Source organism: Caretta caretta, chromosome 5 (genome assembly GCF_965140235.1).
Source record: "Caretta caretta isolate rCarCar2 chromosome 5, rCarCar1.hap1, whole genome shotgun sequence".
Taxonomy (NCBI): Eukaryota; Metazoa; Chordata; order Testudines; family Cheloniidae; genus Caretta; species Caretta caretta.
Genome location: NC_134210.1, coordinates 81,247,296 through 81,535,653, shown reverse-complemented (window position 1 = coordinate 81,535,653; position 288,358 = coordinate 81,247,296). Strand labels below are relative to the sequence as shown.

General features: G+C 42.4%; 5 protein-coding genes and 1 long non-coding RNA gene across 16 annotated transcripts; 3 read left to right on the top strand and 3 right to left on the bottom strand.

The window, feature by feature from the left end:
- Positions 1 to 37,213: 37,213 nt before the first annotated feature.
- Positions 37,214 to 54,386, top strand: C5H5orf63 (chromosome 5 C5orf63 homolog). Of its 5 annotated transcripts, none has more exons than XM_048851045.2 (5): positions 37,214 to 37,727; positions 47,984 to 48,105; positions 52,878 to 52,934; positions 53,888 to 53,934; positions 54,221 to 54,386. In XM_048851045.2, the coding sequence occupies exons 2-5, from the start codon at positions 47,992 to 47,994 to the stop codon at positions 54,246 to 54,248; spliced, it is 246 nt and encodes an 81-aa protein (XP_048707002.1). In that variant the 5' UTR covers positions 37,214 to 37,727; positions 47,984 to 47,991; the 3' UTR covers positions 54,249 to 54,386. The 5 variants fall into 5 exon arrangements, with proteins under 5 accessions (XP_048707002.1, XP_048706999.1, XP_048707001.1 ...); XM_048851042.2 differs by adding an exon at positions 40,141 to 40,240 and having other exon boundaries at positions 37,225 to 37,727; positions 53,888 to 54,386; XM_048851044.2 differs by having other exon boundaries at positions 37,226 to 37,468; positions 53,888 to 54,386.
- Positions 54,387 to 65,645: 11,259 nt separating this feature from the next.
- Positions 65,646 to 163,911, top strand: MARCHF3 (membrane associated ring-CH-type finger 3). Of its 6 annotated transcripts, none has more exons than XM_048850990.2 (6): positions 65,801 to 66,055; positions 139,276 to 139,519; positions 142,505 to 142,709; positions 157,882 to 158,091; positions 162,027 to 162,060; positions 163,436 to 163,566. In XM_048850990.2, exons 2-5 carry the CDS (start codon positions 139,332 to 139,334, stop codon positions 162,057 to 162,059), a joined length of 636 nt encoding a protein of 211 aa, XP_048706947.1. In that variant the 5' UTR covers positions 65,801 to 66,055; positions 139,276 to 139,331; the 3' UTR covers position 162,060; positions 163,436 to 163,566. The 6 variants fall into 6 exon arrangements, with proteins under 6 accessions (XP_074984728.1, XP_048706947.1, XP_048706946.2 ...); XM_048850989.2 differs by lacking the exon at positions 162,027 to 162,060 and adding an exon at positions 98,295 to 98,394 and having other exon boundaries at positions 65,803 to 66,055; positions 163,436 to 163,911; XM_048850987.2 differs by lacking the exon at positions 162,027 to 162,060 and adding an exon at positions 79,382 to 79,517 and having other exon boundaries at positions 65,803 to 66,055; positions 163,436 to 163,911.
- A 19,100-nt stretch (positions 163,912 to 183,011) lies between these two features.
- LMNB1 (lamin B1) lies at positions 183,012 to 225,909 on the bottom strand. Its single transcript, XM_048850872.2, has 11 exons — positions 225,108 to 225,909; positions 208,882 to 209,038; positions 206,715 to 206,840; positions 205,615 to 205,785; positions 197,985 to 198,110; positions 189,248 to 189,468; positions 188,416 to 188,641; positions 185,709 to 185,813; positions 185,204 to 185,323; positions 184,480 to 184,596; positions 183,012 to 183,758 (listed from the first exon to the last, which is right to left on the bottom strand). Exons 1-11 carry the CDS (start codon positions 225,458 to 225,460, stop codon positions 183,717 to 183,719), a joined length of 1,764 nt encoding a protein of 587 aa, XP_048706829.1. The 5' UTR covers positions 225,461 to 225,909; the 3' UTR covers positions 183,012 to 183,716.
- Positions 225,910 to 234,949: 9,040 nt separating this feature from the next.
- Positions 234,950 to 243,278, top strand: LOC125636645 (uncharacterized). 2 transcript variants are annotated; one of them, XR_007356672.2, is made up of 3 exons: positions 234,950 to 235,228; positions 242,041 to 242,257; positions 242,956 to 243,278. It is a non-coding gene; the product is annotated as an uncharacterized LOC125636645 (long non-coding RNA). The 2 variants fall into 2 exon arrangements; XR_007356673.2 differs by having other exon boundaries at positions 234,950 to 235,232.
- A 16,615-nt stretch (positions 243,279 to 259,893) lies between these two features.
- On the bottom strand, positions 259,894 to 265,105 carry SPMIP10 (sperm microtubule inner protein 10). The gene is made up of 3 exons (XM_048850104.2): positions 264,829 to 265,105; positions 263,751 to 263,859; positions 259,894 to 260,993 (listed from the first exon to the last, which is right to left on the bottom strand). The coding sequence occupies exons 1-3, from the start codon at positions 264,861 to 264,863 to the stop codon at positions 260,787 to 260,789; spliced, it is 351 nt and encodes a 116-aa protein (XP_048706061.1). The 5' UTR covers positions 264,864 to 265,105; the 3' UTR covers positions 259,894 to 260,786.
- A 709-nt stretch (positions 265,106 to 265,814) lies between these two features.
- On the bottom strand, positions 265,815 to 280,286 carry PHAX (phosphorylated adaptor for RNA export). The gene is made up of 5 exons (XM_048850101.2): positions 280,126 to 280,286; positions 277,875 to 278,491; positions 275,737 to 275,857; positions 271,674 to 271,757; positions 265,815 to 267,921 (listed from the first exon to the last, which is right to left on the bottom strand). Exons 1-5 carry the CDS (start codon positions 280,228 to 280,230, stop codon positions 267,652 to 267,654), a joined length of 1,197 nt encoding a protein of 398 aa, XP_048706058.2. The 5' UTR covers positions 280,231 to 280,286; the 3' UTR covers positions 265,815 to 267,651.
- Positions 280,287 to 288,358: the final 8,072 nt, after the last annotated feature.

Genomic DNA, 288,358 nt, shown 5'->3' with positions numbered 1-288,358 from the left:
AAGACCTGGATGGTTTCCCCTGCTTCCAGCGGTGAATGGGGAGCGAAGGGGGGCAGCTCAGCTCCCCACACTGTCCTTCTTAAGTCGGTGAAAGGGTTCCTGATGAGGACACACACCACCAACTCAAGGAAGGTAGTGTGGACATGCACCACCGCAGTTATATAGGTCAACTTACATTTCTAGTCTAGACATACAGGAGCTCAGTCTGGATAATCACAATCGTACCTTTTGGTCTTGAAATCTATTAATCTACTTTTCTCTCCCAGTTAACTTAAGGAACAAAACTATATCCAAAAAAATAAAGGTCACTGTTAAAATCAGATCCCCATTACAAAAAACAATCTGTGCTAAAATTAATTTATTATCCAAGTTTATTGCATCATACAGAAGTTAAAAGGGTTCTAAAACCCTGAAGAGAGGTGCAGAGCTCTTCTGCTGACTCATCCTGACATCAGGTGCTAGATTCTTTCATGGAGCTAGTTAGTTCTGCTGATTCATCCTGGTGACCAGGGTGGGCAGTACTTTTAGCTCCAACCTGCAAGTATAAAAGGGTCTGAGGGGCCTCAGAAGCAAAGGAGACCGGGGCATGGTTATAGGAGTCTTGCCAGTTAAAAACCTCAAAAACATACAAACTAAAACTTTAGCATATGCATTTTAATGTTTTGTTGTTATTTAAATTAACAGTAAAGGAAAACCCCAGGCAAGAGGAGAATTTGGACCAGACTCATTACATGTTAGCAAAGCTACCTACTTATAATATACTTATGAAATTTTAGCTGAAATAAAAACTAAATAGAGTAACTTATACCCTGTTGGGCAAATTCTGACCTCCAAATTTGGAATGGAAATTGAAGGTGCTCAGAATCTTGTAAAGTTGGGCCCAATCAAAGACTATTTTTAGTGGCAAGAGGAACAGAAGACAGTGGAGTTACACCGTTGATGCATAGCATACTGTGCTTACCTACTAACTAATATTGTAGATTCAGCAAAGAACTCTCACATGTATAGAAGAGATTAAATAGAAACACACTAACAGGTTCTGTACCATTTAAATAGTCTGGAAGATTTAATTAATCTTGTTTAAAGATTTAGTGTCTTTTTTATTTGTCTACTGTGTTTATTTATTAAAGAAAGCATGTTGTGGGATTGCTTCTGTTGAACTGTAAATTTAGCTTAAAAAGGTTATTGATCCTCCTCACTAGAGAAATGTTCTTTAAAGTAAATACATGTTATATTTCCAGCTACATGTTCTTGCAGAGTTAGGAATTTAGAGCACAAGATTCATGTCTTGCTAGGAAAATGAATGTGTGATATGCTGTCACATTTCTTCCAGTGTAATTCTGTAAACTGATGTCTAATTATGTGCAAACCGTTATTTGATCCACCATCCAACTTAGTCTCAAATCCAGAATGCTCATTATCATCATTTTAAAAAAACATTGTGTTTTGCATTCAAAATTTCTTTATTAAGATAAACACAGGGGGCAAATGATGCTCCATTCCCTTCAGAGCCCTGGAAGGCCTTGAATGCAGTGGAACTGATGTAGTTCTGCTGCACCAGTCAAGATAGACTAGGATGCAAGGAAATCACACAGGAGTCTACACCGCCACACCCAGAGCTGTGCTCCATAGAGCTTTCTTCACTGTAGCACACAGAAGGATTTTAGCGGGGGGACTTGCAAGTAGATCTGCAGCTCTGCACACGTCAAAGCAAAACCCCCATGGGGAAGAGGGTGATGCAGCTGCTGCAGAGGCTACAGTGGCCTTCAAGTTGCATAGCAGGTACAGAACAGTTCGGCTGCCCATCCCCAGCTTCATTGCATTTGTTTTAGTGGCTTCTATGTTGTAGTCATATTCCCCCACTGGGAACTTTTCAAGATCCCTTTTAGCCCTATATTTCTATGATTTTATGATCAATTTCTGACATTCTTCTCAGTTCCATCTAACCTTCTCCAAACTAAGTCCATTCAGCCTCTGTCACAGGTCAGGGCAACTGCATGTGTATTTCCCCTTTAATGGTCCAGCAAGGTCACCATTCTCAAGCTTCTGGCCCCTCCAGCCATTGCTTTTTTGGGTAAAAACCTGCATCTGTCTCCCTTTTGATCAGGGTATTTCCAGACTGAACAGTTCCCTGTCTTCACTGTGTTATTTCCAGCAAAAGATAGTCTGCCTAGGCAGGCTTGCTTTGCTTCTCTCCTCAGAGGTTGTACACAGTGGAATTGCCCCAGTTGTAAATTACCACACGGTTTTTTCTAAGCAAGCATATTTTATTCTTAAGATAAAAGCACCACAGAAAACATTAAAAACAATAAAAGGACCTACACACATGCTAATAAGCTTACCAGAGATACCCACCTCACATCTGCACAAGTGCTTTGGTTGGTGCCAGTCCTTCCAATCCTTTCCTAAGGATTGGAGCCCTCCACCAGTGATTCTGTCCATTTGCTGGATCAGAACCAAGGCTCTGAGTCATCTTAAACTCAGGCTATTTATTCAAAAGTTCTTTCTTTGTCTGTTACCCTTGGAGACTCTCTACTGGGTCTTTGAACTGTCCTTCTCAAACAGGTGATCAGCCTACAAAAGGTCCCCCCACTCAGGGAGAAGCTTCAAAGGCTAAGTTCATAGGTGGAGGTTTGCAATCCCCTCTTCCCCAGTACTTCCTAGGAATTCCACTTTATGCATATTGTCCCAAAAGATCAATCATGTTTATATATTATTCAGCATAGTCTTTTGAAGCTCACATTATCTCCCAGAGATTGCATTAATCCTTCTTCCTCCTAAAGAAGTTCCACACAATCCCACAATAGCGCACAAGCATTTCTGTTTTCTGTACAAGGGACCCAAAGGTATTAAATGTAATTCAATAAGGTTTAACTGAATTCCATGAGATGTGCCCAGGATATTGTCATATCCATCACAATCTCCTTTTAACTGCAGCAGGCTGCTTAGGATGCTTTAGTTTATATGATCACCTAGATATACCACATTGCCTATATTGCACCCACTCTATTGTTTAATACCAAGGTCTGTATTTCTATGGCATACTGGAACAAAATCTTTTACAATGCTTTCTGATTTCTGTGGCTTAGTGATGCCAGGTACTGCAGCACATGAAAATTTGGTGGATTACTAGTAAAACAGCACCAGAGCAACTTTCTAATTTTTCTCCAAATTGAGTGTAGAAGGTAATAATATTATGGGAATGTAATATCATCTGTGAGGATGTGTAAATACTATAATCATTTTAAAGCTGCCTACAAAGAATAATGACAGGTTTCAGAGTAACAGCCGTGTTAGTCTGTATTCGCAAAAAGAAAAGGAGTACTTGTGGCACCTTAGAGACTAACCAATTTATTTGAGCATAAGTGAGCTGTAGCTCACCAAAGCTTATGCTCAAATAAATTGGTTAGTCTCTAAGGTGCCACAAGTACTTCTTTTCTTTTTACAAAGAATAACTTAAGCAACAGCAAAAGTGGTTAGAGAGACTTCAGAGTGCAAAATAACTACAATTTTTTTCTTCTTAATTGTGATTTTGTTGTTCTCCAGAAAATAACTGAAATTTAATTGTTGTCTAACCAGCTAACGGAGCCCCACTGTTGGGTTAGCAAACACCCATTTTTAAGTAACTGAAAATGTATTTATTTGTCGTATATACTGACAATAATATCTGGAGGGGATAGATTGGCAAAGTGATAGCCTCAGGTCTGAAATATCTCCCTGGAACCACAGCTTCCAATCTTGCCAGGATCAGTTCAGCCTTTTGATGAGTTTAGTCCATGCAGTTGACTATATTTTGGATGAAATATTAAAAAGAATTTTTTCTGCTCTCCTTAGGGTGACCAGAGGGCAAGTGTGAAAAATCGGGACAGGGGATGGGGGGCAATAGGTGCCTATATAAGAAAAAGCCCCCAATATTGGGACATCTGGTCACCCTAGTTCTCCTTGGCCGATAAAGATCTCAAACGCTTTTCACCAGAGTCTTGGCTAACACTTTATTATGCTCCCATATTGTTTTCTGTCCTCTACCCCAGACAGGGTTGTATTTCAGTGGCATAGAGCTTGATTATGCTCCCATTGAGGTCAATGACTAATCTCAGTGCAGCAGGGGTAAATGTCAATAAGACCATAAATATTAAGTGGACATTGTTTCAGGGGAATACAGAACACATTTTTTATTTAGGCTCTTGTGGATAAATGTAAAGTAATGCACATTGGAAAAAATAACCCCAACTTTACATACAATATGATGGGGGCTAATTTAGCTACAACTAATCAGGAGAAAGATCTTGGAGTCATCATGGATAGTTCTCTGAAGACGTCCACGCAGTGTGCAGCAGCAGTCAAAAAAGCAAACGGGATATTAGGAATCATTAAAAAGGGGATAGAGAATAAGACCGAGAATATCTTATTGCCGTTATATAAATCCATAGTACATTCACATCTTGAATACTGCGTACAGATGTGATCCCCTCATCTCAAAAAAGATATACTGGCATTAGAAAAGGTTCAGAAAAGGGCAACTAAAATGATTCGGGGTTTGGAACGGGTCCCATATGAGGGGAGATTAAAGAGGCTAGGATTTTCAGCTTGGAAAAGAGGAGACTAAGGGGGGATTTGATAGAGGTATATAAAATCATGAGTGGTGTGGAGAAAGTGAATAAGGAAAAGTTATTTACTTGTTCCCATAATATAAGAACTAGGGGCCACCAAATGAAATTAATGGATAGCAGGTTTAAATCAAATAAAAGGAAGTTCTTCTTCACTCAACACACAGTCAACCTGAGGAGGTTGTGAAGGCTAGGACTATAACAGGGTTTAAAAGAGAACTGGATAAATTCATGGAGGTTAATTCCATTAATGGCTATTAGCCAGGATGGGCAAGGAATAATGTCCCTAGCCTCTGTTTGTCAGAAATGGATGGCAGGAGAGAGATCACTTGATCATTACCTGTTAGGTTCACTTCCTCTGGGGCACCTGGCATTGACCACTGTCGGTAGACAGGATACTGGGTTGGATGGACCTTTGTCTGGACCTGTTGGTCTGACCCAGTATGGCCATTCTTATGTTCTTATGTTACTAAGCAAAACATACTGGGTGAACTGTTCTGAAATAAAATCATTTCCCATTCAGGCTTTCACTTTTGATTCAACCCAGCAGCTCAGGCAAGTATCATGGGGGAAGTATCAAGTTTAGTAGTTAAACAGATGCAGTAAAGCTCTCTGTCTCCCAAGTTGGTATGGTTATTATACAGTGAAAGAAGCAGCTACTGCCTCTCAGCTGGAAGCAGACACTGCAAAGACTTACATAGCTCACCTCACTGTCAAGATCTAAAACAGAGACAGTTATTATTATAGCATGTGAGTGTGTCCATTTGTGACTAGTTACACAGTAGAACTATTATTTTTGGAGTCCACTACTCTTTCCCCCCCCTCTCTAAACACACTGAGAACACAGCAGGCCCCAGAATATGCTATGATAATGAAAAAAAAATCCCACAACTCAGCCACTCAATGAAATTAAATTGTTTTTAACCATAGATAAATCAGACATAATAAGGACTGGAGGTGGAGTCTTGGAGGCTTTTAACAATGGCACTGCTGAAATACTATATATTTAATATAAGTATGTAATATGAGACCAGTTCCTGCCTAGAGAATTCCAATTTCCAGAACACAATCCATTGTCTCCTTTACATGCTCCACAAGACAACCGTTTCCCCTTCAGTGGGTTATTCCACATGTAGAGGAGAAAGGGGCATTTGGGTGTGTATGCTGTTTTTCAGTGTGCTACAGAATCCCTGAGCAATGTCAATCACAGTCATTAGATGCCACTATTCTCAGTTGCTATGGACCACTGAGTTTCTTCATTTATAAAGATGTAACATCTTTGTACAGATGTACAAAGAATAGATGGAAAGGAGAGGGAAAGACTTACAAATTGTGTATGTTAAATATAGCCTCTGTGTGTAAAACATATTACAGAAGTGCTAGGGAATTATTGTGTACATATCATGGTTGTCCTTTAAGAATGAAGGGGCAGATCTTCAGCTGGTGTACATTATCACAGATCCATTGAAGTCAAAACCTCCTATCATCAGAAAGAAGAATAAAATAATCATTAAATAAATTACAGTAAAATGTGGGCAGAGTACAATTTCCAATGATTCTTTGTTTATCTTTGTTTATTTTAAATCCCATCATTATACACAAAGTGCTCTTTAAATGTTATATATAACATTGCAGTGTAATTACTTTGGATTATATTTAAATAAGTTCTATTTATTATTTTGACATAGATCTCACAAGCCCATGCTGTCCCAAATGCCAAAATACCTTCCACAGGGTGCTTCTTACATCTTGCTTTGTGTAAAGAGTCAGTCTTACCCTTCAATTGTAAACTGCATGTGGCAACATTCTTGTCTTCTCATGCCCATAAAATGCCACATATATCTATAGAGCTTAATAATACTAATAGCTCTTGTTAATACTTGCTTCAGAGCAAACTGGTCTGCACTGCTTTAAAAAAATTAATAAATGCTCTCAACCAAGATTACCTTTCATTGATCAATTATTGGTTCACTGCTTTGAAATGAGAATTGTAGGCACTTTGATAAAGCTATTTAAAAGTTCACAGTTTCACTGTTACTTCTCTTAGTGACTATGCATTTTCCTTTGAAATGTTACTGACTTTGTAACATCTTACAGTGATAGTTCTCAATGAATTGCAAAATCTGTCCTTGTGTATTGACAGCAACAGTACCCTGTTGGGGAGTATTTTTCTTCTCCGTCCACAGCAGTAGAACACCACACTCTGAACACTTCACTTAGCTCACTTGCCCCTTTCTTCACTAAGACCAGTAGGCCCTGCATTATTTGCATTTATTTATTATTGCGTTCACATACATCACAACTGCTTGAGAGCCTCTTATGTAAAAATAAGAACTCATACATCTCTCCAGTAGCCATCTTCAATTTTACAAGATTGTGCCACCACAAATGGAAACATAATCAGCATTTTAGTACTGGAAATATAATACAGCATAACCACAACAATGCCAATGTATAATTACATTTCAAATTAAATGTGCAATCAAAAATTGCAATGTACAATACTAAAATGACCAAGCTGGCTGGAGTGGGAGGAGGGAAGAGATGATCATGAATAATGCATCAAACCCACCTATAATTTATTTGGCAGTGATTAGATAAATGACTAAAAACAGAGAAAGAGGGTAAACACATTAATAAGGACTGGAGCATAAGCTGGCAGAAGTCTGTCTTATAATCATGAGATAGTCATCATCAACTCTGAGAACGTTCCAGTTGTCTTAGTAACTAATCAATGTCAGCACAAAAATCCCTAAGAAGAGGGTGTAGTTGGACTATACTAAGTATAGAGACTACTTCTATAATGTTATCTAGCTTTCTGAAGGCATCAAGCTTTTAAGGAAAGCTATTCTACTGTGGCTATTTTGAGCAGATCATCATGTTATTGAAAGAAAATGAATCAAGATTTGGGATGCTCATATATTATGAAAGGCATGTTTTTCTATAGATAAGAAAACTAGGACACGCTGGAGTAATTTGTACAGGTCTATTACTTATTAGATCTTGAGAATTAAGAAGAAATGGACTGAAGCTATTTAAGATAGTTAATATGAAAATAAGGGTTAACAACTTGAAATTCAGGCAAAAGGTTAGGATAAGAAATTTTAAGAAGAACTCATTTTACACAAACAGTGGATGGCGTTTGGAACAAAATGTCAGAGCCAATGAACTCACGTAATTAGTATACCAGCATATCAGTTCAAGAGATCACTGGGAAAGGAGGGAATAGGTTTGTGGGTACTTTTGGTATAATATTTAGCAGATGAATTTTATTGTCTGGGTTTTTAAGGGCAAGCCTTGATAGGCCATATGTTATTTGTCTGACTTTTTAAAAGAGACTACGTAAAACTAAGTCTTCATCTTATTTAACCCAGTGAAACTCCTCTGAAGTCAATGAGATTCTAAGGAGTATAAATTGGACAAAAATTTGGCCTCTGTGTTTTAAAATCTGTTTTTAGCCTACGTGAATAATGTCCCAAGTTGTTTATACTTTCTACAGATGTCATATTCTGTTCTCCCTTATAATACTGCAGCTAATGGGGCTGCACCAGTGTATCTGAGAGCAGAATCTGGTCCATCTTTTTTTCCGGGGTAATATTTAGACATTTGCCCCACTGTTAGTTAAAATCCTGGGCAAACCTTCTTCAAGTGCATACTCTCTTATTTAGATTGCAAACTCCTTAGTGCAGAGATTTTGTATTCATTCTTATCTTTAAGATACCTAGTATACCATTGGCACTATATAATTAAAAATAAAGTTGTTTAAAAAAAACAAAAACTAGAGATTTTGGGTTCTTTAATTTTTGGGAGCTCAACTTGAGACACCTTAAGGGACCTAATTTTCAGAGGGTGAGCACTCAGTATTTTCTGAAATGTCTTTAAGATGTCTCAGATTAATCCCTCAAAATCACTAATCACTTTGGAAAATCTTGGTCAGATTAAAAGAAAAAAAACACCACCACCACCACCATTTTCAAAGTGAAGCCTGTGATAAGAAAGATTTCCATAAATGGCCCAATTCTGTTAGTTTTACCCAATTTGGATAGTGCCCTACTACATGATTAGCTCCATTCATTGCATTCACAAAGGAAGGTACTATTCAATGTGAATAAGAATGGCAGAATCAGGGCTAAAAATATGAGTCTCAAGGTTAAAATGCTATGCAACTCTTTGGAAATGAAGAAATTCTTCACTGTAAAGGAAGAAATACTGCCGGTGACTGTCATGTTCAAACGCATATCCTGCTAGGCCAGATTTATGCAATAAAAGTGTGCAAAAGCAGCTGCATTCAGGATTTTTAGCATGAACATTTGTTATGTTTTAAAATATGATGAAAGCAATTAAAGCATATAAGTACTTTTTTACAACATTCGATAACTAGTAATATAGCACAAATGATCACTTAGAATATGAAATATACATGAAATCCTCATAAAGTCAATATGATCAGAGCTGTTACTAAAAATTGTAAGTTCTACTGTCAGAATGAAAGATTTACGGAAAGGTTTGGAAGAAAAGTGAAAATCAGCAGTATCTTGTCCTGGATTTTGTTACTGCATCATAGTGTTGAAGCAATTTTTAATGGAACCGTGAATAAGAAAAATGGACAAATCCTCTGTCTATAATCAGGTGATAGTTCTGCATCTTTGCAGACATTTGTCCAGATTTTCTCTTATACTAAGGACTTTTTACTCTGTTCTAGAAGGGTCAAGGGCCTTAAAGTGGGTGCAAATTTAATTTTCCTGGTACAAGTGTAATATGTGAGAGCAGTGTAAAGCAGTGTAGATGAGAATCAGGCTTGCTTACTTTTAGAAAGATGGAGTCCACAGAATTTGGTTGCATTTGCAATATGAAGTTAAATGCTCAGTGAATTTATGCCTGGAGACCAGTCTGTAATGTCTTTCACCTGAAAATGACTTTTTCCAGGCCATTAGCATCACAGAATTAATTCAAATTATACTTGACATGCAAAAAGCAATTAAACAGCCACTGTACAAATTCTGAAGTGATAGTAAGTAGCTCCCCTATGTTATCACATAAAACCCATTTACTGTCTCTGTAGCCACCACCTGAAGGTTTTGTTTGCAATTACTTCTTGTGTAAGTGGTTAAGTGTTGGCAGAATACTAATCTATAACCCCTGTTTCCACTACCCTAGTCCTATCCCAGCATTATTCACTAGATAATCTGCTCTTTTCTAGACTCCAAAGTAGCTCTATTCCATCAAAATGCTCAATGATAGTTAGCCAGCTAAAACATAGTATAGAAAGTCTTATTCCTCAAAACTAAATGAGAACTGAATAGACAGTGGGGGAAAATCATTCAGACAAAGACTAGATTGGCAGACTCATCTTAACATGTCTGGCATAAAAGAGAAAGGATGGAATATACCATCACAGCTCTTATTATTCAGATTTCTAGTCTACTTCCTGCATTAAGTGACAGTATCTGAGACAGATTCAACCTTGGTGTAACTCTGAATTTGGCTCCTTGCATTTTAGTTCAGCCATGAAAAGACCCAGGAGCCAGCTTGCTGTAGCCCTGTACCTTGTGGAGTCCTTTACAACAGCGGAAAGTGTACACATACACTTTCCACTGGTGAAAAGAACCACATGAGGTGCAGTGCAATAGAGAATCAGAACCTGACAGTGTAGGTGCCCTTATACCCAAGCCAGGTCTGGTTACTATCAGAAATTACATGAGCTTGCTTAATTCTATTAATTAAATCTGTTTTGTTTAGACAAAACTTTTGTTTACACCTCAATAGCAGGAGTTTATTACAATTGCTGCAGCATATGTTTCTTTTGCAATGTGAAGGGTCGTGTTAATATATACTGTGGGCAAAATTCTGCCCTCACTTACACCCAGGCAATCCCATGGACATCATTGGGGAGCCTGGATGTGAGGGTAGAATTTGACCCTATATGTGCTTGTGTAGGAATGCGTAGGAAATTCCCCTAGATTTACATGACAGGCAAAGTATTTCATGGTCATACCACAGTCATTATCTATGACGTTCCTGCACAGGCCGCGTGTGTTAAGGTGAATCCATCAAAAACAAATTCTTTAGATCCATGTGGAATTTGTCAGAAATTCTGCACTGTTCTTGAGGCTCAGATAAGAACCACCAATGTTCTTAGAGGCTAGTTTATGAAGTCCACGTTCATTGTTCATTCCTACCCACCCCCCTCGATGTTCTGGTTTAACTTGGATTTAAACTTGGAGAGTGGTCAGTTTAGATGAGCTATTACCAGCAGGAGAGTGAGTTTGTGTGTGTATGGGGGTGGGGGGGATGTGAGAAAACCTGGATTTATGCAGGAAATAGCCTGACTTGATTATGTAAAGAGTTGTCACTTTGGATGGGCTAGCACCAGCAGGAGAGTGAATTTGTGTGGGGGGGTGGAGGGTGAGAAAACCTGGATTTGTGCTGGAAATGGCCCACCTGATGATCACTTTAGATAAGCTATTACCAGCAGGACAGTGGGGTGGGAGGAGGTATTGTTTCATATTCTCTCTGTATATATAAAGTCTGCTGCAGTTTCCACGGTATACATCTGATGAAGTGAGCTGTAGCTCACGAAAGCTCATGCTCAAATAAATTGGTTAGTCTCTAAGGTGTCACAAGTACTCCTTTTCTTATTGTAAAGCAAGCTCTGTGATTTAACTCCCATAGAAAAACCTGTTTTTAGCAGAACTCTAATGAAGGGAGTGAGAGGTTTTAAACTAGATGGAGAGAAAGAAAATGGCTAACACTTTAGTTAAGGGATGTTTTAAAAAATGATGTTGAATTACAAAGTATCACCTGAAAGCACATGCAACCACCCCATGAATACCAAGTGAATTTCATATGATCTGAGTTGTTGCTATGAATAGTAAATCCTGCTGAGTATATCCAAGGCAAAATGTTCACAGAAAGAGTTAAGTTACATGTAATAATTGTGCCCTGGGTTTAATTACAGGGTTGCAGCAAAATAGCATTTGACATGAAATGTAGCTTTGTGCAAGAAATTCAGTAACAAATTCTTTATTGTATCCCTTGCCCATTAATACATAACTGCAGTGTTACAGTACCTCCTACAGAGTCAGTGCTGTTTCATGACCAATTTTTATATGAACCCTATAGGAAAAAAGCTAATTGAGCCTGGTACTCTTGCATCATCCACATTAAGCACAGAGAGCAGTGTTGAAAGTCACACCAGGCACATTCTCAACTAAAACAGCTCTCACCATGGGTTGGCCTCCCAGTGCAGACAGAGCCAAATTGTGTTAATATTTTAAAAAGGTTATTTTTACACCAGAAACTATAAGAGATGGGTGGAAAACGTGTAATAATGTATTCACTGAGTTTGGTCCCTTTTTCATGAAGTATCCACAGGTTTTTTTGTATTAATTGTTCAAATCTTTTCTGTGAACAGGTTTATTCTATAGACTGTTTGTGAACTGGTCATTAAAGGTCAGATTGTGATTTGGACAACATGCCCATGCAAGAGAATAAGACTCCTCTCTTACACCTTATGCCAGCAACTGGGACTACTTCAAGAAAGCTGGGCTACTTGTCCATTTACTTCCTTCCCTGAGCAAGTGGTAGGGACAGGTGAACAATGGGCATTATAGAATCATAGAATATTAGGGTTGGAAGAGACGTCAGGAGGTCATCAAGTCCAACCCCTACTCAAAGCAGGACCACCACCAACTAAATCATCCCAGCCCGGGCTTTGTCAAGCTGGGCCTTAAAAACCTCTAAGGATGGAGATTCCGCCACCTCCCTAGGTAACCCATTCCAGGGCTTCACCACCACCTCCAGTGCTGCAGTTCTGCCCCTTACTTGCTTACCAGAGTATCTGAACCAGCACTGTGGGTGAAAAGCAACAGTATTTACCACTGGTATAGGTCACTATAAACTATTGCTCCCTTGTGTAGTGCTGTGCCTAAAGTCAGAATCCAGTCCTAAGACCCCTGGCTATTAGCACAGTTCAACTGGTCACCTAAATCACTACTGAATGCTACTTAGCTCCTATAGCTCTGTGCTAGAGCATACCAAGTACAGATGGAATCTCTGTAGACCTTTAGCTGTCAAATGCTAACAATTCATTACTGAGCATGTGTGAATTGAGATTTTTTCAACGACTTATAATTTGACCAAAATTGGGCAGATTTTTACAGGGACAGCAAAAGGCACATCTTTCACACAAAAGTGCTAAATTTCAAGGTCTTGCTTCAAAGCCTGGGGACGCTAAAGCTTCTCAGTAAAATGGTTGCAATATTTATTTTAACATGGCACAAAATGTATTTTTTCTTAATCTCATTCTCAGAAGTGACGAAGTTTGGCAAAATTATAAACAACTGAAAACGGGATCACAGAATGAGACATGAGCAAGCTTAACCATAGGCATCATCCATCTATAATATGATTTTCAGAAGTGCTCAGTATTGACCTAACTGATCCAATTCCACCCAGTGACTTTTATTAATGGTGGTCTGATTTTTTAAAATTAAAATCCCATTTATCTTTTTAGTTTGACAGTTGACCTGTTTTGTCTTTTAGAAGGTAAGCTCTTGAGGCAGAGCGCTAGCTTTTAGTTGTAATTGAAAGTGCCTAGCACATTGTAGGCACTACCTGAAATAAATTAAAAACAAACATAATAAAACTGTTACCAACAATGTTCCACGTGCAGGGCAGAATTTAACTAGACCAGAAACATATTCTTGGGCAAAATACTTCTGAACCATATCACAATATTGAAGGAAACAATCTATTTTAAGGTTGGTTACTTGGTGGAACAATACCAGACATTTCTTCCCTTTAGCCCTTCATTCTGGCCTTAAGAAAATTTCAGTCTCCTGGGGGTCATAGATATTCCTTTGACTCTTTAAAATGCATCAGTTATTGACACTTGTGATAATAAATCTGCTGCTCTATAATGGTGGTTTTAGGCTGAAAAGATTTTCTTGATTTAAGTAAACATACCAAACCAAATTATTTAAGTAACAATTATTGAACTGGTGGTTTCAATAGTCAAAAATTGGAATTCAGAAATTTTTACAAAAGCTTCTCAAGGCTTGAAATTTCTCTCACCAAAAATTAGCTTAATTGTCCAACTATTACAGTTCAATTTTCCTCAATCATTGTCCTAATTTATAGCCAAAGTAAATTGCTTGTGAATCTGATGTCATGCTTTGTCTGTGTTAGCAAATTCTAATTATGATAAAACCTAAGATTAATAGTAAAGGCACTTAAAATTTGATGCATCTCCATGAAAACTAGACAAATGTTTTAAAACATTCTGTGACTCATTAACAGCCATGCATTTCTAATTAACATGAAATATTACACTTGTCACATTTGATTGCCTTATTTCTAAGTCTTTGATTGATTTACAATGTCTAGGTTGCAGCACATCTGAGACAATTTTTAAAAGAATAAGATCTATACTGGCAATAACCTCTGAATCACAATTTTTTCCCCTCCTTTGGCAAATTGGAAATCTTCGTTCAGATAATAAAAAGTACCTTCAGGGCAAATTTGGTGACTTACAGCCTGTGCAACCTTTGATGAACTCAACAGGATCTCAAAGTGTGTCTTCAGGGTCAGATTTGGCCCATATTGTAATATGAGGAATCCCTTCAGAAAGCAAGACTGAATTACAGGTTTCTTACCTCACTCCATTTTCTGACTTCTTTCACAATAAATAAATAGGAACAAATAGATAAATTAATTAATTGAAAGTAGGTTCAGTCTGAGCTTGGGGTATTTGGTGACTAATTACAATAGCAGATTATGTTAACTTCATGAAGCAGATTCTTTTGTAACTGGAGCTGCTTTGATAGATGCCTATGCAACTCACTGGAGGCCCAATCTCTATGTTAAAAATATAGAATATAAAATACAGCGTGAATGGCTGCTCTTCCTATCTTGATGCAAATTGATACCCAGTGGCAAAGCACTTAAGCATGTGCTTAGCATTGTTGAAATCAATGGATTACTTATGTGCTTACCCTTAGCATGTGGCCCAGTGCTCTTTACCTTCCAAGACTGAACACCAAATACATAATTATATTGCTCTACTTTTTCCTAAAGGATCTTCTTACTTTAGTCAAAGTCACTTTCCCAATAAATGTGAGTCTCATTCTGTCTCTCAAAAAAGTTACCAAACTGAAACTATGCTTTACATATTTAAGTGCAAGAAGCCACTGCATGTGTTCAAAAGAATCAATGGTTGGTGCGTATCTACTGTATTATTGAGACTCCATTATGCAGTCTGTTATTGACATTCCATCTCCGCTGACAGTTATACTGATGTGCCTGTTGCATACCAGCATTTCTTCTCTAGCCTATGGATTGCCTGACAGCATGATTCTTCCTTTTATTGTACTTACTTTGCTCTTCATGTGAAAAAAATGACTGAAGGAGAAAAAAAAAAGAAAAAGAAAGAAAAATGAGAGAAATGGATACTGATTGTCAGTGATGGATTAACACAAGAACCCACAGGGCCCATGCCCAGGGGCCTCTGCCAATTTGGGGGCCAACAGAACCAAAATGTGGCCCTGCCTCCTGCTACTCCTGTTCCTTCCCCCCACCCTACCCCCAAGGCCCCACCACCTGGCCAGGCCAAAAACCGGAGTCAGGCTGTGGTAGGGCGAGCATATTTCCTGCTCCACCCACTGCCCCTGCCCGCACCTGCAGGGCTGGCATCAGCGCTTGCCACTTTCAGCAGATCGTCACCCTTCCCCCCCCCAATATGTGTGGAGCTGGCCTGAGAACTGCCACTCATTCCCCCCAAGCCTCTTTTTGGCAAAACTGGGCATTTGTCCCGTTTGCTCTTGCCAACTGATCAGTTGGAATGAGCAAACGAGACAAATGCCCAGTTTTGCCAAAAAAGCCAGGACATCCGGGGGAGGGCTTAAAAATGCCATAGAGAGTACACTTATAAAGTTTGCAGATGATACCAAGCTGGGAGGTGTTGCAAGTGCTTTGGAAGATAAGATTAAAATTCGAAATGATCTGGACAACTGGTCTCAAGGAAAAATGTAAAGTACTCCACTTAGGAAACAACAATCAGTTGCAGACATACAAAATGGGAAATGACTACTTAGGAAAGTACTGCAGAAAGGGATCTGGGGGTTACAGAGGATCACAAGCTATGAGTCAATAGTGTAATACTGTTGCAAAAAAAAAAATAAAATAAAAACAAACATAATTCTGGGATGTATTAGCAGGAGTGGTGTAAGCAAGACACAAAAAGTCATTCTTCCACTCTACTCCACACTGATTAGGCCTCAACTGGAGTATTGTGTCCAGTTCTGGGAGACACATTTCAGGAAAGGTATGGACAAATTGGAGAAAGTCCAGAGAAGAGCAACAAAAATGATTAAAGGTCTAGAAAACATGACCTTTAAGGGAAGATTGAAAAAATTGGGTTTGTTTAGTCTGGAGAAGAGAAGATTGAGGGGGGAACATGATAACAGTTTTCAAGTATATATTGTTACAAGGAAAAGGGAGAAAAATTGTTCTCCTTAACTTCTGAGGATAAAACAAGAAGCAATGGGCTTAAACTACAGCAAGGTTTAGGTTGGACATTAGGAATAACTTCCTGTCAGGGTAGTTAAGCACTGGAATAAATTGCCTAGGCAGGTTGTGGAATCTCCATCACTGGAGATTTTTAAGAACAGGTTAGACAAACCTGTCAGGGATTGTCTAGATAAGACTTAGTCTGGCCTTGAGTACAGGGAACTAGACCAGAAGACCTCTCAAGGTTCCTTCCAGTCCTACAATTCTATGATTCTATGTCCTACTCTTTTCGACAGTGCTCATCACTGCAACATCAGAATGCTACACAGGTAAATTAAATCTAGGTAAGCAAGATCCCTCATGAATTTCATGGAGTCCTTTGTTCTTCTACCTTCTTGAGTTTAGAGAGAGTTCTGCTTGATTAAAAATACACATACATTTCCCTCTACCCCAGGTGAACAAAAATCAGAGTTATTTAAAAAAATCAGAATTTATTTAAATACATTTTTAAATAAGTCTATTCAAAGTTAAATTTGTAAATAGGACGACTTATATCAAGGCCTACAAATAATCAAAATAATTAAATCAATTAATCAAAATAATTTTAATTAAATAAAAATCTTCAAGCAATAGATGTTGGTTGCTGAAATTTTACAGAAAGTCAAACCACTGCACTGGTAGAAGTCACTGGCCTAGCACCTGAAACCAGGGTTTGTCGAAGTGCTAAACCAGCTTTTGACAGCAATAATCTCTTCTGCATGTACCAAGAAAATATTTTCTTCATTTCAGTTTGTTCAACTAGTTCACTTCAATGACTAGCTCATTCGAAATTGAGAAACTGATAGGAAGTTGAAAAAGCAGGAAAGCTGGTTTTCCTCTTCCAACCTTAGAATATAAACAAGATGTGAGGGGATGAGATCTATTACTCTTACAATCCTGAAGGACATAATGACCAGAAACAATCAGTTCAATTCACTAACTACAGATCATACTTCCTCAATTTAATAAATGAGTGTTAAATGCAAAACAAGTTTTGATAAACATTTTTCCATACATATCCAGCACATTTAAAACAGTGACATTTAACTAATTAACATTTTGAATGATATTTTTTGTGCATTTTAATTGAATTCCAATTTCCATCCCAATGCAGCTTGACACAAATCACAAATAAAAAATTAATCTAGTAAATAAGAAATGAGTCATTTGCCATTTTCTACCGTAATTAAAAATACAAAAATTAATCTGACTAAAGGTATGTTAGGCTACATAAATGCTTAAATAAACATATAGGCATAGTGTGTCCTCCTCATTAGCAAAAAGGAGGAAAGTTAGTGTAAAGGCAATATTTAATTTTAAGTTAACATGTTTTAATGGTTACCAACCAGTGTGAAAAAAAAGGAAAAGCCACTAAAAAGTGTAAATGCAAAACAAAATTAAAAGAGATTTAAATCAAGGTTTCCTATTTGCTGATTCAAAATCGATCTACCCTGCTCAATCCTCCCCCTCATCATCCCATTTAGGATGGAAAAGCTTTACTTTAAGCTCTGGAAGTTCATTCCACAATTGAAACCCTCACCCCTGACCAAAAACGCTTTATCTCCATCTCATCATTTAACGATGGTGGGGGATAAGTTTGCTAGTCTGCCTCCTTTGTGTGTTCTCTTTGGTTCCTTCAGGAATAACCCTTGAATAGTGTTGTAATGAGCTCTCTCTGCAGCCAACAGCAGCAGCATAGAAATACCAACTCTGCTGGGCTGGCCACTGTGCAGGTATGCCTGACACTTGCCTCCCGAAGCAAGTACTCTTCTCTCAGTTAAGTCAGGAAAGAAGGGCTTGCGGAGGACAGCGGAAGTGTTTCAAAGAGATACTGGGAGGACTTGGCGCGGAACAGAACACAGCGGCACCACACCATATACCAAGCCACAGCTGACTTTGAGGAGAACAGACATGCTCATGAGACAGAGAAGTGACAAAGGAGGAAAGAAAGGTCACAACAGCTCAGCCAGTGATTCCCTGCTGTTTTAAGCAGCCCTGAACAGGTTGCGGGGCAAACATTTGCAACAATCATAAATCAGAGCAGTCTTAAGCTGGCTCTAAATGATATTGGGGACCATACGAGCAGTCAAAGTTTAGGATTGTTGGATATAAATGGTATCTTTACTGATCTATCCAACTTGCCCTAAGTGATCTTCAGTTGGAACTAAGAATCAGGACCAGTACACTGAAATTTATGAAAAGAAAATATTGCTTAAAAAATATATTTAACCCATAAGTATTCTAAACAGCACATATTCTTTAAAACAAAAAAACCTAATGGATCATGTTTGTCCTCAGTTAGGGGCAGCACAGATGGCCTGATCCAAAGCCTTGTGAAGACAATTGAAAGAATCCCACTGATTTCCAGTGGGCAGTAGATCCAATCCTGAGTACCCTGCTAGTGCTCAGTGACTTATAATCAGTAAAGTAATACATACAATAATAGTCATCACAGTGATGAGCACAACAGGAATCACTACTTATAAAAATAAAGTATTGTCCCACCCACCACCAGGCTGTATAATGTATGTGTGACTACAGCTAAATGTTCTTGTGGTTATTGGACTACCAGGCAAAGGAAGTTCATACACAGATATTTCTAACTTTCACTGATGTAGGTCATTTAAGCAGGTAACAATATACTATACCTGACATTCATCATTTAAATCAGCATGCTGTGGTGTTTTTTTTTTAAATGCATTCCTCCGGGTTCTCTTGCCTTGGGCTAGGAGCATTGATAATTATTTCTTGCAGTTATATCTTAATGCAAAAGTTCTCTCTCATCGGAGCAAAGTTTACCTCTCACACACACGGACCTGCTGTTCCTCTGCCCATTATTGTAATTTATTGGTATCTGTGACAGAGGTTTTTCTAGGATATGTCACTTTTTTATTTTTAAATTACTTGAGAGTTCAAAATCCTGCATTTGAAAGTGAGAACATGGCTCCAGGATACGATGGCTCAGTAGGTGGCATGTGAAACGATTTCATCTCAAATAGGGGAGAAAAATAGGCCCAGATTCTCAGCTGCACCCAATATGTGCTGAGGGCAGTTGTGGAGGTGAAGAAGAATGTGTGCAAAGGAGCCACTTGAGGCTTCCAAAATCTGGAGACAGCTTTATGCTGGGTCTAGCCCTGGCATAGTTTAGAGCATTCCTAGGGCAGCTGGATATGTGCCCAACGAGCCAGTATGCCAGGTAGGGGTCACAAGCAAACAGCAGCTATCTGCCAATGCCCCCATTCTTTCCTGTCATACTCCCAAAAGGCATCTTGGGAATCAATAACAGAGAGTCAACTATGCTGGATGACTCCCCAGATAGCTAGTTCTGTCCAACTATGGTCTGGGAGTCTGGCCTATAGTTTATAGAATTGCAGTTTTCCAACACAGGACATTGTTTGACTCCCAAGATAGGGGGAAAAACTGTCTTTGGATCCAAGTAAACTACCCACTGGCACCACGGGCTTTTAAAGGGAGGCAATTTTAAATTAAAACAATGGGCGAACGCCTGCACTTTGAAAAAAAAAAAAAAAAAAACCATCCCTGCCCTGAACAACAAAAGTTTTAATGACGAAAATGCCAGCGTGGACATCGCTACATTGGCAGGAGATGCTCTCCCGCTGCCAAAGCTACCGCCCCTCATTGGGGATGGTTTTATTTTGTCGTCAGAAAAGATCTTTCCTGGTGACAAAGGGCAGCTACACTGCATACCTTACAATGGCCCGGCTGTAGCAGCACAGCCTGAGACAGAGCCTGAGCAATGACTTCCCAGTAAAAGGAGCTGATGAGTAAATGTGAGAGTTTAAAGAGGGAACACCATATGCTTGTTCTCTCTGCCTCCCAGCATCCAGATGCCCTGTAGCAACACATCAAATTATAGGAGATTTCCAGCTGGTGGCCAGCCAGGACATACTGATGCCATTATGTTTATTTCTCTCTCATCTAAATAAACAAACCAAAAAACCCCCACACAATCACAAACTTCATTACCTACAATTCTTTTTTTACATAGCTCAGCTATGCCAAGTTACATTTAAAAAACAAAACCCTACATTAAAAGAACATTACAGCTGCAGAGTAAAGGACTCAAAAGTTAGAAAATGTGAGAATGAAGATTGCCTATGCAACCTTAATTCAGCTCCCCTCCGCATATGCATTATGATAGCCTTTAATTCTATTATCACAAGCTATTTTCTCCACAAGCCCCCTACTTCATTCAGTGCATAGGATGGACAGTGCTTAGGGAATGGATAGCTGTTCACTACTTAGTTTTACCCTCATTAATCTCTGTGCAGCCCTGCTCCTTATTTGCTGCACACCCTCCAAACCTTGCTCTGATGTCAGAATTAATAATTTCTTCCTGCGCTTTTCTTTGGTGCTCATTGCTATAGAATCTGAGTGCTTCACAAGCATTCACAATGCCTCTGTGAGGGAAAGGACTATATTGTCCCTATTCTACAGATGGGAAACTGAGGTTCAGAGAGATTATGATAAAAAATGTCCTATAATTTTGGATGCCCAATTTGATAAGTCTAGCACCTGATTTTTCAAGTACTTTGCATTTTATAGCACCTTATATGTTCAAGGAACAGCTCCCATTGACTATAGTTACAGCTCTGAATGCTCTGTACCTCTGCAAATCAGACTACTGGGGCTAGAACCACAAAGAGGCAAAGATGCCACTTTAGACACCTAAGGTCAACATTTAGACACCACAGAGGTCAAACCCCCCTGGTCAGCTGCTGCCTAAACCTGTAGGTGCCTAAATCCCCATGGTACCCAAGTTTCTATTGGTGGGCATGTGCAAAACCACCTAAGTCTTGACAACACCGAGCTGCTTGGCACCTTAGCTTATGCCTAAACCCCAGCAGGATCCTCAAACTTGGCATTCTCCTGCTTATCGCAATCCAGTAGGTGTTCTGAGAACATGCCAATCAGATCTAGCCTCCCAAAAAACAGTTCTAGGTGGCAACCAGATCAGGAATTGTCTGGGCTGGAGTGTGCATGTATCCCTGAATACCTAGTAACCCAATGGTTAGGATATTCACCTGGGAAGTAGGAGATGTGTTTTCAAATCCCCACTCTACCTGATTTGGAGTAAGGACTTGAATTTGGGTGTCCCATATCCCAGGTGAGTGCCATAAACACTAAGCTATTAGGTAGTCTGGCATGTGACTCAATCTCTCCTGTTGGAGCTGTTCCACTTTGTACACATAATTAAATATTCACTGAGAAATAGAGAGACTGACTGTATAGTTTGGTGGCTAGGGCACTCACCTGGGATATAGGAGATCAGGATTCCAGTCCCTGCTCCTCAGCATTTCCTACAAAATGGCTTAGATTAGATGACTCCCCACTCATTCTGTGAATCCCTTGTTTAGGTACCTAACTCTCCCCAGGCTTTGTATTGGGCACCTAATTCAGGGCTGAGGAGTCCACTGGGCAATTAGGTACTGCACCACTGAGTGTTGCACAGTCAAGTCCCTTTGTGTGCATAGCCCCTCTTGTCTCAAGCTAGGCACCCAGAAAATGAGGAACACACAATTAGTGGCCAACTTTGATGAAAGGGATTTGCCCAGCATCACATAGTAACGCAGAGGCAGGGATCAAATCCAGTTCTCTAGAGTGGAATTTGACTTCCTGAACCATGAGACCCTCCTTTCTCTTCCTGCAGTTGCCTGCCTCATTCATTAGACCCCTTCCAACTTCTCAAAAAGTGAGGCAGGGGCCCTACAAACAAACAGTGTCCTTCACTGCACAACCCTGATTCAGTCACAGAGCAGGTCCAGCCAGTGCCCTGAATGAGGGAGGATCCTGTGGGGAACAAAAGTACATGAACATGTAATTAAAGACTGTATCATAATGCACAAGGGGACTGAATTAAGACTGGTCAGTTGTTTGGCCACAAGTCTGCAATACAATCCCAGCTTCTCATGCACAATTACCAGATTTACAAACACAGTTTTGGTACACATGTGTACTGCTGGAGGTGCACCATTCTATGCACATCTTGGACACAGACGGGTCTTTTCTTTTTAGAAACATACCTCTATATGGCTTCCTCATATATTGTAAATGCTTTTCTTCCACATTTAGTAATGATAATGATACTTGCCTCCTTTGTAAAGCACTTGTGATATACTGATGAAAACCACTATATGAGAGATAGCTATTATTAATTTTTATTAATGCCTGGATAATTTGCTAGGTGCTCATAGCATCACAGAGGTGAGTTACTTAGTACCAAAATGGGCTAAAGTAGATGACTAATGCTAGGGAAGATTAATAGACTCCATCCTTAAAAACAACTGCTTTATTCTTTCTGTACATGAACATAAAAGTCAGAAGCAATACATAATATAGAATATAGTCTTCATTTTTAAAATCAGCAGAACCCCATGATTTATTCATATGAATATTAATAATAAGACTTTACAATATATGCATATTTATACAGAGAGAGAGAGAGAGAGAGAGAGAGATCTCAAATTCTTACCCACTTTACAGCTGGTAAACAGAGGTGCAGATACATAAATTTGGTATAGCAACAAATCAAGTAAAGACAAATTTTCAAAATTAAAGGAGAAATTGAATTTTTTTTTCATAAGTCAGAGCTTCTATCCCAATCTCCCACAAACACACAGATTGATTGGAGAGGAGTGTGGACTATGCCTCTCTTAAAACATTTCTTGATTGTGTTGTATTACTTTTTAAATCTAGTATTTATTGGAAGTGTATGTTACATAATAAACACACCCTTTTAAAATTATTAAAAACCCACTGTGATATGTATTTGAAATACTCATGTTGGCCATACATAAAAGCAAGCTAATGCAGGGAGCTAAAAGAGAGAAGCTCTCTCTAACTAGAGGTCATGAGGACAGAAAACCATAACATGAATTCCTCGTTATTTCAAAACAGAATTTAAGTCACATATTATTTCAGGTATATGGACAGACGGACAGCGAGAGACTCCTGCACAATATCAAGATGCTTATGCAGCAAATTCTGCCATTGAGTCATAGATTCATAGATATTTAGGCCAGAAGGGACCATTATGATCATCTAGTCTGACCTCCTGCACAATGCAGGCCACAGAACTTCACCCACCACTCCTAAAAAAGACCTCACATCTATATCTGTGCTATTGAAGTCCCCAAATTGTAGTTTGAAGACCTCAAGGAGCAGAGAATCCTCCAGCAAGTGACCCGTGCCCCATGCTACAGAGGAAGGCGAAAAACCTCCAGGGCCTTCCAATCTGCCCTGGAGGAAAATTCCTTCCCGACCCCAAATATGGCGATCAGCTAAACCCTGAGCATATGGGCAAGATTCATCAGCCAGATACTACAGAAAATTCCTTCCCGGGTAACTTGGATCTTACCCCATCTAAAAACCCATCACAGGCCATTGGGCCTATTTACCATGAATATTTAATTACCAAAACCATGTTATCCCATCATACCATCTCCTCCATAAACTTATCGAGTTTAATCTTAAAGCAAGATAGATCTTTTGTCCCCACTACTTCCCTCGGAAGGCTATTCCAAAACTTCACTCCTCTGATGGTTAGAAACCTTCGTCTAATTTCTAATCTAAATTTCCTAGTGGCCAGTTTATATCCATTTGTTCTTGTGTCCACATTGGTACTGAGTTTAAATAATTCCTCTCCCTCTCTGGTATTTATCCCTCTGATATATTTATAGAGAGCAATCATATCTCCCCTCAACCTTCTTTTAGTTAGGCTAAACAAGCCAAGCTCCCTGAGTCTCCTTTCATAAGACAAGTTTTCCATTCCTCGGATCATCCTAGTAGCCCTTCTCTGTACCTGTTCCAGTTTGAATTCATCCTTCTTAAACATGGGAGACCAGAACTGCACACAGTATTCCAGGTGAGGTCTCACCAGTGCCTTATATAATGGTACTAAAACCTCCTTATAATGGTACTAAAACCTCCTATATAATGGTACTAAAACCTCATAACTTCCCTTAGTTTTCAAAGGCATCCCATGTGCCAGAATGAAAAATAGTATGGAATCAATCTAATTTCAGATCTCAAGAACATGGTTTAAAAAGAGTAAATCTTAGTGATCCCTCTTATTCCTAAGGGTTGTACGGTACTGATGCAAATTCTACTACAAAACAAACAAACAACTCCTCTTTCTGCTTCTTCAGCACTTTCCCTCAAAGTATATCAAATCACTTCCCAAATATTAATGAAGCCTCACAACAATGTCACTGTGCAGTAGGTATTACAACCACGTTACAACCACGAACTGACTGAGGCACAGAGATGTTATGTGATTTACCCAATGCCACACACTGAGTCAGTGTCAAATCTGGGAGTAGAAATTAAAGGCCTAATTCATTGTTGCCCTGCACCTTGTGCAGATGTTTTTCCATCACTGTAAAATGGGTGCAAAATGCTATCATTCTGATTTGTGAGCATTTTACTTCCACTGGGCAACATTTAATTGCACTCCAATGGCCCTGAATCATAGTCCCTTGATCTAGCCACTAAGGCAACACTTTGTCTATGACATTTCAGGTCATTTACCATGGAGACAAAAGACCATATTCTCTCAGGTAGCAGAGAGAGGCTGGAAATTGGCCAGATCTCCCTTGTTTGTGATTTTCTTAGGATGAAAGAGACATCTATAGATGTACAAACTGGCTCTCATGCCTATACACCAACCAATCCTTGGCACAGAAGGTGAGAGGTGGGTGCAGGAGAATAACCAGAGCACTGCTGTGCTTTAGCATAATTTATGTTGAATAAATTGACTAGTTTAGAATTGGTGTGCCTAATTCCCGCAGCTTCCTTTGGAAATCCCGCAGTCATAGGGCCAAAAGTGTGCTATGTCTTTAACTAGAGTAGTTCTTGGAGCAAGGGGAATAAAGCAATGGCATGCCTCCCAAGAAAGCAGCTTGATTTCAAATGTTACTTAGCTTTTTCAGCAAGCCTATAATCCATGCTGAACATTTATTAAACCTTCTCTTCCCAACCTGAAGCATTCCTATATGCCTCAACCCTTCCCCCAAATTTCAGCACCATCTTATATGTTTAAATAAATATAAAAACTATATAAATAGAGTGCTCGTTTATAAGTTCTGTTGTGATCCCGTGTTACAATTCAAAAGGCCCCCAAATAAACCTTCTTACCATCCCTGCTTAGGCATGCTTATGCCTTACAAGTATGGAAAGCAAAATACCAAGTTCTCTCTCTATTTCGGAGTATGTGGATACCATGGAATAAACCTAAAATGACAGAGTTCAATATTCTGTTCGTCACCTTGACACAAAGTGACCAGCCCATGTCACCTACATTACATCTGCTGTTCAAGCACAGGAAACGACAGAGATTTAGGGAGATCCAGATGAGAGTAATCCTCAGTAGACATTAGTTTGTTCTTTTGATGCATTCCATTTGCCAATGAGGTAGGATTAGGCTACTTTCCTGGAGGGTCTTTTTGGCTACACAATGTTCAGATGAGGAGCAGGAGCTGAGTTGAGTTGATACCCATGCAGATATAAATCCTACTCCCCAAATAGGAATGATTACAAAGGGCAACAGAAATCCTGAGAGGAATCTAGCAAGGGAAGAGATAAAAAGGAAGGATATAAGTCTACAGCTTCTATTGCCCACTGGAGAGCACTTTTTTTTTTTAATTGAGAGAACAAAGGGCAGTAAACCAACATATATCAGCAAACGAAACACTGCACAGCTATTTAATGTACCAAAAGCACAGTCAAATGCAACAGGCAGCCAGAACATTCCTGTGTTGAGACAAATTTCAGTAGAGCAAAATCATCCCCCCTGCTGGTGGAAGGGCCTAAAAGCTGGCAGATCTGGGCCAAGAGGTGGCGTTTGGTGGAAGGGGAAAGGAGAGCTTTCTCCATGGTATTGTCTCTCTGATAAAAATACTTAATCTATAGGAAGAAATTAATTGAACCCCATTTCTGTTAATTTGAGCCAATTTAATGAAGATTTAATCCTAACCTCCCAAGTACTTGATTGCTCCCAGATTCATATCATCCACTAATTTGGTTAGCATATTTGCCACTTAATCCTCCAAGTTGTTAATGAAAACACCAAAGAATACTGTATCTACAACTGACCCGTGGCAGACCCACCTGATGCCTCCTCTCAACTTCACACTCAACCATTAATATATTTGCACTCTGCCTTACACTTTCTAAACCAGTTGTATCACTTTTATAACAATCTTGTATTTCTTGTTTACCCGCAAGACTCATTGTATTAAATGTTTCAATAAAATTGAAATATGTACAAAAAAAGATCTGAAAAGGAGTTGTGGGGGCAAACTTAATTAGTTTTAAGAGGTAACTATAACAAACACCACCATGCTTAGACAGCAAAGGTTCGTAACACCTAGGTGTCCATGACCACACTGCATGGCCTTTATTCCAAGCATCTAAGAGCTCCACAGGGTTATTGCTGATCTGGTGCATTCAGGTTAATCGCAGGTGTCAAGGTTCCTCCCCCACTCTGAACTCTAGGGTACAGATGTGGGGACCTGTATGAAAAACCTCCTAAGCTTATCTTTACCAGCTTAGGTCAAAACTTCCCCAAGGTATAAAATATTACACCCGTTATCCTTGGAATGGCCGCTACCACCACCAAACTAATACTGGTTACTGGGGAAGAGCTGTTTGGACGCGTCTTTCCCCCCAAAATACTTCCCAAAACCTTGCACCCCACTTCCTGGACAAGGTTTGGTAAAAAGCCTCACCAATTTGCATAGGTGACCACAGACCCAAACCCTTGGATCTCAGAACAATGAAAAAAGCATTCAGTTTTTTACAAGAAGACTTTTAATAAAAAATAGAAGTAAATAGAAATAAAGAAATCCCCCCTGTAAAATCAGGATGGTAGATATCTTACAGGGTAATTAGATTCAAAAACATAGAGAACCCCTCTAGGCAAAACCTTAAGTTACAAAAAAGATACACAGACAGAAATAGTTATTCTATTCAGCACAATGCTTTTCTCAGCCATTTAAAGAAATCATAATCTAACACATACCTAGCTAGATTACTTACTAAAAGTTCTAAGACTCCATTCCTGTTCTGTCCCTGGCAAGAACCAGCATACCGACAGACACAGACCCTTTGTTTCTCTCCCTCCTCCCAGCTTTTGAAAGTATCTTGTCTCCTCATTGGTCATTTTGGTCAGGTGCCAGCGAGGTTACCCTTAGCTTCTTAACCCTTTACAGGTGAGAGGAGCTTTCCCCTGGCCAGGAGGGATTTCAAAGGGGTTTACCCTTCCCTTTATATTTATGACACGCCCCCCAAATCTCAGCTAGGGTGAAACACTGGCTGGGATTTCTTCCTGGAGCTCTAGGAAAACAGAGTTAATAAGACACATGCATCTCTAAATATACTACCAAGTACATAAAGACTAACAATATTTTCCACATCTCAAGGACGATTTTAACCAGTTGATTCTGGGAAACTTTCACGGTAGAGTGCATCAGCCACTTTGTTAGAAGCTCCTGAGATGTGTTGGATGTCGAAATCAAAATCTTGGAGAGCTAAACTCCACCGAAGAAGTTTTTTGTTAGTTTCTTTGACGGTGTGAAGGCACTTTAGTGCAGCATGGTCGGTTCGCAGGTGGAAACGCCGTCCCCAAACATATGGGCGTAGCTTTTCCAGAGCGTAGACAATGGCATAACATTCTTTTTCAGTGACTGACCAGTTGCTTTCCCTCTCAGACAGTTATTTGCTGAGAAACACTACAGGGTGGAATTCTTGATCAGGTCCTTTCTGCATTAAAATTGCTCCCACACCACGCTCGGATGCATCTGTGGTTACTAGGAACGGTTTGTCAAAGTCTGGGGCCCTTAGTACAGGGTCAGACATGAGTGTCGCTTTAAGCTTGTTAAAGGCCTTCTGACACTTTCCGGTCCACTGAACAGCATTTGGCTGTTTCTTTTTGGTTAGGTCTGTCAGTGGGGCAGCGATTTGGCTGTAGTGCAGTACAAATCGTCTGTAATAACCAGCCAAGCCTAAGAAGGATTGAACCTGTTTCTTTGACTTTGGGACAGGCCACTTTTGGATAGCATCCACTTTGGCCTGTAGGGGGCTGATAGTTCCTTGACCCACCTGGTGTCCAAGGTAAGTCACTCTGTTTAGGCCTATTTGACACTTCTTAGCCTTAACAGTTAGTCCTGCCTCCCTTATGCGCTCAAGGACTTTTTGTAGATGTTCCAGGTGGTCTGCCCAGGAATCCGAAAATATGGCCACATCGTCAAGGTAGGCGACTGCATATTCTCCTAATCCCGCTAGGAGACCATCTACAAGTCTTTGGAAAGTGGCGGGTGCATTTCGCAGCCCGAAAGGGAGTACATTAAATTCATACAGCCCGAGATGTGTGATGAAGGCTGACCTTTCCTTGGCAAATTCATCTAGCGGTACCTGCCAGTACCCCTTGGTTAAGTCCAAGGTAGAGATGAACTGGGCCCGTCCCAGTTTCTCTAATAGTTCATCTGTGCGTGGCATTGGATAGTTGTCTGGGCGAGTTACAGCATTTAGCTTACGGTAGTCCACGCAAAAACGTATTTCCCCATCTGGTTTGGGAACTAGAACCACTGGAGATGCCCATGCACTTTCAGAGGGGCGGATTACACCCATCTGTAACATATCCTGGATCTCCCGTTCTATAGCAGTTTTAGCTTGAGGAGACACCCGGTAAGGTTGGACCCTAATTGGGTGAGCATTACCTGTGTCAATGGAGTGGTATGCCCGTTCAGTCAGTCCTGGGTTACTGAGAACGTTGGCGCGTAGCTAGTGCACAGCTCCTGGATCTGCTGTCGCTGCATACGCCCAAGGGTCATGGAGAGGTTCACCTCTTCCACACCACCAGCACTTTTCCCTTCGTAGTAGGCACCTTCAGGCCACTCAGCGTCGTCTCCTCCCTGGGCTGTAAACTGACAAACCTTTAATTCTCTGGAATAAAAGGGCTTTAGAGAATTAATATGGTACACCTTAGGCTTCCGGTTGGAGGTGGGGAATGCTATGAGATAATTAACAGCTCCCAGGCGCTCCTGGACCGTGAATGGCCCTTCCCACGATGCTTCCATTTTATGGGCCTGGAGCACCCTTAAGACCATGACCTGGTCTCCTACTTTGAAGGAACGCTCTCTGGCATGTTTATCATACCAGGCTTTTTGCTCTTTTTGAGCATCCTGTAAGTTTTCTCTAGCAAGGGCTAAAGAGGTTCAGAGGGTGTTTTGTAGGTTGGTTACAAAGTCCAGAATGTTAGTTCCTGGAGAAGGTGTAAATCCCTCCCATTGCTGCTTCACCAACTGCAATGGCCCCTTAACCTCACGGCCATATACAAGTTCAAATGGGGAAAACCCTAAACTGGGATGTGGTACAGCTCTGTAGGCAAAGAGCAACAGCTGCAACACTAGGTCCCAATCATTGGAGTGCTCATTTACAAATTTACGTATCATGGCCCCCAAAGTTCCATTAAACTTCTCCACCATGCCATTTGTTTGATGGTGGTAAGGAGTGGCAACCAAGTGATTTACCCCATGAGCTTCCCAAAGGTTTTTCATAGTTCCTGCCAGGAAATTAGTCCCTGCATCTGTGAGGATGTCGGAGGGCCAATCTACCCTGGCAAAAATGTCTGCTAGTGCCTGGCACACACTTTTAGCCCTGGTGTTGCTTAGAGCTACTGCTTCCGGCCATCGGGTGGCAAAATCCATGAAAGTCAGTATGTACTGCTTTCCTCTGGGTGTCTTTTTCGGAAAAGGACCCAGAATATCCACAGCTACTCGCTGAAATGGAACTTCAATGATGGGGAGTGGCTGGAGAGGGGCTTTGACCTGGTCTTGGGGTTTTCCCACTCTTTGGCACACCTCACAAGACTGGACATAGGTAGAAACATCCTTGCCCATTTCCTCCCAGTGGAATGATCCCCCCAAACGGTCTTTGGTCCTGTTCACCCCAGCATGGCCACTAGGGTGATCGTGGGCTAAGCTCAAGAGCTTGGCCCGGTATTTAGTTGGAACTACTAACTGTCTCTGAGGATGCCAGTCTTCCTGGTGTCCACCAGGAAGAGTTTCCTTGTATAAAAGTCCTCTTTCTATAACAAACCTGGATCGATTAGAAGAGCTGAGAGGCGGTGGGTTGCTCCGTGCCGCCGTCCAAGCTCTCTGGGGGCTTTCATCTGCTTCCTGTTCGGTCTGGAACTGTTCCCTTGATGCTGGAGGCATCAGTTCCTCATGGGATTGTGGACCTAGGCTTGGTCCCTCTGGAAGCGATATAGGGGATGGAGCTGTTTCTGTTGACTGTGAACCGCTCTCCGCTGGTGCACTATGTTGGGATTCAGGCTCCGGCTGAGCCTCTCGTGTAGGGTTATCGGCTGCTGCCAGTTCAGGTTCGGTGGGGCCCTCTGGTGTTGAGGTTGCAAGTATTCAGTGCTGGCACGGGGTCTGGTGTTGGTTGTTTGGCTGGTTCCGGTTCTGGGACTGGTTCCGTCTGGGTCTCTGGGACTGGATCCACTACTGCTGTTGCAGACATTGGCCTGGGGTCCGGGTCCATCACCTCTGACTGGGTCCTGATAGAAGTTTCCGGAACAGAGCTAGGCCTCACGGCTTGTTTAGCCTGGCTGCGGGTGACCATTCCCACCCTCTTGGCCTGCTTCACATGATTGGCCAAGTCTTCCCCCAACAGCATGGGGATGGGATAATCATCATAGACTGCAAAAGTCCACATTCCTGACCAGCCCTTGTACTGGACAGGCAACTTGGCTGTAGGCAAATTGAAAGAGTTGGACTTGAAGGGTTGAATCGTCACTTGGATCTCTGGGTTGATTAAATTGGGGTCCACTAAGGAAGCATGGATAGCTGACACTTGTGCTCCGGTGTCCCTCCACGCGGTGACCTTCTTCCCGCCCACACTCACAGTTTCCCTCCGCTCCAAGGGTATCTGGGAGGTATCTGGGCCTGTGGACCTCTGGTGTGATTCCGGTGCAATGAACTGTAATCTGTTGGGGTTCTTGGGGCAGTTGGCCTTTACATGCCCCAGCTCATTACACTTAAAACATCGTCCAGCTGACGGGTCACTGGGGCGAGGAGGGTTGCTGGAGAACGGGGTGGTGGGACGATAAGGGGTCTGGAGGGTTCTTTGGGAGGTAGGTGGGGCTTTGGGCGGCCCCCGGTAATAGGGTGTGGTCTGGGGTGGTCCCTTCTGGTCTCCACTCCAACTGCGACCAGTTTTCTTCTTCTCTGCCACCTCCACCCATCTGGCTCCAATCTCTCCTGCCTCGATTACAGTTTTGGGCTTCCCGTCTAGGATGTATCTTTCTATTTCCTCAGGAACACCCTCTAAGAATTGTTCCATTTGCATTAGGAAGGGCAAATTTACTGGAGATTCAACACTTGCTCCTGATATCCAGGCATCCCAATGTTTCACAATGTGGTAGGCATGTCGGGTAAATGACATGTCTGGTTTCCACCTTAGGGCTCTGAACCTCCGACGAGACTGCTCGGGTGTTATCCCCATTCTGACTCTCGCCTTGGATTTAACCAGTTCATACTTGTTCATGTGTTCTTTAGGCATTTCAGCTGCCACCTCAGCTAAGGGTCCACTGAGCTGCGGCCTCAGCTCTACCATGTATTGGTCAGTAGAGATGTTGTACCCAAGGCAGGCCCTTTCAAAGTTTTCTAAGAAGGCCTCAGTATCATCACCTGCCTTGTAGGTGGGGAACTTTCTGGGATGGGAAGTGGTACTTGGAGAAGGATTACTAGGGTTTGTTGGGATATTCTGCTGAGCCTTTATCTTCTCCATCTCCTCCACATACTTCCTCTCTTTTTCCTTCTCCTCCAGTTCTTTGTCCCTCGCTTCCATAGCTCTCCTGTGAGCAGCCTCTTGGTGTTGTTCTGCCTCCCTTTCTTGTTCCTTCTTCAGCCGCATGAGTTCTATCTGTCTTTCATGTTCCCTTTGTCTTTCCTCAGCCTGAAATTTGGCTAATTCGAGCTGTAGTCGAGCTGAGGATTTGGTTATTCTAACCTCTCTGTCTTTAACTAACTTTACACCCGAGGTTTAGAAATAAACAAACAAAACGTGGCTGTAAAATTTTGCTGTGCTGGAATAGAATACCTATTCTCTGATAGTGACTGTCAGCCTACAGAAAAAGACAATTCCCTTGTCTCTGCTCTGGGCCCAAATTAAAGCAAAAAACCTCCAACTACTTGGAAACCTGCTTACCCAGCCCAAAGAAAAAGCAAATGGGTAGAACACACACCCCCTATTTACTTTTAGGAAGAAAAGAAAAAAAAAACCTCTGGGTTGGAAGACTGTGAATTTCCCTGCAGGAGTTAAGTACCCTGCCTCCAGGCAAAGAAAACCTGCAATTCACAAGATAATCCCCTTTTGTCTCTGCTTGGCCACAAAGCAGAGAGAAACCAAGCTGCTTTCAGTTTCAAAGCTGCTTTCTGGACTTCCTAAAAATTCCTTTTTAAAATCTGTATTTCTAGTTCAAAAAATCTCAACTGGATCTCAAAATGATTTCAGGTTAATCCCACCACTGTGCCACCATGTCAAGGTTCCTCCCCCACTCTGAACTCTAGGGTACAGATGTGGGGACCTGTATGAAAAACCTCCTAAGCTTATCTTTACCAGCTTAGGTCAAAACTTCCCCAAGGTATAAAATATTACACCCGTTATCCTTGGAATGGCCGCTACCACCACCAAACTAATACTGGTTACTGGGGAAGAGCTGTTTGGACGCGTCTTTCCCCCCAAAATACTTCCCAAAACCTTGCACCCCACTTCCTGGACAAGGTTTGGTAAAAAGCCTCACCAATTTGCATAGGTGACCACAGACCCAAACCCTTGGATCTGAGAACAATGAAAAAAGCATTCAGTTTTTTACAAGAAGACTTTTAATAAAAAATAGAAGTAAATAGAAATAAAGAAATCCCCCCTGTAAAATCAGGATGGTAGATATCTTACAGGGTAATTAGATTCAAAAACATAGAGAACCCCTCTAGGCAAAACCTTAAGTTACAAAAAAGATACACAGACAGAAATAGTTATTCTACTCAGCACAATTCTTTTCTCAGCCATTTAAAGAAATCATAATCTAACACATACCTAGCTAGATTACTTACTAAAAGTTCTAAGACTCCATTCCTGTTCTGTCCCTGGCAAGAACCAGCATACCGACAGACACAGACCCTTTGTTTCTCTCCCTCCTCCCAGCTTTTGAAAGTATCTTGTCTCCTCATTGGTCATTTTGGTCAGGTGCCAGCGAGGTTACCTTTAGCTTCTTAACCCTTTACAGGTGAGAGGAGCTTTCCCCTGGCCAGGAGGGATTTCAAAGGGGTTTACCCTTCCCTTTATATTTATGACAGCAGGTAACTGTGAGACCACCACCAATCCAAGACAGGGCAGTGCCTCTTCCTGACCTCAATCCGATCTTCAGGGCTTGATGTGTGAGGACATTGTCTCTGAGGCAGGCAACATGACCAAAAAGGACCAGCTAGCAGCAGCCAACAATTACTTCAATCCTCTCTATGCCGTTTCTCAATGATACATCCCTATTACTGATAAAGTCACACCATCTTACACTCACTAGTTGCTGTTGGCAATGCATATGAAAAGCATCCAACCTCCTGAGGTCCTGTTTAGGCAGCATCCATGTTTCAGGTTCATGTAAGAGAATCGGAAGTACACAGGTTTGAGAAATACATTCTTTTGTATATAGTTTCTCCTTCTTTTGGCTCCAGACACTATGCAGGTCCTTCATGGCTGAGGCTGCTAAACTAATTTTCCTTAGGATGTTTGGCTGGCTGCACCCGTTTGGTGACAATTTTTCTGCATAGATGAGTGAAGTCATCCACTACTTCCACAGTTTGTCCAGAAGCACAAATGACTTGTATCCAATTTTTGCATTGACACTCTGGACTTCTGGTTTTGCCCAAGAAACCTTTAGCGCTAGGGCAGATGTCTTAGGCTGGAAGCAGTCTAGTGCATCTTTGAGATTGTGTCCTGACCAAAGCGGACATCATCATCCACATAATCCAGGTCAGTAAAAGAGGCTGAACCAACAGTTATACCAATATTTGCGTAAATATGTTAAGGAGCCAATCCATTGCACAGCAGAACTGGTCTGGGGCCAGGACACATCTCTGCTTCACCCTGGATCTAGTGTGAATCTTGTCAGACCTATGGGGCCCCCAATACACCTGTGCCTCTGAGTCACTATGTAGATGTTTAAATTAGCCTCCGGGGTATATCAGGAACACTGATGCCCTGCAGGGCCTTCCACAAGGCAGCTCTGTCAACAGAATCAAAGGCTGCCTTTAGGTCTATGTATGCTACTTTCATAGGCTGTTTAAATTCATGCTGGATCTCGGATAAAAGATGGAAAGCAAGCATAGTATCTATTATGGATCACCTGGCCATGAAGCCCAATTGCTCAAGGCAATGGCATTTCACAAGGAGAAGCTGGAGCTGCACAAGAATAGCATGTAAAGTCTTTTTCAGGAGTAGAGTACTATAGCTACTTCACTCAGTGTATGGGCCTTTCCCCTTATGAAGTAATATGGTAATCCCTTTCTTTCACTCCACTGGCCTGGTACCTTCCCAGTAATCCAAGCCCAGACAAAAAGTTGTTGTAATGCTACACTTATATGCTCTATGGTGCACATGAGAAGTTCGGGCATTATGGCTGGTTATTGCTCAACTGTGCAGATTGTCATATATGGGGTCAAGAAGGAATTTTCTGCTCAGGTCACATTGACCGGGGGTGGGGTGTTCCATCTTCCTCTGCAGAATGTGGGTGTAAACTCACTCCTCATAGCCAGTCAGCTCTACCGGTCAGGGAATAGTGATGCTGAGCCATAGGTCCCTGTGCTCTTCTCTCTAGGAGGAGCATCAGATGCTTAGACCCTGCTTTCTATGCCAGGAGAAGACCTGGCTGGCCCTACAATCAGGGTTCGGGAATTGTTCCACTATTTCCCTGTTAAGGCACATGATGTTCCAGCCTGGAGGTGACTTTCTGTCAGGAAAGCTGATAAGCAGGATATGATTTTCGCTTGTATCTCAGAGTCTTATTTTGAATGCTCACAAAAAGCTGCAATTAATCTTACCTGAATAGCACCTCACTGCTGTGCAGTTCAAAATAAAGACTTTGAAGATGTCTGAAAGAGGCCCTAGAAACAATCACAGGGAACTAAAAAGGAGACGTAATCTAAGAAACATTGGAAGATATTCCAAGATATTCTGCGGAAAAGGACCTAGGGGTGACAGTGGACGAGAAGCTGGATATGAGTCAGCAGTGTGCCCTTGTTGCCAAGAAAGCCAATGGCATTTTGGGATGTATAAGTAGGGGCATAGTGAGCAGATCGAGGGACGTGATCGTCCCCCTCTATTCGACATTGGTGAGGCCTCATCTGGAGTACTGTGTCCAGTTTTGGGCCCCACACTTCAAGAAGGATGTGGATAAATTGGAGAGAGTCCAGCGAAGGGCAACAAAAATGATTAGGGGTCTAGAACACATGACTTATGAGGAGAGGCTGAGGGAGCTGGGATTGTTTAGCCTGCAGAAGAGAAGAATGAGGGGGGATTTGATAGCTGCTTTCAACTACCTGAAAGGGGGTTCCAAAGAGGATGGCTCTAGACTGTTCTCAATGGTAGCAGATGACAGAACGAGGAGTAATGGTCTCAAGTTGCAGTGGGGGAGGTTTAGATTGGATATTAGGAAAAACTTTTTCACTATGAGGGTGGTGAAACACTGGAATGCGTTACCTAGGGAGGTGGTAGAATCTCCTTCCTTAGAGGTTTTTAAGGTCAGGCTTGACAAAGCCCTGGCTGGGATGATTTAACTGGGAATTGGTCCTGCTTCGAGCAGGGGGTTGGACTAGATGACCTTCTGGGGTCCCTTCCAACCCTGATATTCTATGATTCTATGATATCTTGACTAACACACTGGACAGGCAAAGAGGGTTCTATTGTCACTGCCACTGAATAGCTTCCTTTGTGAATTTGAGCACTTTGCTTAGACTTTGTTGCCCTATCTCTACAATTAAGATAATGCTTATCTACCTCACCCGGTATGTGTGAGGGTTAATTTAACATTAGTAAAGTGCTCTGCAAATCTTAGATAGAAAGTGACATAAGTGCAAGGTATTATTATTATTACAGCTGGATGAATTGGTGTCTGATAAAATAACTAACCTACAACTTGAAACAAATAGTTTTTGCTATGTGAAGCACTCACTGTAGTGATCAGTGCCAAAGAAAAGCCCATTAGAAAATTAATAATAGTCTGAGCTGGAGCATATGCAGCACAGATGGAATCTATAAAGAATCTAGTTACCAAACTAACAAGTCTCCACACTGAACACATGCTAATTGAAATTCCCAGAGGTTCAAAATTTGGCCAAAGCATGGGAGGGCTTGCGCTTCTCACTGCAACGGTTTTAACAATTTGTTATGGGCAAGACAATGTAAATGGTTGAACTATTTTTGCTGAATTTTTCTAAAAACAACCCTTTCCTGTGGCAGACACCCAGCATGCAAAATTTCACCTTGAAGCACTTAAAGACGGGAGAATTCTAAGCAACTGAAAACAGAGTCTTATCATAGGGAGTGTCAGACAGACAATCTATCATACCACTCCCAGCTTTACCTTTAACAAGGCCCGGATTCCCCAAGCTGCTCCATGTGGCCAGATCCCAGGGCTATCACCCCCTAGTCCCACTGACATCAGTTTGCAGGACTGGGAACTAAATGCTGACAGCAAAGTGGAAATATTAGTTTAATAACAGTCCTTAGCACTTCCATACAGCCTTGCCAACACTTTAACAAAACTGCTTTAGAAAAATCTAAAATGGTCCAACCATTATTTTTAAAGAATAGACCCAGCCACTGCACTATTTGGGGAAACCTTTAGGGGTTGCTTTCAAATAATCCATGCAGGGTGAAGGTTACACTTTCTTTGTTTATTTTATTAGCGGACTGGAGCCTTCCCTGGGCAGGAAAACAAAGCGGAGCAAAGAACTTCTTTAAGGAGCAACAACTTAACACAGGGCAGGAGGCGGGGCGAGCCTGGAGATGTGAGTGTAAACTCCCGGGCACGGCGCGAGGCTGTGTCCGGCCGGCCGGGGACGCCGAAGCGGTGGCGGGTGCAATGCAAGCAGCAGTGTCAGGAAGTTGCTGCTGGTCGGTTCCTGTGTCCCGGGGGAGCGGCTGGGGCGGAGCAGGCGCTGCTGTTGGAGCGGGGAGGGCCGGGCCGCGGCGCAGGGGAGCTGGAGGCTCCGTCCCCGGGCAGCGGCAGCCGCGTGAGTAGCCCGACGCAGGATCGGTGTGTTCACAGCTCCGCGGTGCCCCTGCTTCGCTCCGCTTGGGCCAGGCGCTGGGTTGTGTAGAAGAGGCCCCGGTTTCAAGCGACAGCGCAGCTGGAGTGAGCGGCGCCCGCTTTCCTTCTGGAGCCACCAGGCCGCTGGCGCTGGGCACCAGGGCACGCGGCGGAGTCTCTGCACAAGCGGGTGGGTGTCGGTGTAAGAGGCGGTGGACTAGCCCCGAGCCTGGGCCACGCAGGTGAGAACAAGCGAGGTCCTTCTGACGTGCTCGGGGCTAGGCAGTTCACTGCTTGGGGCCGCTGTGACGCTCCAGAGCGGAGCAAATGCTAGTGCAAAAGAGCATTTGACAAATGACTCTGCAAAAGGCAGGGAGGGGGGGTTTCAAAGAAAACTCACCCCAGACTCGGGGACCAGCACGTGTGTGCAGTGTTACACAGTCTTCTCCCCACTAGTTAACAGGCCTGATTTAATTAAGTGCCCCAAAGTGATAAGTAATAAATCAGAAGTGGCTGTCTGGAGAGGCGTTGTGCTTCCGCCATTGATTTCATAGGCTCCCCCTGACTTGACACATCTACACCATGTTTCCACTAAGAATTTATTAGTCAGAGTTAAGTGCATTATTGCACCTACGAGCCCCAGTCTTGAACCAAGACCCTAGTGGTAGGTAGTGTATAAAGAGAACAAAAAAGAGGGTCCTTGCCCCAAGGAGCTTACAATCTAAGCACAAGACAGCAGCCAATAGCTGCAGACAGACAGACTGCTGGGGAAATTCCTGGCCGCGTGGCTGCCAGACATGCTGCTCTGAGCAGCCGGGGGGGAGTTGGATAGGGCGGAGGTTTGGGGTGGGGGGGAGGGGACAAGGAGTCCTGGGAGAGGGCCAGGCTATTTGGGGAGGCACAGCCTTCCCTACCTGACCCTCCATACAGTTTTGGAACCCTGATGTAGAGCAAACGCCAGGGGAGATAGGCCAAAAAGTTTGCCCACCCCTGATGTAGAGCAAACGGAGGGGAGATACTGAAGGAGGGTTTAGAGTGGGAGGGAAAAAAACTAAAACATTCATAAACATTATCAGAAATCCTCCCAACAGTTGTCTAGCACTGGTGCAGCTCCACCAGTGACAAGCCATGAGGTGAGTGCTAGTGTATACCAGCAGCATACATTTTTACCACTGTGGTCTGAATGGGAAATCTTGGCCCTTATTTTTACCAACGACATAAGCAGATATAACTACATGCACACAGGCAACTTGTTTGTCGGATAAACTTGCTTTTCAGTAGAACAGCATTCATTTTCTATAACCCAATACTTGTTTTGACCTAATTTAAGGATGTATCAGTAAATGATATTGTAGCATGCTTCAATATGCATCTTAGTGTTGCAAATAATGTTAAATAAATATTTTATACAATAGCACTTTTGATAATGTAGATGTTTCCAAATACACTTAGCCTTTTCCAGCACACTTCTTATACCTTGTCATTCATTATAAAACCACCACCTTTCTGGTTTTGCTAATAAGATAGTTACTGTACATATTCTGTATGTAAGCATATAAAGTACCGTCACTAGTCAATGTGATCAAATCCACAAAAAACAAATAATTTGTATTAAAATATAAATTAGATTACCCAATACTACAATTTCTGCCTTTAATTGATTTCTGATTATCAGCAGCTATGGTCAAATAACTTGATTACTGGCCACGGGAGAGAGCCATTTGATCAACAGGAAGATCACAATTTCGAATGAAATAAAAAAAAAGACACTGGAGGCCAAGTATTTTAAGAAGTAGAGGCCCGCTGATGGGCACAAAAATGTGTGTTGTATGATTTTGCACACATTCAAGCAATTTGTGCATGCAGACAGATGTTTAGCCATTTGGCAGTCCATTGTTCAATGTGTATTTGGGGGAGTTGCATACAGAAGTAGACTTGCAGTTCTGTGCAGAACTTGGATAATTTATCAAAATTTGTCCCTGAAAATAAAACCCATGACTGAAACGCATTTGTATTGTTCAGAAGTGGTTACTGAAATTCTAGCACTTTCTGTGCATTATATATGCTTTTTTTATGCTCTTTAGTGGTCTTCTAAATAACTTTATCCTCTACTTATTGCAATCAAAGTGATAGGAATAGACAATCAGAATAAGCAAGTGGTAGCGTAAATGTCATTTGTAAGTGGCAAAGTAGGCATTTTGGTATGTCTATACATTTAACATATGCTTGCTTTCCTTTAACAGAACAAGCCTCAAACCTATGTATATTATTTGCTAGCCAAGTTATTAACAGTGAGAAACTTTTCTAATAAAATCTGACTTCCAATCTGTAGAGGATATTGAGAATTCAGAAAATATCTTCAAAAAGAAAGGAGGACAATGGGAAAGAAAATTCTTTTAAGAATCTTTTCCCCCCTCTTGTAGAATGGATCACTTCACTCTGAGGTTTTATTTGATAGCTCAAATGAAGACACTTAAAATGTGCTTTTGAACTCATAAATCCTACTTTAACTAGCCATTATATACAAGATTGCATATCTTTCAGAAAGACAGCTGTGTTTCACAACTATTACAGCAATATACTGTATGTCAGTATGCTTTGAATTTAGAATATATATCTGGTCAAAGTCAAGAATGTTGACTCAATATATTTTAGGGTGTAATGCCATTGTCTGCAACTAAACATAGGCCCCTGTGCATTACCATGAAATGATATCTTTAAGAAAATGCTACAGTCCTACAGCACTCCATCCCAGGTGAGATTAAAGTATTATAATTAAGGGAGGGAAGGGATGTGGGAGAAGGTGCTGATAGTTTATTTTCAGAACATTTTCTATAACAGCGTGCAGAGATTTTGTAACATTCCCCCATTGAAGTAAATATTAAAATGGTGATACAGAATATGCTTATAATGAATGAATTCTGACATGAGAAATTGGTTCTTCCCTCAAGACTTTTAAAAAAAAAAAAAAGTGCTGTGTGCTCTTGGAAAAAAATAGTACTTCAAGACTTTATGAACTGCAGTATGTTTAGGATCTTTTAACTTGTTTAGAATTCCAGGAAAAATACTCCACCCCTACTATTTATTAACCTTCTGTCTGCAAAGGAAAGAGCACTCTACCAAGCCTAACATGCAGTACCCCTGCTAATCCAGTACCACGCGTGTCATGAGCGAAGACTACCAGTCATTACATCATTTGGGGAATCAAATAATGGGTCACTGGCAAGACTTTAAATATGTACTCACAAATGGTCAGTTGGCAAGTTCCTTTCATGAGCAGGGGCATCAGCAAAGTGAACCTGATAAGTCTGGTAAGTTTCACTGTTGCTGTTCATGATAAGTTGGGTAGGAGTAAAATGGACCAAATTGTGTAAATTTTGCTTAGCTGCTGGTCAGGAAAACTGAGCAGTAGCAGAGGCTGGGCAGAGAGATTCAGAAAGGAAGAGTCCCCAAAAATGAGAAAAGGAGGTTCCCAAAAATGGGGCTAGAGAAAAGGAAAACAATGATGCGGCTAGAGGAGGCTAATGCAAATGGAATAGAAAACATGGGGGAGAGGGGGAAGCATGTAGAATTGGGGATGAGGGAGGGAGTATAGAAGAAGTTCCCCCTTCCCTTCCCATAGCCAAGAGGGACTTTGTTGTGGAGCAAAAGGAGAGAGACAGGCACAGCAGCTTCAAATTTGAGACACCATATAAAAGATAGAGCCCCCAAGTAAGGTCCCTCAGCACCCTATGAGGATCCCACCAGTACCCCCATTTACAGCAACTGTTGGGCACTGGGTTTCCTCATCCCAGCACTGCCCTTTGTCTCTGCTTGGGGGACCATCCTTCATACCAGCATCTGCCAAGTTAAACAACAGGTAAAAGGGACCAGATTAACAGCAAATTCATTTTCATGTGTGACCAGAGCTAGGTTTGAATGAGGAACTCCAGAGGAAAGGCTATTCTAATACAGGTTTCAGAGTAACAGCCGTGTTAGTCTGTATTCGCAAAAAGAAAAGAAGTACTTGTGGCACCTTAGAGACTAACCAATTTATTTGAAGCTCATGCTCAAATAAATTGGTTAGTCTCTAAGGTGCCACAAGTACTCCTTTTCTTTATTCTAATACAGCACCCCGCTGAGCCACAAGTCTGTTTTCTTACAGTCAATGACTGCATGTTTTCCTCACTGCTTAGATAGAGCCTTCTTTCCCGCTTCTGTTCTTTTTACCATATTCAGTGTGTGGATCTAGATTTACAGGCCAAAGATCAAATGGAGAATAGTATGTAACTATTATACAATAGTTTCTGTAACAGTAATTGTTTAGTTCTGAGTTTTCTAGAACAGTCACAAACACATGAAGCTGCAATAGTGTTTGGTCAGTGGCCTATGGATTTCTGAACTGTGCTAACAGCCATGCTAGTGTGCAATAAAGAGAGGCAGAAACAGACTTTCTTCTTTTTGGCCATGCATCCATATTAGACATCTAGATTAGAGCAGCTGCAATCAGCTCTTTTATTCAAATTTAACATAACTTAATGATCCTGACAGGTTACCAGCGCAGTCCCTTGCATAAAGGTACTTGTGATTTGTCCAGGGAATCACGGTTGCTCTGTCTTGGGATCCTCGGTCTTAAATTTTAATCATTACATGTGCACACAGTATTCACAAACACTGCAAATGCACATGCAACTGCTGTAATTAACTGCACAGTCGGTTATGCACAGAGAATCATGAAAAAGTGGACCTTACTAGTCAGATCCAAATATATTCATAATTCTGGGTCGCATACATTCAGAGCCATGGAAGTAGAGTACATCAAGTGTCTTGAAGTTGAGATTATTGAAGAAAATGTCATTATTAAAAATACTAAGTTGAAAAAAGATACATGCATATCTTTTCTTTAGCTTCATAAACAATTAACTGGTTAAGGTAGTTTCAGTGTCACAGTTTATGCTGAAAACTAGGATTTATTTGCTGGAGAAGACTATTTATAGATTCGTCCAATGTGTCTTTCTGGAATGTAGTACTGGCCAAGTTTATCTTCCGAACATCATATTTGTCAAGTTATTAACATCTCTTTACAGTATGGAATAAAAGGGATTTTGGCATTAGCAAGCTCTTTTGCTTCTTGTTTATGTATTGCTGATCCTGAGAAGGATCTTTAAATGTCAGAAAGAGCTCTCAGAATAACTGTATTGAAAAGTTCTGCATTAATTGTTAGCAGTTTAATTTCATCATTAAAAAACGCCCACACAAAAATCCCACGCTACAGATTTTTCCCATGTTGAGTGTAACATGTGGGGCATCTGCACAACATTTTCCTTTGCCTCTTGTAAACCGAGGTAGGGGAAGGATTGATACAGATTGGACTTTTGCACTCTGCATTAGTGGAACCAGTGCATTCTACCTACCAATGGTGCAGACCAGGCTTAGTGAGCTGCTTGGTCACATTATGGACTCCAGATACTATTCAGGGCAAGGCGTGCACAACAGTGCTACATCAGCGCAGCTGCACTGATGCTGCTGTAGCATGTCTGGTGAAGTCACGAGCGTCTGCTGCCGACATAGCACCAGTGTGGACAGCGCAAAACTTGCATCGCTTGAGGGGAGGGGGTTTCACACCCCTGTTTGACGTAAGTTAGGTCGACTTAAGCAGTAGTATAGATCTGCCCAAGAGTTACTTGAATTCTTGTATGAATTGGTGAGAATAGATGTGGCCCAATGATTGACGTTACGCTCTGGGGTATTTACCTTTTAGTAGTTTGCTGCTGACAGGAACTAGACTTTACATCCCCATCTATCCTTCAGCACATTCAATAAGCTATTACTTGATTTTATCCAAAACCATGTTTTGTTTCACCAGAAGGAGAATGAACTCAGAAGCCAAACACAGAGAGCCTCCCCGGGCCAGATCCTCAACTGTTCTTCAGGAGCTATGGTTGCTCTCTGCTGGGCCAGTTCCCTAGCACAGGTTGGAGCAGCTATTCTAACCTGCATTAGCTTCCCCAAGGGACTATTTTGGCAACCAGGGACTTCAGGAGTCCCTGTACTGTGGCAGCTCTATACTATCTGATGACATCTTCCCCCAACCCCACAGAGGTGTTTCAGAGGTGCTGTGTGGCAGTACAGAATGGGTGGAACACAACCCACAATTGGGATCATTGACTTTAATGGAGTTACTTCCAATTTATTCAAGTGTAACTGCTGAGTAGGGCCCCCCCCCCAATATCTCACACCACATAAGCAAATAAACCAGGGGCCAGGGCTCCTGGTCTTCTTTAGGCTGTAAGTTCCATGGAAGGCATATGGGATACAAGTTTGATTTGCAATATAAATGTTGAATTTCCTTAGCATTTGTGGCTGTGTCTAGCATCTGTTAATAAGTAATGACATTTAAGCTCATACATCATATTTGAATTGCACATAAGTTAATATTACTACTTGTGGACTGGATGTTATGGAAACCACAACTCATAGGCTTGAGGAGTTGGCAGTGTAGTGATTCATTAGCATCAGTAATAATTCTGGTCAATGAAGACCTATTCTTGAACTCAGAAAATACTCTTTTCTTGGTTTCACTTAAGAAAAAACACAGACTTTTAAATATTATTTTTAATGACAAACTTGGTTGCTTGGTTGGTAGCAGAAGTATTTTGCCATGTTTTAAAATTAATTCAAATTAAATAGTTTGTCATTTTTATCTTGGATGCAAGTAGGTCCACATGCTGCATTTTATCATTCCAAACATATCCAGTGTTGGGTAGACTTTCAGTGCTATTGTGGACATAAAAATTCCTAAATAGGACTGCTGAGGCCAGTTATTGTCAGATTTGCACATTGCTAATCTTTCAAGCTCACCTCTTCAGTTATGTAAAACCCTGTACAAACAGATTGCCACATGGCTCAAGAGAAAAAGTTTGTGGCTGCCTATTATGGGGTACTCACTCAGTGGCTGGTAAGGGAACCCAGGCTCACCCACTACTCCAAATTCCAGCCCAGGGACCCTACAAAGTGCAGCCAAGGTCTGCTCAGTCTTCAACCTTGCTGCTCCCTACTCTGCCTCCCACAGGTTTTCTTCCACCAGTGCCAGAATCAGGCAGGTAAGGGGACCATGCCCCTCCCCCTTTTAAGATGGGCCTAGTTTGGGGAGGCAAAAAGGCATTGCCCCTCCAAACTGCAAGGCTTGGGAAAGCATGGAGCGGCTCCAGCAGGGGTTACGCTTTGCAGCAGGGGAGCTGATCATAATGCTGTAAGTCAGGGGTGGGCAAACGTTTTGGCCAGAGGGCCACATGGGGGCGGCAAAACGGTATGGCGGGCCGAGTAGGAAAGGCTGTGCCACCGCAAACAGCCTGGCCCCTGCCCCCTCTCCACCCCCTCCCGCTTTCCACCCCCTGACTGCCCCCCTTAGAACCTCCGACCCATCCAACCCCCCCTGCTCCTTGTCCCCTGACCGTCCCCTCCTAGGGCCCCACCCCCTAACCACCCCCCATCTGCTCCCTGCTCGGCCCCCCCAGGATCCCCATCCAACTCTCCCCTACTCCTTGTCCCCTAACTTCCCCCCCCCCCCAGGACTCCACCCAAACCCCCTGCTCCCTGTCCCCCCCCCTCCCAGGGCCCCCCACCCCACCCCACCCCCTGCTCCCTGAATCCTGACTGTCCCCCCCCACAACCTCTGCCCCATCCAACTGCCTTTTGGGACCTCCTGCTCCTTATCCAACCCCCTCTCCCCCCATGCGGCTCAGAGCGGCAGGACTAGCTTATTGGAAAGCCTGGGAGGTGGGCGGGTGCAAGCCGTGCTACCTGCACAGCAGCACAGAGGGGGGGACAGCAGGGAGGGACTGGGGGTTAGCCTCCCCAGCCAGGAGCCAGGCAGGACGGTCCTGCGGGCCAGATGTGGCCCACGGGCCATAGTTTGCCCACCTCTGCTATAGGTGCTGGATGGCAGCTGGTGGTAAGGGCAGAAGGAAGAGGAGCCGCACAGCTGGTTCCCCGGGAGCTATGTGCCGCCACTGGAGGTAGCGGACCAACTACCTGGGGGCAGAGGAGGGAATGCAGGAGTTAGGGAAGAAGGGGCATAGGAATCCAATTTTGGCCTTACCTTCCCCTTCTACAAAGATTCCAGGGCCTTTGTTTTCCTCTTCATTCTTCTCTTTCCTGGGTCCACCCTTCTCTCAGGGTCAGGTTCCTACTCTTTCCCTGGTTTCCCTCCTTTTCCCTCTAGTACACAGAGGGTGGCTGTAGACTTCCTTCCTGTAACCTTTTGTGTTGCCAGCTTCCTGATTGTATACTAGCCCAGCCCACACCTGTACAGCTGAGCTTCTTTCTCCAGTCAGGGGTTACTTCTTCAGCCTAAGTCCCTCGTGTGTGGTCTATCATACTAATTGGCCCTTTCTCAGCTTCCTTTTGGTGCTGGTGTAGGTTGTAGGGTGAACACCCCGTCATACTGCCTAAGGACTTCTAGCCAACACTAATGGCACTGTGTTGTGTATCACAGTCACCTGGAACTTCGTGGTGAAAACAAGGATACAACTCAGATCCTCCTGCTCCAGAAGACCCTACCAATTGAATTACAGGAGAATGTCTGTTAGCAGTATAGAGCATATGAGACACAGTTAACCAGCTGATTCCATCCAGAAGTAGTAGTGGAACACAATCACAACAGCCTGTGAATTACAATGTATTTCATCTCAACCGCCTTCTTTTGCATGTTTGTGACATGTCCAAATTCTTTTCCAGCATCTGAAAGTAGGCCATCGAATTATAGATTAACCACTTTTGCAAAATTGTGATTTAGCACATTAGACATAACTTCCCTTTTTTAGCAAATATAACTCTCATCTGTGGCACATGTTCTGCTTAAGACTGTCCTGGGAGCATAGCAAATTGTTTTTACCTTGCCTCCCAAAGAAAGACAAAAGTCCTAGACAGTGCAGTCAGGATGATGTGTCACTATTGGTATGGCTTTTCATTTAGGAAGGAAATTAACTAAGTTAATATAAAGTTCAGATTCACAGTTCTTCCAAAAAGAAAAGGAGTACTTGTGGCACCTTAGAGACTAACCAATTTATTTGAGCATGAGCTTTCGTGAGCTACACGAAAGCTCATGCTCAAATAAATTGGTTAGTCTCTAAGGTGCCACAAGTACTCCTTTTCTTTTTGCGAATACAGACTAACACGGCTGTTCCTCTGAAACAGTTCTTCCAATATATTATTTTGTTCTTGTGTGATGGGAGGGTCTGTTGGCCAAATTACCTCTCTGTAAAGTCTATTCTTCTTTTGAAATAACTGCTCCTTTAGCTTTAAGAAGCTGGACTTCGTGTTTTTCTTAACTTGCCTATCTAATGCATTGACTGAACCCTACTTTACAGTATTAATGCTCAAAGTTTAGGGCACACTTCAACTCAGTTCTATTTAATAGGGTTCTTGGGATATGCTTTTCATACACAGCTGATTATTCCTTTTGCTCTGTGTTGTGCCCCACACTTACCACAGCTTTCAAATACATTCAAATGAAATATAAAGTTATCTATAGTTAGCAAAAGCCAATGTAAATTTTGTCCAAGAACAGTAGGATTTAACTCTATGTAAAATGGGTGGGTGGTCCTAGTGCAGTTTCTAATGAATAGATATCCACAATAACCACCATCAGAATTGACATCTTTGCTGACAATCGTAACACAGAGGCCAAAGAATGAACAGACATGGAGAATAAAGAAGTCTCTCAATTCTACAGGTGATCCTTAGAAGCCAAGGTTAAGACTCATTGGTAGGCTATTATGGAGAAAGCAGTATTGCTATTCATGCTCTTGTATGGGTGAAAGTTTTCAGTATCCAGCTTGGCATACTGCACCTGCACTAACTTCACTGAAAAAAACCAAAACCAAACAGACCCTAAACCCATCAACATCTTTCATCAATTAGTTTGCTCTTGCAGAAAGAACAAGACAATTTGCTCGCCCTTAAAGTTAAATCATCTTGTCTGTAGTTTGTTGTTGTGTTGTTTTTTTTTAACTTGCTTCAGGAAGCATTATTTTAACATTCTGATTAGATACAGAACTAGTTTGATGGAACAATTTTGAGTAAGTAGAATATTTTGTGTCAAGCAAATCGGCAAGATTACAGCAGTTCAAAGCACAGCAGTTTGCATTCTGTTAGTATTGTGTAATTCTTACTGGCATATGTCTAGTTGAAACATTGTTATGTATTTATGTCAGCATTTATGTAAGAGAATTTAGCAAAGGCACTGCAGCAAGAAAATGAAATCTAAATTTTAAATAGAGCTTCTTGGGTTACATTAAATTGATAATATGGCCGCTGCATAATTTTTTTTTTTTTTTAAAGATTAATATGCGGAGGCTGTGAACACAGAAGTGTTGTGAAAATGGTTTGCTTGAGTTTGTATTTCAGAACTCCCATGGAACCACCACTTCTGCCTTATTATTGGATTTTCTGAGCTATAGCTTAGTGAAAAATTAAACTATGCCATGCATGTAATTTCTGTTTTTTGTTTTAACAGGATAAAAGATGCTTTGGTTTCAGAGTACAGCAAAGCAGCTAGCAAAATATTCTTCTAGGCCACTATGGAAACGACTGTGTGCAGCCACTACAAATATACCAGTGTTAACTTTGTTCACCAAGGTAAAAAATTAGTTTGTAAAGCCAGACAGGAAGGCCTAAATATCAGCCTTCCAGGAACTGTAGGTTCAAATAGATCCCAGACGGAAAGGCTCAGCCCTTCATCTTTTAGAGGTAGAGAGATTTAGTTCCATACAGCTTACTGTGTGGGCATCGTTTGGGTGAGACTCATAGTCTGGTTCTACTCTGTGACTCTATAGAAGTGGCAAGACGGAGTTGTCGGATTATTGTGCCTCAGTGACTCCTTAGCTAGTGGACCCAGTTTACAAGTTAAAAGTTCTTTTATTTAAGACTATGTCTACACAATGGCGGGAGGGCGCTTCCCAGCTGGCTCTGCTCAAGCTAGCTTGCTAAAATTACAGTGGGGCCATGGTGGCATGGAAGGCTGCTTGGGCTAGCCACCCAAGTACAATCATGCCCAACTCCCACATACGTATTTGGATTGGTAGCCCAAGCTACTGCCGGTGCCGTCATGGCCACACTGCTATCTTTAGCACGTTCACTCAGATAGAGCTAGCACAAGTGCCTGCTCATACTGGGAAGCACCCTCCTAGCTACTGTGTAGAGTAGACCATAAGTGGCTTGACCTGGGATTGGACGGTAAGGCAAGTTCTTTATTTATCATATATTATTATCCTAACAGAAGTGCTGAAGGCCAATTAGGCCCTCAATGACATCTGTGCAAAATCTGTCAGTGGGCCTGAAAAGGTTTAACATTAGTTCTATCGATGATGCACCAGGAGAAATAAAATCCAACCCATTCCCTCTGGGCTTTGGTGGCTCTGCAGCGTTAACAGGAGTAAAAAGCGACGAGTAGTTTTTGTCTGTAGATTGAGCAGATAGGACTCTGAATGCACCCAGAAAGCACATCAGTGAAGTAGGAATGGGGGCTATTTGTATATAGTCACTTTTCAGTGTAGACCCCTGTTAGGATAAAGATATTCAGGCCTGTCTGCAAAGGCCTGTACTTTAAGAATTTAGGTGTATTCTTATCACTTGGCTAGTTCTAGAGGTATAAAAGAAAGAATCAAAATCACTGTCTGCTGGTGTAAGGGCCTTCTCTTACTGTGACAGTCTGAGGCCCTGTTCTTAGGCTAAGGCCTTTGGCTAAGCAGCAGAGGCAGCCATAAGCTGGGAAGCGACCGGTCACCTCCTCACATTCCAAACTAGTCACATTGAAATAAGGTGCTATTGGGCTGTTAGGCACTATCCGGACAGGATTGTATTCCTATCACCTCCAGAGAAAGGGAAGTGCCTAGAAAATGTAAAAGAAAACTTAGTTTGATAGCATCCTGTCTGGCAAAAACTCACTTATCAATAGCTGGGATGTGAAATCCTCACTTCTATATTGTCTAGTCATTATAGTTCCCACTTTGCTATTGTTTGTCTGTATAATCTCTGTCTGGTTCTGTGATTGTTCCTGTCTGCTGTACAATTAATTTTGCTGGGTGTAAACTAATTAAGGTGCTGGGATATAATTGGTTACATAATCATGTTACAATATGTTAGGATTGGTTAGTTAAATTTCAGGAAAATGATTGGTTAAAGTATAGCTAAGCAGAACTCAAGTTTTACTATATAATCTGTAGTCAGTGAGGAAGTGGGTGGGTATGGGAGGGGGAGATGGGAACAGGGGTAAGAAAATTGGAATCATGCTTTGCTAAAGGGGGAAATGGGAACAGGGAATGGGAGTAAGGAAGTTGGAATCATGTTTGGCTAAGGGTAGGAATGGGAACAGGGACACAGGTGTAAGGCTCTGTGGTGTCAGAGCTGGGAAGGAGGATACTAAGGAAGGAAACTGGAATCATGCTTGCTGGAAGTTCACCCCAATAAACATTGAATTGTTTGCACCTTTGGACTTTGGGTATTGTTGCTCTCTGTTCATGCGAGAAGGACCAGGGAAGTAAGTGGGTGAAGGAATAAGCCCCCTAACAAACCTTAACTGAGATCCTGTGTTCTTTGCAAAAGTATTAATGATCCCACTTCACTTTTCATAGGAAGAGGAGTTTCATTTGGTGTCTTTGGCTAAAGTTTTACCTTCTGTACATTGTTTTTGTAGCATATTATTTATTGATTTTGACTGGCAATCCCTTGATTCAAGGATGATCTCTACCACGGATTTACATGTAGGTCCTGAAAGGACTCAGGAGTCTTATACTGGTGCACGTATACAGATTGCAAAATGCTCTTAAGATGAAAGTTTCTATGTAAGTGTAAACTGCTGTGAATTTTAAATAAAATGAAAAAAGTGTGAATTTGCTGAGAGAAGATGAGACTGGAGAGGCTCCATCATCAAGTAATGTTTGTTTTTTTTCCTACCCAACCTGGAAAAAAGTTAGATTATTTTACAAAGGTGTGGACTTTCTAGAAAAAGAAAAGTCAGCACTTGTTTCTTATCAGTGGAATGTGTGTTATATGAGGAAACATACTTTAAAGTCCCATCTCTGTCTCTGCCATCTGATCCAGCACTGTGCTTTTTCATACTCCAAAGGGCAATAATGTAGGTAGTACTGGCATTAATTTTAGAGATTAAGAATTAGAAAACGCTCTTTTGCATGATTATTGTGCATACATACTGATTAGCAATGTGAAATTCTGTGACCAAATTTCTGATAGCAAAGTTGAAACAGTTTTCTAAATTGGCCTCTTTTGTTGAATACGTGCTTAAAGTAACGTACTTTTCACGTCTCTCAGAACGTGTCATATCACTGGCATTTATAAAACAAGCTCTCACTAAACTGCAGGCTGCTTTTAATAGACCAATTTGTGATCTCTGTTTATCCCCATTCACCCCAGGCTTGTGGTTTCGGTTTTTGTTTTGTTTTGTTTTTTTAAAGTAAGGACAGGAGTAAGTATGAATGAGGCTTAGCATAAGTGAGAACGTATTGTATAAATAAAAACCTCTCCTTTCAGCCTCTTCTGTTGCCCAGCACATCTGCATCTCTCTCTTCTGTATTAAATTCAAATTCTGTTTGCTGCCAGGGCAATTGAGTACTTTCAGAAAGACATGAACATATATACAAGCTGCTGAATGTCCCATTAAAGCAGTTTAAAGTCTGTTTGCAGAGACCCTTGGCTAGTCAGAATTATTTCTCAGCATAGTTCCCATTGGAACTCAGTGCTGGCTTTATTAAAGGAGTAAAGTGCCATGACTTGCTTTGTTGCTTAGCACTTGTCCCCACACAGAGGTTGGAAACGAAATAGCTAGATAGTTTTAGATCCAAACCTTTACTTATTTCAATACAAGGCTTGGTTTATTTAACTGTAGTTCAATCAAAATAATTGAACTCTTAATCCAAAATAAGTGTCCCTGCACAGACTTGCATCAAAATAACAAAGTGTGAATTCAAACTGATAACAGCCTGGTCTAAATACACAGTTTCCTGAGTTAACTTAAAGGTGTGATTCTGCATTTAAACTGGTGTAAGTTTGCATGTGGACAATCAGTTTAAACCTGATTCACCCACGAAAGCTTATGCTCCAGTACATCTGTTAGTCATAAGGTGCCACAGGACTCTTTGCCAGTTTAAACCTGGTTTAAGTTGTGCCTGTAAATGTATACCTACACTGATAGAGTATCCAAGCACTAAAACTGCACTGTTTTAACTAAGTCAGGTCTTAAACCACTTCAAATCCTAATGGTGCAACCTGCATGCTTAGACAAGCCCTTAGTAAGGAGAAATAGTGTGTCTGTTTGCCTTTCTGCCCCTACCAGCTCATTTTACCAGCTCCGCTACCTTAGCAATCTTTCTTTTAGTAATAACCCATAAAGAGTTGAGCATCCCATAGTTTAGTTTGAAGAGTCTAGTCTGTTACAACAGATTACATGCAACAAAATTCTGTCAGCCCTTCTCAATAACACATTTGGTCAGCTGATTCACCATCACCAGCTCTTCCACAAGTTACAAACAGCAGCAGCTGCACTCCAAACTTGTTGTCACCTTTAGCACCTTGCATAGGGTTTCAAACATTAAGGGTGTGTCTTCACAGCCTAGTCTACCTACCCAAGCTAGCTTGACTCCAGCTAGCATGGGTAACAGCAGTGAAGAGAGCACAGCACAGACAAATGAGCCAAGTGTGTATCTAGGTAGGGTCCGTGCTGCGCTTGTATTACCTGCCCTGAAACTTATACTGCATTGTCTTCACTGCTGTTACTCACACAAGCTGAATTCAAGCTGGCTCTGGCAGACTAGCCTCTGCACACCTTTTACTATGTAGACATACCCTAATAAAGCTTTGGGGAGGGAGGAAAGGAATAGACATTTTCCATCTCTGAACAGTACTTCACACCAAAGAGACAGAACCATCATGTTTTTCCTCACTATATTTTGTGTTAAATTACTATATGCCAAATAACATACACTGATGTGTATCTGGAGTGACTCCAGGGAAGTCAATAAAGTTTTCCAGATATACATTTGGGAAGTGACTGTAGAAGTCAACCCTATGACTATCCTATAACTTGTCTTCAGAACCATGCAGCTGTGTCAGCTTTTAGAACTTGCACCATTTCAAAAATATTTTTACTGTGGTCACAAATTAAAGGTAGAGTCAAAAATCTTAGAGGTGTTGACCGGATAAAAAGGGAGATTTTCTTTTTATTACTTATATAAAAAAGAATTTTTAAACTTGCAATCTATGCTGTGCTGATTAAAATGAGATTTTGAAAATGATGTGGCAATGAGGAGAGAACATTTGGAATAATGATAGCATGTAACTTGTTTCTAGGTATGTTTTATTGATTATTTTAAGATGATCTTCATATTTTCCTTTAGAACCCGTGCCCTCTATGTGATGAAGCAAAAGAAGTGCTTGAGCCATATAAAAACAGGGTAATGCAATACAGTACTGTGTATATTATAGAGAAAGAATAGTTAATCAGGGACCTTTCTTTGTAAAAGAAAAATTGCTTGATTTTATTTGCATCCATTAGTCTTTCATGGGCAACCTCTTCAAGAAAGTTTTAGCACTGATTTCCATAAAACTTATTATTCAAAAGCATTTTCAGACTCTGTGGCTCAAGTAAGCATTAGCAAACTAAACCAATGAATGCAATGTTGCATTTAAAAAAAACTTTTGCTACTGTAACAGGGGTTCTCAAACTGGGGGCTGGGACCCCTCAGGGGGTTGTGAGATTATTATATGGGGGGGTCACGAGCTGTCAGCCTCTACCCCACGCCCTGCTTTGCGTCCAGCATTTACAATGGTGTTAAATATATAAAGAAGTGTTTTAATTTATAAGGGGGGGGGGTCGCACTCAGAGGCTTGCTATGTGAAAGGGGTCACCGGTACAAAAGTTTGAGAACCACTGGACTATAATGTACATATATCTCAAGTTTATAATGCAGTTTGCAGCAAAACTGCTGTGAGGCAGGTCCATCAAATATTCTTTGCCCTGTGTCACTTGAAAGTACTTTCCCACCATCCTCCCCAACTAATATTCTGTCAACTGCGTGTAGTGCATTTTGACCAGTTTTTGAACCTCAGTTGCTTGAATTTAGAGCAAGTGGTGCAAGCAGCAGTAGACACAAAGAAATGCTGCACCCATGAGCAAAACAGAAAATGTCTGTCGACCCACCTGCAGAAAGAAAATGACCAAGATCATATGTGGTACAGTTCCTCACTGGGAATCCAGGGACCCATGCGGGGCTAATATAGAGGCCTGCTGAAAATTTGACCCATTTTGTTAAAGTAAATCTGAAATTCGATGAAAGACAGCAGCTATTTTTATTAAAAAGTGTCCAATGTTATAAAATGTTTAACATTTAGTTCTTTTCTTTCAAAGGTTATTTTGCAGGAAGTGGATATCACCCTTCCAGAGAACTCAGTGTGGTATGACAGATATAAGTATGACATACCTGTCTTTCATTTAAATGGGCAGTTCCTAATGAAGCATCGGGTAGATGTTAAAAAATTTGAGAACCAGCTTGTGAAGCTAGAGTTTCAAAATGATGAAAACCAATGAAGGAAATGCAACCATTCTGACAGTGGATTGAAGGGATTTTGAACAAATGGTTTGAAACTGTTGCATACATTATCAAACCATATTTTCTTTGGAATGTAATGTACATATTTAACATTAAAATTTTAGTTATTTGATTTATATTTCATTTTGTAGTAATGATGAAGCCCATATGACTGAATAGCAACTCTTCATCTGCTATCCTAGATGGTTTTGTTTTTCAATGAGAGAACAAGTGCTATTCCACCGCAGCAGATAAAATGAAATGCATTTTCAGATCATTAATACACCCTGCACTGACAATAAAGGAATATTTAAGTTATGTCTGTATGAAGCTTCTTCTGTAAGACTTTCACAGTGTATCCCCAAATGCTTATTTTGAAGTAGAAAGGAGAGCTGTTAAGTGGGGAGGGGGATTTAAAAAAAAAAATCAAACTTATACTCTTGTATAGAATCAGAGACCTAGATTTAGTTGTTATTCACCTGTAAAAACTGAGTTGTTTTTTTTTAAAAACAGTATGAACATGTTACACTTAAGCCTAAAATGTCTGCTTATGTTAAACTGAGAAATTTGAGCTCTTTAGTACTCAAGTAAAAGTATAAGTGAAAGTTAAATTGAACCAAGAGGGCCCAATTTTTCCTTGAAACAAGATTTAACACTGCAAACATGCCACTCTGTGCTACCTACTACCTTCATTTTACTCTCTGGAATTAAAACACCCTAAGAGTTTCCTTGTAAATCTGCTGGCATGAGATAAGATAGTGTAACCTGAGCCTAAGGGAGAAGCTATTAAAAAGAAAACATGCTAGCATGTGGTTCTCTGCCACAATTAAGGATGCCCATGTCATACCAGGGCTTTTTCTTAATTTGCCAGGGGGCACAGAAAACATGATTCTCTAATCGTATTATGGGAACAGTACTTGGATTTAGGGTTAACAGTCTTTTCAGTAGTGTAGATTGGCCCTTATATTCTGTGACAGAACAGAGAAAACTGAAATTTTAGTCCCATCTGTGACATCACTGTATCTTAAGTTAGTGACTGGCAAGTGTACTTGTATCGCAGGGGGTGAGGCAGCTTCTACTAGTGCATTTTTGCATCATAGGGCAGAAAAGAATAATGTGGGTAGATGGAACTCCTTACATATATTTAAGGAGGAGGATGAATTGAGAAAGTTAATTGTTGTCCTTTAGGCTGAACAGGCTATAGTACTAACTAAATAGTATTGGAAAAGTGTGCTTTTTTTTCAGTCTATTTAATCAATCTGTCCAAACAAAAAGTAATGTAATTACTACATTTCTGTTCTTCTCAGCACTGTTGTATCTGAGCACCTTCCAGAATTAGGAAATTAAACAAGAAGCCTGTCTATCAAAAGGTGGGTCTCTTCCTCATTCTCAATCCTTAGAAAATTCCAAACAAGGACACACATTAAGCACCAGACAGTCTTACCAAATTAAGATCAAGCATTCACTACAGAATTTCACACTAGTTTTCAGAGTCAACAGAACTTCAGAAACCTGTGCCCTCTCTCTGAGTCCTGCAGAAAGGTGGGCATCATGAATGAAAGAGGCAGGAATGTAATTGAAACTATATTAAATTAACAAAAACAAAAAAAAACCCACAGTAAAAATATCTACTTAACCCAATAGCATAGTCTTGTTTTGGAAAACTCTCCTTCAACAACTCAGATTAGCCATTTGACGTAGAAGGTAACAGAAGGGCTTGTTACCTCATGAGTCTGAGAGTATACCCAGCTGTTGCATCTGTATAACACCTTATCACTCTGGCCTTTGATAAACTACTTCCTCCCCTTTTTATTCTTAGGTCCACTTTGCCACTTCCTTGGCCTTGATTCTCAGCTATCTTGCCGTGGCACGACCACTTACACAAGTGCAAAGTACAAAGGATATGGAAAATATTAGCACATCAGAACTTTGCACAGGTATAAATGATTGCACCAGGGCCAAATTAAAGGCATTGTGTCTTCTCTCTCTCTCACACCTCCCCCCCCAATCAAATCCACAACAGGTTTCAACATCCATTGTATCAAAGCACCCTTCCTGCACTGGATGTTGAAAAACAGGTCTGCCCCATCCATAGTCATATTCAACCACCGAGGGGGTGTGCTCAGAGGGGAAGTAATTTATTTGTATTTGTGCAAGGCCAGGGAGACTTTATAAAGTTTAGGCTACCCCTTAAAGAAGCATATTGAGAAGGAGCCTTTAAAACGTGGGTCTGAATTGCCTCTATGTCAGCACGCAAGTGCTAATTGGTTCCTTTCCAAAATATAGGAAAATTTCACAGAGCCAGAGTTTTTCCTGACTAATTTTTTTTGATAAAATAATAGAACTGTATAGTGCATTTCACCAGTAGATCTCAAAGCACTTCACAAAGGCAAAGCATTGTTACCCCTATTTTACAGATGGCATAGAGAAGTTATGTGATTTGCCCTGTATCACAAGGTGAGTCAGTGGCAGAACTTGGAATAGTCAACAAGTCGTAGCTATACCTGAGATAGTAGTATTTTCCCTTGTTTTTATTACATGTTCTGTGTGGGAAATCTCAGGAGCCAAAAGTAAACCTTTCTGATCAGGTCAGAAGAGGACGACTTGTCTGTGCCTTATTCATTCACATGGAGGGTGGGGAGTTTTATTGTTAACTACACATGGTATTTTTCTAATACTTCGTATTTTAATGTGAATGCTAACAAGATTTATAATAGCATTATTTCCATGGATCACAAATGAAGTTCTTATCTTGGGGCTAACTGAGGAGATGGAGGCTTCACAATGGTCAACCAGATTGATTTTATTTTAGGAGGTCCATCTAGCCCAGGGATCGGCAACCTTTGGCATGCGGCCCTTCAGGGAAATCCACTAGTGGGCTGGGATGGTTTGTTTACCTGCAGCTCCCACCGGCTGCAGCTCGCCATTGAAGGCTAACGGGGGCAGTGGGAAGCGGCGTGGGCCAAGGGATATGCTGGCCACTGCTTCCTGCAGCCCCCATTGGCCTGTAACAGCGAACTGTGGCCAGTGGGAGCTGTGATCGGCCAAACCTGCGGACACTGCAGGTAAACAAACTGTCCTGGCCCACCAGTGGCTTTCCCTGACTGGCCACACGTGCCAAAGGTTGCTGATCCCTGATTTAGTGTAATAAAGAGGTTGCCTCTCTCCAACGCAGCCTCCTAGGCAGGATCAGAGCGGATTCTGCATTCCTTGTGCTTTCCCCATACTAAATTTCTGTTGACTTAAATGGGAGTGTTGGGGATGCAAGGAATGTGGATTTGAGCATACAGACCTCCTGGATTTGGGGGAGAGAGATTTCCCTGATGACTAACATAAAAGAGTACTTTCATCCATTTATCTTGGAAAAAACCTCCCCTTTCAAAGACTTTATTTTATGTATGAGATATAATGCTAAACACTCTACATTTACCTGAGAAAACATTACTACTCTTCCCTATTCTCACTCTTAGACTTAGTCTCTTACCAGAGAAACAAACATAAGAACGGCCATACTGGGTCAGACCAATGGTCCATCTAACCTAGTATCTTGGCTTCTGACAGTGGCCAATGCCAGGTGCATCAGAAGGAATGAACAGAACAGATAATCAAGTGATTAATCCCCTGTCGCTCATTCCCAGCTTCTGGCAAACAGAGGTTAGGGACACTTCAGAGCATGGTTTTGCCTCCCTGCCCAAACTGGGTAATAGCTATTGATGGACCTATCCTCCATGAATGTATCTAGTTCTTTTTTGAACCCTGTGATAGTCTTGGCCTTCACAACATCTTCTGGCAAAGAGTTCCACAGGTTGACTGTGCATTGTGTGAAGAAATACCTCCTTTTATTTGTTTTAAACCTGCTGCCTGTTAATTTCATTTGGTGACCCCTAGTTCTTGTATTATGAAAAGGAGTAAACAACACTTATTTACTTTCTTCACACTAGTCATGATTCTATAGACCTCTATCATATCCCCCTTAGTTGTCTCTTTTCCAAGCTGAAAAGTCTCAATCTTATTCATCTTTCCTCCAAGAAAAAAACCTTTTTACCCTTGTCTGGCTATACAGGCATGAAAACTGAGGTACATTTCAAATTACATGATGTGGGGCTGTCATAGGAGAAATAGCAGAATTAAAGTACTTTCCACCAAAGGAAACACTGCAGGACAAGATGACTGAGCAACAACGAATGGCGGTCAGCTCATATCAGACTGTGGGAAAAGCTATGTCTCTGATGTTGCTGAGCATTGTTACAAGATCAAGGATGATAAGGCCTTTGTGGAGAAACTAAATGAATTATTTGCATTGGTCTTCACAGCAGAGGATGTGCGGGAGATTCCCAAACCTGAGTCATTCTTTTTAGGTGACAAATCTGAGGAACAGATTGAGGTGTTATTAGAGGAGGTTTTGGAACAAATTGATAAACTAAACAGTAGTAAGTCACCAGGACCAGATGGTATTCACTCAACAATTCTGAAGGAACTCAAATGTGAAATTGCAGGACTACTAACTGTAGTCTGTAACCTATCATTTAAATGAGCTTCTGTACCAAATGACTGGGGATAGCTAACGTGACGCCAATTTTTAAAAAGGGATCCAGAGCTGACCCTGGCAATTACAGGCTGGTAAGCCTGACTTCTGTGCCGGACAAACTGGTTGAAACTATAGTAAAGAACAAAATTGTCAGTCACATAGATGAACATAATTTGTTGGGGAAGAGTCAACATGGTTTCAGTAAAGGGAAATCACGCTTCACCAATCTACTAGAATTCTTTGAGGGGTCAACAAGCATGTGGCAAGGGCAATCCACTTGACAGGTCTGCAAAAGTGCAATGATGGTTGCAGCCTGTGATCTTAGAACATAAGAACGGCCATACTGGGTCAGACCAAAGGTTCATCTAGCGCAATATCCTGTCTTCTGACAGTGGCCAAGTGGATATAGTGTATTTAGATTTTCAGAAAGCCTTTGACAAGGTCCCTCACCAAAGGCTCTTAAGCAAAGTAAGTAGTCATGGGATAAGAGGGAAGGTGCTCTCATGGATTGGTCACTGGTTAAGAGACAGGAAACAAACAGTAGGTATAAATGGTCAGTTTTCAGAATGGAGAGAGGTAAATTGTGATGCCCTCCAGAGGTCTTTACTGGGCCCAGTCCTATTCAACATATTCACAAATGATCTGGAAAAAGATTTAAACAGTGAGGTGGCAAAATTTGCAGATGATACAAAACTACTCAAGATAGTTAAGTCCCAGGCAGAGTGTGAAGAGCTGTAAAAGGATCTCCCAAAACTGGATGACTGGGCAACAAAATGGCAGGTGAAATTCAATGTTGATAAATGCAAAGTAATGCACATTGGAAAACATATATAAAATGATGGGGGTCTAAATTAGCTGTTACTACTCAAGAAAGAGATCTTGGAGTCACTGTGGATAGTTCTCTGAAATCATCCACTCAGTGTGCAGCGACAGTCAAAAAAGTGAACAGAATGTTGGGAATCATTAAGAAAGGGATCCATCATAAGACAGAAAATATCATATTGCCTCTATATAAATCCATGGTACGCCCACATCTTGGATACTGAGTGCAGATGTGGTCACCCCATCTCAAAAAAAGCTATACTGGAATTGGAAAGGGTTCAGAAAAGGGCAACAAAAATTATTAGGGGTGTGGAACGGCTTCCGTATGAGGAGAAATTAGTAAGACTGGGACTTTTCATCTTGGAAAAAAGATGACTAAGGGGGTTTGGGGGATATGACAGAGGTCTATAAAATCATGACTGGTGTGGAGAAAGTAAATAAGTGTTATTTACTCCTCATAACACAAGAGCTAGGGGTCACCAAATGAAATTAATAGCCAGCAGGTTTAAAACAAACAAAAGAAAGCATATTTTTATACAATACACAGACAAGCTGTGGAACTCTTTGCCAAAGGATGTTATGAAGGCCAAGACTATCACAGAGTTCAAAAAAGAACTAGATAAATTCATGAAGGATAGATCCATCAATGGCTGTTAGCCAAGATGGGCAGAGATGGTGTCCCTAGCATCTGTTTGCCAGAAACTGGGAATGGGCGACAGGGGATGGATCACTTGATGATTACCTGTTCTGTTCATTCCGTCTGGGACATGTGGCATTGGCCACCGTCGGTAGACAGGATACTGGGCTAGATGGACCTTTGGTCTGACCCAGTATGGCCATTCTTATGTTCTAAGATCACAGGCTGCAAGGCACCATCACTGCACTTTTGCAGACCTGCCAAGTCCAAGGTTTTAACTGCTGACTACAGATTTGCTAAAGAGAAACCTAAGCAAGCTTCTGATGCCAACCTGATGCTGGCTCATTGTGGGGACAATGGAAAGAACTGCATATGAAAACAGAATTAGTTGTGCGTATTAAGAAATAGCCCTCCCACAAAAACATTGTGTCCCTGTTATTACCAGTTCTAAGAACACCACGTGTGAAATCCTGATCCCAGTGGCAAAACTCCCATTGACTTCAGTGCAGCCAGAATCTGTGTCAGATGTAGAATTTTTAAATGTCTTGACTTGCTGCATGTTTGTTGTTGGGTTTTCTTTTTTGGGGGGGGGGGGGGAAGGGGGGGGGGGAGGGAGGGGGCAGGGGAATTGATTAGTGACAGTCTAGCTTGAGATAGCACTAAAAGGGCCTCCTCTCCCTCCATCTTAGGACTTGTCACCATGAAAGAGAAAAAGGAATAATACTTAAAATATTCCATGGCAATTTGTATTATTTATTTTGGATTTACGTACAGCGTATGACATCTTGTAAACACACTAAGCTCCCAGCAAGTGCACGCAGTCATCCACAATGATGTTTGTTAAAGAATAACTTTAAAATTAGAAGACGTGCTCCTGCTGAAGCAAAATTCATGCAAATTTGTGAAAATTTGCAAGGCTACTTTTTTTTCCAGAGGATGTTTACAAGAATGCATCTGCTCTGATATCCCTTGACAATGTGTATTGTAGAATGGCATAGTGGACATATCTAGTAACTTATTTGCCACTTACACCCTAGTTGAAAAACAAGCAAAAAAACCCCCAAACCACAACTCCCTCCTTCCTCCCCCTCCCATACCTATAACTAACAAATATATACCAATTTTTCATCATGCTCATTTGTTTGCATCTCCATCCCCTACCCTCTGTTTGTGTCATTAGACTGTAAACCCTGCCAGGCAGGGATTGCCTCCTTTCTGTGTTTGTGCTGGATCTTGCACAATGTGACCGCAATTCTAACTGTGGCCGTTAGGCCTGAGCAAAATGTAAATATACACTAATAGTTATCTTCCCCCCTCCTGCCACATGCTGCAAAAAAAAAAAAAAAAAAAAAAAAATAGAAGTTTTCCCTGGAATTTGGTTTATCTTTTCAGTTCCCACACTTCTAAATAGAGTTTTTCCTCCTTTTCTTTAATCTCTCATAACCAAAAAAGCAATAGGAATTAAGACAAAGGCTATATTTTGAGCTTTTTATTCAATTCTGAATTAAAATGGGGGTAAAAATCCTGTTCCAGCTTAGGCCCCAATCTTGCAAACATTTATGCAGGTATTTATCTTTATGAATATGACTAGCCACATTGACACAGTGATTAGATTCACAAAGGGACTTAGGCACCTAGAAAATCACTGGGATTCACAAAGCCTGAGTTAGGTGCTCCGGCTTCCTATACTTTGAATGGAGAGAAATACATGTCTGAGAATGTGCCTCACAACAGGCAGCATGCTAGGTGGCACCCCACCTAAGCTAGCCAACGCGATATAGTGAGGAGAGACGGCCCCTTTCAGAGAGTTTAGCACCAAAGTCCAGGCTGGAGACAGGCACTTATTTCTGCTTGGAATTCTAAGTTGCGAGCCCTCTCCGGGAGGCTGGTGGCAGTACCTGCCAACACCTCCTTTCTCACTTTTAGCCCTGTAGTTAACATGCTTATGTGGAAGACCACCTTTTCAAGTCCCACCTCTACCTGATGAGAAAAGGGATTTAAATAGCCACCTGCAACCTCTGAGATCAGTGCTCTAACCACTGGGCTATGGGATATTCTGAGGTAGGGCTCCCTCAATCTCTCCTGTTGCAGCTGTTCCACTTTGGATAAATGATAAATCACTGGAGCCATGCAACTAGATTCCAGGCCTTCTACACCCCAGGTGAGCATGCTAACCATCAGTCAAAAGAGTCATCCTCAGGCATCTGTCTCTTTTGCTGGCCCAATGGCTTTTTAATTATTTATCCAAGGTAAAACAGCCTCAATAGGAGAAACTGAGGGAGCCACCTCTCAGAATATCCCACAGCCCAGAGATTAGGGCACTTATCTGAGAGGTAACAGATCCCTGTTCAAATCCCTTCTCCTCATCAGGTAGAGGAGGATTTCAACCAAGGGCTCCCACATTCCAGTAAGAATCCTAACCGGTAGGGCACCTGCTCTCCACCCTCCCCGGCTGTTTTTTTTGGTGGAATTAGGTATTCTCTGAGCACACCTACCGGATCAGGCCCCACAGGTGAGTTAGGTGGCACAATGCCTATCTTCCCCCTGTTCAGGCACTGCACTGGAGATTAGGCTGGAGACAGGTGTCTAGATGTCTAAAGCAAGGCAGCAATGCACGTACCCAGAGGCAGAAATCTAAGCACAGAGGGAATCTTCGCTGCAAAAACGTAGGCATCTAGTGAGTTTACTACCTACAGGGTTTGGCAGCAGCTAAGCAGGAGTTTTGTGAATACCAGAGGTGCTTAAATCTGGGATTTATGGTCCTAAAACCCTGTGTGAATTTAGCTCAATGTGACTACAGATGTGGGTAAAGGTAACCCCAGCTGTAAATGTTTAGAGGATTGGGGCTTAAGTGTCTCCTTGACTCTCACAGAGCAACAGTTTCTACACATCTTTATTAAAAAAAATACGGCAGTAGTCTACAGACACTATAGTTACCCCAGTGTGAGTCTATAGTTCTTGGACCATTATTTTAGGGTATTGGGGTTTTTTTAAATTAAGGACACAGTGCTGAAGTTAGGATTGAGGTCGGGGCCTAGCTTCAGGAATCAAGTGTTTTAAAAACCCACACCTGTATATCAAAACCTAAGCTTCAATCCTGCAAGTTGAGGCGCAAGTCCCTTTTCAGTGGGACTCGATGAGGGTGTAAGCATTTGCTCATGTAGATCAGATTGCAGGATCAGGTCCTAGAAGTGATTTTTACTAAGGTCCCATCCTGTCAACACTTAAGTACATGCTTAATTTTACTCACACAAGTACTCCTGCTGAAGCCAAATGGGACTGCTCAGGTGTGTAAGAGTTTGGGGTCTAAATGTATCTATTTTTTTCCAAGTATATTAGTTATTTGTATTACTATATGCCTAGAAATGCCAGCCAGAGCCTCAATGTGCTAGGCACTGAACAAATACAGAACACCAAGACAATCATTGCCCTGAAGAGCTTACAATCTAAATACCTAACTGGCACCTTTGCTGCCCCCAATTTCACATGAGAGCATTCATGCCATTGGGGGTTATTAAAAAGCCTAGTGCTAAACAATACACCTAGATGCAAAGATTATTTTTTGCCAGTGGAAAAACAAAAAGCAAAACCCAGCAATCAAAACAAACATCTGCAGCAACATTGGTAACTAATTCATTTTTGTTTTCAGTATTCTTGTGTGTGTAGAAAAGCAACAAGACAAAGATGTTGAAAAACATACATTAGTGACCAAGCTTGTATTTTAGGTGGGCCCAGATGTCTTTAAGGCCTTATAATTGTAGATATTTCTTTGAGAAAATTCATTGCTATCATAAGCAGGGACAACTCCAGTGAAGTCAATGGATTGACATACATGATCACCAGTGGTGAATCTGATCCAATAAGAAATCCCTTTATGAGCGATGGAATCAGAGGTACTTGTGACTGTAGGTTTTTAAATGTAATTTTAACATGTTGCAGTTCTCATTGACTTCAATGGGAGTTACATTTGCACAAAGGATCCACCAAGCTCTAGATGTGTTTTTCTATAAAATCTTTGAGAGCTGCCTTTTGTTTTGTGACTTTTCTAGCAGGGAAATTGCTACAGGGGTTCAGTATGTCTTAAATGGATAGTTGTTCACTTATGCTCAAAATTAAACATTTTGTTAGTCGATTTAGTGGTTAACTTTCTGTCCAAAGTTTGACAGGACTAGAATGTTAGCAAATAAAGATTAATGCTCTCTCCATGCAATTATTTCTCTTCTCTCCTGACCCTTCCTTCATCCCAGCTTCTGATGAATCAGGTTGCTTTGATTACAGTTTGTGTTATAAATTAGCACTTTAAAAATGAAAAAGCTTCATTACAAACATGAATTTATTAGTCTTCATAACACTCCGGTGAGTAGTTATTCCCGTTGGCCATACCTGGAAATGTTAAGTGACTTGTGCCCTGTCACAAAGGGAAGTACACGACCACAGCTGTTCCTGGATCCTAGTTCGCCCTCCCCATGTATTCCTCCTCTTCCAAGCCCTCTGGAGAATATTTATAGGAGCAATTCCACTCTGAAATTTAACACTATAAAAACAATACCTTCTTACTTACCAGACATGCTTCCCTTTGTGAATTTACAAAAAGAAAAGGAGTACTTGTGGCACCTTAGAGACTAACCAATTTATTTGAGCATGAGCTTTCGTGAGCTACAGCTCACTTCATCAGATGTAGCTCATGAAAGCTCATGCTCAAATAAATTGGTTAGTCTCTAAGGTGCCACAAGTACTCCTTTTCTTTTTGCGAATACAGACTAACACGGCTGTTCCTCTGAAATTTGTGAATTTAGTCATCTCTGCAACACAAGTTTGTATTGCTTTATTACTTTTAATGCTGCAGAACCACACAGAAAGAATGGAGTAAACTGGATTCTCTTCTTTCTTGTGCATCATGCACAGAACTGTTTACTAGAGGCCAATTAGCTTGAATTCAGTGGAACTGCAGAGATGTAACTTTAGGGCATAATTTAACTGGCAGAAGCTTTATTGCAAGTGATGGTGCAATAAAGGAAAAAATCCCAAACTGACTCTCAGAGACCAGGCTGAGTTAAAGAACAATATTCACTTGTTTTTACTGCAAGACTGGGTATTAAGAGACAATGACCGCAGAACCTCAAGGCAGCATTTTCACAGTTGCATTTTAGAGCAGAATTGCACTTCCACGCTCTTTTCCTTGCACAAGGGTAAGCGATCAATCCCTTTAAAAACCAGTTACACACCCCACCCCTAGCTCCTTGCTCTGCGTTATGTATTTGTTTCTTGAATTGCAGAAGAGCCTGATGGCTCTTTATGTCTTGCTTTTCCTTGCACAACTTGGCAAATAAACCCGCTAGCCAAACCAGCCCCTGAAAGGCTACAAAATGGATTTGTGTAAATAATACATTGATGTATTTACATGCCTGGCCCTTTTATTGCTTGCTCGGCGGAGACGGAGATGCAGCAGCAGCAGCAGGTCCCTTCTAGGCAGGGTTTGGTTTTCTGCCTCCTGGAGGCTTTGACCTGGTGGCTTCCCTCGGATGCGCCACCGCTCGCTGGCCACCAGGGGTCCCAGACACGCGCGGCTTCCCAGCCGCTCTTTGTCCTGCTGCTTCCCCCGCGAGCCCGCCTCCCCATCCCGTTCGGAGCCCGGGGCTGGAGCCGCGGGAGCGAGGCGGCAGACGCTGCCGACTTGTACAAGTGGCCGCCAGTCAGGAAGCACAGCCACGCCCCCGCCTTCCCCCCTCTCCCCCCCCCCCCCTAGCCCGCCCGCCTCGCCGGCCGGGCTGCTCCAGCCCCCACTGCCGTTCCACCTCGCTCGCTTAGCAGGTCAATGAATAGCCCGCGGCTTGAGGCTGAGGAGCCCGGCTCTGGAATCGTCCTCGAATCCCTGCCTAGCAAACATGCGCCTCTGCACTTTCTCTGATTCCCCAGCCAGGAACGTAGCTGCTTGAGAAGTTGGAAAAACCGGGAGGACTAACAGGGGCGTGTAAAGCAATCCGGAGCTACAGACGGAGGGTGAGTGTGCACGGCGTGCAGCGAGCTCTGCTCCCACCCGGGCTTAGTTCTCGGTGGGCATGAAGGGTGTGCGTCTGTCTCTCGGGGTGCAGGTTCTGGGAGCTGTTGGTTTCCCTAGGAAACCCCTAGAGGATGGTAGAACTCGCCCCTGTAAAAGGGGGCCCCCGCTGAAACTTGGTGGGCAATGGCAATACAAGCTGAAGTATTTATTGAAATGCTAATGCATGAAAATGTCCGTTGGAGGTCTCTCTTTAAATGATCCAGCTCTAAACCAACAATTAGCTGTTTGTTTTCTTGGCTGCCCCTTTGCCCACGGGTAACTCAAACCAATGTAGTTCATATTCCAAACCACAAGCAATGACAATATGGAGTACATGGGCTTTTTGATCAATAATAAAAACGTAAATAAAGTCACAGCATAAAAATGAACCTAATAATTATCTGTACAGAAGTTATGTTTAATGAGGGTTTTTAGCAGACAGTTTTATATATAGTAGGGACACATACAAATAGGTTAGACCAGGCAGGATTCTGTAATAGTCTAGTCTCCTAGGTAATTATTGCAGTTTGCCTTTTGTATCTTACAATTTTAAAAAGCAACAACAATCAAGGAAACTATTTAAACACACAACTGTGAAACAAGCAAATATATATTATAGCCACACACTACATGTACATATGTACCCACACCCATATGCTACAAACACAATTTATATATTTAAATCATTGAAATGTACAAATAAAACTCGTACTATTGCAAACATTTGAAGTCGCAACACAAAATAAGAGCCACAGCACTCAAGGTTTAGTCTCATACTGCATCCCTAACTCATACTTGTATATTTTCCTCCCTATAGGATAGGGAGAGCTATGAATACAGTTTTTTATGGAAAAATATGGCTACAATATTCATACCTTGGTCTTCAGTTTATGATTTTGTGTGGGTCTACAGTATTTCTATGTTCATATGTAATATTGGACATATGCACAGTGGTTCAATTTTAGAATTCCTGTGTAGTTTCTTGTTGACTGCAAGTTTCACTAGTCTTTTTAAATATAGAGACCATTATCTGTATATATGTCTCTGTGCATGAACATTCATTGTGTGTACATATCACCTTAACTTCTCAGAAGCGTTATATAGTATGAATGTGGTTTTTGGTTGTGTGGGCATGGAAATATGACAGAAAACTCAATCTTGAACTATCACTGGACAGAGGGGAAAGAAGAAGAAGGAGGCTAGCGATATATAATATGTGCGTGTGTTCTTCTCTGTGTGTGTGCATGCATCTGAGTCTGTCTGAGTCAGTCTGTGTCCATGAACTTTACAAGCATTCGGTTCAATACCATTCAGTGCAGATTCCAGTTTCTGGTTTACAGCCCAGCAGCCAGCCAGCCAACCCACCTGTTAAAATATAACGTACATTCCAGCCAAAGCACTTGGAAAAGCAAAAAATAACAGTAAGAAATAATGTGTTATCTTAACGCAAGGCATGTGTATTAACTTCTGCCTTGATGTACCATAATGGAAAATGAAGTCTGTGAGTATAAGCCAAATTGTATTTTATTAGAGGTTTGGATTAGTGACTGGTCTGTTGGGGATTTATTTGGGCAGAGAATTGAGAGTCCACATAAATGAAATATAATTTGACACATACACAACTTAATTTTTACCTGGATAAGAATGCTGTATCTGTATCAGGATGGATTTCTACTTCTTGTTTTTCAAAATATACTGATGTGTAATTTTAACTTTATTACCAGGAAAAAATTGCAACAAAGGTTTATTCAAGTGACTGTTCCAGTAACTACAGCTAAGGCTTTTTCTGCAATTCCATTGCAAAACCAATTCTTCACACACTTAAAAATACCGCGCCCATTCTGAGTCTCAGTGTAGGAACACCGTGTCCTTTTTTATGACTTAGTCTTTATACAGTGGTTTGAAGATGTAAAGGGCTATGTACGTGTTAAATATTGCTGTCTATGACATTTTAAAAAATAGTTTGATTTAAATTTTAGAAAGTTTTTAAATGTACCAATTTAACACTCTTGCACTCGCCTTTAAAAATGGTTTGAACATTTTAAAAAAATGTTTGTCGAACAGTAACTCCATGGAGAAATCTAACCACTTCAAGAATCACTAAGCTGTGTAAAGCAAGGGCTATGTGTACACCGCACTTTTGTTGGTAAAACTGTTGTTGGTCTGGGGTGTGAAAAAACCCACATCCCTCCCTGATCAACAAAAGTTTTACCGACAAAAAGCGCCGGTGTGGCCAGCACACCTACTGACAAAGCTACCAGTCCTCGTTGGGGGCGGTTTTATTTTGTCGGTAGGAGAGCGCTCTGCTGCCAGCAAAGAGTGGCTACACTGCGTACCTTACAGCGGCACTGCTGTAGTCGTACACCTGTGCTGCTCTAAGGTGGATTGGTCCAGTTCTGGAACTGAAAAAAAACAAACCAGTGTTTCCAAGTCAATAAATAGCTGACGTATTATTATAACTGATAATTAACTATGGTTTAGAGTGCCAAGCGAAAGCCGCTAGCCCTTTTTCCGCCACCTGTTACTTTGCACTTGCATGCATTTAAGTTCAGTACGAAAAGTGAAGAGGGATTGTGGGTGCTTGTCTGTAGGAAAAGTACAGCAGATGGAAAATTTAATACAAAGAAGGTGAGAAATAACTAATAAAATGTCAACTGAAGTAACAAGATGCACGTGGGTGTGTGCTAGACTGTAATTCATTAGTACATGTTCTACTTCCCATTATATTTTTCTTCTGCGTTCTGGGGCTAACTAGCTGCACGATGTCTAAGAAGCAGCAACAGAACTACATCCTGCCAACTTTTAGAATTAAGGGAAGACTCTCTCAATGATAGCAATCTGGATCTGTGTTCCTCTGCTGTACTCGCCTGTTTTTTTCCTACCTCATAATTTTTGTATCTATTTTTAAAATGCATATGTTTATGAAGTTTGCCACAATGAGTCTCCTGGGCTTACTCTTCTTGGCTGGAGCCATCTTTAGAGTAATAAGTCATCAGACCGCCATTGATCTAATGATGTACCTATTACTCGCTGTTCAAATATTGGCAAGAAAAAGAGTACGGTTCTAAATGTTTGCATCAAAAGGGCTAGGGGAAACTAGTTATATTGTATTTAATCTTTGCAAGCAAGCAACCGCATTTTCAAGTGTATATGTATTTTCTAATGATGAAATGTATATCTTAGAAAGAGTTTGATTATATCTGCTGCAGGAGAGGGAGAAGTAATAATTTATATGAATTCCAAACCTGGATTCCAAAGTGTATTGAAGGAAAGAGAGTAGACTTCATATTGGTGGCCTTACCACCACTTTTTAATAGCAAAATACTGGATTTCTCCAAAATACTCAGCCTTTCCTCCCCATGCACAAAAAAAGGCACATTTTCAAAAGAGTTTTCTCCTTTTGTGTACCTACATAAAGTAGCCAGATTTTTTAATAGGGGTCAGTTTCCAACAGAAAAACACAATATTCAGTGAGAGGTAAGAATTAAATACTGTAAGCAATGTGGTGAGGTCAGTTTTCAAAGTGAAAGCTTTGTAGACCTCTCTATTAAATGTAAATGTGAATTGAGGTGGTTGCATGCTATTTGAACCTCTTCTTTATTTCCTGATCCATTAATAGATTCTGGGTTAGAGTGATGAGGTGGGAGGTTCTGGTAGGATGGATTTTCTTCTCTTTTTACCTTGCCCGTTTTTGTTTGCCCTCCATTCCCTTGACCCCACGGTCCCCTTTTCACTTTCCTCCTGCTCCTCCCTTGTTCCTTTTTCTGCATGGTTATCACTCTCGTCTCATTTCCCTCTTTTTACCCACTCTCCCTCTTGCTTTCCCTTTTCCTTTTTTCTTTACTCTGTTCCCTCTAGTTTTCTGCACCTCTCGTTGGTCTTAATCAGTTTTCTCATCATTCTAGCCCTCTCTGCTAGGTTTTACATCTCTCTCTCCCATCACTCTTTGCCCCTTTCTTCCAAGTTCCCCTTTCACTCTTCTTGCCTCCTTCATCTCTTCCCAGTCCCTCGATGCAGTTGCTCTTTCTTGCTGTTCCCATGCCATCTGGTGTGTTCACATAGCTAGTCCTGCAACACTTACTAGCAAGACCCTCATGACTCTACCAAAGCTCTTTGCTAAATTACCTCCAATGCATACTTAATCTTGGTTTCTAGCTGCATATGAAATATTTAAAGCGAATAAAGAATTGTCAGTGTTAATAAAGAAAAAGACTCTAGCCCCACAACGTAGACTATATCCCTTCTACTCTGCAATCTCCCCCACCTCAGGCAAAGGGATTGGCCTTGAACGGAGACCTGAAGGTCAGCTCCCAGGAACTCTCTAAGCAGTGAGAGGGAATGAATTTTGGAGCCAAGGACCTACCAGTGAGAATACCTGGTCTCCTGATTGTGGTTCATGGTGGCACATAGGAAAAAAGGAAGTGGGGGGGCCCTCAGGTAGCCTTGACCCAAACCATTTAGGACTTTATAGATCACCGTCAGCTCCTTTGATTGCACTTGAAAATAAGTCACAAATGCAAATAGGAAGTCAGTATAATTTTTGGAGAAGTATTATAATACACTTCCTGTGGCCACCACTACCAAGCTGTATTCTGCAGCGGCTGCAGCATCAAAACAGTATTTAAAGGTAGTTCCATGTAGGGTCCACTATAGCAGCCCAATCTGGGGGTTACAGTATGTTAAATTGCTATAGCCAGGTCCACATCACAGAGAAGTTGTTGCAAGCACCTTACTAGACCTATATGAAGTGAGGCACTCTTGGCCACCTCCTGGGAAAACAGGAGTAGCTGGGATCCAAAATACCTCAAGGATAGTCCAGGGAAATCCCCATCAGTGCCAGAGAGAGGGACAAATTAATTCTCTTAGTCTGTGGGCTGGGCTACAGAGTTCGGGTCTTCTCTCTTTACCCACAATATGACCCCCACTGATGTGAATAGAAACGTTGTGCAAACTGTGTTTCTCTTACATCCCCTGTCCCACTTTATTTTTGCATATCTCTTTTTTTAATCATTTACTCCTTTCAGCAGTGATACATTGTAAGTCTTTTTACTATATATAAACAATAGCATAGAGAGGCCCAGTACCAGCATGCACTGTTGTGTTAGATACTGTGAAATCATCTGAGGAGGCAGTCTATGCCCCCTGGAGTTTCCAGTTGAAAAAGATAAGTGCCACATGGAGAGGAGAAAGACACCACACAGTCATTACGGTTATATAGTTGCAAAAAAGTTAGATAAAATGACAACCATCTCCATCTTCCTATTAACCTGGACACCTTACATTTGCTGATTCCCGCACCCCCCCCCCCCAGGTGTCATGGCAAGGTTGGGACTTGGAGTGGGGTAATGGCTTTATGGGGAGAGGGAGGGGGGATATCTCATATGTAACAGACAACATGGAAAAAGTCCAAAAATACCTTTGTGACAAACTGACATGGGCAGATGAAACTAGTGTAGTAGAGGATACAGTAGCACCTCAGAGTTAGGAACATCACAGTTACGAACTGACTGCTCAAGCACACCTCATTTGGAACCAGAAGTACTGTACACAATCAGGCAGCAACAGAGATTTAAAAAAAAAAAAAAAAAAAAAAGCAAGTACAGTACTGTGTTAAATGGGAATGGAGGTTGTTCATAACTCTGAGGTTCTACTGTACTATTATGACAACAGCAGACTTGGGTCCTCCTTTGGTCTCTTCTCCTGCTAGCTTTTTTTGCAGGGGTGGAGCCAATTTGCTATTTTGTGGTAATTTGATTTCCTAATCCCACGGCCTTCTCTGTCAATCTAGGTTGCATTGCCTCTGAGCTTCCCTCTCGTATTCTTGAGGCAAGTGAAGTGTCAGCCAACATCACCCTCTAGGGACTCTAACACTAGTGCTCTAGAATGAATGTCCCCCTCCACGCCCAACGTATTCTAGCCAAGTATTCAAACAAGTCTCTTAACTGTTTCCAAGACTGCTGACAGATTTAAGAGAATCCAGTATTCAGTGAGCAACTCACATAGTGTTTAGAGCACTAGGTGATGTGTCCACATCATGCTGTGTCACTTAGAGGCAAACTTACCTATTATTGAATGAGCTGGAGCTTTTTCAGGGAAATTTTCTCCCATGTTCATCTCATATTACAATCTAGTCTCCTTCAGCACATTTAGAGCCAGACCGAGTGAAACTGGACTAAGTCAAAGAGACGTTCATCCCCTTTTAAGCTGGATCAGTCTCACCAAAGTTGGACATCAGTCTGAATCTAATTGCTCTTAGCCATGAAATAAACATATCTCAGTGCAAAAAACATTCAACTCTGCTTCCAGGCTATACACCTTCAGAATCCACTTTGGTGACAAAGACATTTGATCAGCACAACCTTGACCTTGACCTTGGGGTATGGGGGACCATGGAGTGGGATTGTTGTTTTAGAGCCTGGGTTCTGAGTTTCTTGTGGTGATGAGTCTGGAGAGAGAAGGATGATTAAAAAAGAAAACAATCACAACCCCCGCCCCCAAACCATTTTAAATATATAGATTACTGGTCCACAAATAAAAGGTATAAACCACCCCCCACATTAGTCTAGTATCTGGGCACCTCACGCTCTTTAATGTATCTATCCTCACAACATCTCTGTGGAAAGCACTAAACACTGTTACCTCCATTTCATAGATTGGAAACTGAGACAAAGTGAGACTGTCTCATCTAAGGTCCCACAGGAAGCTGTGGCAGAATAGGTACCTGTGTCCCAAGTTCCAGCCTAGAGCCTTAACCACTAGAGAATTCTTCTTCTCCTTATCTCTCCTCTTATCTATGATGCGATCTTGTCTAAAATCTCTTAGGGGCGCACTGACAGATAGAAAGCCTACCCTTAGGTTCACTCTGTCCAGTGTAAAGGCAACAGCTAATAAAGCCACAACTATCCACAGTTTAGTCATTGATGAGGCAACCAGCATTTCTTGTACAACTGAAACTTGGCTGGGTAAGCTAAATGAGCCTCTCTTGACCCAGCTCTTTCCAATTAGATGCAACATGCACTGAGAGGGAGTGGTTAAGTTGTGTTTCCAATAGCCCAGCTATAGGAGTTATCTGACTCTAAAAACAAATATATTTGATTGTGTCCAACTAGTTTGAGTCCTGGAATGGTGTTAATTTGGGAATAATTGTGGTGCACAGACTTGTATTTCAGTGACTTCCAACTCCACGTGTGTGATGGCTCTCCAAAGAATCTTATGGCTGCCAAGACAACTGCGAAACTCTCTCACGTATTTCAGCCTACACCCACGGAGAGCACGCTGTCATGGTCAGAACATCCACTCTTCCAATTTGTAGCCAGGGCCATCTTTTGCTCATATGTTTGTGATCTTACGTTTTTCATTGTTCCACCCATGAAGACAGATGAACACGGTAGGCTTTCATATTTCTTAAAGGCACAGTGTTATACAGCAAGTAATTAACTCTCTCAAGGGGTTGGTAGGATAGTATGATTTTCTGTCCGCAGCTATTGCTATTATGGCTTCTAAGCATATAGAAAAAGGAGAGTGAGGATTGGCTTTCTGTTAGCAGGATTTGAGAGTAGACTTGACAGCATGGGAGTAGCATGAAGAAAGTTCCCACATCAGTGGCAAATAGGTTAATACTTAGAGCACTGTTCCAGGTCCTACACTAATGACAGTAAGTTTTGCTGAAGTTTTACTTTGCTGTGGTACTGTAGCTTTGCTGCTGCCAGGCAATTTATTATAAATCATTTCTGAACTTTTAAATGCAGACCACAGTTACGTTAATAAATATGTTAATATGTAAAATGTTAATAAATACATATGTTGTTGCAAACTCTTATTTAGCTGGGCACTGGATGTATTTTCTTTCTTGTAATTGCTGATTACCAACCTATGTCTCTCCCAAATTTCAGCTTTCTTTTCTTGTAGTCAGTCAGTTTGATTTCACTTATGTCACAAACTAGTATTATCATCATCACACTCTCTTGCCCGGCTGTGAAATACAATGTCTGACACTGAATTGTAGCATCTCTGAAGAAAGCAGACAGGAGGAGTGCACCAGTCATCAGATATATTCCTAATTACACCCAAATATTTTGATGATCAGCACTGAATGGGAAAGAGAACAAGCATACGGGAAAGAGGCAATGGTAATGTATGTATTAAGGAGCTAAAGCGGGGTGGGAAACTATGGCATGCAGGCCATGTCCAGCCCACCAGACCTTTTAATCTGGCCCTCGAGCTCCAGCCAGGGAGCGGGAGCGGGGGCTTGCCTAGCTCCATGCATGCCAGGGCTCCACATGGCTCCTGGAAGCAGCCGCATGTCTCCCCTCTGGCACGTAAGCCAAGGGGCTCCACATGCTGCCCCTGCCCCAAGTGCCGGCTCCGCAGCTCCCATTGTCTGGGAACCGCAGCCAAGGGGAGCTGCAGGGGTGGCACCTGCAGACGGGGCAGCGTGCAGAGCCGCTTGGCTGGCACCACGCCTCCACATAGGAGCTGGGGGAGAAGGAGGGGGACATGCTGCTGCTTCCGGGAGCTGCTTGAGGTAAGCACTGCCTAGACCCTGCACCCCTGACCTCCTTCTGTGCCCCAACCCTCTACCCCAGCCCTGATACCCCTCCTGCCCTCTGAACCCCTCGGTCCCAGCCCAGAGCACCCTCCTGCAGTGCAAACCCCTCATCCCAGCCCCACCCCAGAGCCCACACCCCCCGCCAGAGTCCTCACCCCCTCCCCCAACCTGGAGCCCCCTCAGCCCCATCCCAGAGCACCCTCCTGCACTCTGAGTATGGGAGGGGGCTCTGGGATGGGGGTGCGGGTTCAAGGGTGGGACCAGAAAGGAGGGGTTCAGGGTGTGGGAGAGAGGTCCGGGCTGGGGGATTGGGGTGTGGAGGAGGGGGCTCCCCAGCCCGGACCTCTCTCCCACACCCTGAACCCCTCCTTTCTGGTCCCACCCTTGAACCCGCACCCCCATCCCAGAGCCCCCTCCCATACTCCAAACCCCTCTGCTCCAGCTCCAGCCCGCTCTTACACCCCAAACCCCTCATCCCTGGTCCTACCCCAGAGCCCGCACCTCCAGCCAGAGCACTCACCCCTTCCTGTATCCCAACCCCCTACCCCAGCCTGGAGCACCCTCCTGCACCCTGAACTACTCATTTCTGGCCCCACCCCAGAGCTTGCATCCCCAGCCGGAGCTCTCACCCCCTCTCACACTCCAACCCCAATTTTGGGAGCATTCATGGCCCACCATACAATTTCCATACCCAGATGTGGCCCTCAGACCAAAAAGTTTGCCCACCCCTGAGCTAAAGCATCTTAAGTTTTCTGATCCTTGCTATTCTTTCTTTCTATAAATGCACAGTTTAGAAGAAAATCTCTTGATTACTGCCTGTCACAGATCCTCGGGAGCATCCATTTCTGAGCACCCTCTAGGACCGCTGGGTGGGGGCGGAGGGGAAATCCAAGCCTCTGCTGTGAATCACTTGGGATGTGTTAAGCTTCTGAAGCCTCAGCAGCCTGCCACACTGGTTCCTCCTCCCTTGGCCTTTCTGGCACATTTCCTGGGCACTGACTCTGTCTGTTACCCCATCAGAGAAATGGGGCTCCTCAGCCAACCTGCCCTAGCCTCCAAAAACTGTCACTGACACCCAAGATATCCCAGTTACTTAAATACAGCTCTTTCCCATAGCTCTACCCCAAAGCTTCTGGTTAGGGTGACCAGATGCTAAATCCAAATATTGGGACCGTCGCAGGGGGAGTGGCTTTTCAATTGTTACATTCACCCGGCATGTTCGGCAGCGGGAAATAAATCTTGCTGATGAAGGAAATACCTGCCAACGAAGACCCGGACATGCCGAGTGAGCCGCTCCACCTGCCTGTCACGCCACCTAAGCAAAAAAAAAAAAAAAAAAAGGGCTACTGTGCCCAAAACAAAATATCGGGACAAATGGCGTCCCGGACATATTTCAGTCGGGACATGGGACAAACTGCTCAATATCGGGATGGTCCCGATTTTTATCGGGACGTCTGATCACCCTACTTCTGGTTGCAGTATAACTCTCAGGGGCATGCAGCAGTTATGAAGCAGTGAACACATATACATTGCTCCATCTAATATCTTTAATCTACTTAATCATGTCAAGTATAGAGGAGTTCAGATCATACAAAGCAACAAACACAAAATGCATGTCCCTGCCTCAGTTTCCTCAACACTCCAGGGCATTCTTGGGGCTGGGATTTGAGTCCCTTGGGTTATCCAGACTACTGGGGCCATCTGAGCTCAGGAAAGTGATCAGGGCTGCCCTGCCCTATGAAGCTCCTGTATGTTGGGTGACCTCTCCTTTCTTGAGCCCATCAGCCAGCTTCTTTGACCTTGCTCTCTGTTTTGCCCTACACTTCCTTTTTCTGTCTGGTTTCCTCTGTGTTTCTTTATTTCAACCCTACCTGGTCTCTCTTGTTCTCCTCCTGGTAAGTTTCCACTGGTCATAACTTGCACTCTCCCTCCAGAGGAACCAGGTTTTTTTTAGCATAACCTTTGTGAGGTCTAAGTACAGTTGTTAACTGTTATTATTTCCTGTTGTCCGTGTCTGGTGTGTATCTGCTCTAGGGCCAGACAGATACATATAAACACAGATGATAAAGCAGTTTTTCAAAATACAGCTTTGCAATTTCAGTCAGAATTCAAAAGTTGTACTGATAGCCTCATTTCATCACACTATCTTGTGCTTACATGAATAAATACCAATAATGTTAATCGTATTGGCTCATTTGTAATGTTCTGTTTTTCTAATATCTGACTTAGGGCTGAACAGTTGAATCTAGCAGTAATGCTAAAAGAGCGGTTTTATAAATTGAGGGTAAGAAACTAAAATCATTTTCTGAGCATAGAGGTCATATTCCTCACAAGTTATTCTTCTGGAAATATCTTTGTTTCTGAGACGTATAAGCTGATTTCTTACTCAATTATTCTACAAAAACTAGGAGCCTAAAATCAGTTTTAATAATGGACAAGAGCAAATATGTTTTTCCAGATTCTGACAGACACTGAGCCTTTTTGTTCCCACTCACCCTCCTGGGTGTGTTGCCAAAAAGGCTGTACAAACTACCGGCAGTGTCTTACCCACGTCTGTCAGGGCACCCCCGATAGGAGTGCTTAGTGAAACACGTGACCTCAATAACAGTTGGATAAGGCCTTCAACTTCTGAGAGATGCAGTGTTCAAATGCCCATAGTTAGATATATAATGAGACATTTTATTTTATTTCAAAGTACTTTAAATATTTTATTATATATTCATGTCACATTAGAGGCAGTTCAATAAAAGGCTATTAGAACACAGACAGTTTTCTTTGTATACATTTCCTGGGGAGAGTTCACTACCATTAATACTTGTAACCTACACAGATTTAAAACATAGTTTCCTATATTCCTGTTGAATGACATTGGAAAAGACCAATAGACATCATAGAACTGGGCAAGAACAATTTTGTTTTTGCTAAAGATGGCTTCAGCTTGCACGTTGTGTGTGTCTATATAGAGACATATATAGTCTCTATCTATATAGACACACACACACACACACACACACACAAATTATAGATAGATAGATAGATGAATGCAGTAAGAGGGCCCCATATGGTTCAACAGAGAAAAATTCTCCCAAGGCTGTGTGGATGGGAAACAGCATGAGTGTATAGAAAATGTGTAGCAGAAGCAGTTGCAATTAGAAAAAATCCATAATAGTTACACATGCATAGCTGGAATACTTCTCAAGTAATATGAGCGAGGCTCTTCTGGTACAGCTGGAGCTGGGCATGGGCTTTTCTGTGTGTGAATACTGTGCTTTGAAAGCTCCTTTATGATTCACAAGAGCAGCTGCTTTAGAGCTGGAGAGGCTGCGGAGTTTTTGCAATTCATTTAATAGGTATCATGCAGACTGCTCCCATCTGTTTTGAAGATTTGGGAGAGTTGAGTATTGGGAATTTACTTGTTCACCAGTGGCAGTGACAAGGAAGTACACGGTGTTGTTATTCATTTAGGGTGAAGTAGTCCTTTCTCGACTCATTGAAAGTCTGTGGATCAAAGCTAGCAAGAATACCTGCTAAAGTCTACTCAAAATGTGAGTTGGCTTTAGTTGGGCAATCAATATAAATTTTGTAAAGTCTTCAGAAAGGTAGCTCGTACTCAAGTTTGCATTAAAAATGTTGAAGAAGATTCCTAAGCTGGAGTTTTTCAAGTATCTCCAATAATAGTAATATTTCAGATGTTAACACTCAATACAAAGTCTTTTCATCTCAGTGATTAAGTAAAAAAAGTAGGTTTTTAGGGTCTTCATTTTGATTTTCAGTAACTGCTAACTGTTGTGGTTTTTACATTTTTGTCCCTTGGTATAACCTGAACACCAGAACCTGAACGTGCTTGTAATGTATTGTGTCCATCACCTGTCATTTTAAACCCACTATTTAAGTGGAAAATAAATAGCAGAGATATGATCTTCTCAGAGTGTCCACTTGGTTTTCAGCTTTGGGATAACATTCCTTATAGAAAAATCTTATAGAATTTAATGGGAATGAAACCAATAGGGATCTAAAGTACTGTAAAAATCTAAAGTGGAAAAGAGACCAGGAGACCTTCCTTTCTACAGTGTTTGTTTTTTTTTTTTTTGGTTGGCTTTTTGTTTTAAAACAGACAGAATTGTATCAAAGAGTTATGGTTCTCTATTATATTTTATAGGATTTTCCATAAGGGATAGATCATGTATTAGTAAATGTAAACAAAACAAGGGAAATGATGAGAGAGAGAGAGTGATTACTGAGAATCATTTATAACTATATATAAAGTTTCAGTAATGCAAAAGCAAAACACTTCCTTCATAAAAGCACCTGTATCTTGGATTCAGGTTTGGCTAACATTTGTCAAAACACTTTTCTGACAAAGAGTAATCTCATATGAAATGCAGTTTTCAAGTTTCAGATTTGAGCTTTGAAAATCCCATGTTAGACTTGAACAAGGAGGTCATTCTCAATGGTGTAACACAAGACAGAAAATATCTCAGTTAAGATTAGAAGCCAAACTGATACATCTTGCCACCCTCTACTCTGTTGTCCATTGTGAGTAACTGAAAGACTCCATGGACTAACTGAGTTTCTCTCAGTCTCACAGTGTTAGCAAGAACACCCTTTTAGTCCATCATCCCCAGTTATATTTAGACAACTCAATTCCTCAATCAGAAAACATAAGTCATCCTGGCTTGTTCACTGTCGATGTCTTAAAATCCTAGTTAGACAGCAGTATTTTCATTGTGTTGTACAGGAACAATTGTCTGTGCAAAAATTACTTCTCGATATTATATAAGATGGAGAGGGATGGGCTTGTGGTATGAGCAGAAGAGTTAGAGAACCCAAGGTTCTGTGATCAGCTCTGACATCAGTTCTCCCTGTGGCTTTGGGTAAGTCACTTCATCTCTCTGCCTATGTTTACTATCTGTAAAATAGAGACAATAATACTGAGCTACCTCAGAATACTGTCAGGATGTATTAGTAAGTGCTGTGAAGTGCTTAGGAGATGAAAGGCACTATAAAGTGCACAGTATTATCATCTGAAATCTTTGCCTTTAGAAATGTAATTCCTACTTACTCTACAGAATCAGTGGCTTTATGGGTTATGTTACTGTTGATGGGAAAACAGTTATTTGCATGAAACAGGATAAAATATTTTCCAACTTAGCTACCTTTACTGACCATATTGACTCAGATGGCCCAGCATATTGGTTTTTGTATCTTACTGACACATTGTTTTATTGAAATATTTCCTGTTCCCTCCTGAATGTGCAGCCCAAGTGTAATAATGAATTCCAGTGTTTTGAGTATAAACAGTTCCTTGTCACTGTTTAATGATTATATCCCCCCTGACTATTTACCAGATTTCTCTTTTTTTCTTTCTTTTCTTTTCTTTTCTTTTCTTTTTTTTTAAGATGTGTGACCTTTGGAAATAAAATGTGTGCTAAAAACAGTGTTTAAAATTTCACTTATCATGGATTGTAAATTGGCCTGTGTGTCAGAGAGAGGGGGAAAAGCATACACTTCCACAGAACTGTGTATATATATCCTCAAGTTTTTACAGGAGTGCCGAAAAGAGACCCAGAAATGTGCCTCTTGAAAGACTTCTTGTTATTAAGAAAAACCAAAATAAACATGAATATTGTAACTGCTAAGCAAAATGCTGGAGCAAAACAGAGCTTTTCTGAATCTGATCTGTTTCTAAGCCCTGGTCTACACTAGGACTTTAGGTCGAATTTAGCAGCGTTAAATCGATTTAAACCTGCACCCGTCCACACAATGAAGCCCTTTATTTCGACTTAAAGGGCTCTTAAAATCGATTTCCTTACTCCACCTCTGACAAGTGGATTAGCGCTTAAATCGACGTTGCCGGCTCGAATTTGGGGTACTGTGGACACAATTCGATGGTATTGGCCTCCGGGAGCTATCCCAGAGTGCTCCATTCTGACCGCTCTGGACAGCACTCTCAACTCAGATGCACTGGCCAGGTAGACAGGAAAAGAACCGCGAACTTTTGAATCTCATTTCCTGTTTGGCCAGCGTGGCAAGCTGCAGGTGACCATGCAGAGCTCATCAGCACAGGTGACCATGATGGAGTCCCAGAATCGCAAAAGAGCTCCAGCATGGACCGAACGGGAGGTACGGGATCTGATCGCTGTTTGGGGAGAGGAATCCGTGCTATCAGAACTCCGTTCCAGTTTTCGAAATGCCAAAACCTTTGTCAAAATCTCCCAGGGCATGAAGGACAGAGGCCATAACAGGGACCCGAAGCAGTGCCGCGTGAAACTAAAGGAGCTGAGGCAAGCCTACCAGAAAACCAGAGAGGTGAATGGCCGCTCCGGGTCAGAGCCCCAAACATGCCGCTTCTATGATGAGCTGCATGCCATTTTAGGGGGTTCAGCCACCACTACCCCAGCCGTGTTGTTTGACTCCTTCAATGGAGATGGAGGCAATACGGAAGTAGGTTTTGGGGACGAAGATGATGATGATGAGGAGGAGGAGGTTGTAGATAGCTCACAGCAAGCAAGCGGAGAAACCGGTTTTCCCGACAGCCAGGAACTGTTTCTCACCCTAGACCTGGAGCCAGTACCCCCCGAACCCACCCAAGGCTGCCTCCTGGACCCAGCAGGCGGAGAAGGGACCTCTGGTGAGTGTACCTTTTAAACTACTATACATGGTTTAAAAGCAAGCATGTGAAAGGATTACTTTGCCCTGGCATTTGCGGTTCTCCTAGATGTAGTCCTAAAGCCTTTGCAAAAGGTTTCTGGGGAGGGCAGCCTTATTTCGTCCTTCATGGTAGGACGCTTTACCACTCCGGGCCAGTAACACGTACTCGGGAATCACTGTAGAACAAAGCATTGCAGTGTATGTTTGCTGGCATTCAACCAAAATCCGTTCTTTATCTCTCTGTGTTATCCTCAGGAGAGTGAGATATAATTCATGGTCACCTGGTTGAAATAGAGTGCTTTTCTTCAGGGGACACTCAGAGGAGCCCATTCCTGCTGGGCTGTTTGCCTGTGGCTAAACAGAAATGTTCCCCGCTGTTAGCCACAGGGAGGGGAGAAGGTTGAGGGGGTAGTCACGCGGTGGGAGGAGGCAAAATGCGACCTTGTAACGAAAGCACATGTGCTATGTATGTAATGTTAACAGCAAGGTTTACCCTGAAAGAGTGTAGCGACTGTTTTATAAAATGTGTCTTTTTAAATACCGCTGTCCCTTTTTTTTTTCTCCACCAGCTGCATGTGTTTCAATGATCACAGGATCTTCTCCTTCCCAGAGGCTAGTGAAGCTTAGAAAGAAAAAAAAACGCACTCGCGATGAAATGTTCTCCGAGCTCATGCTGTCCTCCCACACTGACAGAGCACAGACGAGTGCGTGGAGGCAAATAATGTCAGAGTGCAGGAAAGCACAAAATGACCGGGAGGAGAGGTGGCGGGCTGAAGAGAGTAAGTGGCGGGCTGAAGACAGGGCTGAAGCTCAAATGTGGCTGCAGCGTGATGAGAGGAGGCAGGATTCAATGCTGAGGCTGCTGCAGGACCAAACCAGTATGCTCCAGTGTATGGTTGAGCTGCAGCAAAGGCAGCTGGAGCACAGACTGCCACTGCAGCCCCTCTGTAACCAACCGCCCTCCTCCCCAAGTTCCATAGTCTCCACACCCAGACGCCCAAGAACGCGGTGGGGGGGCCTCCGGCCAACCAGCCACTCCACCACAGAGGATTACCCAAAAAAAAGAAGGCTGTCATTCAATAAATTTTAAAGTTGTAAACTTTTAAAGTGCTGTGTGGCATTTTCCTTCCCTCCTCCACCACCCCTCCTGGGATACCTTGGTAGTCATCCCCCTATTTGTGTGATGAATGAATAACGAATGCATGACTGTGAAGCAGCAATGACTTTATTGCCTCTGCAAGCAATGATTAAAGGGAGGAGGGGAGGGTGGTTAGCTTACAGGGAAGTAGAGTGAACCAAGGGGCGGGGGGTTTCATCAAGGAGAAACAAACAGAACTTTCACACCGTAGCCTGGCCAGTCATGAAACTGGTTTTCAAAGCTTCTCTGATGCGTACCGCGCCCTCCTGTGCTCTTCTAACCGCCCTGGTGTCTGGCTGCGCGTAACCAGCAGCTAGGCGATTTGCCTCAACCTCCCACCCCGCCATAAACGTCTCCCCCTTACTCTCACAGATATTGTGGAGCACACAGCAAGCAGTAATAACAGTGGGAATATTGGTTTCGCTGAGGTCTAAGCGAGTCAGTAAACTGCGCCAGCGCGCCTTTAAACGTCCAAATGCACATTCTACCACCATTCTGCACTTGCTCAGCCTGTAGTTGAACAGCTCCTGACTACTGTCCAGGCTGCCTGTGTACGGCTTCATGAGCCATGGCATTAAGGGGTAGGCTGGGTCCCCAAGGATACATATAGGCATTTCAACATCCCCAACAGTTATTTTCTGGTCTGGGAATAAAGTCCCTTCCTGCAGCTTTTGAAACAGACCAGAGTTCCTGAAGATGCGAGCATCATGCACCTTTCCCGGCCATCCCACGTTGATGTTGGTGAAACGTCCCTTGTGATCCACCAGAGCTTGCAGCACGATCGAAAAGTACCCCTTGCGGTTTATGTACTCGGCGGCTTGGTGCTCCGGTGCCAAGATAGGGATATGGGTTCCGTCTATAGCCCCACCACAGTTAGGGAATCCCATTGCAGCAAAGCCATCCACTATGACCTGCACATTTCCCAGGGTCACTACCCTTGATATCAGCAGATCTTTGATTGCGTGGGCTACTTGCATCACAGCAGCCCCCACAGTAGATTTGCCCACTCCAAATTGATTCCCAACTGACCGGTAGCTGTCTGGCGTTGCAAGCTTCCACAGGGCTATCGCCACTCGCTTCTCAACTGTGAGGGCTGCTCTCATCTTGGTATTCATGCGCTTCAGGGCAGGGGAAAGCAAGTCACAAAGTTCCATGAAAGTGCCCCTACGCATGCGAAAGTTTCGCAGCCACTGGGAATCGTCCCAGACCCGCAACACTATGCGGTCCCACCAGTCTGTGCTTGTTTCCCGAGCCCAGAATCGGCGTTCCACAGCATGAACCTGCCCCATTAGCACCATGATGCATGCATTATCAGGGCCCATGCTTTCAGAGAAATCTGTGTCCATGTCCTGATCACTCACGGGACCGCGCTGACGTCGCCTCCTCTCCCGGTATCGCGTTGCCATGTTCTGGTGCTGCATATACTGCTGGATAATGCGTGTGGTGGTTAATGTGCTCCTAATTGCCAAAGTGAGCTGAGCGGCCTCCATGCTTGCCTTGGTATGGCGTCCGCACAGAAAAAAGGCGCGGAACGATTGTCTGCCGTTGCTCTGACGGAGGGAGGGGCGACTGACGACACGGCTTACAGGGTTGGCTTCAGGGAGCTAAAATTAACAAAGGGTGTGCCTGTACATCAAGGAGTATTTCAGGCAGGACTGCACGGAGGGTTCCAATAAGAAATGGTGCACCTAAGTTATCGTTGTTATTGGAACAAGGAGGTTAGCCTGGCCTCTGATTGATACATGGCTAGATTTACCTCGCTGCACCTTCTCTGTGAGTGACTGCAGTGTGATCTAGACAGGGGAGGAGGCAAATGAGTACAAAACAAATCTGGTCTATTTCTTGTTCTGACCCACTCCATCTATCTTTTACATCTTTGGCTGGCAGCAGACGGTGCAGAAGGACTGCATGCCATCCACATCTCATGGCTGCTCGGCAGAAAATGGTACAGTACGACTGCTAGCCATCTTCATCTCTTGCCTGCCTGGCATAAGATGGTACAATACGACTGCTAGCAATCCTCATCTCTTGCCTGCCTGGCAGAAGATGGTACAGTACGACTGCTAGCAGTCTGTATCGCCTGCCCGCTCACCATAAGATGGTTCAATAGGACTGACTGCAGGACTAAAGAGAATGACCTGGTCAAGTCACTCCAAATTTAGTCCCTGCGCCCATGTCTGCCCAGGCGCTCCCAGCCGACGTGGCCAGGAGCACCTCGGACACGACGAGGACGACTACCAATCGTATTGCACCGTCTGCTGCCAGAAGGCAATGGGTTGCTGCTACTGTGCAGCAAAGCCATACCGCGTCTGCCAGCACCCAGGAGACATAGGGTGACGGTTACCTGAGCTGGCTCCATGCTTGCCGTGGTATGGCGTCTGCACAGGTAACTCAGGAAAAAAGGCGCGAAATGATTGTCTGCCCTTGCTTTCACGGGGGGAGGGAGGGAACGGGGGGCTGACGATATGTACCCAGAACCACCCGCGACAATGTTTTAGCCCCATCAGGCATTGGGATCTCAACCCAGAATTCCAATGGGCAGCGGAGACTGCGGGAACTGTGGGATAGCTACCCACAGTGCAACGCTCCGGAAGTCGACGCTTGCCTCGGTACTGTGGAAGCGCTCCGCCGAGTTAATGCACTTAATGCACTTAGAGCATTTTCTGTGGGGACACACACACTCGAATATATAAAACCGATTTCTAAAAAACCGACTTCTATAAATTCGACCTAATTTCGTAGTGTAGACATACCCTAATACCACATTTGCTGGTGCCAGACTAAGACTTACTTTGGATACCGATAGAAACCATCTCCTTGTGCTAGATGAAGCAGTTGAATACATAGCCAAAAAGCCTGGGGTTATTTGGATGAGTAGGTGGAGGCATGCAGTGATTGAATTTGAATCTGTTATGAGAGCAAGTACTCATTCACTCACTAAACAAAGTCCTGAACAGAAATAACCTAAGCTCATAAATGTACACTACTCTGCACAGATGGTTTGGTAGCTGTTTCAGTAACTTACAGAAATTTCTAGGCTCCCATTTTCAGAGGTAGTTACATGGATTAAATGCTTTATTCTCTTATATCCTTTTAAAAGAAGCTTTTAAAGGACATGTTACTAGTAGGGAAGCTTCTTGGGGCAAGTGACCTTGTAGTTAAATTTCAAATCCATAATCTTAGTCAAGATTAAACACATGACCAGATTTCCTCCTCCCCCCAACTCAGCCCCGATCCTTTTTTTATGGTTGAATTAAAAAAAAAGTGGTCTGAGTTCTCACAGAAACCAGCATGGTATTAAACTCTGGTATAGATCACAGATAGGCAGTGATGTTTTACTTCTCATTTGTCTTGAAGACTTCCTATTTTCCTGCAAAAAATCTTGTGTGCTAAGAAGTGTGGGGCTGGCTCTGCTCTGCCCATGAAGCTTTCATTTGTATGCTATTATTGTACTGTACCTGTCAGCTGTCCTGAGTTTGTATGCTGCCTTGCCACGTTCTCTCTGACGCTATGCAAGAGAATTGGAGAATAAGCACATTAAGGGGAGGCCACGTGATTGGTCTCTTGGGAAGATGTCCATTTCTGTGCCCTTCAGCATCCTTTGCTATATGGTGCCAGGAGCAGCATTGATGTAGTTTAATTTGAAGAAAGGAAAAATCATTGTGAACCATCCTCAAACCTGATGATAAAATGAAACCGCTCAGGAGTGAAACCAGTGCAAAAAGCACACCTGAAATGCTGTCTCCACTGACATCAGCAGCAAGATTTGTTGACTTGAGTGTGGCCAAGATTTCACCCTTTGAAAGAGCTTTGTTACTTGCAGCAAGTAAAAACAGAGTTACCTAACAAATACCGAGCTAAAAAACCTGTTTGTTTTGTGAGAATGAAATAAACGAGTGACTAATAGTTGCGCAGATTAGTTAATATTTGTTCTGGCCTACATAGTGTAAATAAGGGTTTCCTAATGCATAAGATCTATGATTGCCCTAGGGTGCCTATTAGTATCTAATATCTATATATAATGTAGCTATTTGAAATAACTGTGGTCATTTAAGTATTTTATTCACTTGTATTTTGGGGTTTCCTTTTATGAACTATAATACAAATATGGCTGATAAAAAAGTGAGTATGACCGGCGTGAGTGATGTAAAAGTTGGTACATAGGAGCAACTAATTCCATCTGCAACTTTATGCTGTAATTTTTCTTTAAACTACACTAGTGCTGTCATTTCAAACGTTCACAACGGGGAAATATTTCTCTATAGCTGATTAGTTGTTTTTTACCTCCCTCAGCCTCTGACATTGTCCCCAGTCATAAAAACAGACAGCTGCTGCTGTTGGCTGGAGACATTTAGTGTTGGAAAAATCTGTGCCACAATAGATGAAGGTGACAAAGTTTAAAATGATGCAACAGGCTCTGCTCCCTTAGGGAAGGCAAGGGTTAGAAATTTGAACACTTCTGGCTTTGGGTATGCACTAAGATGAGGGATTCTAAATCCGATCAGAGTATTTGGAAGGAGGGCATCTCCCAACACCTGACTTCCAGTCGCAGCACCACCAAAATTAATGGAAATAATTCCAATAATCCATCCACAAACCCTGTTCATATTTTCATATTTGTAGAAGCTTATTTTGAGCAACAGTTTACCACACTGCTTTTCACATACATACCCCCTGCTCAAGTAGCCCCGAAAGATCTACATGGGAGACATGAAACTTCTTTTCTCCGATTCTTGACGGCTTCAGCCTCTCTCCCAGTCCCTTCCTAGTCCTTTTAGCAACTCTGTTTCAGTTTCTTTCCACCCCTCACCTCTCCAGAGCGTTCTGCACAGATGCCTACCTCAGTGTCACTGCCTCAGTTTATCCACCAGTTCTCTCTTTACATCCAGCAGTTTTAGTGCTTTTGACCTTCCAGCCAAAGCAAAAGTTCATCTGTTTTACCTGAGAACACAAGTCCCAAAACAAAGAACATCCTTGGCCATTGCCAGGACACAGTCTTCACCCCTCTTGACACAATGCTGTCACAGGGGCCATTTTGCCCTCCTAGGCTAAGCAGTCCCTCAGTCCTTACCTCTTCCTGCAGGAGATTTTTCTCACCAGTCACCACCACTAGTACAGCCCTCCCTGTACTCAGGGCTGGAGCGCTGGGACCCTAAACGATGGGTCACAGTAGGTCCTAAAGACAAGACTAGTTTCATAATTCACTGGGTCAGTCCCTACTACTGCATGTCAGAATCTTCACTCTTCTCCACAGCTCACCAGTTATCTCCAGTTATCTCTTCACCATCTCTTACCCTCCTCAGGGCTCCTTCTTCTCTCACCCTTCTCTAGGCCTCTTCACCATAGTCCCTCCTGGGCTGCCTCCCCAGATCCTTTGGTGAAGAGGCTCTTTCCAGGTCTTGCCCTCTCCCTGGTCTCTACCAAATTGAGTATGGAGTTACTATTCTATTGTATTGCAGTCACCCAGTCCTAGTTACATGTTCCCTTGAGTTCATCTCCCATCAGTGTCACCAAACTACATTACATAGAATGCCCACCTCTCTGACATGTCTAGATATGACATTCCCCTCTGGTGTTATCCGGACCGGTGATCTGCTAGGTCAATCCAATCCTTGACTCTGGGAGCCAGCCTCCTCTGCTGTGAGAACCCCCACTCCTGGGCTGTTCACACACAGCCTCTGGCATGTAAGCTGCTCCCAGCTACTTGCAACCAAACAACACTAGCCAATATCTCCGGTCCCAGACACAACCCTAGGAACCTCCGTCTTGCAGTGTCCAATTATACCCGCTGGACACTGCAAGCTTATATGAGTTTGTCAATTTAACAAAGAAATTGATATGTACCAGGCTTGTTATCCCAAGGGGAGTCTGACATGCTTCAAACCAAACACACTGCTTCAGGTAGAATAAACAAATTATTAACTATGAAAGATAGATTTTAAGTGATTATAAGTCAAAGCATAACAAGTCGGATTTGGTAAAATGGAAAAAAAAAGCAAAATGCATTCTAAGCTGATCTTAACACTTTCAGTGCCCTTACAAACTTAGATGCTTCTCACCACAGCCTGGCTGGTTGCCCTTCAGCCAGGCTCTCCCCTTCGATCAGCACTTCAGTCACTTGGTGTGGTGTCTGTAGATGGAGGTGGTGGGGAGAGAGAGAGCAAGAGCATGACAAACATCTCTCCAATGTTCTTTCTTCCCTCTTGGCTTTGCCCCCCGCCCCCTTCAGAGTCAGATGAGTCCCATAGGTTTGTCCCATACATGCCCTGATGAGGTGTGAACTGCCTCTCTGCTCTTGGAGGGTTTTTGCCTGGGCTTATGTTAAGCCATGAAGACACATTTTCAGCCTCATAACTATATACATGAAATTATAACCTATAACATTACTGCAACAACAATTACTATAACATCACTATAACAACAGTGCACAGTGCATCATGAGCCTTCTGAAGACACCCGACATGACAAACTGCATTGGATACCTCACAATCATTTTACAAGGATGAACATGGGTGTGCTGGGTGTTCCCCTGAGGTACAGAGAGTCACACTGGCATAGATGTCTCTGCCAACTCAAGCATAAAATGTCCAAAACACATTATCTTCCCTTTCAAGCCTTCTCCATTATCCCCATTCTTTCTCACAGTTCACAGCCTTGTCACAGACCCATAACTAAGAATTCACTTTGACTTCTGCCTCTCCCTTGCCCGAAACATTCAAGCAGTGCCCAAATCTTTCCAGTTCTTCCTCCACAACATCTCTAAGACTCCCTATTTTCTTTCTAACCCTACAGTTAAAATGCTTGCTCAGTCCTTTATTTCCCATCTTGATTACTCCAACTTTGTTCTCACTGTTTCCCTGACTGAACATGTTGCTTTGATCTTGTCACCTCACTCTTTTAGAGTCCTCTGCTGAATTAAGTTTAAGCTTCCATCAAAGCCTCTTCCTCCTTACTTATCTTCATTTTGTATTGGGTTACATCAGCCTCACATCCTCGCTTTGCTATTTATGCCTGACTCGTTATACTGTTTGTTCACATCTCACACAGCAATTTCTAGGTCTTCTTCCATGATGCCGTACACGGAAAGCCTTTCCTGAACTCATCCATAAGGCCACTACTCAAGTCCACTCAATACATTAATGGGTCAGCTGGAATAAGCAGGGAAATCATAGTTCATTCTAATGACATTACTAATATATAATACTTTAATCAGATAAGTAATTCTGTGGTAATTTTGCATGCAGTGATGTCATCTTGTCCTAAAATGCTGCTAGATTTTGAAATACGAGAACAAAATGCAGCTTCAGAGCTAACAAAGGGTAAAAGTCTGCATATGCATTGTTACTCATTACAGTGTCAGATAACAAACCACTTCAAACAGATTTGATATTCTCAGACTCTGACTTAATATGACTTAATTATTCCCTTACTAAGAGGGAATGCCAAAAGCTAATGAAGGCTGTTGTTCAGCTCTGGAAACAGAAAAACCTACTCATACCATCCAGAAGTTTGGAAAAATCAAAGAAGTGAGGGTGAGCAAAGCCGGAGCAGTGCATAAGGAAGAGAGACTTCTCATGTATGCACTAAAAGTATATTGTGTTTTAAGATAGACTATGGGCTTGGTCAGCTTTCTTATTACAAAAAGAATGATAGTGTTAATTCTTCCTAATTTGTAGTCTGTGCATTGAATTATGTTAACTGTCTGAGGTGGCCTAAGTAGTGACACACAACTTTGTAGGAACATACTGTTACTTCTAAAAATAAAATGATACAGTACATTGAAATGGGCACTATTGATCTGTATCAGAGTGCTTTCAAGCATAATAATTGCAAAAGGCTAAGACCAGGTTTTCACAACTATTTCCTGTGAGAGGAGTTGTTATTTCCTGTGCATAGGTGATCAAATCATGACTATAACCCAGAGGTCGGCAAACTCCGGCCCGCGGGACCGTCCTGCCCGCGGGACCGTCCTGCCCGGCCCGTGAGCTCCCGCCGGAGAGGCTAGCCCCTGGCCTTTTCCCCTAACACCACCCCCCCCCCCCAGCCACACCACCAGCACTGTGGCCCACTGCTATTGCCGGGCAGCACGACGGTGTGGCTGGCTCCGGCATGGTAAGGGAGCGGGAGGTTCTGGAGTAGCAGACAGGGAGCAGGGGGCGATTGGATGGGTCGCGGGTTCTGTGGGGGGGGCACTCAGCGGACTGGGAACAGGGCAGGTTGGATAGGGCGTGGGAGTCCTAGGGGATCTGTCGGGGATGTGGATAGGGGTTGGGGCAGTCAGGGAACAAGGAGAAGGGGAAGTTGGATAGGGGGTGGGATCCTGGGAGGCAGTTAGGGGCACGGGTCCCAGGAGGGGGTGGTCAGGGGACATGGTGCAGGGGGGCTGGATCGGTCAGGGATTCTGAGGGGGGCAATCGGGGCAGGAAGTGGGAGGAGGCAGATAGGGGGTGGGGGCCAGGCTGTTTGGCAAGGCACAGCCTTCCCTACCCGGCCCTCCGTATAGTTTTGCAACCCCAATGTGGCCCTCCAGCCAAAAAGTTTGCTCACCCCTACTATAACCCATAGTCCAGGCTTTTTCTTTTTGCTGAATATAGTAAACAATTTTTAATGAATCCTAAGAAATTAACTGTGTACAGGCATTTCACTTCTCAAATTGTCTCCCCTCTGATCTCTAGGGTACAGATGTGGGGACCCGCATGAAAGAACCCCTAAGCGTATTTCTACCAGCTTAGGTTAAAACTTCCCCAAGGCACAAATTCTTTGCCCTTGGACGGTACGCTGCCACCACCAAGCGATTTAACAAAGATTCAGGGAAAGGACCTCTTGGAGTTCCTGTTCCCCCAAAATATCTCCCTGCCCCAAGCCCTTACACCCCCTTTCCTGGGGAGGCTTGAGAATAATATCCTAACCAACTGGTTACAAAGTGATCACAGACCCAAATCCCTGGGTCTTAAGACAACAGAGAAATCTGTCAGGTTCTTAAAAGAAGGATTTTATTTTTTTAAAAGGTAAAAATCACCTCTGTAAAATCAGGATGGAAAATAACTTTACAGGGTAACAAAAGATTCAAAAACACAACAGAACTTCCTCTAGGCTTAGTTTCAAAGTTACAAAAAAACAGGAATAAACCTCCCTCCCGCAAAGGAAAAATGTACAAGCAGAACAAAAGATAATCTAACCCGCCTTGCCTGGCTTTTACTTACAATTTGTAATAGGAGACCCTTTTAGGATGTTTTATAGGAGAAGGAGTTTTCTGACCTGATGCTTCTCTGCTTCCCAAGAGAACACACCAAAACAAAGCCTCCCCCACCAAGATTTGAAAGTATCTTCTTTTCCCATTGGTCTTTTTGGTCAGGTGCCAACCTGGTTATTTGAGCTTCTTAACCCCTTACAGGTAAGGAGGAATTCTAGGCTATCCTTAGCTGTATGGTTATGACCAGTCATTTCACTTCTCAAATTTTCTATATGTAACACACTAAAAATAGTTTTGGTCCCTTTGTTTGTGACTAGAATAATTGAAGACAAGGTGATTCCATACTAATGAATTGTTAAAACCAGACTTAGGTTAAAATACTGTTCTGAAAGATGTAGGCATGATCCTGAGAGGTGCAGAGTACCTGCAACTTCTGTTGACTTGAGTGGGATTTGTGGATATTTAGCACCTCTCAGGATTGAGCCTTTATTCAGCAGAGTCCTCACCATCAGTTAATTGCATCGAGGTGACCTAGAGCAGGGTTTCCTGCCTAGGGGTCCACTGTCTCCTGGGAGTTTATAGGGTTGATAAGGAGGAGCTCTTTATTTCCAAAGGAATTTTAAAATGTAGCAGACTCCTGGAGATTAGTAAATTCACACATCAAAACTTTTCTGTTGCATTCTTATGCCTGGGAAAAGACCAGAGTAATGACACTTCAGTGAGTGACCAGAGTTTCAAATGTGTGTCTTTGCAGCCGTGTATTAGAATACAGATAAGGTCAGCAATACATAGTGCCTCATTAAGTGGGCAGTTTTTGTTTGTGGTCCAGATGATCTATTAAAAAAATTTGTTACTTCTCCTCCTCTATGGCATTTCACCTCCATTCTCTTTATATTTGGGCAGCTGCCCAGGTAACCAAAGAACCAGACACAGGCCTTTAAAGTGGACAGGAAGCCTCCATTAGAATAGGCTTGGGGAAACTTGTCCTTCACAATAACCTTTGTTAAAGGGACATTGTGGGTTTTTTTTGTTTTTTTTTTAAATGAGTTAGCGGTAAATGCAAATAGTGCATCTGCCCTTGATCATCCTTTCAATTTTTGTGGGTTTACAAACAGTTTCCTATTTTAAAATCTATATATTTTTTTCTCTTGTGTTTCTGTGTACAAGACCCCAAAACATAAGACAAGCGAAACTGCCAACAGTGAAACTGACCCCAAAGTGCTGTCTAATGTACAAACTAAACTAAGATTTTTTCCCCCTCCTAATGTGTCAATTTCAAAACTTTAAAAGTGGTTCAGACTTCCCCATGAAAAAGGGCTGAGTGAGCGCAAGCATAGAAAATTTAAACACAAAAGGAATTATGAGGAATTAAAAGGAAGGATTAGAAGGAGTTTAATAACAGGCACTACCAGTGCCCAATAAAACTGTACTGTGGAAACTCGCTTTTCCACCGCATTTAGGAGTTGGTGGGCATTTGGGGTCTGATCCTGACCATTGGTTTTGCCATTGAAATCCATGGCAGCTGGATCAGATTCTTTTTGGGAACTTTGCAAACTCTTATTTTGGCAGGATATATGATGTACCTATAGAAATTAAGCACTGTCATGTTGTATGTTCACTAGCAAAGAAGCATTTGGAGATGGATAAATTTGCCCAGTGGTATGTGTTTGAGAGAGTAATGTAGTCTCAGACACCAGCTGTTTTTTCTCTTGCCCTTATATCCTCGTCTCATGTCTATCCTTCTCTCTTCAGCTGACATTTCTCCAGAAGAAATGGTTTGGTATATATTTGGATGGGTCAAATAAACTCTGTGCTGTATCACTGACTTTTGCATAACATGGCTGCATGTTTCATTTCACAAACAGGTCTGAAGCAGTCATTGTTGAGCCAATGAAAAAACAGAGGTCTGTTTCAAAATTAAACTGGGTCTCAATTTATTTTATTACCATAAAAAGATAATTTCTCCTGGCAATCATTCCTACCATTTCCTGATTTGGCCTTTTTTGAAGCCATTCTTTTCTGCTGAGACTCTGCTGCTGGTTGAGTAAAATGTCATTGTCTTGCTTTTTTTAGGTGTCTGCCTTATCTTGTTACATGTTTTCTCTCTCATTTTTCTTTTGTCTCCCTATCTTCTCACTCTATCATCTTTGACATCCTCTGCCATCTCAGGGCTTCTAGCATCACATACTACTAGTACTTCTCACTTCTAACTCCAGTAATTTCATGTCAGTCAGATGAATGCTGGAATTAGAAGCTGTCCATAGAGCCCTACTACTGCATTTTTCATGCTGATAAAGAGGCTGCTCAAGATGAATACAGCATATAAAGTCAGCTATATGTTCAGTAAACTACAGTAGACAGCATTACTCCTGTCCCAAGTCATACCCAAAAGCTTTGGTATACCCTGAGATATCCACAGTGCTAAAAATATATCTGCACAAAACTAAAGCGTTAAGGGACAAATACTCATGTTCTATCACCTGGCTGAAAGGGGCAAAAGAGTTTTCAGAGCCTTTGACAGGGCAGATCAGATGGTTTATATTCAAGATATCAAAGGTAAAGAGCTTGTCTCCTGCACAACATTCCCTAGGAGAAGTAGTTGCCATGCAGGTGGACACACAAAAATAGACACTCAAAAACAACACTGCAGGGTGGCCATCTCATTCTCCGTGCATTCTTTCCTTAATACGGGTTTCAGAGTAACAGCTGTGTTAGTTTGTATTCACAAAAAGAAAAGGAGTACTTGTGGCACCTTAGAGAGTAACCAATTTATTTGAGCATAAGCTTTCGTGAGCCACAGCTCACTTCATCGGATGCATACTGTGGAAAGTGTAGAAGATCTTTTTATATACACACAAAGCATGAAAAAATACCTCCTCCCACCCCACTCTCCTGCTGGTAATAGCTTATCTAAAGTGATCACTCTCCTTACAATGTGTATGATAATCAAGGTGGGCCATTTCCAGCACAAATCCAGGGTTTAACAAGAACGTCTGTGGGGGGGGGGGGGGGGGGGTAGGGCTAGGAAAAAACAAGGGGAAATAGGCTTGAATAGAGACTGGGAGTGGCTAAGTCATTGTGCAAGGTAACCTAAGTTAATTGTATCAAATTTGCAAATGAATTCCAATTCAACAGTTTCTTGCTGGAGTCTGGATTTGAAGTTTTTTTTTTTTTTTTTTGTAATATCACAACTTTCATGTCTGTAATCGCGTGACCAGAGAGATTGAAGTGTTCTCCGACTGGTTTATGAATGTTATAATTCTTGACATCTGATTTGTGTCCATTTATTCTTTTATGTAGAGACTGTCCAGTTTGACCAATGTACATGGCAGAGGGGCATTGCTGGCACATGATGGCATATATCACATTGGTGGATGTACAGGTGAATGAGCCTCTGATAGTGTGGCTGATGTTATTAGGCCCTGTGATGGTGTCCCCTGAATAGATATGTGGGATCTACAATCTATCCTGAAGGATGACCCAACACTCTCACAAATCTTGGGAGACAGGCCAGTCCTTGCCTACAGACAGCCCCCCAACCTGAAGCAAATACTCACCAGCAACCACATACCACACAACAGAACCACTAACCCAGGAACCTATCCTTGCAACAAAGCCCGTTGCCAACTGTGCCCACATATCTATTCAGGGGACACCATCACAGGGCCTAATAACATCAGCCACACTATCAGAGGCTCATTCACCTGCACATCCACCAATGTGATATATGCCATCATGTGCCAGCAATGCCCCTCTGCCATGTACATTGGTCAAACTGGACAGTCTCCACGTAAAAGAATAAATGGACACAAATCAGATGTCAAGAATTATAACATTCATAAACCAGTCGGAGAACACTTCAATCTCTCTGGTCACGCGATTACAGACATGAAAGTTGTGATATTACAAAAAAAACCAAAACTTCAAATCCAGACTCCAGCAAGAAACTGTTTGAATTGGAATTCATTTGCAAATTTGATACAATTAACTTAGGTTACCTTGCACAATGACTTAGCCACTCCCAGTCTCTATTCAAGCCTATTTCCCCTTGTTTTTTCCTACCCCCCCCCCCCAGACGTTCTTGTTAAACCCTGGATTTGTGCTGGAAATGGCCCACCTTGATTATCATACACATTGTAAGGAGAGTGATCACTTTAGATAAGCTATTACCAGCAGGAGAGTGGGGTGGGGGGAGGTATTTTTTCATGCTTTGTGTGTATATAAAAAGATCTTCTACACTTTCCACAGTATGCATCCGATGAAGTGAGCTGTGGCTCACGAAAGCTTATGCTCAAATAAATTGGTTACTCTCTAAGGTGCCACAAGTACTCCTTTTCTTTTTTCCTTAATACAATACTTCAGAGCTGATGCTCAAGCCATTGTTTTTGGGAGCACAATGTTGCACGTGCTAATGCCACAACAAGTCAGAAATTATTTACATGAAGAATTTTTCAGTTTACATTATATATTAGGCAAAATTGTTTTCTCTCTCTAGTTCTGTGCTGCTGATAGAATCCTGCTGTAAGATCTTTGGACCTTTATGGGGCTGAGAAATAGGAAAATATATGCATGCTTACTGGAAAAGTTTCCCTTTCTTCAACTATTAGGGCCACAGATCTAACTCATCCTGCCCATGAAAAGGGGTTGCTATTCAGCTGCTAAATGAATAATAAAGTTCTTTCTCTCTTGTTTTTTATAGTGAAAACAGATAAAACTGGTTCACTCGTATTAAGAATTTAGTCTGTTAGAAGGGACGGTTTCATAGCCCTGGAAGTTTGGCAAGAGGGGTGTGCCCCTGCACAAGTGACTGAGTTCTGTCTCAGAGCTTCCCATAGTCTGCAGTCTCATAGTTGGTTTTATAGACCTTATTCCTTGAAGGAAGGAAATGTTGGGTAAACATTTTTTAGACATTTGCTCTTTCCCCAGGCTGTCTTGGATGGATGGGAAGTCCTAGTTTGAGAGGATTTCACATTTAGGACTTTGGTCCTAATTTGTAGGTTTTATTATTTCCTTTTAGCACATGTGCAAGATGAGCTCCAGATGGGCACACTATTAAATAGATCAAAATTAACAAATCCGTTGTCCCCACTGGAGCTAGCATACAGGGAGTCAGGCAAGTAAGAACAATACTTGGCAAGTTTTCAAATACTGTTGTTTTTCTTCAGTATTTTGGGTGTAAACTAATAAAGAAACTTGGAAAATGCATCTTTTTTAAAAGAGTAACTTAACTGATCCTCAAAACAGCTTTATGGTCCTGTCCTGTCCTATCCTATCACCAACATGGTGCATGCTGAAGCATCAAAAGGGAGCAGGTGCTGACTAGCCAAAATTTTAGGAGACCTGAACAAAAATATAAAAGTTAGGTGGGTGCTAATGTATTTTCTATGCAGGGGTATTCAGCACATAGTACATGATTCACCACCAGTACGAGAGAGAATAGTAGAGTGTTATGGAAACTTTTGAATTGCATACAGAATCAGAAATATAGTATTGCTTATAAATCCTTGAATTAGAATTCCAGTTTAAAGACTAATTAGTCTCTGGCACACACATGATGGGTTAGGTGAAGAGGTGGTTGCACCTTAAAGACTAACAGATTTATTTGGGTATAAGCTTTCGTGGGTAAAAAAAGGGATTTTTACCCACGAAAGCTTATGCCCACATAAATCTGTTAGTCTTTAAGGTGCCACCGGACTCCTCATTGTTTTTGTGGATACAGACTAACACGGCTACTCCTCTGAACTGGAAGTATTCACTGGGGAGGATGATTCAAAAATAGAGGCCTAGAGAAGGATGAAGTAATGGAGACCAGTCCACCTACTCTTAAAGCAGCCAGAAGATTCTGAAGCTGGAATAGAGACAGAGAGAGAGAAAATGCTCTCTTTCAACAGCCAGAGTGCTATGCTGGATAGAAGGAATTTATCAATTTTTTTGATCAGAAATCTAAGTGGAGGCTGATAGGATGGAATTCCCAAACCAAGCCCATAGATCTCTCTCTGGTTGGAAATCCAGCACCTTCCTCTTTTCCAATAGCTAGAGAGTGGGAGGGAGACTTGGCATCTCACCACAGAGCTTGTGTCAGTTAGTTTGTAAGCATCTTTTCTATCAGTTTTTGGGTAGTATATTTAAGTCCTCTGGTTATTAGATGTCACAATTTGAAAACCCTTGTGTGTGGAGTGTACATATGGTGTGTCCGGCAGGCTGGGGCTGGGGGAGCGATGGAATATTATGGTACTGAAAGAGACAGTAAAGAAGAAAGAAGAGAGTGGAGGAAGGAGAGAACAAAATGTATGAAAATAGAGAGAAGGAAACAGTAAGCACACTGACGACAACTCAGGGAACTATACACCATAAAAGAAAAGTGGAATGAAGTCAGAAGGGGAAAGAAAGAAAGTTAAAAGAATAAGTATTAAATAGAAAGCTGATTTACACTGTTGCAATTAAATACAGCATACTACAAATAGGCCATGATTTTATTCCTTTAAGTTAAAGATGGGGGTGGAGGGGAGATCGTGTTGTGGTCATGGCAGCACAGATTATTTTTAACTCTGGTTAGCTTATTTACTTCTCAGGGATGGAGGATTTGGGAACCTTTTTCAAGACTTGATCGTTGTCATATAAATACTTTGTACTATGTTAAGTATTTTTCCATTTCATGTGCTGTTGAAGAATGTTTGTGTGAGATACTCCTGATGGTGAGAGCTATATTTCGTACTGGAAAGGAAAGGTACCATATCATTCCACTGTTCCTGACCTGCTGATTAGTGAGGTAACAATTTGACTCCTGTTCTCACTGCCCCTTTGAATTAGGTGTTGCCAGTCATTAAATATTGATCTGTTAGAAGAAGAAAAATAAAAACGTCATGCATGATTAGCAAGCCAAAAAAGTATCAACAGCGTATTGGAGATCTGCCATTCTTTCTCTCTCAAAGAAATGAATAGCATAGGCACCCACTAAAAGTAAAGGAAGGATGCCTGTTTTCTTAGCACTATGTCATTCATATAGCACCTTTTCAAACTCCCCAAAGTCTTTACAAAATGCAGTGTTCAAATTGCCTGTTGTTGAAATTCGGCCACCACTGAGTGAAACACAAGAACTGTCTAACAGCTCACAGCAACAGAACTCAGCTGTTTAGGATAGAAAATGATTAAGAATACTATATCCAGTTTTAGCTCCAGGGGAAGTATGGTAAGTGAAAGTAATTGTCTAAACTGAAGGTTGGGCACAACACCAGGGTTCACACCCCTACTCTTTTATGTAAAATTCCCTGATCGTTGTCCATCCGTAGCCAAGACCTCAGGCAGCACCTTGCCTCCTAGTGCTATGCAAGAGTATTGAGTCAGTAGTGACTTGGAAAGAGGAGCTCCATATATTGAATTTCTACCATCACTTCCTTTGCCACTGAGATGTGGGAGCCTCCCATCGAGCAGGTAACTCAGCCTACCTTGTAAGATGGGACACAGGGTGTTGTGGTTTCTATTAATGAGCACCTGAGATCACTGTTCTAACATCTGTAGTTTCATATTTATCTTTGGGAAAAGGTCACATGGAAACTCATTTTAAGGTTGTACAGAAGACTGGGACCAGATTCTACTGAGATCCTGTCCCTTCCTGATGCTTATTGTATTTTAAGTATTTTCCCTTTCATGTGCTGTTGAAGAATGTTTGTGTGTGTGAGACTCTGGCTGCAAGTGGCCAACAGGGAATTCCCCTGGCACAGAACTCTCGCCTATTGGTGGAAAGCTGGCACAGCTTGAGGACACATTGTGGGAGGGGAGAACCACTAATCTCCACTGGCATGTGGTCTGTTCTAGTGGCAGAAGTTAGAGTAGTCCCTTAGCTGTTGTCTTATTGGGGCCAGCACAGATCTGCCCTCAAAGTCAGGGAGCTGAAGCCAACTTCCTGATGCCTTCTCTGCCCCAAGTCAATCTTGGGCCCATGAGAGAATAAGTTAAGCAGGTCTTTATGCTCTTGCTTTTTTGTATGTAAGATTGTTTAGTCCAAGAATAAAGATTTATGAAAACAAAGCTCTTCCTTAACACAGTGGAAATGCTGTAGCCTCTGAGACAGTCACAATGGATCCAACAAAATAACAGCTTAACACAGATCCATTCTGTTGCTGGAATATACACTTCACAGCTTGGCATCTAGGTCATGCAGTGGTATATTTCATTTAAGTTACCAGCATGTGTGCTGGCTCAGCTGCTAGATTTAAAGCAAAAAAGGAGAAGGGGAAGCAAGTGAAGCCTGCAGTCCCAATCCATAAACTAATTTGTACATTAATTTAGCAACCAGTGAAATTTATGTAGACAAACCTGTATAGCGGACATGCTCCAGGTAGCAAAGAAGTCTTTTCCATTCACTTTGTTGTGGCTTGCGGTGCCTCACTCAGAAAGGCTTGGGGATTTAAAAAAAAAAAAAAAAAAAGTGAAGAGCTACCATACAATTTTAAATACATTATATACTTTTTTTCATGATTAGGAGTTTGTAGCCCTCAGGCATTCACCTTTGTGACATACAGCATCCACCATAATGGGCCCAGATTGTAACTGAGAACTCTGGCTGCAGCTGCAGTATAGAATACTAAACAAAAATAACAAGCTCTGCTTTTTTCTGGGCAGTTGAGGAGATTGAGGGCATGAGGAAAGTGGAGTTTTGAGGTAATATGGGATATTTCTTTAGTCAGTTGTTCAAACTGAATGACTTGATTTTCACTGGATTGTGCTTGTTAGGGTGTTGGAGAGAGTGGACAGCTGTGTGTGTAATATATTTGGTCTGATTTGATATTTTAACTGCTGTACAGGACACCTAGCACTGTCGGACAGGCACTGTTTAGTTCCTTTTGGAAAAGACAATACATTAAGACGTTATGTCCTTTAATGTAAGGGGTGCACTTATTCTCTGGGGTGGAGAATGCTGCAGTTGTCTTTCTATTCTCGAAAGCACTCTTGCTAGCCATGCCACAAAACATTTGTCTTAATGGAGATCTCATATCTAACCCTTTTCAGCTGGTAAGAAAAATTGCTGTGTTAATGGCTATCAGGGTGAAGGTGGCTTTGCATACAGAAGTGGGGGGCCTTCAGGATAACATGGTGGGCAGCTGAAAACACTTCGATGATTTTCCACCAGCAGGAGGAAAAATCTACACAGATGAGAAACAATTGAAACACTTATGCAATTAATAATTATAGTTTACTTCTGTGTTTCCTTGATCTCATATACTTGCAGCACAGACCTTAAGTGTAGCCATTTCTGGATGCCCATGTTCATTTGTGTTAGCTTTGAAGGGAATTACGCTCCAGCTCAGAAGAGTATACTTATTTTTGTTACTCTATTCAGATCTTTTTTGTAGCTCCTCATAACTAAGTGTATTGAGCTATTAAACAAAACACCTGTGAGTTAGAAGTAGTCAGATGGTAGAGTAGTTTGGGCAGTAATTAGACTTTGTTTAAAAAGCCAGAGTTATTTGGAAGAGTCAGGCACAACCTATGATTGGGCTGCTGTCTAATTTGTTCTGTTTGAGGACATTTGAGGAAACAGGTTTACATGCAGTAAAGTTTTGTGCATTATGTGCTCACATACTCATTGCAAATGCCTCACAAAACCATTTTTTACTCCACTAGCTTGACAGGCTACACAAGAGGCTACAGTGTGGGTTGAGGCCAGGAAAGGTCAAATCCAGACTAAGGTCTGATCTTGATTAGCTCTGAATGACAGTAATTGTCAAAGACTAAGCATGTGACTGCGTTTCAGGAACAGCAACCGATTGACTCTGTGCAGTTGTCCTTTTAAAACTTTTCAGGAATAAAAAAAGGATGACGTAAAGGAGAAAGCTAGTGACACAGTATCTGCCAAGTTATTTGGGAGAAAAGAAACTTTTGCTGAGAAGCAGAAAGTGAAATATAAAATATTAGTAGGTTGGAAGTCTCATTAAAAGTTTTCATGGCAAAACTAGAAACATACTGTGAAAGGGCATGTAGTGACTTTGTAGGACAGAAACTGCAAGTTATAATAACTGTAGGATTCAGAATGTCAAGTGGGAAGACAAGATTGAGAAATATTAGTGATGTAAGGCATGTGGGTAAATACCAAACAGCTGTGGCCTATGTGCTCTAGCAAAGGGGTTTTCAAACAATGTATCCCCATGGGGGAGGGACATGACAGGGTTGTTGGGGGGGCACAAGGATCTGAATGGTTGGGAGTTTTTTCCTTGTTTCTTTGTGGGGAGGGGGGGCACTATGTACTGGTCTGATTTCCTGGGGTGCCCAGCCCCACCCCCTCATGCCTGGGTGCAGGACAGGTGTGTGGAGGTTGGTTTTGCGTCTCTACTCCCTTGCCCTCTCAGGCTCCATTGCCATTGCAGAGCACACCTGGCATTGTGCCACCATCCTGTTTCCAGACAGCTGCCCTGGGAGCCACACAGCCTCACTAAAGCTCACTCCCTTTCTCCCCTCCCTCTCTGTCTCTTGCATTTGCCCCTCCCTGCCGTGGCTGTGCTGGGAGTCAACACGGCACTAGCAAGGACCTTACATGTATGGGGGAGTGGGGTGTCACCACACACAGGTTGCCACTCCAGGTGGTTGGGATTCAGGCAGAGTGCATGGGTGTCCTCCCCAGCATGTGCTGGTTGCATAGGGTTTCCTCCTAACAGGCTACAGGCTCAGCACTGTCTGGGTCCCCCCCTTCCCTTGTGCCAAGGCAAGCACAGGCATGGGACACGGGTCTCCCAAAGGGGTGTGGTGAAAAGTTTGGGAACCTCTGTTCTAGCAGATTGTCATAGGGTTTACCTCTAGCACGCCCCTATTGGGGTGGTATAGGCACTTCCTCAGTCCCCACCAGGTTCCTCCTACAGCAGAGGTTACTATAGAGTCAGCTGGAGATAGACAGCCCCTCTCCAGACTACAAGTGTCAGGAAGGCAGTTCATCCCCATCCCCCCCCTTCAGTGGGTTAATGACAGTCGAAGTGAAAAAGGCAAGGTTGAGCAGTCTTACAGGTCACCCTGCAAGGCCAACAGGCCAACCATCTCTGAGATAGGGTGAGGTTTCTAACCCTTTGTTAGTCTAAGGGCCCAGGCTGAGCCTGAGCTCTGAGGAAAAGAAAACTAGAATAATTATCCCTCTGTTTATCCAGAGGGTCCGGCAGCAGCTTTCTAGGCATGGTAGGCAGCAGTTTATGTTCTGTGGGTTCAGAGAGCCCTGTGAGCTAACGCTGCATCCCTCTGATGCCACCATTACTGTGCTGGCATCCTTTCTTTTAAAGGCACCGCTCTTGTCCAGGTGCAGCGGGTCACTCCAGGCATGTCTGTGTTGCAGCTGGGAGTGAAAAGAAAAGGAGTACTTGTGGTACCTTAGAGACTAACCAATTTATTTGAGCATGAGCTTTCGTGAGCTACAGCTCACTTCATGGGAGTGAGTCTCCCAGTCCTGGGAGACAGACTTGCACTAGTGGAGCTCAAACTAGTACGCTAAAAATAACAGTGTGGATGTTCCAGCTCAGCTGGATCTTGGGCTCTGAAGTGTAAGGGGTCGGGGGACATGAGAAACCAAGCTCCAGCCTGAGCTGGAATGTTCAAACAGCTATTTTTAGCATGCTAGTGCAAGCCCTGCTTACACACATCCATCTACCCAGGCTGGGAGGCTCACACCCAACTGTAGTATAGACATACCCCTAGGTTGCACTAGGTTAGAGCTGATTGTGCCCAGAGGATCTCATCTCACCAAAGCCAGGAAGGGGTTAAAACCTGTCTCACCACACAGATTAAAATCTCCATTACAGTGTGTGACAAGCTGCTAAGGATACCCAGACCTGTAAGACACTATGGTACCCTTCTCAGTGGGAACATTGCTGCAGCTGTGTGACAACTCCCTGATACATCAGCCTGACATCTGCCTTGCCAGGGCTGTCCCAGCCCAAACCTTGCCTAGCAGGTAAAAAACCATTAACTCCAGCCACTGGGCTCCGCAGGGTTCTCTGTGCAATGCATAGTCCCTATCACTGTACATTCACAGAAGATAGTAAGTTCACTGCTCCTTAAAAAAAAGACAGAAGCAGGAGCTTACTATCTTGACTGGCTTTAACAAACACTTCAGCTCCATCAAAACACTGGGTTGTTTTACTTTTTATTTAAACAATATTGTTAAATATATGTTTGTTTAACTAAGAGGTTTTAAGTGAGTTTAAGTATACAGGATAAAAATAGAAAGGGGTACAAACAAACAAAAGTAAAAAGCATGCTTTCTAATAGCTAGAATCTAATTGAACAAGCTATAGTCTTTGTTCAAGGTAGTTTTCCTTACCAATCTTCCTTTTCCAGCCCTGGCTGACTAACTTTTAGTCAGGATCCCCATGAAGTCCAAGATGTTAGTTTTCTATGTCTCCTCACGTGAAGGATAACCTAGGGGTTCTCTCCTGCTGTCTTTATGGTCCTGTAAACCTTTGAAATGTATCCTTCTGAAATGTATCCCCCGATGAAGTTCCTTTTCCCTGCTGGGTGTGGAGGCCAGGCTGCCCTGGTGTAGATTTCATGCTGTCTTCTTCCTCACTGGTGATTTTTATCTCTTCCTACAACCCCAATACAGATGAATAGCCGCTTGAATTTGGTCACACCTGGTTTGAGGTGGTAGCCTTTTTCCTTTGTGTGGAGAAAACCTGTTTATTAACTCCCCCTGACATACCTAAAATACATGTTAGTTATAATTTCAGCACATCTGCATAATTGATAATGATCAAATGAGTTACTAGTTTTCCAATGGCACATTAAATGACACCTTTTAGATACAGATAATAATCGTAGTGAGTTGGGGTCCACTGAGTGGTCAGGCCAGCTGAAAGTCATTACTAAGATATTAGGGAGCCCCATATATTCTGGCATAAGGATGCTCTTAGGGTCACAAACTGCATTGACTTTCCCAGTCTATATAGCAGCAAAGGAATCCTTTTTAAAGCACTGTGTTTGTCTCACACACACACACTCCAGGTTGTGGAAAAAGCCTCACTATCCTAGATTTTTTAGTTCACAGAGTTTGTATGGAAACACATTAAACTGAATTCACAGAAAAAACAAACAATTTGGACATGTAACATTTTGTTTTTATGAATGTCCGCAACAAATTTAAATTCAGCTTTTCAAGGTGCATTTTCCAATTTTGAATTGTCTTTTGTCACCTGGTATTTCTGTAGGAGCCCACAGAGGCTAAATCTATTCCACAGTAGCTAAGCCTATTCTATGCGTCGAGGAGGATCAAGAGCAGCCACTTTGACTTGTTTCTCAGAGCTGTGTGGAAGGACTGGAGGAGATATGTCCCCAAAGACTCCTGAGGGGCCTGCCATCCACCCAAGAAGGCCAGATGAATGTAGCAAACCAAACCAGATGTCTTCTTCCTTCTCTCCCTCTCACCAGATGATAAAAGTCCACTGAGAGCAGATAACGTCCAACGGGGGGACAACAAAGAGAGAAAAGTCAGAGAGCTGTTGTTTCACGTCAGCTTGGAGTTGTACAAGTAGCACTATTTGTGCTTAAACATGATTAGTGGTGAAAGATATCCACAGCCCTAAAATGGAAGAGTGAAATATCAGAAGTGTGAAATCACACAAAACAAAATGGAGAAATTTTGTGGAAAAATTTTCATGTAACGAGGTCCTTGTTTTCACACTGCTCTAATATAAACACAACCACACGTGCACATGCGCGTGCGTGCACACACACGCACTACTTCTCCTCCTCCTCCTCCTCAGGGTGGTTGTTTTTTTTTTTTTCTTTCAGACAATCCACTGGATATTTGGTATTTTGGCTTTTCACAAAATTAAGTCTAACTGTTCAGAGCTTTGCCCATACACTTTGGAACCCATTAATTAAAAAAGCAGTGCCCCCAAAGGGCCTTTATCCAGGTGTGGCTCTCAGCAAACTATGTTGCAAACAAAATTCTCTGGAAAGTGCAAAGTAGATCACCTGCATGTTTTTCAAAGAAGCCATTTATAGCAAATACAGCTGCATGCAAATTGTTTTTATTTTTGTTACGTAAGTAGGGTGCAGCACTTCTCCTGAGATGTTCCCAATATAGCCTGGATGCTTGAGTGTTCTTGTATTATAGTCTCCACTATATTATGCAATACTCTGGTTTTGCTGGTACAGCAGAATGTGTTCGAAAAAGAACATGCTAAGAGAACATTCAAAATTTATGTCTTTCATTTGAGTGAATTGTGTTGGACTCTGAATTCTAGCATTGAAACTTTTTTTTATATAATTTGTGGACAAAAAATCATCATGCTGTATATCAGTTTTCCTTACAGTCAGATTTTAATTTTATATTGTATGTTTGTATATACAGTTATAAAATCCTAAAGATAACTAAGCAGGTAACAAGCCAGGCAAACCACCAACTCTAGGGTTTGTCCTTAAATATTTTATCAATTTAAAAAGGGTTAGGGTAACAAACCCTTTTCTTGTATCTGCTGTTCTATTAATAGATCAAGTCACAATAAAACATTCAGCACTGAGATTTGAAATCTTGTTCCTGAATTGCTGACCTCACAGTCTCTTTCTTTCACACATTTTTCCAGAGCATCTTTACCAAAACATTTTTTCTGGAAAACGATTGATGTTTCACTTTTCCAAGTTTTGAGTAATCTGTGCTAAAATCTAGTGCCAAAGGTGCCGGTTTAGTCCACTCAAAGTTTTGTTTTCACTGGAAAGTTCAGATATTTTAAGCCAAAAGGAATTACACTGATCAGCTAGTTTGACTGACTGCAGAAAAGAGGCCATAGAATTTCACCTAATGATTCCTGCAGTGGAGGGAATTATTTTTCCCTGCTACGTAAATGAACAATTTCAAGCCCAGTATCTTGTGATTGAACTAGAGCAGATCTTTTTAGAAAGCAATCTCATCTTCATTTAAAAACTTCAAGTGATGGAGAATCTTACACATCCCTTAGGAATCTGTGTTTACTTTCACTGTTAAAAATATGCATCTGATTTCTAATTTGAATTTTTCTATCTTCAGCTTCCAGCCATGGGATTTGTTAGGACATTATTTGCTAGATTAAAGGGCCTCCTAAAATCAGATCGCTTCTTCCTGTGTAGGCACCTTTAGACCTTGATAAAGTCACCTCATGGCCTTTTCCAAGAAAAGTCCTCTCTCTCCCCCTATCCAAGGGGGATTTATTCATCTGAACCAGACCAGAAGACAAATGGAAATCTCAATGTGGAGAATCTTTGCTGCATTGACTGCACCAGTGTAAACCTCGGTCTCAGCAACTTCTTTTTACCAGAGTGTGATTACCTGGGCAAACTAGTTAAGAGGTTCCTCAAAGGGTCAGCATGTAAAGTCAGGTCTATGGCAAATCTCTTTGGCTTCCTCCTTCATGATCGTTTCAATACGGTTACATTCCCACCAAGAGATTTATCATGTAATTCTGTCTCATGTAGATGTCTTTGGCTGAGAATTTAGAAAATGATGCACACGTAGAGCAGCTATTGTCATTTTAATTTCTCAGAAGACAAATTATTTGAAGAATCCTTGAAAAGCAGTTGCACAGTCCAATGAAAGAAGAGAGCTGTGGGTAGTCAATGCCTCTGATGATTGTTCCATTTGTTAGATATTTAAATGCCTAGCTTTTGGTATCCACCTTTGGAAATGTTGGCCTGGATGCTGAAGAATGGACCATTAAGGACAATTTTATGTCTATCTTTTGTTTTATTAAATTTAAGCTTTATCAGCCTTCTTAGAAACCCTATGACTAACTCCCCACTGTATTTTGAGAACATGCAGTTCTTTTTTAATCTTGCGGATGTGTGTCTGAAGCAATAATAAAGTTCCTTTTTATTGTTATCAAATGTAGAAATATTGATGTAGTAAATGCTGACTTCCTGTATGCCAGGCTGTTTGAGTAACCAGCTGTTGTCACTGCCACTGTGTCTTGTGTGGGGGAGGGAAGGAAGAAGTACTGTTTCCACATTAATGGAGATCAAATTGGTGCTGGTTTTTAGGTAATCTGGGCAAAATTCTCTACTGTAATCTTAGTACCTATAGGAAGAGCGTAGTTGAAGTGGACCATGCAGCTGAGATTTTTAACCTGGCAGTAGGAATTTATCCCTTAAGTCAGACTCCTCCCTCCCCCACCACTCTCAAACATAATTGCCACCAAAACTAATGTCCAAACGTCTGTCGAAGGTTCCAGAAACACTCAGTGTTGTGTTGCTTACTATGCAACAATCATGGCAGAGTAACCATGCAGAAGTTACTGTAGAAGTAAAGAAAACGAATTGATCCTTCTTCGGCAAGATGGCCCCATCCTCTGGCAGTGCTGATTGCTTCTTGGGAAGAGCCAAGCATTCTCAGCTCCTACTTACCCCGCATTTACCCCCTTAGAAAGGAAAGTAAAAACTCCCATTAACGTCCATGACAGCAGGATTGGGCGCACTGACTTCAATTCTTTTTAAAGGTACTCTGCATTCTTTGGGAGGCGTTTTTCACTATAGTGGATGGAGACCCAGGTTGGTGTGTTCTAGTCTTTAAGAGGCACCGGATTACTTTATTGATTAAAAACAAGTTTTTGCTATCGGTTTTAACCATCTCTAAAGCACTCTTCACTGTTGTTTAAGTACTATTGAAATTATTGCAGTCAGTACAGCAAAGGAACACAGAGCTAGATTTTATTTAGTCTCTTACATGATCAGCCAAAGTGTTAGCTGAATTCTTATTGCAGGCCTTACCTTTTATGGAGATGTGGTAGCCAATCTTGCCACTCCCCCACCATACAGACTGCATTTTCAAAAAACAAATATCTGCCTCAAGATTGGAACATGGACCCTGTGGCAGAGTTTGAGTTTAGCTCACAGATTTAAAGTAAATTTGAAAAGGGGTTCATAAGTTTTGCAACATAGTAAATACATGTGCACGGCAGATTTTAAAAAAGCTTTAAATATTTTAACACAAAATAGTATGACAACCAAATGAAGACAAACAAAGTTTACTGGTAAAAACAAGTGCCACAAGGACTCCTCGTTGTTTTTACTGATACAGACTAACTCGGTTACCACTCTGAAAAGTTTACTGGATTCATCTAGTTGCGAGCTAGTACATAGCAGCCAAGTTTAGTTGCTTAAACTCTAATTTCAGAATTATTAGTATTATTTCTAAAGCATCCACGGCTGTTGTGCTAAGTACCATATAAACATAACACAACGAGACAGTCCCTTCCTTTTACCATCCAAAGCAGACTAGAGACAAGAGACTACAGTACATAAACAGGGGAGAAAAAGGTAACAATGAGCTGATTCAGATCAGCATAAGTGGTCACACAACACTGGCAGTGAAATCCTGGTCCCATGGAAATCAATGGCACACCTCCCATTGACTTCAGTGGAGCAGAGGTTTTACTCCAAATGCCTATTGTAGGCATTTTCTAGGTATCATGGCAGAAATGCATTGTAAAGAGGGATTTGAAGGAAGGCAATGTGGTGATTTTGTGGATTTTTACAGGGAGCTCATCCTTATGAGCAGCACAGGAAAATTCCCACAAACATTTCTGCACAATTTTGGCAAATGGAAAATGAAGGCTGGTATCATAGGGAGAGTGGATGTGGGGGTTGATGCCTGAATACCATGTAAGAGGTAAGGGTGGGGATAGGCCACAGAAGGGTCTTAAAAGTTAAGAAAGATCGTTTGTGTGTGATACATAACAGAAGGGGGACTGAGTCGAGGTATGCAAAGAAGGGGTGATGCAGTAGAAGCAACGAACCAGGAATGCAAATCATTGTGGCAGAGTTTTGAATGGGTATAAGTGGAGCAAAATGGCTTTTTTTTTTTTTTTTAAAGTGCAGAGAGGAGGAGGTTGCAGTGGTTGAAATGCAACATGATGATGAAGGCCTGGATGGAAACTTAAGTTGGGTGGGTGGAGAGGCTGATCTTAGCGACAAGGAGTATGAAGCAGCAGCAAGATTGAGACTGTCTCACTGTACAGAGAAAGGAAGGAGAGTCAGAATAACACCCAGATTATGAGCTTGAGTGACAGGGAAGAAGGTGGTGATGTCTATGGGGACTGAAAAAAGGGGGTGGGGGGCGGAGCACGCAGGACAGAATAAGCAGCTCAGTTTTGACCATTGAGCCAGCAGTGACCATTTACAGTAGTAATGTCAGAATATAATATCAGCTCAGACTATCTTAAATGAGTGGAACAAATGCCTGGCACCTTGCATTTCCCCTTCCCATTCCCCCCAACCATCTGTGCACATGGGGTGGGCTATAAGAAGAGTTGCTTGGGGAGACGAGATGAGATGTATGCTTGGGGAAGGCGGAGGTCCCTGCCTACCTTCTGAGTGCTGGATTGATCACCAGGCTGGGAAACTTTTGTTTGTTCCTCTTTTTGCTTATGTTACCTTTCTTGGTGTTAGAGTAGCAGCCATGCTGCTGAATGCATCTCACTGCTTGTTGCTGGGTCTTGTTTCTGCTCAGTCACCCTACTGGTTTACAGTAACATTGATTTCTCAACTATGGGGGCTTTAAAAAGCAGTTACTTTTTAGGTGTTATTCACCTTAAATACTGGTGGGTCAGTCCAGTTGCAGTAGGTAACGCTGAGCTACCAGATTCCCTTCAACTTGAAATAGACTTTGGCATCATGTAAGTCTTGCACTTCGTATTGTATTTTTATTGTAACGTGTCTTGGATGCAATTATTTAAAAAATAAAAATAATACTTTTGTTAATTGCAGCCTTTGTGGAAAAGCCTAAATAAATACTGATTGATGTAAACAGGTCAAATACTATTCCTGATAAATACATACATATGGCTAAATTTTTGTTAAAAAAGCAGGTTGTAAGAATAAAAAAAGTCAAAGAAAAACTACCTAGTGGGCATCGACACTGTAGTCAGGGCTTAAGCCACTGACAGATTTCACCTCTAAATATAAATAGCTCTTATTAATGACAGTAGCTTACAACTCTCACCAACAAGTGAGAGAGTGAAGCTAGTACTCCCCACCAGGTACTAAAGGAAGGCAATACAGGAGAAGTAACTCAGATAAGTTAACTCTTGTATCTACACTCTCAAATCACAAACATGTTGGAATAGCCAAACAGAATGCATTGTATTTACGTAGCATTTTTTATCCAAAGACTCCAAAATGTTTTTTTTTCCTTCCTAGAATTAGGGCCAAATCATACCCTATATGGGGGGAGGGGGGAACTGTGGAGGGGGACCATAAACTGGTAGTATTTCCTATTTATTATACTGCAGAAATGAGTAGGGAAATTAGCCTTCCCTCCCATGTATAGAATGGTCAAGAATATGGCCTCAAAAGGCTATCACAGATATAGAAGGACATGAGCATTCTCTGGGAACTTGAGGCGTGTACACTGTCTGTGTTTATACTGTTGCCTGGGAAGGTGGGGCGGGGGGACGACAGAAAGGCAGAGGATGGGTTCTCCCTCTAACTCCTGTCTTAACTCTCCATGACAGCACAGGTCTCTGTGACTGGCTTGAAACACAGCTGAGGGAATGTTTTTTACACCGAGGGGCACAATTCAAGGTGATGACAGTGTTATTTACATGGCTTTTTCCATACTGGTAGAAGAGGGCAGTTTAGTGGCGAGTGGTAACCTGTATCCCCTAAAACTGCAAAATCTCAGACCTGTGGAGTTTCAGTGAAAAGACTTGATGCTGCTATTTCCCTGCCCTCCACACCTTTGTTTTCAAGGAATTAATGTGAACCATTTAGTTTAGATTTGCAACTTTCTCATGAAATAGGTAAGTATTATCACCCTCATTTTATCGATGGAGAACTTGAGATACAAGGATGCTAAATGACTAGCTGAAGGTTATACAGCAGGTTTGGTGGCAGGGCCAAGGCTGATCTAACCACCAGAAGGCACTTCCATGTGTGCAATACTAACATTTTTCAAGGCAATAGTTTAACAACTCGAATCACAAGGCTAAGTTAAAACAAGAACTAAGTGATCAGACCAGTCACCATCCCCTCTTCCATGATAACCATCAACTGATTCCTCCAGCTGCAAAGGGAAAGAATAAGATATAGCAATAAGTCAAGGAGGCTGAAGGTGACACTATCCTGCCTTTTCCAATAACCCATCTTCTTCAAAACAAAAACAGAAGCAAAGTACATGCCTCTTTAGTGTGACCAAAAATCCTAGCTTTATTTCAGAAATTTTCCACTTGCACTTCTAGTTATTAGAAATTCTAAGCAGGGTTTGGGGAAATGAAGCAAAGACACTTTGGCTCCATAAAAAACGCCTCCCCATCTTTCTCTTATCTATTTTCTGATTTTAAAAGGCTGCTAATTTACACTAGTTAGCCAATGAACACAAATGGCAAATATTTCTGCATAGCAAGAAAATGTCTAGTCAGTCTGCATGTGGAACTCCCACGTACCGTAGTGAAAGTTCCATCACAGAGCAGTAGCAGAATTCAGCGCCAAATATGTGCAAACGCAGCACAAAATAAATGTGCTGATCCTAAAACTCATCCATTAAATCCATAAGAAACCCAGCTACTTCATTATTTGTATTACTGTAGCATCTAGGAGGCACCAAACTGAGAATATAAACTTTTTTGGAGCAAGAAATCTAAACAGACAGAGGAAGAAGAAACAGAGGCATAAAAGTGAAGTGAACTGCCCAAGGTTACACAAGATGAGTAGCAGAGCTAGGAATAGAACCCAACCCTTCTGACTCCAGAAGTTCAGTGCCCTTTCTACGCTTCTCCCCTGTTTATAGTGAACTTTCTACGTATACATATAATTAATGATGTACCTTGTCCTGCCAAACAAAAATTCCATCTCTTCAAAAGTCAGACCAAATCTGAACGTATACAAACATATAGCAGAGAGCAAGAGAGCTAAAATTAGATAGGATATTTGTCTACCAAATTCTCTCTCTCATACACCAGTTGGAAAGTACTTCTGAAAATTACAGGCATGAAACCAATGCTGTAATTTGTTCAAAGATTGTGATAGGGATGACATGCAAGAAAATCCCCTTTTTGATTAGTTTCAAAGGCCATTCTGTATATATTGTACTGTTAAGTCTGCATCTAATATCGGCCTTTTCTAATGAGATTGAGATTTGGAGCTACTGCAGCTGATGGTTCATTTCAGATCCTGACCATTGCTGAAGTAGTGGCACTTTAGAATGGAAAAGAAAATTTTTGTAATACTTGCTGAAATGAATTCGAGACTGTGGCACTGATCCTACAATGAGCACTGTATGGACACCTGTGCAGAGATCACTGCGTGATCAGGGCCTAACAGAGAAACATTCTAAATGTACTTTTTTTTTTTTTTTTTACTGTGGGTTTGTCTACATAGCAGAGTTACCAGTTATTCCAATATAGTTATAAGTTTTAACCCCTTGAGAACATTATTATAGTGTAAAATTGGCTTTTTTGGTTTAGCTTTAACTCTTTCTCGTGACAAACTAAACTGGAAGAAGCCACTCATACTAGAGTTAATACTGATTAATCATCATGACTGATACTACCAAAGGAGAATCAAAAAATACTTGGTTTAAGAACATTTGCCTTGTGAAATGTATATGTCTAGGTTTTTGTCTTTGATTCCTTTTCTTTCTCCATTATTTCCTGTTCCCTGCTAAGGTTGAAGTGATCCACCAACTTTGCCACCAAAAAGGGGGCCTCTTAGTCATGTATGTACACAATAGAAGTCAGCCACAATAGCAGTAATCTTGGTACCACATATCACCTTCCTCCTCTAACTTTTCAAAATAATGCTATGAATTACTTTTGCAAACATATTTCAGTTTACGGAATGTTCACAAGCTATTTTCCCCCAACTCACTCTTGGCTTATGTAATTGGTCAGCTAAGAAACATGGCACTGTTTCTGCTCTCGGACTGGATGACTCCCATACCCTCAAAGAGCTTTGAAGATGGCCCCATGGCCACTTTAGCCTCACATAGGGCGGCACAGACTTCCCTCAGATTTTTTTCTGAGGGCCAAACTGGGCCAAACTGTCAAGGAGATGGCATGGTTGCCATGTTCTGTTCAGGTGCAGTTCTCTGAGATGATGAGAGAATCTTGGGTTTGGTAATCTTTTCAGTGAAATAGGATGGGGCCCCTCGCATTGGGAGGAACTTGGACCTGACGTTGGATGAAGGCAGTCTGGGTAGATTAAATATTATTAGCTCTACATCTAATGAAAAAGTGTGGAAAAAAATGTTTTGTTTCATTCAGAATATACCATTTAAAAACAAAAATTTTGTAAATGTTTCATTTGTGTGTGTGTGTGTGTGTGTTTTGGGAACTTATTGTAAAATTCCCCAACCTCCTTCCTGATAGGAAGCTAGCAGCCTACATACCACTAGGAGTCCCACATTGGTTCTGTCTATGGAACTGCACATCAGATGACTGAATTTGACTGAGTTCATTTTCAAAGTCGGGGCTCTTCTGTATCTGAGGCAAACAACATGACTAGTCCACTTCTCTCCCTGTGCTTGTGATCTACCAAGTAGCCTGCAGGAGTGAACTGTGTCAATACAGTACTGTTGGAGTCATCTAACAGTGTCACAAGTCAGGCACACCTCAGCTGAGATCAGCTTATGAAAGATGTTGCTTTCTCTCAGGACTGCTGTTTCACTGATCTGTGGGAGTGAGAGTCTCAGATGACTGACCATCAGAGAAAAAGGCACACGCGAGGTAAAAGGAGCAGGCAGAAAGTGCCCATTATTTGATCCCTGCAGGGGAATGGATCTCTTTGTACTGTATCTTCCAATGCCTATCAGGTGAGGAAATGCTGGGCATTTGGAGTACTTGCATCCAGATTTTGTTGTTCCACTGTACTGCTGGATTCTGAGAACAGAACAGTTTTTTCGTAACCGTCTTGGCTACGGATATTAGTCTGAAAGTTGACTCATTCAGTGCAACAGGATTTTGGATTGGGAGAATGTGAGATAGGCCTACAACCAATCCGTACAGGGCTGGCAATTGCCAGGAGGTTAGGGAAATGGGCTAGGCCAAGTGATAAATCTCTACAGGTTCGGATGGATGCCTGAAGGGCCTTATAGAGCTCAATATTCAAGTGTTAGTTCTAAGCCTGGCTTTTAGAAAGGGACAGTTTAGGAAAATAGCAGCAGCAAAGAGCAGTCATCTCCGTCCCTCCCTCCGACTTCCTGAGAGAGGGAAGGGCAGAGATGTCTGTCACAGTTCCAGGCAACTGTATCTGTATTCCCTCTGTGGTCCTTAGAGGGCACTTCCTTTAGGTTCCAAGCTCCTCAGCCATAACCTTTCTTGGGTGGAGATGTGAGTCTCTCTCCCTCATGACCAGGGTTTTTCCAGGAGGTACAGTTCCCTGCTTACACTGAAATATCTGCAGCAACTCAGACTGCCTAAACAGCATCTGCTCTCTGTTTTCTCATCAAAGGCTATGAATAGCTGTAATTGCCAGCAGTCACAAGTTACCACCTTAGAAGCAAGCGCATTTATTCTTAAGGTAAAAGCATGACAGAGAAAATGTATTAAAAACAATAAAAGTTCCTAGGTGCATGCTAAAAGCTTCCAACGGTCTTATGGGCCTAAGCAGGCCAAAGTCCTTCCAATCTTTCTCAGGGAGGATTGGGGCCTCCCTTTGACAGATAGTCCTGTCCATTTGCTGGATCAGAAAGAAGGCCCTGAGTTGTTTTAAACCATGCTATTTATCTGAGTTGAGTCCTTGTCTTTGTCTGTTGGTCTCTGGAAAATCCAGTTTGAACTAGTATATGTGAGCCTCTCCAGGTGGTGGTCCTTCTCCAGAGGTGTTACAGTCAGAGAGAATTTGCCTGATCACTCCCCTCACTGTTCTTAGTTCCTGGAGGAGCTGTGGTCACCTTCCCCATGGGATTACATATAATCCCTGGTTTACATTGATACATACATTTAACACAGTAAGATCTCCCAACGGGGTTGCAGGAATTTGCCATATCTGTTATGGCACTGAAGCTGTTTGACCCAGCCTTTAAACGCTTGATGCTGGAGAAAGCAGCAACCCAGAGAAATTCCTCCCATGGAGTCGGAGGGAGGGATCCCTTTTGATAAATCTGACCATTGCCTTTGCCCGTGTTCTGTTGTAAAGTGTAATGCTACCCACACTTCAGAACAACTGTGATAGGTACACTTAATACAAAATAGGAAATAAATCCATAAAATAAATATTGCAAGTGTGGTCTGCATGGAAATACTATGATGGAAAAACAAGTGAAAGTGGCTGGTGTGTTTTTGTTTGATTGATTGGTTTTTCTGTTGTCATCAGCAGTGACACAAGTTTGTGCCTACCGACACGCAAGCCCCACCTAGGTTGGCCAGAGGACTAATGCAATTGCTTTGAGACCTTAATAGCCCAACGTATTTCTTCTGAAATGAAAACAAGGTACTTGAAGTTATTGCAGTGAAAAAGCTGGTTTTATATTACAAGCAATTCAAACAAAATACTCTACTGTTGGCAGTTTATAAATAAATATAGGGGAAAAAATCACCATATCACACTTGCGATGGGATTATATCCTGCATTTTAAACTTTATCTTGTGATCAGGATGAAGCATTGAGTGGTAACTGCTGCTCTTGTTATGGCTGTCTTCAGCATTTCCTCCAGACAGGCTCCTGTGGAGGGGCAACATTTACAGCTAGTGCTTTGGCAATAAAGAATCACATGCCTTGATGGGCAGTGCTGCAGGAACTCATGATTGGGGGCAGGGGGAGGGGAAGGAGGAGAGGAGCAGCTGCCTGGGATAAGGTCTGGGCACAGACAAGACTGAGATACTAGCAGTGATGATAGATGCAGGGCTTTTTTTATTTTTAATAGTAACTGCAGTTGTTTGCCCTTTGTACTGACATTTAAAAAAATCCCCAACATTTATCCAGTATACTTGGAGTAGGATTCTTAAAAACAGATGTGTGGTTCTGAGTTTTGGCATCTCTCATTTGGGGTGTAAAGTTGCACACTCAGACATGGAGAACGTTGTATTTGGATAACCTTTGCACAAAGCCTGAATGAAGATCTTCAATGTTCATCAGTTATGACAGAGTGAACATGCTGAAATTCTTCCTCTAAACTGTCATTAGCAAAGTGGAGGAGGGTGTGTTAACGCAGAAGCTTCAGTTTAGTTTTCACTTAAAATGCAAGATACATTTTTCTTCCTACTTCATCATCAGAACAGATCTCCAGTGCCCTAATTCCAAGTCTAGTTGAATACTTACCTCAGGAGAGACAAATGAGAGGATGAGGTTTCCGCTGCAATAGCCTGTATCATTTCAGCAGAGCATTAGCCCAGAGTGAGAGTTCACTTTGCCTTGGCTTAATTATGAGTCTTCTCTGAAATGTTAATCTTATTTTAATCAGAAGATACGTGTTTACGGCCAGGTCTCCAGCTAGTGTAAGTCCATGCAGCTCCACTGAAGTCAATAAACCTACATTGATTTACACCAGGACCTGGCCCATAATTTCATTCTGTTATTATTAATGTTGGTACCATGCTTTGAAAAGGTAAGCCACAGTGTAAGGACTAAGTATTCTTCCTCATTCATAATGCTGCACTAGCAGCTACAATTGACAGATAAAGATTATGGGTTTTGTAGTTTAGGGGTAGGTTTGCCAATTGTGACAAACAAAACAAGCATATCCTATCTTTGTCACATTAAGATATTGGAGAGCAGTGTTTTCCTATGACTAGATGCATTAGAAGCCCTGGTTAGTTGAAAACTGGAAGATCGCTGTTCTCATAAGTAGCTCAGGGGGAAGGTATTGGTTTTCTGAAGTATTTGTTTTTAAATCACAACAATGGCACAAGATCAGTGTTGGTTGTTTATTTACCAGCCTTAGGCTGTTCGTGAAATGGTCAAATTAATTTATCTACAAAATGTTGTGAAATAAAGGTAGAAATAGTTCAGGCATGTCTGCACCTAAAATGCTACAGCAGCACAGCTGCACCACAATAGCCCCTCCGTGTCGACACTATGGCTGCTGGCGGGAGGGGTTCTCTCACTGGTGTAGGTAAGCCACCTTAGAGTTCATAGAATATCAGGGTTGGAAGGGACCTCAGGAGGTCATCTAGTCTAACCCCCTGCTCAAAGCAGGACCACTCCCCAATTTTTGGCCCAGAACCCTAAATTGCCACCTCAAGGATTGAACTCACAACTCTGGGTTTAGCAGGCCAATGCCCCTGACCACGAAGTTAAACTAACCTAAATTTCTAACGTAGACCAGGCCTTAGTGTTTATGTCCAGATTTAGTAAGTGTACATGGCACATCTTAAGGCTCCCAATATTCAGAGTGGTCATATTGTTTTCAAACCAACGCAACATTAAAGTGCCACTGTCCCCTTGGATGTTGTGACCGATAAAGCAGCTTTTAGGAACTGTGCCACTTAGAGCTCTTATATCAGTATAGCAAAATAAATAATCCAGGTGCAGATGGAGCTTTCTGGAGAACACTCTTCGAGAGTGCTGTTTCTAAAATTACCTAGGTAAATATTCTTAAACAGAATACTGCTATCTGCCATTCTTTTCTATAGCATGGATAGGTAATCACAGTTTCTCACATAAGTTTGTAGATAAATTGATGTTTTTTTAAAAAAAACTATTTGAGGAGCATTTGTATTGGGACTACATAGTCCGTATATACAGATCTACAGAATAGATTGCTGATAGGGACGGATCCTATCCCCATCTCATGCAGCAGTTTTGTTAGTACAGGACCCCTCCTCAGCCACAGGGGTATTTTTCCTTATAAGAAGTGATCTACCATTTAGTCTTTGCTAAAACCTGAATAACTGGTGTCTTCAATAGGGTGGGAGGAACACATCAATAATTAGGGTCTTGAAGCTGCCCTCACTTACATAGCAGCTGTCACTCTGTTATTATGCTGTGTTACAGAGGTACACTAATCCTGCTTTTAAGAAGAAGTGGATGTAATTGCTGGCTGCAGTCCTTTAGGTGGTATTCGTTTTTAAATTGTAATGTGTGTAGAATTAAGACATTTGGCTATTTCTCTGATGCCTGATATCACAGTCTCCTCCGTGTGAACATCCAGCAAGTTATACGACATTAAGGTAGTTGAATGGTTTCGATATTGAGGGCATGAAAGTGGAGTGGGGTGGCGGGGGTGGAAAGTGAAAATGGCTCATTTGGTATTATATCCAAGTCTAGGACTAAAATAGCGACAACTATGGTGAGACATCAGCTGCAAGGAAACTTGCAGTCCTTCCAGTTTCTCTGTAAGAAGTTTCAGAGAGTGGTGGTTATATCCAGATAACTTTCATTGACGTACAACAGAGGTGAGCAAACTTTTTGGCCTGAGGGCCACATTGGGTTTCCAAAATTGTATGGAGGGCTGGTTTGGGGAGGCTGTGCCTCCCTAAACAGCCAGGCATGACCTGGCCCCCACCCCTGCCTCCTATCCGACCACCCCCCCCACTTCTCGCCCCTGATGGCCCCCACGGGACTCCTGCCCCATCCAACCCCCTCTGTTCCCTGTCCTCTGACGGCACCACGGGACCCTTGCCCCATCCACCCCTCCCTGACCGCCCCTGGAACCCCCTCCCCTGACTGCCCCCGACGCCCCATCCAACCCCCCCTCTCCTTCCTGACGACCCCCACCCCGGGGCCCCATTCAACCCCCCTGTTTTGCTCCCGCTTACTGCCCCGACCCCTGTCCACACCCCTGCCCCTGACCTCTTACTGTGCTGCCTCGAGCACTGGTGGCTGGCGGCGCTAAGCTGCACCTCCCAGAGCACCAGGACAGGCAGCCGTGCCACCCAGCTGGAACCAGCCACGCCACCACGCAGCACAGAGCACTGGGTCAGGCCGCAGCTCTGCAGCCCTGCCACCCAGAGCATTGCACCGGTGGCACAGTGAGCTTAGGCTATGGGAGAGGGGGAACAGCAGGGGAGGGGCTGGGGGCACTCCCGGGCCAGGAGCTCAGGGGCCGGGTAGGAGAGTCCTGGGGGCCGGATGTGGCCGGCTGGCCAGTTTGCTCACCTCTGATTTACAGTAGTTTTCTCTCAAGCTATCTGCACCCTTAAGTGAAGATTACAAAGTCGCCGTGTTATGACTCAAGTTTTGTTATGTGACTGGATATTTTAGGTGTTTGTTAATAAATCCAAAGCAAACATGGGGTTAGACCAGTAGGGCTATAAGAAAGTGCCCATTTTACCCAGGAATTACCTTTTAACCTGGAATTGCAGTCAACTGTCACCTGATAAACAATAGATGTAGTAACCTGCCTATAGGGGCACAAGAAATTGACCAGAAGATATTTCCCACTTTCAGGATTTTTTCCCCTTTGGACTCTTGCAACTTACACACTTTCTTCTCTAAAGAATTATAGATTTCAGTTTTCCTTAGAACAAAATATAATAAGATTCCATGGGGAACTAAATGGTTTGGTAAACTTATACTGGAATATGGTGCTTTCCACTGTAGTTTTGCTAATTCAATCCAGGTCATCAGTAAACAAAGGCTATCATCATCAGATGGTTCTGTCAGTAATTATGTTAGATGAGACAGGTAATATCAGTTCAGTTCCCAGTGGGCACTTGTTCACATTACATACCTGATAACTTAATTAGCATGCTTATTGGGCATTTCAGCAGCATCCAAGAATTTAATGGGTATGAAGAAGACACCTCATGAGCAGGGCTGTCAAGCGGCCATGTTTCACAAGCACTAAATCCACATAATTTTTCTAATTACATGAAAATTGGAAAATGTCATTTTGGAGAAGGACTCCATGTTAAGGAAAGGCTTGAACAAGATTGTGTGAATCAGATTCTATTTCTAGTTGATTTAGTCACCACTCTGAATCAATATTTTTCATTTAGGGTTAGGAGTTAATTGGAGATGAGATTGTAGCATTATTGTATGTGTGACAAAGTAAAAAAAATCACTAAGAAATATTTTACCCCAAAATCTCAAAGAACCCCAGATAAATTGACATGTATGAATAACAGATGGCAATGCCCAAATGGTCTGAGAAGTATAATTAACCAAGAGAAATTCAGCAGACTACTAAAATGCTCTTATTGAGGAAAACAAATGATTGCAAAACACGGTTTTCCCCTGAAATGCAAACTAAGATTTCACAAATTATGGATTGGGGGAATTTCTGAAAGCCAAAAAGTCAACCACTTAAACATAGGAGCCAAAGATTGCAAGTGTAAACAAGGAGAAAGGGCATGTTCATGAGGCCTAATTAAAAACTAGAAGGTGGCTGCCCTGTAGTTATCAAACTTGTGGAGTGAGGAAAGAATACTTTTGACAATAGAGAAGAAGTAGGGTGTACACTACCTGAGAGAAAAAGTTATTACAATTATCCCTCAAAACAAGGCAAAAAGGCATGCTTTCCTCCTGACTAAACAGGGGCCAAGGCAAGGATTCAGTGTCTAGGTAAATTCAATATTCCATTAAACTTCTAGAAAAATACCATGACCAAAAAATAGTCCTTTCAGGGTGCCAGAATCAGCTGGATCATCTGTACTGTCAGTTTTCACCAGAGGTTTCAGAGATGTGAATACAAGTCAAACAATATTATGCAGCTGCGAAGAATGCTAGTATTTGGGGTGTATTAACAGGAATGTTGTATGTAAGACACGGGAGGGAAATGTCCCACTGTACTAATCACTGGTAAGGCCTCAGCTGGAGTACGGTGCCACACTTTAGGAAAGATGTGGACAAATTGGAAGAAGTCTAGAGGACAGCAACAAAAAGAAGATAAAAGGCTTAGAAAACCTGACCTGTGAGGAACGGTTGAAACAAACAGACAAACCTGGGCATGGTTAGTCTTGTGAAAAGAAGACTGAAGGGAGATCTGATAACTGTCTTCAAATATGTTAAGGGCTATTACAAACTGGAGTGTGTTCAATTGTTCTCCATGTCCACTGAAGGTAGGACCAGAAGCAATCCGTTTAGTATGCAGCAGGGGAGATTTGATAGATAGTAGAAAAACTTGCTAACTAGAAAGGGTAGTTAAGCTCTGGAATAGGCTTCAAAGGGATCTTGCAAAATACTCATTATTTGGAGGTTTTGCAAATGAGGTAGGACAAAACACCTGCCGGGGATGGTCTAGGTGTACTTGGCCTTGCCTCAGCAGAGGGGGCTGCACTTGATGACTTCTTGAGGTCCCTTCCAGTGCTACACTGCTATGATACTATATTCTCAAAGAGTAGGTCTGTTAGGGCAAGGACTGTGTTCTCTCCTTTCTCTCTGGCTCAGATCAAAGACTTGGGAGTTTATAAAGTCAAAACAGATAGAATTGGAAACTGAAGTTATTTGACCTTATGTAGGGACTGCATTGTTGTTCTCCAACCATGTTGGATTACTGCTGAATTTGTTTTAGAAACTTAAAACCTGAACATTAGTTGAACAAGGGATTATCATCCCTGTTTGTTTGAAACATTATTTGCTGATTTAATCTTTCTAGGCCCTGTCCTGACTCGAACAGGCTTTCTAGCTCCAAGTCTTCATAATTTTCACATTTCAGAGCTCTGGAAGCTTTGGAAGTGGCTTCTGTTTAGAAGAGACCGTGGTTCAGAAAAGCTTCTGCAAACAGCTGCGGATTGTCCTATTAGCAGCACAGAACCTTACACCCCACTTAATTGCCATGTGGGATCATCAGAATGACAATGGGGACAGTCCTGGGGTACACTCAGGGAGTCTCCAGAACATCTTAACATGAGGATGGGTTTGTGCCCGGCTGGTTTACATTGTTATCCAGAGACGTTCCTGAGGATCTGCATAGCCTCAAAGCAGGCTAACCCTGGCTGAGTTTCTTAAAGGGAGCGGTCATCTAAAGGGATGGAGAGAGGACATATATCCCTCTTGCCCACAAAAACCTCTACTTTCTGGGGTAAATGAAGAATAGGATGGGGCTTGATGGATGAGCTTTACTCCTTTCAGAACCCACAGGATCAAAAACCCGCATCCTCCAGTAGAAGGTTGTTCTTTACTTCACACCAGTGCCAGGTCATAGCTCTAGGGAAGCAGGATCTCTAGATGGGGAGGGATGGAGAGGACTAGGTATGGCATAAGGAGTTGCAGAAGGCAGGGAAGTTATTTACATTAGTTTTTCCAGCCATCCTCCAGCCTTGGAGTTGCAGAGATTGAGCCATTTTCTCTTTATTTATTTTGCCCTTTTGCAACATGCTGACCTTCCCCTCCCCCCATACCTTTATAGGTTGGCCTGCCAAAGAGCCAGCATCTGCAGCCAAGTTCTAGTGTTTCCATTCTCTCTAAATCCATGGATAAATCTGCAGGGTTAATGAGGCTTTGTGATACACAGAATGGTGCAAGCAGATGTGTTTTCTGAGACTTAAATGGATCTATAAGAAGATATTGGTTTAAGAGAATAACTAAAGAAATTTCATAATGATCATATCCTGAGACCTAATGGAACTTGATGGTCTTTGAACAATTTGGCCTGAGTCCCTTCCTCACATTGATAAAAGGAGAATGAATCTCAAGTAATAACCCAGATTTCTTTAATACATGGACATACAGAGAATAATGTTGGGGTTAGTATGCATCTCTTTTTAGGGGCGGGAGATCAGCAAATTGTTTCTCAAATTTATAGTGCATTAAAAATAAAATTTACATTCAGCATGCAACTGTTCCTGTGAAGCTCAGAAAGCTTGTGTTTAATGTGATCCTGTTAAGGTCACTAACGTTTTGCTTTCGATTAGTAAAAAGGTAGCTTTTGTAAACATGGTTAGTGTGTGATAGATTTCATAACCTTATATTAACCAAAATTGTTTTGGATTTCAGTTCATGTTTTTAAAAGCTTGTAGAATGTAAACGTAAGTGAACTATTTAAACAGTGTGAACCAGAGAGCATTTTCTGTGACATTTCATGCTGTTTTTTTCACCTTCAAATGAGAGGAGGACTTGAAAGGGAAATGTTCTAAAGCCAGAGTTGCCAGCTGCATCTCTCTTCAGCTGATCTTCATAATGGTCCCTTCTCGGGGTTAATTTGCTTTTCTCGTAAGCATCTGATACTGGCCACTGTGGGAGGCAGGATGCTAGGCTAGTGAGACCACTGGTCTGAATTCTTATAACAGATGTTAGGCGACACTCAGTATTGGGGATACCTCTCAGGTAGCACAAAGGAACCAGGATCTGGCCATAGTTAGCCAGGTTGAGAATTCCCAAGGCTGGGAGGGAGTTCTCCACTAGTATAAAGCCAGCAGAACCAGCTCCTGCACCAAATACCCCTCCCCAAAGTAAAAGGTATATTGAGGGTGGATGGGACATGTCAGAAGTGGGAAAGAGGCAAGGCAGTCCTCAGCGAATCCCATAGAAATCCTTTGCCAGTGGCATAAGTTAGAGCAGTCCCTAGACTGCTCTAAATCACTGCATGTGTAGGGCTGACACAGATGGCATAATGAGATCTGACAGCTTCTCAGTCCTATACTAAGCAGACTTCTGGGCAGAAGTCAAAAGAACACTATCAGGTTGAAATTCGTACTAAAAATCCCCACTGTCACAATCGCATTTCCTTACATTTCATTCTAATAATAATAGAATATTTTTTAAAAAAAATTGACTGCCATTTTGTTATCTTTTGGCACTTCACGCAGCTTAGATCAGGGGTGGCCAACCTGAGCCTGAGAAGGAGCCAGAATTTACCAATGTACATTGCCAAAGAGCCACAGGAATACATCAGCGGCCCCCCATCAGCTCTGCTCCCAGCACCTCCCGGCCACTGGCAGCCCCACCGATCAGTGCCTCCCCCTCCCTCCCCACACCCCCCGATCAGCTGTTTCCTTGCCTGCAGGAGGCTGTGGGGGGAAGGAGTGATGGCACAGCAGGGGAGGGGGAGGGGATGGGAAGGGGTAGAGTGGGGGGCAGGGCCTGTGGCAGAGCCAGGGGTTGAGCAGTGAGCACCCCCTGGCACATTGGAAAGTTGGCACCTGTAGCTCCAGCTCCGGACTCAGTGCCTATACAAGGAGCCGCATATTAACTTCTGAAGAGCCACATGTGGCTCCGGAGCCACAGGTTGGCCACCCCTGGCTTAGATAATAAAAGTAAACTTCTCCAGTTTAATTGTGTTTATTTGGCTTCTAGTAAGGTTTACTTCCTGCTTCTCATGCTCTAGCACAATGCTGCAATATTTGGCTTGGAAGCATTGGAAGAGAATGTTTAAATTCAGACAAACCGTTTTCATTTAAACAGGTAATTAAAATTAAGTTATTTTACTTAATTTTGTTAACAAAATGTCGGCTCCCATACCCCACATATAAAAAATGTTGGCCCTAATTTACTGAACATTCTCCCTTCCGATGATTAATAATAGAAGACTACTTTAAAAGTATTCCATGTAGCTTTGAGGCTTCCCATTATCACTGTCACTGTGCATGCTCACTGCAGAAAACTACGAGCACATCCTCCCTGATTGCATCTTTGGCAGATGAGAGGAACAGCAATTTCAGATTTCCCCTCATATTGCCATACACAGCAACACTAGCTGAGTATAGGGACCAGCCAGCATGATCGCATTTTTAAATATAGAATCCTCTTAAATGCAGTCTTTTTGGCATTAGGAACTATTTGTTATGAAAACACACAGCATAATTGAGTTTGGTATAAGATAGAACTCTGTGTTTAAAAATTATACAAGACCGATTTAGAATTTACAGCTCATTCTCATTAAGACAAAGGAACTCTTTTTGTTCTTTTATTAGTGCATCTTCCTGTGTGGAAGCAAATGCTAGGAGAGTATTTTTAGTCACTTTTGTCTGGAGAGTAAAAAAGGAAAGGAGTTTAATTTTATATTCCTTTTTTCTTTAAAGAAAAAATGGCTTTTTCATCTTCCAAAATATTTTGTTTAATTCATTTGCCAGTAAACATCAGATGCTAAACCAGTGCCAACTAAAATACTACAGGATAAAATACAAAGTAAGTTCTCTTTGGGGTCTGTGTGGGGGAGGGTTAGCTGGAAAGCTCACAAGATTACATAGGCTGATTACACACCATTATTTTGAGACAGCACATATATAGATAAGTTAATGCAAGAGAGTGCTTTCAGGGAATAAAGTACTAAATAAATAAATAAAGCATAGCATGTATAAAGTGCCAACAGTGGGCTCAGCACTGGACAAAAGATTAAAAGAGCTGGCCCCCACCCCAAGGGGTTGATAAGCTAGTCTTGATACTAGACAGACGATATAAGGAAGAAGGCACCATCTGTTCCATCCGCACCCAAATTCCCACTGAACCTCAGTGCACTGCACCACTGTTAGCATCATTGTGAGCCCTTGCACAGAGAGGCTGCTAGCCTGCCTTTGAAGCACTATATTGATTAGACCTCTCAGAGCAGCATTAGAAGACCAACTCTCCAATCTTGCAGAGGCTTCCAAATGTGCTCAACTTTGTACCCTGAGAATAGTCCAGGGTTACTCATTGCATGAAGTTAAGCACATGTGGTAGGCAGCCTTTGCAAGATCAGGGTCTGTGTGGGAGTCCTCTCTCACAAATGTGAATTGGGAACAACTCACTGAAGCCCCTTGAATTTTATCAGTGCATAGCCAGCATGAATTGAGAATGAGGCCCATCCTTTGTAAAATTAAGTGTTTGCAGGATTGGGGCCTTAGGGATTAAAATAGTGGCAGTGGGCAGCAGTCCATCTGTTGGCCCAGTGGTAACGATAGTGAGACTTAAAAAAAACAAAAAAAAAACCCCACAACCATTTCCCTAGGTAGACAAGGCTGTAGTTGTAAATGGGGGATTTGACTCTGACCACTATTCCCTAAGTTTCCTCCTACAGTTAATGTAAACTAATGGCATGCATGGCTTGCCGCATGCTAACTCACTGTGTGGGCAGGGTGTGACTCTCCAGCACACCACGTACTAACACTGCACTGTAGCAGCATCCACATGTATGTGGCGGGCTGGTATGTTGTAGGTTACATGCTGGTTTGCTGTGCACTAACTTGCTGTGTAGACAAACCCTGGATCTACAGCCCATTGACTACAATAGGAATCTTTCCATATAAACTTCAACAGGATTTGAATCAGGTCCTAAATGACCTATTCTCTTTAAAATATATAATTGTTTAACTAACATTTCAGCCTCGCAGCCAAGTAGTGTAAGCGGGAAAGCGCTCAGCTGTAAAACAGGGTGGTATAAGAAGTTAATTTGTATCCTTTTCTTGGTGGGCTGGTTGTCTTTGTTTTGTTAGTTGCTCCAAAGTGCACTCGTTTAGTTTCTCCCTTCAGCCTATAAACGTGAAAGACAATCTGAGGTCAGCTTCACAGAACAAGAGAAAATATGCTATATGGAAAGAATGTTGCACAGGGTCAGACTATGCCTTTCACTACAAGTGAAGGATCTGTTATCCAGATAGAGAGAGTTAGAGTCCCAGCAAAACATGCCTTCTTGTGACTTCTGTATGCACCCCTCTCTTGGAGGTAGTGGAGACCCCTTTCCTCTTCCCATACCCCCTACTCTCACCTCACCTCCTGTGCCATTAATGTAAGAAGAGATGTAGGGATATCTACTGTGACTCAGACAGCAGCTGCTGGAAGTCACAAGAGAGCATTTCATCAGAAAAACAGAGGTACTAGAGTAGTTTTATCAGAACACTTGAAGTTCCCCTTTAAGGGAAGTGCAATCACAGTAATAAATATTGTACAAAGAAGGTTGCTCTTATCCAGACAAGAATATTTACTAAATGGAGATTTTAACATCACCAAAAGTGGTGCATGGAGGTTTGCCATGTGACTCCCATTGAAGTGAATGGTGTCATGGTTAAATCTCCTCTTAGCACCTTGAGGCCAAAAATTAAAGCTTTGGTTCCTAAATCCACTTTTTAGGCAGCTATGTAAGTGATCTGATTTAGAGGAAAGAAGAGCACCTCTAGCTCCCATTTACTACAATGAAATTTGTGAGTACCAGCCCATCTGACAACTGCCCACGTATGCCTAGGGATCTACACGAGGATTTAGTCACCAGAGATTAGGCACTCAAGTTTGAAAATTTTGTCCTTTTAAAATATACCTTTGAATAACAGAAATGTGCTATGTACATATTCCAAGTGACCTAGTTCTTGGCAACAGTAGAACCACATGCTTTCAGAAGACACCACCAGTTCTGCTTCACCCTCATCAGCCGATGCTAAGAAGCTTTATTTAGTTATGAAACTTTATTATGGTGAGAAATGACATTTCCCAATTCATATAGACCTAATCAAAAGAAAAGCAAATTATCCCAAGGTTGCCAGCTCTCACAATATTTTTGTCAGTGCTGCAGTTTTGGAACACTAACACTGGCCTCTTGTGTAAAGTTGCTAGGTTTCTGCCGGAGCTGTACCTGATGCTGCAGCTGCCAGAGGTCTCTGCTGGACACAGCTGCAAGGTGTGGGTTGCACTTCTTGCTACCGCAGCAGAGGCCACTTACTGCATCCAGTAGAGTAAGTCTGCTCCCCTGTTTGGGCTGAGCATGGGAACAGAGAACAGCTTACAAATTTGTGAACTTGCCTGGTTGGCAATACAACCATCCCTGCTGAAATACCTAGGCACAGCAAAGTGAATTAAAGGTACAGTAGACTGGGGGGTTGCCCCGAGTTCAGTCATTGGTACAGGTGCCTGATGGAGCCAGTGGTATTTACGCTAGTGGCGTTTTACTTCCTTTAATTGGGGGGTGGGGTAAGTTCTACCAGTGTAAATATCAAGTTTGCCTATCTAGAGCAGGCTGAAATCAAAAATCTCTGTTTCCCACCAGAGATGAGTCCTCGGCCTTCAATTCTGAATGTCCTTACTTTTGTCAGTTTTGACACCAATCATCATAGAAGTTTGTTTAAATTATTTTGAGCAGTAGGCAATAAAAAGGGGGAAGGGGCATATGATTTGAGAAGCTCACTGTGGCACCTCCATGGCTTTGGCCTACGCAAGGGCTCCCAGCTGCTGATTAGCTATGGAGTGTCGTCATGCATGGCCATTGGTGGAAAATTAAGTGCAAAGGAGACTTAGGCACTTACTGGTTTAGGTAGTAGCTGAGCAATGGTTTTGCAAATGTTAGTGGGGCCAAAGTATTGGACATACAAGCCTAACGGTGTTTGTAAATGTGGCCCAAAGTTTGGCTAGTTTAAGCATTTATTCATTTGGCAAACATCATGAACTTTTTTCACTAGTGAAAACTTTATTTATACTTACATTTATACATGCATTCATATTTATTCAATTTGAACATTGCTATTTATACAGTTCTACTATGCCAAGGGGGGGGGGAGGAGGGGGAGGAAAAATAGTCGTCACATCCTCTAATTGAAAGTGGTTTGAAATTCAGGGTATCCAAATAGGAGTGCTGATTTATGGATGGACAGGGACATTTTGAAAACATATGACGAATAAAGGATTTTTTTCAGGGATCTGTCCTGAGTCTGGTTCTATTCAATATCTTCATAAATGATTTGGATAATGGCATAGAAACTACATTAATAAAGTTTGTGAACAATACCAAGCTGCAAGGGATTCCAAGCACTTTGGAGGACGATTAGAATTCAAAGTGATCTTGACAAACTGGAGAAATGATATAGGATGAAATTCAATCAGTACTACACTTAGGAAGGAATAATCAATTGCACAAATAGAAAATGGGAAATGACTGCCAAGGAAGGAATACTGCAGAAAAGGATCTGGGGGTTATAGTGGATCACAAACTAAGAGCCAACAATGTAATACTGTTGCAAAAAAACAAATATAATTCTGGGATGCATTCAGAGGAGTGTTGAAAGCAAGACATGATACATAATTCTTCACTCTACTCAGCACTGATAAGGCCTCAACTGAAGTGAGGTGTCCAGTTCCGGGCACCTCTCTTTGGAAAAATATATGGACAAATTGAAGGAAGTCCAGAGAAGAGTGACAAAAATGATCGAAGGCCTAGAAGATATGACCTATGAGGAAAGATTGAAAGAATGGGTTTGTTTAGTCTGAAAAGAAGACTGGGGGGGGGAGGGGGGAAGGGGGAGAAGAGACAAGATAAGTTTCCAAGTATATAAAAGGTTGTTTATAAAGAGAAGCTTGTTTATAAATGGCCTCCTTAACCACTGAGGAAAGGACAAGCAAGGGAGATTTAGGTTAGACATTAGGAAAAACTTCCAAACTGTAAGGGTAGTTAAGCACTGGACAAATTACCTAGAGAGCTTATATCAGTCATTGGAGGTTTTTAAGAGGAGGTTAGACAAACACCTGTCAGGGATGGTCTAGTTCAGGGGTAGGCAACCTATGGCATGCGTGCCAAAGGCGGCACGCGAGCTGATTTTCAGTGGCACTCACCCTGCCTGGGTCCTGGCCACCAGTCCAGGGGGGCGCTGCATTTTAATTTAATTTTAAATGAAGCTTCTTAAGCATTTTAAAAACCTTCTTTACTTTACATACAACAATAGTTTAGTTATATATTAGACTTCTAGAAAGAGACCTTCTAAAAACATTAAAATGTATTACTGGCATGGGAAACCTTAAATTAGAGTGAATAAATGAAGACTCGGCACACCACTTCTGAAAGGTTGCTGACCCCTGGTTTAGTTGTTATTACTCAGTCCTGCCTCAGTGCAAGGTTTGAACTAGATGACCTGTTGATGTCCTTTCCAGTCCTACATTTCTGTGATTCACACTGAAGTGCCTTGTGCCACTGTCTAGTAGTAGTGGCACTCAGTTCTCTCTAACATGCACGTTTATAAAATTGCAGTTAATATACAGTTTAGAGCATAGCAGTTTTAAAGCTCTGCATGTTCAGATCAATTGAGCTGAAAATTATCTACAGTATTCAAAACTAGTAAGATGTGAGCTGAAATAAAATCATCCTAAATTGCTCAACAATATCAATGGAATCAGCATTGCACTGCTATATGTTGTAAAACATTACAGTGAAATCTTGCAAGTATTACATAGCATGCCTTGCTCAAGTGGTAAATATGCATAACATCTTTCTGTTTCAACATTCTCAACTTGTATCCCATAGCTCCTAGAAGTTGTTTTTCTTCAACACTGAATGCTGCTAAGTTAGGAGTTTTAACATGTTTTTTTCTTTTAAACTACAGCACTGAATGTTATTCTAAAATTGTTTTCCAAATATTCTTAAACTCCCAGTTGATCCCCTGCTGATGTTCTTTGTGAAAAGTATTGCAGGTCTAATAATAATATATTGCATTTTTGTAATTCACTGTCCAACTTGTGTTTTATGCCCTCCTCTGGTGGACTTTTAGAGGATAACTGTATAACTACCAGCTAAGGGAGTTATATCTTGCACTCAAGTAGCAGAAGCTCATGCTTTTAAGTCTGGATGGCTTGGGTTCAATCTTTGGTGACTGGCTATGATGGAGGTTGCTACACTTATAATCCCTCTAATCAGATGTTCTGAACATGCTTTGTTGTAGGCAGAGCTAGCCTATAGTTAAGCAACCAAAAATTTAGACTGGGAAGTGTTGAAATGTTGGGAAGCCTTATAATTTTGCCAGTCTGGAACATCCATCTGAGGGATTGGGGGGAGGAAGAGTGACATAGGACCAGGAAACAGGGACAAGGAATCCAGAGCGGTGGTGGGAGGCAGTTGAAATCAGATGAGGAGCTGGGGTGGGTTAGGGAGACAGCAGTAGGATAGACATAAACTGGAGGGGACAAGGGCAGAACGGTCTTTGACTACTAGAGACTACTCTGCTCTGGAGCCTGGAATAGACCCAGGATTTCTGAGTCTCACAGTTCCTCTTCTGTCGGCAGATATCTGTGAAACCCAGTGGCAAAAAGTGTCTCATCCCCCTGTGGAGCTGGTCTATAACATATAGGATGACAACCTACTGCCTCTGCCATCACTTACTCCATTAGCTCAAGTGGCAGAAGTCTGTGCAGTAGATCTAAAGGTTCATCGGTAGGGTTGGAACCATGTGAGTTTCACTATGATTCCACATGACAATTTCTGGGGCAGTTCAGTTTTGCTATTTTTAAAAAACCTGGGGAAATACATACAGAAACTATGTTGAGAGAACATTATGGTTGCAAAGTCAAGCATTCAGAAATGCCAGAGGTCAGTTAATCCGGCCTCTGTGTGCCAATGAGTTCTTGACTTTGCAACTTTAACAATATTAAGGTAGCTAAGAATCCTGGTTCTTATTTTGTGTTTTAAGTGAAAATAGGCGCAGAGAGGTTAAGTAATTTGTCCAGGGTCACACAACAGAAACCAGGCCTCCTGACTCCTGTGCCTGTGTTTTAAACATACAATCATCTTAGTCTCCCACTGCATATCAGAGCCATCTAGATGCCCAAGGAAGGGGTAAGGTGATAAATGAAAGGTAGCAACCAGGAAATTCTGGTTCTGAGAACTGTCAGGGAAGGTGAATGCAGCATTCAAACTGCAGCTGGGGTCAAACTTGCCCAGAGCTGTAGGAGAGTTAGAAAAAAAAGTCACAGAATGACCTGGAGCTTTAAGGGAGTTGTGCTCAGCCCCACCTGTGCCTATGGGCTGGGATGGTGAATAATACAGAGAATACTATAATAAGAATGTGTGTAATATGACCCATACTGGGTCAGACCAAAGGTCCATCTAGCCCAGTATCCTGTCTTCTGACTGTGGCCAATGCCAGGTGCCCCAGAGGGAATGAATGGAACAGGTAATCATCAAGTGATCCATTCCCTGTCACTTATTCCCAGTTTCTGGCAAACAGGATAGGGACACCATCCCTGCCCATCCTGGCTAATAGCCATTGATGGACCTCCTCTCCATGAATTTATCTAGTTCTTTTTTGAACCCTCTTATAGTCTTGGCCTTCACAACATCCTCTGACAAACAGTTCCACAGGTTGACTGTGCGAAGAAATACTTCCTTTTGTTTGTTTTGAACCTGCTACCTATTAATTGCTTTTGGTGACCCCTAGTTCTTGTGTTATGAGAAGGAGTAAATAACACTTCCTTATTTACTTTCTCTACACCAGTCATGATTTTATAAACCTCAATCATATCTCCCCTTAGTCCTCTCTTTTCCAAGCTGAAAAGTCCCAGTCTTATTAATCTCTCCTCATACGAAAGCTGTTCCATACCCCTAATAATTTTTGTTGCCCTTTTCTGAATCCTTTCCAATTCCAATATGTCTTTTTTGAGATGGGACGACCACATCTGCATGCAGTATTCAAGATGTGGGTGTACCATGGATTTATACAGAGGCAATATATTTTCTGTCTTATTAACTATCCCTTTCTTAATGACTCCCAGCATTCTTTTCGCTTTTTTGACTGCAGCTGCACATTGAGTGGATGTTTTCAGAAAACTATCCACAATGACTCCAAGATCTCTTTCTTGAGTGGTAAGAGGTAATTTAGACCCCATCATTTTATATGTATAGTTGCGATTATGTTTTAAAGATATAGAAGATCAGTGGAGTGGGCCTTGTATGGAATACCATGTGCAATACTAATCTCAAAAATGGTCAGAGAAGGTTGAGGAGTGTGGAAAAAATCATATGACGAGATTGAAAACATTAGGATTCTACTTTAGAATGAAGATAAGTAAGGGAGGAGAGCAATATGGGAAGAAAATGAATGGTAGAAGGTAGAGTAGGAACTTCTGCTCTCTGTGTTTACCCAAGAGCAAGGGGATCTTCAGTGAAAACAGGCTAGGAAATCCAAAGCCAATAAAAGGAAATACTTTGTCCCCCACACAGTTTATCATTAGACTGTGGAACTCATTGCCCCAGGAAGCCACTGGGGCCAATAACATACAAGAGGATTGAACATTCATATGAAAAGACTATCCAGAGTTATCAGTTATAAGAATTTTTGAAAATATTAAACCTCATGCTAGTTTATGCTAGTCTCTAATCTGAGATGTAGATCCCACCATATGTGGCAATATTGCCTTCCCAGAAGCCAAGGAAGGTAAAGTATCTGCCTTAATCTCCCCACTCTGGTAAACGTACTGCCTCCCCACAGTGGTCCTCCAGCTCCCAGCACTGCTGGATCAGTGACATGACTAAGCCTTCCAGGTATATCACACACATCCACCCCTTCAAGAATTAATAGAACAAGTCTAATGGAAACAAAGCCATCTCGCAGCTGTCCTCAGACTACAGAGATCTTCCACTGTTTGCTCAGGCTTCATCCTCCCCGGGCTACCTAACATCTTCACCATCTCTGGGCAGTAGTTCCTATTCTGGCTCCCTCCTAGGTTACTGTTCTAGCTCCCTCCTGAGTTCAGCAGTTCACTTCCCTGTTGTCATGAAGCCATCAAAGGGGGTTCTTCCTCCCACCCTCACTGAAGTCCCAGCCTCAACTCTCTAAGCAACTGCAAGCATCAATTCCTTTCAACACTGCTTAAAGCAGTGCCCTTTCCCAGGGCTTCCCAGTTACCCTTGTGTCAAGGCTCAGGGTCTCCCAGAGCTGCCTTTCAAGCTCACTACAGAGAGCCAGCCTCCCTCTGCCCTTCATATCACCCACCTGACCTTTCTGCAAGAGAGCCTTCCATCTCCCTTCTCACTGAGATGAGCAGGCTTCCTCTTATAGGAAACCTAAATACCCAGTGCCTGAGGAGGAAGTTAACTAGGCACAGGTAGGGCTGAGCTCAACTCCCTTAAAGGACAAGCTCACCTTCTGGCAGTCCCCAAATGATATTTTTCAGAATGACATTGACGTAGTTAAGTACTCCTGTTCTGCGATACACAGTCATATATGTTCAAAAAACATTAAACTGTCCTGAAATAAAAGTTTGCAGTTTTTAATAATAGCAAAAGCATATGAACATAAACTTCTTGTTTTTGTGTGACATATTTTCATAAAGACTTCTGGGCAAAATGGATTCATCTTCACCAGCAAAATTTGTCAGGCAAATTGAGGAGCTCCACTGAGGCCGTTAGAAAACATGATCTTATCAAGTCACGTTAGGACTGGCAAGAGCAATATGTGGCCTGGTTTCCTGTTTGGCCTTGAACATCACTAGCTTATCATTTCTCCTTGATGCTTAATGATAACTTAAAACAGTGAGCAACAGGTAGTGTTAGACTAGGGGGAAAGATTTTGGAGAGACAGATACATTTTCTGAAGGAATGTAAAAATAAATTAATAGAAACCAAAGCGCCCCCACAGATTTGTTTTTTTGTTTTTCCATGACTAAAACACTCCTTAGGGAAGCCTTCTCCAGCTAACAAGTTAGTGTGTGTGTGTATCCCCCCTCCCCCTTGGTTCTAAAGTCTCAAAGCTGATTGATATAAGTTTGAGTTGCATTTCTTGAAATGAATCAGAGGCTCCTGAGAATGTAAGATGGGAAAAGCGAATGCGTTTCCAAGCATATGAATACAACAGATGCATTATGTACTGTTTTTAATAAGGGTGCTGAAAAAGCACAAATGGGCAGTGTTTATGCAAGAGCTCCACTTCAATATTTGTGTAACTTTTGCCTCCTACTGCCTTACAGTATAAGAGCTTTTTTGTCTCATGGGAATCCATTCCAAACCACTCAGGGTTTCTACTGAAGCTCTGAAGAGATTCTCCCATGGTTAAAACTGAAAATCCACTATTGTAATTGAATTCATCAGCATGATGGTGCTTTATGGGTTTAAGAAATGAATTCAATTTATGCACAATAGTCAAATGTGCACTGAGGATTCAGTGTATGTGCCCATTGTAAATTCAGGTGAGCTGTTGAAATTCCTTCCCTGGCTGTTGAGGCTGGTTTTTGACATCTCCATGTGTTTGAATAGAACTTAAGAGTCCGAGTGCCTTGCATACAAGTATTTCTGGAGTCCTGTAGTTTCTCTTAATCCCAGAGTTACAAGTCTCCTACAGGAGGAAAATCCTTCTATAAAGAAAAGCTATTTAAGTAACTGTTTGTTGTTAGGAATACTCAGCTGTTGGTGTAGCCAAGAAACAAAGGCCTATAATTTCATTCCATACTGTGGATTGCCAACATGTGGTGGCACTTGTGTCTAAGGGCCTACTAGTAGCCTCTGCATCACATTTTGCCCCTTCATTGTAAAGGGTTGGTGGGGAAGAGAGAGAAGCTTCCTGATCTGTATATTGTCTGCTTTTGTGTTTGAAAAGCCCACAGAAAGGGACTTGGAATAATAATTTTTTTTTAAAAAAAGGGTGCGGGGAGATAATACCACCAGTGAGCTGTATAGTACCACATGGGGTGGGAGCAAGCAGATCAGGAAGGAAGAGAGTGTCTATAAGCTAGGGCTGACCTTTGCTGGAATAGTATCTTGTAATTTTTAGTAAGTCATTATGGGGAGAAGGATAGGGCCCTATGGCTAAAGCAGAAGACTAGGATTCAGGATATATGGTTCCTGGCTCTGTCACAGACTTCCAGAATAACCTTGTGTAATTTACTTAAACACTTTTGGGGCCTCAGTTCCACTCTCTACTTCTCTGCCTCAAAGGGGTTATTGAGATGTACTGTATTATTTGTTGTAAGGTGCTTTTAGTTTCTCAGAAAAAATGTTACATATAAGTGCAAAGTACTACCATCATTCAGCAGGCACATAGTAGTCACTGGGCACTAGGAGAACAGGAAGATTCATGGTTTGAACAGCACAATGGAAAGATAATTTTCTCAGTCGAATTTTGGTTAGATAGGAGAGGGGCAAGATGGGAATCAGAGTACAGACAAGGAAGTTGCAGTAATCAAGGCAGAGAGAGGAAATGATAGATTATAAACATTTTCTCAAGTGTGTCAATAAGTATACACTTAATGCCAGCTTTCATTAGAAATAGGATCAAGTCTAGGACTGCCCTCCTGGGGTTTCTAATTTCAAAGTTTGGGGCAAGTTTATCTCACTAATACCTTTTTCTGTTCATCTCGATCCTTTCATATGGTCTTGTCACTTTGTATTAGTACTGCCTTTCTCTGCAACTCCTGGCATCTAAAATAGTCCTTCTACCTCCTCAGTATTACATTTCTCATTAAATGCCATATGGAAAGACACATTTTCTTCCTTGCCTTTGGTCTTAATCTCTCCCCTTCTGCTAAGATATTTGTGGCCACAATGGAGAGATTTCCACATATTTTGGATGGAAAACATTCTGAATGAATTTGGGGTTTTATTGGCTATAAAGATTTATTGTTCTTCAGAATCAGCATTGACTTCAGCTTTGCCTTAGTATGTACCTCTCAGGACAATTAATCTTGGTCTTCACCTCAGAGTACAATATGTGCTTATTATTTAAGCCTGTCATTGTATTAATTCCAAGCATATACTGTGGGATGCAGTTTGCATGAAATACACTCCCCGGAGTACTGTGTTTGAGTCAAGTTAATTACATTTTAGATCTATGCTAGAATTGAAACAATTTTTTTAAAGTTATTCTCAAGGCCTGAATTAATGTCATTATCGGTTTTGTGAAAATGTTTTTTCCATTAGAAAAGTGAAAATTATTAAATTAGACAAAAGAATAGGGCAAGGTGGCTACACTAGCCTGGAATGTCAAGGCAGTGCTGTGCACAAGGATTTGAATTAACAATACAGATGGGAGATAGCTACAACTAAGAGTTCTGGGTGCTTTAATAGTCTGCAGTTAGTTGCATCGTCTGGTGTTTCAGAAAATGCTCTTAAAAACTTATCAAATGGATGATGGATGTGTTTGTAAAGGCTTGGATGGTCACTTTCTATGGAACGATAAATTTGCTGTTGTACATAATGAGGTCAGTGAAGCAACCAGAAGGGAAATATATAGTTCTGTAGCATGGGTCTGTAAGCACAGTACCGTCTAGGCTATTTAAGTTTAATGAAGCAGCTACTCTGCTGCTGCATATTCTTGTTGAACAGTCTCAGCATGTATTTTAAAACAAAAGTGTTACTGGTAATCGTGTCCCTGCACACTCTCCTTGGAAATCCTGTGGGTCCTATTCTCATAAGAAGTCTTCATCTTTTATGTGCTAATGGTTTTGAAATTAGTCATTTGCTTCATTTTCATTGTAAATGAGGATCAGAATGTGATTTCTTTCTTTTCCCTGTTCTCTGAACATTGAAACTACTGTAAGCTGGCTCATCAGCATCCACTTCTCTCTGGGGTGTAGAGTTTGAAAAGTAGCTGAAAATGATCCCATTAAAACACACACGTTCCCAGGCATTCTTTCCTATTCTTAGAAACCTGTCTAAGAAGGCCTGCATCCATTCCAAAGCTTGCATTGTACAAATGACATGGCATCACCATCACATCCTTGCATCTCCCAAGGTCTTACTGCCAAAGAGATTCAGTCAGGAGACTTCAAAAATTCAACAGTGACATTCCAGTGTCTATTCAAATCCAAAGAGATCCAGTTACATTAATTCATTATTTAAAGACACATTTCTAAAGGGCTCTTAAAAGAAGTAATTATTAATATTTAAATGCACGGTTTGATTCTTAGCACACAGTACTGTACAAATAATGGTGGCTGAAACATGAATTAAGTTTTGGTTTTTTAGATGGACTAAACGTTGTGCGCGGACAGAAACACTTAGGCACGATACAAGTCTGGCTCCAATTTGCACAAAGAATAATGATCATTCATAGCACTTAAAGTGGTATTTTACATCCATAGATCTGAAGGCATCTTACAAAGGAAGATGGGGGGATGAGGGGATCATTCACATTCTATAGATGGAGAAACTAAGGTCTAGAGAAGTTAAGCCCAGACCCTCAAGAGGTATTTAGGCACCTAACTCCAAAAAAGGATCAGGGCCCAAGTGGCCTGCCCAGTACTACATTGATTCAGTGACAGAGCTGGAAACCAAGTCTCCAGGTACTGTGTCCAATGTCCTATACATTGACTCACACTGCCTTGCCTTAAAAATCATACCTGGACATAATGAGCATCATTATGTGAAGCTGCAAAGAATTCATGTACAAAGGCTCTGTCGTCTTCCCTTATTGCTAACGTAACCTTTGCTTTGCAATTACCACTATCCAGGACAGCATATAAAATATATTCTAAGTGGTGGGAAAATGAGCCAAACATATGAGAGAGCCATATGCATGCTATGATTTTTACCTCTCCTTGTGGCATGAATTATTATTGCATGCAGGCTATCATTAAGTGTTTGTGTCATAAATGCTTGGTATTTGTTGTTTCCCTATTCTGCTGTGTTTGGTGAAGTAATGCGCTTAGCAATAATGGATTATTTTCACAGAGGGATTTCATAGAGTAGATCATCAACTACAGTACTTTCTCTTTCAAGACATAACACTGTCAGTTTGTGGTCAGAGGCAAGTGTCAAGTTAAAATGAACTTCATACATTCATTTGCAACACAGGCAAAAGAGACAGACAAAAGGTTCCAATCTTTTCATTTATCACCACTATGACTTTAAAAATCTACAGAGAAAAACAAAGGAATCCCTGTATATGCAGTTGCTTCCTAGATATGCACATTGCACAAGTTGTTATTTTTCAACTATAAGTAATATTTTAAGATTTCTTTCAATACCAAGAGGTAGGTAGCTTTGGGGGTTTATTTCTTTTTTTAAAAAAAGAAAACCCTCTCATTTCATAGAGATCAATATGATAGTTACACACACAGATATGCCTGCTGCATTGTTATTAAATGCCACAATTTCTTGTGTGTGTGTGTAAAATTTCTAAGAAGATAAGGTGCTACTCCAACCCTGTTTCATTTTAATGGGATGTTGGTTGCCTGTAATTTTGCATTCACTGTTAACAGCCCTGCTTTAATAAATTGTTTTCTGATCTGTTCCTAGATGGAAATTCTGTATGAATGTGAAAACCATTAGCAGAGTAATTGCTGTCTATTACCATGACAACCAGCCACTGCAGTCACCTGCCTGAAGTCTTACCAGACTGCACCAGTTCAGCTGCTCCCCTAGTAAAGACGGTGGAGGATTGTAGCAGTCTTGTGAATGGACAGCCGCAGTATGTCATGCAAGTTTCAGCCAAGGACGGGCAGCTTCTGTCAACAGTAGTAAGGACTCTTGCCACACAGAGGTACAGTAGTACCAAATAAAAAATAAACAAACATGTAATTGATCATTAAACTGTTTTAGCTAAGAAGTGCAGAAAGGGGCTAGAATTACAGCATTCAAGTCTGTGTCAGACAAGAGATCTTTATAAAAAAGCCAAACACACATACAGGCTCAGTCATACCTGTTTCTATGACCATTAAGTAAGAAGCTAAAATTCACCATGTTTAGTTTTCTATTTTAAGTCACACGCAGAAGAAGAAGATAGACGTGTTGCTGCTCGCGTAAGATTTACTACTGTGATAATTGGTAGCTCGTCGCTATTATTTCATCATCATCACCTCTCACCTTTTATGATTAAACTCTCATTATACCTTCATGCAAAAAAAGTGTGGCAGTGGTGTCTGAAGATGCGGATGGTCAAGTGAATAAGTTTCAATAATTTCTCCCGATTTGTAGAAGGAAACTTCAGAATGTTACCCCTGATGACTTGTGCATGCTACTCATTACTTACTGATGAGAACACTCATTCCAATGATGCTTCATGCATGGGTTTCATCTCAAACACACATGGTCGCTGTCAGGGTACAGAACATTGCACACAGCGTTCCTCTCCCTCCCTCCTCACGTGCTGTTGCTAATACTGCCATAACACATTTTGTTCAGACTGCCATTCCTAAACCATGCCACGCGCTCTGACTCACTGAACCGGCAAAGAATCTGTCTCTCATGAAGATTCACATGCAGGCTTTGTTGCCGGAGCCATTGCTCATGGGATTGATAGTAGCTTTTCATGCTGTTGATGCAGACTGACAGATTATGTGGCAAAATATATATTTAAGTCATATACTTTGAGACCACAAGCTGGGTGGTTTTTTTTTGTTCTCTTAACACGTTAGTAAGAGACTCCATAAGGGTTTGACAATATTCACACAGGAGATTTTGGGCAAAATTCTACTCCGTTTCCCTGGTGACTTTCGAGTAGTTCTGGATTTACACCAGTGTAACAGAGCACAGAATCACGCCCACTGCATTGTTTAAAGGGGAACGTTATTAACTTGCTGGGGTGTCATGTAAAAATGTGGTTTTTTGGAGTGAAACAATTATTCCTTTCAGTTTTTTATCAAACTGAACTTACTAGCTCAGATCTGCATTTAATGTCATAACAAACACCACTGGGTTTTGTTTCTTTTTAACTAAACAGAGGGCCGGATTGTCCCTTCGCTTAGGCCACCTTTCACTACAAGAGTGTAAAATCCAGTGAAGTGTAAAGGAAAACCCAGCCCTTTATACACAGGGCACCATTGAAGAGCAGCCAGAGCAGGGGTGGTGGGCAGCAGCAACACATTGCACAATAATGAGGAGGGGAAATATGGGTCAGTGACAGAGACACAAAGGCACAATTCTTATAAGAAAGCCCTGTGAACCCAGAACATCCATACAGAGTTGGCGTTTTCAAGGTCTCAGCCAAAAGATCCACGCACATGAAAATGCAGCTTATTCAATTTATGTACCTTGGCCAGATGAATGGCTATGTTAATCCTGCTGGGATTTGAAACTGTAGGTCCAGGGAATCCAAGCATTTCAAGGTAGATACTTAGTCTACCCCTCTAGCATGTTACAGTTCTAGCATTTCAGGGATCTATTCCTCTCTCTCTTGTTTTTCATGCATGTTACCGATAGTTACGTGTGTCTGAAGAAGGGAGAACTGAGTCCTTAAGGCTTTTGTAAGGGAGAGGTGCTCTTCCCCTCCCCCATCTGTGCCCCATCAAAAGTGATCCTTCTTTGGGCTGAGAAGAATCACACTGTTCCTTTCAGAACCCAATAATGGTGCTCCTTAGCTGGCCATAAGGAATTGCTCCAGATGTGTGGTGCTGCCTTCACCAGACCAGATCTCTTTTGTGCCCAGGCACATGTGGCTTGGAGACTCTGCTCATATACTTGGCAGTACATGGTGCTACCTGGAGGTCAGTTTGTGTCACAGGGTTATTGTTTCAGGCTAAATTAGAGTTTGTATGTGTGCGCGCATCTTACCCTGTACTTCAGTGGCAGAGATCATGACTAAGGCTATGATTTTGTCGTGGAGGTCGCGGACTTCTGCAACTTCCAAAGACCTCTGTGACTTCAGCCCTGGCAGCTGGGAGCTGCAGGGTCCTGCCACTGTGGGAGGTGGCAGGGAGCTGTAAGGTACCCTCGCCGCCTGAGGCAGTAGGCCCCCACGCTCTCAGCCACCATGGGCAGCGGGGGTACCCAGCAGCTTCCAGCTGCTGCGGGAGGACTGTGGGATTCCCACACCACTCCTTGCCGCTGGGGAGGGAGGCAGGGGGACCCTGTAGCTCCTCTCCACCAGTGGTGGCATGCCAGCTGGGGAGAGGAGGTAGGGAGGACCCTGGAGCTCTGAGCCCACATGGGTGGTGAGGGTCCCAGAACTCCCAGCCACCCTGCAGCTGTCCAGTCCCTTCCTATTGTGTCATGGATATTTTTAATAAAAGTCATGGACAGGTCATGGGCAATACAGAAAAATTCATGGAAGCCCCTGACTTTTACTAAAAATATCCATGATAAAAATCTTAGCCTTAATCATGACTAGCATCCCTGTAACGGGCATCCACTTTGGGATAGGGTTAAAATATACTCTGCTCCACTTAGAGATTTCTCCTGTAGTGCAGCCCCCAAAGTGTTTCCTGGTGTATTTCTTTCTCTACGTTGTGGGAAATGATAAATTTGTCAGTGTAAGTAAATTGTCTCTCTATTCCCTTCTCCAACGGTTAAGGACTTCCTTCCAGCTTGTAACTGTATAGACCAGAAGTAGCAGCAGTTCTGAACAAGAATATCAAAGTGCCTTCATTCGTTAGCCTGGGGATCATGCCGTATGCTAATGTATAAATCAGGGTGAACTCTAGACACACTGTGAACGTTCCATCTTGTTATGTTGGAACATGGGGTAAGAGAAATTAGGTGCTTTACAACCTAATATACTGACCAGCAACTTCCCTTTCTTGTTTGGCAGCCCTTTCAATGACAGGCCAATATGCAGGATCTGCCATGAAGGCAGCAGTCAGGAAGACCTGCTCTCTCCATGTGAATGTATGGGAACCCTGGGGACTATTCATCGCAGCTGCCTGGAGCGTTGGCTGTCCTCTTCAAATACCAGTTACTGTGAACTCTGCCACTTCAGGTTTGCAGTAGAGCGCAAACCCAGGCCGTTAGTAGAGGTCAGTAAATGAGCCATGTCCTCAAAAGCTTAGTTTTAATGAGCAAGTGATGTATGTTTTACACCAGGACCACAAAGCCTTTGCAGCTTCACTGAAGCAAAAGAAAAGCTGTGAATTTTGGGCATTGGGAGGTGGGGGCAGCAGCAGAGCAGGAATAACAAAACCTTCATTTTGAAGCAATCAGCTTGAGTGAGAAGAATGAAATTGATGGTTTTGCTTCACGGTAAACATCTAAACGAACATCATCTTGTGAACAGTTTGCCTCAAGTAGAAAATGCTTAGTCATCATTTTGGCTGGACTGGTAGAGAGCCATCTAGAAAACGGATTTTTTTTTTTTCAATCTGTGGAACACTAGACAAACGTTACTTGGGATAATGAATATAGGTCAGGAATTAATTAACCCCTCTCCCCCACAAATCTGGCTTCTGTTTTTAGCCCCTAGAAAGGAATTGTTCTTGTTGGAGGTTTTACTTTTTAGCACTTTTCAGATGACCCTTTTGCTTCTTCTTGCCTGTGCACCAGACTACAGCGTAATACTGGGCAATCATTTTCCCTGTCAGTTAAAATGTAGCTATTGCAGATGACAAACTTTGTGGCCTGAGGGCCACATCTGGATATGGAAATTGTATGGCAGGCCATGAATGCTCATGAAATTGGGGGTTAGGGTGCGGCGGGGGGGAGGGCTCCGGCTGGGGGTGCGGGCGGGTGCTCTGGGATGAGACCGAGGGGTTTGGAGGGGGGGGGGGGGGAGATCAGGGCTTGGGCAGGAGTGCAAGCTCCAGGATTTGCTTACCTCAAGCAGCTCCCAGAAGCAGTGGCATGTCCCACCTCTGGCTGCTATCCGGAGGCGTGTCCAGGCACCTCTGTGCACTGCCCTGTCCACAGGCTCCGCCCCTGTAGTTCCCATTGGCTGCAGTTCCTGGCCAATGGAAGCTGTGGAGGTGGCGCTTGGGGCAGGGGCAGCGTGCGGAGCCCCCTGGCTGCTCCTACGCATAGGAGCTGAGGGGGGCACATGCCGCCTGCTTCCAGGAGCTGTGCGGAGCAGGGCAAGCCCCAGACCCCACTCCCCAGCAGGAACTGGAGGGCTGGATGTGGCCCCTGGGCCACAGTTTGCCCACCAGTGGGCTATTGCTTACTGCAGTTGCTTAATTAATGTACAAAATTGCCTGGTCTTGTGGTAAAAAGCAGTCAAGATATGGGTTTGACTTGGCTGATAAGCTTGCGTCTCCCTTATTTTGACTTCTGAAAGATTGTGAAATTTGAGTCCCTTGTGTAATTAAAACTGAATTGCTTCAAAATGAAGGTTTTGCTATTCCTGCACTCCTGCCCCCACCTGCCAACACCCAAGATTCACAGCCTTTCTTTTGCTTGAGTGAAGCTGCAAAGGCTTTGAGTTCTTTATGAGAATAGTGAGAAACATCTTATTTCATGTTGTTGGGGACACAGAGGTTTGATCAAGTGCTGTACGTGCTTCATGTGTGGCTGATTTTGGATTAGTACTGTATGTTTACATGGAAAAACTGACAATATAAACGGAAAAAAATATTTTTTCCCATCTAGTTCATAAGCAGCAGGAGGTAGGTTCTACATCCACCAATCTCATCATTTATCTGATAGAAATAAATTACATCGGCCCAATTGGATGGGAATGGGAGATCTTCTCCAGGGACTACCAGTGATGCTTTGTGTTGGACCAGTTTTAAACATGAGGACACAGCAGCTTCTTTAGTCTTTCTTGAGTTCAGCAAAGCAAAGATCTTCTGCTAGGTTGTACATGTTCAGTATTGAATACTAGGAGCTATAGTTTTGTCAAGTCATAACGGGAGGGGGAGGAATCCTTTTTTCTGGGTCAGTCCTATCCCCTGTTTTCCAGTGGCTTGTCTGAGCAACTGAACAAGACTCAAGCCTCACAGTTTGAGAAATGCTGATTTTGGATGTTCCCAGGCTAATAATGACTAAACAGCAAAATCATCATCATTTGGCTATACTCAATAAAAGGTGACATTTTCTTATCAATCCACTCTGATCCTGAATCAAGCAAGGTGCAACAACATCGATCTGTTTGTGGTTTGAGGTCCCTATCGTTGTGAATTTGCCTCCTAAGAAACAAGATGAATGACCTTGAGACTGTGTGAAACAAACAGCTAGATTTTAGGGTCCAACCTGTTTCAACTTTGTCCTCACTATGACTGCTCATGAAATTTTCATTGTACAAATGGAGTGTGACATTTTTCAGAGTTAATGATGAGGCACAACTTGAGAGCGAAATCTAACTCTTTCAGAGCTGGGGGAGGCTAGCTGTTTGATCTCCCATGCTGCAGTGACCTCTCTCTCTCTCTTTGACAAAAAGTAACCTTTTTTAAAAATTGTCTTTGGTTTCTCAGTTGAAGGAGAACCGAGAAGCAGGTCCAAGCACATTTCAAAGTGGTACACATTGTTAGTTACCATTTTACGTTTTATTATGCAATGTTTACTTGATCTTTAACTACCACCTCCTTAGAGGTTTTTATAGGGCGATCAACAATGATGTGAAGGAAAGGGTATAATGACTGCACCATTTTTTAAAATAGTTTAAATCCTCATTTAATCTCAAACCACTTTTTTGGTGTAAGATCACAATGAATTAAAGTTGGAAGGAACAAAGTAATAAAAGGGAAAATATTATCTGGCTTTTGAGCAAAAGGACAAATCCAACTAGAAAATATCACAAGTTATCTTTATTTCTATTCATATCTTTATCATGAGTATAAACAAAGCTTAAAGTTTAATATATTGCTTCTTGAAAACAGTGCACGTACCTAGTCTAACCTAATTATTTTTCTGTAAAGAAAAATTGAATCTTCTTCCCATTAGAAGAAATGTTAAACCATTTTCTTAGAAAGCAACTAAGAAAAGGGCCTGGATTATATCCTTCTTATTCATCCCTCTCCCAGCTTGAGCACTGCCTGTTATATTGCTTAACCATGTAAGGGAAATGGTTTAAACAAAAACAAACAGATATTTACTGTGTCTGAGCTGAAAGTTTCACACCCTTGAAGACCACTCAAGCTCTTAACACCCTAGAGAAGTTGGGGGTGGCAGGTTAAAGTGAACTGAGCAATAAGCGGTTTAGCTGCTCATTCCGCCATATTGCTCCCATGTGTAGTTTATTATTATAGCACCAGAAGATTCCTCTGCATTTGTAACAGTGTGATCAGAACAGTTGTTGGATTCACTAGATTTTTTCAGTCTTGTTAGAAATTTTCTTTTTTAAAAAAAAAAAAGAAAGAAACCAGATATTCCCTTGTTTGTCAGAAGATTGATTGGCTTCACCTTGAAAAACCTCTAGTATTACTCTGGACATGGAATAAATCCATTATGTGATAGTTGATGTGAGTGGATCTGATGTACTTTGTGACCAGCTGGAGGGATCTCAAACAAATGCATCATCTAATGGAACAAAAGTAAAAGTAAATTTACTTAGGATGTGATCCACAGAGATCCTTAGGTGCCCGAGTCCCGCTTGTCGTTACCACTGTGATGTGCAGAACTCCCACTTGGCAGCCACTGACCCACATAGGTCCCTAAATTCACTTGATGCCACAGGTGCTGACTTTCCTATGTGCTGGGGGTACTCAACCCCCGGCTCTGCCCCAGGCCCCACCCCCAATCCACCCTTGCCTCTGGGCATGTGCACTGTTGCCTTACTCTAAATGCCTGGGTGCTTATCTACAGCCTAAGCCCCAGAGCGATTCACGAACTAGGGAAGGTAGGTGTGTGGGAGCCTAATCTGGTTGGCTGCCTCTGAGTGCGCCTATTGGATCAGGCCCCTCAGGAGAATTCACACAAAGTAGCCAGGGCAGAAGACCCTCCCTTATGACCATTAGCCTAGGGGATTAGGGTACTCACTCAGGATGTGGGAGATCTCTGGTTCAAGTCCCCATTACTCCTAGAAAAAAGAAGGGATTTGAATAGGGATTGGCCACCTCTCAGGTGAATGCCGTAGCCACAGGGCTTTCTATCCAGTAGGGGCATTAAAGTATGTGCTTCCTCCCCATTTCCTGCTCTGTGCTTGACTCTCTTAGCTTGTTGAGCAGTACATTTAGAAGAGAGCCATCGGGTCAGCTGAAATGTGCAATAAGTTATTAAGAAATAGGATTTGGAAAATGGAAATTCAGAAGAAAAGCTTCACATGATGTTTTGATCTTCCTTTTGGATCAAAAAGGCATGGCGGTATATTTCATGGTGGGAGAGATTAGATTTCCTCATTTCTTTTTCCTTTAAACAGACCCAGCTGCTTGATAAGAATTGTGTGAACAATTTAAAGGGCATTTGTTCCCTATAGGCTGTGAAGGTTTTAGCCACATTGAAACTGGGGCCTGTTTTCACACATTTCAGTTATAAAAATTAATGAGATATACAGTAAGTCACATGATGGGTAAGTATTTTGAAGGTGTTTTATCGTATAGAAAACTTTTTAAAGAGTGCCGAAGACCCAGCATGTTTGCAGTGCTGCTGGATAGCAGTACATAAGAGTTCATCTTGCTACACTGAAACCTCTTTGTACCTTTTTTAAATTACAGCTCACTGGACAAGCACACTATGAGTGTGCCCTTTTATATGTTGCTCTGCAGAACATCCAGGACTTAGCTTAACACCTTTGGATATTTAGATCAGACCCATGTAAGATTTTTCTCTTATTTCGTGTACTTTTCTCCTGCCTACATAATAGTCAATGCTGTATTTCCATCAGCACAAGAGACAGTTAATAATTCAAGGGAGCACCCTGGGCAGAGACATCTGTTCAAAGAACTAGCATTGTTTGTACCAAACTATTATAATGTTATGATAGTGAAGCCTTAGTTAGAAGAGAGACTGAGATTAGAAAATAATCCAATAGAAAATACAGGGAGCCACCTCAAACAGATTGTTAACTGTATTTAAGCAAAAAGCATAATGCATCAAGATTCTTCTGCTCAGTCAATCTCCAGCTATGTTACGCTGAGGATATGTAACATCATCTTGTTCCTCTTGTGTCATTTTAATGCCCATCATTGCAACAGCAGTAGATGAAATACTGAAAATGTATCCAAATACTATAGGAGGGTGCAAGGAAAGCAGATACATTAGTGCATAAACATGGGGAGATTAGAAATTTAAAAGCATTTTGTGTGCACCATATGGATCTGAGTAGCATTGCCTTTAAAGCCCTGGAAAATATGCTAGTCAAAGTATATCTCATCTTAACAACAGAAATTTGGATAATGATGTATTCTGATTTACAGTTCTATTTGCTATGTTCCCTCTTGAATTTAAATTTACACTACACTTTGACTGTTGACTTTAGAAGTTCTTGCCATATTTTAAATCAGCCCAATTGAAATAGCACTTTAGATGTGTTAATTTTAAAAAATGAAACAAAGTAAACAGTGTGGGCTAGTGAAGAATCAAGTAAAGATAACATGAGCATAGTAATATTGGATAGATGTGAACTTCTTCTCTGCCAGCCCATCGTTAGCAATGGAGCTTGTGATAGGAAAAAACTAATTCTGGGCATGAAAGGATTAAGATGAGTTTGCATAATAATTAAAAACTTTTAGAAGCTTTGTGCTGAAATCTGAATTGACTTTCTGTGCAGGGCTTTGAGTCTCTCCCTCTCTTTTTATCCTTTGGGGTTCTTTCTGTGCATTTTATCTCTCTGCTGCTCAGTGAAGCAGAAGGCTAGTATTCAGTTACTGGAACAGAGGAACACCAGGAGATGTTTAACACAGTTAGCAAAAGGATAACTCTCAAGACCAGAAGGAAAATGTTTCAGATGCATAGTCAACAACAAGCAGCATTCAATTCATTCTGAAAAATGTCAGAGAATCTGTATTTGGCAAGACAGCATTAGGGCAAGAGAGCAGATAACTTCATTATATAGTTCTAAGGGGAATAAAGGATGTGCTGCAAGATTATTTGAACTCCTTTCAAAGAGAAGAAAAGGGAGCACAGAAAAAACTGGCTAGAGAAAAAGTGATCAAGGACAACTAATATATTTGCCTGAAACAGAGATTGACTCAGTGTGCTAAGAAGCAAAGAGGGGTACAACAGCTAACCCTGATTAACCTGTACTAAGTAACTGTGCAGTAATAAGACACTGGGATTGAAATCCTGGCCCAGTGAACTCAATTGAAATTTTGCATTTCATTTCAATGGGACCAGGATTTCACCTCCGGGGCCTGATTCTTGAATCCACACAGGCAGTGCAAAGCAGCTGTAAACCTGGTGCTTTGGACACTTCAGAATTCCCCTTGAATAAAAAGAATGAGAGGTACAGTGCCATTGTAGCAGCTTTGTCACCTTCCCTCCCACCAGACTCCTCTGCCATAGAGAGATGACAGAGGAAAAGGGTGTGGCAGGGGTGATTTTATGTCCCAGTCATCCCCACCTGCGGGAATGGCCCCTTGGGGCCAAAGGCAGATAGGCATCTTTTTGAGCAGCATTGCAGTTTATTAGTAGTCTTAATTTATAACGAGTATTATAAAGAGAAATCTAGCTTAACATACAGCTTTCATTGACTGCTAAGGTAATAAACACTTCAGACCTCCCCCCCTTCAGACGTTCTTATGTTAAACCCTGGATTTGTGCTGGAAGTGGCCCACCTTGATCATCATACACATTGTAAGGAGAGTGATCACTTTAGATAAGCTATTACCAGCAGGAGAGTGGGGTGGGGGGAGGTATTTTTTCATGCTTTGTGTGTATAAAAAGATCTTCTACACTTTCCACAGTATGCATCCGATGAAGTGAGCTGTAGCTCACGAAAGCTTATGCTCAAATAAATTGGTTAGTCTCTAAGGTGCCACAAGTACTCCTTTTCTTTTTGCGAATACAGACTAACACGGCTGTTACTCTGAAACCTAAGCAAGTCAGAGGCTCAGGCAACTTGGAACAACAGAAAAAAATAACTCTTGTATTCATTACAGAAGTCTGCTGTTACAGCATTTTTCTCTTCTGACTTTCCTCAACCCCTTTCTGGCTCTCTTGTAGTACTTGGGTGTGAGGATATGAATGAGACAGGAAAAACCTGGGTGGAGGGAGGGCTCAGAATACTTACCAGAGAGGGAGATGCAAAAACACTGTGTCATTTACAAGGCTCAGGCGTGAAAAGAAATGAACTAGAGTAAAGGACATCAGATCTTACACTGCCCAGATAATAAAAAAAACATTCTCATCAATTGAGAAGAAATGCAAATGGAGTGTGTTTCCCCTTTAGGGAAGTAGCCCTAGTTTTTTTTCGCAGTTCAGCAATGAAAATATGCTCTATTACCTTGGTTAGACGCCATCAACTTCATCTACAGAGAATCCAGTCCAGTTTTTATTCTTCCTTCCCTTAAAACTGCCTCCTGCTTGAGCCAATGTCAGAATTTACCAATGTGTCCTTTTTTGTGCTGTAATTTAATTGGGCAGACAGGCACAAATAAACCGATACTTTGCAAATATTTCCAAAAGGAGACATTTTTAGTGATTACATTGTCTTGTAACTCCACAGTATTCTTACTCAGCTCCCTCCAAATACTCAGAAAACATTCTCACTGGGAATGAGGCAAACCTAAATATATGAATGCATGAGGTTTTTTTAAATGGCGTGTGGGGGATTGGATACTAGCACTTAAAAGAAAGCTGAAGCACAGCCTTATAATAGACATATAGTTACAAACTTATATTTGAAGAGGCTATTGCTTTGCCATAATAAAACTACATCCAGCTGCAAAGCCTTGAAACCCTTACCCTCTACCTCCAGAAGCACAGGCCCTCTATCAACTGCGTTAAAGGAACCTGTTTGTTAGTTGTCATCTACACACTTCCTAAAGTGAAACAATCCCATTGACAGTAACAGGTTCACAGATCTACATAGTGTCAATCTTTACATCAAGAAAAGGAGTACTTGTGGCACCTTAGAGACTAACCAATTTATTTGAGCATGAGCTTTTTGCGAATACAGACTAACACGGCTGTTCCTCTGAAATCTTTACATCAAAAGCAAAACACTTCACATTGACCGCAACAAAAGGAGGGACTAACTACAACAGAAAATTGTTAACTTTGCCTGATTACAATCTGTTTTCTACAAGTATAGCTGGTATCTCCGCTTTCAAGGAGCATGAGCTGCTTGGACGGTTTGCTGCTTTTTAGCTGAGGGGAAACAAGTATCAGGAAAAACAGGCAAAAATTCACATCAGGGTAGCTATTTAAGTACCTGTAACTCAAAAACAGCTTGGTGGATTTTCCTTGAAGGTTGTAGAATCTTCTTTGCCTCCAGAGTAAGTCTGGCAATTTTCCAAGCCAAAGTTATAGGGGAACCAAAATAGAGCTTTATAATGGAAGCTGGCTGCAACCTTAGGCCCTGATCCTGAAAACACTTAGGCATGTACTTAACTTTAGCCAAGTCATCTAATTGAAGCTAAGCATGTGAGTAAATGTTTGCCCAGTGGGAGGCCTTAACTCTGGAGAGGCTACTACCAATGCTCTTTCTGCTAGCAGCTGTATTTATTTAGTTTGCTGTTGCCCTCCCCCCCACCAAAGTATGCCTAAGACGCTACTTCCAGATATCTGTCTCCAGTTTCTGCTTATTTCCTTTTCCTAAGTGTAGGACTTCATGATCATGAGACATACCACAAAATGCCTAAAGCCCAATCTTACATTTCAGGAACACAATTCTGCATTTTGTAATGTTTGCTCTGACATGATGAAGTAAACCAATTAAGAGGAAACTTTGCCCATTTGCTTAGCTCAGGAGTCTGAAGTTTCAAATTATTTGATGAGGTCAAATCAATTCTCAGAATATTTATGTGAAAAAAGGGGATCTTTGGAAATTTCATATCGCTACCTGTGTGTGTGTGAAGTTTTCCTTTTAAATACCAGGGATTGTTTTGGAGCAAAATTATGCTGGTCAGAGATTTGTCTCATTGTAATCCATTAATTGGCTTGTAGACATAAAGTCCTCCAGGAGTGTCACAAATCCACAGATTCGTGAGTGCTGGAGTTTGTATTTGGATATTTAAATTACTTGAAATATGTGGAGTCACATGAAGCCAGTCAAGTCTATGTTAATTGAACAGCTTTGAAGATGACATAGCCCTGGTTTACACTGGGCGGGAGGGAGAATCGACCTAAGTTATGCAACTTTAGCTACGTGAATAACGTAGCTGAAGTCGATGTACTTAGATCGACGTACTGCAGTGAGTTGACTGCTGCACCTCTCGCAGAGCTGGAGTACAGGAGTCGATGGGAGAGCGCTCAGGGGTCGATTTATTGTGTCTAGACTAGACACGATAAATCGATCTGCGCTGGATCAGTTACTGCCCGCTGATCCGGCGGGTAGTGTAGACATACCCTGGCAAGGTAGATGACAACTTAAAATTCAACTCTGCTTTGAAAAGTAACTATGGAAAAATGGCACATTCATACACAAAAGATCCCTGAGTGTTGTCAGTCTGTCAGCATGCCTACTGATGGGATATAAATGTTTACTACTGTTCGCTCCTCTTTGCACAGTGGAGATATGAGGAAGTGGGTTGGATTCTGGTCCTTCTTGTGCATCAGCTGAATTGATTAGTACATGCTAATCACTTACACCTGTGCTGCCTAAGAACTTTTACATGTGTCACTGCGGGCATAAGACTGTAGGTGCTGCAATAGCACAATAGAGTGGTGGTCTGTCTAATCTGGTATCCTGTCTCTGAGAGCAGCCAGAACCAGGTGGTTTATAGGAAGGTACAGGAAGTCCTGAAGTGGGCAATTATTAAATAACCTTCCCATGGCAAAATGCCTTCCTAAACCTTGTCAGTTACTGGTTGGCATATGATCTAAAGCATGAGGCTTTAGCTCCCTTCTAAAAAAAGAAAAAAATATAGCTCTTCTTTACTATAATAGAGGATGTTTTCAATTTCCATGTAAATGTTATATTTTTTTCTGAATCTTACTAGGCTGTTTGACTCAAATATAGTTTGTGGCACTGAAGTTCCATAAGCTAATTATGTGTTGTATGAAAAAAAATTCCTCTTTATTTTTTTAATTTAATTTATGTATTATTTTCCTTGGATATCCCCTGGTTCTCGTATATGAACGGGTAAATGAGAGCACCCAATTACCTTCTCTCTAACATTCATTATTTTCTGTATTTCTATCTTATACCCTCTGACTTTTTCCCTTTCTACACAATTCCAGCATTCCTAGTCTCTTTTCATCTGGACGTCTCTCCAGGCTTCTGATCATTTTTGTTGCACGTCTCTGGACCTCTTCTATTTCAGCTATATCTTTTTTGAGATAGGGTGACCAGAATTGAGAACAGTATGCCAATGAAGACTTGATTTATTAAACTACACTCTGATATTTTCAGTATTATTTTCTAACCCATTCTTTATATAGCCTGTTTGTTTGCTTCTATAATTTGTCATTGCACATTGAGCAGAAGTTTTCATCGAATTGTCCACATGGACTCCTGGTCTTTTTTTCTTGAGTGGTTTCAGTTACTTTGGAACTCAGTAATGTGTACAAATATTTCAACTGATTTCTTCCAGTCTGCACTGCTATGCATCTGTCAACATTGCATTTGCATGTGCTATCATGCTACTCATTCACCTGGCCTCCTTAGGATCTTCTAAAGCTCCACATAATCTCTTCTAGTCTTTACAAACCTACATTATTTTGCGTCATTTGCAGATTTTGCCACTTCACTGTTTTCAGATAATTAATAACTATATTAAACAACACACGTCCTAGTACTGAAGTTGGGGCACCTTACTCTTAATCTTTTGCCTGGCTAAAAACTGACCATTTATTCTTGATTTATGTTTTGTTTCTAGGCTGGTTCTATGAAAGTTCTTTACCTCTCCCCCCATGACTACCTAGTTTCCTTAAAAGAAAAGGAGTACTTGTGGCACCTTAGAGACTAACAAAAGGTGCCACAAGTACTCCTTTTCTTTTGCGAATACAGACTAACACGGCTGCTACTCTGAAACCTAGTTTCCTTAATAATCTCCTGGGAAGGACTTGGACAAAGGCTTTTTGAAAGTCGGTATCATATCCGCTGCTTCTTTAATATTTTGCTGACAAACTCCAAGAATTCTACTAGAATTAGAGGTGCATGTGTTTCCTTTATGGAAGCCATCCCGGTTTGGTCCTATCATATCCATCTAAGTGCTTTATAATTCTGTGTTTACATATCATTCAGGCAGTCCTTTGCCCTGCTGAACTTTTGTTACCAGTATATGATATCCTAGATCAGTGGTTCTCAAACTTTAGCAACCCAGGGACCCCCATTTTGATTTAAAAAATGTTGCAGACCCCAAACCCCTCCACTCAGCCCAAGGCCCCATCACCACCCCACCTCTTCCTGCTCCCAGTCCACCCCTGCCCCCTCCTCTTTCTGTCCCCTCAGAGCGTGCCCTGTTCCTGCTCCAGCACCTCCTTCACGCCGCTGAACAGCTATTCCCCAGCATGCAGGAGGCACAGGGAGGGAGGGATGGGGACCAGTTGATCAGCTGGGCCAACAGACCTCCTAGAGTACCCTTGTGGACCCCGAGTTTGAGAAATGCTATCCTAGATTAAATTTGTGACATTGCCACTGCAAAAAAAATTTTTTTCTTATGACCAGAGCACACTAAAAAAATCTTTTAACAATTGTGTCTGGAAATTGACTTTAGTTTCTTGTGGCAGCTGTGATCTAATGTTGGATTGCACAGCGGGCAGAGTTGGGGTTGTGTGTTCTATTCCTGAGTTTGCATGGACTCATTAGGCAAGCCATTTAGTCTCTCTGTGACTTAGGGCTAGCCTACACTGGCACCGTTAAATCGCTGCCACGGCAGTGCTGCTGTAGTCACGGCAGAGCGCTGGGAGAGAGCTCTCCCAGCGCCCTTAAAAAACACATCTCCTGGGAGGCGTGGCTCCCTGCACTGGTGCATTGTCTCCACTGGCGCTTTAGGGCGCTGAAACTTGCTTGCTCAGTGGGGTGATTTTTCACACCCCTGAGCGAGAAAGTTGCAGCGCTGTAAAGTGCCAGTGGAGACAAGCCCTTAGTAAATTGGGGCTAGTAATGCATGCCCACTCGAGATCTACAGATAAAAGTGTGAATATTTCTTTGAACTAAACAAATATTTCGGTTCAAGCATGACCATTTCCATGGAATCTCTCCCTTTTCAAGGGTGGGAATATCTACCATCCTTAATTTACTGTAGAAACCATTGAGACTTATTGAATCTTATTTTTTAAAAGCACAAATCAAGCGCTGCAGCGCAGAGCTGACAGTACCATCTGGCCCTGCATCTCAGTCTTTCACAGCACACTAGCACCTCTATACCTCAGGGTCAAATAGTCCACTCAGCACTTTGCTGGCATCATTGTGCAGGTTTCAGTTTCATGAAAGAATTTGCTGGCTCGACTTTTTAGCTGTAAAGTAGGTTGACAGCGCACGTTTCCAAAACAAAAGACTGAAAACTAGATTCGAAACAGAAGCATATTTAGGAACAAGGGGGTGCTACATTGGGAGGAAAAGTGCAGTGACTGAATTCATGCAGCCACTACAGTGGATTATACATTTGCAGTTTTGGCTTCATAGTTCAGAACCAGCTTCTGAAATATAAAGCATTTACGCTATAAGACCTGCTTCTAACCTAACCCCTGGAATGTCCTTGTTAAATTAATAATTGCCCTGTCCATATTCTCTTCATCCAATACCCAGTTTGAGTCAATCTTTGCTATTTGTCCCACTGGACCAGCTGGGTCAGATAAGATGGAGCCATAGAGCTGGGTGTCATTAACACAGGGGTAGGCAACCTATGGCAAGCGTGTCAAAGGTGGCACACAAGCTGATTTTCAGGGGCACTCACACTGCCCGGGTCCTGGCCACCTGCATTTTAATTTAATTTTAAATGAAGCTTCTTAAATGTTTTAAAAACCTTATTTACTTTACATACAACAATAGTTTAGTTATATACAGTATTATAGAGTTATAGCAAGAGACCTTCTAAAAACTTTAAAATGTATTACTGGCACAGGAAACCTTAAATTAGAGGGAATAAATGAAGACTCGGCACACCACTTCTAAAGGTTTGCCGACTCCTGCATTAACATATGGAGGCAAAAACCCTAAGTGACTTCAAGACTGTGCTTGATAAGTTTATGGAGCGGTTGGTATGGTGAGACTCCCTACAATGGTGTGTAGCTGATCTGCGACTGCTAGTAGCAAATATCCCTAATGGCTGCTGATGGGACACTAGAGGGGGAGGGCTCTGAGTTATTACAGATAATTCTTCCCCAGGTGTCTGGCTGGAGGGTCTTGCCCACATGCTTAGGGTTTAACTGGTCACCATATTTGGGGTTATGAAGGAATTTTCCCCCAGCTCAGATTGGCTGAGACCCTGGGGGGGAAGGGGGGCTTCGCCTTCCTCTGCAGCATGGGGCACGGGTCACTTGCAGGTTAAAACTAGTGTAAAGGGTGGATTCTCTGTAACTTGAAATATTTAAACCATGATTCGAGGACTTCAGTAACTCAGCCAGAGGCTAGGGGTCTATTACAGGAATGGGTGGGTGAGGTTCTGTGTCCTGCAATGTACAGGAAGTCTGACTCGATGATCAAGGTGACCTTTCTGGCCGTAAAGTGTGTGAGCCTATATGCAAAGCACAACCTACTCTATCTTTTCCTCACTAACCCTCCTAACATCCCCATGGAGCTTGCCTTCGCTTGAATTCTCAGTCATGTTCACTGACTTAACGTAAAATACAATTGTTAATTCAAGTGTAGGCGTTTTATACCTTACAAAAATTACACTGCACAGAGCAAACACTGTGAAGTGTGTGCGTGTGCCCCTGCGGCCCCCATCCTTCTTCAGAATAGGCCTCCTCTCCAAATGCCAGCACCACAGCCAGCCACACCCTGCTTTGATGGAATGTCCCAGTATGGCGCATGCCAGTATCACCACATCTTAGGGAGGGGAAGGCCTAACCTGAAGCAGAGTTTGAAATTACGTGCTGAATGCCCCTCACAGCATGGTTAACTGCAGACAGTAGGGGTATATCTACACTGCAGTTAAAAACCCATGAGTGGCCTAAGGCTCGTGGGGCTTGGGCTAAGGGGCTGTTTAAATTCAGTGTAGACAGATTCAGGCTGGAACCCAGGCCGTAGAACCCTGCAAGGTGGGAGGGTCCCAAAGCTTAGGTTGAAGCCCAAACCCAAACATCTGCATCGCAATTAAACAGCCCCTCAAGCCTTAGTCAGCTGGCATGGGCCAGCCACAGGTATAGAACTGCAGCGTAGACATACCTTTAGACCACAGGGTTGAAATAAAAAGAATTTACCATTTTAGGCCCTTACTTGGAGAGGTGGCGAACATCTGCAGTACCACTGAGACCAATGGGAGTTGCAGATGCTCAGCAACTCTCATTGTAGGTCACCTTTCAAACAAACAATTTTTGCAAAAATTTTTCAATAGGCACCTTTAAAAGGAGAACCCCCACTCCTGTTCCCTTCAGTTTCCTGCATTATCCTTATGGTTTCTGATTACAGGAAATTGAACAAGATGAAGGTTATAATCAGTCATTTCTAGAAGCAACCAAAACGTAATCTGGAACTGTTTGAATGTAAAGTTATAGCCTCTTATTTTATAATATCTTTTATACAAACTACATCTCAACATTTTAATGCTTAAGTGACCTTGAGATTAGGAGCTTGTCTACATTTGAAATGCTGCAGCGGGACACCTGTTGTGCTTTCGTGTCGACACTACCTACACCAATAGGAGAGGTTCTCTCATCGGTGTAGATAATCCACAGTCCCAGGTGGTGGTAGCTAGACTTCTTCTGCTGATTTAGTGCTATTTACGTGGGGATTTAGGTCATCTTAACTGTGCAGCTCAGGGGTGTGGATTTTTCACACCCCAGAGCGACATAGCTGGGTCTATCTAATTTGCTAGTATAGACTAGTCCTAGGACATTACGGGTGTATCTACATTAGAAATACTGCACTGGTCTAGCACTGTAGTAGTGTAGACATTACAGTGATGGAAGGGGTTCTTCTGTCGCTGTAGTAAATCTGCCTCTCCAAGATGTGGTAGCTAGATGCCATAAAAACTGTTGCCACCACAGCCTTATTTCTATGCCATTCTAACAAGATTTTACTGACACTTCTTTTGTTTCAATTCCCTTTTGCAGTGGCTAAGAAACCCAGGCCCACAACATGAGAAACGGACTCTGTTTGGAGACATGGTGTGCTTCTTGTTTATAACTCCACTGGCGACCATCTCTGGCTGGTTGTGTCTGCGGGGAGCGGTGGACCATCTGCACTTTAGTAGTAGGCTAGAAGCTGTTGGCCTCATTGCACTCACTGTCGCACTCTTCACTATTTACCTCTTTTGGACACTAGTAAGTACTGTTAATTTAACTATCATGTGGTAGGGTGTGTCATATTCTATTATCTTTTATAGGATTTTTTAGAGTAATGGCTGAAGGGGACCCTATAGGTTTCATCCCAATTAAACTGTACAGAACTCTTCCTTAAAGGTACTTTACCTTTGGTATTTGGTAATAACTGACTCAGTGCACCACAGGAGATGGCAGGAGGGAACAAGCAAGCCTGAGGGGAGAAGAGTTCAAGACAGATGTTGCAGGTGTGAACGACTATTGACTGCATGGGGAAGAGAAGAGGGAGATTTAAGAGGGATCCTTGTATCCTAAAAATGGCGGCCACTTGGCAGTGGCACAAGCATGGTCTTCTAATTTGACTTCTGACTGCTATTATGCATGCACATACTTTTCAAAGTGCTGAGTTTGTGTAAAAATTTAATCTTAGTAGAATATTTTTCAGATCCCTGCTTCTCTAGGCCCCATGTATTCTGCCATGGAATTTGCCACGGAATCCGCCACGGAATCCACACCTTGCTGCAGGATGGTGCTCCAGAATCTAAGCATTCATTTATATAAAAAATAGCCCCATTTTGAGCTCTTGTGATATCCCTCCAAATGGGAACAGAATGCATGAGTTTGGCTGTGCTAGAAGGTGGCTGAACCACCCCAGTGCAGTGCATCCACACTCGTGCTAAAAAACTCCAGTGCAGCCAACAAGCCCTAAGACAACACCATGTTGCATCACTGAGGCTGCAGGCAACCTGAAGCAAGCAATAGCTCTGGGCAACATTCATTCCATTTGTGGTATTGGCAGCCGTGTTACCGATACTCAAGATTGCGGGCCAATGTGGGAGCTCTCCCAAGAAAACACAGGCAGCTCAGAAATGTTGCCCAAAATGTCTGCAGTTTCTCCCTTCTCCCTCAGTGCTGCTCTTTGCAGCAACTCACCAAAGGAAACAGGTAACATTTCCCTCTGGTAAGTGTGGCTTAATTCTTCAGTGTGTAAACACACTAGGCTGGAAGCACACTCGAAATTAGGCAGCAAAGTGTTTTTGGTATTTGATGCTACTTCTCAGGCCACCTTACAGAGCTCGTAGATTTCAAATGATCACTAAGATACTTCTGTACTATACATCCAAGTCACCTTGAAAGCCCAACTGGGGCCTGATTTGTTTCTTAATTTCAGAAATATTAGTAGGGGTTGGCTACAAAATAGTTTGGCTGAAGAATTAGATTTCATTATTCTTGGTGCATGGACTCTTAGGGATGCCCATTAAATAACTACTGCAACAATTAACTGCAGCTACTAAAAACGACTTGGGTAGGGCTATTCTTACCAACAACATTTAAAAATCACTTGTTTGTTTTAAAAAAGGGTTTCTCCTTTAGGGGTATGGAAAGAAGCGTGTGTGTCTCTCTTTCAAAGTTTGGGTAGGTGCTTAGATAGTGTGGTGATGAGCCTGATATCAATACCTAGCTCAATCAGTTTAACTAAAATATACCACCTTCATTGCACCATGGCCCCCTAGTTGTAGTTTTTCTACGGGGGGGGGGAGGGAAGAGAAGGAAGGGGGGAAAAATCTACATCCATTTCTACTATATTACTCAGGGCAGCAGGAGGCAGATGTGTGAGGGAGGCAAAGTATTTCAGCTTACAGAACAGCAACCACTCCCATTTAGGAGGAAGTAAATTAAGTGGTTAGAAGAAGGAAGCCAAGTAGCCAGGACTGGGATCTTATTGCAGCACTGCTACACAGAAGAGTTTGAGCACATCACTTAAGTGCTGTGTGCCTCAGTTTTCCCCATCTAGACTATGGCTGTAATGTTTCTGTACCATTACACCATTACAGGGTGTAAGACAAATAGTTTTGTAAAGTGGCTTGACATGCTTAGCTGAAAGGCACTGTCTATCTGCAAAGCATTTTAGAATACTTTTATTTGCAAGACAGCAAGTTCCTCTGGAAAGGCCAAGATTTTAAAAGCAACTATGATTTTGGCTGCCTAACTAAAGCACCTTAAAAAGGGCTTGACTTTCAGATGGTATTGGCCACTCAGCTTCTGAAAATCAAGCCCATCCCAAGTGTGTGAAGCTGAAAACACAACACAAAAATCACATCACTTTTGAAAAATCTTGGCCCTATTATCTTTACTCTCGCTACAGAGTACCATGCACCTCTGTAGAGCACTATAATGCAAATCTTCGTGTTAACAGAATAAAAAGCACCATCAGCAGATCCATTCTAATCTGAAAGACAGGAACATAGGAGAATCTGCACTGCTCTGTTAGAGAGCCATGGAGGGAATATTCTTATCAGTGCAGGATAAAGTATATGTGCAGCACAGTGATGCTCCTTGGGATTCTGGGGGAAAAAAAATAAAATTTCAGTTTACTTCCAACAAATCAGTTTAATTTTCTCTATAATCCAAAACTGGCATATGGGTTATTTACACCACTACACCTCAGTGAACCAAGAGCTTAATGAACTGACAACAGGAGATACTTTTTTGGTAGAGAGGTACTTAGGAATAGGGTAAAATTGCTTCCTTGCAAATTTAACAGCCAAAGTGTCCCAGAAAGACTATTGCTTTTCTTCTGAATTTAGTCAATATCTCTGTGACCTATACACAAAAAATACTTGTGTTCTCGAGTAGGAAGATCTGCATCTTGGGTCTGGAAGCCTTCTATTTAAGCCAAGAATTTAGGGCCAAATTCTGCTTTGATTTACATCCTGAGTGGTGCCTGACTTCTGTGGGATTGGATAGGGAGTATATCAGAGCATTATTTTAATCCTCTAGTTTGCAAAACAATGTAATTGCTGTTTAAAAATATTAAAAGTAAATGCCTATCTGAATGAGTTCACAAGGCACTTAAGTGAGCTTTGAAGCTGGATTCCCCCCAACCCTTGCTATCCAAGTCCAAAGACAAACAGATGCTTACTATGCCAGCGATTGATGTAAAATCATACGTTTTATGTAGCACCTCAGGAGTTCCACGTTGAAGTGTTCAGTGAAAATGGAGATATAGGCTATGTCTCCACTGCAAAAAGCTGTGTTTTTACACTAGATAACTAAGTCAGTGTAAAATCCTAGTGAAGAGAAGGCAGACATAGTAGCTAGTTGAGGTAAACCACAGGTGGGGGAATATAAGGTTGACCTTGATTACCTATACTGAGATAAACACTGTGTATGCCTTGTCTCCACTAGGATTTTTATATTGAGATAGCTAACTCAAGACAGCTTCGAAGGAGACATTTGCATCACTTAAAATAAGAGTTATTTATATTCCCCAAATCCTCCTGGCAGTCAGCCCTGGATGCTTACTTGCAGCTCCTAGAGTAAGGACATGAGTAGCTTCCTTTGACAGTTACGGAGCCCATAGACTGAATGTTTTGCAAGCTCAGTGTAAACAAACAGCAGTACCTTCCTACTGTCCCTCCCTCCCCCCAGACTGCGTGTCTCCTCCAGATATAGTGTCTTCAATTCACTCCATATCTCTTGGATAGCAATGACCTACAGAAGTGGCGCAGTTGCATAAAAATCAATGACAAATAAAGTGTCTGTCAACAGTACACAGGCAGTTCCCACCCATGGCTCAAGAGTACTATATTATTGTCATATATTACCAATACACTTCATGAAGTGTCTGATACCATTGCCTTCAGTGCTAAATGCATATAAGGTAATTGTGTGTGCAAAAACTGCTGACAGCTGTCAGTATCTACGCCACAATCACTTCTCTCACTACTGCTAGTGCATCCGTGTGAGAGATGGAACACAATAGCTTTTAACACAATGTTATTGCTAAACATGTATGTAAAGGCAGGAAGTGAAGTGTTCTGCATCCAGTTGAAACTGCAGTGGGTCTTTAGATAATGTTTGGAACCCAGTTTGTTGATAATTTCTGGCTGAAAATGGATAGACACAAAAATGTGGGCCTTTCCTTCTCTTCTCAGAGGGGACCTCCACTTATCTCTCCTTATCCCTAGGGTGAGTTACTGCCATTTTCTATCTCCATTTTTTTTTTGCTGTCACTCACCTGCTCCCTTCCTTTTCCTGGCAGCCACTCAATCCTCTGCCTGTGCCTTCCTCTCTAGTCTCCTGCTACTCCCAGTCTGCTCTCATATATTCCTCATCCCCATAGCCTTCCTTCAAGTTCCCCTCTCCCCCGCCACCTCCGCAACAGTCTCATTCTTTGTAACATGTTCCCCCTCACGGTCTCAGACCTAGGCCACACCTAGTGAATAAGAGTGGTTATCTGTACCGACATTAATCTGGCTTCAAACTCATTCAAAATATGGAGTACTAGTATCTATCTTTACAACTGCAACCCCCACTTCCTCTTGCAAAATATGAAGGGAAACGTTGGCCATCTCACCTGAGAGCAGTCTGGTTTCAATTCCACTGAAAACAAAGGTGGCCCTTTTTAATGCAGGTAAAAGTCATAAGCAAGCACCAGCTTTTCTGGAGATCCTGAGCAACTTAAAAAAACAACCCAAACAGCTCCCTAAAATGAAATACTCATGCTACCATGGTGAGAACTGGCAGTTCTGCAACATGGCGCATAACTACTGTATCTTCTGTGGAGTCTTGAGTCTGACACATTAATTGGGGGGAAAAAAAGGGTGGGGGGGACAGAAGCAGAAGAGCATAAGCCTCAGTCATTATGTATGTGCCTACCTGTGAGCTACCTGCTGATCTTCACAATGAAGTTACTATCAGTGTCTCAACTGTCAGCATTAAGCTGTATATCAGATTCATTTGTTTCCAAGTTGCTGCCAATAATTTAACTCTTACAGAAGTGGCTTCTTCCCAGATAGGGGAGCTAACTAGTTTGTAAGATTGTGGGTGCTTCCAGCTGCAGGGAGATAGGAATGGACTCTGGCCCAGGTTTTGTCCCGAGCAACTGCACTTCCCTGCTGCTGAAAACTTGTGATGCAGTCTGTGCAAGCACGGTCTCTAGCTTCAGATTTTCTTCTCGCTACTGTTTTTATCCAACCATTAGGCTGGTAATACATGACCATAGAGGTCAGGAAAGGATAGGTAGGGATAGTAGGGTATCATGGGAGGATTAAAGTAGTAACAGGGAGTTCTTTGTTGGGAATGAGTAGACAGCAGCGAATGGGGATGGGTAGCACAGGGGAGCTGAAAATAAACATACTAGCATTCAGTACAATTCATTACAGATAGAACAGCAGGTCTCAAATTTTAGCAACACCCACTTTGATTTAAAATTTTTTGCAGACCCCCAAGCTGGCTTCTAATTTTCCCTGAGGGTGTTTATTTCTTGTTTCTAGTTTATTTCATTCTAGGACACCAAGTATTTTTAAAATGTATAATCTGTTCTCTCCTGATCTTCCACCAGGTGTCATTTAGGTACCACTGTAGATTATACAATGAATGGCGTCGGACCAATCAGAGGGTGATACTCCTAATTCCAAAATCTGTCAGCCTTCCTTCTAACCAGCAGTCATTGCTGGGCCTTCATTCAGTCAAAAGGAACTCAAAGGAGACAATCGTTTGATTTTGGCAGTTCTGCACTGGAGTCATGCACTAAATAGACTTTCTTAAACCCATGGGCTCTGATTCCATCCAGAACCTGGTACAGTGCTATTCCAATTTACAAACTCTTTACAGACGAAGAAATCATTGTTTTAATTCAAATCATGGATGCTGCAATCATATGATATTTGCTAAGCTGCCAAACATGTTTAATTAGCAGATACTGTATGGAATTCTACAAACTCATGTTAATACCTGCCTTGTCAGTGATGCAAGCCCTCCTTTTTTATTCTTGTTTAAAAATATTAAAACTATGATAATTAACAATGCAAAAACAAATTTCAGAGTGCTTTCTTTATTTTAACAGTATTATTTCTGTGGGTATCTGGACAGGAACCAGTCCTGAATATTTTATTTTACTGACTCAAAGGAGATGGCATTACAAGAAGGAAATTGTGCTACATTTAGTTTTATTTGAAGTGCATCTTATACTAATCTTGGATTATTAAAAATGTTTTTAAGGTGAGTTCTACAAATGGGCATTCTATTTATCATAAAAACCCATTAAAAAGCATTCTCTTCCATTTCTTGTTTGGTAGTGAAAACCTGAGAGAAAACATTTTTTTCTAATAAGAAAAATGCAAAATGTGTGAAAAAGTCTCTCAGATTGCAATAATCTTCCGAGTCAAAAATATTTCATAAAGCAGTTCCCAAAAAAAGACTCAGTTACAGGGTTATTTCCTTTTCATTTGGAAGGAGCAAATTAACCCCAAATTCTGCACTAAAGTTACACTGGAGTAACTAAAGAGTTGAGTTACTTTTTATTTACCCCTGAGCTAAATTTGGCCCTATTAATTAATTTTGTAAGGGGGACTTTGCATACATAATGAATTAGTAGATCATTAGACATTTCCTTGGAAGCCTGAACATGTCTTGCATAACAATTAGCCTTACTCTAGAAATGCTGAATTTTCAGCTTGACAGGTAAATTTAGTGGAGTATATAAACTCTCTCATTGTAGCATTGAGACTAAGGCTCTTTATAAAATGTAAAACACTACATGCTATTATGACCACACTGAATTTTGAATCTGAATATTAAGTTGTATTCCTGGATAGTATTTCCTGCTTTCAACCATCCCCTTTATTTTTATATTTTTAAATCAATTCATTCACTGACTCTTAGATTTTGGCTCTCACATTATGCAATAAGGGATGTAGTTATGTGGGAAGACTCATTTGGTGCTGAATGCTTCTACAGCTAAAAGCTATTAAATGCTGCTGGCAAGCTAGTGGTAAGTAACTTATTTGCCATTTTAAAATAAGGATTTCTAGAACATGATGAGGGTAATCCCACCCTGCTTTGTTTCCCACCCTGCGGAGGAATTGAAAAGTGGTAAAGTGTGTGTTGTGAGGAGGTAATGATTTATATTTCTGATGGATCAAGCTGATGCGGGTGTTCTGTGTCAGCCAAGATAGAGCTATTTAAATACAAAGCTCTAGCGACAAACAAACCCATCAGCCATGCTTTGTGCTGTCTCAGCTCACATGTATTTGGAGTTGTAATAATAGATACTTGTATCACTGGAATTAGTGTCGAAAGGAAAATCTAATATTCCATTTAGTCATAAGCCCTCCAGGGGTATTAGAACTACAAACAGCCATCATTGCCTAAGTTTTCTATAATCAAATACCAACTTTGTCCGTCTGTCACACTTTACCCTTCACAGAGAAATATGATCAACTCTCACTTGACAATCATTTTTGCTCTGCAGTCTACCTTTAATACTTTAGCACAAAAGAGACAGCACAATTAATGATATAGCTGGGATACAGTCTTCCCGCAATGGCGCCAAGAAGGTAGGTTCCTATCATGCAGATATATTATTACATTTTGTGCCTAACATGCAAGAGTGGAACAGAGATCTTTGAAAGAGGCGGCTTTATATCCCGCACCCCATATTCATGAATCAGTGCTACTGAGGTCTTTTTGCTCTACATGCGCCAAAGCAACATTGTGGTGCCTTGTTCTCCTCCAGACAGCAAGACAGTGGGGTGAGTGCTACTAATGTCACATTCCCACCTTCCTCTCTGGACCAAAGACCTAGCAGTCAGAAAGATCCTAGTGACCAGCTCTGATTCCTCTTTCTCTAGGAGTAAGTGATCTTTTCATACTGAATCACTGTTTGGATTGATGTAAATTCAAAATTGGTGTCTATTAAAACAAAAGTTATTAACAACAGCAACAAACTCAATTTTTTGCTTCTGAAGGGACTTTAAGGGTAGTAAATATCTATAGCACTTGCTACACTTAGAGCTAATGACAACACGACAAAGGCTCCAGTGTGCTATTACAACAGATCCAGTAAAGTAAAGTACAACTAATAAAGAATGAGTGGTTTTGTTTCTTTTGTTAAACGTATCTCATTCTTTCCTTTGGCTGGCAGCAGCACAACCATGGTCCTCAAAAGGATTTTTCACCCATACCTGAAGTTGAGCTTCTCATTCATTTTCCAAGTAAAAATTCAGCCGAGGGGGGAATGGTACATGATTTAAAATTGTGAACAGAAAACAACAATGCAACATACACAAAGTTAGAAAGCAGCAGGCACAAGTCAGCTTCATTTCTTCCTCTTAGACCCAGTCTTGCCCTGAAATTTCAGCAGACATAATGCATATTTAAAAAAAGATTAAATTTATTCCAGCAGTGATGCTAAATAGTTTTAAATACTGGAATCAAAACTATGTTATGCAGCTAAAGGCATCCTACGTTTTGTTCTTCTAAAAAAAGTATGAAATTTAGGGAAAAAATTATTCATGACATTAATAAAATATACGACTATGGAAAAAAGTACTTAGATTGAGACCTCTGTAAACCAGCATTTATTATTAGAACTTCACTTTTAGCAAGTTACATATTAACACCACTGACCTTTTGAATGCAATCTGTGACTATGTAGAAATGTTCAACATTGTCAGATCATGCTCTGTTGGATGCCATTTCAAAGACAGACATGAGAAATATTTATAAGGCTGATAGTTTGTTTCAGAGGGACTGGGGGTAAGCGGTCTTCATCAGAGGGCTCTGACACATAGGAAGACTCTCCCCCCACTTCAGCATTTTCCTTTATCAGAAACTGACAAGCAGTCAATTTCTTCTCAAACCAGCTCCACACCCAGACTGCCTCTCTTTGCAGGGCTGCTGGATAATTGTTTATCTATCCTCCACTTTTATTTCAGGCTCTTGAAAGCTGACTGGTCCCTGTTTCAGAATGGTGTTTACATGGAGTTTACTTTAAAAAGGGAGGGGAGGGAGGAAGAGAAGAGTTGTCTCACTTTTTCAGTTTCAGGATCTTTCCAATTTAACGAAAAACAAGAGATGTTTACGAACAGCTTGACAGCTCTTTGATGAGGACCAGTCTCTAGAGGACCAGCAGGAGGCAACTAAAAGCCTATGATAAAAGATTATTGTTGGTTCTGGGCTCCAGACATGACTGGTTTATAAACTAATATTGCCTCCTAGTACATATAAAAAACAAGAAATATAAATAGGAATTTACCCCATATGAGATTCCCTTTCAATTAACCACACCTGTCCCCAACTACTCATACCTGCCTCAAAAACAGGGCTTTTGTGGGACCATTTGCTACCACTAATATGGTGCCCTTGTGAGCCTATTGCCCTCTAGTGGCTGGCCCTCCTGCTACAGTTCTCCATCAAGTATTAGAGGCCTATCCTTTAGAGTTGCAGGATCTGTGATCCAGCCTTAGCTGAGAGCACAATATATAACCTTGTCTATTGGCGGACATGAATTCACCACCACAACACAAACCATTTGGGGAAGAAAGCCTCCTGTATAACTCAAGTAGGAATTGACTAAGGGTAAGACACAAAGGAAGACCTCAACATATCCAGAAGGGGAAGAAGGGGGGGGGGGTTAACAAAAAGAAAAAACATACTCCAATTCCCCATAATTCTTATCATACTATCAGATGACTGCTTTTCCTTTTCTCCTGTGGGCCTTGTGGTTATCTAGACTACTTAGAAGGATCTCAAACTAGAGATTCAACACAGGCAAACGCATCCCTTGTTCTGTCTCAAATCAGCCAGATTCCTCTGAAATATATTCTTTAAAATCTATGCTTTCATGGCTGTAAATACTTATCTGGCACTGGGCAGTTGAGGTTGGCTCTCAGTTCTCAAATAGCAGGGAGCACCAAAGAAATGCTGGCTAGTGTCTCTGGTTCTAGGAGTAGAATTAGTCTCTACATGACACCACTAGGATGAATGCAGCAAGTTTATACAAAGATCTTTTGAATACAAGAGGGTAGGTATATTGTTCTGTAGGGTTCTTCAATTATTACAAATGGAATGTCATCTGGCCAGGACACTTTGAATCTATCCAAGTGGATATGTCCACACTGCTCTTTTTAGTGTAGTGCAAGCCCCACGAGCTTAAGTCTGTAGGCTCAGGCTCTGAGACTCGGTGCCATGGGTTTTGGTTTGTTTGGGTGGGGTTTGCACTGTAGAGATACCCTAAGGGTCAGGTCTAATTCCCTTTTTTGATATGCAGTTTGGAGGTAATGGAAGAGGAGTGCTTGGAAAAAATAGGCTTTTATATGGCTGACTGACTTGTCTAGCCATGATCATGTCTGCTATTGTTTTAATACTACATGTGCTGTGGTGTGAATGAGAGTGCGTTTAGCATTCCATTGGCAGTCAATAAAGGTTTAATTAAGTTAGCTTCATTCTCTTGGAGCCTCACATGGATGGGATTGTTGTTGACCCACCATTTTCATAGCTTGCCACCCCCTCCCCCCCCCCCCCCCCCGCCAAGCATTAAACTGAAGCATCACTGTTTATCCTATAAACTTATTAGCATGCATTTAGCCCCAGAAAAGACTGAAGGATGTTACTCTCTCTTCACATGTCCACAGTAAATGAGTATCTCTTACTGCTGAATTTACATGTATCACAGCACTGTTAACAAAAACAAAAGCCAACTTGTAGGATTGGAGCTGTTAAAGGCTCCAGTTTTAAAAGGCAGCCAAAGCACAGATCAGAGACTTGCTGACAACATCTAAAGTAAAACCGATCCCCTTATTCTGTGTAATGAGAGTTTATAAGCAAGGTATGTCTACACTTACCATTTAAAGAGCAAAAAGTCCCGTTTTTGTGCTAAAACTGCAGGAGCATCTATACTTGTTAATGACTTTTTGTGGTGAAACTCAGAAGTTTCACCACAAAAAGAAAACCACCTTCACGAGAGGCATAGAGCTCTTACCACTGCTCTTTTAGCGGTGCTGTGAAAGTGAAGACACATTCTAGCAGCGTAAACACCCTTTGGCCTCCGGCGAATATCCTATAGTTCCAAAAGCGACCACTCTGGCCAGCATCTCCGCTGCTCTGACACACAGGACATCCGCCCCTCCCCCTGTAAGCCCCAAGAAGTTTGAAGCTCCCTTTTCCTTTGTTTACAGATGCGGGGGAAGCAGCCAGACAGCAGGAGGTTTTAAAAAAAATGCCACAGAAGAAACCAGGAAGTAAAGGTGTTCCTGAGACAAAGCAGGGCAGGACGGGGCACTAAGCAAATGCCTTCCACTCACCCCCCTCTTCCCACAAGACCTATCGAGAGAGTTGCACTTTGGGATAGTTGCCCTAAAGCGCTGCTCTCGTTGGGGATGGTAGTGTAAACACTCTCTGATGCCCGAGGAATTGAGTGAGTACACAAACCAGCACTTTAAGTTTCACCGGTGATAGTACAGTGCAAAAACTCCGTACGTTTAGACATACTCTTATACCCACACTCCCAATTTATGGAATGTGATTAATAAAAAACGAGGCCTATCATTCTCATTTTAAGTCCCAGTTGCATGTGCATTTTCAGTGTAATTTCTTTTTGTTCCCAATTTGGCCTTTCTTTGAAAATATTTCTCAAAATTCCAACATTGGTTCTCACTAATAGAAAGCCATTAAGTTGGTGGGGAGGAGGGAAGGATTAAGGGAAACTGATGTTTTAATCAAAGATGCCCTAATTATAAAATGGCCTTAGAACAACACTGAATCTTGGTGAATGATGAATCTTTTATATGGCTTCATTGATACCATTTTAAAAAAATCATGGTCTGACTCTCACCAACCATTTCACAATCTAGTGGGCACAGTAATCAAGAAATGCACTTTCTTAGAGAAGTCAAACTCTAGCCTTCTACCTTATAAACAGCCACTTATATACATAACGGGCCAGAAATACAAGATACCATTGGATAGCTGTTCGGTGTCTTGCATGAAGTGCGTTGGTAGTTTCAGTCATGCTTACAGCAGACCCATGAGACTCACCACCACAGCAGTCACTAAACATAAGGATCAGGAACTGAACAGCAGTGGACTAAGCCACTCTCACCACTAGAAGCAGCTCTTGCAGGTCAGGGTGGAGGCATGTTCAGAAAGTTCACAGGGTCACCGCCTGTACTGTGCATGTTGCATAGAAAAAACAGTCCAGTCTTCAGCACAATCAATCCAGATACTTAGCATCAGCACACCTTTAACTGCCTCTTCAGCCCACCTCCAAAAAGGTGGTTCTTGAAAGTACACTGAAGGAGAACAGATACTAAAATAAAAGTTGAATTAGGCTAGCATGGAAACAAGTTTCAAAAAGTTCTGAGATTACAAAATGTCTGTAGTATAATGTAAACAAACATCCATGTAATATCCAAATGGTACTTTGCTATTACACCCAATAAAATATTAATGGCAGACTAGCATTAGAGGTGCAAGAGTGGGAACTTGCTATAATCCTCACAGGAATATGAAGAGGAAATCAATAGGGTGCAACAAAAATATGAGTATAAACAAATCTTAGCAGGAGAGGAAAACTAAGAACACAAAAAGATTACAATGGAGGAGGAACTTGGTAAGGAAAGAGGAAGTCTAATGGTAGTTATCAAATATTTCTCAAAGCTGCGCTGGATTCGCTGAAAGGGAAGTGAGTTGCATAGTATGATTAAGATTTCTAAGGTTTTTATATTCCAATATGAAATTCTGTAAAAATAAGGCTGCAGACTGCTATTGAAGATTTTAGTATAAAAACAACTTTGCATTAATTTCATACAATGCAGGTGGGGTGGTTGACAACTTAGTATGCTAAGGGGAATGGGTCTAAGATACAAAACTGTTCAGATATTTATATCATATAGAGAACTGTCAAAGTGAAATATGAAAAGCCATAAGCACCACTTACGCCTGAAAAAGGCTAGATGCAGACACAAGACATTCACTTCTCCAGCATGTGAATGGAGGTCCAAAATCTGTTTTAGTAATTTAGTAACTCTTGCCTGAATTGCACATATTCTATGGGCTTGTCTACCATAGCATTTTTCTTAAAATCTGACCATTACAAGCGTTACAGGATGCATCATAGGACATAGGCACTTGTTCTGCATACCGAAAAGCATGCTGCACACTTTATAGACACAAGAATATGGTTCCTGTTGTTTACAATATAGGGCCCCAAACCCATAAAACAATTATAAATATGCTTAACTAAATGCATGCAAGTAGTTTAATTGAAGTCCTGACCCAACAAGCAAAGGTGCCAGCACCCTGTGTATTATGAGTTTCACTGTTGTCTCCTACTTTGCTACTTTCCCTTGTTTCCATTGGAGCAAGAGAGAAAGGAAAATGTTTTCAAAATTAGAAAAAATGGATTTTTAGCCACAAAAATTGGCAAGTTTAGGACTTGAAACGACTTTCAATTTTTAAGCTGATTGGATTGCCAGTTGACATCCCCTTTAAGGAATGGGCAAAGTGACAGTTCAGTTAAAGTTTGGATTTTTTAGTATTGTATTATGTATGTCATCTAGAACCTACCTAAAATAAACCTGCCAGTCAAACCTTGCCTGATTCACACAAATAAGTCCTGTCAAAGACATCAATAAGGTATAAAATATATATTTCACACTAAAACCAAGCTGACCTGTTAAGAGAACAAATTCTATATAACACAACACAGGAATTACAAGCTGCAACATTGGTATTCTAGACATTATAATTAGTTACAATAAAGAGCAAAACATTTCAGCGTCTGGGCAATAACTCAACAGGAAAACACTATTCTAACATTCATGGCCTGTGTTCAGCAGGAAGTCAGACTATTTGATCATAGCAGTCCCTTCTGGATGTAAAGATCTATGCAACAGCCTCATGAGGCTAATTGGTACCTAAAAAAATTACTAACACTTAACCATTGAACTGAAGAAGAAAACAAGCAGAGGGACATTTTTAGCCCCATGTAACATTCCTTTGCATTCTACCTGTGAGGGAAGATGAGCCAAGCCTAGAGAGAATACTAGAGAAGCACAGGTTGGTCAGATCTGTTAAGTCACACTAGGAAAAGCTAAAAATACAGATTAAAAAAAGCTAAGTTTTGCCTTACCCCTGTGACAGATCCATTATTTCTGATGGAAAGCACAACTTATGGGAGTAGCAACCAGTGTTAACCATTCAACCATCACAAAGTGAAAGTAATGAACAAATACAAAACTATGCACAACACTTAGAGGGTACTGTGGGGTCAGAGACCATTCTAAATTAGAATTAGCCTGCGTTAAAAAAAGATGAACATACAATACAGCAGCAGGACAGAAAATAAAAGTAGGTGTTGTTGCATGTATCAGAACAGAATTTCTTCCCATTACCAGAACCTGCTTGCAAACTTTGTAACTATGTTGATTCTGGTGCTGAGCAGATTGGCTGTGTTGATTTATGTTGTTCCCAAGATGATCACAAGGTATTTGCTAGTGAACTAGAAAGTTAGCTCAAGATGGTGATTCTAAAGGAGAGGGCAAGCCAGCATCTAGTGCTGAAATCCATTTAGACTTAATGCACTTAGTGTGCCCTCAATCTGTTGTGAAATGAAGCAGGAACAGGTTACTCAGCTATGCAGTGCTGTCCCCCCCAAATGGGTGCTCTAATCCTATGCACCTCAGATCAGAGCTTTTAGGTAGCAGTGTCTGTTTGGCCCTTGCGTGCGCATGCCACAGCCTCATGCCCTGCACCGAGGCTATATAGATGAAAGGATGAACTGCCCTCAGTTCCTTTCTACCATGGAGTCTGTTGTAAAGAACCCTGAAGCAGAGGGGAGACACGAGGGTAGTGGAGCACTCATAGGGGGACACATCTCAAAGAACCACAGTTTCAGCACAGGATGAGTAACCTTCTCTTTCTTCTTCAAGATTCAGAGTAGCAGCCGTGTTAGTCTGTATCCGCAAAAAGAAAAGGAGGACTTGTGGCACCTTAGAGACTAACAAATTTATTTGAGCATAAGATTTCGTGAGCTACAGCTCACTTCATCGGATGCATGCAGTGGAAAATACAATGGGAAGATTTTATATACACAGAACATGAAACAATGGGTGTTACCATACACACTGTAACGAGAGTGATCAGGTAAGGTGAGCTATTACCAGCAGGAGAGAGGAAAAAACAAAACAAAAAACCCCCACCTTTTGTAGTGATAATCAAGGTGGGCCATTTCCAGCAGTTGACAAGAATGTCTGAACAACAGTGGGGGGGAGAGGAAATAAACATGGGGAAATAGTTTTACTTTGTGTAATGACATATCCACTCCCAGTCTTTATTCAAGCCTACGATAATGGTGTCCAGTTTGCAAATTAATTCCAATTCAAGCAGTCTCTCGTTGGAGTCTGTTTTTGAAGTTTTTTTGTTGTAATATTGCGACTTTTAGGTCTGTAATTGAGCGACCAGAGAGATTGAAGTGTACTCCAACTAGTTTTTGAATGTTATAATTCTTGACATCTGATTTGTGTCCATTTATTCTTTTACGTAGAGACTGTCCCATTTGGCCAATGTACATAGCAGAGAGGCATTGCTGGCATATATCACATTGGTAGATGTGCAGGTGAACGAGCCTCTGATAGCGTGTTTCCCATGGGAGTTCCGATCTAGGCGACTATCAAGCAGTACCCTCTACACAGGGGTGGGACTTTGGAGTCATGTCTAAGATTGAAGATGGAACAGAAGAGCCAAATACTGCATCAGAAGCTGAGGCATTAGACACTTCAGAGTGTTCAGCAAATGTATGAATGGACAGTCAAGCTACAGCTCCACATAAGTCTGTGATGAGAGCATTCTTAAGAAAGGATACTGAAATACAGAGTGATTGTGTAGAGTGAGTTAATATTCTAGAGGGAGGTTGAAGATCACAAGAGTGATAGCAGTAGGCAATTCCGCTAGATAGCCATCTAGAGTCTCTGCTTGGAAATTGGAGATCACTGTCCAGAATGGAGAGAAAAAACCTGGGAGATTTCCTCAAAGGCTTGTTCCGAACTAAAAGGTTAATGCCCTCTCAACATCAAGTATATTTTAATGTTGCATCTCCTTTATCCTAGTGTGGCATATGGAAGAAAACTGTAAGGTGGATAGGTTAATTTATGTGCAAGTCCAAAGATACCTTTGGCAGGAACTTGGGATGCGGTCAGACAGACCTTATTCTTAAAGAAGACAGGGTATAGCATCAAAGCCCCTATCTCACCCACTCTGAGCAGAAATAATGGCTAAAAGAAATGCAGTTTTCGTAGACAGCTATAGAAGAGAGCAGGTTGCCATAGGTTCAAAGGAAGGCCTTGTAAGACACCCACGTACCAAGTTGAGGTCCCATGTTGGCATAGGGCATTTGATTTGAAGGAGGAGGTTGTCCAGTCCCTTGAGAAACCTCTGTTGTAGGATGAGCAAAGACAGAAAAACCCTCTACCATACGATGGAAGACCGTAATAGCTGCCAAATGCACTCATGGATTTTAAAAGATAAACCTGTCTTTGTTAGTTCTAAGATATAATCTAATACATATGACAGTGGCAAAGATGTAGGTGAAAGATGTTTTAGGTCACACCAGTGTTTGAATCTCATCCAGTTTTGGGTATATGTGTCACAAGTAAATTGTTTCCTGCCATGTAACAGCACTTTATTTACTTCCTCAGAACAAGTTGTTTCTAACCATGCCAACCATCAATCAGGGACAGATTCTCTACCCAGAAGACCTGAAGACTGCTTCCTGGAGTCTTTTTGAGAGGCATTTCTTCTTCAATGCTCTAGGGGAGTGTTGCGCTAAGGAGGTTGAAACAGTTGACCTGTTGAGAGACCGCTGTAATGTGGGGGGAGTCCCCTCACCAGGGTCAGAAGCTGGCTCGAGCGAACGCTCCGTTATGAAGAGACAGTTTAAGTTGTCGGTTCTTTCTAACCAGACTTTAGTTGCAGACAGAAATTACAATTTTTTGGAACATGTGACTCCCCAAGGCAGCAGACACACCAGGAGTGTCCATCACTGCTCAGGATAGCCTCTCAGCACCATAGGCAATGTTTAAACTTGGAGAACTGGTTTAAGTTTTCCTGAGGGGAAGAAACAAAACAGGTGGAGGTACAATGGTCATTTTTTAAAAAAAAAAATCTTATACTTTTAGAAGATAGCTGTAGTAATTCTATAGTTTTAAAAACAAAGCTAACCACCACAAAGGAAATAGAGAACTAAAACTATTAAGCACATGAGAAAAATACAGTAAACTCAACTCAGATGCTGCCGACGGTCTGTCGCAAGCAGACAATGGAGAAGGAACTCAGGGTGGTTTGCCCACACAGCTCTATATAGCCTTAGTGCAGGACACGAGGCCGTCAGCATGCACAGGCCTAACAAACACTGCTACCTAAAAATCTGAGGGCACCCATAGGAACACTACTCGAAGCAGCAGCAAAGCCACTGGCTTCAGAAGTAGGCACCCTATCATGTCTCAGTGGAGTGCTAGGTACAGGGAAGAACATCTGGTCCTAACTCCCTTCCCCAAGCACTGCAGTCCGTTCCAAATGCAAAATTACTCTTCTGAGCAGGGAAGCAGGAGTTTTTTAAATGTTGCCACTGGGGCTTCAAACTGCTGCAGATGTGGATAAGATTTCAGGAATTTATTGCTAAGCTAGGGGAGTCTCCAACCCTTCCAACAGAGCATCTGTAACAATCCTCCTCCTCATCTCCAGATGGAGTGCAAGTGACGGAGAAAACTGCACAGGGCGGAGGGTGTAAACAAGGTAACGAAAAACTCACTTCTCAGATGAAAGAATCCTTTGTAAAAGGTCTCTGAAAACCAAAGGAAACATCCACTCTACTTGGCAGAGGGAGAGAGTGAGGAAAGAATGGGGGAAGACGGGGGGGAGGGGGGAAAAATCAGTAAATATGCTTCAAATTTAACAAAAACAAAAAACTCTGCTTCCATTCCAATGGGCTGGAGAGATCTTGCATGCAACAGAGGAAACATTTTCAAAGAACAGGACCAAAAAAAATCTTAGCCATAAAAAAGCCTGGTACATTTAGCACTTGAAGCTCCTTGAAACTCTAAAGTTGACATCCATTTTAAGCAATGGGCACGTAGTAACAGTGCAAAGGTATCATTTGTTTTGTATATATTCTAGGGTCTATTTAAAATAAACCAGGGCTGTAAGCAATTAAAAAAAAAATCAATTGCAGGATTTCACTTTTAAATAATATAAATACTATTTATATAAATATTTTGGATGTTTTGCACATTTTCAAATATATTGATTTCAATTACAACAGACTACAAAGTGTCCAGTGCTCACTATATTTATTATAAATATCTGCACTTTAAAAAACAGTATTTTTCAATTCACTTAATACAAATACTGTAGTGCAATCTCTATCATGAAAGTTGAACTTACAAATGATTTGTGTTACATAACTGCACTCAAAAATAATAAAACCAGAGCCTACAAATCCACTCAGTCCTACTTCTCGTTCAGCTGATCGCTCAAACAAGTTTGTTTACATTTGTAGGAGATAATGCTGCCTGCTTCTTGTTTACGTCACCTGAAAGTGAAAATAGGCATTCACATGACACTGTTGCAGCTGGTGTTGCAAGATATTTACATGCCAGATGGGCTAAACAGTCATATGTCCCTTCATGCTTCAACCACCATTCCAGAGGACATGCGTCCATGCTGATGACAGGTTCTGCTCAACAACAATCCAAAGCAGTACAGATCAACGTATGTTCATTTTCATCATCTGAGTCAGATGCCACCAGCAGAAGGTTGATTTTCTTTTTTGATGGTTCAGGTTATGTAGTTTCCGCAACGGAGTATTGCTCTTTTAAAACTTCCAAAAGCATGCTCCACGACTCGTCCTTCTCAGATTTTGGAAGGCACTTCAGATTCTTAAATCTTGGGTTGAGTGCTGTGGCGATCTTTAGAAATCTCATATTGGTACCTTCTTTGCGTTTTGTCACATTTTCAGGGAGTGTTCTTAAAACGAACAACATGATGGGTCATCCTCTGAGACTGCTGCAACATGAAATATATGGCAGAATGCAGGTAAAACACAAAGCAGGAGACATACAATTCTCCCCCAAGGAGTTCAGTCATAAATTTAAATGAGCGCCATCAGCATGGAAGCATGTCCTCTGGCCTGGTGGCCAAAGCCTGAAGGGAAATACAAATGTTTAGCATACCTGGCACGTAAATACCTTGCAATGCCGGCTACAAAAGTACCATGTGAACGTCTGTTTTCACTTTCAGGTGACATTGTAAATAAGAAGCCAGCAGCATGATCGCCTGTAAATGTAAACAAACTAGTTTCTCTTAGCAATTGGCTAAACAAGTAGGAGGACTGAATGGACTTGTGGGCTCTAAAAGTTTTACATTGTTTTGTTTTAGAGTACAGTTACGTAACAAAAAAATCTACATTTGTAAGTTTCACGTTCACAATAAAGAGATCGGTACATGTATGAGGTAAACTGAAAAATACTCGTTTATCTTTTTACAGTGCAAATATTTGTAATAAAATATAAAGTGAGTACTGTACACTTTGTATTGTGTAGTAATTCAAATCAATATATTTGAAAATGTAAAAAAAATATCCAAAATATTTAATACATTTCAATTAGTATATTGTTTAACAGTGCAATTAAAACTGCAATTAATCTAAATTAATTTTTTTGATGTAATCACATGAGTTAACCGTGATCAATCAACAGCCTTAAAATAAACCCATCAGAACAAGGATACCTTTTGCCTGTCTGACACAAGTAATGACTTCTGTCCACAGCAGTGGATCCATAAATAACTTGTTAATGAAAATTCACGTAGCATAGTAATTCTTATTTCAGAAATAAATCACCACTGTTTGCAACAATACTGTCTCTTTGCCTTTAAATACTATTCAGAGGTTTCTGCTATGGGCTTCCTGAGTTCTGAAAAACAGCTATTCTAAAATCAAACAGATGGAAACTTTAGAGAGTCATGAAATGGAAAGAGTCTGGAATGAGTCAACATTTGTCTTCACTAAGACATTAAATTTAGTTATAACTCACATACAGCAACTTTCATCCAAGGACTGTAACATATTTTACAGTTTCAAATACACTGAAGTTATTGAATTAAGATCATAGGAAACGTCTCCAGCCACTCAACTTCTATTTCCAACAGATTTCTGTTTATTACAGTAGCCTGCAGAAACTCGTATCACACAACAGCTACTTAATTAAAGACTGAAGTCAGAGTTAGATGTAGCAAAAGTAGCAAGGTTGGGAAACTTAAGGAAGTTCTAAATATTGATCAAGTTGCCTGTGTTTCCTTTGCAAAACTCATCTGACTAGCATTAACTGTCCTATTTGGGGCAGGCACTTTTAAACAGTTTACTTCCCTGCTCATTAGATAGTCCCTCCTTTGCCTGAGGAAACTTACTTCACATTATAATCAATTAGCATGCATTTTGTGCCTTCAAAAAGGCGGACAGTTCCCCCTCTCTCCCAGTAATGTCCATAATATGCAAGGTACTGAATGAGTATAAATGCAGTTTCCCCTGAAGAGTTCCCTGTCCAAATATCGCTCTGCCACTCCATTGCTCAAGACTCCACATAAATAACAAAATATACAACATTTGAAAAAGTAGTTCCTTCCTTAACAGTTAGACAAGAACTCAGGATATTTTGTTTGTTTCTCCTGCAAAAAGTGAATAAAATAACTGACTCTTAAATAACAATTTAGGTTTATTTTCTCAGAATTTTTTTATACTATGCTAGATGCTTGAACAAGTCTAATTCAGACACGTTTGGATAGTTCCTTCCTTCTCCATGCAGCTGGGAGGCAAATCAAGTGGAAGCAGGAGCGAACACATAGGTATATTTGGTTTCATTAGAACTTATTAGTACTCATCCATTGTATTTAAAATGATTAAGGCTAAAGGGTTAATTAATTTGCCAAGAACAGAACAAATGCAACTTGTTTTATAGAAGTTACAGGACCAACCAATAAGAACATGCAACTCGCCTCAAGACCCACAGATCCAAAGGCTAAAAAGCACTTGAACTATATAAACCTTATTTCTGAAAAATAAAACCAGCTTCCATTTAACAGGGAATGCTGTTCTGGTTCAAACAGGAACCTGCTGTATTAACATAGCAATAAAATATACCAGATTTGGGCTAACATGCAATTAAATCACTGAATAGTTCCTCATATTGTGAGGTAACCTACAGCTGTCAAGAAATGGCAGCCTTGGACAGGATTTACTGTACCTGTTATGTACTGGAGAAAAAAAAAGTCTTCACACATTAGTGCAAAAGAAATCATTCATGTGTTCACGCACATCACAAGTGGAACGCGTCTACAAGGCTAACTGCTAGATGTTAGGAAGTCAGGGAATAAACTAAGAATGACCTTCAGAAATAGTCCTGAGAACCATAGTCAGTGCAACATTGCACAGTGCTATTAGCAGTTAATTCACTGATCAGGATCTGTCCTAAATACATCAGCCTAGGTTAACTCTCCCCTAAATCAGTGCATATGTTAAGAGGCTTTAATGCAGCAACCGAAGTAGTCAAGTGGATTTTAATGCAACTCCACTCCAGGATACACAAAAAACCTCCGTGTGAGGGAGCAAGAATCTTCACTTTTCACAAAACAAAAACTGCACTTGGTATATATAAATGTGACACCTTCCCTCCAACCATTGAGCTGGTGTCAAAAACTAATTTTTATTATGGTAAGTAAGAATTTAACATTTAAAAAACAGACTGTAGCTTGCATAAATCCAAATTTACTTCCAAAGCTTAAAACGGCTATGTTTTACTTCACGATGTCTATTCAGTAAAGTGAAACAACACTTTTACAAGTCATTATAAAGCTTATAAGGCAGTGGTAAAAATCTATAGGGAACATTCTGGTAGCAAGACTCCCATCTTGTGGTAGGATGTTTCACTGTGAAGTTCAGCAGCACATAACCACAAAAGTCATTTATATTCACTAGCACTTACCCTGCTAGTTTAAAGAAAAAAACCTGAATATCTTAAGTCACCATTTTTAAAATTGATATTTACCACAAATGTTGATTTACCACAGCATTCAATAAATTTGTAATGTACTCAACAAGAAGCTCTCTTTACAGAAAGATTTTCAAATACCAGCTCCTATCCATGGTTTAGCTGGAAAACAGAACTACAGTTCTGTTTATGTAAAATTCCCAGTTCCATGGGTGCAAATAGCACAGGCTCTATGAACTTGAAGCCACGGAAATTTAATTATGATTTTGGCGTTTCAAGTTCTGCAAACAGAGCACCGATGGCTACATGTGGAATATAGTCATAATACTGGTAGTACAGAATGGAATTCCACTTTAATTGACACTGAGTGGGCCTTAATTGGAATACCCTTCTAGTTTCTGCCTCCAGCTTTAAAACTGTAAATAGCATGTATAGATGAGGAATGTAAGTGACCATTTCCTACAAGGAAAGAATACGTGAAGAGAGTGTGTTCAGTTCTGAAGAAAGCCACAGACAGCAGAGAGATTAATATAAACATGGATCAATTAGCCCCATTGGTCAAACATAGGAAAAGTTTTAGACAAGTTATAAGATTTAGCAAGGAATATTTAAATTTATATAGACAAACCAATTTCCAAAAATAAATAAATAAAATAAAAAAAAAATACTCCAAATTGATTTTTTCAAATTTACCCAAAACTCAACCCAAACTTTGTGTTTTTAAGAAAAAGCTTAATTGATTTTGTTTTCAGGTCACTCCTGTGCTTTCCTCATTGTGGCCAGAGTTTTAAGAAGAAATTCTTAACTGCTATGGTAAAAGTTGTTCATAGTATTTCTAAGGAGTTATGAGTATGCATATTTGTAGTGCTTTATCCAAATGAAAACTTGAGTGTTTCCCCCATTACAAATATTATGTCCATTTTTTTTTTTAATCGTAAGAACAGACCATGAGAACTACCAGAAATATTCAAGGCAAGGCAACTTTCAGGAACAGTTAAGGATAATGCATGCCCCAATAAAGAAGTGTTGAGTAGATGACCAAATAGAAGGACGTTTCACTCCAAATAATTCCATTGAGCACATTCATCACTGGAGGAAGATTTCAAGACCAACTGGCAAAACTTATGACTGCCACTTGAACCTTTGAGAGTAATCACTTTTTACATGGATATCTGAAGGCCAGCTGAACCCTCTTCTCTGCATGTCAAGAAACAACCAATCTGAAGTAGCTGCATGAATTATACAAGCCAAGTAACAATTTTATTAGCATAGATATTAACCTAGCCTCAATCTAGTTTAAGTATTTAACCAACTCATACCTAGTTTATGGCTCTCACTTCCAGGAGAGAGCGAACCACAGACAGAACGCTTGAATTCCAAACGCTCATTTGGACTTTCTGTAGTCTAGATCAGGCGTCGGCAACCTATGGCACGCATGCCAAAGACGGCACACAAGCTGATTTTTAATGCCACGCTGCTGCCTGCCGGGTCCCACCTGCCGGCCCTGCTCAGCCCACTGCCGAATCCAGGCCGGGATCCTGGAAGGCAGCAGCATGCCATTAAAAATCCTGCCCACCCCGGCCCACTCTTCTCTGCCCTCATCCCCCCCTCCCTGCAGGGGCAGGGTGAAGAAACTTGGTCCTGCCAGCTGCTGCTGCAGGCAGGCAAGGTTCCCCCCACCCCCCACCATGCTGGGTTCCTGCCCTTCCTCCTCTCCCTCCCTGCCACTGATCAGCTGACGGCTCTTGCAAGGGAGGGGGACAAGCAGAGCCGCAGAGTGCTCGCTGCTCCGGGGAGGAGGTGGAGAAGAGGTGGGGACGGGGCCGTGGGGAAAGGGGGGGAAAAAATCAGGGCATATCCCCCCGTGACCTGCTCTGGGCAGGGAGCTGGGAGCACCCCCATGACCCTAGCCCACACCCACAACCCCAGCCCCCTGCCTTGACCCCTGCACCCCCCCACGACCCCAGCCCTGACTCCTGCACCCTCCTCACACACACCCAGCCCCCTGCCCTGACTCCTTCACCCCCCACACATACCCAGCCCCCCCCACGCCCTGATTCCTGCGCCCTCCTCACACACCCCGAACCCCATGCCCTGACTCCTGCACCCCCCATATTCTCACCCCCACCTTGAGCACCAAACGGGAGCTCCTGCACCCCCCATCCCACATTCCTGCCTGCACCCCTCGCACCAAATGGGAGCTGCCCAGTAAGCATTCCACACCCAAACCTCCTGCCTCAACCCTGAGGCATTCATGCTAGCTCCTGGCCAAACCCTACACCCCAACCTGCTCCTTCACCCCCTGCCCTGTGCTCAGTGCACTCCCACCCTCAGCTCAGTGCAGCGAGAGAGAGGAAGAGAATGGGCTAGAATCAGGGAGAAGGTAGGTACCCACTCTATGTGGGCAGGGCTGGGACCCCAGGCCGGCAGCCAGGACCCTGGCTGGTAGGAGCTGGCGGAGGGAACCTCAGACTGGCAGTGGGCTGAGCCGCTCAGCCCACTGCCGGTTTGGGGTCCCGGCCGCCAGCCCCGCTCAGACTGCTGCTGGTCTGGGGTTATGGCTGCCAGCCCGGAGTTATGGCTGCCAGCCCCTGGCCAGCTGGGGTACCGGCCACAGGCCTCACTCAACCTGCTGCCGGCCTATGTGAACAGAACCCCAGGCTGGCAGCGGGCCGGCAGCGTAATATCAGCATTTTAATTTAATTTTAAATGAAGCTTCTTAAACATTTTGAAAACCTTGTTTACTTCACATATGACAATAGTTTAGTTATATAGACTTAGAGAGAGACCTTCTAAAAAACAATAAAATGTATTACTGGTATGCGAAACCTTAAATTAAAGAGAATAAATGAAGACTCGTAACACCACTTCTGAAAGGTTGCCGACCCTGGTCTAGATAAAGGCATGAAAAAGATTCTGGCCCAGTAAATTTCTAAAAGGGTGTCTGGGCGCAGCAATAGGGAAGCTTTCAGATTGCTGAGGAGCACATATTTCAGATGCAGAGGTATCTATGATTACATTCCACATTTCACCATATCTAGCCCTTTCCCCAATGAAGAGAATTTTAGCTTTCTTCCTAAAATGTGGAGACAAGACATGTCATATTAAAACAGCTTTTTATTTGTTAATATCACATAAGAAAATTTAAGCAAGTTACACTATCTTTAAAAACACAACTAGCATGTTTAACATGAAACATCCCCCTCCCACCCTTGGTTAAGAAACTAAGTAAAGAAAAAGGTACCAATAAAACAAGTTTTTTCTGCTTCCTTCATCCTCTGATGAGTGCTTACGTGATTAGGCTTTGTTGTTTTTTTTTTAAAAAAGAAAAGCTTGTCTTTTCTATAAAAAAGTTTTGTAACTTTGATTGCGTAGTACAAAAACAAAGTCTTCAGTACAAAAGAATTCATCATCTTGTAAATGCCTTCCACTCCCCAACAGCACCTAAATATAAAGGGATCGACAGCAGATGGCTAGTCTAAATGATGTAGTCTAAAAAACAAAAAAATACAACACAGTGGCATATTTCCCTTTTAACAAGAATAAAAAAAGACTGGCATAAAAAATTGAGGGGTCATTTTCAGACAGTACATAGTTCAGTGTCAACAATTCACATCTTGCAAGAGTTACAGATATGGTTTCTTTTACAAAACTTTCTTTTCGGTGACAAAGGAAATTAAGGCCATCAGACTTGCAGCTTAAAAACTCACATAAAAGAAATATAAAAATATTGTGCTTCTGCGAAGGCTCTGCTCTACAGGCAAGGATTACCATAATCTGAGGAAGCTGGTTGACTGAAGAAATTCACATGATTGCACAGCTTCTGTTAGCTGCCCTTGGGTCTCCCTGTTAGGAATAGAGAAAGTTAGCTCTGAAAAAAAAAAAAAATCTTACAGTTGAAGATTCAGCATCTTAAAAATGCCACTTCAAACCACTAAAACATGTGATACCTGGTATAGTCTAAGCCAAAAATCAGTCATTACTACAGAGCTTTAACTCAAAATAAATTACCCTCTGTAGCCAGAGGAATGCTAGGTATCCTCTCCTGGAGGAAGGTAGTGAAAAAAAGGGAACCAGTAAAACACAAGTTTAAGGGTAATTATTATTTTGGAATGTGAAGCTATATATTTGGTAAGTTTTGTGGAATGGGCATGAAGTACGGTTAGTTTTTTCAACTGAGTACATTAAAGATATAGCTATATTTTCTTAAATTGCTAGGATTCTTTAAGGTACTAAACTGTACAGTCCCAGAAACATAGATGTGCAAGTAAAAAGTACTTCAACTATTGTTCAACAAAAATTTGAATCTATACTAATCCCATAAACAATGTTATGAGACTTGGCTTTCAACCAAAGTCTGGCAACTGAAAATAATATTTCCCACAGCAGCCATAACTCTCTTTATGGTAATATGTAGTATTCTGTAGCATCTTGTGCACTAACTTTACCTCTATATGGGTGTTCTGGTTATGAGCTTGGACTGATATTTTCCCAAAATTCAGTGCTCATGTGCTTGGCTTCTCATTTTTTAAATAAAAATTAGACTAATCTGCCCGTAACAAAATACCTGCTGGTGAAAAAGATCCTCTTCTTCAATTGCCTCAACTGCTTCTTCCTCAACTTCCTCCTCTTCTTCGCCTTCACGTAGAGTTGTTTTGAAGACAGTGGTTCTCTGAGCAACTTCCTACAATAAGAGTTAGGTTTTAGATAATAAAACAGTAACACTTCGTAAGTCTAGAGACCTGATGCTTCTAAACCAGGTGCCAATATTATGCCTACCCTGAAACAAAGAACCATTGCTTGTTCATTTGCGGCCTGAATAGACTTTATTCATATGCCTATACTATACACATTAGCAACACATACTAAGAAATGCGCTTTTCATATTGTTTTCCTTGTTAAGTTCCTCCAGTAGCTAAACGGACTCCTTTAGGGACTTTGGTCTAACATACGTTTTCTTTTAGACATTTCCTGCTCTAAGAATTCTCTCTCTCCCTGGAAGTCAACTGATTGTTCCTCAATAGATTAGTGTTCCCACAGTTCCAATATCTCTATAAGCAAATGCTACTGAGTTTTGGAGATTTAATTCAAGCAGAAAGTAAAAGCATTTCACCATAATGCCAGGAGGCAAGCATTACAAGACCAACCTTACTGGAAAGCCGGCCCTAAAACTATCTTCAAACATTTTTTTGAAATGCTTCATCTTTATTGGGATGCAACTTCTGTCCAGCACCTAATTTGTCAGTCCAGTAAGCAGTCTTTCAGGTTTAACTATATCTAATCTAATTTACCTCTCCCTGAGAGTTTTTCAATATAACTTTCACATCTTTGCCAGTGCCCCAAGAATTCTGGTTCTTCCAGATGAGGTCAGAGGGAGGGCTGGCAGTAATTCCAGCATTCGCAGCCCAGACCTGGAAGAGAAAAGAAGTCATACAGAGACCTGAACGAAATGAGTCTCAGTCACACAATACATCTGTGATTACGGCTAGTATGTGAGAGAAGTGGTTAGGTGCGGAAACTTGGTGGATTTACCCCTCTTAAAAGTGGAGGCCTCTGCGCATCTGTTTTACCTGTTTAAAAAAAACCCCACTTTTGTACATGCAGACTGGACAGTTTTAATGTATATCTTCATGTACAAGTGCATGGTCAAGGCTCAAGGTGCACTTGATGCCAATAGAGATGCTAATATCTTAAGTGATCTGAAAATATGACTAAAAACAGTAAACTCATTCTCCTATTTGTGTTTACATTGCTTTCAAATGGTTTCACATGTTTATCAAAGCTAATTTCACTTACTGTAACAGCCTGGCCTGCCTTTAGTACATATCTTGAGGTATATTTGTAACTGACAGAAGTGTCTCCTATTTTTCTGATCATCTCCCAGCCTCCCATTGGTTGATCCTATGTACAAAGGGAAAGGAATTTAAGATTAAATTTACACCAACAAGTATAATTTCCTGCAAGATAAATAGAAATCATCATAAAGCCCCCCCGACAGACAGCAAGAAAAAAAGCTTTGGAAAGTTTTCTGTAATATTTGAAGTCCACATAATTACAGAGCTAAACAGACTCAGATTAGCTCTCATGTTCCAGAATGAAACATCACACCATGTGACATCTAATTTATAATTCTGATATTAAATTGGTTCAAGGGTTTATTTTTTTTTAAATGTGACATCTCTCATCACAGCTTGGGTTCGGGAAATATAGAATATGAACCCCATTACAAATATTTAGTACCTTTTAGGACTCAAACTTTTACATATGAAGTATGTCCAATCTTCTGGAAAACCAAAGACACTCCTGTCATTTTTCTGTTTCAGAACACATCTCCCTAACAGTACTCTGTGACTGCACTATTGTGACAAACACTTTTTTCATGGTTGGTGTAACATGGCTTTTTATAAGTGATGGCAAGAATAAAGAAAACACAAATATTTATGTCTCTGCAGATGGAACATTTCCAATGTTCTATGTAGAACTGAAGGTTTAATTCTGAAAAAAACTTCTTTCTGAACACAGAAATAAACTTCCAAATGTGAGTGCAATGCAGTCTTGAGTCTGAAGACACTAAGACATATGAGGCAGCCCTATTTATCTTATTGAGGTTTAGGGTTGATAATCAAGTAGTCATTGTGACAAAGTGGGATATATCTGTACCAAATTATGAAGTCTACTTCGTATTGTATTCTATTCGTATTGTATTCTATTCGTATTGAACTGCACACTTTGTATTGCACTGCATTCCAGAGAGTGCCCTGCTCTGGAAAGATGCTGGACACCTTCTTGAAGGACTATCTGCGGATATCCACTCGGAATGACAACCAGAGGCCCACCACTATGAAACAATGGATTTCTTACACACTGACCTGCAGGAGGGGCTGGAGCATCCCAGTGGAACACATGGAAAGGGGACAGAGGCAACCTACTTGAGGGTGAGGTTCTACTCTATACAGGGTAAGGACTTGCAGGAGAGAGAGTACAAGAGGGACTCTGCCCAGCTTTAAACTCTGACAAACCTTGGACTTTCAGAAGGGTGACGACAGACACCGGGGTGGGGGGGAGGAGGAAGGAGCATCAGGACTTTTGCTGTTTACTTTGAGTAAAGTTTGTGGTTAATAAATTGGTTTTTAAGTCCGTTTTCTTTGCTGTCTTACCACACTGTTCTGAAACAAATTAGAAGCCAGCTACACCCACATCTTAGGCGGAGTTCTGAAGGGGGCTTCAAAAGTCTCACTTTTATAACTCTGCTTTTGGGTTCTAGAACAGCTGGGCAGAGAGGTGCTCTATGTCCCAAGAAAGGGCTTCAGACAAGAGGTCTGAGCCTGGGAGCATGCCCTACACATACCCAGACCTAGAAAGTGACCAGATGCTCCCCAGAGCTAGGTGACTTGAAAGCACATGGGACCCAGCAAATGGAGAAAGGGACACTGGGTCAGACTGCAACAATTAGGGTTTGAAGTTTGTAGTTTCTCTCTTTTGCAGATTAGTACTATGCTTTACTATAGCTCCTTCTAGAGGAGCTCAGAGCTCTTTTTAAAAAAAATTAATGTGTTTTATCTGATCACACCTTTGAAGGAGAAAAGGGATATCTTCATGTAATATATGAAAAAGTGAAGGGACAAGTGTTGTCTATATTTGAAACTTCTATCCATTGCTGGCATCAGGCGCCAGTGCTGGATGCACGTAAACTCATTCTGAACGCAGTTTAGCTGCAAACAGTCACAGACAAACCACACTCAGCACCATTTTGGCAACTATGGTCAAGGAGAGAAAGCATGGTCTTGTAGACATGGCCTTCAGTTTCCAGCTGACACAGACTTTCTGCACAACCATGAGCATGCCTCATCTACAGTGTGGATGTGACATGATTTCAATCATTTGTGGCTAGCCAGTGTAGCTAAATCAGCACAAGCCTCGCATATTGACAGGACAAGGCACTGTATGGTGTGACTTACACTGGTGCCATTTACCCCAGTTCTAAGCAGCAGTAAACTCCACTGGTGCAAATAAGTGGTTTTGGACATGTAAATTAGGGTTTTGCAATGAAAGCTGGATACTAGATGAGTGCAACTGAGGCAAATGCCTACACAGACAGCACCTTCAACTGTGTGTCTCAGTTCCCACATCTGTAAATTAAGACTATTTTCTTTTTGCTGCCTTTTGCCTTGTCATTTTAGATAGCAACGTCTTTGCGGCAAGGACCGTCTCTTACTACATGTATGCTCAGTGCCTAGAAATGCGACTATTATCTTACGTGATTAAGTGTTTAGGAATCTCAGTTGTATACATTATCAGGAAGAAAATACCTCCAATGCCAGAATGTTGGGTAAGAGGTCATGCTGGATCATTAATTTAATACCGAATCCTAGAGCCATTTGCTTTCTACAGCACTCCTGGGTTCAGGCACATGATACAAAGCCTGAAAGACAAATGCAGCCTGAGGCTGTCTTCTTGCAATCAGTATATCACAAAGTGATGGCACATCATTTTGTTTTCAAACCTGCTCAGAAGTGTTCTTCAAGCGGATGAATTTCCCATCCACGTCTATCTCCTCAATACAAACATTTCCAGTAGCAGAAGCTGAATGGGAGATGCTGACACTACTGCTGGCTTCAGATTCTTCCACATCAATTCTCTTCCTCTTTCCTCTGGTTGTGCGCATGCTACGACTTGATGATGCCCGAGAGACTGTCACCCGAGAAGATGGGCTGGGAGATAGTTTCAACCTGGATTTGAGGAAGGAAACACATACGTGGCACATCAAGTATTTCAGTGCTCTCTTACATAGCACATAATTTTCATTTCCTTATGGCTGGGTTGACAAAAGAAGCTGCCACTGCAAGCACCACAGTACACTTGTCATATCTGGCTCCCCAAGAGTTTGCATACTATTCCACTTAAGTCAGACTAACAAAATAAGCAATACTTGCACCTTACCTTTTTTTTTTAGGCTTCCTCACCTCCATATTTTAAAAAAAACTGCTAATACTAAGGATTTTCTCCCTTTACAGGTGTACTGTTAAAGGTTGCTGAAAAAAGTAAGGCTTTGCATAAATGCCCTGCAGATTTGCTCATCTCTTCTTACCACATCTTGCCTTTAAATTATTTATTATTAACACCTATTAGCTTTTGAGAATATTAATATGAAAAGCTCCACACCTTACAGGGGGCTATATAGGGCCTCTTATTTTTGAAAGGTAAATATGGACATGTATAGTAAAAGACCCTTAAGTGTTTAATCAAAGTCTCCCAACAAAAGAGCTTTCTCTTGAGGTTTATTGATCTGTCTTTCAAAAGACACCAACAATATTCAATGGAACATCATTTCTTACCTCTCTTCTTCACCCTCCAGCAATTTCCTATATGCATTGATTTCCATATCCAGAGCCAATTTCACATCCAGAAGTTGTTCATAGTCATTCAACTGTTGCTGCATCTGATCTCTTATCTCAGCCATTTCTCTTTCTTTGTCAGAAAGCATCCTGCGATAGTTGTCCCTTTCCTTAGCCAGTGTGTCCTCCAGCTCCTGCATCTTATCCAGCCATGCCCTAGACTAGAACAAAACATAAAAAGAAGTTAGCGTCTACCCAGGGAAAACATTCACTTCTTGAGGGTGTCAAGAAACCTAGATTTTGGAAGTTAGGTTAGACAGTGTTTTACCTTCACTGAATCCCAACCCACCCCTCTCCAATTTCCTGTCCTACAAAAAACTTTTGAAGAGTACACATTTGCACCTGCGGTACATATGCAATTGTCTATACAGTACTTTGGCATGCAAGTGATAGAAATCTGCTCTTGATTTTTCAAGAAGAGAAATTAAATTGTGGCTTTTTAAATCATTCAGAGATTAAAGTTGAATTTTGCAAGTTGGAAAACATCTGGACCACACATGTACCCAGCATCAGATACTCACTTCATTCCTATAAGTTGAGTAATGAAGGTTCAAGAAGATGAAGAGTCACAGTGAAAAAGACTGGGACTTTAAAGTTATGCTTAGGACTCCAAAAGCCATTTTAAATAAGATTTAAAGCCATTATTGTATTCCTAATATTCTGTACAAGTGTCAAATTAGTAGACATCTGGAGTTACTCTTCAAAGAATTGCTAATCTAACCTTTATGTTTCATTCCACCCCCAGCTCCTCCCCAACCCCATCCCTCAAAACCACAAAGAATATCATTTGCAAGCACAAGTTTGAATGTTCAGGGGTCCCCAAGAACTGGCAACACAGATTAGAACTTTGGCTGTAAAAGGACAACTATTGCTTCTTATTTCACAGAAGGTGCATTTGAGAGTGAGCAAAGGCCAAGGGCATGGGAAGAATGCCTACCACAATTTTCTTTCGCATTACATGCTAAGAACTTCATGCACATATAAAACTTTCCAACATGTTGCCAGAATTCCAACAATATTGCTATGAAAACAGCTATGAGCTGGAAAAGCAGTCTGGTTATTGCCACATGATATCATCTAACGTGCTTTAGAATGTATCCTTCTGGGATGAAATCTGAAGTGTTTCCTAGAAAAAGGATTCTTTCATTAACAGCCTGGCAATAACAGATAGTAAGAGCATTGTTATCCAGCATCTCAGTTTATTTAAATAATCCAAAAAAGGAGCAATTCTACTCTGAACAGTGACTAAGTGGTATCATGGAATTTCTTCTATGTACCTTAACATCTTCCAAATTAAGTCTCTTCCATTTATAGGTATTAAAAACCTAGCTGCCATCCTTGACAAATCAGCCTGGAATCTGAAACACAAAACTGGATTTTTTCCAGCTCATGCTGGAAAAAATGATGAGAACTCGACAATTCTGTTGATGCACAAGCCAGAAAAGAATCCAGATTACTCTCTCAAATCACGTCGACATTAAACGCTCAACTTCCCATTGTAATTGCATGGATTCAGCTGCACTAATACTAATAGTTAAGGGAACAGTAGTGTAGCCCAGCTGCTGGCAATATGCCACTATCTGGCCTAGATCTGCTCTGAGTAGCTCATACAATATGGCAGAAACACACCACTGGGCAGGCCACATGAGTAGGCTCATCACTTCTTAAAGTGACTGAACTGCATTGATGCCAATGCAATGTTGGGACACTGGAAGAAAAAAAAAAACACACAAGCATAGTCACTACCCCAAATCTGCATTTGGCTCTGCAGGAAAGAAGGGGGGGGGAGGGGGGGGAGAGAGAGAGTAAGCATTAAAGACTTATTTTAGTGAGTGCAGTGAGTAGATATTATTATACATATTCAACTGATCTGCTCTTAAGATTTTTTTTTTTTCTTTTTTAAACAGATTCTTTTCAGAGCAGCTTCTCCCTTTAAAGAAGGCTGAAAGACTTGTAGGGGTTTTTTTTGGAATTTATTAATTGCATTATTGCACCAATGCTAAGTTAGGCAATGTCACTACGGGGCGGGCAGGAGGGAGGAGAGAAAAGGCTCATACTGTACGGAAGTTTGATTTCAGGGAAGTCCTCGTGGCTCATTAGTTCCAGTCAGCCACAATAGCGTGCCTGCAGGTTTCCCCATTACAACAACATCAGCTGCACACAATACAAAGACACAACCAAATCTAAGGCTGTCATCTTTCCAGATATCTTTATAAACATGGAAAGGTGGCATGGTGCTTAAGACACAGGACTAGGAGTTAGAAGTTTTGTGGCAAAGCCCGGAATAAGTTTCCTGTGCAAGTCAATTAACTTCTGTACTTCAGTGTCCTCATCTTTAAAATAAAGACAACCCCACCTACTTAACAGGAAAAGTTGTAAAGCTATATTCATTAGTGTTTGTAAAGCTCGTTGAGTGCCTCAAAAAGACAAGTGCAAATTAGCATTATAGACTGTACACGTTTTCTGACTCTACAGGAATAAGTCCAGTGAATCACCAAGGAAACAATCCATTTGCCCTGTCCCACACTACACACCCCCACTCATTCCCCCCAAGAGGATGGATACTCAATATCTCCCCCTTCCACACCTGCCAGACTGTCCAAGAGTGACATAAGGCCAATGCCACACCAAAAAGATGCAAATACAAACAAAGGAATCCCCGAACAATGCTGAGATACAAATGGCCCCAACAGACCCAGACGTCTCTAAAAAAAGAGGGGACGTAGATAGAATTGGAATGAAGTGACAGGTGTGGCCAAGCATACACTATGTCCTAAAGATGGCCACATTTTGCCCACCTACCTTGCATGGGCATTCCTTTTGATGGAAATCTGGATGGTTCAGCAGAACTCTCATGCATCTGCGACAGTTTTAAACTACATTAATACAAAAAAGTCTATCCTACCCAATCAACTATTGTTAGGGTGTTCATTGCAGACAATTCACTAAAGATCTCAATCAAAAACCTTTGAAGGGATCTTTGTCAGCAACAGCCATAGAAAACTTTAAAATGAAGCAGGGTTTCCATTGAGTGGTGTAGCTAGAACCACTGCTAGTAGTCTGGTACGATAAGAAGCATGCTGCCAGGTGCTACCTTCCAGAGGACAAATACTAACCACTTTTATATATGAAGAGTACCATGAAATTTTTAATACAACAGTAAGCATAATCAGCAGCTTTATGGCTAAATTCTAATTTGGGGAAATTCAGTTTATTGGTTGCAAATTCCCATTCCCCTCCACTTCCATTGTTTATTAGGGAAAGTATTTAACTTCTTGTCCTATCCCATAGTGTGATACATCTGGGTAACAAGGAACTCGTGTGTTCTATACTCAAACCTTGTCACCAACTCCAGCTTAAGTCTACAGGAGTTTTGCACATGGAATGGAGCATAGACTACATAAGCAATTATAGTAAGAATCCATGTGATGTTTGTGAAATGCCATACAATTCTTCCAAATAAAAGACACTGATAAGATAGGGGATAGAGGACATGGACATTGCCTACTGCCCACATTTTAACAAGACACACAATCTGGAGGTCGTGGCAGAGTCTCAATTGCTTCTGTATTAAGTCAACAATAGTGATATTGGATATGGATAGAGACCTCTTTAATGAAATAAATACTACTGGGAATTGAGATATTATGGAAGATTAACTCTCTAGATACAGAGTGGAGAACAAGCGCTACTAATAATAGTAGGGCCCAGATTTTCCTGGATATGATAGGTGAGATTTCTTCACCAAATATAGTCACTGAATCAAGAAGAGATGATGCTATTTTAGATTTGGTATTGGTAAGTAGTCAGGACCTCATAGAACTGGTTGCAGGAGACACCCTTGCTTTAAGTGATCATGAGCTAATTCAGTTTAAACTAAATGGAAGAATAAACAAAAATAGATCTGCAATGAGGGTCCTTGATTTCAAAAGGGATAACTTTAAAAAATTAAGGAATTACTTAAGGAAGTGGACTAAACTGAAGAACTCAAGAAACTGAATGTGGAGGCATCAAAGTAATTCTCAATTAAAGTTGCAGAAATTATCTTAAACCTGAATCCCAAGTAAGGGGAAAAAATTCGTAGGGAAGAGTTGCAGATCAAGCTGGATGAGCAAACATCTCAAACAGGTGATTAAGGGAAAGCAGAATGCCTACAAGGAATAGAACACGGGATGGATAAGCAAGGAAAGCTAACTTTTGGAGGTCAGAAAGTCTAGAGATAAAGTGAGAACTGCCAAAACCCAAGCAGAGTTGGACCTTGCAAAGGGCACTAAAAATCAATAGTAAAAGGTTCTATAGCCATATAAATAAGAAAACAAGGACAGAAGAAGTGCGACCACTAAGCACTGATGATGGGGTGGAGATTAAAGATAATCTAGTCATGGATCAACACCTAAACACACAAATACTTTGCCTCCTGTTTTTAATAAAGCAAAGTGATTAATGGGAACAAGGATATGGCAGGAGAAATCATCACAATGGAGGCAGAAGTGAAACTTAAACAGCTTCATGGGGCTAAATCAGGGAACCTGGATCATCTCCATCCAAGAATATTAAAGAAAATGGCACATTAAATTGCAAGCGCAATAATAAGGATTTTTAATGAACCTGTAAACTCAGGGGTCATACCCCACGATGGTAGAACTGCTAATTGGTTCCTATTTTTAAGGCAGGAAAAAGGGTGATCCGGGAAACTACAGGCCTGTTAGTTTGACCTCAATTGTATGCAAGGTCTTGGAACAGATTTTGAAAGAGAAAGCAGTTCCGGACACAGGGGTAAATGGTAACTGGGATAAAAATTGTAAGTTCTGTAGTCTGCAAAGTACAAGAGGTCAGTCTAGATGATCACGATGATCCCTTCTGGCCTTAAAGTTTATGAATAGCCACATATGCTTTCTTCCATCTTTGGCAAAGTTAAACTTTCCTTTCAGAAGTAAAAACTTTGCTTGTTAACAATGCCCCTGATAGTTTCAGTCTGGATTACGTAACCGAGTAGATGAGGCTCTCCTGGAAAGACCAACCTTCAGCTAATGCAGAAGGCAGAGAAAGAGGTGAAGGCCACTCTGGATCCAGACCTGGGAATTCCCTGTTCCCTCCTGTCCAGAGAAGAGAGCGTGATCAACAAATAAATGCAATTTTCGGAGCACAGGTTTCACCCTGCTGCCTGTGTGCTGGGCTATAAGGGCTTCACCTCAGGGAGAAGTTACTGGGAAGCGGAGGTGGGGAATAAACCTTTTTGGGTTTCGGACATTGCCAAAGAGCGTGTGATACAAAAGGGAGTGATAAGCCGTACACCCGAGGAGGGGATCTGGGCTTTGCAGAGTACAGGGAATAAGTACCCTGCCCTCACTTCCCCTAAGACTGCTCTGGCCCTACCTCAAAGCCCCAGTAACACTGGGGTTTATCTGGATTACGAAGGGGAGAATGTTGCATTTTATGACATTACATCCTCTGGCAGAGAGCCGATCTTTACTTTCACATCCTTTTTCACTGGGAAGATCATCCCCTTCTTTGGGAGCCGGCGTGTAGAATATCCGAATCTATTCAGTTGTGATCCCTGGAATGAATACTATTAAGACCTGCGACAGAGGAATCACTCAATATGAGATATCTAATGTAGAGCAAAGAGATGGGAAATATATAAATTATAGCTGTCACACTTTGCCATTCTAATCACAGACTTGCCAGCCCCAAGCATTCAAAAACAGCATGTCAGGCCCCTAAAATCAGGAGATTGATTTAAAAAAATCTTTTTTAATATTGAGCTATTTTTTCTGGTTTCTGTATGTACTTGGCTTCCCGTTTTCAAGCTCTTTTATGCAAATGTGAAGGCTAGAAACTTATCTGTAATTTAACCTGAGCTTCCCTTGGAATCTATCCCCACCAGCAGCTGAGACATAAAGAAAAACACCGAGTGCTGCAAGACTCACAATAAAATGGTGAGGGAGAACAAGACTGGCTTGCTCAGCATTATGCTGGTGAATGGAGTTTCTCGACCCTCTTCCATGCTTGTCTCTCTAACTCTGTGATCCTCCAGACACACCCGAACTGGCCAACCTGGAGCCACTCCCAGGGTCACAGCAGAGCCTGCCTGTCTTAGGGCAGGTCTACACTTACAATGCGGCAGTGGCACAGATGCAGCAGGGCAGCTGCGCCCTGTAGCACTTAAGTGAAGACGCTGGTACGCCAACGGGAGAGCTTCTCCCATCAGTGTAGTTAATCCACCTCTGCGAGAGGCGGTGGCTATGTCAAATGTGAGAAGCTGTCCCGCCGACATATTGCTGTCTATCTGGGGAGTTCAGTAAATTCTGACTCACTTCGGGTCATCCATCAAAGTCCTCTGCTCTTCACTTATGAATATGAAAACCATACTGGTATTTCCCCCTCCCTCCAACTCCCCAGCTCAATGCTCCCATTTTGCTCTGTTTAGTTATTTGGATGCTGTAGATTCAGATGAGTAAGTTCACAGAATAAAGTTTATTTCTATCATCTGGTCTTGGACTTTGTCACAAGGGTACTAGATCTGTATGGCTCTGCCCTGAAAGGCTAGACAGACCCACGAGCAAAAGCCTTGAGGGGGCTTGAAGAAAAGCAGCAGGATAGCTCTAAGCGAAAGCTCTAAAGGCAAAGCTTGAGGAATGAGTAAATAAAATGAAAGCATCAAGTGATGCCTTCCCCGGCAACACTATCCTCCTTCCGAAAGAAATCTGTTAGCAACCTTCAGGTGCCAGGGAACAGAGAAATTTGCACTAAGGTAGCCAGCTCATATCATCAACTGCAGTACTATGGGCTAGCACCTCGCTGCACCATGGTGTTGCAGCAGCATTTCTTTCCCAAATCAAGTTATCCCTTTTTCTTTAAATTCACATTGACAGTCTGAGTGGTTAGAAACCTGTTACACCCGCCGAGGGCACAGGGTAGGGTCAGGGGTACAAATCTGGAGTCATTTGGTCAAGGGGTGCGTGAGATACAGCCCCTCCCAACACAAGCTGTTTTTAAAACACTGTGAGCTAGGTGTGGAATACCAGCAAAATCCTGTCCATGGCAGTTGAGCATATGAGGACTTCAATAGCTCAGTCACACGTTAGAGGTTTATCACAGGAATGGGTGGGTGAGATTCTGTGGCCTGTGTTGTGCAGGAGGTCAGACTAGATGATCATACTGGTCCCTTCTAACCTTAAAGTCTACAAGTCCATAATGCATGGTTTACTCAGTCGTGTGTGTCACATACAACCCCTCTGCATATACAACCCCTCTGCTCAATAGGCTACTCTGATTTCCAGTATGTTTAATTCAAGATTCTGTGCCATAAAGCTCATGAATTCTAGTTATTTTAGGGTCTGAAATATTCTCACATTTCATCCCAACAAACAAGATGATCAACAGCTTCTAGAATTCTAGATGTGAGAGGATGTTCTTGATGGAGGGAACTCAAATCATGAACTCTTTCCCTGCTGGTTCAAGAGAAGTTGACGATTTGAAGGTTATAGTGCAAGGCCTGTTAGATACTCAACCTTTTGCCTTAAATGGTGCTTCAAAGTATGTGCTGGTAGGAGAGCAAGGTGAGTTTCTTTCCTAGGGAGTTGACAAAATTCTCTTTGTTGAAGACATATTTATGTAGTGTAAATAGTACAGAGTTACCAAGCAAGAGTAGGTCTCAATTGTTTAAGGCCTCAAATCCTGTTTATATAGAATAACTATTTGCTTAATATTGTTTCACCTACCTTGAAAACAGAAACTTAATAAATGTTTTTCTTCTGTGTTTGTAGAGTGCCTAGCACAGTGGGGTCCTGGTTCATGACTAGGGCTCCTAGGCTCTACAGTAATACAAATAAGAGCTTTTTTGGTTTCACTGTCACTTTCTTAAGAACCTCACTTCAAATGTTATTTTGTAGTTTCTTATAGTAACATACCATAATACATGCACCTCTCCCAACTGACTACTGAATCGAGTTTGATGTCTCAGTCCTTATCTTCAAAACATTTAAAGGCCTGGGCCCACAGTATCTAAAAGTTCCATTAAAGCTCTGGAATGAAAACCTGGATCAAACAACTTTGCTCCTCTGGCACAATAGAAATGCATACAATAAAGGTAAAGCTCATCTATCAGGAGACTGAACTTTCTCAGGGGCCAGCCGAAGACTGTGAAATGAATTCAGACAGGAACCAAGGATCACCACAACCCTCACCACTTCTACTCCGAGTGCAATATGCATTTATTTGACTTTTTTTTTTTTAAACATACAGACAGCAGTGTGTGTGTGAATATAAAATAAAGTTCATAGAACATACTCTACATACGCTTGGAAGATGATGAGAGAACATATGTGACAAATACCACATTGCTTAATGCCCACCTGCTCAGATATTACGGTGATGAGTGCAGAAGAACCCATAGAGCACAGACGACAAACAGTACAATGGGGTAGAGACATGAGATGAAAATAAAACCTTGTCATTCTTGAAGCGGAAAAACATCTCTCAAGAAAACACTATACCAGGGCCCTGCCCATTTCTAAGTCAAATACCACAGAACCTGCATTAGTTAAAACCTGTTCATTTTTTTTTGCTTGTAATGATCAAAACAGAAACTACTTCACAAGTCATTAAACGCACTCGCGGTTTTAAATCCGATTCTATTACAGGGACTAGGTCTAAATCCCAGGTGATTTATTACCTCTTTTTGTAGGCTTGAAAGCTGGGAGGAGAGGCTTTCAATCCGCATGCGACTTTCTGTCAGTTCTTCTCTTACTGTATTGGCTGCAGAACTACTCATCTCAGAGGAGAGTCTGGCATTCTCAAGCTATAACAAAGCAAATTGCACATCAGTCTCAAAAGACTTGCTACTAAATAAGCAAGCAAGCATTGGTCCCTAAAGAAATTTCATGTTGTATTACCAATAAACCACAAAGTTCCTGTCTGCAATACAGGAAAAGCATCATGCTGCCTTTTTTGTAATCGTAATTGAGCAAGTGTAGTGCTCAGTTACAGTGCTGGATTCACTTTCCTGGGAGTCAAAATCTGGTTGAATGCTAGGAACCAACAGCAGTACAAGCTTCCCCCACTCACCCCGTCAACATGTCCCAAATTAGAACTGCAAACGTCTTCATCCAGAGGCAAATTTAGATTTCAAGCCTTTCATTCTTTGGCCCTAAGACTGCCAAACAAGGGCTCCTATTGTGGTGCAGGCACTTGACCAAGATCACCAACAAAAGTTACTAGTGTTACTTTTTCAATCACTATATTGGGATGTCCCAAATCAAAAGACTTTATACCACACTACCAGTCCCTTGAGCAATCACATTCCTTCTCTTTAAACCACCACCACCTTCCTTAAGTAATTTGCTATTTAAAAAAATATATTGGCAACCGTGGAAATTAATTTTTTCAAAAGAAGTGAACAGTGCCACAGACAGCTTAGGCAGCACTATAAATACAACTTAAAAAAAAAAAAAATCTCAAATATGGTCAAAAGTACTGACTAAAATAGAACAGCACACACAGAAGTTTGAGGAAAAAACCTAAAGTTCATTAAGCGGTTTTAGGCTAGTAAAAATAGATCTAGTCCCTAAATTTTGGGCTAGACTTTAAAGGAGGATACCATTCCAAAATTCAATTCAAGTTTTTCAGGGAAGATTAATCTGACCATAACTATCAGTAGCAATTTACTCTAACTACACTATGCAATTTATTCTTTTATCAGTGCACATGAGTTTTACCTACCATGAAATCCATGAACATGGAAAAGCAAGCTGAAGGGAGTTTAAACTGACAGGAGTATGTTCACAGAAATGCTGAATCATCCAGGCACAGGAAGGAACAAACAAAAACTTATCTACTTTTCCATAACTGTTGTTCGAGATGCGTTGCTCATGTCCATTCCATTCTAGGTGTGTGCATGCCCACGTGCACAGTCAGAGATTTCTGCCTTAGTGGTATCTGTAGGGTTGGCTGTGGCGCCCCCTTGAGTGTCACGCTCATGTGCCGATATATTAGATACCGCAGACCCTATGCCCTCTCCGCTCCTTCTTGCTGGCAACTCCAACAGAGGAATAGGAGAGCAGGTAATGGAATGGACATGAGCAACACATCATCTCGAACAGTTATAAAAACTTAGGTAACCGTTTTTTATTCTTTGAGTGCTTGCCTGGAGTTCATAGTCTAACGGCTTGCAACTGCTCTACCAAAACCAGCATTGTCCTGGGCCAGCTGGGTAAGCGCATAATGGGACTTGAACATCTGTACAGACGACCAGATGGTCACCCTACAGATGTCCTGGATAGACATTTGGGCTAGGAAAGCTGCTGAAGAGGCTTGCGCCCCAGTTGAGTGGGCGGTTAGAATCGCCGGAGGGGGCACCTTTGCCTGATCGTAGCAGCAGCGAATGCAGGCAGTGCTCCAAGAGGAAATTCTTTGAGCTGACACTGTACAACCTTTCATCCTCTAGGCCAACGCGACAAACAATTGCATCGACTTGCGGAATCGCTTGGTCCTCTCAACATAGAAGACTAGCACTCTCTTGACATCTAGGGAATGCAACCTATGCTCCTCCTCCGACCTATGCAGCTTTGGAAAATAGACAGGTAAGTAAATGTCCTGGCCCGTATGAAACTGAGACCCAGCCTTGGGCAGAAAAGCAGGGTGTGGTCGCAACTGGACTTTATAAAAGATCATATAGGGCAGTTCCAAGGAAGCGCCCTAATCTCAGTGACCCAGCAGACAGATGTTATTGCAACCAAGAACCATGACCTTTCAGGAAATGAGGAGAGCAGAAAGCCAGAGGCTCAAAATGGGGTCTCGTGAGCCGTGACAGCACAAGATTCAGGTCCCACAGAGGAACGGGATCCCTGACATGTGAGTAGAGACATTCAAGGCCCTTCAGGAACCTACCAGTCATGTCCTGGGCGAAAACCGACCTACCCTTGAGTGGTGGATGAAAGGCTGAGAAAGCAGCCAAGTGGACCTTGGTAGATGAAATGGACATGCCTTGGAGCTTGAGATGCAGAAGGTAGTCCAGGATTAACTGCAGCAAGGCCCGCTTGGGGTCGAATACCTTTATCCAAGATCCAACAAGCGAATTGCTTCCATTTGGCCAGGCAGGTCGCTCTGGTGAAGAGCTTTCTGCTACTCAACAGGACTTGTTGGACACCAGCCGACCATTCCTGCTCCTCTGCATTTAACCATGTGGCAGCCAAGACATCAGGAGCAGCGCCACCAGGTTTAGATGCAGAAGACTGCCATGATTTTGGGACAGCAGGTTCGGCCTGAGCAGTAGCTGTAATGGAGCAGCCACTGAGAGGCCCAGAAGCGTGCTGAACCAGTGCTGGCGCAGCCAAGCCAGTACTATGAGGATCACCTTCGCCCTGTCCTGTTTGATCTTCATGAAGACCCTGTGAATCAACAGCATTGGGTGGGAAGCCGTACAACAAAGCCGCCGTCTACGGGGGCAGAAAAGGGTCCAAAAGGGAGCCTCTATCGATCCCCTGAATGGAGGAGGAAACGTGTAATTTCCTGTTCTGCCTAGACATGAACAGGTCTACCTGGGGAGTCCCCCACCTCTGGAAGATGATGCTGACCACTTCCAGATGAAGAGACCACTCGTGGCGAGACCAGAAGATCCTACTGAGGCAATCTGCCAAAGCGTTCCTGGCCCCAGGGAGGTGTGCCACAATGAGATGGATGTCATGTTGTACACAAGTCCCAGAGCCTGAGGGCTTCTTGGCAAAGGGCAGATAATCTGGCTCCGCCTTGCTTGCTGATATAGAACATAGCTGCTGCATTATCCGTCAGGACCTGGACCACCTTGCTTCTTATGTTAGGTAGGAAGGGTTGGCAGGACAAGCGAACCGCTCTGGCTCCCTGACGTTGATGTGCAGGGAGCAATCGTGACTTGACCAACGACCTTGTGCTGAGATTGCCCAGGTGGACTCCCCACCCCTGGTCCGAGGTATTGGAGATTAGGGTCACTGATGGGGAAGGAAACGCAAAGGGAACTTCCTCCAACAACTATCCAGGATTCTGCCACCCGGTGAGTGACAACCGTACGTGGTCCAGGACCTTGATCACACAGTCCACGCTGTGTCTGTTGGGTATGTAGACAGACGCCAGCCATGCCAGCAGGGGCCTGAGGTGGAGCCACATGTGCCGAACCACATAAGTGCAGGGCGCCATCTGGCCCAAAAACTGCAGACACAGGTGAGCGGTGGTGAGAGGGTGGGCTTGCATGCATGAGATGAGGTCCACCCTGGCTTGGAAACGAGCCTCGGGGAAGAAAGGCTCTGGCTGGAGTCGAGGACCACTCCAATGAACTGTATGTGTTGCACTGGAATTAAGATAGACTTTTCCTCGTTTATTAACAGCCTCAGGTCACAACAGGTGGAGCAAACTAGATTGAGATGCTGCTGCACCTGATCCTGGGACTGGTCCTTTATTAGCCAGTCATCAAGGTTCGAGTAAATCTGAATGCCCCGGCACCTCAGGTAAGCGACCACTAGCGCTACACACTTTGTGAATACTCTTGGGGCTGACAAGAGACCAAAGAGCAGAGCTGTGAATTGGAAATGGCGCTGGCCCAGCACAAAATGGAGGAAGCACCTGTGCCCTGGGAAAATGGAAATACGTGTCCTTCAAGTCGAGGGCAGCGTACCAGTCTCCCGGATCCAGGGAGGCGATGATGGAGACCATGGGAGACCACGCGGAACTTCAATTTCTTGAGAGGACTTGTTAAGACAACACAGGTCCAAAATGAGTCTGAGGCCCATGTTTGCTTTTGGGATTAGAAAGTAATGGGAGAACCACCCTTTTCCTTCCATGTCCCAAGGGACCCCCTCCACTGCCCCCAGATGCAGGAGGTTCTCGACCTCTTGGGAGAGAAGTTGCTTGTGAGATGGGTCCCTGAAGGGGGTCGAAGGGAGGGTCAGCCACGAACTGCAGGGTGCAACCTGAAGATATTGTATTGAGCACCCAATGGTCTGAGATCAGCCATGACCAGGCCGACCAGAAGGGGCAGACAGTTGAAGAAAGAGCGGGAGGGTGGATCTTGGGAAGTGACTGGGGCACCACCCTCGAGCACATCCTCAAAATGCCTTTTTCCTGGCCTCCTTGGTTCCTGGAAGGGCCAGGCTGAGTCGACGAACAGGAAGACAGGTGTCGCCGCTCAGGCCATTGGTCTCTATCCTTTCTACTGTAGGTTCTCAGCCAGGGAGTCCCGCAAGACCTAGACTATGGAGGCGGAGGAGGCAGAAGATGGAACAGCTGCCTGGCCTGCTGAGGAGTATTAAGGCCCAAGGAGCAGAGGGTGGCATGGGAGTCTTTACAGCTGTAAAGCTTTGTGTGAGAGAGGTTGGAGAAGAGCCCTGCCCCCTCGAACAGGAGATCCTGAATGGTGGCCTGCATCTCCAGGGATAACCCAGAGGACTGCAACCAGGAGCTGCACCTCATGACCACCGCAGAGGCAACCACCCTGGCTATCGAATCCGTAGCATCCCAGACCATCTGGACGGCCCGTCACCGCCCCTTTAGTGGAAGAAAGCACAGCGGTGGAACTCCTGGGCTCAGTCCTGTGGGATGGCCTCCTTGAATTTGCTAAGGAAGTCCCACAGGTTAAAATTGTACCTGCCTAACAGGGTCTGGTGGTTAGACACCCAAAACTGCAGGCTGGCCATCGAATAAACTTTTCTGACAAACAAATCCAGTCTCTTGGTGTCTTTGTTTTTCAGCGTGCCACTGATTTGTCCCTGTCTGTCCCTTTCACTAACAGCGGACATGACCAGCGACCCCACTGGAGGGTGTGTGTACTAATATTCGAACCCTTTTGTAGGGATGTAGTACTTCTTTTCCGCCTTCTTAGAAGTAGGGGAAATATAAGAGGGGGTCTGCCACAGCTATTTGGCAATCCTAAGGACCTCTGGGTGGACAGGCAGCACAAACCAGACCTGGTTGGAGGAGGATATAACGTTAAAGAGGTCATCTGACTCCTCTGCAGACTCAATTTTTACGTTCAAATTGGTAGCTACCCTTTTAAGGGGGGCCTGGTGCGCCTTGAAGTTGTCGGGGGTACTGCCCATTTGGGAGGGACCTGCCACCAGTTTGTCTGTAGACAACAACGATTGCACCGCTGGGGTAGGGCTGGGATCCCCTTCCCGCTCCGGGACAGCTCCTTAGATGTTGGAGCCCGATGCATTGCCCCTGCATCTGATTCAGTACTTTGTTCCAACTCCGGTGCCGGAGGCGGTTTTTCCAAAGCAGACAGGGAGGACTGGTGGGAATATGGGACCAGCATTATGGGTATGCCCCATGGGTTACAGTGTGGCCATTGAGCAGGCCACTTCCCCTGCTGCCATGCCGCTGCTGCGGTACCAATCTCATTGGTTGGCAGCAAATCATCCCTCCTTGGTGAGGGGCTGAACTCCCAGTCCGACTCTGACCATTGCCCTTCCGGAGACCAGGATGGAGCCGCTGAGGCCTGAGTCTGCCGACTGACTCTAGTCAGCAACTGGTGAGGTGAGGGCAAGGATCGGTGCCTGCCCAACAAGCAGTATCAGGGAGGTGGAAACCAGTGCCATGATAGGGAGTGATCCCGCCCCAGTGGGGACTGACATCTGGGAGACCGTCTTGGTAAAGGTGACCTGCGCCATGGCAATCTTTGGCGGGAAGCTTGCCGGTACCAGGTGTATGGGGACTGGTGCCTCGACTCCAGTATCCCATGCCTCGTAGAGGGAGACCTGGGCCATCAGGGACCTGGGCCTTCTAACCAGAGACCCCAACCAGTGCTGGGGTCCTAGGCCACCAAGATGGGGATCTATGCCTCTGGTCCAGGGATCAAGGGTGCTCCACTGCCCTATGGGACAGGTCCCATTACTGGCATGCCCTTAGGTGTCAGCAACTTAGCCGAGTCTGGCACCTGGGGCAGCATCTGTGGTGCTGACTGTCTTGCTTGTGCTTTAGCTGCCGGGTCTGCTTCGTCAACGAAGGCCCTAGGAGAACCTGGGGTCCCCTGCCGCCCCTGGAAGTCGGACTCCTGGCTGGGCGTGTCAGAGTTCAGTGGTATCCCCATGAAGTCCCGGGCAGGCACTTGGCCTGACATAGGTCTTTTGCCCAAAGCCCCTTTCCCCTCTAGTGGTGGGGTGCTCTTCTTTTGTTGTTGCTTAGCCACCGCCAAGGGGGAATGATGCCAGATAGAGCCCGGTGCCAGTAGTGCGCTCCACACCCATGCTGAGGTGCTCAGTGTAGGATCTGAGCAGGAGGGCTCGGATGCAGGACGAAGCGCAGCCTCCATGAGGAGGGCCCTCAGGCAGATATCCTGCTCCTTTTGGGTTCTAAGGCAAAAGTTCTTACAGATCCTGCACTTATCCTTTCTATGAGACTCTCCCAAGCACTTCAAACAACTGTCATGGGGGTCACTAATAGGCATCAGTCTGTTGCATGACTAGCATGGTTTGAAGCCGGGGGAACGGGACATACTCCGCTCCAGGATGAAGTCCCAGCTAGGACTAACTACTAAACTAACCTAACATTTACCTTAATGGCTAACAAAGTTCCTACAAAGTATATAAAAAGAAGACAGAACTTGTAAAGAACCGCTAATGCTCTTGCAATGCAAGACGAGACACTCTGACCAACTGTCATGAAGGAACTGAGAGGGCATAGGGTTGGCGGCACCTAATATACCAGAGTATGAGCATGGAACTCAAGGGAGTACCACAGCTGACCTACAGATACCGCTAAGGCAAAAATCTCCGACGACTATGCATGTAGGTGCGCACATACCTACAATGGAATCAACATGGAGTAAGCACTCAAAGAAGAACTATATAAAGTAATCTATTTCTGTACAAGTAAGTTCCACTCTGCTCCTCCTGTAGAGGAAAGGGTGGGTGTGGTAGAGTTGCTGCTTAACCATGTTTTATGTGTTGTCACAAAGGATGTTTCTCTTTTCAGCAACACCTATTAGAGTTAGTTTTATAAAAAATATGGGAAACCCTGCCCACCACCAATATTAATATAAATCCACATGTAAAACATTTTCTGGAATCCACAGTACTAGTCATATTCCCCATTTTTTTACACATTGCAAGTGCAGTCCAAGACACTACATTCTGGTACTTCCGGACAATTATTTCCAGTGGAAATCAGATTTTACATGTGTCTAGAAATTTACATTCACACCCAGAAACATGAAACTTTAAATCCAGCCCAAGGTTCTTGATAACACCTTGAAGTTTAAATAGTTTTATAGTTATTTGGAATTACTATAATCCCCCAAGAGAAAATCTGTCAAGCAGCAGTATAAAGAGAGATGCTCTCACTTTGGCATGATAAGTCTGTTCCAGCTCTTCTTTATACAGTTTCACTTGTGCATCATGCTGCTCTCTCATTTCATGAAGTGCTTGAGCCAGTTTGTGTTCATACTCAATTTGGCGCCCAGAATCCACCTCAACCAGGCGAGTTTCATGTTTCCTTCTTGTCTCGTTGATTTCCTAAGAAAAACAGAAATAATGTTATTCCTATGTTTTACTGAAAATTTCACTAACAATATTCTGGTGATTTCAGTCAAGATGAGCTTTAGACCAACAGCCAAGAGCGAGTCCAATTTTAAGCTGCTATAATTAGAATGTGAAATAATGTCATTTTCAGCTAGCGTTCTGAATAAATGTTGGAGTATTTCACAAGAATATTTCCAGTAGCATATCCACCTTTATATCTTTATAAATTATACTCTGGTGAACACCTCAAAATTTCACAAAGCAGATTCCATATCTGACTCCATAAACTGAATTTTACATCCCATGAGAATAACTAATCACAAGAGTGTTAGAGGAGCACCTTCAACTTGAAATATCACATTTCTGAGGACTGTATACTTTTGCTACAAGTAAACTTTAGGATTTAAAACTTTGGAGGGGAAAACGTACGTGTCTCGCCATTTATTCTGTGCATTTGACATCACTTGAGAAATTTTCACTAATCACTGCTTGGGGAGGAGAGGCAGTACACTTGCACACTCTTCCCCAGGTTCTGCAAAAGGGCGTTTACCAGTAATAGCAGCAAAGTTGAAAATGAAACTGGAAAGGAAAAAGATGCCGACACAGAGTAAGGGATACTGTGTTAAAACATGTTTTTTGTTGCTCTCATGCTCCTCCTCAACACTCATACATAACAGGAAAGTGGAAAGTCCTTACCTTAAAGAGAACACGAACAAATTTCAGATTATACTATTTAAAGGGGTATAGTGTAAAAAAATATTAAGCTATTTCAGTCATGTCACATTCTAGGTTAAGTTCTTATGCTTCCATAATATACAAATAAAAAAAACATACCAGGATTCCCAATAAGCAAGCTGAAATGATCCAAAATGTTTAAAATCTGCTTCCTCTAGAACTAAAACTTAGTATTAAAAGAGAATTACCTCTTCATACATATTTTTACGGAACTCCAAGTCTTCAGACAGACTCTGACAACGATTTTCGAGATCCACCTTCATTAAAGTTTCATCTACCAGCTGTTTCTTGGCAGCAGCTAAGGAGGCTTCCAACTAAAAAATATTAGTATAGTTAGGCTTAAGTAGATCTCTCACACACCACTTATTGACATCTTTAAGCAGCAGTTGAGAATGAACTATCCATTGAAATAAAAAGTTATTAAATTTACCACTTACGTCAAAGTCTGTTTTACCCTCACCTTGTACAACTCTTGTAGTTCATTACAGATACAATCAGGGTACTTCACCTTAATAAGGACAATCATTTTCAAAGGTAGTCATTAATTTCCTTTAATCCCCTCAGAAATTAGCGGAGATTAGTCAAGATTTTCTATTTGGCAAAGACTAATTGGGTAGCTTCAGCAACCAATATCACTACAGCTCTAGGAAAACATCTATTAACTGTTGTTGCAGAGCCTATAGTTAATTTGTAAGGTCTACAAAACCAGTGCACAGCTTTTCTTCCCTCTTTGTTAGATAGTGGGCAAACAACTAAGGTAGGTCAATCAAGAGTTCAAGATCTTGAGCCTTTTGATGTCAACCCAGTAAAACTGTTTGTGGTCTAACTTACTGTGTTCTAAAGTAAACTTGCAAGATTCTATTCACCTACAGAATTTTGTCAATCAATATTTATCATGGTAAAGCATAGGAAAGTAGATTTGGGGCCTGAGAATAAGAATAATTTGTGGTAAACGGGAGAGTGGGAAAAGAAAAAAAAAGATGCAAGTGAACAGACTGACTGTGGTTCTTAAATATTTGTAGAGAACGTCGCATACACATATTGTGTAGGGAGTCTTGATTTACACCTTGTAATAAGATGAGGCCCTGAAACAAACCTTTGTATCAGAGGCCCAGTATGAGGCCTAAGGCCTGAGCTAAAGTAATGGTCAAGACTTTGCTAACATAAAGCAAACTTAAGCTTTGAGCCAGAGGCAGGCCCTGATCACAGAAGCTGGCAAGGAAATGGCTGATGCTGCAAAAAGATACATACCTAAAAGGTACTGGACACTAGATATCAGAACACTCCGATACTTGCACATTCCACACACATAACAAGGAACAGGCTGACAATGTTGTCAGATGCCACCACCGGTGTGGTACTCTGCTCTGGTCAATGTTGATAACAGTCGGCTGCGTGCGTGTGTTCCCTCTGTGCTGTCCCGGCTCTGCAGATCGCTGGCACAGCAGACACCGAGAAAACCCCCAATGACCATAGACTTTGATAAGGTACAAAGGCACCAGGCCAGGTTTATTGTCAAATGAAACACAGTCTCTCGCTCCCCAGATCAGATGTCTACAGTTCTGCTAGCACATATGTGCTCCCAGACAATGGACCGGCTCAATCAGTGGCAGGATTTGCCACTGCCCCCTAGGCCAGACAAAGACACCGCCCCAGGGATGCATTCTTATGCACAGGTACGAACATCACTCCTGACATATTGAGGTGCAACCCCTCTACGTCGCAAGGTACAACCCCTCTACGTAGCAAGGTGCCGCCTCTCACCTTGTACAAGTTGGTTCGAACAAATCAACTCTATCCATCCATCATATTGCCCTTTTGTCCCTGTCTTTAGGATGGGTCAGTCTGTCTTTAGGATGGGTCAGCACATATGTGCTCCCTGACAATGGACCAGCTCAGTCAGTGGCGGGATTTGCCACTGCCCCCTAGGCCAGACAAAGACACTGCCCCAGGGATGCATGTTCCTTGTTATGTGTGTGGAATGTGCAAGTATTGGAGAGTTCTGATATCTAGTGTCCAGTACCTTTTAGCTACGTATCTTTTTGCAGCATCAGCCCTTTCCTTGTCAGCTTCTGTGAGCAGGGCCTGCCTCCGGCTCATAGCTTAAGTTTGCTTTATGTTAGCAAAGTCTTGACCATTACTTTAGCTCAGGCCTTAGGCCTCTTACTGGGCCTCTGATACAAGGGTTTATGTTTCAGGGCCTCATCTTACTACACACCTCTTTACAACAATCCTAAAGGGATTGAGGGAAAGACGGTGGAGAACATGGTCGGCTTAGCTCTTTTACAAGGAGTGGTTTGTTAGCTAAAGAGCCAATCTGTTCAGCAGACTGGATGGTAAACCACTTCATCTCACCTGAGCAATCTGATCTCTCAAATCCTCAAGTTCCCCTTCCAGGCTTTTCTTATCACCAAGTGCTGTAGCCAGGGCAGCTTCTTTGGAATTTAGGGCTGCTTCAAACTCCCGAAGCTTGACTTGGGCTGCGTTATGATCAGATTCTTTTTTTGCATAGCTGAAACAAACCAGAGAAGTTGGTGAGACAAACGTCTAGAAACATCCAACACATTAAAATATGTTGATTTGCAACTAAATACAGCTTTTATACTAAGTATAGTCTTTTGAGCTAACCAGGAGAATATGCTTTTCATCAATTACATAGCGTAATTTAAGTTTATTCGTATTCTTAATTTTTATATTTTTATTATGCTAGAAAATGGTGAATGATTTTCTATTTGTAATTTGTGATGAGCTCTATGTGGATGGAAATTCAAATTCAATTAAAAATGCACAAAAACAGCATTTTAGGGTTTTTTTAAACATACTGATACGCAAGAAAAAAGGTTGATAAGATTATCAAAACATGTTTTGCATATAACACTGGTGTAAAGAAATGAAGTACTTTCTTTAGTTAGTAAATTGAGCTGACTGTAAAATCTGGAATGACATGATGACTAGAAACAGCTAGTAGTTCTCAACTTCTCACCTAGTTTTATTCAGATTGTTTTCCTCTTCCAAGGTTTTCTGCTTTTTAAACTCCCAATTACCATATATACACTCGCTCATAAGCAGAATTTTTTTATTAAAAAAAGGAAGCATCAGAGAAGGGGGTCGGCTTATGAACGGGTACGGGGGGGGGGGAGGTGGGACATAGCCCCCTCCCCCCACAACAGAGGGGGCAAGGAGAGGCAGCAGAGCCAGAAGGGAAGAGGAGGGGCCAGAGTCTCTCCTCTTCTGGCTGCGCTCCCCGCAGCCTCCGAAGCAGCTGCAGCCGTGCTGCCTGGCTCAGCCCGCTAGAGCAGGCTGTGGCCAGGCCAAAGACATCCTCCCCTAGCCTGCCCCAGCTAAGGTGGGAAGGGATGGGATGGGGAGAGTGTGGTGGTCCCGGGATAGGGGTGGGGTCATGTGGGGGGTGGTCACAGGGTTACTCCCTTGACCCCCAGCTTCTGCCTCCTCCCACCAAAAAATTTCCCCACCAGTTGCTATACCCAGCCCTTCAGGGTAAGCCACTGGCAGGCTGGGACACTTTGTTTACTTAGGTTTACCACCCTGCCTGCGGACATTCGAGGTAAACAAACCATCTCAGCCCACCAACGGCTTATACTGACAGCCCAGGAGCCAAAAAGTTTGCCGACACCTGAATTATAGGGTTGGCTTATGAATGGGTCATAAAAATTTGCCATTTTTACTTATCCATCGTGGTGGGAAGAGGGTGTCAGCTTATAAACGAACCAGCTTATGATCGAGTATACATGGTAGTTGCTTAACTTTGAACTAACTAGCCATTAAACTGGACTAGTCGATTAAAATGAAATGAAGAAAATATTTTCTGCACGTACCAAAGAGGCTACTACTGTCAAAAGTTTGTTTAGCACTTTCACTAAACCTGGTTCCAGAAGTTCAGCCCATGACTTACATCAGGTCATTGGTTTCATTTTCCTTAAAATACTGCAGCAAATATACACTGCTTAATTAATATTTTTTTGTATTTAATGTAAATTACAAGACTCATAAGTTTAGACTTTAACATAAGTTTTCAATTTCACATTTAAAAATCTTTCATTTGTAAGACGCTTGAGAGCACGCACCTTTCTGGAGGAAGGGGAGAGAATTAACTGCCAGTTTCCCTTGACCCTTGGAGGAAATAGTGACAAGACAGGCTAGCCCAGGACCCTTACCTCAAACATGCTCAGAAGCCACTTCCCTGCCCCAAAAGAAGCCCAAGCCAGCTTCTTACCTGGAACAGCCTTAGAGAAATAATTGGTCCAGTGGCTCTTTCCCATACACACTAGCCTTTCTGTTTTGCAACTGCAGAATTCGGGGAATTTCCCTGCCCCACTGTACTGGCTCTAACAAACTAGACCTGTCCAAATTAAGAGACTGAATTGCTGATGAGGTTTCTTTTAATAACTATTCACATCCAAAGTCTCCACCAAGGGAGGTGGTAGCCTAGACGGAACTAGTTTTTGCCACTATGCTGCCTAAACACATCTGAGCAGACAAAATGGGGATAAAGATATCCAGCTCCCATCTACGGTATGACCTTACTGTTACGACAGCAAACGGAACTGCACTGGTGAAGAATTATGGATCTCCCCATTTTCTTAGGGTAGACACAGCCAGTCATGCTTTCTGAAACAGTAATGAAGACAGTTTTGTCCGGTAGATGCTAGTACATAAACAATATTCCAACTCTGCTTCAGGGGAATGACCACATAAAAAAATCATACAATCTTCTGTCATATAAACAAAGTAAAAAGATTCTTTCAGTTTATGTTTAATCTTTCAGTTACAAGTATTGCGGCAGATTACTCTTAAAGTACTTAAGTGTTTCAGATAAGTGTGATTTAAATCGACTCCCTTTAAATTTCACTGTCTGCTGCATTCAGTAGAAGCTTTTTTTTAAAAACAGCTAAGTAGCACATCACCTTTGTCCCACGGGTGCCCAAGAGAAGAGGGAATCAAGTAACACACCACTGGCTAGAATAGCCTCACACAGAAGGCAGGTTTAAACTGCTATAATAAAAATTGAGTGTTACTGTCAGAAAAGATATTCAGACTTCCAAAAAAAAAAAAAAAATGTTGGGGAGGCTTTTGATTTGGTTTTGTTTTACATTAGTCTTTCAGAGTGGACAAGACCTGAATTTCTAAACAGTGAACACAGAACTCATAAAATGACATCACAAGAGACTGAAAGACAGACAGAGAGGAAATGCAATGTTGCTGTAGCCATGTGGTTCCAAGATATTAGAGACACAAGATGGGGGAGACACTCGAAAGCTTATCTCTCTCACCAACAGAAGGTGGTCCAATGAAACAGGGGTTCTCAACCTTTTTCTCTCTGAGGTCCCCCTTAACATTCTATAAAAACTCTAGGACCCAGTGGGAGAGCCTCAGGACAGGAGTCTTGGACATAGGTGGAGTTTGACTTCTATTTTGAGGGAGGGGGGCAAGGGCCAGGGGGGCTTGAGTCACCTCCACATGGTAGAGTCCAAGGAAGGAGTGCCACCTCCACCCCCCAACTCACCTCAGCAGGCCACCCAGCCCGTCTGGGTTGGGTGTGGGTGGTGGTGGGGGGCATGTGACCAAAAATTATAACTCAAACGTGGGGAGCTTAGCTGAAAAAGTTTGAAAAACAGCTTAGGATGCACGGAGGGGGGTAGCGGACACAGGACTAGGGGCTGTGTGCAGTCAGGGGTAGCTCAGGGTGTAGGGAGAGGGGTATTAAGGGATGTGTTCTGGCAGGACTCTCCTACAGTCTCTGTCCCCAGAGGGGTCTGCCAGCTACAGGGCCAGGTCTCCCCACCTAGGGGGCTCTTACCAGCTACCTCCATGGGAGCAAAGGGGGCTGGCAGTAGAGGAGCAGCTTCAACCTGGGGCACCAGCAGGAGAGGAGGGAATGCTGACACTGCCTGCTCTATAGGACCAGCCAGAGCAGCAGCTGCCCTGCACTGTCTGGCTCCGGCTTCCTGCCTCCAACCTGGCCAGTAGGCGGGAAGAGAAGTTGTGGGGTGGCGGGAGGTGTGGAGCTACCTCCAGGACTGCAGTGCTCTTGCACTACAGTTTGGCGGGGGGAGGGGGGGGGAGAGGGGGGCAATGCCTTCCATGTCTCCAACTCTGCCCAAGGGTTCAGGGCTTCAGCCCAGTGGGGGGGGGGGGGGGGGGCGCTGAGGATCAGGGCTTCAGCCCAGTGGGGGGGGGGGGCTGAGGATCAGGGCTTCAGCTGTGGGGCCCCACTGACCCCTTGAAAGGGCTCGCAGAGCCCCACGGGGCCACAGACCCGGTTGAGAATTGCTGCAATAAAAGATATTGCTTCATCCACCTTGTCTCTCTAAGGCTACGTCTTCACTAGCGGGTAGTGATCGATTTATCACGTCTTGTCTAGACGTTTTGTTCAATATCTTCATAAATGATCTGGAGGATGGTGTGGATTGCACTCTCAGCAAATTTGCGGATGATATTAAACTGGGAGGAGTGGTAGATACGCTGGAGGGGAGGGATAGGATACAGAAGGACCTAGACAAATTGGAGGATTGGGCCAAAAGAAATCTGATGAGGTTCAATAAGGATAAGTGCAGGGTCCTGCACTTAGGACGGAAGAACCCAATGCACAGCTACAGACTAGGGACCGAATGGCTAGGCAGCAGTTCTGCGGAAAAGGACCTAGGGGTGACAGTGGACGAGAAGCTGGATATGAGTCAGCAGTGTGCCCTTGTTGCCAAGAAGGCCAATGGCATTTTGGGATGTATAAGTAGGGGCATAGCGAGCAGATTGAGGGACGTGATCGTTCCCCTCTATTCGACATTGGTGAGGCCTCATCTGGAGTACTGTGTCCAGTTTTGGGCCCCACACTTCAAGAAGGATGTGGATAAATTGAAGAGAGTCCAGCGAAGGGCAACAAAAATGATTAGGGGTCTGGAACACATGAGTTATGAGGAGAGGCTGAGGGAGCTGGGATTGTTTAGCCTGGAGAAGAATGAGGGGGGATTTGATAGCTGCTTTCAACTACCTGAAAGGGGGTTCCAAAGAGGATGGCTCTAGACTGTTCTCAATGGTAGCAGATGACAGAATGAGGAGTAATGGTCTCAAGCTGCAGTGGGGGAGGTTTAGATTGGATATTAGGAAAAACTTTTTCACTAAGAGGGTGGTGAAACACTGGAATGCGTTACCTAGGGAGGTGGTAGAATCTCCTTCCTTAGAGGTTTTTAAGGTCAGGCTTGACAAAGCCCTGGCTGGGATGATTTAACTGGGAATTGGTCCTGCTTCGAGCAAGGGGTTGGACTAGATGACCTTCTGGGGTCCCTTCCAACCCTTATATTCTATGATTCTATGATCCCCGAATCAATGCTTGTACTCCACCTTGGCAGGAGGAGTAAGCAGAGTCGACGGGGGAGCCACCATGGTTGTCTCAATGCCGTGAATAGCGTAGCTGAAGTTGCGTATCTTAGTTTGAAACCCCACAGTGTAGCCCAGGCCTAAGAGAGGTAAGTAATTTTAGTTACGCTTTCAAAAAGGATGACTATTTTTCATGTCTTGAACAAAGGACATCTGTGCTGAAGATTCACAACAACTCCTACTCCTTTTAATTAAGATGTTTGAGCTCCCAAAAGCAAAAAAAAAAAAAGTTTCCCAGCAAAACCAGAAGCACACACTTGACATTCCTGAATTACTTTTCCAGAAGAACCTCCATACTGGGTCAGACCAAAGGTCCATCCAGCCCAGTATCCGGTCTACCGACAGTGGCCAATGCCAGGTGCCCCAGAGGGAGCGAACCTAACAGGCAATGATCAAGTGATCTCTCTCCTGCCATCTATCTCCACCTTCTGACAAACAGAGGCTAGGAACACCATTCCTTACCCATCCTGGCTAATAGCCATTAATGGACTTAACCTTCATGAATTTATCTAGTTCTCTTTTAAACCCTGTTATAGTCCTAGCCTTCACAACCTCCTCAGGCAAGGAGTTCCACAGGTTGACTGTACGCTGTGTGAACTTCCTTTTATTTGTTTTAAACCTGCCGCCCATTAATTTCATTTGGTGGCCCCTAGTTCTTATATTATGGGAACAAGTAAATCACTTTTCCTTATTCACTTTCTCCACACCACTCATGATTTTATATACCTCTATCATATCCCCCCTTAGTCTCCTCTTTTAAAGTACAAAAGCCTAGAAGACCTGTTCTTTATAGCGTATAAAAAGGCTATATCCAATTTAAAAACTTTTGAAGATCACAATTAGCAGTATTTGTCAGCAGCAAGAATACAGGAATTAGATTTACTAGTAAGCACACACAAATATTCTTGCAGGAATAAAAGAAAGATGATTGGCACCAACGAGAGAACATATTCAGTTGTAGCCCAGTTTGCTGCCACCAAATGGCTAAAAGATTTGTGCCAATCACAGAGCAAGCTCAAAAAACACATTTTCAGACAATTTTTACTACAACCACAAGATGGCAGGCTTTAATTTAAGAAACTTAGCAATCAAAGTCACTATTTGTACAACTAGAACTTTGATCTGAGCTATCTTAGGTATTTACAGAGTGAATCATTGCAGTTTATTATCAGCCTAATACTAATATAACCCATATGCAGAGATTTCAGACTCTCACTACACTCTATTTTTTTAAAATAAACAGTTGTCCATTTTTGCTATTACTACACAGATCCAACAGTGGGGGGTAAATTTTGAAGTCTGCCACAGCATTTTAACCATATATTTAAACATGCTTCGAGCAGAGTTAGGGCCTGTGTACACAGTAACTGGAACCATATTACCACCAGCTATAACTCACAACTTTAATTATTTCAATGCAAATCCACATGTGCTGATACACCTTTTGTTCAGAATACACAAATGATGGTAAAATACAGGCAGATGGTTTAAATTAGAGCTCCCACTGCTGCCACCACTGCTGGTAACAGTGGAAAGAAAAATGTGTAATATAGATTCAGCCACAGGACAACAACATGACCAGAACCCAAACTTCAGTTGCAAAATACCCGTATTTATTTTTCAACTGATACTACTGATAGTATCAATCCATGTGTGTGTCTCATATTCAGAAGAGTCATTTTAAGAATTCACATTTCTAATAAGATTGGCTAAATTTTAGCAAAATTTAACCAGTTTAAAATCAGAAGGGAAAAAAGCATAGAATTAATTTTAAAAAGTAGTCTAATTACATAGTCAAATTTGTATTTGGATAGCTAATCCCTATATTTTAAAAAGAAAAAGCTACAGACTTTCTGGTCGCTCTGCTAGAGTGATACCACAACATACAGCGAAAGAGCCATTCCACTGGAAATCTTTGTAACCCTTAAAAATGTGTCATTCACCACAGCTCTAAATGAACCTGAGAGTTTGTTTCAACAAGATCAGTAAAACTGATTGAGTTTTGCAGGCACAAGAAAAACTACTATATATAACAAGACAATACACAGTATGCATGTTTATAGTTCTTATTTAACAGCAAAAGCTCTTCTTGTTTGTCAACTTTATCTAGTTTTTCCTCCATAAAGAGGGAGAGTACATAGTTAAGTAAATACCTGTTTACTAATATGCTCATAGATTAGCTCAAAACTGTGCTCCTTCATGTACTTTGACTTTCAAGTGTCTAATTCCGTCTCAAATAAAAAGGCACTAAACTGCCATGAATTCCACATTTTCAAAAATATATTGATTTCAATAACAGGACAAAGCGTACAGTGCTTACTTAGTATTTTTCAATTCACTTACTTTTATAGTGTAAATATTTATAATAAAAATATAATTTCTTTTAAGTACTGTAGTGCAATCTCTTTAGCATGAAAGTTGAACTTACAAATGCAGAGTTATGTACAAATAACTGCATTCAGAAATAAAACAATGTAAAACTTTAGAGCCTACAAGTCCACTCAGTCCTACAGCCAATTGCTTAGACAAACAAGTTGGTTTACATTTGCAGGAGATAATGCTACCAGCTTCTTGTTTACAATGTCACCTGAAAATGAGAACAGGCATTTGCATGGCACTGTTGTAGCCAGCGTTGCAAGATATTTAATGTTAGATGGGCTAAACATTCATATATCCCTTGATGCTTCAACCACCATTCCAGAGGACATGTGTCCATGCCGATGATGGGTTCTGCTCGGTAACCAGCCAAAGCAGTGCAGACCAGCACATATTCATTTTCATCATCTGAGTCAGATGCCACCAGCAGAAAGTTGATTTTCTTTTTTGGTGGTTCAGGCTATGTAGTTTCCGCATCGGAATGTTGCTCTTTTAAGACTTCCGAAAGCATGCTCCACACCTTGTCCCTCACAGATTTTGGAAGGCACTTCAGATTCTTAAATCTTGGGTTGAGTGCTGTAGCGATCTTTAGAAATCTCACATTGGTATCTTCTTTGCGTTTTGTCAAATCTGCAGTGAAAGCGTTCTTAAAACCAACAGCATGCTGGGTCATCTGAGACTGCTATAACATGAAATATATGGCAGAATGCGGGTAAAAAACAGAACAGGAGACATACAATTCTCTCCCAAAGAGTTCAGTCACAAATTTAACTAACTCATTTTTTTAAATGAGCGTCATCAGCATGGAAGCATGTCCTCTGGAATGGTGGCCAAAGTATGAAGGCGCATACGAATGTTTAGCATATCTGGCACATAAATATCATGCAATACCAGCTACAAAAAAGTGCTATGCGAACGTCTGGTATCACTTTCAGGTGACTTTGTAAATAAGAAGCGGGAAGCATTATCTCCCGTAAATATAAACAAACTTGTTTCTGTTAGCAATTGGCTGCACAAAAAGTAGGACCGAGTGGACTCATCAGCTCTGAAGTTTCACATTGCTTTGTTTTTGAGTGCAGTTATGCAACAACAACAAAAATCTACATTTTTAAGTTGTGCTTTCACGATAAAGAGATTGCACTATGGTACTTGTATGAGGTGAATTGAAAAATACCATTTCTTTTATCATTTTTATAGTGCAATTAATTTTTTGAGTTAATCGCATGAGTTAACTGCAATTAATCAACAGTCCTAATTATTACTGAAATTCAGGTAGAGGAGAAATATGTTTTAAAGTATAATGACAGATGGCAGAGTCTCTCTCACAAGCATCCTCAATGGGGCTTGCCTGAACGTAACCTACTAACTGCTAAACAAAGAGAGACCTATAGTAAAGTGAAGTTTAACTGCTGCTGTTTTAAGAGCCTGGATCCCTCTATTATGAAGACAAGTAAAGTATTTAAATTAAGGAAAAACTAAGGCCTGTCTACAATAGTCTTTTATCCCTTAAAAATTCTCACCAACGTAGTTCTACCAAGAGGAGCAATAGCATAGATGGGGCAAAGAATACCAGTGACCAGAGTTTTAAAACCCATCTTGTCTAGCTCTAAACAGGTTCAGATGAGATGCTTGTTAAAGCTGCCACCCAAAGCCCTATCTAAACTAATACTCCCAACTTTGCTACATACCATGGAACGGCACTGAAAGCATATTTTAAGGATAAAGCTGGTGTAGACACAGCTACACAGGTCTACGATCGCAAAGTGATGGGATCAGTCCATATTTCACCAGCATTCTCACACTACATTGGCATAATGTCAGTAGTAGTAAGTGTTCTGAACTGCCACTCTTGACCAATCACATTCACTGCTTTGGTACAATGATTAACACATGGTTTTGATGCACTTATTGAGCTCTTTTTCCATTGCAACTATATAATAAGATTGAGGCAATGAAGTAACCTGGTCACTGTGTTCACGTAGAGATACATAGTATCAGTTTTCCAGATTTTGTTTTCTAGAGTAGTAAGACAGTAAAGCCAACTTTCAGTAGGGAAACATTTACATTTAAACTTAATGATCAGATGAGAGGTTCTCTTATAAAAGCATTAGTGTTTGTAGGATCACCTTTACTTCTGTTTTGACATGTAAACCAATTCCTTCCTCACCATAAATTTTTCCTTTAGCTTTCCATATGGTAATTTGGCTCTGGTTCTCATCACACAACCTATATTTTTATTAGAGCAAACTACCAAATCAAAGCTAGCCACTTATACTAGAATTAAGTGATGAGCCATCACTCAGATCCTAAATCACCAACGGCCCACCAGAGCATCTCACAGGGCCCGCAGCCTGCTTCAACATAATATACTATTGAGCAGCGGATTCTATAGCATTTTGTCATCATGTTTACATTATTTTAGTTTACACACGCTACTGTGCATAGGTTGTTTCTATCTAAATACATGCAAAATAAGCTGAATTTAAAATCTAAATCAATACAGGTGACTTTAAATTTTATTAAAATATGTAGAATCTGTTTGGCCCATACAAGATTGTGCTTAGGTTTATGTGGCCCTCCTGTGTAAAAAGGTTGGGCCCCGCTGACCTAGGCTAAGAAGTGTCTCATCTGTTAAACTACTCAGAAATAAAAGTGCTTGAATCCACCTTATCTACTCAGAGGCCTATTCAGCACTCCTTACTCAGGAAAATATCCCCATAAACATTTAATCCAGACTTGGTGGTTAACAGTAGTTTTAGAATGCTGTCTCACTTTTCAAATTGACATTCAAACAAACAGAAAGAACCTCACTTTTTCCCCCACTCTTCTTTTCCTTCAGAATGAAACCCTTCAAACAAGAAAACACTCTGGTTATTGGAAGCATATACCACCAGTCACCCCGATCTCATGCTTGCGGATATCAAAGGTGCTCAGAGGAACAGTTAATTTTTCCTAAAGGGCTTAGAAGTGGGATGCAAAGGACTTCAAAACAACTGTGTGCGCGTACCTATTTTGTTTCACAACAAACAATATCACAAGGATGTTTATTGTGAGCTCTAACTCTATTGAAGAGGTTAAGGTACTGAATCCTTAACATTTTGAATAAAGAAGTTCTTTGATAATCATACTGAAAACAGGTATTAAGAACTTTTTGTTGTTAACAGTCTGACTAAAAATCCCCCGATAGCTCCCGAGTTGTCCAACTTTAATTCTCCCGGCACTTGTGAAATCACCATTTCATTAGTTGTCCAATCATAGTCTTCCAGCCTGTGAAAAAGTCTTTCAGGCCCTCTCAAAATATTAAACACGAAAGTACAAGCCAAATTTCTCCATTCCTCTCTGCAAGTCACTATTAATAGATTGATCACCTCTGCCCAAAGGAGTGTCTAGTGTAGTAACTGAGTGTGTTTGGTTTATATTTTTTCCTTATCTACTTATGCTCTTTAAGTTTGCATTACAAACAGAAGAGTAAAAAGAAAAGCTACAGCTCACGAAAGCTTATGCTCAAATAAATTTGTTAGTCTCTAAGGTGCCACAAGTACTCCTTTTCTTTTTGCGAATATAGACTAACACAGCTGCTACTCTGAAACCAAACAGAAGAGTGATTTTTCATTATCAAATTTTCAATTTATGTTCTCTTTTTTTGCTGTTACAGAAGTCATTATTTAGAAGAGTGTACCTGTAAATACAGGAAAATATAATCAAGCCTGAAAGTATTTTTAGATGCTAGCTAGACGAGTGTTGGATATACCTGTATCTTACAACTGTCTATGCAAACCCAGAACTTGAGAAGTTTATGCACCAAAAGTAAGTAGAAACCTTCTGCTAGAGAGTAATGCCAAGCGATAAATTTTTGCGGAATAATTTTTTTTAATGAAAGCTTAAGTTTTAAGTGCTTACAGAAGACACTTGCAAAATGTTAACTGACTGCTATCATCCTGACATCTCAGATTGGTAAAGCTATGAAAAGCAGCAGAGGTATTGGACCAAACAGCAACAGTGTGAAGTTAACAAGATTCAGGTCAGCTTCACAGCGGCTATTCAGAACCCCATGAAACCACAGGGAAACTTTAGCAGCGAATTGGCATGATTCTTGGGAACACGAGGCAGGCACTCATGTGAGGAAGGGGGAAGTCCTAGTTCCCAAAACCAAGATCAAATCAAGGCCTTCCCCTATTTCCAATATATGCAACAGTAACAGCAGTAGAATTCCTTCCTTTCACTGTAATGACTAAAAATGTGATAATTAGAGCCTGTTCAAAGCACTCATTGCTCCAAATGTCTTAAATTGAGCTGTAGGAACTTAATGCTTTAAAAATCAGATTTTTTTTCTATGTAGCCCTCCACCCTAGGTTGAATAACTCCTTGCACTGTTACAGCTGATCGAGAACAATTAATCTGTGATTTGCCTGCAATATATTTTTCCAGTTTTTAAATATTCTTTTTAAAGCATATTAAGACAACTTCCCTAACCAGGCACTCCAATCCATTTAACATACCACATGTACACCTCAGGAAATGCTGGGACAACTGTTTCAACTTTGCTTGCCTTGAGACAGCAGGGTTCTTCTGAACAGTTGCCCTGTACAGCAGCTGTACTGTGCTTAACACATGCCTAGTCACTCAAGCTATTGCCCCATCTATCAAACCCACATTGAGTCTATTCATTGTCTAATCCCAGCTCAGAAATTCCTTCCTTTAAAACAAAGAATCTGGAAGGAAAACTGGTTTAAGATATGAAGCAAAAGAAGTTACTGTTACTGCATGATAAGATTTAGTCAAAAAAAAATCAAAACACAAGACGTTAGTTCCTCTTGATCATTACAACGTTAACAAGTATCTTCATTCAGCTATAGTGTTTGCTTAAAAGCTGCTTTCACCACTTAATTCCCTTGAGGAGAGAGAGAGCAGATGTGCCTAGCCACTGGACAACTGCCACAGTGAAAACTCAGCCTGTCATGAAAACAAATGCTAGTCCACTTATGAAATCCCATGTTCATTTTATTCCAGCTCACCCATCCTAGAAAGAACGAATACTCAAACTGGGCAATGAATATATTAAATGTAGACAGGATAGGGCCCCTGTAGATGAGCTCAAGGAGGTCATACCATACACAGAGGACTACACATAGGCAACTGTGTGAAAATCTAAAACAGGTGGATGAAGTTGTGAGCACTGGTGGATGCTAGGAGGCATAAAACTAAGCTTGACAAGGGAGGATAAACAGGCAAGAGCCGACTTATAAAGCACTTTCAAAGTGACAAAAAGCTTGAATTTGATGGAATTCTCAGATGGAAAGCCAAACAGAAGAATTCAAAGAGCAGTTATATAATAAAAAAGGAGGCAAGGAAAAAAGTGTAGTGGCAGCTTTTTGTATGGACTAAAGGAGGAAGTGATGTCTGTGGTGAGAGGATGTAACAACATGTAAAAGAGCTCAAAGAAGGTAGGAAACCTGTACCGTACAACCAGTAAGAGCACTCGGGACCAGTGTATAAAATATAGTACTCAATAACTAGGAGACCTCTTCTAAAGGAGTTGTCAAACTTTCATGAGAACCAAAATTTGAGATATTACGGGACCACCAGTCCTCCCATTCATTATTATTCAGACGATTTAAAGAAATTATTTTTGCCCCCTTTTAATATTAGAATTAAACCACCAGAAGGGAACATCAGAACACCCAGCCTGACCTCCTGTACGTCACAGACACTGAACCTCACATTACCCCATATGAAGCCCAACCACCTGGATTAGACTAAAGCACCACAGCTATAACAGCTAAAAAGAAGCCAGGAACACATGGTCAGCCAACTCTCCAGAGACTACCAGAAAGTGCTCTCCAAACCACAGCCTCTACTTTAGTTTAAGATTTTGGGAACAGAAATACATCTGAGCTTGAACGGATGCCTGTAGAATACCTGGATTTTAAAATATCTAGCAAGGATCTAGGGAACTATACACTTGTTAGAAGGTCTTCAGTCATAAGAAAATTCAGATTTTAGATCATAAACAACTAACAGAACCTTTCTTGCTGTATACACAACTCCTAAGTGAATACAGTACATGGGACTTGAAAAGTTCAGTAGGCTCCTAACTAGCTGGAGGACTAAGGCCTGAAGAAGATGAGGAAGAGGATGGACAGCTTGAGCACATCTCCCCAAGGTCCAGAAGTATGCTTTGATGAGAAGCTCAGTCCCAGTGGCATCTCCAGCATATGAGGAAGGAGCTATGGCATCTGCTAAGATGCTTCTGGCCCTGAGCCCTACAACTTTTGATTCAGCCTCTGAGATATTTTACTCTTACCCACCGAACTGCAGGAAAAGAAAGCTTCCTTGGCTTGTCTTTGCCCCTTCAGACTGCCAGCAGCAGAGAAATGGTGAAGGTCTTCATTGCTCTACTCTCCACCATACATTTTTTTTTTTTGAGCCCTCCTACCCAGGAGTTACCAATACTTCATTGTACGGCTCCTTGGTTTGCCAACCAATGAATGCCAATAATCTTGACAGTTTAACTACTTCACAACTTGCCCACAGGACTAGCAGTTACATTGACTAGTCTTATTAATTACACACTGCTGCTGTTTGACAAAGCTGTGAGCGGTCTGAAGCGGTCTGCAGTCAAAACGAAGACATCAGTGCAGCAGTTTACATATGAAAATATTTTCACAGACTAAACGTAGTTTTTAAGTGAAATCCCAAATTGAGCAGAAATGGATGGTTGAGGCCCACACTTGGCAGGAAAGACTTCCTTGCAATGAAAATGAGCTGACACTAAGAATATCTGTCCATCATGCTACAGCAGAAACAAATGGAGATATTCACTCAAACAGTTCATAAACTAACTTAGTTTCAAGGCAAACCAAATGGAAGGCAACTGACAGTAAAAATGTTTAGACTTAAATTAGATTCTCTCTTTCAGGTAACAGAAGACAGACGATACATAAGTAGGAGTCAAAAACTTAAGTGAAGGATTGAAGAGACCAAAACTATACAGAAGAGAAAGTTACACAAATCAATTATCCACAGAAGGACATGGCATGATTTGTCCTATGAGATTCATAAGAAAAAGAAAAGGCTGCATAAGATTTTTAGTCTTTGAGCATCCCCTTAAACTAGATTTCATCATGGACTTCACTTACCACGACGCCTGATTTTAAAAATTTTTCTATAGGTGGATTTTTCTGTTTTCTAATAAGCCATATGTTCAAAAGTTATTTAAAAAAACAAAACTATCCATCACCCTTAGAAAATGATCAGCACCCTGGAAAAAAAAATAATGATCTTGAACCTAGAGGCTACATGACTTCTAAGTCCCATTTGACATTTATTTTCCTTGATCACACTAATAGTAAAACATACATCCTACATCATCAAAACGCATGATTAAAGCTCTAACTAATTTAAGTTTTACAACCAGAAGAGCAAGGAAGAATCCTAGACACTTCTCTTCTAAAACTTTCATTTTAACATTAAGTTTACTATTTGAACTATACACCTCTCCCAACTAAAATACAATTGGCAATATGCTTTTTTAAAAATTTCTGATTCAACACAGAGCCCTCCCCAGACTACACATCTAGCTAATGACAATCCTTGCCACCTGAATTCAGAGTGAATTCTTAGCCTAGGAACCCTCCTTTTCTCCTCCAAAAAAGAACTGACTATAGTACTTACTGATACCATGTATTAGGATTGACTCAAGCGCTTCATGATACTTTGTATTAAGGACATTACGTAACAGATGTACATTGTAAAAGCAAACTAGTAAATCAGACAGTTGTAGGTACCTAGAAAAGGCTGTAGTGTGTTTCAGAGTACCACAAGTACCTAGAAAGGTTATACAAGCACTGAACGGCTGTGTTTAGCACTGCTCTGAACCCACTTCCCTCCCTGTTCCAGAAAGGTTCATATGCCATACAACATTCCTCCTCCCCAAGAGAGCTGGAGGCTCATCACCAGTCAGGAATGTGGGGCTGCTACAGGAAAATACAGGGACCTCTCCATTCATTCATAGAGAGTCACTAGCTACAGCACATGGCAGCAGCTGGAGCAGACAAGCTACTGTACTCACAACTAGCGAGAATGAATGGGAAGAGAATACAATCCCCTCAAAGCAGGCCTGCTCCCTTGTCTCTTGCAAAGGGGAAGGTCAACATTTTTATGCAACGTTCGTCTGCTGAAGATCAAGCCCCTGCAGTGGGGAGGGGAAGGGGGGGGGCGAGCTTCCTGATGACGGGACCGACATCTGTTCCCCACAGTAACGTAGGCCAGAAATAAAGCCAATAGGGGAGCAGAAAGATTTAGGGTGCAGACAAGGAGGGCCTGGCAGCATAGCAACAGCAGGAGCACTCTACCTTTGTAAAGCACTACTATGGAGGAATAACCTAGGAAGAGACCGGTCGGCCCCTTCAGTAAGACAAGAGCCCGTAGTGCTGCGGGGAGGCATATCTGCGGGGCTCATGCTGTAGTCCCCAGGCGGGACTGAAACACTTGGGGCAGCCAGTGCTCTCCAGGATGGTGCAACTCCCTCCACAGAGCTCCTCCTCCCCGCCTCCCTTCTCACTATGGAGATGGGGGGGAAGCTTCCCTGCTACACGATGGTACAGAGGAAGCCCAGATTCATTCATTTCCGTTAAAACTCTCCCACCTCAGGCCGCGCTACATTGCCCGCCCGAGATTTACTGCACGACAACAGCTTAGGGGGCTTCCCCTCCTCCATTAGGGCGCCAGCCCGGGGCCTCCATCCTGCCCGCCCTCCCCTCTGCCGCCCCCGGAATCCCCGGCCCGTTCCCCCCGCGGCCGGGGTGACCCACCTGCCCAGCAGATGCTCGTGCTCCGTGCGGATCTTGCCCAGCTCGATCTGCAGCTTTGCCCGCTCCCGAGCCGTATCGTCCAGCGCCCGGCGGGCATCGGCCAGCTCGGCCTCGTAGAGCCCCTTGAGACCGGTGAGCTCTCGGCCGCGCACCTCCTCTCGCTCGGTCACCTGCAGCTGCAGCGCGCTGTTCTCGGTCTCCAGGCTCCGCACCTTGTCGATGTAGACGGCGAGCCGGTCATTGAGGTGCTGCAGCTCCTCCTTCTCCTGCAGCCGGGAGATGCGCGTCGGGCTGAGCGGGGTGCTGGCCGCGCTGCCCCGGGGCCTCTGCCCCACGGGCGTGGAAGCCGCCATGGCGACGAGCGGGCGACGCGGCGGGGGCCGTGGGTGCGGAGCAGCGAGGACAGGAGGCTGCCGGGGGGCGGGAGACGGTGCGAGGGGACGCGAGAGAGGCGAGGCGAGGCGAGGCGGGCGCTGATCTAAGCGCCCCGAAGCCGTTCAGAGGGGTGAGAGAGGCAGCTGCAGCGCTAGCAGCGGACGGTACAAAAGCGGCGGGGGGGCGCGAAGAATCAGCGAGCCGGAGACGCAGCGAGGCTGGCACAAGGGGGAAAAAAGGAGGGAAAATAAAAGGGCAGAAGCAGCCCGAGCAACGCGCCGAGGGAAAAGACCGGCGCCTGGAGGTGCAAAGAGCGAACCCGCCCGCGCGCGCCGGTTCCTTCCCCTCGGGTCGGGCTCAGAATGAAACACAAAACAGGCGGGCTCCGCGCTCCTCCAATATGGCCGGCGCGCGCTTTGCCGGGCTCTCCCAGCTCCCGCCCACAGCTACGGCCCCCACGTGACCCGCCCTTGCCCAATGAGGCAGCGATCCAGGCCGGGCTCTGCTGTTTCTCGCGGACGGGAAACTAAATTCAAAAGCCGCCAGCGCCTGCAACTGTCAGCAGGCGTGCGAATGGCTGGCTGGCGCGCGCGTCGCCCCGCCCCGCCCCGCCCTTGGGCGCGCTATCGGAGGCACTCTCGCTCTTGCGGCCCCTCCTTCCCTCGTGTCCCCCACCCCCCGACCAGAGCAGGGGCCGCCTCGGCTGCTGCAGCCTGGCCGTCTCTTTGTTCCCTCTCTTGTCCCCACCCCGAGAGAGGCCGTTGTACAAAGGGACGTGGGGTGGGGTGGGGGAGGCCTGCGTGAGGGGATCCAGCTGCATCCCAGCACGTCCCGCTCCCCTCGAGTTACAAACCCAAACACAACCCCCACCGCACGCCCCCAGGGGTTTGGGTGGGAGGCGTATGACGTTACTGGGTAGTTTCCCCGCTATTTATATACCTCCAACCCAGGGCTGAGTCAGCTGCGTTCCGCGCGGGGGAGGGGAGGGTTTGCTTGAACCTGAAAAAAAGTGAGACGTGCCTAGGCCGGCTCTATGCTTTTTGCCGCCCCAAGCAGCGCGCCCAATTGGGGGGTTGCCGCTGCGAGACTGCGGAGATAGGAAGCTGCCGCCGCAGCGAAAAAACCTGTGCCACCCCTTTCAGATTGCCGCCCCGGGCACCTGCTAGGACCGCTGGTGCCTGGAGCCGGCCCTGCCCATGCCCCCCACGCGCCCTGCCATGCAAACACCGCCCTCCCCTGCACCGCACCACAACACTGGCTCCCTGGCTGCTGCACATTCCCGTACCCCGTCCTGCTTTCCTCTGCGCGCCCACACATCCACAGGGCCCCATCCTGTCACTCACCCTGCAACCCGCACAACCTTCTATGCACACACAGCTACAACCCATCACCCCACCCACGACCCACCAAACTATCCCCCTCACACACAGCCACATCCCATCACTTCAGGACCCACACAGGCTGCCCCTTCCCCGCACACATCGTCCCACCCCACCCCCCACTTCTATGACTAGCCCAGCAGACCTGCCAAGATTCATACATATTGAATCTATCTTCCCATGTTCAGTATCCTCACACCTTCTTGTCAACTGCCTAAATGGGCCATCTTGATTATCACTACAAAAGTTTTTTTCTCCTGCTGATAAGAGCTCATCTTAATTAATTAGCCTCTTACTCTACCTTTTCAAGTTCTCTGTATGTGTATATGTATCTTCTTACTATATGTTCCATTGTATGCATCCGATGAAATGTGCTGTAGCTGGCAAAAGCTTATGCTCAAATAAGTGTGTTAGTCTCTGTGGTGCCAGAAGTACTCCAGCTCTTTTTTTCATTCAGAATTTGTCTCTTGTGAAATAAAGGTTTTTGCTATATGTATCTGAGAGAGACACCATTCAATATTTGTTTTTCCAGTTTGCAGGATGTGCATATATATTTAGGAAAGCACGAAGCCCTGCTCCTGCAAACACTTATCTTTACTCAAGTGAGTATACTCACTGAAATAAATCTTGCTTTTTAAAACAAACAAAAATGAACTCATTCAATCTGTTTTAGCACAAGCTATCTCTTAGCAGTGACATTTGAAAGCTCTCTTTTAAATAGAATAATAGAATTGTAAGACTGGAAGGGAGCTCCAGAGGTCTTTAGCCCAGTTCCCTGCACTCAAGGCAGTACTAAGTATTATCTAGACCAGGGATTGCCAACCTTTGGCATGCGGCCTGTCAGGGAAATCCGCTGGTGGGACAGGGCAGTTTGTTTACCTGCAGTATCCACAGGTTCAGTCGATTGCAGCTCCCACTGGCTGCAGTTCGCCATTCCAGGCCAATAGGAGTGTTGCCGGCACCCAGTGCCAGAGGCAAGCCACAGCAGGGGTTCGTTGCCCGGTGTGCGTCACCCAATAAACACAACGGGTGGAGAAGCAGAAAAGTTTATTTGGAGCTCCAAAGAAGGTATAGGGAGAAAAGAATCTCAAATCCTGCACACTGAGCAGGCAGAGTCACATACCTTTATACTCCTTATCTCTATTGCATTACACATCAGCCAAGTAAAACTGCTTTGCCTTATATGGGTTACAACAATACTTTTTCCGGCAACCTTTAACAAGCATTTTAGCAATTCAAAACAACAGCACAGCTTGCTTAGCCTTGTGATTAATAAGGCTTGTAGCTGATTCCTGCCGTTATCCTAACTTGGCGCCAGCAAAACCTACACAAAACAGTTCTAGCTGCAGCATTATTTTGGGAGTACAAGGGCTTTCTCAGGCCAGCCAGGACTGAATTCTGTGAAGGGGGGTTGAGAAGGGCACCTGGGCCTAGAGCAAAGAGACTTCCTCGACACTCATGATCTTCCATCCCCTCAACTTAACTAAAAAGAAAAGGAGTACTTGTGGCACCTTAGAGACTAACCAATTTATTTGAGCATGAGCTTTTGTGAGCTACAGCTCACTTCATCGGATGCATACGGTGGAAACTGCAGCAGACTTTATATATACACAGAGAATATGAAACAATACCTCCTCCCACCCCACTGTCCTGCTGGTAATAGCTTATCTAAAGTGATCATCAGGTGGGCCATTTCCAGCACAAATCCAGGACAGTGGGGTGGGAGGAGGTATTGTTTCATATTCTCTGTGTATATATAAAGTCTGCTGCAGTTTCCACGGTATGCATCCGATGAAGTGAGCTGTAGCTCACGAAAGCTCATGCTCAAATAAATTGGTTAGTCTCTAAGGTGCCACAAGTACTCCTTTTCTTTTTGCGAATACAGACTAACACGGCTGTTACTCTGAAACCTGTCAACTTAACTAGCGGCCATGCCCTGTGACCCCAACAGGAGCTGCCGGAAGCGGCGGCCAGCACATCCCTCAGCCCACACCGCTTCCGGCAGCCCCCATTGGCCTGGAACGGCGAGTTGCGGCCAGTGGGAGCCGCGATTGGCCAAACCTGCAGAAGCTGCAGGTAAACAAACTGTCCCAGCCCACCAGAGGCTTTCCCTGATGGGCTGCATGCCAAAGGTTGCTGATCCCTGATCTAGACCATCCCTGACAGGTGTTTGGAGATTTTAGAGAGCAGGTTAGACAATGACAGAGATTCCACAATCTTCCTAGGCAATTTATTCCACTGCTTAACCACCCTGGCAAGAAGTTTTCCCCTCATGTTCAACCTAAACCTCCCTTGCTGCAATTTAAGCCCATTGCTTCTTGTCCTATCCTCAGAGGTTAAAGAGAACAATTTTTCGCTCTCCTCCTAGTAACAACCTTTTATGTACTTGAAAATTATCATGTCCCCTCTCAATCTCCTCTTGTCCAGACTAAATAAAGCCATTTTTTTTCAATCTTCCCGTATAAGTCATGTTTTCTAGACCCTTAAACATTTTTGTTGCTCTTCTCTGGACTTTCTTCAGTTTGGCCACATCTTTCCTGAAATGTGTCACAAAATGTGTCCCAGAACGGGACACAATACTCTAGCTGAGTCTTAATCAGCACAGAGTAGAATGAAAGAATTACTTCTTGTGTCTTGCTTACAGCATTCCTGCTAATGCATCCCAGAATTATGTTTGCTTTCTTTCCCCCAACAGTGTTACACTGTTGACTCATATTTAGCTTGTGATCCACTATAACCCCCGATCCCTTTTCTGCAGTACTCCTTCCTAGGCAGTCATTTCCCATTTTGTGTGTGTGCAACTGATTGTTCCGTCCTAACTGGAGTACTTTGCATTTGTTCTTGTTTAATTTCATTCTACTTACTTCAGACCATTTCTCTAGTTTGTCCAGATCATTCTGACTTTTAATTAGGGTTGCCAGGTATCCAGTTTTCAACCGAATACCCAGTCGAAAAGGGATCCTCCCCAGCCCAGTGAAAATAAGCGAATGAGTGAGGGTGGGAGAGAGCGAGCAACAGAGGGAGGTGGGAAGATGGAGTGAGTGGGGCGGGGCAAGGGTGTTCGGTTTTGTTCAGTCAGAAAGTTGGCAACCCTAATTTTAATCCTATTCTCCAAAACCCTTACAACCCCTCCCATATTGTCCACAAACTTTATAAGTGTACTCTCTATGCCATTATCTAAATCATTGATGAAGATATTGAAAAGAACTGGACTCAGAACTGATTCTTGTGGGACCCCACTCGATATGCCCTTCTAGCTTGACTGTGAACCACTGATAACTACTTTCTGGGAATGGTTTTCCAACCAGTTTTGCACCCACCTTATAGTAGCTCCATCTAGGTTGGTTTTTCCTAGTTTGTTTATGAGACGGTCATGGAAGACAGTATCAAAAGCCTTACTAAAGTCAAGATCTATCACTTCCCCCCCTTAGCCACAAGGCTTGTTATCCTGCCAAAGAAAGCTTTAAGGTTGGTTTGACATGCTTTATTCTTGACAAATCAATGCTGAATGTTACTTATCACCTTATTATCTTCCAGGTGTCTGCAAATTGATTGCTTAATTATTTGCTCCATTAAAGTGACTAGTCTGTAATTTCCCAGGTTTTCTTTATTCCCTTTTTTATAGATCGGCACTGTATTTTCCCTTTTCCAGTCCTCTGAAATAGCACAGCATCTAGTCACTGAAGGATTATGATGGTTAAGATGTGTACTCTATAGCAAAGGGCATGGATGCTACAGCACTGTGAGTGTATGAGATGAGAAATTCTGTGGCAGCTGAATTCAGCTGTGTTGATTAAAATCAGCTGAGGATTTGGCCCATGATTGAGTTGACAGTGTTCCCTCAAGGAAGTTTAAATACATATATTATTTAGGCCTGTCTATACTAGAAAAAATTGTTGTCAATGATTAGGTGCCTGCAGCTCTTGTAACACACTCCCTGTCCATGCAAAACAAAACAAACCCTCCCAACATTGCAGAAGCATTGCCAGCACCATGACAGTACCTCCTCTAGGCAAGTCTTAACTCCTCTACCTAGACTGAATCAAATTACTTCAGTGCAGGGATGGGGATTACAGGTGTTGCAGCTAAATCAGTGCAGCCAGCATTCTCATCTCCTTCTCACAGTGGGTTTTTTGCCCACAATGTGCTCTCCTCTCCATCTCTTTAGCCATCAGGCCAAAGAATAGCAGAGATTCCAATTCTTACTGTTTGCACCTCCCACCACCAACAGAACACAAATTCAAGCAACATACTATACAGTCCTAATGAAAAATATTCCTAACAAAGCAATTTGGGATTTTTGTAATAATAAAATTATTTCATTACAAAATGGTTTTAAACAACATTATTTTAAAAAATACGTACTCTCTTGAGCCCTCTTAAAAAGTGTGTGAGGAAGAGAAAGTAAAAGGGAAAAACCTTTAAAATCCATGGGCCTGATTCCAACCCAGATTACCTCTTTGCATGGAAATACTTGTGGGAGGAGGTTGGTGAGAGAAAAACTTTCTAGCCTCTAGAGTTTCCCTGATCATTTCATGGGTTTGCCCTACTTTAGTATTAGCCATGGTTCTGCCTAGGAATTCCAGTGATTTTGCCAGGACATGGGCTACCTATATAGAGTCTGTTTGTTATAGTGATAGCCCTAGGACTGGTACCTCATTCCACTTCCTATACATCTGCACCAGGAGCCTGTTCCCTCCTTTAAGAGATATTTCTCATTCCCAGGGGGCCTCTTGGATTAAAAGGGTAATATAGTTCCTATGGACCATCACAAACAAGTTCTCCAGTAGATAACACCTTCGTTGTTTAATTCCTTTCCCTCGCTCTCTCTCTCAACCTTTATTCTGTTTTTTCTATTTTTTCCAGTCTTTTGAAATCAGCAGAGCTGCTTGAAAAAGTGAAAACAGAAGAAAAAACCCCCAAACGTGATTGCATCTCTGCAGCACGCTCTGCAACAAATTGACAGCAAAGTGGGATTACAGCATTAGGTGGTTTTACACTGCAGCTGACACTATAGTGAAAGTGTCAGTGTGCACAGGTAACATCAGATCCAAATGAAAATTGGCAAAAAGAACAGGAGTACTTGTGGCACTTAGAGACTAACAAATTTATTAGAGCATGAGCTTTCGTGGGCTACAGCCTACTTCATCGGATGCATAGAATGGAACATATAGTAAGAAGATATATATATATATACACACACACATACAGAGAACTTGCCATACAAACTGTAAGAAACTAATTAGTTAAGATGAGCTCATATCAGCAGGAGAAAAAACCTTTTGTAGTGATAATCAAGATGGCCCACTTAGACAAGAAGGTGTGAGGATACTTAATTTAGGGAAATAGATTCAATATGTGTAATGACCCAGCCACTCCCAGTCTCTATTCAAACCCAAGTTAATGGTATCTAGTTTGCATATTAATTCAAGCTCAGCAGTTTCTCGTTGGAGTCTGTTTTTGAAGCTTTTCTGTGGCAAAATTGCCACCCTTAAATCTTTTACTGAGTGGCCAGAGAGGTTGAAGTGTTCTCCTACCAGTTTTTGAATGTTATGATTCCTGATGTCAGATTTGTGTCCATTTATTCTTTTGCATAGAGACTGTCCAGTTTGGCCAATGTATATGGCAGAGGGGCATTGCTGGCACATATCACATTGGTAGATGTGCAGGTGAATGAGCCCCTGATGGTGTGGTTGATGTGATTAGGCCCTATGATGGTGTCCCCTGAATAGATATGTGGACAGAGTTAGCATCGGGTTTTGTTGCAAAGATAGGTTCCTGGGTTACTGTTTTTGGTGTGTGGTTGCTGGACAATATTTGCTTCAGGTTGGGGAGCTGTCTGTAAGCGAGGACTGGTCTGTCTCCCAAGATCTGAGAGAGTGAGGGATCATTTTTCAGGAAAATTGGGATATTTATAGGAGGACAAGCTGAGGCCCCTGAAGGTGTTTAACACTGGCTGTGATTCAATGTTTCTTATTTTTTTAAAATTCTTTAGTCTTCATTTAATCATGGAGGTAATTTTCCCCTACAAAACGTTGTGGTTCTGCTTTTGTCTTGGTATTTCTGGAGCAGAGAATACCTAGTTAGCCAAGGGAGCTCTGTGTTGGTATGTTTCCTTTCACCTCCTAATTATATAGGTCAGATTTGAGATCTGATATATTTTTCCTCAGGGTATCCTCCTTAACCCTTAAGGAGTCCCAGTAATACTCAATTTGTTTCCAGCTGTAATCTTTAACTTGTCATGGGGAGCTAAAATGTGATTGTCCCAATCTTTCCATCTGTGGAGAACTATATGGGCATTGTGTGAAATATCAGGTTAGCTGATTTCAAAAAACTATTGTTGTGGTAAGTGGGGCTGGTCAGATCAGTTTATGTATTGTGAGACCACCACATAGTAAAAGAACAAAGGTTTTTCACACCAAAGTCTGTCAGCTCTCATTTCCAGGGTGAAGACTCGGCCTAATAAAAAACAAATAGCACAAAGGAAGGTGATGTTTCCTCCATATGTAGTCAAAGAAATGGACTTTTGCTAAAAGAAATCCTGCAACCACCACCGCATTGCTTTAAAAGTTGCTCCATGTATGTGGGTTAGAACACCGCGTAGCTCTTCAAATTAGCACATCATCGGTTATATTTTTACATCTGTTACTTGCATAGGTCTGAGACTTCTTGCTTGTCCAGTTAGTGAAATCTGGTTCACCTTCTGTCAGAATGGAGAAACAGGAAACTCTTTTACAGCCTTTTAAGCTGTGTCTCAGGCTACTATTAGATCATTATTAGACATGTCACATATTTTTCTGTAAAGCTGAACATTGTACTGTACCTCTTTGATCTGGGCACCTTGTTCCTGATATGGGGCACATAAACTATGTACTATAGACTACTTTTGGAGCCTGTCAGTGGCACTCCTAAATCAACAAGAGGGGTTGTTATTGAGTGACCTCATAAGGCATAAAGGGGCTGAGGACACTGACACCTCAGAGCTTCCAGACTCCGCTGGTTAAGGGAACTACCAACTCTCCTCCCCCCTCCCCCCCCCCCGACCCCCTTAACTAAGAGAGAAAAGCCAAGGAATACTATGCTTATCCTGTTGGTTTACAACTTATTTTTTTATTTCAATCTATTATAAGTAATTGAGCTCTTTGGCATGCTTTACAACTCCTATAATTAACTTGTTATACTGAAATAGCATTCTAATTGCATCCATAGTTATGGTTATCATAAATTGTAGAGACCATGGCATACTTGCCAAATGTTTCCTAAACACATTCTTGTTTACAATATTCCTGGTGCAAATAGCCTCTTGCACTTTTAGTGCCACTGTAGCTGGCAGCATTCAGAACAAACCTCACTTTGCAAGTATATGGCTTCCTAAAGTAGTATATTCCTTTTGGTGGAAATTTGCTATGGGCTGGTCGCTGCTTTTTCTCTGCCATTTGGTTTAACATTAAGAGGAACTAGAGAAAATGGAGGTTTGCTTGAGACAAAAGTCTTCAGACAGATCCAGTTCAGACTATTAATCTGTTCCAGTACTTTACACTGCTTAGGTACATCTGTGGAATCAACTGTTTCCACCTGTTCTTCAGTCTAAAGCAGTCTACCATGTCAGAAAATGTAATAATCTTTTCTCACAGCTCAGTTACTATGGTAGTGAATTATGAGACAGAAAGGATTATGGATGTTTCAGGCAAGCAATATCACCACTCATGGAAGCATTTTTAAAATACTTTGTGAGCAAAGAAAGATTCTCAAATGCAATTTTCTATTAAACATTACAAGAGAACTTCTCTCTATTAGTTACACTTTTAATCCTTGGATTATATAAATACCACAATGTAACTAAAACAAGCTACTATGGTCAATTTTGAAAACAAAATGCAAAAGATACACTGGGCATGTTGCTGTATAGTCCCGATATTGCCTTTATTTTCTCTTAGCTATAATAATAAAATTATATCTCACTCTCATATGCCTCTGCCCCAAGATATCTGAATTCAATTCACATTAAAAACACCTGAACTTCCTTTGTCTGACTTCTATAAAATAAAACTATTAAGATGATTTTATTTTTTATCTATGGAGTGGGCTGTGCCAGGTGCTTGGAGTACAGTTTAATTTAATAATGAAATCAATGTAAAAAGTAGTCTAATAAAAAGCTCAGAAACTTTGTGCAGGATGTTAACTCCTAGAGCTGTGCATCTGTATTGTGACAGAGCTCTGTCCTTGCCTCCGTAGGTCCTGCGTTTCCTGGCGGATTTCGCTAGCCTCAGAGGTTCACTGTGACCCTCCACGTAACCCTTCTTTCTCTAGAGACAAGGGTCACAGTCTACTGAGCCATTTTCATCATAAGCCAGCAAGTCATGATGAGTGAGTAAGTTTTCTCAAAACAGACAGCACATTACTTCAGCATGAATGGGCAATTAATAAGCCATACCAATAGCACCAACCCAAATGTGATCTCTGTGTGACTAGTTGGATTCTTTTCACAGTGTCTACATTCTGCAGAGCCTGATGTTTGCCCATATGCTTAGCAATTTCCCTACAATGAAAAAAGGTTAAGTGCTCTGTGTTTCTGATTGCATTTTCTTGGCATTACTGAAATTGCATCCAAGTTATGCCTGTTTTCTCCTGGAAAATAGCATTACCTGTCTACTTATTAAATTTTACACTCACCAATTTACCGGCTGGCACAAGAAGAATTTTTGGAATCCTGAAGATTAGCTCCTCATAGTTTAACGGATCTGGGTATTAATTTCAAATGGTATCTAACAAAGGGTCAAATTCCATCCTGGGAGGCTTGAAGCTTGGTCCTTACTGACTTCAATAGGATCTTCACTTGTTCAGCAGAGGGCAGAATTTGGCTTTAATGTTTCTTATAAAAGGCTCTTGGTACATATACATGCATTTGCAAAAGCAAACACTGTGTACTCCTCTGGAGAATATTGTAATAGTATGTAATGTCAAGAACCACAAAAAATGATGAAAGTAAAGCATAATAACTTGGGTTAACAATTTCTCTGCTTGCAAAAACATTTTATATTTAGTAAGCAGAAACTTCATCTTATGAGCAAAATGAGATATGCTTTTTTATAGTTCAGATATGGAAAAATGGAAACAGTTTCCACTCTCAAATTATTTATTTAAATAACTCTCTTCTGCTGCAGAGGATGGTATAAAGAAGCTGTGTAGTAAATGAGATAACTGTTAAGGTGATGGTAGGATGTTGCAAGAGGAATCTCTTGTTACAGTATAAAAATACATTTAGATGCTTTTGAAGGATCTAATTCCAGCTTCCTTTAAGTCTGTCAAATAGTTGCACAACTGATTCACGAGATGAATTCAAAAACATGTGTAATAAATCCTTTTGCCTCTGGGCCAAAGTTTTCTTAACATTTTACAGTAATGAATCAACATTTTGAAAATACACAATATAATAGTGCAGTAGTTGACCTGAAAGATGTCTATTCCATACATCTACATCCCAAAAAATCCAGAACAAGATCTGTTGCTCACTCTCATCCATTCTTCCTTTCTCTTCATTTAGCTTAGCTTTCCTGTTCAAACATGGTAAGGTTTCTGACTGCTCTCGCTGTGCCAAAGCACCGCCAATCCATCTGTAATTACTAATTGCTAGCAACACAGAGAGGTAGAGATACATTGTGTGATATTAATTCTCCTTTCTTCCTGTCAGAGGGAAATTCATCCTTGTGTAGAGGATCAGTACAAGGTCTATGCCCCACTTAAGCAGCATCGCCAGCTCAAGCATTCAAAAATCATGGGTCAGGTCCCCCAAACACATGAGATTTTAAAAAAGAATCCATTGTGAGTGTTTTTAAATTTGTCTTCTGTTTTTTGAGCCTTGTGGAGTCTCATCTTCAAAACTTCCTCTGCAATAATGAGGGCTAGACACTTACTTTAAAAAAAAATAAATCTGAATTTCTCACATAATCACTTGACTGCAGGACCTAGAGCTTTAAGAAAAAACACAAAACATCACAAGTCATGATAAAATCATGAATGTTAGCAACACTGCTTAAGTCCCAATTACAACCTCAAAATAGAGGTTAACCCCTATCCACACCCCCGCCCCTCAAAATAGAGGTTAAGTGGGACTCAAATGGGACAGTGGCCTAATTGTGGTCATTTGCAAATGCAAGAATTTCATCTTTAGTAAGTAATAGCTTGGTAGAAAAGTGTTGCATATTGGCACAACTTAATTAAAATAAATTTAGGAACACATTCAGAACAGCAGCACACACAGATTACATTTATATTTTAAAAAAATAGCATGAAAAACAATTTATTTGCTAAGACAGCATTCTTCCTGAGTCAAATATGAGAAGAAGAAAGAAGCTTAGAATGCCAGGATCTCCAATAGTTAGAGATCAGGAAGTGAGAGAAACGAGCCAGTCGCTTTCATCCTAATTTTTAAGTATGCTTACATTTTTGTTTGGGCCTGAGTTGCTCATAATTTGCAAAAACTTGCACACACAACCCTGATTTGAGTAGTGTAATGCACAATGTATATGTTCGGCAGTACATTGGCACAACACGGGTACCGGTACAAACACAAATGGAAACATTAAGTGACAAGAGGAGATTACTCACCCTGTGCAGTAACTGATGTTCTTCGAGATGAGTGTCCCTGTGGGTGCTCCACTCCAGGTGTTGGTGTGTCCCTGTGCCTTCGCTCGGAGATTTTTACAGCAGTACTTGTACAGGTCACGCATGTGCAGAGCCTGCCCCCAGGCTCTGAGTATACCTTAATAGTACGCATGCGTGACCGGTCTCCTCAGTTCCTTCTCTAAAACGGAGGCTACCCCAACTCTGAAGTAGAGTGAAGGAGGATTGGTAGTGGAGCGTGCACAGGGACACTCATCTCGAAGAACGTCAGTTACTGCACAGGGTGAGTAACCTCCTCTTCTGCGAGAGAGATGTCCCTGTGGGTGCTCCATTCCAGGTGACTTGAAAGCAGTATACCTCAAGGTGGTAGGTGTTGGATCATATTAAAGAAGTTCTGTATTAAAATCACAAATGAGTTTGATTCCCCATAGTTTAAATTCCAGGGTATTACTAATTAAGAGGTCTCTTGGTTTTTGGTACTGTTTCTCTCCCTCTATGTGTGAAACTTGCAAGCTGCTAATTGCATTAGTACATTCTAAGACAGAGTCTGTTCTCAAAGCAATTCACGCAGAGAGACTCAAAGCAATACTCTGTAACAACAGAAACAGCACCCAGAGACTCCCCGCCTTTTTGTTGTATTAACAATTGCGATTAAAATAGAGATAGAGGATGTATGTGGATGGATGCTTGGTGTGGATAATAACTGAATGATCAGGGAGGTGCCAGCTTAAGAATCCAGTGTCCATCGGCTGAAGAAGGCGTCAAGTGGAAATAACCAGAGGACCCCCGGAGGGCAGACTGGAATCCACCCAACAGCCTCAAGAATGGGAGAACCAAAGAACAAGATAACATCTAGCAGCACGGAGCCGTCAGGAATGTGCTATCTGCTGATTGATTCAGCAACAGCATGATGAAGCAATTCTCATAGACTGGTATAGGAAGAAATTCCTATAAAAATGGACTCTAGAAAGTGAGAACTTTGGGGGTCTGATTCTGCAAACCAACTTCCAGGAGCATCAGATGAGCATCTGACAAGGCCCTGCTACCTCCTTATGTCCAGGCCACCTGGCCAGTGGCTTGGCATGAGCAACTCTAAGGCTGGTAACTATGATAACAACCTTGCAGAACCTGTGTGTGTGTGTTTGTAGGAATGAATGTGTGAATAAATATGAGATTGAATGGAATGTTATAGCTATAACTAACTGCTTATTATGATTCTTTCTGTATGCACAATAAATGTGGTATTTTACCTTTTTCCCTTTAATAAGATCCTGCTGGTTTTTATTTTATTGGTATAACATAGGGAATTCAGATTTGGTAGGAATGGGATAGATAATATAGCTCTGCCTAATCATGTACCAGAGAGAGGGCCCTGAGTAAGGGCATAATGCTTAATGAATGTGTGTTCAGAAGACCAAGTGGCCGCTTTGCAGATGTCAGCCAGAGGAACTTTGCATAGAAAAGCCACGGAGGTAGCCACAGATCTAGTGGAGTGAATTCCGACACTGGCAGCAGGCGTAACTTTCTTTATCTGGTAGCACAGATGGATGCACTCAGAAATCCAGTTTGAAAATCTCTGGGTAGAAATAGGTGTCTCTCTGGAGCGCTCCGCAATGGAGACAAAGAGTCTGGAAGAGTTCCTAAAGGGTTTGATTCTATCCAGATAGAAGGACAAAGCCCTGCGTCCATCTAAGGTATGCATTGTGGATTCAAAAGAGTTTGCATGTGGTTTAGGAAAGAAGATTGGTAGGTGTATCGGCTCGTTGATGTGGAATGACAAATGCACCTTTGGAAGAAACTTGGGATGTAGTCGGAGGGTAACCTTGTCCTTGAAAAATAGTGTGTATCGTGGGTCTGCCATGAGAGCTGCTATTTCTCCTGCCCATCTGGCAGAGGTGATTGCCACTAAAAATGCTGTTTTCATAGAGAGGGGTAAGAGGGAGCAAGTGGCTAGGGCAGGGGTGGGCAAAATTTTTGGCCAGAAGGCTGCATCGGGTTTCTGAAATTGTATGGAGGGCCGGTTAGGGGAGGTTGTGCCTCCCCAAATACTCAGGCATAGCCCGGCCCCCCTGGGACTCCTGCCCCATCCAACCCCCACTTTCTGTCCCCTGACCACTCCCGGACCCCTCACCCCTAACTGCCCCCCGCCGCCCCATCCAACTCCCCTCTCCTTCCTGAATACCCTCCCGGGACCCCTGCCCCATCCAAGTACCCCTTCTCCTTGACCACCCCCAGACATCTGCCTCCTTGAAGTCTTTAAACCATGATTTGAGGACTTCAATAGCTCAGACATAGGTGAGAGGTTTTTCGCAGGAGTGAGTGGGTGAGATTCTGTGGCCTGCGTTGTGCAGGAGGTCAGACTAGATGATCATAATGGTCCCTTTTGACCTTAATATCTATGAATCTATGAATCCAACCCTCCCTCTCCTTCTTGACAGCCCCCCCGGGACCCATGTCACATCCAACCACCCCTTCTCTCTGTCCCGACTGCCCCTGGAACCTCTGCCCCTGACTGCCCCCTGCCGCCCCATCCAACCTCCCCTCCTTCCTGACTGCCGCCCCGGGACCCCTGCCCCCATTCAACCACCCTGTTCCCGGCCCTCTGACTGCCCCAACCCCTAACCACACTCCCACCCCTTGACGACCACCACCCCCGAACTCCCCTGCCCTCTATCCAACCCCCCTGCTCCCTGCCTCCTTACTGTGCTGCATGGAGCACCAGTGGCTGGCAGCACGGCTGCACCAGGACAGGCAGCTGCACCGCGCAGCACAGAGCACCGGGTCAGGCCGGGCTCTGCAGCTGTGCTGCCCCAGGAGCTCACAGCCCCGCCACCCAGAGCATTGTGCCGACAGAGCAGTAAGCTGAGGGTGCGGGGCAGGGGGGACAGCAGGGGAGGGGCCAGGGTCTAGCTTCCCAGGCCAGGAGCTCAGGGGCCGGGCAGGATGGTCCCAAGGGCCAGATGTGACCCACAGGCCATAGTTTGCCCACCTCTGGGCTAGGGTCTTGAACAGTTGTTGAGTTAAGCATGATTATACTAAGTGAAGGCCCCATGGAGGGGTAGGAGGTTTAATGTCCGGGCACAGGGATTGTAGCCCTTTAAGAAAACGCTTGGTGATTGGATGAGCAAAAACAGAGGTATCGTCGATCTTGTCATGAAAAGTTGTAATAGCAGCTAAGTGGACTTTGATGGAGCTGAAAGAAAGGCCCGATTGCTTGAGGTCTAATAGATAGTCAAGTATGAGTGGAAGAGGTGCATAAGTAGGAGTATGTTGTTTAGTTGAGCACCATTGTGTGAATTGCTTCCATTTTCGAAGATAAGTGATTTGAGTAGATTGTGTTCTGCTATGTAGAAGCACTCTTTGAACCTAATCAGAGCATGCTAGTTCGTTAGTAGGAACCAATCTTTGAGATGAGGCATGGATAGGTTGTGATGAAGAAATCGGCCGTGTTGCTGTGATAGGAGGTTCAGAGTGAGGGGCAACAAATTGGTGACATTCTGGTGAGGAACCACGATTGTCTGGACCACGACAGGGCAATCAGAATTACTGTGGCACGATCTGTTCGTATCTTTGTCAGAACTCTGTGGAGGACAGGTATCAGGGGAAATGCACATAGTAAGTCCTGGTCTCAGGAGATCATGAATGCGTCTCCCAGGGAATGTTTGCCCTGTCCCACTCTGGAGCAAAATTCGGGACATTTCATGTTTTTCGCAGTTGCGAAAAGGTCTATGGTTGGGTATCCCCAAATGTGGAATATGTTGCGGATGATTGTGTTGTTTATTTCCCATTCGTGATCCCAGGGAAAACGTCTGCTTAATTCGTCCACTGTGGTATTCATAGCTCTGGGAAGATAGGCGGCTGATATCTGGATGTTGTTCGCAAGGCACCAATTCCAGAGCTTTATAGCCTCTGTGCAAAGCAAGTGAGAGCGAGCTCCTCCCTGCCTGTTCACATAGAACATGCAGGTGATGTTGTCTGTCATTATCCATACATGATGGTTCCGGATCAATGGGAGGAAGTGATGACAGGCGTTGCATATGGCTCGAAGCTCCAGGACATTTATGTGTAGGGACATTTCTGTGTGACCATAGCCCCGGAGCTGTGTGGTGGGACATGTGTGCACCCCACCCTGTGAGGGATGCATCGGTCGTCATTATGAGGGATGGAGTGTCCTGAAGAAAGGGGACTCCAGAGCAGAGGTTGGAGGGAACTGGTCACCATAGGAGAGAGTCTTTGACTCTGAAGGGTATGGATAAAGACTTGTTTAGAGCTTGTACATTCAGTCTGTAAACCATGGCCAACCACTCTTGGAAGCACCTCATGTATAGTCGTGCATTTTTTACCACAAAAGTGCTCTAGGCCATGTGACCTAATAGTTGTAGACAGTCTCAAGCAGTGACCTGAGGACTGTTGCAAAGTTTTGTGGCCAGTAGTTTTATGGTGTTGAAGTGGTCGGGAGGGAGAGATGCTAATCCCGTCTGGGAATCGAGGTATGCTCCAATGTACTCCAGGTCCTGGGTAGGAAATAACGTGGATTTGTTTTTGTTTATTTGTAGGCCGAGGGAGAGGAAGCAAGCAAGAGTGAGATGTGTGAATCAAAGTGCTTCGTCAAGCATTGCGGCTTTGAGGAGACAATCGTCGAGATAAGGAAATATTATGACATCTTGTCTGCTGAGGAAGGCAGTGACTACGGCTATCAGCTTGGAAAAAACTCGGGGGGCGGTGGATAGGCCAAAGGGTAGCACCCTGTATTGAAAATGTGTCGAGCTGAAGGTAAAACGAAGGAAACATCTGTGGGCTGGATGTATAGTCACATGAAAATAGGCATCCTGTAGGTCGAGGGCTGAAAACCAATTGCCCTGCTCCAGCGCTGGGATTAGGGTGGTGAGGGTCACCATTTTGAACTTTTGTTTTTTGATCAATTTGTTGAGCCTCCTGAGGTTGAGGATTGGTCGCCATCCCCTGGTTTTCTTTTCTGGGAATAATGGAAATAAAACCCTTTTCCTCTGTGTTGTTCGGGCACAAGTTCCACTGCTCCTAATAGAAGGAGGTGTTGTACTTCTTGGAGGAGCAGTTGCTCGTGAGAGGGGTTCCTGAAGAGGGACGGGGAGAGTGAGTGGGTAGGAGGCAAGGATATGACAGGGATAGAATAGCCAATTGTGACAACCTCTATAACCCACTTGTTGGTGGTAATGTTTTGCCATTGGTGGGAAAATGGCAGTAGGTGGTGTCCCAGAATAGGGACATGGGGTGTAAACGCTGAAGTGGGAACACTGTTTTCTTCACCAAGGCTTCAAATCTGCCTATTAGTCGGAAGGGGTTGAGACGCTGCTGAAGAATTGGGGCAGCGATGCTGGTATCTGGGTCTTTGGCGTTGCTATTGCTGCTCATGTGACCTATGGAATTGCTGGGCGTATGCGGAGTAGTGTGGGTGCTATATTGATATCTATATTGTTGCCTTCTGGTCATAGGGGTTTGAATTCCCAGGGACCGGAGAGTTGCCCTTAAGTCCTCCATTGAGTGAAGTACGTCATTCGTCGTGGAGACAAAGAGTTTGTCACCGTCAAAGGGAAGATCTTCAGTGGTACTCTGGACCTCTTGAGGAAAGGAGAAGGAGGAGAGCCATGAACCTCGGCAATGACAACTGCTGTAGCAGTAGATCTTGCTGCAGTATTGGCTGCATCGAGGGCACTTGAAGAGTGGTACTTGAGATAATTTGTCCCTCAGAAACTGGAGCCATAAAATGTTGTTTCTTTTTTCTGGAATGTTATCAGTAAAGTCCATGAATTTGTAATTTTTGTGGTCATATTTTGCCAGAACGGCAGTATAATTAGCAATATGAAATTGTAACGTAGAAGATGCATATACTTTGCATCCGAGCAGATCTAATCCCTTACTGTCCTTGTCAGATGGGGTGGAGCAGGGAAACTGGTGCTTGGTCTTTTGGTTGACTGCGTCTACTACCAGCAAGTTTGGCACTGGATGAGTGAAAAGGAATTCAGAGCCCTTGGAAGGGATGAAGTACTTGCGATCCGCCTGCTTATAAGTTGGTAGGTTTGCAGCCAGAGTCTGCCAGATGGCCTTAGTAGGTTCCAAAAGGGCTGCGTTGATCGGTAATGCAATCTTAGAGAAAGAAGAGGGTTGCAAGATGACCATTAACTCATGTTGCTGTTCAGGAACCTCCTCCAAGCTAATTCTTAACTCACTTGCAACTCTTTTCAAAAGATCTTGAAATTTTGAGAAGTCATCTGAAGATGATGGGGGAGGAGGCAACAGGGTTTCATCAGGCATAACAAGTAGGTCTACTGGGTTGGAGGCAGGTTGGGACTGATCCTGCAGTTGTGATGGTGCTGCCTGGACCCTAACGTCAGTGGCAGGTTCGTCAGCTGGCGGTGGTGGGCAGGTCTCGCGCCTGGCAGTGATGGTGTAGCGAGTGTGGTCTCGAGGATAAGATGCCCATGGAGTCCAATATTGCCACTGTGATGGGAAGGGCATGGATGGTGCCATCCAGGGGTTCACACACCACAGGGCAGGATCCTGAGAGTAGGACGAGGTGATTTTTCTATGACTTCTATTGATTGGGGTTTGAGGATGGGAGATTTGATATGGAGAAAACTCCCCCTGTAGACCAGCTTCCTCATCACTGGAGGAAGGCTGTCCAGACCCTGACTGAGCATTTGGAGAGAGGCAGGCATTAAGTAGGGGTGACTGCGGGATCGGTGACACCAGTAGGTCCCTTGACTGTGTAAATTGGGGTGCTGGAGGTCCTCTGTGAGGTGAGGGCTGTGCGAGAGGAATCTGTTGAGAAGAAAGATTCCTCTGCACCAGTGTCCTGAGCATTGTTTCATTGCCAGCCAGCTCAGCAGGAGTCGGTGCTGGGAGAGCAAGAATAGCCTGCGGGGGGGTCAGGCATGTCAACATGCATCGGCACCATGACGGAAGCGGTCCTGAACCATGCCACGAGAGAGGCAGGCAACTGGAAGCCTGAAGCCTCGGCACTGGAGCTTTGCGCTACCACTGCAGCCACAGGCAGGAGGAGCCCGGCGCGTCAAAAGTGCTCAGCCGGGGAAGCGCCGGGAGGGAGGCTGTAGTCCTGCCTGGAGAAGTCTTGTCCCGCGAAGAACCCTTCGTGGGTGAGAGAGGGTGCTGTCTTTTTGCAGTCTTCTTGTCTTTTTTTGAGATGGGGGGGGCGCTACAGCGTGTAGCTGAGTCAGCGCCCAGGTCTGAAGCTGAGCCTAGAGATTTCTGAAGGAGGAGCAGTTTTAATCTCAGCTCCCTGTCCTTACATGCCCTGGATTTAAGTTTGCTGCAGTGGGCACATTTTGGGGAGATGTTGGACTCCCCCAAACATTTTATACATTTTGAATGGTCATCCGAAAGAGGGATGGCATCACTGCGCAGTGTTTAAAGCTTGGGGACCCAGGCGTGTCAGAGGCGCCTGCCTCTGACAGGAACAAAGAAAAAAAATTTAGGAAAAAAGACAGGAAAATTGCTATCTAATTACTACTGGTAACAAACTAACTAACAGGGAAGGTATATGAATGAAGGAAGAGAAAAGTCTCTAACGAGTCTGCTGAGCTCCTTCTCAGGCTGGGGATGGTAGAGAAGGAACTGAGGAGACCGGTCACACATGCGTATTATTAAGGTACACTCAGAGCGGAGTAGGGCAGGCTCTGCGCGTGCGCGACCGGTATGAGTACTGCTGTAAAAATCTGCAAGCGAAGGTGCAGGGACGCACCAACACCTGGAGTGGAGCACCCACAGGGACACCTCTCGAAGAAGAACATAAGGTAATAATCCTGTTCCCAACACAGATTGTGGTCAGGGTTTCCATCCATCTTAGTGGAATCTTTTAGGGCCTCTCACAGTCCTCTGCTACAATTACAAGCATGTTCTCCCAGTCCTCTCCTGGTCCCTGGATCCTCCATCTATATACCATAGCTGATATAATCATAATAACCATAATCACCTGATGTTACTCAGATGGCCCAATGATTCCCAGTACCTGCCAGCCAGGCTCTTCTCCAGAAGAGCTGGCTACTACCCAGCTTCTCTGACCCTTAAAGAGGCAGACCACCTTGTTAGAGGTTTCTTCCACCTCCTCTTGAGGGAGGAGCATCATACTTGTTATTATACCAAGAAAAACCTGTTTAGACTGGTTAGAATCTGTGGGTCAGATGCTACTCTTAGTATATGCCACTGTAAAGATGGAGTAACCCATGGACTTCAGTGGAGTTATGTTTTCTGCATGCACACTTTTTTTCCTGTGTCCCTCTTTATGGATCTTTGTCACACATTGCATCCCACACTTGGGCCTTGGCAGGAGTTTGAATTGTTATTCTCAGCTGATACTAACAGGAATAAAATTAAAGGCAGTCCCTTTTTATCAAATGAAGGAAATGAAACGGGAGAAATAACACAGCACACACATTGCTAAACACAGCTTCAACTGCCATCTATGGATTTACTATGGAAATTCATGCTCAAACTGCATAAGAAAAACAAATCAGCTTCTCACTAAGAAATCCACACCTCTCATTCATGTAGGTCAATCACCAGTTGATCAGTTTTAAAAACCAAACTCATCTGAGTGTGACCTCTGAGTTGGCGAATGGCACATCCAGCTTAGTTCAGTAAGAGAACATTGCTTTAAATGAAAGAGAAAAGAATTTTATAATGAAGATTGCAATGACTGGGTCTGATAGAAGGTACCCTCTAAAGAACATCCAACAGATAGCCTTAAGAAGATTCATAATCTAGCAGTAATCCTGTTTGAGGCAGGTTCCCCTCTTCCTCCAGATCTGATGGAAACACCTTCATCCAACTTCTGTGGGTTTGGGCTCAGGGGAATGGTAAAGGACAGGGGCAAGACTAGAAGAGACATCTTGTCACAGCCAGGAAGTGGGCAGTCAGGCTAGTGGGCAGAGCCAGAGCCCAGAATCACAAAATGGGAACCAAAGTAAGGCCTATCATAACAGCCAACTGAAGATCCACAGGCAACTTCCTATTGTCCTCTCTCCAGGCTTAAGTAGTGCGCCTGGAAAAATCAGGGACCCTGGGAGCACTGGCAATTGGGCCCGCTGTGGGTGGCACTGCCTGTGGTGTGTCGGCCCACAATCCGCCCACTCAGTGCTCTGCTAGAGATGGCAGTGTGGATGAGGCAGTTGTCTATAGACCAGTAGACCCATCTTCCAGCCCCCCGGATCCTTATGCAGCCAGTCAGTAGCAACCTCAAACTGCAGGGAATCCCAGCATATTTATGCTACTACTCCAAACACAATGTGAAATTCCCCAGTTACTGCAGTTCTGAGGTGGGAAAGGTTCTTGTGGAAGCTATGCTGCAGTGGAAGTAGATAAAGGAAATTTGGATGCACGCCTCTGAAATGAGCAGGAGTCAGGCTAACTCTAGCTTTAATAGTGCGAGATTTGTAGAAGCAGGGATAGTGTGAAGTGAGTGGAAAAGAACTGTGAAAGGCTGTTGTGACCTTGTATTAGATAAGAATAGAATGTAGATTATAAGAGAAAATGGTAAGAAAAATAAGATATCATGAAGGAATATGTATAAACAATATGCAGCTGTTGCTTATTATTGTCTGTAATAAAGGTATAAATACGTGCTCTAATTGTTTATCTTGAGAGAAACCTGCCTAGGTGGGGGAAACCCTGTGTCCTAGTGCACTCTCTTCCTCGGTGCAATTGCTTGAGATACTAAAGTGTATCTGACTTGCTGCACCCAACCTGAGAGTGAGAACTGTGTTTTTCTCCGACACTGCCATGGGCACTGGGTTGGGAGTGGTGTAGAAGCAGAGACCCTCTGGGGGATGACTCTTGTTGTAATGCTGAAGAGAATCAAACTGTAGTTCTGGGGATCCTATGATTGACTGTGTGAGCTGCAATTTGCTCCAAGGCTACTCAGCAAATGTTCTCTCACTTCCATTTACTATGATGGCTTCCACTAAACTTCAGTTACTGGGTCTCCCTGAAATCTAATGCCACTGTAATTATGTCTGTGACTCATACAGTAAGGAATGCTTCTTAAGTAATATAGCATTGCTTTCCACATTTTGCTGCACTGAAGTCATAGAAATCTTAGAATTTAAGGCCAGACGGAATCACCAGATCGTCTAGTCTTACTTCTGTGTAAGAAGTACACAGTCTTACTTACTGTGTATTATAGGCCACCAACACCACTCAGCACCCACACACCAATGCCAACAACTGAACTTCTTAGACCAACATCTTACAGCCCTCGGCAGACTAAATTAAATGTGCCACAGGCAGAGAACAGAAAGGACTGAAGTGCACTAAAGCCAGAGGCCCCTATAATGGCAAGGAATTGATTAAGCGAGATGTAGCCAGGTGATCCTGACAAGCAAGCCACACCCCACGCTAGGGAGGAACGCAAAACCCCACCAAGGTCACTGACAATCTGACCTGGGGGAAAATTCCTTCCTGATCAGTTAGACCCTGCACATGTGATCAAGAACCAGCCAGCCAAACACCAAGAGAGAGAATGTTCAGAGCACTAGCCCACCCCATCCAAAGTCCCTTCTCCAGTAGTGGCTCTCTCTGATACTTCAGAGGAACAAGAAAAAAAACCCAGAATACATTGTGGGGAAATCCCTTCCTGATCCCTACAGTTGACCAGCAGAAGCCCTGAAGCATAAGATTTTAGGAACATCTGACCTGAACCAGAAGGGATCCTCAGGGTGCCGAGCCCTGCTCCTCACTGTCACAAGCAACCCCATCATACAGTCCTACTCACAAATTTGTCCAGTTCCCTCTTAAAGCTAATTAAGTTATATTCTCCTGCAACTCCTATTGAGGCTGTTCCAGAACCTCATTCCTCCAATTAGTAGAAACCTTCTTCTGATTTCCAGTCTGAATTTGTTCATAGCCAATTTATATCCATTTGTGATTGTGCCAACATTATCCTTTAACTTAAAAGCTCTACACTCTTCCTAGTGTTTATCCCCTTATGTACTGATAGAGCACAATCATATCCCCTTCTTTTTGCTAGGCTAAACAAGCCAAACTCTTATTAGATCCCTCTTTTTAAGATAGGCTCTCCATTTCCCTGATCATCTTAGTAGCTCTTCTCTGCACCTGCTGCAATTTGAATTCACATTTCTTGAACATGGGTGATCTGAATTGCATACAGTATTCCAGATGAGATCTTACCAGTGCCTTGTATAATGGCATTAATACTTCTCTATCACTACTGGAAATGCCTGGAGCAATACATCCTAGTATTGCATTTGCCTTTTTCATAGCCACATCACATTAGTGTGATCACCCAACACATATAGGTCTCTCTCCTCCTCTGTCACTTCAAATTGAAGCGCCCCCAACCTGTATCAGAAATGCCTTATTATTAAACCCTAAATGCATGACCTTGCTTGTAGTACTATTAAATTTTATCCCATTTCTGTCATTCCAATTTTCAAGGTCATCTAGATTTTCCTGTGTACTATTCCGATCCTCCTCTGTACTGACAATGCCTCCCAACTTTATATCATCATCAAATTTCATTGGCACACTTCTACTTTCTGTATTAAGGTCATCAATAAAAAATATTAAATATGACCAGTCTTAGGCCTTGTCTATACTGGGGATTAGCCTTGAAACCAATGTTAGCTCTATCAAGACAAACTGCAGCTTTCTTTGTCTACACAAGGGGTTTCTCCCCGCACTGACCCCCAGTTGCTGACATTGGGTCTAAACCTCACTGAAGATATGGCCTTATTAAGTCACTCTAGGTCTATACTAATTTGCAATGGGAGTTAAGAGTCGAGCGCTGAACATGAAGCTGCCAGCAGTCAGGTATTTCTTTATTATGGTTATTCAAAGCTATTTAGTAATTCCCAGGCCAAAGAAGAGAAACAAGAGTATTTATAGCAAGTACAAAAAAGACTATTTAGCGGCAAGTTCCTTTTTTTATTGAGTGTATATTTATCCTTTTCCTACTTTCATAATATCCCGCACCGTAGAGTCTCATCTGTCATATCTTGATAAGGCCTGGTCTATACTACTTAGGTCAATGGAAGCCACCTTATGTCAACCTAATAATATATGCGTCTACACTACCAGTTCCCTTCAGCCAACCTAACGTTGACTTAATTACTCCACCTCCGTGAGAAGTATAGTGCTTAATTCGATGTTGATGGGTTGACAAAGAGGCAGTATAGATGCAGTGTTGTGTAAGTTGGCTGAATTGGCCACCAGGATGTGTCCCACAGTGCTCTGCTGTGCCCACTCTGGTGATTACTTTCAACTCTGCTGCACAGCAGCCAGGTACACAGGAAACAGCTCCTCCCCTGTTAAAGCCCCAGGAACTTTTGAATTCCCATGTCCTGTTTGAACAGCATGGAGATCAGCTGATCATGGCAACTCAATGCCCCAGATGCGCCCCAGCCTGGAGTACACAGGAGGTGGTGGATCTTATTTGTCTGTGGGGAGAAGAGCGCAGGCACAGCTCTGATCCAGCCAAAGAAACTTAGACATCTATGAAAAGATTGTGCGGGGTGTGCGGGAGAAGGGCTAAGCCGGGGACACACAGCAGTGCTGTGTGAAGATCAAAGAACTTTGGCAGGCGTACCAGAAGACAAGGGAGGAGAACAGTCATTCTGGTTCTGTATCACAGACATACTGCGTCTACAATGAACTGCTTGTGATTCTCATTGGTGACCCCACCACCTAAGTCCCCTCTAAGCTGTGCAGATGCATGGTCACACAGCAGCCTATTAAGCACAGCCCAGGCGCTCAGGACTGCGGCGGGGAGAGATGCCTCTTCTCCAACCCTGTCCCTGCATGGCTGGGGGAGAGGTGCCTCTCCCCTGGCTCCAACCCAACCCAGCCCAAGACCTGCCGTGGCCGGGGGAGAGACACCTCTCTCACGGTCCTAACCCAGCCCAGCCCCAGACCTGCTGTGGATGGGGGAGAGGCACCTCTCCCACGGCCCCAACCCAGCCCCGGATCTGCTACAGCCAGGGAAGAGGCACCTATTCCCAGGTCCTGCTGCAGGGAGAGAGAGCTGGGGGAGGTCCTCTCTCCCTGCCGTAGCCCTGGCACAGCCTGCACCCCAAACCCCTCATCCCCGACCCACCCAAAGCCCGCACCCCCAGCCAGAGCCCTCATCCCCCCTGCACGCCAACCCTCTGCCCCAGCCCTGAGCCCCTCATTCCCGGCCCCACCCCAGAGTCTGCACCCCCAGCTGGAGCCCTCATCTCCCACACACACCCAAACCCTCTGCCCCTGCCCTGAGCCCCCTCCCACATTCCAAACCCCTGAGCCCCACTCCTGCCATGTGAATTCTATTATATGCACCAATATGGAGGTGATGTGTGGAAACAATTTAAGGGAACACTAACCACCACTACCTCCAAATGCAGCATGGACACCTCCCAGGAGTCTGAATCCCGGGCCACTTCAGGCAACAACGAGCAGGACATTCTGAACAAGGAAGAAGAGGAGAAGGAGGAGGAGAATGGGAGACAGGTGAGCAGGGAATCCATTCTCCCTGAGAGCCAACAGCTATTTTAAACCCTGGAGCAGGACAGCATGGTGGCAGCATGTGATGCTGGGGAAGGCACCTCTAGTGAGTATGCAATTGCAATCAAACTGTAAGCGTTACATGCTCTTATATTTTATATTCAATATGAAGAAAAAGTGAGGTGCAGTGGGTACCTGCTTCTCAGTGGCCGTTCCAGCTAAGCAGAGGGTGGTCCCTGGAAAAGACTGTTTATGTGTACAGGGATGGCCTGGGAATCCTCCATGGATATCTCCAGGAAACTTTCATGGAGGTACTCTGCAATCCTTTGCAGAAGGTTTCTGGGGAGAGCTGCTTTATTTCTTCCACCACGGTAGGACACTTTCCCACGCCACTCCAGTATTAACTCTGCTGGCATCATTGTGGTACACAGCAGAGCAGCATAAGAACCAGATCTGTACCCAGACCCTTGCAGCATCTGCTCCCTTGCTGCCTTTGTAACCCTCAAGAGACTGATATCACTTAGGGTCACCTACAGTAGACGGTGGAAGTTTTCATTACAAGTGCTCATACCACAAATAATAGAGCCTGTGATCCGCCACCTATGGCAATTTCTGGATCCCTCAAGTACGGCTTACCTAACATGCCAGTGTTCTGGTTGGCCGGGATCGGCGTTGAACTCAGAATCTGCAAACCCAGGGCGACCACTACCAGCAGCGTTAAGATAAGGGTGGGGGTTTTCTGTGTTCTCTCATGGCCGCAAACTCTCCCCACTCCCTTGCCTGCCTCCTGTGTCATCAACATGGACGCATGTCCTCTGGAATGGTGGTCGAAGCATGAGGCATACAAATGTTTAGCATGTCTCACATCACTAGCTACAACAGTGCCATGCGAACACCTGTTCCCATTTTCAGGTGACACTGTAAATAAGAAGCAGGCAGCATTATCTCCCGTAAATGTAAACAAACTTGTTTGTCTTAGGGATTGGCTGTTTTGTTTTTGAGTGATTTTATCTAAATAAAAATTCTACATTTGTAATTTGCATTTTCATGATAAAGAGACTGCACTATAGTGTTTGTATGAGGTGAATTGAAAAATAATATTTCTGTTGTTTATCTTTTTACGGTGCAAATATTTGTAACAAAAATAATAATATAAAACGAGCACTGTACTATGTATTCTGTGTTGTAATTGAAATTGATATATTTGAAAATGTAGAAAAACATCCAAAAAAATTTATAATGCATTTAAATTGGTATTCTATTATTGTTTAACAGTGCTATTAAAACTGTGATTAACCATGAATTTTTAAAATCTAGTTAATTTATTTCATGTTAATTATTTGAGTTAACTGTGATTAGTTGACAGCCGTAGTAAATATTAAACAAAATCTTTGACCGGCAAGTCTAGCTTCTTTTGAAGAAGCTGTTTCCATGCTTCATAAGAATGCTGCTAAGAAAAGCTTGGAGTAAGAGTGACACTCAGTGGAGGGAGAGGAGAAATGCTGTTTCTCAACATTGTTCTTTTCTCCTATGTCTTGCTATTTTTCATTTTCCTGTAGATGAGACAAGTTAAAAATACAGACAAGTCCCAACACCCCTAAACTTGATTTTATAGGTTTTACAGTTAGGACCTAAGGCACCATATAACAGGGCTTACTCACTCTGACTTTGATCCCTATGCTGTCTCATTACAGGGAATCAGACTTCAGACAGCAAGTGTTTCTCAGTACAGCTCCCCTTTTGGGAGTCTGGTGTATTAAAATAAAGTTCAAAACAACACAGATCATCTTCCACCCAATCTTCCCAGATGGCTCACACCCTTGATTCATGGGTAGGCCTGTCCCTAGTGAAGCTTTCCTTTCAGCTGGCTCTTAGGGTGACCAGATGTCCCTATTTTATAGGGAGAGTCCCGATATTTGTGGCTTTTCTTCTCTAGACACCTATTACCCCCACTCCCTGTCCCGATTTTTCACACTTGCTATCTGGTCACCCTACTGGCTCCTGCTCCCTACATGTCACTCGCCAAACATTTCTACCTAGGAGCTCTGGAAAGTTAGCCACCCTAAGCCTCATCACTGGCTCCTTCCTGGCTGTTCTGCTACTCTTTAGTGGAGTATTTTCTCCTGAATGAACTCAGGCTACCTTCATATGTCACAGCAAGACTGATTTTTAGTCAGATGGCCCCCATCATATGACTCATAATCTTTCCCTCCACTCAGGGAGGGAGGGAGGCTAAGCATGGCACAGGTTACACCTCAAAGGGACATACCTCTGAAATAAATGGAACCAAACCCCTGCTCCAAGCACTCAGACTCTGAGGTATTTGAAATCAGGATTTGGATCTAAATTTTGCAGCTCAGACTTATCTAAAGTTGAAGGTGATCAAGCTAGATTCAGTATTTACTCATCCCTCTGTAGGAAATTAGGACACTGAGGGACAAATGCAATGATGCATGGGTTGCAAGATTCTGGAGACACGCTTACATGTCGAGGAACACAATACACATACAACAGGTAGGTAACATTTTCTTTCTTACTACTCTTAAAGAAATAGCAGTAGCAAAGTTTGTAAAAGAAAATTACTTTTTCAACACAAATATGAAAAGAATTATTGTATAACTGACCTTAAATCAACACTGTTGTCTCCTCCTAGTCATGATTCCATGCTTTACCCAGTGCCTGCCTCCCCACGAATAGCCTGCTTCTCAATGGCCTTGTCTACACTGAGGATTTAAAAAAAAAAACAAAAAAACCTTCCACTTTTGCTGAAATACCCCTGCAGCTCCATTGGTGCTAACAACCATGGGATCAAGAAAGCAGATCAGCCACAGACATTTTAACACTATGCTTTCTGAGCAGAGTTATTAAACAATTCTGTGTTTGTTCAGCACCTAAAACACTGGGGTCCTGGGCCATCACTGGAGTCCTTGGTGTTATGATAATACAAATAAATAAAATAATAATATTATGACACTGGTAGTGAGTTTATACTAGTGCTCATGGCTCTGCTAGTACCAATGGAGCTGCAGCAGTATGGCAGCAGATGTGGGATATCTGAAGAAAAGGGCAGCCACAGCTCCCTGTGTAATTCACCTTATTTGCTTCCTTTAAATCCCTCCTCAAAATTTACTTGTTCAATTAATTTTTCATCATACTTTCATCTCTGGGGCTATCTATCCCACTTTGCTACCCCCAACTGCAAAGTTAATAAACAAATACATTAAAAAACAGTGAAAACCCAAGAAAAATGTGAAACAAATACAAACTAAATGATTTGTACCTTGGAAAATAATGCTCCTTAGAGAACCTTTCCCTTTCTCCTTATTCTGTTCTTTCCATCTTCCCCTGAGGGCCAGCCGCCATTTTCCTTTGAGTTATGTCTATGTTATTTTATTTGTGTTTCTATAGCAACCATCATCATATCTAAGCATTTCACAATATTAAAGATGCAGAGTTCTCTCCTTTTCTCCTTATAAGCCACTTTCTTTTAGTGATAATAATATAATGATTTAAAACTTATTTATTTATAGATCTCGATTCTCTTCATAAATGTGGGTAAGCAGCATTATTAGCTCCATTTCACAGGGAGGAAGCTTAAATTTCAGAGTCCAAGATGGCAGCCTCAAACATCCCCAAAGTATCATCCTTATAAACCACCACGGTCCAGTCCATTAATCTCTGTCTCAGATATTGTAAGTCTGTCAGGAGGACATAGCTCTTGTGGACAGGAAAAATGGCTAAATGGATCACTGTTCCTCTCTGCTTGTGAGATCACCTCTGCAAATAATCCACATGTCCCTGGTATGCGTGAGAAAAGTGCACAGAACCAAAGGTGAAGGAAGGGAGGTAGGGGAAGAAACTGTGGTGGAGCAAAACCGATTGGCAAACCCCGACTGAAAACTCTGAGCCTGTCTGCAGGAAAACTCATGGTGAATTAATGCTGCCAGTGACAGCTGCAGAGCTCAGAGCTGTGTTGCCATGGCTGGGGATCGAGGGGAAGGCCTTCCATACAATTAGCTGGATATGTAGGTTGGGGAGACCTCAGCCTCTTCTGCTTGTTTGGGCCCCACCCTCTTCCCAAGGCTTACCCCATGGACTAGGCTGGAGAATGTACAGCCTCCATTGCAGCTGCAGAACTTAGGCATTAATTTGTTCCACTTCACTTTGGCTAAATTGAGAGAATAGACGCCTCTGACTACCTCATAAATCTAGGGAAGGAAAGAATGCAGCCAATTGTAACATGGAGGGAAAGAGATGGAGATCCCACACTTGTACTCCAGACGTTGTGCTTACTCCAGTGTTTTCACAATAAGAGCAATTTTTAAAGTGTTTTGTTTACTAGTACAGAAATGTGACATTGAGACTCTTTCTATGGCTGAGCACATTCTGATCTGTCCAGAAATGACAACCCAACCACACCCACTACAATACAGAGCTCGAGCATGAATAACTTGTTGCGAAATGACACCTTGATCATACAAGAGGTTAAATCCATCTCTGAAGTTCATGTTGAAGACAATGAATGACTTCACTAAAGAACCAGAGATTCTTATGCAACTAAAAATGTTCTCTGAAGGAAACTAATCCCGAGTCCTTCTTATGTGGGGGGGATGACTGAAAACATGAGAAATTAAGCAGTTATCAGACAACAGACAGCTCAGAATAGCAAAATCAAATAAAAAATAATACAAGAAATACTAAGCAATTTACTAACAGGAAAAAAAGCATGCAGGTTTAAAATGACACACTGATCATTGTATAAGAAAAGCAGAGCCTGCCTGTTGCCAGCTTAAGAAAAAAGAAAATGAAATATAATTGCTACCATCAAATATTAATTTGGCAAAACTGGAGCACTCATTGTTAAGTGCTTTAACAGCCTTAACTATTTAATCCTGACAATATTCCTGGGAGGTAGTTATTACATACCCTTTTTAACAGATCGGGAAACTATGCATAAGAGGATATGAGACTTGTCCCATAGCAACACATTCCACCAACACAATCACTAGTATGGAGGTCCTATCTGTTGCCCTTAACTTAATGGGCAGATTTTTATGGTTTGGCTGAGGTGTGCTCACTGTAAAACCAGAAAGGGGGTGAAGGGAAAAGGTGGCTTTGCAAAACTCTCGGTCTGGGCCTCATCATAAAATAGAGCTGCTCCAGGGCTCTATTTTACACCCAGCTACCCACAGCTTCAAATCAGACAGGTGTAGAAGAGCTCTAGTCATATCTCCTTTTTCTGAGCCATGTCCCATATTCTAGGAGCTGGTGATGGAGGTGTCAGAGGCACTCTGGTATCTCTTTGGCAACTGGCAATTCTCCTAGGCAGAGGAAATCCTCCTCTGCTGGTTAATGGTAGGTTTATGGCCATGAATCAGGCCCAGTGACTCATGAAGGAGCAGGAGGAAGGATGTAGGTGGACATCTAAGAACCCATTTAGCAGGTACATGTGAATGCATCCCTGGAACTCTGGGTAAAGACTGCACACCTGTTACTACATCCCATTGTTGGATGTATCTTGTGGGGCCAGCTCCACAGGCTGGTGCATAGGGGGAACAAAGTCATGGCTCCACCTCCTCTCAAGCCCTTTTGGGGTGCCACGTGCCCTCAGCAGAGTAGAGATGGAACAGCCCCTGTGCTGCTGTGAATGCAGGGGCTACAGTTTTGCCTGCCCTTAGGTGGGTTATGCAAGGAGTGGGGAAAATTTGTTAGACACTCATCCTTCCACCCTCACATAAGACCATGGACAATATGGTCCAAAGAGAACATTGAATAGGGAAGGATTTTCTCCTGAGGTCAACTTCTTCCTCCAAGATCCTGATGCTACTAAGACAGGTGTGTTCCTCACTATGGAGGCAGCCTTGCAATGAGCTGCATGCCTGCTGACACCTGACCCCTCACAGGATCCAGCCCTAAACTTTACATAGCATTATTTTTTTCTTCACTGTTTCTTCACCATTATATTAAAGAGCTTCAGGACCAAAATTAAAATATGAGAGAAGCATTTTGTTATTACTTTGTCAGACAAGCAAGCCCATCCCTGTGGCCTAGAAGTAGTACTCTACCAGCTGAGACACGTTGGGTCAATTCACTGTCCTAACTGCTTTCTCTCTGGGTCCCCTTCACTTGCAGAATATACAGGCTTATTGTATTTTGGTGTGATCACATCTTATAGTGACATTTTATTTTCCCCTCACTGCATTTCTTAGTGACCAGTGAGTGAATTAAAAATAAAAAGTCATTTAGAACATAAAGAACATTGCACAACAGATATATAAAAGGTGACACTTTGGGGAGTCCTGAAGATGATGGCGTCGCTTCAAATGCTTGACTTCAAATGCAAAGAAATCAGATTACAAAACCAATTAGACTGTGTATCTAGTAACCACATCTTAAAATAAATTACACACACAAACTTATGTTAAAATAGCACTAAGGTTGCAAAGTCAAGCACTCAATAGTTCAGAAATGCCAGAATTAAGCTTACCTATGCAATGTTAATTCCACCGCCCATTTGATTCTGGGCTGCTTCAGGGGCTGAAATGCTACTGAAATGGCCTTTGGAGTAACTTAGGAAGCCCGGGAGATGCCCTAAGTTACAGCAGCCTATCCCGGACTGCCTATGGGCCGCCACGCTATCAAGAATGCCCGTAATGTTATGCCCTGCTGTTGTGCAGGGGCCTGTACTCTAAGTTGTCCAAGGTAACAAAGGTCCAGCTCAGTCTGTTATATAAAATTCTTTATACAGGTCAGTAAAAGTTAAAGACAGACTGAATTAGTTCAAATTTAAAAGTCTACCCAAGGATTGAAACCCAAGGATTGTGTTGAGATCATGACAGGTAAACAAGAGGAGAATGGAACTGGAAATTAATGGCCTACCACTGGTGCATTGGAAATTAGGTCTAATTGGAGCAAATAACGAGGGGATAGACTATTGCACCCATCACTCCCTTTTGGGGTCCTTAAAAAAAGACCTTGGAAGGGGGGAACCCTGGAGACAGCTGGACTGAAGGGCAAGGTTCACCATTCCAGCCGCTCTCACCATCTCTTGGGGCCCTGGGATCCACCCTGACACTCTGGGCCTTCATCATTGTGATCCTGAAAGATGTTCAGACTAGACTGGGCCAGAGTCAGGGGACTGATGACATCACCACTTCCAGTGGATTCCACTAAATCCTGAATGCCACCTGGGATGCGACACTTGAGTTCCTGCTGTCGCTCACCCACTACCCTTATCCCTTCCACGTCATTTTCCTTCCTTATCTTATTTCTTTTCTTTCCTCTCTCTCTATTTTTGCCTTCTGTTTAATAAAAGTCTGGCTTAGCTGGCCAAGACTGTCTCTTTTGCAACACTGCCATGAGCTCGTGACCCAAAAGGCAGCTAAAAGCAATGTCATATACAGCCCAATGCTGGTACAAGTTTGCTAGGTCTTGGAGTGGCTAATAAGATGGGGTGCCGTGTCTATTTCTTTAGCCGTGAAGTTGCAAGTAAAAGTCAGCACCGAAGACAGGAGTTGCATTTAATATCACTGTTCTTTTCTGTCCCTTTCTGTGTGCATTTGGGTTATTTTGTTGGTTTGTTTTAAAGGAAGCAGAATCAGATTGCAACAACAGCACCAGATCATCTCAACTAATATTCTCTTGTCCCCAAGGATAGTTATTATAATCTATAATACCATCTACAATACTGTCAAACAGGCAGTTTCCCATATAGAAACTCTCTACAGTTAGAGCGAAGGGGAATAAGGAATATTGTTAAAATTAAAACTTTCCTTAATACTTCACATTTTAAATTCTTTATTCTTCTTTTTCTATATCATTAATAAAGATATATAATGGTGGTTGTTGCCATGGAACTAAGCAGGCCAAAGTCTCTGTATTCAAAACCTCCCAAAATGTTTAATTGTTTAGAGTTGTATAGTCACAGGCTATGTTAACACCTTTGACTCTCTGTGCCCATTTATTCCATCAAAATTAACACAGCACTACATGTCCCCATCTCTGACACACACCCTGTACCAGGGCACAAGGGAGCAGAGAGTTGAGTAGAGCTACTTATGGCAGCCCAGCACAATGCTCATTATCAGGGACATTCTCCTCCCAACAGTTACAAGCCTTTTACAGCCCCGGCGCGTGCTGATGTCCCAGGGATGTCAATCTGACTCATAGTTTTTGGCAGTGATGCTTTAGGTCATATTTTTCTTTCCTTATATATAAGAGAAAATTATGTCAGATGTAGATTTTATCTACAACTACAGTAGCTCTGAAGGGAAAAGCCATAAGCAATAAAAATGTAATGTTATATTTTTTCTAAAAAAAATTATAAATGAAAGTGTTTCAGATTTGGAACCACTTAGGGTGAAAAACAAACACTATTTTGAGATTAATATTTCTAGACACAAAATACTGAGCACATTTTAACTATGTATAAAAATGTTCTTGAAACTCTACTGCTCATTTGCTCATGGTGACTTTATAGTTTAATTTATAAGTACTTAGGCTTTGAAGACAACTCCTTTCTGCTTTTGATCTAGTCAGCGGTGGAGGGATCCTCTTCAACCCAGAGGAGAAAGTGTTATAGTGTTACATTTAATCAGAATTTGAAAGAAAGTGCATTTGTGAAGAGAGCAATATTTTTAAATTACGTGCCAATTTATTTTTTAAAAAAATATTAGCATATAAAAATGACAAGCCAAAAATTTCTTAATTGTCTTCCTTTCAGCGGATGTGAAATATAAACAAAACCGGTTATGCGGAAAGTGTGTTCTGTATCCCAGAACATCTATAAATACTTAGCAGCTTTTAAATTTAAAAGGTTTTTCATTTTCTGTTTTTCTTCATTTCTCACCCTCTGGAGTTTGAACCTGTGGCATTTTTAGAATAAGCAATTGTGAATAAAGAGCCATTATAATGCAAAATTCAATTAAATCATTTTAATGGCATCTGTTCTTGATTGACAAGTGGAATTGATTCCATACAGAGAGCTCCTGTATGACTGGAAGCAACTGTTCTCATTTATGTATTTTATTTATTTCCATTTATATTTGTTTAGCCTTTCAGCATCTATTTTGATTGATGGCCCTTTAGTATTTCCCCAGATTTTGTCTCCTTTACTTCCCCATGATCTCAGTGGCTTTGTAACCCCGGAATTCCTTTTTCAGCCAATAATGGGAATTTCTTTTTACTATAGATTACTTCAGAACAATTCAGACCTAGAGCTGCAACAGTATGAGTTGGAGAATTTCCAGATCCTGATGTTGCTACCTGCCTAGTAGAAAGTATCTTCCCACGCATTTGAGGTAGGGGGAGGAATGCAACTATCACCTAAACAAAAGGAAGGGGGAAGTGAACAGCCAGCTTCCTCCTGAAGAGCCAGGAGAGGGAAGCTAGCTAGTCACCCTCAGAAGATGTAGGAGGGCTGGTAGGCAGCCAGTGGGACTCTCTCCAAGAAAACAATAGAGGATAAGGAGTGGGGTTGATACCAGTCTCTTGGAGATAGTGGTGGAAAGCTGAGTAGAGTCCAAAGGTTTGTATAAACTTCAGATAAGCATCATAGAGATATTTGGATGCTTATCTAAATCAAACTGGGAAGTCTGAAACTTTTGAGATTCTCTCTTTCCTAATCAAAAATATGCAGGTCAAATTGCAGATAGAAATTATTTTTCATTTCAAATAGAACATCTAATCAGCTTTAAAAACATGTTAATTCTATTTTAAAGAAAAAAATGCATCACGCTGTGTTTTCTTGCAGCAGATTTAAACCTTGTAGCCTACACAGCTCAAACATGAGTGTATTGAGGGAAAAAGAAGGTCAGAGTTTCATCCTCCATCCATGAGCAATCACAGACTTCTGGTATCTGGAGAGATGAGAATGTATGGGAATATCTGCAATCAGCATTTCCTGAGGAATTTTCTCCCGTATGTGTTTTCTTTCTTCTCCATGGCAAAGTCTTTCTCTGTGCTCCAGAAACAGACTATCTTCTGTGGCGCCAGTATATATCCCAACAACATCTGCATGCTGTGTAAAGAAATTCCAATGGTTGCCTATGAAAAACTAATTTTTGCTGAACTAACTCCTTTAACAATTATACTATTAACTGAAAAACCTAATTGATATAACAACCTATTAACAGATGGCTCAGTAAATAGAGGAAAACAAAAAAAACAAAAACAACCAAAAACTCTAGGCCAGGGGTGGCCAAACTTACTGACTTTCTGAGCCACATATGACAATCTTCAGAAGTTTGAGAGCTGGGGCATGCCTGCCAGGGCTTAGGGCTTAAGCTCCACTCCTGTTGAAGCCCCAAGCCCCGGAAGGTGTGCCCTGTGGGGCTGAGGGATCAAGACCCTCCTCCCCACTGGGCAGAAGCCAGAGGCGATGCATGGGGGAGGCATGTGCGGTCACATACCCCCCCGGATTTTTGCCAGGGGTTTGCTGACGCCACTCAATCCCATGGTGCTGACGGGTCCCCTCCATCCCATGGTGCTGACGGGTCCCCTCCCTGCATGGCAGCTGGAGCTGGCAAGCTGGGAGCTGCAGCCATGGGGAGAGGCAGCAGCAAACAGCTGGAAGCAGCAGGGAGAGCAGTGGCCCCTCCCTGCAGCTCCCAGCTGTTTGCTACTGTTTCTCCACTGGAAGCTAACATGTGGGAGGTGCAGGGACCGACAGCTGAGGGTAAGAGGGGAAGTGTGGCTGGTGGGGAGTGACTCAAACTGCTGGGGGTGGGGGGTGCAAACTCATTATATGTGAATTTGAATTACTTCTAACTTTGCAAATTGATTAGCAAAGCATGCCTTTCTCAGGAAGGACTTACATACGTGTGAAGCTTTAAAACAACTAATGATGCTTGAATTATCCAAGCATATAAAAAAAAGTATAAGAAAGTTTTTAAAAGAAGGAAACATTTTTCCTCGTTTTAGTAGTTCTAGAAAGGCTCAACAGATTTTTTTTTTTAAATTTACAATAAGGCTGAAACAAAGAATGACAAATCTAAGCCTAAAAGGAAATATTTTGAGAAAGCTATAAGTGACTGAAAATAAACATCTGTAGTGAGATAACTATCTTAGCCATAGCTAGTGTCCCCTCTGTGACATTATAGTGGCAAGAAGGAATATATTACTCAATATTTTAGGGGTCTAAATGTTTCTGAATTTGAGAATGGTTTAAAATGTACCCCAGCGTGTGGTGCTTTACAGACAAAAATATGCAGTTTGGTTCATTTTTTGCCACTTTTATGCTGATCATGCTCTGTTGTATATTTCTTTTCATTCCTTTAATAACGTAGCCTGTCTTGACCAAATAAACTTACAGCTTCTCAGTTTCCTTTAACAAAATGTGTCAGAGAGAATGGCTTTCCTTGGGAAAGTGAAACATCCTCAAGAACACATCTTAACCTCTTCTACTTAGGGCTGGTCTAAACTACACAGTTCAGTTGAGTTAAGGTAACTTACGTCGACCTAATTATGTCTGTGTCTACACTACAGCCTTCCTCCTGCCGATGTAAGTGCCCAACTATACCGACATAATAACTCCACCTCCACGAGAGGTGTAAGGCTTATGCAGGTGTAGTGAGGGCAACGCAATGTCTGTGGCAGGAGACGTAAATTGACAAGAAAGCCAGGTAGCTAGAGCCCAGCTGCCCCCCATTTCCTGGAGAACTGAGTGGCTGGGAGCTGGGGCAAGAATGGACCCTGCTCCTGGCTGGGAACCAGGGTGAGAAGCCCAGAGGACTTCCCCCTGCTTCTGGAGGGGAACAGGGAGCCGGGGGCAGCCTGACAGGAGCCTGTGGGGTAGCCAGGCTCTTGGCAGAGAGCTGCCAACAGAGCTGAGAGACCGGGCTCTCAGCTCCACATACTGCTCCTCTTAGGTTGGTGGAAGTGTTCCTGGTGAGGACCCGCATCACCGCCCCAAGGAGGGTAGTGTGGACATGCACCACCATAGTAATTACTGCAGTGGCTGTAAGTTGATTTAATATGCTCACTTACCTTTCTAGTGTAGACATACCCCTAGGCTCTCACCTCAAACCTTCCATTTGTCCCCATTAGTAGTAATCCTAGCATCATCAGCTCCTGCAAATCTTTTACTTTTACATCTATCTATGCAGACCTATCCATTAGCATGTTCACAATATCACTCATATACACAACTGCCTCAATACCATCTCTGCCTTATCTCCTCTCACCACTATTACAAGGTATCCCATATAACCACCTCTTCAGAATCCATTACATATAGAAAATTAGAATGCCACAGCCCACCTTCTCACACGTACAAAGAAGCACAATACATTCCCACCTTCCAACAGCTCCACTAGCTCATCATTTATTTCAGAATCCAGTTCAAATTTGCCTTCTAAGGAGTTGCTTTAGTCAATCTTCAATTTGTTAAGACTTTACTTAGCCTACCTATTTTGTATTGCTTCTTTCAATAATCACTATTGCTAAATGCCTGTACAGAGGGAGAGAGAGGGAGAAAGAAGGACTGAGAGGTATCGCCAAGGAAGGAAAGACATGTTTCAGCTGAGATTTCATATGAGATGTACAGTCAAGAGGAAGAAATTCAGAACTCAGGAAGTTTGTTTCTGATGGCACAAGCTACAGAGTAAAATGTACTTCCACCAACAGCGGCAAGATTGTGCAGAGACAATAATAAATACGGTTGCCTGGCCAGATTTTCAGAAGTGAAGACAATGGGAAGTGTGTGTGCCCTGCATCTTTGGAAATTAGGCCACTATTATATGGTTAACAGGAGGAAATATTTTTCTGGTCCCACTACCTTTAAAGTGAATTTCCTGTTCTTCATATCTTCTTTCCAGGGCATCACATAATGTACAGGAATCATCCCATGTTTGTGTGAAAGCTTTGGCAAATGGCAGTGAACAAACCTGTGGGGAAAAACATTTTTAAAAAGACAGTGCAGCAGTGTTAGGACAGAAGACTTAGTTGGGTTATTAACTGACACAACCAAGTCCATATAATTCATAGAGGGGGAAGTCTTTAATATAATTATAATTAATAAAAATATTGCTTCTTCCCTTACTGCCAGGCAAGCTTATCATCTAACTGAAATTTCATGTTTTCCTGGGACACTATGCTGAACCAACAAATGTTTTTTCTTCCGGTATTTAGCATAACAGTAAAGAAATTAATTTGATCACATGAATTGAGGAGTGTGATTTCTTATGCTTCCAATTACTGCATGCCCTCCTCACCCCCACGCAGACACCAGATAGGAGCAGAGCTGGCTTTGTACTCTGGCACAGCTAGGGGCTAGCAGGGGCATAGTTTGTGAGTTAGTCCTCCATTTGTGGTGGGACCCTGGGGTCTGCATCTGGCTGAGCGTGGTCCTGGTGCTCTACTCTTTGTGCAGGGTGCCCACTGAGGCAGAGGAGAATGGTGGTATTTCCGTCTGTAAGCCCAGGGATACAAGGGGCCTGCCTGGCACTTCCCAGACAAAGATGCTTCCTGCCCTGAGGACGGCAACAATCTAGTTTAGAAACAAGCCACAGAACAAGGGGTGTCTGCCAATACCAGGCAGTCTGAGGCAGGGCCAACCTCTGTGCTGGAAGGTACCCGGTCTGGGGAAAGCCCTGGCCGCTGCCAGTCTGAAATCTCTGCAGACCCGCTCCCTCAGACACGTGGGAGGGAATAAGCAGAGAAGGGAACGGCGGGACAGCCGAGGGGTGACTGACGGCACTTCGGGATGGTTGAGAGATTAGCAGGGGGACCCCCATTAGCCCCTTCAAGCTGGCTCTGTCCCAAAGCAGACACGGGAGTGCCGGGGGGATGTGCGGGTACGGGGGTGGGGGAGCTGCTGGGCGCGCCAGCCGCAGCTCCGTCTTCCTCCTCCTCACCCTTTGAGGTCCGTGTTGGTCCCGACGGAGACCATGGCGGCTGCAGCTCACCCGCGACTCCCCCCGCCCGGCCCCTCCAGCGCCGGGGCCGCTCTGGCGTGGGCGCCTTTGTGACGCTGCCGCCCACGTTCCAGAAGGCGGCCGGGCTGCGGCTCGCGGAGCAGCGCCTCTGCACTGCACCTGCGGCCAAGCCAGGGCTGGCCTTGCTCCGGAGACGGCATTGCCCGAGGCTTCAAGGGCAAGGGGCATGATACCCCTCCCGCCTCCGCAGCCTTTCGTGCCAGCCCAGAGACACCACGGAGCCTTCGCGCTGCAGACGTGACTGTCAAAGGCGGAGGCGAGCGCGGAACGCCAGGAAGGGAGAACGCGCTCGACCACCGCCACCACCAGCGGCGCTGGGGGAAGGTCGACCCTCCACCCTTGAATTCATTCCCGGTACCTAATGGGACGCCTAAGTGTTCCCTTAACTAGTACGTTTCCCAGAACGGAAGGGACCCTTGGGAGTTAAGGTTTAAAAGGAGATACAAACAGGGGAGAATGTGCAGGGGAAGGGTTAAAGTGATTAACCCCGTTTTTGGTTCATTGCAGTGAGGGAACTTGTGCTCAGCGTCATCGCCATCGCGCCAAAGATACTGGTTCTCTGAAGTGACCTGGGCACAGTACTTCATTTGTGCCGGCGCTGAGCCTCGCACCAGTCATAGCCCCCCTCTGAGCTTGCTGCCTCACTTATGAAAGTAAAAAAATTGCTTGAGCCCTTGCACCTCTTTCATTACAAATTAAGTACCGCCTGAGCACAAATTGTTAGGTAATTAATATCAGCTTAAAGCCACAGTAGGGAAGATAGCTCATCCCCATATTAATACCTAGCCCAGGTTGGTTTTTCAGCAGTAAAAAAAATTGCTCTCTCATGTTTTTACAGATGATCATATTGCTTTGTGCAGTTAATACCTGGAAAAACTTTTAAGAAAGTCACAAGAAGCACCAAAAAAATTTAAAGCTGTAATCTTTATTTTATTTTTTGCACTCTACAGCTGTAAACTGAGCCAAATATGGGAAACTTCACCTCTCTTCTCCTAGATAGATCTCACAAATGCAGTGTCTTTATGTTATTTGCTATAGGTCAGGCAAATGTGTTTCTAAGTGATTTTAAACTACTCCATTCATCTTTTTCCTACTTCACTATTATGGCTGGTAAAAGGTCATAATTTTGGGTATGGTATACAGCCACTTAACTCACTTTTTGCTAACAGGGGCTCTATAAATCTAAACAGCAAAGTGTAGCAACAGAGGACAAGTCCTGAGGATGCTAAATTTCTCATTCTTTTAAAAATTAAATAATTGAGAACAGCCATACCTTTTCAGTAGATACAAAACACACTTCCACAAGTCACTACTGTTGAAGGATGATCAAATTTATGGATACTCTTCCTATAGATTTTTTTCCTAAGCTTCAGATATTTTGGAATGTGTTGAATTTAACCATTTTAAACAGAATTGCATATGGATGCTACTGTATATTGTTTTTCTATTGCTCTTGTATTCTCCTGAAAGTAATGGAAGTTTTAGATGGGCAAAAGTTACAGGATCAGGCTTTTTGTTTTGGAAACATTTTAGACTGAAAACTAATGTGTGTTCCATTCACAGAACACCCAACTCTAAGTAACATTAAGATGTCATATGTTAGTGCTGCATGAACAATCTAGCACACTCAAGTTCTTCTGCTATATTCCAAACAAAAAGAATGCTCAGCACTTATACCAAGTACCATCTTCAAAGTGCTTTACCAACATTAACTAAGTTCCCCTCACAACTCCTTTGTGATCTTGGTAGGTATTATCCCCATTTTACAGATGGGGAAAAAAATGAAACAGAAGGCAAGGTGACAGATGGGATTAGAACTCAAAATTCCTGACAGTCCTGTGCTCAAATCTCTCTACACATTCTCTGAATATTGTAAAGGTAAAAATCATGCAAAAATTTTAACCTAACACTTTTGTTTCTGCATGCATACAGAATGTGGAGCAGACAAATCCTTGAAGGAAATCTCAAATTAGCATCTGACCCATTCAGCAAAAAGATCAGTCATGATCAATAGACATTCAGAACAATGGTTTGAATGACTTATGTCCCAAATATTGCAAAACTGTATACAAAAAAGGTAGCCAGCTCAGTTCATCGTCATAAGAAATGGGAGGGACCTGAGCCTTTTATAAAGTTACGCCTAATGTACTACCCACCATTGATTACTTTGAGAAAATAGGTTGTTACCTAAGTGAGTGAAGACCGCAGAGTAACCTAGTTGCTTTTGAGCAAACCCACCAGAGAAGGTTTTACAGGACTTTTAGTCCTATAAAAAATATTTCTCAGTACTTTGCCATATTAAAAATATAGGACTTTTAATATCAATATGTATTTTATATTATCAAAATGCTTTTTCCCACCCATTAGATTTAGAAGCAGCGCCTGCTGGAGTATGACTTTTTAGCTTTGACAGATTAAATATGGTTTATTGTTTAAACACTAGCCCTGAGTTTATTCCCAAATTTGCCAACTAAGTGAAAATCATCGGCAACAGATTTTGCATGACAGAGAATTATCTAAAACTGAAGGACACAATGACCAGACAGATAAAATAGGACATGTAACGCCTCTACCATGCACTTATATTTAGCTAATTATATCAAGTTATCTCCAAAATACAAGTATTTCCAATCATATTTACTTGTGCAATTTCTGAAAATAAGTAGTCAGAAAAGTATAATATAAAAGGCTGATTTAATGGGTCAGAGATTTAGTTCTCCTACGTATCCAGTCCATTAATGACTAAAAGATCTCCAGATCATGAGCATTATCAATTTCAATGGCATCCTCCGGATCCAGCTTTGTTTCACCATGTCCTTCCTGTAAATCATCCAAAGAAGCCAGGGCCTCATTTGTGTCACTAGCAAAAGTTTCTCGAGATGCATCATCATACTCTTGAAGGTTGAGCCCTTTAATAGCTTGTTTCATCTTCTTTCCTAGAACCTGTATTCTCCTCTTTTTAGCAGCTTTTTTGTTTTCATACTCCTTCTGGTTTTCAACATAGAAGATTTCCTTGAAGAGGAAAATATTTATTTAATATGCTGATTATGCAAGTGTTTGCCTTATAACTGCTAAGGAAAAAAAACCAAGTGGAAAAGACACTACATACATAGTCATGAATATTACTACCTTTATTAATCTTTAAAATAATAACTGCCACTAAGCCAGAAAGGGTTAAGCAACTGGCAGGCTAAGTGACCCAAATTCAACCTTGAAAGACACATTAGAAAAGTATATAAATGGTAATCGGGGCTATTCCTTATAAATAGCTAACAAATCCATGTTAAATAGACTAGAGATTTGAAATGTAAACTTGTATTATTAGAGAATTGGAAGAAGAAAGTGATTGTAGTAGTCTATGGTTACCAATCTAGAGGTTAACAATGTAACCAAACCGCTCCTGTTACTATATTCTATTGATTCAGAGATCAAAAAGGGGACATTTAGATGGAACTTGGGTGTAATAATATCATTGTCTATATTTCTTTTTGAAGTTTGTAGTAAACTGTCTATAAGTTTGCTTAATGGATAATTACCTTATGCTAATGAATGCAACTAGTTACCTGTAAATACATAGGAAATAGGAGGTTTTACTTAAAGCCACAATGTTTTACCCAAAGAATACCTGCTGTCAAGAGGCTGACAGAGAACTATGAAAAGAACTCATGGGCCCTGATCCTGTTATCTCAGCTCTGCTTAAGCTTTGTCAGGGAAGTCTGAGTCACAAGACTAAGGTCTCCAATTCCAGTCAGTCACCTTGATATTGGACTATAACCTATGGAACTAATGCTTAAAGGACTCTTTGCAGCTCTAAAGCTCACCATCTCTACTGTGAAACTGCACTTAGAACTCTATTCATATCTGCATGTATAATGATCTTTTAAACCAATACTCTCTTCTTTTTTAATAAATTTTAGTTTAGTTAATAAGAATTGGTTGTGAGCATGTCTTTGGGTAAGATCTGAAATATTCATTGACCTGGTTGGCAATGTGTCCAATCCTTTGGGACTGGAAGAACCTTTTATATAATGAACAAGATTTTCAGTAATCCTCATCATATTTGACTTGGCTGTCTGGGTGGGAGTCCAAGGCTGGGTTGCTTTAAGGGAGCTGTATTTCTGGCTTCTGTGTAACCAGTAAGGTGTTGTAGAAGTTGTTCTGTTGCTGGCTTCGTGAATCTAAGTATTAGAATAACCACCAGTTTGGGGGATCATCTGCCCCGTTCTTTGCAGTTTGCCCTGATTAAGCAACCTCAGTGACCCTCCTTAAGATTCTGATTACAAAGACAAAAACAGAAAGAGAATAAATAAATTTTTTGAAAAATATTTGACAGCTGCCCATCGTTTTCAAATTGCCATATAACTGTGCGCCAGAATATATGTGTTTTATTTTAAAGTCACTAATTCATATGGGTTGAAAAATAACCTTGAAAATATGAACTAAATGTTAGCTACTGCAAGACTGTCTGCATGAATCTGCAGAAAGGGTGAAACAGCAGCTTTAAATAGAAGTGAACTGCTCCAGTTATTTCAAATTGGGTGTTAACACAGAAACCTAAATAGGACAGTTTAAAACATCAAGACTATTAATTATTTCACTGGTGATCAAACTTTATAGAAAATGAGACAGAGTGAGAGCCAGCAGAGCCTAGAGCTCAGTTGTAGAGGCTAGAGTGGTAGGCTGGAACTGGCATGAGAAGACTGGAGGGGGAGAAGGGTGTAAACTGGGACCAGTTACACGTAAAGACTGACATTAGATCTGGGATGAGACCCGGGAGAGATTGTGGGATGGGGTGAGGGAATACGATCCAAGACTGGCATGAAGACAGGTTGGAGGAGACAGGAGCAAATGGGGTCAGGTTTTGTGGCGGAGGAGGAGTTGAAGGATTGTGACCACTAGAGAACACTTCCCTATAGAATCTGGAATGGAACCCTTTATTGTTCTGCTGTCAATAAATATTTGTGAAGCCTAATGGCCAAAATATATGTTTTGTTCTTTTCTAGTACTGGTCCAGATAGGATGACAATCTACTACTGTTACCATTTATTTTGTTAGGTCATATTGCAGAGGTCTGTGGATTTTAAAGTTCTGACACTCCTGATGAGTTGGTGTCAATATACTGCATGATAAATTTGGGGGTTTTTTTAGTTTGCTTTTTTTTTAAACCTAGGAAATTGCACACAAAATTACATAAGAACATAATTAAGTTTGTAAAGTCACGCACTTGAAAGATAGCTACTAAGGTCACTTGTGTGACTATTTCTGGGGCTCTTCTAGATATGTGTCATAATATACTCTTTGATTACATAATTATATACTATTTTTATCACAATACCCTTGCCTCATTCAGTGCATTGGATGGAGCATGCTCTGAGGAGGAATCAAGGTTGTGCAGTGAAGGAAGCTGTTGCCTGTAGTATCCCTGCTGCACTTGTTGCGGAAGTTGGAAGGGGTGTAGAAAAAGAGGCAGGGAACTGCAGGAAGACAAAGGATGGTCTCAAGGTTAAGGCAGTTGACTGCTGCTCTGCAGAACTGGATTCCATCCCTGCCTCTACCACAGAGTTCCTGTGTAACGGGCAAATCACTTAAACCAAAGCTTTCATAGGTGGTCACTTATGTGTTCCTCTCAAGTCAGGAACACAGAAAATGAGCCTAGGTCTGATTTGCAGGTATGCTGAAGACTCACAGATGCAAGTGAAGTCACTGGGAGCTGTGTTTTGAACATAGGAAGAGCTATACAATGCTAAGAACTCCAAAAAATCAAGTCCTAGGTGTCTCAAAATTGGACACCCAAAATTAGTGGATTCTTTTGACCGTATTCTTTCTGCCTCAGCTCTCCATCAGTTAAATGGGACTAATATCCCCCCTAATCTGAGGAGGTGTTTGAAAATAATATTTGAAAAGCACTCAATGCTACAGTGATGAGGCCATAAAAAAAACTCCATAAGGAAATTAACAATTGTCTTAAAGTAGGATTCGAACAATGTGTAGTAAATAAGCCATGTGGCCACGCACTGAACAATGAGGAGAAAACTAAATACTGAACCACTGTTCATTAAATGAGTACTGTCCATTCTGTGCACTAAGTGAGGCTGGAGTTCTGTGGAAAAAAATAGTATGTGATTGTATAATTAAAGGCTGTGTTATAAGTAGGGCCATATCAAAATCTTGGCCATGAAAAGACATCATGGACCATGAAATCTGGTCTCCCCATGACATGTGGTGTTTTGTGTACTTTTACCTTATACTATACAGATTTCATGGGGGAGACCAGCATTTCTCAAACTGGGGATCCTAAACCAAATGAGGGTTGCAGGGGTGGGGTGGTCTACAAGGCTGTTGTAGGTGGGGGTCATGGTATTGCTACCCTTCTGTGCTGCTGCTGGCGGCAACAGCACTGCCTTCAGAGCTGGCCACTTACAAATGTAACAGTAGTACAGTACAGTATTTTGGTACATATACTGTATGAAAATATCTGCAAAACTTGCTATTTATGCCATGACCAACCAGCAAAAAGTGTGCGATTTCTCTGCAATTTAAATAGACCCATAGTCATTACACATATACACTGTAAGCAGCTGAATTAAGGAGACTGGCATTCACTAACTTTTGAGGCCTTGACTTTGCACCCTTAATACACAATGAATGTTTTCATATTAGTTTAACCCTCCTCCCTTTAAAAAAAGCACTCTAAAAATGATTAGTTCTTCAAAAAAGGATTTCATGTACTTTAGTCATTATGATTTAAAATCTAACATGTTTACCTTGATTTGCTCTCCAGTAATGCTGGGTGTATTCTTCAGCAGATTTAAATAAACTCCTCCTGGCGTTCTTCTTCTACTACCATTCTGCATAAGGGAAAAATAAATTATTCATAACGAAAAGTGTAAAACAGATTCAAAATAATTGTCATTTAAGAAATCTAAAATTTCCCTTAATTTTTATTGGAGCAACTCTTTTCTTTACAAAATATAAATAATAAAAATACTATTTTGGTAGTGCCTAGGAGCCCCAGTTAAGTACTATGACCGTACGTGCTAGGTGCTGTACTGAGGTAGCATCCAGAGACCCAGGCCCAACTGTGCTAGGTGCTGCACAAGCATATTACAAAGACAGTTCCAACCCTGAAGAGTTTCTTTTTTGAGCTTTATCTATCAAAAGCGGCCAAAGGACCTATTGGACACTGTATAATTGGACAGGTGAGTTATGAGGTTTTTTTTAAAACTTCATTTAAAGCTTTAAGCACCAGTCAAGAGGCAAGAATTGGTGTATCAGATCACACCAGCTATCAATTCACCTATTCAGGTATTATGATGATTATTATTAATTTGTATTACCATAGCACCTAGCAGTTGCAATCATGAACCAGACCCCAATATGCTTGGTGCTGTACAAACACAGGGGAGAAAAAAGAATTCCTTCCCCAACGAGCTTGCAATCGAAATATAAGACGCAAGACAATTGATGCATACAGACAGGGGAATACAAGGAAACAACAAAATACTATTTAGAAGCATGATAGGCAGTGGTCCCAGTACACCTGCAACTTAACCATTGCCGAATTTTTTGTAGGCCTCAGTGCAAAGGAGAGTTTTAAGGTGGATAATGAGTTAGTTTTGCAGATCTTTATGGGGAGCTTCTCCCAAGAGTGAGGGGCAGCATGGGAGAAAGCATGAAGATGCTTGTTTGAAAATTTAACAAGTGGGTAATGGAGGATGGTATCCTCGGCCGATTGCAGGTGGGGAGTTGACTTTTCAATAATGAATGAGAGATGGTCCATAGTGTGGTAATCATATTTCATGGGTGGGCGTTAAGAGTCAAACTACTCATATAAGTCTGTGAGGTGGAGGGGAGGAAGCAGCAGGCAGTTGATCATTTATATGATCATTATTTTTATAATCATTTAACTCAGAGGATTCTAAGTTCTGTCATAACTACTTATATTTTTCAAAGACCATAACAGTCTAAGAAAGTAGATGTTCAGATCCTTTCAATGGTTTTCTGTAATGGGAATGTGAGCAGTTACTTCAGCACATTACTTTCTAAAATCTCACTTATCAGGTTCTGTAGTGTCCTTTTACTTAGCAACTCAAATGCTTAATTTTAGCAAAGTTAGCATTTTTGTCTCAAGAGGTATGATAGATGTTAAAAACACTTCTGAAACCTCCCTCCCTGAACAGTAGTTCCACGTTCCAGTTGAGTTCAGTGGTTGAAGTAACATCAACAGCGGCATGTTGCAATGGTGTCATACTAGAGCATGAATGGAGCTGAACGTTGAGACCTGATATAGTGCTAACAATAACAAAATTTACTTTTTCCTTTATACTGTTTAAACACCTAAACACTACATCATTAAAGAGGCCAATTTTTTCAAATAAATCAAGAACAGGAACAACCCAAATATCAATACTAATACTAAAATTTGTTCTAGTGCATTTACCTTTAATCATTTTAAGAAAAATAACTGGAGACAATATACACTTATCACTCTGACTGTGCATACAACCCTAACACAAAAACTAGCAGCAACTACGAGATGTTCTTTAGATGTTGTCAAAAATACTTCTGTGGCACGTGCACAAAAGAATTTATTGTCAGAAGAGTATGAGGAGTAAGTACCGTTAGAAGTTACATTCTTTCTTTTCAATTGAGCTGGCAAATGCTTTAATCCTTTAAGGTAGCATTTCTTCTTAAGACGAGCTCATGAACTGGAATGTTTAGATACAAATGGGTTATGTCTCATTATCAAGAGTGGTTACCAGAAATATATGATTAAATATATTATGCTCTTCCCAAAGCTCCGTTGTTTTACAAACTTTGATAACCCACAGCCAAGAAGAAAGCCTATACTTAGCAGGGTCTGTTCCCAACAAATCAGTCATCTGTAACTCCTCTCATCACAGGCATGCAAACAAGCTGTAAGTCTGTAGCTGCTATGGTACTGTAAAGTGAAATGTACAAGTTTCCTTCCCTTTACTACGAAAACTTAGGCAGCAAAGCAGGGAAGAATTACTGAAACTACATTCAGAAATTTGTACTTGGGAGTAAGCCTAAGCCATATGTTGAGCCTGTCAACTTGTCATCTAGTGGTATGCGGATTAAACTTTTATGTAGGATAGTGCTATCCAACTCCCAACCTGCTTAATGTATTTCGTGGCCTATGTGGTAGACTCAGATACTATAGAATCTAATACTCCTGGGGGAATTCTGCACCACTGCACACACAAAGAATTCATGTCCAGTGCAGAATTCTCCCCTGCAGAAAATACATTCTGCCCAAGAAGTGCTGCAGTTCTGCCTTTTGCCCACCAGAGGCTGCTGTGGTGCCAGAACAGCAGCAGAGTGGCAATAACGTCTAGCAGCCACCTGCTTTCATCACAGCAGCCTGCCTGTGGAGCCAAGTTAGGAGGCAGTGGGGTGCTGCAGGGATCACAGACTGGGGTTCAGAAGGGCTAGCTGGAAGGGACAGAATGGGATGCAGGCTCAGGAGCTAGTGGGGTGACAGCATTGAACCAGAGGCTGAGTGGGGGTGGGGCTCCAGAGCCACATGAGGTGCAGGGACACATGGGGACAAGGGCAAATGTGCCTGGCTGAATAGGAGAGGCTCGATGTCAGCCAGGGTCTACATGGGGGATGCTCCCAAACTCCCTAACAAGCCCTCCTCCCCCAAAAAGAAACTGTTCTGTACTACTCTCACCCACACCCAACAACCTTCCAGGTTCACTCTCAGACTCCTTTCCTCTCCCTCAGCTCCTTCATTACTCTCGACTCCCCCAAGCCTTTGCACTGAGGGGTGCGGGGAACACATTTCTGTATTGTAGTTTAAATGAATTACTCAAGGTTCTGTTTTAATATGCTTATAAGGAATCTGTCAAAAACACATTTCCTCATTTTTTTTGGCCTCTATTGTTAGACATACTTGCTGATAGGTATTTTGCAATAAATTACCAAAATAATTGAAACTGATATGATTATATTGTGTTATTTTGACAAATAAAATATGCTGATTTTTGCAGAATTTTAATTTTTTTTTTAGCAGAACTCCCCCCCCCCCCCCGGAGTAATCTAAAGCTTTCATTATAAAAATAAAAAGTTACTAGCCCTCGTGTTTATGAGGACAACATCCCAGTATTGTCTTCCTGAGTCTGCTGACTGCCTGAAACAATTGCTAAGAGATGTGAACTCTCATCTCCATTTATTTCAATGCAGTGTTTACGCTAAAGCCTGATTACACTTCATATGTTGGCTCTTAAGGATTAGATTTTTATCTGTAAATGATGGAAATGTCAATTTCATCTTACACGCACAAACCCACAAAAAATATTTCCATTGATAACTGAAATTTAGATGGGCAAAGAAAGAAAAATGTTGCTTGAGAACTTAGTAGTTTGATTTAAGGATATTTACTTTGTACACTTTGAAATGTGATATTGACAATTTGAAATGTGATGACAATTTTAACTGTTCTAAAGCTAATTTTTTTAACTCAATGTCTAAATCATTATTGTCTGACATCCTCCCCCTCCGCCCCCGTGGTCTAACACCCCCATAATTTCCCACAACTGCAAAAATTTACATTGAAAGAAAAAAAAAGCACCTAAAAATAAACAGTCAAAATTATAACAAAAACTGCTATTTGGCCAAGTCTACTTATATGTAAGCATGATCTATTTAAATGTTTACTTGTTGACTGTTTTCATGGATCAAATGGAAAAGGGATGGGAAAGAAGGCCATGGTGAGGACTGAGTTTGAATCTGAGAAAATTTTTGAAAGCACTGCAATGGTATTTAGTATGAAGATAGATTGCAAAGAACCTTTTTTCTTACCATTATGAAGAGTCCACCATTTTGTTCCACTTCAGCTGTTTCCATAAGCAGTTCAATAGCTTTCTTATTTCCAATTATTTTCACTATTCGGGCTATCAAATCTTTCTTTGGTTCTCGAAGCCTAAAAAAAGCAATCCCCCTCCCAAGTCAATGAGATTTCTTACATGAGTAAAATTAAGCATATGACTTAAATGGGGCAACTCAAATGAGTAATGTTATGAATGCTACTGTTTGTAGGAGATAAGCTTTAGTTAACTAGAATTCATTTTACTGTACTATAATTTTTCAAAATTCAGAGGAACAGAAGATATTTAGTAAGAACAGGCAATGGCAATAATTAGTGTACATTTTTGTATACAAATGTTATTGTCTATATCAGTTTTGGTTTTTGTTACTTTCCACAATGGTAAGTTTATGCAAACTATCTACTATTACACACTAAAACGTTAAAAGAATGTTGTTAAGTTTGCAAAGTCAAACCCTCAAAAGTTAGGAAATGCCAGAATTAAGACTGTCTCAGCAATTTTGTATGCATAATACAAATAATTTTGTATGATAATTACATAATCACATACTATTTTCGCCCCCACAGGACACCTGCCTCATTCAGTGCATAGGATTGACAGTGCTCACTAAGGGAAAAATAGTATGTTGTCATGCAATTAAAGACTGTATTATGATGCATACACAGAATGGGGCCTGAAATAAAGTTGCACAAGAACCCTGGTATTGGCATCGACACTATTTTCTGAGTGCATGAATTTACAAATTTAATATTCTTCTAACAGTTTGTGTAATTGCCTAGGTTTTAAAAAAGGCAAACTGAAAAAACCCAGAAATTCAATATAGGGCATAATATTGACACCCACAATGCTCATCAGCAGTGTCAAAACCTTTAGATCCACAGCACAGACCTCTGCCACTTGAGCTAAGGGAGTATCAGAGCAGTAGTAGGTTGTCCCCTATGCTTTACCCCTTCTACTCCATCCCTTTTGACCTGTCCCTGTCCCAATCCTGTCTTTTCCCCATCCCTTGCGCCTCATCACAGTTCCATTTTCTTCAGTAGCCAGTTCCAGTCTTTACTCATCAGGTTTCTCATCCCAGTCTGAGTTCCCTCCTCTTTGCTGCCTCATTTTTCTCTCTTTTGCCATGCCACCCTGACCTCCAACTGCCCTCACACTGCCACCCACCAAGGCTCCTCACCAGAAGTATCTCTCCTCCATTTCCCCACAACTGGTTCTCAGTCCCAGTCTCCCCATACCATTATCTCTGGCTCCCAATCTCATTACCCAGCCAGTCCTCGCTCGCCTCCAGGCTCAGTTGCATTCAAATCGGGTGTCTCCACGCTGCCTGAGACCAGCAGGGATGAATCTTTAAGAGCACAGGAGAGACAGGCTCCCAACTCAAATGCTGGACCTGGCATAGGCACAGCTCAGAGAAGCCCAGAGTGGCAATTGCAGGGAAAGTCCTGCTCATTCCTGGGCTGGAGCATGCCCAGCGCAGACAGAATCTTTGAGGGCATTTAGCTACTAAAATTAAATCTCTACTGAGCATTTGTGAACTGCAATTTTTTGAAGAGCTGTAACTTAGCCAAATTTGGGCAGGTTTTCCCAAGGATGGCAAAAGACACATGTCTGAAACAAATGATGCTCCCCATGGCAAATTTAAAGTACCTGCTCTGAAGCATATGTGGGTGAAGGCACTAGAGCTATTTAATTAAAAGGTTTCCACAATTTTTCAACATGAGCAAAATGTATTTTTTCCCCTAGCCTCATTCTGAGAAATGGCTGAACACTTTTGGCTGACGTTTAAAAAAAAAAATTTCAGCCTCAGGTTGACACCTTGCGTGGAAAATTCAAGTTGAAATGTTTATGAAGTTGACAAACTTTAACCAACCGAAAACAGGGTCTTATAATGGGAAGAGTTGGGCAACCTTAATAAAAAGTGGTGCTACCAGCCCCACCAATAATACTGCATTAAGGTTTCAGGATTCTGGGAACCTGAACAAGCCATTCAACCCCCTATCTTGTAGTTTAACATGGCCACCTAAAACAGTCAAGCATTCAACAAGAACAGTCTTATTCTTCCCTTCAGTAACTTTTACATAACCTAATGGACGAAGGAACATAAGATCTCACCGATAAGAAATTTCCTCTGCCACTTTTTCCTCAGAATCTTCTTCAGTAATCTCGTACATCCCTTTATAATTCATTTCTAGTCTTTCACCCAGTCTGTCCTTGACAGGCCGTTTCCGTTTGAGAAGTCCTTGTCCATTTTCTTCCTCCTTTGACACTGTTTTTTTGTCATCCTGCATATATTCATCTAGCTCTTTGTCTAATATCTCTACATCTTGGTCAGTTTCTTTCATCAGCTTTTTAGCCAATAAATAATTGTAAGTCTCAGACTGCCTACTCTTGTCAATATTACCCTCCATTCCTAAAATTCCAAGTTCAGTGGCCACTGCATCTTGATTTTGTTCCTGAAGCACTGCACCCCAAATATTGTTGATCTTCTTACCCCCTACGACAGTTTGCTTCTGGTGACTCTGGCCAAACTGAAAAGGCTCTGGTTTAGCAGGAGGGAGGTTAAAACACTTTTGTCGTTTCCGTTTCCACATAGAAGCATCATCATCAGAATCAGAGAAGCTCTCATCACTTGAGTCCACACCATTGGTTGTTCGATAAGGAACGCTTGGTGCACAGGATGAAATGGAGGTCTGGAAAGGTTTGGTGGAACTGTTGCCATCATGTGGTTTCTGAAATGGCAAAGTCATTTTGTATTAATTCAATTAGCTTTCCTTTTAAAAATACTACCTTGACTATTTGATTACAATTAGATTCAATAATAGACTAATTTATTCTGATTCATATGTGTGAATAATTTAAAAACTAGACTAGCTATACTTTACTTTTAACTAGAACTTTAATCCGAGAACTTCAAAGAACCCTACTGACACCAAGTCTCATTCAGAATACCCACTGATGATTCTCCATTTCAGATGGGTAAACGGAGACATCTTCAAGGTTACACGAGGTATCTGTAAAGAATAGATAATATAACCCAGTTCTTGTTCCTAGTCACAGGCAAATCACAAGACATACTGCTGCCACCATTGTAAAATTAGCATCCTTTACAGATAATTCCAGTTCTTTCAAAAATGATCAAAACAAGAGCTCCTAAAAAACAAGATAATCTTTAAAATAATATTTTGTCCCTCCATATTTAGATGAATATATTCCTCTCTTTAACCCACACACTCATTCAGTAACATTCCTGCATTATTTTCTGGCATAAAGCAACAGAAGTAAAGACTCTTTAGCTTGTCTTACCGCTGTATAAAATACATAACTGCTTTGAATTAAAGGGCTATTTGATAGCACAAGACTTTGGAAAAAACATGGTAAACATAGCCCTAAGCATTAAAAATGCATCTGTAGTTTACATGCTCCTTTCCTGGTGCACATCTCAAGACAAAACTACATATATCTGTACCAAGAGAGAATAAAAATCCTTATTATATCTTCAATTTAGTACACTCTGTTATCCTATTCAGTTCTTTTCTGCACTCCTACCACCATATATTTCTCATATGATCTGATAATATACACATGAAAATCAGTATTTACTAAAAACAAGTTTGAAAGCTAATTAAGTGCAGTCTCTTCAGCAGGTAAAGGCTTAAACACAAAAAAGAGACATAGCTTAAATTCAGAAAGAAGTAACTGCTGTCATGACATGTCCTTTCTAAACATTTTAGGTTGCTGTTCTGTTTCTGAAACCATAAGAGACAATACTGCAGAGCCAACCATTAAAAGCCAACAACACGTGCGCTGGCAAACGGGGGTAGAGGAAAAGCAGCAATTAGACAAACGGGTGGGGGTTACTCATATTTCACGGGACGACAGTACCTATCTGATAAGAAAAACACTAACTAGGCTCATACAATATCTCTTCCGAAGAGAAACACCCAGCAATTCCTAACAACAAATCCCACTGTTCGCCTCCCACCCTCCTCCCCCCAAAGGACAGCAACAGCAGGTCCCTCCCGGCCAGGGACACAGGCTCACTGTGCCACACACCAGGACCGCACTGGAAATATGCCCGGGGGGGGGAGAAGCGGTTTGTCAAGGGGGCTGCTCCCAGCCCACCTCTCCCGGCCCCATCCCGGCAGCATCTCAGCACCGCCCCGGCAGGGGAGGGGCCGGGCACGGGGCATTTCCTCGGGGCGGCGCGTTCCCTCGGGCTCCCCCAGCACCGCGCGGGTGTCTCCCGCCCTGAGGCCCGCCCCGGCCGCCAGGCAGCAGCAGCGGCGGGAAGCCGGGGCTGGGTCAGGAGCCCCGGCGGGGTCCCTGCCAGGGGGACGGCCGAGCCCCCGGGGCCTCCCCTCACCTGCGCGGGGCCCCTGGCCGAGACGCCGGCCGGCATGTCGGAGTCCGAGTCCGAGATCTCCCCGTCCTCCGCATCCTGCTCCATCCGCCGCGCCTCCAGCGCCATCTTCCCCGAGACCGCGAACGCACCACTGCGCTCAGGGGGCGGGGCAGGGGCCAGGGACCGCCCGCGCTTCCGCTCGCAGGGGAGAAGGGGAAGCAAATGGCGCCGCCTACTTGAAACTTCGCTCAGGCAGGGAGCAGACGCAGCGCCTACGTGCCCCAACGTGGCTTGCGCTCCGCGGGCGGGCGGGCCGCAGGGCATGCCGGGATCTGTAGTCTTTGCCGGAAATCCCCATGGAAGGCCTGTGTGGGACTGTTCCAAGGGGAAAAGAAGCCCTAAAGGCACGTTGTCCTGACGTCATCTTACCACATTCTACGACATCAGCCACTACGTCAGGTCCCTGCATGGGCAACGTCATCCCGCTGCTTTGCTAGAGCATGTTACCCTGTCACCACTGTTATGGGAGGTTGATAGAAAAGATCTCTGTGCACATACCATGTGGTAGCACATCAGCAAGGTGTCACCAGATTGTCACTTCCTGGTGGCATAGTGTTGCCACCTTATCTCAACAGGTTTCAGAGTAGCAGCCGTGTTAGTCTGTATTCACAAAAAGAAAAGGAGTACTTGTGGCACCTTAGAGACTAACCAATTTATTTGCGCATAAGCTTTCGTGAACTACAGCTCACTTCATCGGATTCATCTTTATGCATCCTATGAAGTGAGCTGTAGCTCACAAAAGCTTATGCTCAAATAAATTGGTTAGTCTCTAAGGTGCCACAAGTACTCCTTTTCTTATCTCAACAGATAGCCATTCTGTATGATTATGTTGCTATCTTTTGTCACTCTTCAGGGCCAATTAAAGTCCCTGTTTTTACTTATATAATTATAAGAACAGAACATAAGAACAGCCATACTGGGTCAGACCAAAGGTCCATCAAGCCCAGTATCCTGTCCTCTGACAGTGGCCACTGGCTGGCGCCCCAAAGGGATGAACAGACAGGTTATCATCAAGTGATGATTATATTGTGCAGTTATATAACACCTTCCTTCCCAGGACTGTAATGGACTTTACAAATGTTAACGAAACTTTAGAACACTGCTATTAGATAGTTATAGTTAAATGCTTTATATATGAATAAGTGAATGCATATTAAATACATGATTATTCCAATTTTACAGAGTAAGTTACTGAGGGCCTCCGTGCAAGTATGGCCTAGCCCACTGTTACACACAGCCAGGATAAAATGGGACTCATTATATACCCCAGTTTCCAAGGTTAACTCACAGTAAAACAGTGTAACAGGATGTCTATACTGTAGCCTGATCTATGGATTGTGTATTAATTATATTGATTACTTAAGAATTCCTAGTTATCATTCTGAAGTTTGACAAGTTCTTGTCCCAAGATCAGGCCCAGTGTTATTAAACTTACTGTTCAGTTGGAAATCACAATGTGCACAGCTGCAACAGATTTAGGAACCCTTCTGTATTTATAATAGTTTATTAATACATTTAGCAAAGTCACAAAAATTCTGACCCAGCAAGGTAGAGAGAGAAAATAAAGAATGCACATCTGAACAGCCATATATTCACTATGCCTTGCAGAAAAACTTGAAATGTTAACCATTATCTTCCTCATCACCTTCCTCATCATCACCAGTGGCCAACATCCTGGCACCTCCCAAGGGCTACATCTCTCTCTCCTCTTGTACGCAGGCTGGGATACAACTTTTATAATATGTTATGCTGACACCACTATGCCAATGCATATTCAGTAGAGGTTTCTTCCCTCTTCTTTGTTTGTATTTCCTCAACCTACTAATGTTGAGGTGCCCTTCTTCTATAGGTTAGTATATTAATAATCTCAATTTATCATTATATCTGTCACTTTGTTGCCATGGTACTCTTGTGGTCAGACATCTGCAGATGTTCCTATCCTAAAATATCCAAAAACTGGTGTTTGTTCATATTCTTGTGGTTGCCTGGTGTTGTTCTGTACAAACTTCCCCCTTAAACACTCTATTCCGAGTTCCCCAAAACTTAGGGATGACAATTGGGCCATTTATGTGTCCGAAAGTTCATAGACCTCAAGCCTTATGCTTAGTGCTAAAGCCAATGTCTTACAGGATACAGGCCTGTAGGTTCCTTGTGTTACTGCCACAAATAAATACTAAAACTAGCTCTATGGACTGCAATACTTAAGGTCCAAATCCTGAAGTTTTAGTTCAGCTTTTACTTAGGTTCTGGTCCTGCAATAAGCTTCATGTGGGCAGAACCCTGTGTTCATGTGGTGCTCGTTGCAGAATAGGGGCCTTAGGCCCAGATCCACAAAGGTACTTAGATACCTAAACCACAGATTTATGTGCTTATGTCTCAGTTTTAGGCTTCACTGCGATTCACAAAACTTCCACTCCCTGTACGTGCCTAAACTCGCTTGGCTCCTAAATTTTCAAGGTAAACATTCCCTTGGTGCCGAAGATTCTGCCTCTGGGTATGCGCACTGTTCTATCTCCCTCCGAAACCCAGCACAATCCACAAACTGTGGGAAAATGGGCATTCCTCCCATATCTTCCCTGCAGGGCCTGATCTGACATGCATGCTCTGAGCACACCTCATGGATTTGGCCCTGTTCAAAGTCTAAGCAAGGAAAGGGTGCCAACCTTATAACTTTTAGCCCACTGGTTAGCGCACTTATTAGGGAGACCCAAGTTAGTTCCACTCACTGACTAAAGGTGAAGAAAGGATTTGAACAGTGGTCTCCCACACCTCTCAGAAGAGTGCTCCAACCACTAGAGGAATATTTTGATGTGTGGGTGTCTCTCAATGTCTCCTGTTTAAACTTTAGGGCAAGAGAGAGAATGTCATAAGAATGGCCATACTGGGTCAGACCAATACTCCAGCTATCCCAGTATCCTGTGTTCTGACAGTGGCCGGTGCCAGATGCTTCAGAGAAAAAGAACAGAACAGAGCAATTATTGCATGATCCATCCCCTATCATCCAGTTCCTGGCAGTCCCTAAGCTTCTGGCAGTCAGAGCCTTAGGCACACCCAGAGCATCCCTGACCATCTTGGGTAATAGCCATCGATGGACCTATCCTCCATTAACTTATCTAATTCTTATACTTCTCTAAGAAAGAAAGTATAAGAAAATCCTAATTGCCCTCTTATTGGCAATATCAGAAGAGTAGCCAAAGATGGGTGTTAAACTACCTGGTATTAACTATATACTATAGATCCTCCAAATCAGTTTTGATGCAGACTGCCAGGCTAGTATGGACAAGTTGTGTGCTGCTGCATATGCTATATCTGTTCCATGGGTAGATGATTTAAAGCCCCAAGTCTGTAAATCTAGCACATTTCACACTTAAATTCACTTCAAGATACATATACAGTAAACTTTTAACATAGTTATATTATATAGTTATAAGGAGCAGATGGAAAAATAGGGAAGATGGAAAAGGAAGACATTCAGAGGGTGCAGAGTAGCAGCCGTGTTAGTCTGTATCCGCAAAAAGAAAAGGAGTACTTTAAAAGGAGAAATTTATTTGAGCATAAATCCAATGAAGTGAGCTGTAGCTCACGACAGCTTATGCTCAAATAAATTTGTTAGTCTCTAAGGTGCCACAAGTCCTCCTTTTCTTTATTCAGAGGGTGGAGTCTTTCAGTCCTCAGTGCTCAAATGTGGGACACAATAAGACTATCTTATGTACTTATTAAGTGTCCCCCCGCCCCATTACCACAGTATCTGAGTACTTCACAATCTTTAATATATTTATCTTCACATCCCTGTGAGATAGAGAAGTACTATTATCCTCATATGCAGATGAACTGAAGCACAGAGAGGTAAGTGACTTGCCTATGGTCACACAGGATATCTGTGCCAGATGAGGGACTTAAACCCAGGTCTTTTAACTCTTAGGCTAGTGTCCAAACCACTGGACAATCCCACCTCTCTCTTAGAAGCACTCCAAAGCCAAAATGCAAAGAAACCTTATAGACACTGTGGATTTAAGATCACTGTGAAACGTACAAATGAGGGCATATTTCTGAAAAGACAAGGTCTGGGCAAGATTTTCAAAATGCATTAGTAAAATCTCCTTTCAAAATTCTTCATGCTGGATCTGTCACACACTCTTTATGCACTAGGTTTAGAACTTCAGTGTTCAATATTGAGAGAAAACCCGTGTCTTTCTAGTGACAAACCTACATATAGCAGTGTACCTCTCTAGTGTCTTTTTATTGTCCCTTTGAGAGGTGTCAGAGTCAGAACTTCTGAACATGAACTCTCTGAAGTTTCAGAAGGGTCATCTGAGTTCATAATCTCTGTGAGGCTTCTTGTCAATTTCGAAAAAGATGCCTGGGATCCTTTTCTTTCTGGGGGTTCATTGTGTCAGGGAATGGTAGGCCACAGCAGTTATGGCCACAAAGCCCTCTTAATTAAGTGAATCAGGTACTGTTCTAAAAGCATGCCCTTGCCTGATCCACCTCTGGAGCTCCTGAAGTTCCAACTGCATCAGAAGCGGCATAACTTGCAGCCAACTGGAACCTGCTTGAACAAAGGTATTAAATTAACCTTAGGAATAAGGTTTGCATTAAGAGTTACAAGTACAGGGAGGCTGAATGACTCAAGGAGTTATGGGATACAGTGCTTTTTACCTCTGGGTCACCAGTTCAAACCCAGCCCAGATCTGTAGTGATTTAAACTTACTATCTAACCGGTCTTGTGGTGGCCAGTGTGAAAGGAGTTGATGGTATCATTCTAATACCAGCTGGCATCCTTCTTGGTAGTTTAGCAAAGTGGACAATGATTGAATAGCCATGGAGATGGAACTACTTTATAATCTATAGAGACCTCCAGGTCAAAGTTGTGAAGGCACTCTGTCAGAAAGGGGTGAGGAAGCTTGAACTACTGTTTTGCGTGCTGTGCTTGTTGTGCGGATAGATAGAAGACTTCATCTCCTAGTGAGGAAAATTAGGTACCTTTCAGAATGATTGATTTTACTTTAAAGTGGTATTTATTAAAAATGTTCATATATTTCCCCTCAGAGTTAAATGGATCACTTCCTTTTTAACCCAAGTGCCTACAACATCCAAAAATATTCTTCAGATAAACCAGATAGAGCCCATTCCTGCAACCACTGAAGTCAACAGCACATTTTGATGTGGAACTGAATATGTAGCATTTTGTTTGTTTTTGGTAAGAGTGTTTTCTGGAATCATCAATAGAATGCACTTTGAATTTAGCTGCCTTTTAATAAAATGGTTGATAACTTTTCCTTTGCAATTCTCTTTTATTGCATCCAGGCAGAATTTTTCATTGCATATGACCACTGTTATGGAATAATAAATAATAATAATACTTAGTTCTTGTACAGCACTTTTGTTTGGTAGATCTCAACACACTTTACAAAGGTGGTCAATGTCATTTGCATTTTACAGATGGGGAAACTGAGTGATGTAATAACTTACCCAAGGCCACCCAGCAGGCCAATAGTAGAACCAGAAACAGAGCACAGGTTTCCTGAGTCCCAGTCCAGTGCTCTGTCCACTAGGAATGAACTTCTCCTTTGATTAATATAACACGTATACATTCCACTGGTTATCAAGCTAAGTCTATATATAGTAACATAACAACAAAAAGATATCCCTTTGTTTTGATTGTAGACTAAAATTCTGTTGTGGCTTTATTTTTTTTTTAACCAGGTCTTTATATCTTTCTTTTCGTCTCAGTAAGACTACTTTTAAATATTTTATTACACATATAATTCCAAAATACTATACATTTTAGACTCTGTAACTTTTTCTTGCAGGGGCCTAATAAATTAAAATTATCATTATTTTTATTAATACTACTACTAATAAATATATATAATATGTAATATATATTATAGTAGTATATATATAAATAAATATATTCCCTAATTAATACTATGATATATATATAATACTTGTTTACAGCTTTTAGATCCTGATCCTGCAAACACCTATGCACATGCTTAACTTTAAACATGTGAGTAGTCCCATTGAGGTAAACAGGATTTATTCATATGCTTAAAGTTAAGCATGTGCCTAAGTGCTTGCAGGATCAGGGCTTTAGTGTGCACTTTAAATTATATTTTTTATTCACAACATGTTGAATTCCTGAAAATATATGGTAGTTATCTAGTGGCAACAGTAAGTCATCTAAATTCCCCTAAGCATTAAAATGTGAACTGCAATTTAAAGGGAGAAGATACAAGTATCACGAGTGCTATAACTGAAAGCAGTTAGACAAACAAACAACAACAAAATACCGGGTGTTTTCTTTGACAGACCCTGTTCACTCAAACACTTATGCATATGCTTTATTTTAAGCATGTGAATAGTGTCACATTGAAGAGGGTGAATTCAGAGGGAGTACTCATGCTCAAAATTAAGCATTTATGTATGCAGAATTAGTACCTTAGTCATTTCCCCCTGTTGTTTGTGCTAGTTTTTACAAAAGGGGGAAAGAGCATTTTTAAAAATAGGAAAAGCAATTGTAAAACCACAAACTTTGGCATGTGTGGTGCAAAATGGCAGGTGTAGTACCTGAAACCAGCTTTAACTCATTTTGTGAGATTTTAACTGAGTTCAGGCTGACAGTATTCCTTTAAGCAAGTAACATAAGAATATGTGCTTTTGTCCTCTATCACGCTTTTATGTTGTATAAACATGGTTGTAGTTTTAATGTTTCAAGTCCTGTGTGTTTTGAGTGCTTTTTCTACATTATGAATATCAAGTCCTGACTTCTTTCTTTTTACTGGAGGACTTGACAACTTTGGTGGAGGACTTTGAGGATGAAAGCTAAATTATAGTTCTTCCTCTTGACCTGCCATTAGAAGTGGTGGGGATATTGGTCCTGATTCTTCACTGTTTTGTACCTTGTGTAGTCACTTTAACCTGTGCAAAGTCAGTCAAACTGAGTGTAAAATGAGAACAGGAATATTTTACACTTGTTTTGCATGGGTGTAAATGACTACACAAAGTGCAAGGCAGTGGGGAATTAGGGCCATAAGGATTCAGACAGTCTGGAATCAACTTGTGCAGTGAGGGTGAGGGCATAACAAGCAGTAACTGCAAAAGTATCAGAGAGTTACTCTTACAAACTTGCCCTCCACACATAGGTGCTAGAACTAGGGGTGCCTCTGGCTTGAGGTAGTAATAACAACCCAAATACATGGTTTCCGTCTTTAGCAACCCCACTATAAAAATTGTTCCAGCACCACTGCCCCTACACCTGACATCAAAGGGATCTAAAATGAGTTGATGTCACTCTTATGCTAGCTCTGGAGGCCCATAAAATAAACACTGGCTGAAGACTGTGAGAGTCTAGTGGTAAGGCTGACAAAAAATGATGTTTACTTGTGAGTGGAGTGTTGCCCGACGAGGCAGCTCTCAAAAATGGAGACAGCATCAAGGTGCCACAGAGCTAGAGAAGGTAGCCCCAAAAAGTCTGAGTCAGCCATGCTGTGGTTGCATGTAAAGCTGTGGAATTAGAGCAAGAGTGGAGTTAGTTTCCGTATTTCCCTGGTTGGTGGGGCAAAGCTTGAAGGGAGATGTGGTGAGGCAGAAGCTCAGGGAGGAGCCTGGCCTTCTTCAGAGGTCTATATTTGGGCTTACAGGTTTAGTCCAACATTTTTAAAGGTGGATTCTGATTTTGAATCCTGCAGCTGCCACTGACTTCGCAGCACAGCTCCTATGAATATTAGCTTCAAGGTGTCTCCATTCAGACACATTAAAATGGAGGCACCCCAAAAATCAGTAGTTACTTCTGAACCTTTTTGCCATAGCCCTTCTAAAGAGATCCTTTGGAGGGGAAGCAGGTGCTGTAAACTTGATGTTTTACTAAAAGTCCTTTCAAAGGACTATATACACCTTTGCTTGGGACTGTGAAAGACTGATGGTCTGGTAGCACTGCAAAAGGAGAAAGAAGCAATCTGACAAGTCATCAGTAGACAGCAGCCCTTTCCCATTTGTATTAACTTGTTTCAAGGACTATATGCCGGGGAAACCAGGTATCAACAGATGGAGGGGAACTGACCAGAGATCTTCTAAATATTGCCAGAGAGCAGTAATCTTGTGTGCCAACAGAAACCACGGGAAACTAGGCCTGGGAGCTTTCAGCATGACAGTACTCCAGGACTCTGGCTGCCCTGTTCTTTTCTAGGAT

Excerpts from the sequence above, each read along its gene's own strand:
- SPMIP10 (XM_048850104.2), bottom strand. The coding sequence starts at position 264,863 with ATGGTCTCCGTCGGGACCAACACGGACCTCAAAGG. Across the intron at positions 263,860-264,828 it reads ACCAACACGGACCTCAAAGG|GTTTGTTCACTGCCATTTGC; the intron begins GTGAGGAGGAGG and ends TTTTCCCCACAG. Across the intron at positions 260,994-263,750 it reads ACAGGAAATTCACTTTAAAG|CATGCAGATGTTGTTGGGAT; the intron begins GTAGTGGGACCA and ends TTCTTTACACAG.
- LMNB1 (XM_048850872.2), bottom strand. The coding sequence starts at position 225,460 with ATGGCGGCTTCCACGCCCGTGGGGCAGAGGCCCCGGGGCAGCGCGGCC. Across the intron at positions 209,039-225,107 it reads CACGAGCATCTGCTGGGCAG|CTATGCAAAAAAAGAATCTG; the intron begins GTGGGTCACCCC and ends GGTTTGTTTCAG. Across the intron at positions 189,469-197,984 it reads TTTCAAGCCTACAAAAAGAG|TCTAGGGCATGGCTGGATAA; the intron begins GTAATAAATCAC and ends GTTTTGTTCTAG.
- PHAX (XM_048850101.2), bottom strand. The coding sequence starts at position 280,230 with ATGGCGCTGGAGGCGCGGCGGATGGAGCAGGATGCGGAGGACGGGGAG. Across the intron at positions 275,858-277,874 it reads GCAGAGGAAATTTCTTATCG|GCTTCGAGAACCAAAGAAAG; the intron begins GTGAGATCTTAT and ends TGCTTTTTTTAG. Across the intron at positions 267,922-271,673 it reads TTACTGGAGAGCAAATCAAG|GAAATCTTCTATGTTGAAAA; the intron begins GTAAACATGTTA and ends TTCCTCTTCAAG.
- MARCHF3 (XM_075128627.1), top strand. The coding sequence starts at position 80,689 with ATGCAGAGCTCATCAGCACAGGTGACCATGATGGAGTCCCAGAATCGC. Across the intron at positions 81,275-81,863 it reads AGGCGGAGAAGGGACCTCTG|CTGCATGTGTTTCAATGATC; the intron begins GTGAGTGTACCT and ends TTTCTCCACCAG.
- C5H5orf63 (XM_048851042.2), top strand. The coding sequence starts at position 47,992 with ATGCTTTGGTTTCAGAGTACAGCAAAGCAGCTAGCAAAATATTCTTCT. Across the intron at positions 48,106-52,877 it reads TGTTAACTTTGTTCACCAAG|AACCCGTGCCCTCTATGTGA; the intron begins GTAAAAAATTAG and ends ATTTTCCTTTAG. Across the intron at positions 52,935-53,887 it reads TTGAGCCATATAAAAACAGG|GTTATTTTGCAGGAAGTGGA; the intron begins GTAATGCAATAC and ends TTTCTTTCAAAG.